General features: G+C 37.7%; 1 long non-coding RNA gene across 1 annotated transcript; it reads left to right on the top strand.

Moving 5' to 3' along the window:
• The first annotated feature begins 89,486 nt into the window (after positions 1 to 89,486).
• LOC105479626 (uncharacterized) lies at positions 89,487 to 280,506 on the top strand. The gene is made up of 5 exons (XR_011621167.1): positions 89,487 to 89,768; positions 127,954 to 128,084; positions 262,443 to 262,666; positions 264,878 to 264,972; positions 278,872 to 280,506. It is a non-coding gene; the product is annotated as an uncharacterized lncRNA (long non-coding RNA).
• The last annotated feature ends 7,852 nt before the right edge of the window (positions 280,507 to 288,358 follow it).

Below are 288,358 nucleotides of genomic sequence, written 5' to 3'. Positions count from 1 at the left end.
TTCTGTAGAACTTTTAATGATTGTGTGTGTATTGTCCAGCAACTAAATAATCAATAACAGGAAGGAAAGGAAAATCTATGTGGCATGGAGTGGTATTTTTCAACTTTTATCTAAAAAAATAAAAACCCTGCTAATATAAGAATGAGTGCAGAGTAACCTTACTTTGCAGTGTTAAGAAATACATGTTTTATTCCGGACTGCTTGAATGACATTATTAACCCACAGAGGTTAAGATCCATGAGATCAAAGGATTTATACATTTTTTCTCTTTCAGGACCCTCTTCAGATTTTAACCATGGGAAGAGTTGGTCTCCTCATCCTCTATATTGTCAGTGGAGGAAGACTTAAAACCGATGAACTTATTTCCTCCTATATTCTATTGCTCTTGTGACAGAAATTGAAGCTTCCTAGGGCTTCCTAGACTGTAAAGGGACCCCTTTGCTGTTCAATTTCAGAACTTCATGAGCATACATGTAAACCTTTGGGACATGTGAGGTAACATGTTTCTGTCAAAAAATGGATACAAAATAGCATTAAAATTATCAGGGCATTGAGAAAAATGGACTTATCCCAAACCTGAGCTGATGACTATGCAAAGAAGTAAAAAGACAAAAAAGGTTGTCTCAGGGTAGGGATGGTTGGTAGGTAGGCATGGAGGGACACAGGGGCAAGAGTGTTTATTTGTTTTCTCTTTTGAATATTTTTTTCATGATTGTTGCAACATGGGCTAATTTTGTAATTCACAAGAGATTTTAATACTAAAAACTTCTAAAGATGACAAATAGCCAGATATGAGCCTGGAGATGAGTATTTAAAAATTCTAAAATCTAGATATATCTTAGTTAATCAAAATTTGATCAAAATAATAAAATATGCACATATCACAAAGACTTACACAAATGCATTCATGTATTTGCCTGCCTATCCATTTCTATCTATCTATCTAATCTAATCATCTGTTACTCTATAGCAAATATCAATTTCAGAGCATTGTTGACAACTATGCAGTTTAAAAACTATAATTACAGGCTGGGTGCGGTTGCTCACACCTGAAATTCCAGCACTTTGGGAGGCTGAGGCGGGTGGATTGCTTGAGCCCAGGGGTTCCAGACCAGCCTGGGCAATACGGTGAAATCTTGTCTCTACAAGAAATAAAAAAGTTTAAAAAAAATAGCCAGATGTGGTGGAACACACCTGTTGTCCCAGCTACTTAGGAGGCTGAGATGAAAGGATTCCTTGAGCCTGGGAGGTCAAGGCTGCAGTGAGCCGTGGTGGTGTCACTGCACTCCAGCCTGGGCGACAAAATGAGACCCTGTCTCAAAACAAACCAACAGACAAAAAATCTATAGTTACAAGAGTAATGAAGCCTGCACAGGTTAGAGTGAACAGTAACAATATTTTTTAATATGTTGCTTAATAGTTGAAACCCAGGAAACAGACATTATACATTTTCACTCATAGGTTACAATGCATGTACTCTTTACCTTTTAGTCCATTCCAATCTATAATTGCCTTTGAGAGTCAATAGGCCCACTCCTGTAAGGGTAAAGATAACAGTTTAATGCATCACTAGAATCAGAGAGAAAAGGCACTGGATTCAGAAATACTACTTCTTCACTGATTTAATATATGAACCAACTCAATGATTAATCTCACTAAAAACATAAGGCCTAATTTCTCTTGGGCAATGTGTCAATGCTACAGGATTGTTGAATAACCATGGACAAGATTAACTTCTATGTTATTGTGAAGGGTAGGTCAATTTCTATAGCAGAGGGAGTCCACATAATTATATAATATTTTAAAAGGAGTTAAGAGACAGTAATAAATCTCTGATCCTGAGTCTCTGTATATACCTTATTCTAACCTAGAAATGACTCCTCTGACAGCTCATGTTTAAATCTTATTAGGTATACACTTAAAATTATACCAAAACTCCACCCTGCCAACCACACTATTACCTTCATTACCTCCTACATTCCTTCTATCTTACTTCGTATTTCTAAAACCTTTTTAATCTTATTGTTTCCTTCTCCCACTCTATCCCAAAGTTAGTACTTATTTTTGCTCCACTTTTTTTGGATTTGAATATTATTCTGATTAAGGAGTGTCAAGCTTCAATCTCTAAGTTTTCCTTTGCTCAAACATCTTCTTCAACCCACTCAAATGCTTATCTCATCAGGGTCCCCATATGCCCTGCTGAGTTGGAGAGTCTAGGAATGTGGATTTTGCTGTATTTCTTATTGAAAATGTAGGCTGCAGCTTAAGTGAAATGCACAACTTCCCCAGCTCTTCGTTATTTCAACCTGAACAATAAAAAGAAAGCAAGCTATCCCCAAGGCTAGAGCAACAGCAATTTCTCTGAGGGTGGACGTCATTTTCAAACCTTCAATTTAGATGTAATATAGCCAGAGGATGGGGACTGTAAGCCAAAATAGGGTTAGAAGAGAGGAGAAATCTGTAAAGATCCCCTGAATCAACTGAGACACAAGTGGAAGTAATCTCTGTCCTTACCTTACGTGTGTGACTTTGGGCAAATTCTGGACTTCTGAGACTTATCACCTATAAAGGGTGCATCATAAGACCTATTGTGTAGGTCTTATGACTGGTCTTATTCTTGTGAGACTGGAAATAGCACACAGCCCAGTGCCTAGCATATAGGTAGAACTCATTTAATAGCAGTTATTGTTATTATTATTTGCTTTGCAGAGAGCAGGGCTTGTAAATGAATTAAGAATTAAAATTTCCAGAGGCATTGTGGCAAACATATACTTATCCTGGGGTATCAAGTATATGTGGCAGGGAGTCTAAAGAGCTTGGCTCTGACAAGAGTAGTCTTTAGTACCCAATTATAAAGCTATCCCTATTAAATCTACTTAATATTTTTCTCACCAAGGCTCCCAAATGCCCTGCCAAGTTTGAGAGTCTAGTAATGTGTATTTCACTGTTCTTCCTATTGAAAATGTAGACTACAGGTTAAATAAAATCCACAATGAAAAGCAACAGTCTGCCTCTCTTGATTCATTAAACAATTGCCTCTCCTCAGGCACATGCTTTCTATCTTAATTAAAAAGTGTCCTATTGGAGTTGTACTCCAATGGTACATCATAACTTCTATTTTCTGTTGGGATATCTACAAAGTAACTGTGAGGTTTAACCCCAAGTTAGGGCAGAAGATGACTTTGTTCCTTCAAGTACCATAGGCAGGGGGACATGACAGGCAGGTTACTGTGTTTCTTTCCAAAGGTCAATTTTATGACATTATTAAGTTAAGGAATTTAGGAATGTCTTGCAGATTTTCATTATTTGGACCTTTGAAATAGTTTGCCTTACTCCATTTGGAGAAAGTCACCTACAGAGAACTCTATGAGACAGAAGAAAATGACAGAGACAGTGAGGTCCCTGGAGCTGGCCTCACTTTTTCAGGTCACACTACATAGAGCCTGTTGACCATTGATGGTGATGGTGGTCGGGGCACAGTACCACTGAGTTCTGCTTTTCCTCTGACAAGGCATCTGATCTCAGACAAGTCACAGTCTATCTGAGTCTCATATTTTTCACCCCAAAAATATGGGACTTGGACTAGATGTCTACATTCCTTCTAGTCCTAACATTATATTAACATCATTATTTGTATTCTTGATCTGACCCTTCGCATCCTCCAGGGACCATAGATGCAGGAAATGAAAATTGAACAGGAAGTTAGAAGTCCTGTTGTCTTAATAGTCAGTGGAGTGATGATGGTCACTTCATACTCTCTGGGCCTTGACTTCCTCTTTTGTAATGAAGTTCAGTGAAGAGCAAACAAGGCAAGTTCTTTGCCCAGAGAGTAGGCCTGTGGGGTGTCAGGGGCAGAGCACAGGGCAGATGATGTCAATGTCCTTTCCACTTCTTGAATTCTCTGAGTCATCTTAGACACTCTCTCCACCATTAGGCAACCAAAGCTGAAATTAGAGATTTCATGAAATCCAAATTCCTGTTTTTTTGTTGTTCTGTGGTAGTTTTATTGTTTTTGTTAGCAGCTCTTCACAAGTAGAAAGAAAGGCTGGCTGGTAAGAAAATGACGGCTCCTAAAATATTTTAAAAATCAATCTCCTGATATCATATAAAAGGACTTCTTATAAACCCAGGAATCAAAGCAATTCACAGAACAGAATTTCTCCACAGAATTGTTTCTTATCTGTCTCTACTGCAAGAGTTTAATGAGCAACACTTGTTTAATGTCACTTTAAATTCTAGCCCTTACTTGTTAAGAAAAGCAAAGAGCAGAAAAACCCACATTGGGTTACTGTATGTTATTAGCCTTATTGATTGCTACTTCTCAGAATCACAAAGAACAACTAATCTTAGGGATCAAAGAAAGGTTGTGCATTGCTATTTACCACTGGATAATTTATGTGAATGCAATTAACTGCCCTTCTCAGCTCAGAGAACCCTGTGGCTTAGGAAGGACCTGTCATTGTTTTCTGTTTGGTAGACATCTATCGGTAAATAAGGAATCGAATTATCTTCTGTTCACATTTCAATTAAGTAGCAAGGAAGATAAACAAATAAAACTAAATATAGCTTTGTAGAAAAAACTCTTTTCGTTGTCTTCTTCAAAATTTCCCAAGCTCAGGCTGCTGTAAGAAATATGAACTAGAATCCTTTCTTCCAAGTTGTGTATATCAAGAGACCACAAGCTTCCATTTTATAGATTATCTGCAATCAGCTCAATTGAGTCATTAATGGGTAGAGGCATTATAGCTGTGTATGAATAAGAAAAAGAATGTGTGAATAAAACAGATAAGCTATGACTTTTAAAACCATAGTATTTATCCTTATGAATTCCTTATGATTCCTCAGTACACAGTATGTTTAGGTCCCAAAGAATTCTTGTTTTTTTTAACACAATTATTAATTTCTCTGTTGTTTCTGTCTTGACACATGTAATATCAAAGTATGAATAGCTAGAAGTGTCTTTATTTTTTCTTGTTAATGCCTTACTGTTTATAAGTACATAAAACACATCCAGGGACCCAGTGAGATTTCATAGTCATTATTAATGATAGGAAGGTTGATATAGGAAGGGCTTCCCCTATTAAACGCTTTGGTGAAAGATGGTTTTTAAATTTTTTTCTTGGAAATTTTTCTTAACACAAGGGCCATCCATTCAATATGTTTATCCAATATACTTAGCCTCTTGCCAACCCCTGTTCAAGTTGCTATATTTGATACTAATGTTTATCTGTTTCACCTTCACACATTTGACAGTTCTAGAAGATAACAGCAATGAATAAAACTGTCCTCATGGAGCTTACAGACTGATTACATAAAATAAGCGCTAAAGCTGATGACACGGGGAAAAACTAGGAGCATTTCATTTGTAAGTTCTTTTTATTTATTTATTTTACTTTGAGTCTGGGATACATATGCAGAAAGTGCAGGTTTGTCACATAGGTATACATGTGCCATGGTGGTTTGCTGTACCTATCAACCCGTCATCTAGGTTTTAAGCCCCGCATGCATTAGGTATTTGTCTTAATGCTCTCCCTCCTCTTGCCCCTCATCCCCTGACAAGCTTCTGATCACATACTAGGGCCAGAAGTACCTTTAAATAGGGTTCTGGTATTCCTAAAAAGTTAAATCAATAATTCAATTATTCTCAGGATTACAAAAATACAAACTTTCTAAAGACATCACCTTTTATTTTAAAAGTATAAACAGCTCATTACAAAAAAGAAAGAAAAGAAACAGTGATTTACTTAAGAAAGAAAGCTGACTTGGGTGCTTTAGTAATAAATGTAACTTTCCTTGAATGAAGAAAAGAATATCTTTCTGGAGATTTCTACTTTATAAGCTCCATTTCTTTTTCTCAAGTACTTTCTTCAGAGATTTATGATTAAGTCTCTTCAGAATCCCCGATTAATTCCCTTCAGAAGACGTCAGAAGCCATGTAAGTGGAGAAGTAGAAGGAATATCTTGCCAGAAGTACCTAGGCCTTCTCTGCATTGTGTCCAATCAGCCAAGTGAGTTGTGTGTTTTAAACCTTGGTGTTTGGCTATTGTAGTATAAAATCATTATCATGAGCCTTGAATGAGGGACCTTGATAGGGCCTCTGAGGCATCATCCGGAGGGCCACAACATCCTTGAAGAAAGGGGCATAAGCTCATTTAGAACATTCTGAGAAGTCTCAGTGGATATAAACTAGTGTGCATGGTAACCCTTATATTGCCAGACTGTGGGGCCCTTGGGAACACTTAGAATTTCTACAATAATTGCAACAGTTATTTCCTTGACTTTCCCCGTCCCTTCTCCAGAATTCTCACTGGGATCCCAGCACTCTCCTTTCTTCTTCTCTCACTGAGTGGGCCCTGGGGACCCCATGTTCTTTCTCAGTGGCTGCTACAACTCAGCTTAGATCACCCCAGCCCAGTCACTGTTATTGCTGCTGCTGCTACTTCTATTCAGTAGTCTTGGTGCTCTCTCTCCCTATCAATACTTTGACTTGCCATCAGAACTTCTGCTGTTGGTACCAACAGTGTCGGAGGGAAGTATTTCCATTACCAATGAATGCTTTCTGGACCTCTAAGGGTCCAATGTCCTGCTTTTTCTTTACTCATACCACATTAGGAATTTCGAACATAATTGCCAAAGCCCAAGAGTAACACAGCAAACATATTCCTCGCCAGTGATTGCTCAGTAACACAAAATGGGCACATGTTTGCCATATTTTGGTAGCCTAAGATCCCTACCTTCTCTATATTATACTTCTGCAGCCTCTCCTCCTAGCCTCCCTTTTGGTGTGAGTGTGCTAACATCATCAACCTGAAGTTCAGGACCAAAGTTTCCTTCCCCAAAGCCCAGATAATTTTTCCAAAAGAACTCTGGGTGGTATTGTCTGAGTCTCCAGACTCTCCAAGACAAATATAGTGATTAGAATCCATATTAATTTTTTATTTCTTCTGTAACAAATCACTACGTATGTAGTGACTTGAAACAACACAAATTTGTTATCTTATATTTTGCTGGTCAGAAGCCTGGTGTGGGTCTCATTAGACTAAAATCAAGATGCCAGCAGTCTGTTTCTTTTTGGAGGCTCCAGGGGAGAATATGGTTCTCAGGTTGTTGGCAGTTCCTTGTGGTTGGAGGACTGAGGTTCTCATTTTCTTCCTGCCTGCTGAAAGTCATTCTCAGCTTCTAGAGGACACACGTTCTTTGACTCATGGCCCACTTCCTTCATCTTCAAAGGGAAAGTATACTCCATGTTAGAATTTTTTGATTAATATGAGATAAAGAAAAAATAGATATTTATTAGGACATTAAATGAAGAAGTCTAGGTGACTTCAGGCACAGGTGGATCCAGGGGTTCAAACAGATCTTCAGGAATTTGCCTCTTTTCATCACTTGGTGCTCCTTTTCTCTGTGCTAATTACAAATTCAGGTAGGTTATCTCTTTGTCTGTAGGAGCTTTTGCCTCATCATTTGAGTAACTCCAATGGAAAGACAAATGCAAAAGACTTTTCTTATGCATTCCATCAAAAGTTTAGGTAACAATTATTTTACCCTGCAAGGTTATAGGATCATCTTGGAAACAGTCACCTTGTGCCAGGGTAATACAGTTCTTCGATTGGCTAGACCCAGTCAAAATCCAGACCCAAAATCCTAACCAAAATTCCCAGCTCTGGAGCCAGGAGATGGGGTAGGCCCACTTTAGTCATCTGGATTGAGGGTGCACAGAGGTGCTATTTATTACCTGAAGTGGGTGTGAGTGCCAAACAGGCAAGAACAACAGATGTCTACCATTGCTTCTTGGAATTTTGGGGAAACATCACATAGTCATGTAACATCTGAAGATAAAAATATAAGTGACAGAAGAGAAAACCGAAGTAGTAGGTAGTCTTTAGAAAAATGCACATTATAAATTATTCATGTGAATAAAACAAAGTGACTTTTATCTGTCATGTAAATATTACACACCCTTCCATATTCTATCTGTGCAACTTTAAGCAAAGTATTTAATCTCAAGTTTCTCATATGTAAAGATAATATCAATTACCTTTTGGAATTGTTGCAAGGACTCAAGATGATGCTTGTAAGGAATGCACTTCTGTGTCTGGCATTGTAGTTGATGTCCAATGAATGGCAGTTATCATTATCATCATGGTTATTATTTTAATGAATTTCAGCCTTTCTCATTCCTGAAGAACAGTTTGAACTCACCACATGTCTATATCTAAGTTTTCCTTGAGGGTAAATAAGCTACTTATAATGGCTTTGCTTTAATTGTCAGACTTGAAATAAAATTTCTATCAATTTGCTCTGAAGCCATTAGGCCTTTCTTTATTGATTCAGCTCTAAGGAAAACCCCAGAAGTCTTAAACAGAGCAATGCTGATTGAGGTTAATTTTTCTTTCACATAAATCAAAGGCAAAGTGAGGTTGGACTGGCAATGTTGCTGACATGAAATTCACATCCTTTTGAGGTGTTCTGTCACTGCTACTCTTCATCAAAATCCAGTTTTCTTTTAACAACCAAGAGGCATATGATTCTGAAACTATATATATCTCTTCTCAATTCCAGTTCTTACAGAATGGTTTCTCCTACTGAAAAGTAGGATTGCTAAGGCCTGAGACATGCTCTGGCCAGCAGGCTGCTGGAGTGGGTGTCAAGATGGGAGTCTGTGTGCACGGAGACTAGGCCCACGCAGATCAGGGGATGGGGTGGGCAGGAAGTGCTGTGGATTCAAGCGCTGTGAGATTTGCTCAGGATTCTCCCCGAGGGGGCCAGTTATTGGGCAGATAATGGCACAACTTAATTCATGTTCCAGTAGAGAGTGGAACTGAAGGTCTTGACACACTTCCTGTTCCTTATCCTGATGTTCTCAGGGTCAAGAAAGGGCTCAGGGCTGCGGGCAGCCTGCAGTACACACTGAGTGTTAGTTCCTATGACAGTAACAAATTTTCACAAATTTGGTGGCTCAAAACAACACAGAGTTATTATCTCACAGTTCAGGAGTCAGAAGTCTAAAATGAGTTGGCAGGGCTGTGCTCCTTCTGGAGACTCGAAGAGAAAAATTGATTTTCTTGCCTTTTCCAGCTGTGTTCATTGGCCGTGGCCCCTTCCTGCCCACTCCATCCACAGCACTTCCTGCCTACTCCATCCACAGCACTTCCTGCCTACTCCATCCACAGCAGTTCCTGCCTACTCCATCCACAGCACTTCCTGCCCACTCCATCCACAGCACTTCCTGCCCACTCCATCCACAGCACTTCCTGCCTACTCCATCCACAGCAGTTCCTGCCCACTCCGTCCCCTTATCTGCACCTTCAAATACCTTTCTCTGTTTGAGTTCTGCTTCCATCATCATATCTCCTACTCAGACTCTCCTGCCTCTTTCTTTCACTTACAAGGATCCTTGTGATAATATCATAATGACAGTCCAGGGTAATCTCCCATCTCAACATCTTTAATTTAAGTCCATCTGCAAAGTCTCTTTACCACATTAGGTAACATATCCATAGGTTCTGGGGATTACAATGTGGGCATCTTTGGTAGGAGGGCATTATTCATTCAGCCAACCACACCCCATCCCAAATATAGGCTCAGTTATTTAATTCAAGAACAAAAATATTAAATTCCCCTTACAAGAGAAACCAAGAAACATCACAGAGGAAGAATAATTTTTTGCGCAGAAGTTGTTACCAGTCCCCAGGATCCTCAGTGTGTGCTTACAACACACAACAACAGGGGTATGAGTCCTATTGTGACATGTTAATTTTTAGGACATTTTCCTTTTTTAAAAAAGATCTCATCAATGCCCAGAAAGGATTGGCTGATATGAAGAAAAAAATTGGTAGATATGAACAAGAGATTATTTTTTAAACTTTTATAAAATCATGGTCATTTATGGGCATAAAATGAATCTTCCATTTTACCCAGACCCCAGTTAGGGGTTGTATTAGTTTACTAGGCTTCCCTAACAAAGTAGTACAGACTGGGTAGCGAAACACAGAAATGTGTTTCCTTATACTTCTACAGGCTAGAAATCTGAGATCAAGGTGACAGTAGGATTGGTTTCTTTCTAGTTCTTCCTCCTTGGTCTGTCTTCTCCTTGTGCCTTCACCTGGTCTTCCCTCTGTGCCTGTCTGCATCCCTAATCTCCTCTTCTTATAAAGACACCAGTCATGTTAGACTAAGGCCCACCCACATGACCTTATTTTAAACTATTTGTCTCTTTTAAAACCTCATCTCAAAATATAGTCACATTTTGAGATGCTGAGGGTTAGGACTTTACCATATGAATTTTGCAGGGATGCAATCTAGCCCAGAGCAGTGATCAACCAAATTTACTGTTTTACATTATCTTTTGGTGGAGTAATTTGTTCCCACTGCAACTGTCTGTCTTCCTGGCAAACCCAGAGAAAAGGGTCAACATGGGGGTAAACTTCCTTGCAGACACCAGGTGTTATTTCCAGACCTTGCCATCACCAGCCAGTGCCATAGTGAAACCAAGATAAGATCAGTTCATTCTGGGTCCATGTCTTTGTCAAAGTTACACAGAACCTTGGGGATTTAGGAGTTATCACAGAAAGTTATTTAAAGCTCTCCAAGCTGTTATCTGTTCCTTTTTTAAGTGTTCATATTAACTCACAATTCTGTTAAAACAGAGGGTTATATTATTTGGCTTTTCCTGTTTCAGTCATTTTATTTTCATATGTAGTGGGGTGGTTACTTAAAGTTATTGCTTAGAAATCCAGAAATGTAGTTTTATTTTCTGTACCTGAACTCACCTTACCCATAAGACCTCCGATTCTGGTCAAGAATGAGGAAAAACTTTAAGTTGCCCGTCCACGTTTTCTCATTTTCAGTTTAAATCTTCTTCTTTTCCAGGGTGAGTCAGTGTTTCTGCTTCCTTCCCTTCCCCAGGATGAGATCCAGACCCTGGATGGAGAAGCCAGGGGGAAAGCTCCTAGTCCTCCCTCTGTCCTCTTGTCCTTTCTATTCCCTGAGGTGTCTCATGCCCAGGGTTGAATTTGCTATGTAGTTAATGAAGCTCAAACTACAGAGCTTCTCATCTGCAGGCTCTTAGAAAGGGCCTTAATGATGGATTCACATGGTCATAGTTTTTGTCACATTAATGAAAGTAAGACACTTTAACAGCAATTGATTGAGACACTATTGCCCACCACTTGACTTCCCCTCCACTAAAGCTGTCTGCCGTATAAAGTGGCTTTCGAGTGGCTGTAGGAATATTGGTCATTTAAGGGGAAGGTGACATGGGGATACCCTCAGTTTGTATTTAGTGTGATATCTTTATATGGTTTGGAGTCACTTCCACAAATGGTTAAGTTATATGCTGGACAACCTTTGGTAATAATGGCTTCCAGAAATATTCCTGTCACTTGCTATACCTACTTACAATGTGCAGGGCTGGACTGGTATCAGGATATACTGCTTAGAATGCCTGGCACCAGAAGTGTGTTGGGAGTGGAGGAGAAAAAGCCTTGGGAGAAGCCTATAGAAGTTTCCTCCAGTCCTCTGAGAGGTAAAATAGTAATAGAGGATTCAATTTTCACTGACAACTGGATATACAGAAGTTTTCTCAGGCCAGGAATATACTGAATAATGTAGCATATATACTTGTAAATGTCATACATACATATATTTTTTCTGATGGAAATCATGCAAAATGGAACTCAGAATTTCTGTGTTTGTAGGACAGAGGTATATCTATGCGTGAAGTCATGGGTTTTATGCTTTCCAATGATCAATAATAAAAAAAGTTAAGCATACTTGAGGAAAATGTGAATTATCTACCTTTTTATCCTCTCTATAGAAAATATTACAAAATAATTATCCTATGCCGAGGTGATCAAAGAGTATGCAGTCCAAAATGTAGGAAAAATATCTTACTAAGGCATAAACAAATAATTAATAAAAATGTTACCTAGATTTTGTTAGACTTGCAGTATTTGTAAGCTTTCTTACGTTTTTTTTCTCAATATAAAAAACAATTCACTTTTGGCCAGGCACAGTGGCTCAGGCCTGTCATCTCAGCACTTGGAGAGGCTGAGGTGGGAGTAGTGCTTGATGCCAGGAGTTTGAGGCCAGTCTGGCCAACATGGTGAAACCCTATCTTTACCAAAAATACAAAAACTAGCCAAATATTGTGGCACATGCCTGTAATCTCAGCTACTCGGGTGGCTGAGGCAGGAGGAGAATTGCTTGATCCTGGGAGGTGATGGTTGCAGTGAGCTGAGATGGTGCCACTGCACTCCAGCTTGCACAACAGAGCGAGACTCCATCTCAAAATAAACAAATAAATAAATATTCACTTTCATTCTTAGAATGATATTGCTCATTTTGTATACTTTTTTCTTAAAGTGGGCTCCTAAAATTCTATACACTTCAGGCCGTATGGACCTGACCCGGCCTTCTCTATGTCCCTTGATCAGTGAACATTGTGTGCTGACGACACAAGGGGCCCTGGACCCCAGCCTGAGGCAGCTCATTCTGCATTCTCAGTGTCCAGACCCCAGAAATGTCCTGGTCAGTGGTCCCTGAGCAGGAGCATTTCAGCACACCTCTGTCCAGTTCTGAATTTCAGAAGCACTGGATGCCTCAGTGACATTCAGGATGCCCCACTGGCATCACGGGCATGTGAAGCGTGGGGAGCAGAGGGCATGGGACTCCAAGGCCCCTTTCAGAACAAACACTCCATGCCAGATCACCCACCAGTGTTAGGATGTGTGCTGCACGTGTGCTTGGTGGGGGTGCAGGTGGGCCCAGAGACCCTTTGTGGAGTCATCTATTTTTTTGGTTAAACAGAGCTGCACTTTATTCAGTGATGAAAGGAAGACATGATGAGATGGGACAACCAGGGCTTGAGAGAATGCTTGACTTGGCGTAAGACCAATTTTATTAACCAAGAATGACAAGACACATTGAACAGAGGTGTCAGACTTGTGAGAAGTATATAAAATAGAATTCCAGGGCAGAGAGGGCAGCTGAACGAATGAAGAAAGTGACCCCTGCTCTGAAGTTGGCTTGTGCACTTAGTTTCTGTCCCTGGAATCAGACTCAGTGAGAATCAGAAACATTTCCTCAGTACAACAAAGTAATCACATCATGATAACCAAGAAAGAGACACTGGCACCATATGGAACATTTTATAAGTGTGAGGCCATCTTGACCCAGCCTCCTTTGCTTTGAAATTGCTAAACATGTCTGGAAATTTGTTGATCTACCCCCTCCAAATGTTTGGCTCTCAGAAGGCAGACCAGTCTTATTCCTACCAACACTCTCCAAGCACCTCCTCCCAACTTCAGGACCAGCTTTTATAGCACTGTGGTGTAATTTTTAAGAGCACCAAATGAAGATAAATCAAAGGGGTCAAATACCAGCACCATCAATTACAAGCTGTATAATCTTGAGTAAATTACTTAACCTCTCTGAGCTTCAGTTTTCTTATCTGTACAAAAGATTGCTATAAGGATGAATGAGTTCATATATGCAAACTACTTGGAATACAAAATGTGTATGTTTTAAGTATTATAATCCCCTCACTTTAGGACATGCACTTGTACCATACATTCTTCCTCTTTTCTGGCCTATGACTTATAGTGAAAACAATGTGGTCAGGCCTTCAAGCTTTGTTCTCTGATATTTAAAAAGAAGCTTTTGGGATTTAGAACATTCTTTTCTATCTCAAAGACTGAGTAGTTACATTCAAAAGCCCGGATTTCAGGACTATTGTTCCTGAGATGGACTTCAAGTGCCTATTTTGGAAGTCTAGAAATGAAAATGGATTTTTAGCTTCTGCGTGCATCCCAGCTATAAAGATACTAAACTTCTCTGAGGCAATAGGCACTGCTGGCTAAAAGGAGAAAGATCATGAGCAAAGATGAAAAAAGGAGCAGTAAATAAAATAATAACATATTTCAAAATGCTACACAAATAATAATGAAGGAGAACCAATATTTAAAATTTCCTTCAAAAGTGCCAGGTGTCAGGCCATGAAATATATATATATATATATATATATATATATATATATATATATATATGTATGTATGTTCATCTTTACAACCACCTATTATATGCATAGTTTTATTTTACTGGTGAGTAAACGAAGGTATGTAGAGTTTTGTTACCACTCAAACAATACAGTGTGATAAAGGGTAGGCTAAATTCGAGCTGATGTTTTGTTTCCAAGGACACGGTCTTTCCACTCATTGTTCCTGGTACCCCACCCCCTGCTCTCTAAAATTTAATTCTCTGAAAGAAAAGCATCTGACTGGAAAACAGCATTTTCTATCAAGAGGTTTCCATCATCAGTTGGGAATGTATCAATTGTGGGGAGCATCTTTCTGAACCTTCAAAGCCTTTTCTCTGTCAGAAGAGAAATCTCAACCTCGTCAGAATCTAGGGTACTGGTTCCATCTGCAAGTTTGACATCTCAATGTGATTAGGAAGGTAGTCAATTCTAATTAACTCTCCTCTTCCAGCCAATTCTGCCAATACATTGGTTCTGTTTTAAAATTTCAGGCAATTCTTATGGAAAAACATTATTCCATCTCTCTCCAAATATTTGTTACTTTGACTCGAAGACCTCATATTTATTCTTATCACAAATTCCTCAAGAAAATGGTCAAATTGATTATGCGTAAGATGGTGACAACTAAATTTTGTTTGCTTCAGAATGGAAATACAGACATCAAATATATGAACTCATTGCTCTGGCTAACATTGAAAATCAGCACCATACAATCTGTCATGTGATTTCAATCTTAATCCCAGGTGAGATTGTGAGGAAGACAAAATTTGTTTTTTATGGCCCATTCCCTCCTTTCCCTCCACCTGCCATCTCACCTTTATATGTCACCAACAACGCTGTATCTAACATTCACATTCATTCCTTACTTCTTTCTTCCAAGACCTGCTTGCAGGGATGAGTCTCGTAGACTCACTCATGCTAATGTCGTTGGATCCCAGCTTGCCCCTTATAGCTTCTTTCTCAGTTTCCCATATGTAGTTTCATAAATATGCTTGTCACCCTCTCACCTTCCAACCTTCTTTTAGGATTGTTTCTCCTCTTGTCTTCAATTTAATTATAAAGGAGTTAGGAAGCGTCTAAATTCTTTCTATTTTACCGCATGGAAGGGTTTAAAAATAGATAATTCTTCTCACAGTCACACGATCATTTATCAATGTTCTGCAAGTTCTAGTTAAGGTGGTAAGACTCAAATAGAAGCAAGTTGTGCATAAGTTTTGGAAATGTGAAGACAACATTATTTTTATTTGTAGATAGGAAGATATACCTAGAAAGTACATATGGCTAAAGTCAAAAAATATTATGATAAAGTTTAGTAAAATGATATGTATGAAAACTATGTAACAATAAATATGGGTTATTCCAACAATTAACATTTAGAAAATATAATGAAAGATGAGCTCATTCACGGTATTGGCAAAATACTTGAAATAAGATAGAAATAAACTTATCAAACACCACAAGGCTTATATGAAGCAAACTAATTTTTTTAAATGAATAGGCAATATACCTAGAAGAGAATTGGAGAAACATGACTTCCTCTATATATGAGGAGTCTGTATATGCCAATGTTTTTTTCTTCTAAATAAGTATATATACAAATATAATACTAATAAATATTCAAATGGGATTACAAATCAACTTTGCAAATGCTTACAATGTTTATCCAGAAAAACAGACAGACAAAAACAACTAAATTTATTGCTAATAAAGCTTAGTAAGGTTATAAAAGTTTAAATAAAGTTTTGCATGCCAAGAATTTGAGATTGATTAGATTTTAATAAATCACTACTTTTATATATGTTCATTTAGTACTTACAAGTTATAGAATTTCCCTAAGTCTTAGTAGCATGTTAAAATGAAGTCACATTAGCATTATTTTCCAAGTTATTGTGACTTAGCCTCTGCCTTTGATACTGAAGGACTTCTTCCACCCCCTGGTAAGGTCATCAGTAGTTATTTCTGGGATGTCAGGGTGTGTCACATGGTGGCTCGTGTTCTTCATTGAGTCACATCACCACGTCCTCTGCTGCTGGTATTCTTTATAGGAATCCCCCAACGTGGCTTCTCTGAGCCCACAGACTGCCAAATCCCCCTCAGTGATCAATGACAAAGTTGGAGGACCCAGTGCAGTGACATTTATGCCCACAGCCTCAGGTGTCTTTCATGAAAACATCTCCTGACCCTTCTGACCTTAATTCTCCTCATCATCAGGGCGCGAATTTAGCTCCTCAAGCCAGAGAGAAGTAGATCTGAGTCACCTTGTCTTATCCAGCCCTGTCCCCCTCATCTTTCTTCTTTATTTCTTCTTTAACTTCTCCATTCCATTTCAGCCCCGAATAAAGACCCCCATGCTCATCAAATCATGCAAATAGGATAGATTACTAGTTCATCAAACAGGCAGGTTCTGAGTCCAAGTTTATGCTCAACAGAGGCACTGTGCTGTAAAAGAATAATCTTAACTGTATTATAAATCACTTATTAACAGTGAGTTATTACAGTGTATTAGAGGCTAGGCAGAGTACATAGGTAAAAAGTCATGGTTTCTGTCCTCAAAGAAACTTATTGTCCAGGAGTCACAGTTATTATTTCACTAGGATATCAGGAGAGGGCATATCAAGTGCTTTTCTAAAATACATAAACTATATTTTCCTACTTTACCAAATTAAATGTGTTATAAAAGAGCAATTAAATTGAGTCTGTCATGACTTGTTCTCAGTTAAGCTCCTAGAATTCTTTGTTCCATTCTTTATGTTCTTAAAATTCATTTGATTGTATTTCTGAGAATCCACATCAAACTCACAAGAATGCAGTAAAAAAATCAAAACAAGGCTATTGCCAGTCTTTTAGCAGTTTTTCTGTTCTCTGTGGATCTTCAATAGTGTTTCACTGTCTACCACACTCTGTTAATACCTTTAAAATGATATAGTAGACAGGATGCCGGAACTTTGAAAATAATCATGTGATTTCTTACATGATCTCTACCTCTATTTTAGATTGACATGACATAGTTATCAAATAAACATCTCATTGATCATAGGCTTTTAACTGGCAGTTGTGTTATATACAGAGGAAAACTGGTAAACAAAACATGGTCTTATTCAAAGGTGTCTTGGTTTAGTGGAGAAGATAGGTTTATAAACAAATAATGAAGATGATGATAATGATGATAGTGACTATGATATGATATGATAATGATAGAAATACAATAGGCAGAAGAATGCTTTTTATTCAATAAGTGGTGCTGGGCTAATTGGCTATTTAGCTGATCTCTCTCTCACATCAACCCCAAATCAATTTTGGGTGAATTATAGATTTAAATGTGAAAGTTAAAGTCTAACATCTTCATACCTTGGGTAGAAAAATATTTCATAATCCCCTCTTGAAGCCATATGCTCAGGACAACATTCTTTCAGACCACATATTGTGAGTACATGGGATTCTACAATGAGCCTCATGCCCAGCCCTATCTATTTTCTTAGGAGTCAAGAGACAAGTTTCAATTTCTGCCACCAAGGTTGCAGAATGAAATGGGTACAGTTTTAAAGGAAAGTGATCCCCAACCACATGTGTAAAATGGCTTATTATTATCATTTTATCTCCCCTCAAGTATAAAAGAGTCAGAAGAGCCAGTATGAAAACTGGGGAGAGTCAGGGTGCTCATTATCCACAGTAGCTTTTTTTTGTGTGCTGCTGAAAGAGAAATGCAAGAGCCGGAATCAAATATTTGTAACCATGAGAGATGAGACTAGCTGTGATTCAGGGAGAAGAAGCAAGAGTTTAATGAGGAGTGCAAATGTAAGCACAATTGTGAAGAGAATTGGGGCAAGGATTGAAGTATGGGATATGTGGGGCAGATTAGGAAATGAAGTCATTTAATAAAATGTGTTGGATCTCGTTTTATTGTGATGTCCTGTTAAAACATCAGGTAAGGTTGGACTTTATTCATACCAAGTGTATATCCTTCCTGTTCTCTCCCTTTCTTTCTTTATTTCTCTCTTTCTTGAAGGAAGATGTAAAAACTTACTTCCACTGGAGATCCAATTCCAGTCAGGGGTATAGTTGTTTTCCAGACAAAACCCCTTCCCAGAATTCTTGCTATTTTCTTCTAATGTTGAACTGGGTTGGTCAACCTAAAAGACTCTTAAATCTTTTCTTTTCAACTAAAATTAATTCTTTAACCAAAGTGATCTGTCAGTCAGTTACACCTGAATTACCTGGGGTAATTGTTAATTAAAATGCTAATTACTGGGTTTGCTTGAGACTCCCTGAATCAGAATCTCCTAGAAGTAGGTTCTAGGCATCTATATTTTAAACAAGCCCTGTTGATGATTCTTAGGAATTCTCAACTAGTAAGGAACTCTCCCAAGTGTCTTTTTTCAGCTCTTCTTTTCTCTTAGCTTGGCCTCATCTCTTTAAGTCTCTAGAGCTGAAGATATTTTCCAGGCAGAGGATACACCACCAACAGGAAAACAAAACAAACAACTAATATGATCTTCTTAAAAATGTCAGACTGTGTTACTTTCCAATTTTAAAATATTCAGTGGCTTCCCAATGAACTGGGAATACAATATTTCCATGGCTACATGCCCTTAATTTCTGATCTCATTCTCTACTACTTCATCCATTCTGGCTTGATATCCTCTGATTATGCTGGCATAGGATCAGATCCTTGAACCTGCCAGGATTGTTTCTGTCTGGGAGCCTTTGAGGTTACTCACTCTCTGCATGGAAAACATGTTTCATGTCTTCCCACTGCTGGCATCATCATCATTCGATCGCAGATCCTGCTTTACCTCAGGAAGCCCCTGACTTCCCTTTCTTGTGTGTGCGTGTACGTATACATGTGTGTGCTCCACTTGTCATTCTCCAGTACATCAGACAATTTAAAGTTTATTTTCTGGCATTTATCACTTCTGAAATCAACTAATCAATCAATTAATCACTTTTTTTTTTTCTATCCTTTTTAAAGAAAACTGACCCGTCTCCCTGCTTCCCAACTGCAAATGAATGAAAGAAGAATCTTCATGTGTGTTAATCATTGCTATGCTTTTAGTGCCTAAGTGGTGCTTGGCACACAGTAAGTTTCTATAATTACTTAGTGAATGTTGAATTAAAATACCAAAAGTTAAAGACATTAAAGGATTCTTATGGTCCCCAAATCAACCCTAAAACCATAATGACTCCAATTCTCCTAATTTTATAATTGCTCCCTTTTCTACCCAAGGATCTTACCTCCAGTCTTGTAATATCTGCCCATAATTATGTATGAGGGAACAAGAAGGACAAAGACCTAGATAATATAGTGTGTAATTCGGCAAATGAGACCTTACACTGTAATATGGAAGCTAAATGGCAAATAGTGTCAATGTAATTCCCTACATATAGAGATACGGACCTTAAATTAATTAATTAATCAATTAAATCATTAATTCTACAAGTATTTATTGCTAACCAATTCTGTGCCAGGCCCTCTCCCAGTCAGTTAGAATACATGAGTAAGTACAACAATGACTCCTGCCCTCATGGAGCTTACTCATATTCCTACCTGGTAGCTAGAACATGAGAATCTTCAAGTTATGGAGAGCTTGTCTTCCATCCTGATTTATCTTCCTCAAATGTTTATTTGTAAAAAATAGAGTTTTTGCTTAGAAACCTCAACTCTTCTTAGATATGCAAATAAGTTACTCTGAAATACACATTTCTAATTATCTCCAAAATACCATGCATTATAAATTGAGGCAGGATGCAGTGGCTCATACCTGTAATCTCCGCACACTGAGAGGCTGAGGCAGGAGGATCACTTGAGCCCAGGAGTTCAAGATCAACCTAGGCAACAAGACCCCATCTCTACAAATAATTTAAAAATATAGCTGGGCATGATGGCATGTGCCTGTGGTCCCAGGTCCTCAAAATTCTGAGGTGGAAGGATCACTTGGGTCTGGGAGATCCAGCCTGGGTGACAGAGTAAGACCCTGTCTCAAAAAAAAAAAAAAAAAAGAAAAAGAAAAAGAAAAAAAATGGAATATGTATACCTATATTATTTCCAGCAGAAAATTATCTGCATAGAAATAATTGTGGAAGTTAAGAAAGTAGATGAATTCAGAGGAAGAGTAGATTACAGTAATTATTCAGTTAGGGGATAAAAATGCCATTCAGGTATTAGGTCACTGTTCTATATTCATTGACAGTATCTATGAGTTTAACGTTAATGTTAGAAAAAATTACTTGGACAAAACTCATAACTGAACTTGAATTCCATAGAGAGGTGTTTATGTATATAAAATGATATTTTGAGAGTTTAATTCTATATTATCTGCAAATCTGAGGAATTAAAGGAATTTGAGAAAATTACAGATTAAAATTCATGAAACATTTTAATCAACATATAGAAGGATAGATTTTTAAAATGCCAATCGTTTAAACAAACCAAAGCACACATCCTTTATACACTAGGAAGACATGATCAAGCCATCTTTTATTCCTCTAGGTAGAAGAAAGGACTCCTCTCATTCTTGCCATCCTCAGTGTTGTACAGAACACTTACAAATATCTACTTTTCATTCTGTTACAGAGAGTAATATGCAAATAGGAATGGGATGAGATATAGAAAAATGGGAACTGTGAGTGCTTTTTCTCTAGGTACCCGTGGCTGGATGATTTTGCATTAGTGTTTTTTTAATAAACAACTCAAAAGCTGAGAAGAGGGGAGGACAGAACAAACATTGTTATGTTGATTAATTAATTAATTTTAGTTTTAATTTTTTTTGAGACCGAGTCTCCCTCTGTCGCCCAGGCTGGAGTGCAGTGACACAATCTTGGCTCACTGAAACCTCTGCCTCCTGAGTTCAGTCAATTCTTGTGCCTCAGTCTCCCGAGTAGCTGGGATTATAGGTGCACACCACCACACTCGGTTAATTTTGTATTTTTTGTAGAGATGGGGTTTTGTCATGTTGTTTAGGCTCGTCCTGAACTCCTGGCCTCAAGTGATCTGCCTGTTTTGGCCTCCCAAATTGCTGGCTGGGATTACAGGTATGAGCCCCCATGCCTGGCCAAATTAATTTATTTTTAATTGACAAATAAAAATGATGTGTATTTATCATGTACAACATGATGTTTTGATATATGTATACATTGTGGAATAGCTAAATCGAGCTAATTAACATATGCATTACCACATACCATTATCTTTTTTGTTGTTGTTGTAAGAACACTTAAAATTGATCTCAGCAATTTTCAAGAATACAATACGTTATTGTTAACTATAGTTACCATGTTGTACAATAGATCTCTTGAACTTACTCCTTTTATCTAGCTGAAATTTTGGATCCTTTGACCAACATCTTCCCCAGCCACTAGTAACCACCATTCCACGCTCCACTTCTGTAAGGTCAACTATTTTAGATTCCATATGTAAGTGAGAACATACAGTGTTTGTTTCTCTTTGTTTTAATTTTTATTTACTTTATTTATATTGACACTTATTAGATGTACATTTTTTTGGGTACATGTGATAATTGAAATTTTTTTTTTTTTTTACTATTGAGTTTTTTGAGCTCCTTATAGATTCTGAGTACTTATGAATCCCTTTTCAGATGGCTAGTTTGCCAATTTTTCCCCCATTCTGTGGGTTGTCTCTTCGTTTTGTTGATTATTTCCTTTATCTTCTATTCTGTTCCATCAGTCTATGTGTCTGTTTTTATGTGAGTATCATGATGATTTGGTTACTATAGCTTTGTAGTATATTTTGAAGTCAGGTAGTGTGATGCTTCCAGCTTTGTTCCTTTTTCTCAGAATTGCTTTGGCTAGGCAGGGTAGTTTTTGTCACATAAATTTTAAGATTAATTTTTCTATTGCTGTGAAGAATGTCATTGGTATTTTGATAGAAATTGTATTGAACTGGTAAATTACTTTGGGTAGTATTGTCATTTTAACAATATTAATTTTCCATTCCATGAGCTTGGAATATCTTTCATTAGTTTGTGTCCTCTTCAATTTCTTTCAACAGTGTTTTTTATAGTATTTCTTGTACAGATCTTTCACATCTTTGGTTAAATTGATTCTAAGTATTTTATATTCTTTGTAGCTATTGTATATTGGTATTGCTTTCTTGATTTCATTTTTAGATTTTTTGCTATTGGTTTATATCAATGCTACTGATTTTTGTTTTGTTGAATTTATATCCTGTACCTTTGCTGAATTTTTCAGTTCTGACAGTTTTCCTGTGGAGTCTGTACATATTTCTAAATATAAGGTCATGTCATCGGTGTACAAGGCTAATTTGACTTCTTTTCCAACTTGGATGTCCTTTACTTTCTCTTGCCTAATTTATCTGGCTGGGACTTCCAGTATTATGTTGAATAAAAGTGGAGAAAGTGGGCATCCTTGTCTTGTACAGGCCTTAGAGAAAATACATTCAATTTTTCCCTGTCAGTATTATGTTGGCTGTGGATTTGTCATATGTGGCTTTAATTATTTTGCAGTATGCTTTTTCTATGCCCAGTTTGTTGAGGGTTTTTATCATAAAGTGTTGTTGAATTTCATCAAATGTTTTTCCAGCATCTATTGAAATAACCATAAAGGTTTGTTCTTGTTTCTGTTAACATGATGTTTCCCATTTATTGATTTGCATATGTTGAAACATCCTTGCATCTCTGGGATGAATCCCACTTGATCATAATGAATGATCTTTTAAATGTATTCTTGAATTGGTTTGCTAGTATTTTGTTGAGGATTTTTGCATCTATGTTCATCAGTGATATTGGCCTGTAGTTTTCTTTTGTGTTGTGTTTTTGTCTGGTTTTGGTATTAGGGTAATGCTGGCCACATATAATGAATTTGGAAGTATTCTCTTCTCAATTTTTTTGAAGAGTTTGAATAGAATTGATATGAACTCTTCTTTAAGTGTTTGGTAGAATTCAATAGTGAAGCCATCATGTCCTGGGCTTTTCTTTGCTGAGACAGTTTTTATTACAGCTTCGATCTTGTTACTTGTTATATAGGTTTGTTGAGGTTTTTAAATTTCTTCATGGTTCAATCTTGGTAGGTTGTATGTATCCAGAAATTTATCCATTTCTCCCAGGTTTTCCAATTTGTTGGCATACATCTGTTCATAATAGTCATTAGTTCTATGTATTTCTGTGGTCTCAGCTTTTACTTCTCCTCTTTCATTTCTGATTTTATTCATTTGGGTGTTTTCCTTTGTTCTTAGTCTCACTAAAGGTTTGCCAATTTAATCTTTTTAAAAAACCAACTTTTTGTTTTGTTGATTTGTATTGTTTATTTAGTCTCAATTTCTTTTATTTCTGTTCTGGTATTTATTATTTCTTTCCTTCTACTAACTTGGGGTTTGGTTTGTGCTTGCTTTTCTGTTTCCTTGAGGTATATCGTTAGGTTGTTTATTTAAGGTATTTCAACTTTCTTCATGTAGGTGTTTATTGCTACAAACTACTCTCCCCATACCGCTTTTGCTGTATCCCATAGATTTTGGTATGTTGTATTTCCATGTTAATTTGTTTAAAAGCTTTTTAAATTTCATTCTTAATTTCTTCATTGATTCATCGGTCATTCAGAAGCATGTTGTCGAATTTCCATGTGCCTGTGTAGTTTCTAAGGTCCCTCTTGTTGGTTTCTACTTTTATTCCAATGTGGTCAGAAAATATACTTTCTATAATTTCTGCTTTTTTGAATGTTTTCAGACTTATTTTGTGGCCTAAAATTTTGTCTAATCTAGAGAATGTTCCATGTGCTGATGAAAACAATGTGTATTCTGCAGCAGCTGGGTAAGATGTTCTGTAAAGGTCAGTGAGGCCTTTTTGGTTTAGTATGGAGTTCAACTCCGATGTTTCTTTGTTGATGTTCTGTATGGATGATCTGTCTCTTACTGAGAGTGAGGTGTTGAAAACCCTTACTATTATTGTATTGCAGTATGTCTCTCCCTTTAGATCTATTAATGTTCGCATTATATACTTAGGAGCTCTGGTGTTGGATGCATACATATTTATAATTGCTATATCCTCTTGCTATATTGATCTTTTTATCATAATGTAGTTACTTTCTTTGTCTCTTTTTCTATCCCTTGACTTGTAGTCTATCTTACCTGATATAAATACAGCTACTCCTGCTCTTTTTGGTTTCCACTTGCGTGGAATATCTTTTTCCATACTTTCACTTTTAGTTCATGTGTCTTTGTAGGTGAGGTGAGTTTCTTGTAGGCACTATATAGTTGGTTTTTTTTTTCCTTAATCCATTCATCTACTTTATGTATTTTAATTGGAGAATTCATTCTGTTTATATTCAGTGTTATTGTTGATAAGCGATACTTATCTTTGATAAGAAAAACTTACTACTGCTATTTTATTCCTCATTTTCTGGTTGTTTTGTAACTCGAGTCTTTTCCTTCGTTTCTTTCATACTGAAATCTTTTGTGGTTAAGTGATTTTCTTTCTAAGTATGTTTTAATTTATTTAGTTTGTATTTTTAGTATGTATTATAGAATTTTGCATTGTGAATACTATGTGGCTTACAGAAACCATCTTGTAGATACAACAAGTTATTTTAAAGAAATGACAATTGATATGTTTTGCATATGTGTCCTCTCCAAATCTCATGTTGAAATATAATCCCCAGTGTTGAACGTAAGGCCTGATAGGAGATGTCTAGATCATGGGGACAGATCCCTCATAAATGGCTTAGTGTCATCCCCTTGGAGATGAGTGAGTTACTCTGAGTTCAGGTGAGATCTGATTGTCTAAAAGTGTGTAGCACCTCTCCCCTCTTTCTCTTGCTCCTACTCTCACCGTGTGACATGACTGCTCCCCCTTCACCTTCTGCCATGACTGTAGGCTTCATGAGGCCCTCATCAAAAGCTTAGCAAATGCCAGCACTGTGCCTCCTGTACAGTCTGCAGAACTGTGAGCCAATTAAACTTATTTTCTATATAAATTGCCCGGCCTCAAATATCTATTTATAACCACACAAAAATGGCCTAATACAACAACTTATCTTAGATAACAAAAAAAGATACAAACAAAAAGCAACAACATTTTACTCTTTAGCTGCACCCCAGTCCTTCCCCAATCCATTTGACTTTTTGTCATCTCAATTTACATTTTTTTTTTTTGAGACAAGGTCTCACTCTGTCATCCAGGCTGGAGTGCAGTGGTGTGATTATGGCTCACTGAAGCCTCCAACTCCAAGGCTCAAGTGTTTCTCCCACTTCAGTCTCCTGAGTCGCTAGGACTATAGTGGGTGCATTCCACCACATCTGACTAATGTTTTAATATTTGGTAGAGATGGGGTCTTGCTATGTTGTCCAGGCTGGTCTTGGCCTTCTGGCCTCAAGCAATCCCCCTGCCTTGGCCTCTCAGAGTCCTGGGATTATAGGCATGAGCTAGTGTCCAGTCTCAATTTATATATTTTTATACTGTTTATTTCTTAATAGGTTGCAGTAGTTATTGTTTTTGATAGATTTGTCTTACAGGCTTCTTACTAGAGTTGTAAGTGGATTTCACACCATAATTACAGCATGGAAGTATTCTGGGGTTGTCTATGTTGTTTTCCAGTGGTTTTTCTACCTTCAAATGTTTTCTTTTTACACATTAGGGATTTTTTCCCCTTCTGATTGAAGAACTTCCTTTAGCATTTCTTATGAGATGGGGCTGGTTGTATGAGTTTTTCAACTTTTGTTTATTTAGAAAAGACTTTATACCTCCTTTATATTTTAAAGATAGCTTGTCTGGATAAGATATTCTTGCATGGTAGTTTTTTTTGTTTGTTTGCTTCAGCACTTTGAAAACGTTGTTCTACTCCCTCTTGGCCTATATGGTTTCTGTTGAGCACTCTGTTGCCAGATAAATTGATGTATGTTATTTTGTATGTTATTAGCTTCTTTTCTCTTGCTGCCTTTAGGATCCTCCCTCTCTTTGTCCTTGACCTTTGAGAATTTGATGATTAAACTCTCAAAGTTTAAACATTTCTGCCTTGGGATAGTCTTGTTGGGGTCAAATCTGTTTGGTGTTCTCTGACTTTCTTGTACCTAGATATTTGTATCTTCCTCAAGTTTTGGAAAGTTGCCAGTTATTATTTCTTTAAGCTTTCCATCCCTTGTTCTTGCTTGGTTCCCTCTTGAATGCCAATATTTCTTAGATTTTTTTAAGGTAATTTTCTCTATTGTGTAGGCAATCTTCATTTATTTTTATTCTTTTTTTCTTCTTTGACTGTATTTTCAAATAGCTTGTCTTCAAATTCACTGATTCTTTCCTCTTCTAAGATCTAGTCTGCTGTTGAGAGCTTCTAATGAATTTTTCTGTTTAGCAAATATATTTCTCAGTTACAGGATTTCAGTTTGATTTTTAAAATTATTTTAATATTTTTGTTAAGTTTTTATGATAAATTTCCAAATTTCTCTTCTGTGTTATCTTGGAAATCACTGAGTCTCCTTAAAACTGCTGTTTTGAATTCTTGTGTCAGAGAGCTCATATATCACTATCTTGTTAGTGTTAGTCACTGGTTTATTGCTTTTTTTTTGAGATGGAGTCTTGCTCTGTCTCCGGGGCTGGAGTGCAGTGGCCGGATCTCAGCTCACTGCAAGCTCCGCCTCCCGGGTTTACGCCATTCTCCTGCCTCAGCCTCCCGAGTAGCTGGGACTACAGGCGCCCGCCACCTCTCCCGGCTAGTTTTTTGTATTTTTTAGTAGAGACAGGGTTTCACCGTGTTAGCCAGGATGGTCTCGATCTCCTGACCTCGTGGTCCGCCCGTCTCGGCCTCCCAAAGTGCTAGGATTACAGGCTTGAGCCACGGCGCCCGGCCATATTGCTTTTTTTTATTTGGGGAGGTCATGATTTCCTCTTTGCTATTGTTTCTTGTAGATGTACATCTATGTCTTTGCATTGAAGGATTATTTATTTATTCCAGTCTTCTCTGTCTGGCTTGGTTTGGTTTTTATTGGAAATGTTTGCTTAAGAATTATTTAGAATTTACTTGCTGAATTTCTTTTTTTTTTTTCTCTCCTAGGTCACTGCCTCCTTTTCAATACTAATGGTGCCTTAAGTCCAGGTTTGCTTTGTCTCTATTAAATGATAGAAGTCCTATTCTGCATCCTGAATATGGAGGTCCAAAAGAGGATATCCCAGTAGTATGGAAAGTCTGGCCAGGAGTTCGTGCCCAGGGGAACTGTGAAACATACTTCCTACAGCATGGTACTGCTGAACAGTCACTGATTTGGCATCCCCTTTAGTTGAGTCACAGAGCAGTTTCCAAGGCTGGAAATGGTAGTCCTACCTCCCACCTTTGTCTCTGGCTGTCCTCAGAGATATGTCTTCCTTCAGGAACTCATGATGTCTCCTACGGTTTGAGGTATGGGCAGGTCTCCTGTCAAAGAACCCAAGATTGTGTGGAAGGTAGTTTTCCACCCTGACCTCACTTTTTTCAGTTTAGAAACCACAAGTTATGGGAAATTTTCTATGTATTTGGTGCTAGGAAGATTGAGGGGAGGGATTTCATGGATATGAAAAAATCTGATTCTCTTTTTTTTAATTATTATTATACTTTAAGTTCTAGGGTACATGTGCACAACATGCAGGTTTGTTACACATGTATACATCTGCCATGCTGTTGTGCTGCATCCATTAACTCATCATTTACATTAGGTATATCTCCTAAGGCTATCCCTCCTCTCTCCCCCCACCCCATGACAGACCCCAATGTGTGATGTTTCCCATCCTGTGTCCAAGTGTTCTCATTGTTCAATTTCCACATATGAGTGAGAACATGCAATGTTTGCTTTTCTGTCCTTGTGACAGTTTGCTGAGAATGATGGTTTCCGGCTTCATCCATGTCCCTACAAAGGACATGAACTCATCCTTTTTTATGGCTGCATAGTATTCCATGGTGTATACATACCACATTTTCTTCATCCAGTCTATCATTGGTGGACATTTGGGTTGGTACCAAGTCTTTGCTATTGTGAATAGTGCCACAGTAAACATACGTGTGCATGTGTCTTTATAGCAGACTGATTTATAATCCTTTGGGTATATACCCGGTAATGGGATGGCTGGGTCAAATGGTATTTCTAGTTCTAGATCCTTGAGGAATCCCCACACTGTCTTCCACAATGGGTGAACTAGTTCACAGTCTCACCAACATTGTAAAGGTGTTCCTATTTCTCCACATCCTCTCCAGCACCTGTTGTTTCCTGACTTTTTAATGATCGCCATTCTAACTGGTGTGAGATGGTATCTCATTGTGGTTTTGATTTGCATTTCTTTGATGGCCAGCAATGCTGAGCATTTTTTCATGTGTCTGTTGGCTTCATAAATGTCTTCTTTTGAGAAGTGTCTGTTCATATCCTTTGTCCACATTTTGATGGGGTTGTTTGATTTTTTCTTGTAAATTTATTTAAGTTCTTTGTAGATTCTGGGTATTAGCCCTTTGTCAGATTGGTAGATTGCAAAAATGTTCTCCCATTCTGTAGATTTCCTGTTTACTCTAATGGTAGTTTCTTTTGCTGTGCAGAAGCTCTTTAGTTTAATTAGATCCCATTTGGCAATTTTGGCTTTTGTTGCCATTGCTTTTGGTGTTTTAGACATGAAGTTCTTTCCCATGCCTATGTCCTGAATGGTATTGCCTAGGTTTTCTTCTAGGGTTTTCATGGTTTTATGGCTAACATTTAAGTCTTTAACCCATCTTGAGTTAATTTTTGTATAAGGTGTAAGGAAGGGATCCAGTTTCAGCTTTCTACATATGGCTAGCCAGTTTTCCCAGCACCATTTATTAAATAGGGAATCCTTTCCCCATTTTTTTGTATTTGTCAGGTTTGTCAAAGATCAGATGGTTGTACATGTGTGGTATTATTTCTGAGGGTTCTGTTCTGTTCTATTGGTCTATATCTCTGTTTTGGTACCAGTACCATGCTGTTTTGGTTACTGTAGCCTTGTAGCATAGTTTGAGGTCAGGTAGCATGATACTTCCTGCTTTGTTCTTTTGGCTTAGGATTCTCTTGGCAGTGTGGGCTCTTTTTTGGTTCCATATGAACTTTAAAGCAGTTTTTTTTCCAATTCTGTGAAGAAAGTCATTGGTAGCTTGATGGGGATGGCATTGAATCCATAAATTACCTTGGGCATTATGGCCATTTTCACAATATTGATTCTTCTTATCCATGAACATGGAATGTTCTTCCAAAAAATCTGATTTTCTTACCATCTGCTCAGAATTTTTTAACTTCTCTGTGGCCCCAGGAACTGACTCGTCCTCATATTTGAGTTCTGGGATATTGCTGGTTATAATCTTGGTGCTATATATTTGTTTTTGGTTTTCTTTAGTGGGACTAAAGCCAGCTTACATTTATAACACTATTTTGGAACTGGAAGTCCCCCAATATTGTTCTTTCGAATAGTGCAAAGCCTGACTTCTATTGTGTGTTGAGCCTTTGCAGCTTATGTTGCATTTAGGACACTGTTTTTCTTTTTAAAATATGGATCTAGACTCTACTCTCTAGAAGAATAAATGCTTATGTTTGGAAGAGATGTGTAAGTCCAATTCAAGAGGTACTCCTGTAAGATCAGCAAAAATCTTGATTCCTCACTTGATACCAGAACGCACTGAAGCCCTCTGGACTACCTAGAACTTCCTTTTTGTCAGGCCTCTGAGCCCAAGCCAAGCCATCACATCCCCTGTGACTTCCATGTATACGCCCAGATGGCCTGAAGTAACTGAAGAATCACAAAAGACGTGCAAATGCCCTGCCTCACCTTAACCGATGACATTCCACCACAAAAGAAGTGAAAATGGCCGGTCCTTGCCTTAAGCGATGATATTATCTTGTGAAATTCCTTTTCCTGGCTCATCCTGGCTCAAAAATCTCCCCCACTGAGCACCTTGTAACGCCCACTCCTGCCCGCCAGAGAACAACCCCCCTTTGACTGTAATTTTCCTTTACCTACCCAAATCCTATAAAACAGCCCCACCCTTATCTCCCTTCGCTGACTCTCTTTTCGGACTCAGCCCCCCTGCAACCAGGTGAAATAAACAGCCATGTTGCTCACACAAACCCTATTTGGTGGTCTCTTCACACAGACGCGCATGACACTTTTCCCAGCCCAGAGGTTTGTCCAAACTAAATAATCATGATGCTGGGAAATGTGTTGTTGAGTACAACTCTCTTTCATGTGTTATCTGCCGGTATAAGCAAATTTTAAAACAACACCAACTTTGGGGTAGAGGGTGAGTTTCCTCACAACGGTTTAGAATATATGTCATCTGCCATTCTTTCCAATGCTGGTGACCTGAGGACAGGAAAACAAGGCGGCAAGATACCCAGAAGACTTAATGTTAAAGGCAACTTTTTGATGCTTATCTCTTGGACTACTAAAAAAAAAAATCAGATCACATGCACAGTTATAAATGTTTTCCTTTGCAATATTCAAATTTAATGTACTTATCTTAACCTTTCAGTATATTCCGGTACACCATGAAGTTTTGATGGCGATATGGAAGATAAAGGGATGCGTCAGTAACTAAACACCAGGTACACCTCATATTTACTTCTCTCCTGACATCCATGAGGAAGATCCTATTATAGCTCAGAAGTTCAAGGTAGACCCATCAATGAATGAACTGTGGCCCCAGCAAGCTGGAACAGGTGGGGAGAAGCATCTGCTAAGGATGAGCAGCTAGCTGGCTGGAAGATGGTTCAGGAACAAATACTAGACAAACCTCCTCTTTCCCAACTTAAGCTAGAAGAAAGGAACAATGGAAGAGAGAGGATACTGACACTCAGATCACAAGCCAGTTGAGGTAAACCCTCAAAATAAAAGCTTTTAAATCAAATACACTTTTGTCTTTTCTAAAATTTGTGACTTTTTAGAGTTTGATATATGTTATCATTTATTGTACTTTCAGTCAAGACTAGCAGTAAATACTCAGGCACATTAAGAATGCTGAGCTAGGAAAAGGATCAATATTGATGCACTGTAGCAAAAGAGACAAGCCAGGTAGTACTTACTGTCACTCTAAATGAAGTATGGCTGCCAGAGTAGTCAATAAAATAAAAGAATACCACAATAACAATTGACAGCATGTCTTAACTCAGTAACATACAGTCTATTCAAAGAATAATTATTATTGGTATAGCAAGTAAATTAGTAATAGCATGCATGGCCAGCTTATTCTGAATTTTGTCAGAGTCTATTAAACTTGAGGATTTAAGTGATTTGATAACACACTGATTTAATCTTGAATATATCCAGCTGCTCTAAAGGCAGCACGCATGGTACAGAAGAGACAAAAAGACGAAGATGTGACTTCGAGTCTGAGGAGCTATAGAGGGTAATCAGTTACAAAAACAAGTCCTAGAGCCTGACTGCCTGGGTTCAAATTGCAAGTGCACCGCATCTTTCCAAATTTAGTGTTCTTGTCTATAAAATGGGGATAAAATTAGTACCTATTACAGGAGGTTTTTGTAAAGAATAGCTGAGATAATTTATGTAATGCCTTTAAAGGGTACAGTGTAAGTGTTTAATAATGTTTACAGATTATCAACATTGCCATAAAAAGCATTTATTTGTTCACCTAATTATATCCAAGGAAATTAAAATAAAAAGTGGATTCTATAACGAGCCACACCATCAAACCAAACTAAACTTCACTGCTTCATCAATATTCTCCCACATACTTCTTTTACTAAGGCTATGTCTATAAAGGCAAAGCCAAATGAAATGCTAAGTATGCATTTTTTACTATCAATAATCATGGCATGAAATTTATTTTTTGGATGTTTCATAATTTTTGATTAAAAAGTAATTCAAATCATACATTATAAAAAACATTCATGTAGTACAGAAACACATGCAGTAAAATGTTGAAGTCCTTTTATTATCTTCCCCTTTATCCCCTTAATCACTCTTGTGATAGTATTGTTTCTTAAAATAACTTTTATATATATATGTGTGTGTGTGAATTACATTGTAATGTATATGTCATCATGATTGTGTTTTACAATTATGTTGCATATAACATAATTTAATCGTTTTTAAAGTTAATAGAATTATCCTAAATAAATTGTTATTTGATATGCTTTTTAAGTTAACTTTCTTTGTTCTTGGTGACCTTTCCATGGCAGTACAAGTGTACATAGCTCATTATTTTTAGATACAATAAATCGTTTTAAAATATAAAGTAATATGCAGTCATGTGTCACTTAACACAGGGATATGTTCTGAGAACATACACTGACAATTCGTTAGGACATTTTGTCATTGTGTGAACATCACAGAGTGTATTCACACAAGCCTAGACTGCGTAGCCTAGGCTATATGCTGTATAAACCTGTATGGTATGTTGTGTGCTGAATACTGCAGGCAACGGCAACACAGCGGTAAATATTTGTGTATTTAAACATATCTAAAGTCAGAAAAGGTACCATAAATACGTAGTATAAAACAATTAAAAATAACACGTCTGTATATGGCACTTACCATGAATGGAGTTTGCAGGATTGGAAGTTGTTCTGGGTGAGTCAGTGAGTGAGTGGTGAGTGAATGTGAAGGCGTAGGACATTCTTGTACACTATTTGGACTATATAAATACTGTACACCTAGGCTACACTAAATTTATATAAATTACTTTTTTCTTTAATAGTAAATTAACCTTACCTTACTATAACTTTTTTACTTTATACACTTTTAAATTATTTTTTAACTTTTTGACTCCCTTACAATAACACTTAGCTTAACATACGAACATATTGGCCGCGCACAGTGGCTCACGCCTGTAATCCCAGCACTTTGGGAGGCCGAAGCGGGCGGATCACGAGGTCAGGCGATCGAGACCATCCCGGCTAAAACGGTGAAACTCCGTCTCTACTAAAAATACAAAAAATTAGCCGGGCGCGGTGGCGGGCGCCTGTAGTCCCAGCTACTCGGGAGGCTGAGGCAGGAGAATGGTGTAAACCCGGGAGGCGGAGCTTGCAGTGAGCCGAGATCGCGCCACTGCACTCCAGCCTGGGCAACAGAGCGAGACTCTGTCCCAAAAAAGAAAAAGAAAAAAAAAAACAAAAAACCGTGAACATATTGTACAACTGTCCAAAATACTTTTTTCTTCACAATCTTATTCTATAAGCTTTTAAAATTTTTAAACCTTAAAATTTTTTTCTCTAAAAACTAAAACATAAACACACACTAATGTGTTCAGGCCTATGCCTACACATGGTCAGAATCATCAATGTTGCTGTCATCCACCACCACATCTTGTCCCACCAGAAGGTCTTCAGGGATGATAACACCCATGGAGCTGTCATCTCCTGTGGTAACAGTGCCTTCCTCTGGATACCTCCTGAAGAGCCTGCCTAAGGCTCTGCTACAGTTAACTATAAGTAACTAGGAGTAAAAGACACGCTAAAATAACAATAAAAAGAGTAGTATAGTAAACACAGAAACCAGTGACACAGTCATCTATTATCATTATCAAGCACTATATACTGTACATAACTATACTGCCATACTTCTATATGATTGACAGTGCAGTAGGTTTGTTTACACCAGCATTATCACAAACAAATGACTAATACCTTGTGCTACAATGTTACGATGGCTACAGTGTCACTAGGTGTTAGGAATTTTTCAGCTCTATTATAACCTAATGAGTGCACCGTTGCACATGTGGTTCCTCATTGACCAAAAGGTCATTATAACTATACAGAGAGAGTATGTACAACTGTATATAACTGCACTATATTCCACAGTGTGAGTACGCTACACTTTAGCCATTTTCCATTGATGAGTAATTTGTATACTTCCAATTTTTCATTATTTCAAACAATGCTATACATACAGCTTTGAGTTTATGTAGGGAAACTGTTTTAGAATTACATAAGATTTGCACATTTATGGTTTTGAAAGATCCTGCCAAATTACCCTACAGCTTTGAAGTCTCAACCATGATATACGAAAGTGTTTCCCCACACTCTGGCCAGCAGTGCATGGAGAGATGGTTCAAAATCTTCCACTCTAATATTGTTTTATTATTTGTTATTTATTTTTATTATTTTTTATTTTAAAGTATTTCCTCCTTTTTTGTCTCGTGGTATTTTTAAAAAGTTAATTGCTTCTTCATATGTTTTGCTTTCTCATTGTGTCATCTTTTTCTTTGAGTAGAAGCTCCTTAGGTATTCTAAATATTAATCCTTTTAGAAATGTATGTTGCAAGTATTTTCCCATGATTTATTTGCATTTTATAATTGTGTTTGTGTTGCTTGGTTTTATGATTTTGGAGAATTATATCTTATTTAAGATGTCCTCCGCAACCAGTATCCTGAATTAGCTCCTATATTTTGTTCTAGTGTTTAAAGCAGAGGAGAGAGGTCCTCAGTGAGAAGTTCAGTTTAAATTGTGGCTCTGCCATTTATCCGCTGCGTGTCTCTAGGAAAGGCACTTAGACTCTTCAGATTATAAATAAATTTTAAAATATCTTGCATTAACCCTTATTTGGAATTAACTACACATTTTAGAGATGTATTTGCTCACTGTTTATTTTAAAATCATATTGTACTTATTATTTGTTAATTGTGAAATGTTTGACTATTATGAAACATTTTAAACATACAGAAAAATGTGGAGAAAAATAAAAGACAGACTTGAGTAATTATGTAACAGGTTTATAAAATCTTGAGATTTTTGCCATATTTCTTACACATGTGAAGAAAAAATTCGACACAGTTGAAGCCTCTGTGTACCTCTCCCTGGTCCTGCTGCCTTACCCACGCCCTGTCACCATGCAGTGCTGTGCTTTATTTCCCACGCTGTTTTAAGTATTTTGAAACACACACACACATACACACACACGTATACACACACACACGACGTTGTTTTGTGTTTTGTTGTTGTTTTTGTTTTTTTGTTTTTTTGGTTTTTTTTTGATATGGAGTCTCGTACTGTCCCCTGGGCTGGAGTGCACTAACACAATCTTGACTCAGCAACCTCCACCTTCCGGTTTCAAGTGATTCTCCTGCCTCAGCCTCCTAAGTAGCTGGGATTACAGGCGCCCACTACCACGCCCAGCTAATTTTTTGTATTTTTAGTAGAGACGGGGTTTCACTATGTTGCCCAGGCAGGTCTCAAACTCTTGACCTCATGATCTGTCTGTCTTGGTCTCCCAAAGTGCTGGGATTATAGGTGTGAGCCACTACACCTAGCCTGTTTTGTGTATTTTTATACTTTAAGAAGTGATATTATACTATTACAGAATTTTGCAGCTTGCTTTTTATTTTTGTTGCTTTAAGTAGTTCCAGCTTGTTTTTATACCTATTATATAGTATTTGAGGTATTAAACCACAATTTATGAACTTGATTGAAATTTGCCATCATTTATTTATGCTCCTCTTGATTGAGGTTTAAGTTTTGAACTTTGTTTCATTTTATTTAGTATTTTGCTGTTTAAATAACCCTGTTATGTCTTCTTGAGAGTACGTTTTAGGTTTCCTAGGCTAAATATCTAGACATAGAATTGCTGGGTATATGCACACATTCCATTGAAATCATTAATAATAGATATTAAATAAATATGGCCAGATCGCTCTTCAAAAAGGTGGAACCAATTTTCACTGACTCCTAGAGCATATGTACCTCCTATTTTTTAAAAATATCCTTATTACAAATATTTTCTGAACTCACTAAAGTTTTGATTTTTACATTTAAGTTTTTAATTCACATGGGAATGCTTTTATCTGTGTAAAAAGTGAGGTAGATTCCCATCTGGCTAACCCCAGCACCATTTATTGACTAGCTCATTCCTTCCCCAAGGATTTGTACCACTTTAGTTATTCATCAAGCTTTCCTAAATGCCTTCTGGGCTCTCTTCCAGGTTCCACAGCACCGTTTGTCTTTCCTTGTCCTAGACCACAATTATCTTAATTGCTCCACCTTGACTTGCTATCTGAAAAGAGAAGCCCGTATTTTGATTTTCTTCATTTCCTATTTTCCTTGTCCTTTATTCTCTTATATACATTTTAGAATTGACTTGATAGTCTAAAATTGACCACAGTAGTTGGAGCCATGAAAACTATAGACCTAGAGTATTTTTGGAAGAATAAGACAGTTTAACACATATGTTCTTATTTTTCTTCTTTCTTTCTTCTTCTTTCTTCTTTCCTTCCTTCCTTCTCTCTCTCACTCTCTCCATCTTTCTTTCTTTCTTTCTTTCTTTCTTTCTTTCTTTCTTTCTTTCTTTCTTTCTTTCTTTCTTTCTTTCTTTCTTTCTTTCTTCTTTCTTCTTTCCTTCCTTCTCTCTCCATCTTTCTTTCTTTCTTTCTTTCTTTCTTCCTTCTTTCTTTCTTCTTTCCTTCCTTCTCTCTCCATCTTTCTTTCTTTCTTTCTTTCTTTCTTTCTTTCTTTCTTTCTTTCTTTCTTTCTTTCTCTTTCTTTCTTTCTTTCTCTTTCTTTCTTTCTTTCTCTCTCTCTCTTTCTTTCTTTTTCTTTCTTTCTTCCCTCTCCCTCTCTCTCTCTCTTTTGCTTTCTCTCCCTCTCTCTCTCTCCCTCTCCCCTGTCTTCCTCTCCCTCTCCCCTATCTCTCTCCCTCTCCTCCCAATCCCTTCATAGAAGCACCTGGCTGATGAATTCTTAGACCTATACTCCATGCATCATCTTCTAACTGTTCTTTCATATTTATGATGATTTAGCTCTTTTTTTTCTATTTATTTGCATAACATTCTGGGGCAATATCTAGGGTTGATTTTTCAACTGTGTTTCATTTTCTATTCTTCCCACTTATTGATCATTTTAATAATTTCTTTCTCTTAGCAGCCTTATTCTTAATGGATGAATTAACCTTTTGAATCTTTCAGAAGTTACTGGTTTTGCTGACTTTCAAATGCTCCTTGGTTGCTTTAGGGCATTAGTTCTTTTGTTTATGGATTTTGTTAGCTTTCTTTCATGTCATTGCGTTTGCTGAAACGATTGCTGAATATTCATTAGTCTTTTCTACCTATAGTTGATATTTTGGACTGCTGTTGGCAGCAGAATATTTCAATATTCAAAGGAAAGTTTATGTTTTCCTGGAAATGAACACAGATTCAACAAGAGACTTCACTCCTTGTCTATATGTGTGCATGTGTGTACATGTGTGTGCATGTAGCAAAAGCATGGCCAGGTTAGCTTTCTTTCAGGGAATACTTGTTATGTATTTTCTAAGTGCAGGACCTTTATGTCCTTATGGCTGCACTAAGTCCCCTGAGGCACAATCCTGTTTCTCTCTTCCCAGTGTCCTTATGGCTGCACGAAGTCCCCTGGGGCGCAATCCTAATTCCCTATTCCCGGGCTCCCATTGTATTGGCTCTAAATGTGGTCTTAGCTGAAGTCCAGTTGCTGAGAGTCAGCTTCTGGAAACATTGGCCCAGCCAACAAGAAAACTACTCTTTTAGGCCCCATTGCCTTTAAATTTAGGATTACTTCATGATTCAGCGCTGTTGCCTTTCTCCATCAGTTCACTCTCATCAGAAACATCTTTCTGTTCTCATGTGCTGAGGACACATTTCACGGTTTGACAGGATTGCTGAGTATTTGTTATATCATTGTAATATGATTTTTTTTGAAAGAAAAGAGATAAAGCCAGACATCTTAGTCAACAGTTTAGAGCTGAGTGATACATCACTTTCCTTGCATTCTGTGCTGTCATCAGAATTCAGTGAGATAATACGTTCTATGCACTGAAAAACTATGTCATAAGTTTGTATTTTCCAGAGGACTGAGAACAATAAGTATTTTTACTGTTGAATAGCTAAAATCACTTTTTTCAAAAACAGATTAACTCTTCCAAATTGTCTAGGTAAATGTTCCAAAATCTTCCTCTTATTGTTTCAAAATTTATAGTGCTTTTTGCTTTAACTTTTCAAAATATCATCTTTCTGTTTTCAAAACTAAGCTGAGAAATATTCTTAGTTTTTGAATTTTAATGCAATGTTTTTTTCCTTTTTTTCTACTTTCTAATACCCAGGAGTTAGACCAATGAACACTAAGAGTTCTTGGAATAGGGTGTACATAGAGGTACCTTTGCTCCAAATGGAGGCTTAGGGCTAGTTCCTTCCATTTGCAGCCTATATTCAACACTTTTCTGTTTCATTTATAATGTTATGCTCCTGTGGGACAATGGACAGACCTCTATTCTAGAATTTCTCATGTCTGTTGTATCTAGATTGTGAGTACCCCAAAGGTGTTTACATTTTCATTGTTAATACTATAAGGAGAAAAATTTCTGTAAAATATCTATCACTCAATAATTATTCTCTAAATGAATCAACCATATTTTTAAAATATGATTTTAATATTTCTCTGCTATCCCAAGTATAAATGGCTCAAGCAAAGTGGAAGCTTTAAAATAACCATTCTGAATTTCTAAACAAAAATTTAAATAGCTCCAATGACTTAGAATTCACATAAGAAGAATCTACTTGACAACTAAAGGTTTTGTTTCTGAGCTCCTGGTTAGCTAATTAACTTGACCTAATCACATTATTGAATTGTGTATTTAGAACAAAGATCTGCCTCGGCAAATATTTTAACATGTTATTTTAGATTCTGATATGTGCCCTCAGCTTTGAGAAAATACGTAGGTTCTTTGATTGCATTTTGAATAAAAAAAACAGGCAATTAAAATTTATGGTTGTGAGGAGATGGAGAACTGGGAGAGTCTCCCTTTATTATATTTTCTTCCTAAGCATAAATCATTATAATTGCTTTTGAAATAAACACAAATATGACTCAGCAGTCTTATCAGCTATGGCTTCAACCCCCAAGATTTACTGTGCGGCCCTAGAGAATCATAAGTAGCTAAGAAACTCACTTAGCAATTGACAACAAAATAACCTTTTGTGTACCACTGACATGGGCCTGCTGTGATCATTACTAGAAAGCTGTGGTAACTGCTGCAGACCTGCATTGCTGTGGGACAATGAAAATACCTCATGTAGGTTCAGCATCATTTCTATGTGATAAATCATTTTGACGGAATTACCAAGGTTTGATTTTGTTTGAAATGTACTAATCAGATAAGGATGCCATGGGTTAGCTGATGGGTAGGAGTGGCATCATAATTGTTTCCTGGTGGCTGTTCAGGGCAGCACTGAGGGGCTGTCTCTGTTAGGGACGTGATTCCATATTGACAGCACTTAAAAAAAGCCAAATCAGTAAATAACCAGGGGAACTTTTGTTTGGAAAAAAACCCTCCAGGATATGATTCATGAATCAAATTTTTGATAAGTGTAAACTTTGTGGATGGCTTTTTACAAATTTTATTTCCATGACCCTCCATTGCCTACCCCCATTTTCTCTCCCCATTAATAAAGCACTGTGCACCTCACACGCCATACAATTACTTATATATTCAATTGCAGTCACAGCTTGGTGAAGATGATTTAAGTCCCTTCCCAATTAAATGGAAATTGAGACATGAGAAAGCCCAATGATGATCTGTGTTTGTAACCAATCTTAGATGTCAAAATTCCAAGTAATATTAAACCTATTTCTAGAATGCTGTCTCCAGCAACCAATGTGTGGTTATATAAATGGTACGTCATCCAAGAAATACAATGTAGATGTAGACAAGAATGTGGCTTCAATCTATTATTTTCCTACAATTCACTGTGTTCTCCATTTCAAGATAATTAAGACATTCATCATTTTTATTCTGTAATTTTGGTTTGTATTAGATGAAATGTCATCATTTTTCAGAACATCTTGATTTCCTTATTTTGCCAAGTGACAGATTTACTTTCAGTATCCTCCAGATGCGCTCTCTTAAAATGGATAAATTAAAATTTCCTGCCATTCTTCCCTGAGACTTTATCATTGTGGTAAGCTCCTGAAATTGGCAAGTCAGGAAACCAAACTCCCTCCTCTCCAAGCAAAGAATGGTTGTGTTGTGGAGCAGATCTGCAGACACAGACTGTAATCCCTGCCCCACTTAAGACTTGCTAAGCCACGTTTGTAAGTCATTAAACTACAGTGAGGCTTCATTTATTAAGTGGATTACTTCCTGACCTCAATGTGTCCTCTAAAATGAACCTGAAGCACTTTGTGCTTTGTAAGTATCTCATAAAATGTTTGACAATAAAGCAGCACGGTGCAAAAGAACTCTATTAAAATTGTGTTAGCAGAGGCAAGTAACCAAATTTTATAAGTGGAGGTATAGAAAAGTACTAAAAAAAATGCTAATACTAAACTCCCAATAGTTTGAAAACAATGTGAAAAAAGTAAAAAAACCAACAAAAAACCAACAAAAAAAAACCTCACTCAGATTTTATTCGTACTTTTAAGTAAAATAACCTAAATATACTTAAGCTTTATGTATCCAGTTTCGTACAGGCATAAATTTGCATGATTGGAAGGGATTTCTGCAACTATTTAATCCAACTAGTCTCCATCTCACTCTCATTAGATATTTGTATCTTTTTAAAATATTACCCTTGATAAAAGACTATTTAGCTGCAACTGAAATATAACTAATGATACAAACTTTATTAGCTCCATACACCTAGCTGCTTGAAAATTCCTCCAAATTTTGCTTTCTTTTTTTTTTTTTTTTTTTGAGACGGAGTCTCGCTGTGTCTCCCAGGCTGGAGTGCAGTGGCGTGATCTCGGCTCACTGCAAGCTCCGCCTCCCGGGTTCACGGCATTCTCCCGCCTCAGCCTCCCAAGTAGCTGGGACTACAGGCGCCCGCCACCTCGCCCGGCTAGTTTTTTGTATTTTTAGTAGAGACGGGGTTTCACCATGTTAGCCAGGATAGTCTCGATCTCCTGACCTCGTGATCCACCCGCCTCGGCCTCCCAAAGTGCTGGGATTACAGGCTTGAGCCACCGCGCCCGGCCCAAATTTTGCTTTCTTATAAATTCTACTCATTGATATCTGTTTTGCCCTCCAAGGAAACAGGAAAAAAATATCGAAACAACTGTATTCTCTACACTTATGCCTTTTACAGTTGAAGATAATTATTATAGTACCAAATGTTTTAGTTCCCAAAAGATTTTCCTTTTTTTGTGGCATTCCGTGGCACTATTCTGTCTCCCCTTAGCACCTACTGCTAAACACGATCCACTTTGGATGTGTCTTTCTAAAGGATTTGGGTCAGATTAGTGTGAACTCCAGGGACTTCAGGAATGGTCCAAGCAGTCAGGACCTGATCAGCATATTCTCCAGGCTCCATTATATTGTGAAGTAACGGAACTTCGCCTGTCAAGACGCAGGGCTAAAGAGTGATCCTTCCTTTTGTCTCTTCCAGATAGATCCTCCCAAAAGGATGGGTGCCTTCATTCACTCAAGAAATACCTTGTGAGTACAGGTAATTATCAGACATTTTTCTTTGTGTTAGAGATCTATAGTGGATCAGACTCTCATGGAGTTCAGTCTAGAAGAGGAAAAAGACAAAAAAAGTTACAATTTCGAACTCCCTAAGTAAAAAGTCAGGTGCAAAAATGGCCAGTAATTCAGAAAGTGGGGAATATAACTTAGATTAGGTAGTTCATGAAGTTGTCTTTGGGGAGAGGCCGTTTCAGGTCAGTTCTGAAGGGAGAGGAGTAGCAAGTCACCCATCACGTAATTAAAGCGGCCTCCCGTCATTCTGCAAGTCTTGTGCTCCGGTGCGTGTAGTAGCTTTGCTCCTCTAGGGTGACTGCCCTCAATGGCTGCCAACTCCTCTGGACCACATGGGAAGGGCTGCGGTCCGTGCTACCAGAGCTCCAGCTGGGCTTCTCACCTGGGTGCAAAGAGCTTTCTTTCCAGTCTGTATTAATTTCCTAGGGCTGCCTTAACAAACTACCACAAATTCAGATGGCTTAAAACAACAGAAAATTGTTGTCTCATAGTTTTGAGGGCTAGAAATCCAAAATCAAGGTTTCAGTAGGGACATGCTTCCTCTGAAGGTTCTGGGCAAATCCTTCCTTGACTTTTGGCTTCTGGTGGGTGCCCACCATCCTTTGTGCTCCTTGATTAGTAGATGCCTCACTCCTTTCTCTGCCTCTCTGGTCACATGGCCTTCTCCCTGGTTCTGTGGCCAAATTCAACGGCAGGAGTCGTTGAATCAAGATCCGCCTTAATCTAGTATGGCCTCATCTTAACTTTATTACATCTGCAGACACTACTTCCAAAATAGGTCATGGTCACAGATACGGGGGTCAGGATTTGAACGTATCTTTTTCAGGGATGTAATTTAATTTACAACAATGTTCCCATATACATTAAAGAGCTTTGTGCTGACAGCAGATGGGACTCCTTTTTTCAGTGAACTTCTCTTTAGCTATCAAGGAAAACTTTCTTCTTATTATGTCTAGCATTTTTTGGAGGAAGCTCCCTTAAAACAAGCAAACAAAAATCTTGCTTGGGCTCCTAGTGACAGAATTGTTTCTTAATAAACAAAAATTTAACCATAATCCTCTCAATCCCAGAGAGAAAACTGCCCTGGGAACCAGAGCAGATAGATGATGGAGTGAAACATTGAAGTGGGGGCTCAACTGGCTATTACACTAAGAGAGGAAGAAGGGAAATTTCTTTTTTCTTTCTTTTTTTTTTTTGAGTTGAAGTCTTGCTCTGTCACCCAGGCTGGAGTGTAATGGCGTGATCTCAGCTCACTACAACCTCTGTGTCCTGGGTTCAAGTGATTCTCCTGCCTCAGCCTCCCTAGTAGCTGAGATTACAGCTAGCCCACCATGATGCCCAGCTATTTTTTTGTATTTTTAGTAGAGACGAGGTTTCACTATGTTGGCCAGGCTGGTCTCAAACTACTGTCCTCAGGCAATCCACCCGCCTCAGCCTCCCAAAGTGCTGGGATTACAAGTGTGAGTCACCATGCCCGGCTAAGAAATTTATTTTTTCAATCTATCCTCACATTTTTAGAACACTTTAAATTATTATGTGAACATATGTGTGCAAATATGTACATAATATGATGTAACTATGTCTGTGGGTGGGTGTGTTTTTGAAATTTTTGGTAGATGCAAGTTTTATGATTATTGGAAAGATAAATTGCAGAGTGAAGCAGCAATAAATCAAGAGACTCAATCCCAGCCCTATTTGTATTTCTGTTTATTAAGAAAATTTTCTACCACTACTGCATCATCAATCATAAGATGCATATTTTAGTTACATTTTAACATCTTCAAGATCAGGATGTGTCTTACAAATAAAAATGTTTTCCAATCCTTGTTGGTCAGTTGGGGCAGTTAGCATGGGCTATCATTGCCTTTAAATGCATGAATGCGGAAATAGATTTACATATTTTCATAGCCACTTCAATTGAGTTATGTGCATTATTGATATCACACATGCTGATTTTAATTGCCATTGCTAATGTCTCCAAAAAGATTACAGTGGACTTTAGCTTTGCAATTAAAATGTAGTGCATGTGGAGAAAAGTGAAAACAGAAATGTGAAAAATAAATCTACGTCTAAATAATGCTAAAAGGATCCTTTCAGTAAGTGTGAAACAAAATTTTTGTAAAATCAGCAAGCCTTGTACTATAGTTTAACTGGTAACATTTTTTCTTAGTAGTACATAAAATAATGGCTCATCTTCAATAAATGGCATCTCAGAGTCAAGGAAATGCAGTAATTTATTCCCTCAAGTACAGTGAAACATAAGCTCTTCAAAATGCAGCCTTCCATAACTTTCCCAACTTCTAGACTAATAGCTAAGAAAAAAAAATCTCATTGGTAGTGAGTAAATATAGCATTTGAAGACTCAGGGGAAAATGACTATCCCTGATAAAAATCTAAAGATTCAGAATCCCATTAATCTTAAGAATTCCATTAATACCACCTTGGTCCAAACCATCATCATTTCTCACTGGAGCAATCGCTACAGCCTCCAAAATGGCCTCTCTGCAAACTCTCCAATGGCTTCCCCTTGCATTCAGAAGAAAATCTAGATATCTTAACAGTACCTGCAAGGCTCCACCTTCTTGAACTGGCCCTACCCAGCTGACTGGCCTCATCTCTTCCTCCCCTCCTCTTTCATGGTGATTCAGCCACAGCAACCTCTTTCTGTTTCTCCTTTTGGCTTTTAGTCAAGCACCCAGTTTACTGCCTTCATACTGGCTCTTCTGTCATTTTGCAATGTTCTCCTTCCAGGTCTTCCAATGACTTGTTGCTTCTTGTCATTCGACTCAGAGGGGACGATCTCAGAGAGACTTTCCTTATCCATTTAATATAAAATAGTCTTTAGTTTATATCATACTGTTTTATTTTCATAGCATGTGTATCACTCTGAAATTATTTAATTTGTTCACTTCTTAGTTGTCTGTCTTCCTTTTCCATAAAATGTAACTGCACCAGAGGTGGGGACAGCAGGGGCTTGTCTGTCCTTCCACTGCTATGTCCTAACACTATGCTGTTACTATTTGATGAACGACTAAATAAATAAAGTGTAACTGGACAGTTTAATATGAAGGAAAAATGCTTTAATGGGCTGGGATGCTCTATAAAAGCCAGTCTACATAAAAATCAAAAAGCACTTCAGAAGAAATTGGAAGCTTAAGAAACAAAAAATGAAACATTGTAAAGAAATGGAAGCAAAGAGTAATGGAATCCAGCCATGATGGAGTGACTTAGCCACCCATTAGGACTGGTTATGTTGATGATATGTAACAACCACTGACATTGGAGAAGAGAGACAGACGGTAGAGCAGCTTGGAAGTCTTGAGATGAGGAGTATGCATCTGTTACACGCAAAGCCCTCATGGCAGTGAATGTGCTCCACTCCAGGCTGCCAGACAGCTGAGCTTGGTAGTCAGGAGCCAGGAGGTGGCATTCACTATGTAGAATACAGTGGTGCTGATAATGCTTTACATTTCCAAAACATTCCTAGCAAAGTCAAAAGCTTATGAAGGTCAGGGCACGTAACATGAATGAGGAAAACAGACTGGGTCACACAAGCTCATGCCCCTTTTAAAGGGACCAGCTGCTACTCAGCAGTGATGGCTGCCCTGTGGGCATTCAGGCCAAGCATGATGAGATATTCTCATTTTCCTAGAAAGGACAGATATCTGGATTTTTATAAAAAATTTTTCTACATTTCAATATTGGGAACAAAATCAACTTACAAAAACACACCATGAATGAAACGAAAACAGATCTGTAGTCTAAATCTAACTCACAGGTCACTAGGTTCAACCGCTACCTTATAATTTTGAAAATTCTACTTCAGTATTATCTTTTCTGAAATATCCAAGGACCTTAAAAAATAAATAAGTGCAAAATTTAAAATTTTGATGATGGAATGAGCACATTCTTATTTTAGAAGTAGAATTCGAGAGTACAGAAAAGCATAAAAATGTGGAAACAAAAAAGTTATTGTTCCTATGCCAGATAACATTCTGATGTACACTTTTCTGTGATTAAGATTAATGATCACTGATAAAATATATATGTACTTACCCACTCACAAATATCCTTACATGTGTAGGCACATCAAGTTATATTGTCCTTCACTTTATTGCACCTTATAGATATTGTAATTTTTACAACTCAAAGGTTTATGGCAACCTCGCAATGGGCAAGTCTACTAGCACCATTTTTCCAACAGCACTTGCTTACTTTGTGTCTGTGTTACATTCGGGTAATTCTTGCAATGTTTCAAACTTTTTCATTATTCTTATCTCTGTTATGGTGATCTATGATCAGTGATCTTTGACGTTACTATTGTAATTGTTTTGGGACACCACAAGCCATGTCCATATAAAGTTGCAAAGTTAATTGATTAATGTTGTATGTGTTCTGACTTCTCCATCAACCCTTGGGCCTTCCTATTCCCCGAGACATAACAATATTGAAATGAGGCCAATTAATAACCTTATCATGAACTCTAAGTGTTCAAGTGAAAGGAAGAGTCACATGTCTTGCACTGTAAATCAAAAGCTAGAGATGAGCAAGCTTAGTGAGCAAGATATGTGAAAAGCTGAGACAGGCAAAAACTAGGTCTCTTGTGCCAAATAATCAAGTTGTGAATACAAAGGTAAAGTCCTTGAAGGAAATTAAAAGTGCTATTTCAGTGAACACAAGAACTTATAATAAAGTAAAACAACTTTATTGCTGATATGGAGCAGTTTGAGTGTCTGGATAGAAAATCAAACCAGCCACATTTTCTTAAGCCAAAGCCTAATCTAGAGCAAGAATCCAACTCTCTTCAATTCTATGAAGGCTGAGAGAGGTAAGGAAGCTGCAGAAGAAAAATTGGAAGCTAGTAGGGGTTAGTTTATGAATATTAAAAAAAGAAGCCATCTCTATAACACAAAAGTACCCAGTGAAATAGCAAGAGGTAATGTAGAAGCTGCAGTCAAGTTATCAGAAGATCTAGTTAAGATCATGGGTGAAGGTGACTACACTAAAAACCAGACTTTCAGTGTAGACAAAACAGCCTTCTATTGGGAGAAGATGCCATGCACTACTTTTATAGCTAGAGAGGAGAAGTCACTGGTTTGCTCCAAAGCTTCCAAGGACAGGCCGATTCACTTGTTAAAGACTAATGCAGCTGGTGACTTTAAGTTGAAGTCAGTGCTCATTTACCATTCTGAATATCCCAGGGCTCTTTAGAATTACGTGATAATTTACTCTGCCTATGCTCAATAAATGGAACAACAAAGTGTGAGTGACAGCACATCTGTTCATAGTGTGGGTTACTGAATATTTTAAGCATACTGTTGAGACCTACTGCTCAGGAAAAGAAGATACCTATCAAAATATTATTGCTCATTAACAAGGCACCTAGTCAAACAAGAGCTCTGATGGAGAGGTACAAGGAGATTAAAGCTGTTTTATGCCTTCTAACAGAACATCCATTCTTCAGTCCATGGATTAAGAAGTAATTTTGACATTCAGGTTCTCTTATTTTAGAAATACAACTTGTAAACCTGTAGTTTCCATAGCGAGTGATTCCTCTGTTTGATCTGGGCAAAGTACATTGAAAACCTTCGGGAAATTATTTAGCATTCTAGTTGCCATTCAGAATATTCATGAGAGGAAGTCAAAATATCAACATTAACAGGAGTTTGGAAGAAGTTGGTTCCAACCCTCATGGATGATTTTGAGGGGCATAAGATGGGGAAGTAACTGCAGATAGGGGAGAAATAGTAAGAGAACTAGAATTAGTAGTAGAGCCTGAAGATGTGACTGCATTGCTGTAATCTTATGACAAAACTTCAACAGATGAGGGGTTGCTTGTTATGGATGAGCAAAGGAAGCAGTTTCTTGAAATAGAATCTACTCTGGGCGAAGATGCCATTAACATTGTTAAAATGACGAAAAAGACTTTAGAATATTATACAACCTTGGTTGGAAAAGCAGTGGCAGAGTTTGAGAGGATTGACTCCATTTTGAAAGAAGTTCTACTGTGGGTAAAATGCTATCAAACAGCCTCACAAACTACAGAGAAATCTTCCAGGAAAGAAAGAGTCAATGGATGCAGCAAACTTTATTGTCGTATTTTAAGAAATTGCCACAGCTACCCCAGCCTTCAGTAACCACCAACCTGATCAGTCAGCAGCCATCACCCTCAAGACAAGACCCTCCACCAGCCAAAAGTTTATGACTTTCTGAAGGCTCAGATGATCTTTAGCAATTTCTAGCAATAAAGTATTTTTAAATTAAGATAGTTACATTGTTGCTTTAGACATAATAAATTGCACAGTTAATAGACTATTGTATAGTGTAAGCACAACTTTCAGATGCACTGGGAAACCAAAAAGTTTGCACGATTTACTTTATTGTAATATTTGCCTTATTTCAGTGGCCTGGCACTCAATTAACTATATCTCTGAAGTAGGCCTGTACACAGATAGCTAGATAGCTTTACGTCCTGTTTTCTCTCTTATCATTAGATTATAATATTAAAACATTTCCTTGTTATTTAAATTTCTTATGAATATTATTTTAAAAGCTGCAAAGTATTCCATTGTAATCATGTATTATCATTTATTTAAAGTTTTCTTTATTTTGGATGTTGACATTGCTTCCATTTTTTCTAGAACAACTTAATGAACATCTTTATGCGTAAATATTTGTTTGTATATCACCTTATTTCATTAGATGTGATTGCCAGAAGTAGAATTATTAAGTGAAATGTTGATGAATGAAACCAAATTAATCCAAAATATTTTGTCACAAAATCTACTTTCAAGAGCAGTTTTGAAAATACTTAACATATTCCTTTCCATCATTAAAAACATAAGGAAACATAAAACTTTGCTACTTGCTACAAATTTATTTAATTACCAGTAAAAGTAATTATATTTTGTATGGTGATTAACTACCACGTATGTTGAAGCCAGCCTAATTTTTGTGCTTTGTAGGTAAATCTCCCTTTTTCCCCCTTGGTTGGGTGATTGTTAACCTTTTTTCTTTATCCTTGAAATTAAAATTGCTATAATATATGTATTTGAAAATTAATTTTCCATGGAACACAATAAAGTTTTCATTGTACCTACACAGGCTTCCATTCAGTTCAGCAAAGATTTCCTTATTTACTATTATTACATTTTCATTTCTCATATTTGGTCTTTAGTAATATCCATGATTTATATGTTGGCTTCTCTGTTTTACCTCTTATTTTATTTTATCTATTAATTTGGTTGTTAATATCATTTAATGCAGTTTTCCACCTTTAATGTTTTGTTTTTCGATTGCCACCAATGCTGACTTTAAATTTATTGCTGTATTTGGGGGATTTTCATATTATTTTCTTATTGTATTCAGTTCCTTTTTCACAACTGTTTTCATCTTAAGCCTTTCTCTTCTTATGAATTCATTCTTTCCCTAAGAGGCCCTTCTTTCTCATATCCCCTTGAATGTATCAAATATGTTTTCTGAAAGCTCCTGTAGCTCCTAGAACATTTGGCTTTGTGCCTCTATCCTATTAGTATGAATAATGGTGTCAAAATTTTGGGACAAAAGATAGGGCATGTGGGCTCTTCACCACAAGGCCATGTTTCTGCTTGCAATTCACATTCTACTTCCAACTTTTAGTGCAAGCATGTCAATTTCTGTGTCATGTCAGGTTCTCTGAGAAGCAGATGCCAAGATGGAGTTAGGGATATGGGAGATTTATTATAAGTTTTGTCCATGAAAGATAAAGAGGAGCAGCAACAGAAGTAGGAAAAACCTTTACAGGGCAATTCAGGTCTGAATCCTGTGAAAGTAAAGGGTGATGGGAGAAGAATTGGGTAGAAAGAAGTTCAGACTGTGGTGCCAGGTCTGAGAGCATTTTGGCCAGCCACTGGGCAGTTTCTCTAGAGCAGAAAGTACCCATTAGAGGAGTCTTACATGGGTAGAAATTGGCAGGTCTCAGTACCTCTACCATGCGTGTCATTGGCTGGGGGTTACCTGGGGACAGTAGGTGAGAGAGAGGGGTCTCTGCAGGGGACCCTGAAGGACTGCAGCAGGAGAGAAACTTGCAGCAGTATCTCTTGAAGGAAGGTCCAAGGAAACTCCACCCTAGCTACTACAGAAGGTAACCAGCGAATCAACACCTTTCAGTCTAGACATTTCAGTTTCTGATCCCAACATATCCTAGTTACTAAAGATGTTTTTCTAGTCTTTTCTGGAGGTGGCATTTCTTCCCACAAAAAGCAGCAAGAGTGAGCAATGGCCAGGAGGTTTGACAAGACCCAGCAGACTTCATGACATGCTGATAGTCCATTATCTTCCCTGAGCACTACATATTTGAAAAAGCATGTCTGTTCCATAATACTGTTCTATCACTTGACGTAGGTCACTGGCTTCAGATAATTCTCAAATCTTTTCTACAGCGCCTTTTTGCATAATCTGCCTGCTCCCTGCTCTAATTTTCTCTACTTCCAGGGCTGATGTCAACTTACAGCAGAGAAATGATTGCTGGTTATGTCCTCTTTTTGTGCCATCTTCATATGAAGAGTTTAACCATTTTGAATCACATCAACTTGCTCCAATTTAATGCCCTCCAAGGCATTCCACTACATTTAAAATTAACACCCCACTTCTTACCATGGTGTACAAGATCCTATGTGATCTGCCTTCTGACCTCGTCTTCTTTTGCTGTTTCTCCTTGCTCATCATAATTTAAACTCCTTGACTTTCTTACAGTTCCTTGACTATCTGAAACTGTATCTGGGCTCAGGATTCTTCTGCTTCTGTCAGTTTTCCTCCAGAGTTTTGCACCATGAGACTTCTGTTCTCAAGTATCAGTACCTCAGAAGCCTTCCTTGACCTCCCTACTAGAATACAACCTCCACTCTCTACAACACCACTGTCTATTTTCTTAGCATGCTTCCTGGTCATCCTGTCTCCTTCCCTGATCATACTGTCATCAGTTTTGCCCTGCCTTTTATTGCTGCTTTGTGTCAGCTCTTTTGTAGGGTTGGCACCGACATTCAGGATACTCTGTATAAGTTAGCTCAAATGAGACCTAATCCATGCTAGAGCAAGTTGGGAGACCTCAAGGCTTCTAAGGAATTTGAAAGAGTTAACCAGTCTAAGCTGCACTACTGCCTGCCTGGATCTGATTCTTGACCCTGGTGTTTCATTGTCTGGAATTATATTATTTACATGTTGTCTTATTTAATATCTGTCTTCCCCATCAAGAAAGGAAGTGCCAGAATGTCAAGAGCTGTGTTTGTGGCATAAATTCTGTATGCCTGACCCTTCAACAGTAACTGGCACACAGAAGGCACATCAATAAATATGTGTTTAGTAAATGAATGAGTGAATAATGAAGGAAAGTCTTTCTCTGAAGGAAGTATATTTTACATTCACAGCATAGCTTCTCAAACCTCAGCTATATGCATGGTGATCACAATAACTTTGACAGAGAGGACTTAGGGAAGATATTACACAAGGTCTTGTGAGGAATATCAGAACACACATTGTTACATGAGGGATATCATCAACATCATCTCCTATAAGGAAATGCAGATTGGGCATTGTGACATGTAGCCAATTTAGCTAGTGACTCTGCAGCCAAGGCTGGTGCAGGTTTGGAATGCTGATCCTTCCAGAGCTGTCTATTTTCATTTCTCTTCTAGGCCTCCCTATGGCCTCCAACCATGCTATCTGACCTCCAAAGGAACAATGTTTTCCTTCCCTGTTGGGCTCTGCTCTATTTTCTGTGTCCTGACTAAAATTGCCAATTGAACTACAGGTCACATTATAGCATATATTTTGCCACCTTGTACACATTTGAATTTTTAAAACAACTTTCATGGGACTTGTTTTTTAGTTTCATACTGGGAAATTTTCCAAAACCAACGAAATCAAAATAAAATCTATGTTAGACTAATTTTTTCTCAGCACTGCCGCTTCTAAATGTGTACTTCTCTCGTTTGCATTGAAATACCATCAACTCCAGTCATTTGTTTCTTAGACATTTCCTTAAAACATTATGATCTTCTCGGAGAAGATGGACCATTTCTTCTCATCATGTTAGAATATTTTAAACCTGAATGCAAACTTGTGGTTCAGCTCTAGTTGCTTTGGTGATGATATCTGGTAGACATACATGGTTTATTTATTTGGAATTCTACATTCAGAGAGAGACTAAGGCAAAACAAAAACAAAAACCCAACACAAAAACAATATGTGAATTAGGAAAACAGTGCTGATTGTCTTTTCTATTTAAAAGCTCTTTCACTGTAGGAAAATATGACTTAGGCAGCACACTTGAAGGTCTGTAGCAGCGCCTGTTGCATGTTGCTTATTTTAGAGGCAGAGGCCTGGAGTGTGGAGCCCTCTTCATGGACTGAAGTGTCCTGGTTACTTTTTCCATGAGTGTGTAACATTCTGCCAACCGAGGAAATCCAGTGGTGTAACATTTGCTGTAATCAGAGTCTGGCTTCAGGGAAATTGAAAACATGATTTGCAATTTTTAGTCTGATACCAAGAGCTCTTCAATTTGAGCAGAAACGAAATGAGTTTTATTATTCGGTGGCTGCTCTGACTGAGTATCTTTCTTTTGTCTCCATTTTTTGCTCTCTAATGAATTAACTCTGATTAATCTTGCAGATTTTTGTGCAAGCAGGATTAGAGCAGAAAAAATAAGTTGTTTGTGTTAAGCAGTGATGGGTTGTTCTTATTAATTGATTAAGCTGTCCTGAGTTGTTTTTGGAATCATAAGAAGGTAAATATTGTGAATTGATTATTACATTGCCATTCAATAGATGTCATGCAGTATTTTTTATTTCATAAATTTGTGTAAAAATGTAATGTTTGTTTCATGGATAAGGAAAAAGAGTGAAAGGTCTTTCACAGATTTTGAGAATGAGGGGGCACCATGTGGTTTCCAAGGAAAACAATGCCTTTTTCCACCTCATTCCCTGCAATTATGCAAAGCATCTCAGGTTGTCAGCAACAATAGTGCAAGATGCCTGTTGCTTCATGCCCCAAAGCCTACTGCTACTGTCTTTCTAATTAGTCTCCAGTAAGTTATGGAGAGAGCAGATAGATAGGCTCTTGGGTGACAATACCACTCAGGCATATAATAATGTTCATTAGCATTGCCTAGTTTTAAAAACAGTAAGTTATACACTCTGTATTTGGGCAAACGAAATTCTTCTAGAACTATGTAGTCCCTCCCATAGTCAAAAATATTTCAACTAATATTTTAATGGATAGTGTAAGTAAAACTGTATTAGTGCCTTTTAATGAAGACATATTTGGAGACGTTAGATTTGGTCAGATGGTTGGATATTCAAGTCCTTCCTTGTTCTGGAATTTTATGTGACTGTGGGCATCTCTATTAGTGCATCTCTATTACTAAGTGTGTAAAATGAGGATAATTATAGCTAACGGAAGGGTGATTGTGTGGATTAACTGATGTAAAAGATGTAAACTTCTCGGCCCAGTGTCTGGGATTTAGAAGCAATTAATAAATGAATTCACTCATCAATGTTTACTGGGGACTTAATATGTACCAGTCATTGTTCTAGACCTGTGCTGTCTAATATGATAAGCCACTAACCACATGCAGCTATTGAGCACCTAAAATGTGTCTAGTCCAAATTGAAGTGTGCTGTAAGTATAAAATATATGTGGATTTCAAAGATTTGAAATAAAGGAAGTAAAATTTTATGTTAATACTTTGTTACTTACTAGATGTTCAAATAATATTTGGGATATATTATGGCAAATTAATAAGTTATGAAAATTAATTTCATGTTTCTTTTTTAATGTGTTTACTGAAACATTTAAAACTACATAAGTAGCTCACATTTGTGGTGCACACACATTACATTTCTTGTGGACAGTGCTGGTCTAGATGCTGAAGAAAAAGCAAACCAGAAAACGTCTTTGCTATTGTAGAGCTTGCTTAGATATCAAGAAGAGGGGATACATAATGCAACATGGATGAATACATAGAGCCAGTCTTCATTATTTGCATATTCTGTGCTTGCTAATTATCTACTTGCTAAAGTATATTTGTAATCTCCAAAACTGACAATTATAACAACTTTGTGGTCATTCACACACCGGATCAGAATGGCAAAAAATTTGAGTCACTCTGCGCACACATTCTCAGCTGAAGTTAGTCAAGGCCATACTCTCTGCATTCTTGTTTTAACCCTCATAATGTAAAGTGGGCTTTTTTTGTGTGTTCTACTTGGTGCAACATTTTTCACATTTTTGTGCTTTCTGTTTATTTTGCTGTTTCCCCTGGCCCCTGAGAGTAGTGCTGAAGTGCTGTCTAGTGTTACTAATCTCAACAAGGCTGTGACGTGCCTTAAACAGAGAGAATATGTATGTTAGATAAGCTGCTTTCTGGTATGAGTTATAGTGCTGTTGGCGATATGTTCAATGTTAACGAATCAACAATATGTATTAAATCACATCTTTCAACAGAAACACACACAAAACAAGGTTATCAAACATTTGTCAGTTGACAAACATTTGTCAATTGACAAACATTTTGTCTCCAGAGACTCATAGGAACCTCACCCTATATTTCTCCTAGGAGTAATTGTTCAGTGTTTGCTAATGCAGTATTCACAGAAACTTTACAGAACTTAAGTACCATGATTAATAATAATTGATTTTATATAATATATTCTCAAGTACTGATAAGTGCTATTAAGTAGAGTATGGGGATAGAAAAAGGGATGAATGAGAGTGTGGGGTCTCACACCTGTAATACCAGCACTTTGGGAGGCTGAGGAGGCGAATCGCTTTCAGCCCAGGAGTTCGAGACCAGCCTGAGCAACATGGTGAAACCAAATCTCTACAAAAAACACACAAAAAATTATCCAGGCATGGTGGTGTGCACTTGTCGTCCCAGCTGCTTGGGAGGTTGAGGTGGGAGGATCGCTTGAGCTCAGGAGGCAGAGGTTTCAGTGAGCTAAGATCACACCTCTATACTCCTGCCTAGGTGACGGAGTGAGACCTTGTCTCACAAAAAAAAAAAAAAAAAAGAGAGAGAGAGAGAGATGAATGCGATAATTTAGAAAGGATAGTGTGGAAGTCTCACTGAGGTTATGAAATTTTAGAAAATGAACTTGGGGTCAGTTGGTGGCTGGATCATTCATGCCTGTAAGCCATCTGATGCCTTTGCTTTGCTCAAGCTATTTCTTCTCCCTATAATGTTCTTATCCTCAGAACAGTTCCCCCTTCCTTGTTTTTCCTATTGTCTTTTAAAGAAAAATGTCAACAGCAAAATTAATTGACAGATTATTCTTTAAAATAAAGGAGTAAAGCAATAGCAAATAAGAAAATAAGGGTATGGCAACAACCACTCCAACTTGGTAAACATAATTGCCGTAAGAATCCAACAAGAATCTTTATGGGAATTGGAAATCTTTAAATAAAATATACTACATCTTGTGTGATTAGAAGGCTTTGGAAGATGTGATTAGAAGACTTTGGAGGATTTTGAGGGGGTGATAAGCTCATATTTACATTTTAAAGCATCATTCAGTCATCAAGAGAATAAGCTTTCAGGGGAAAAAAAGAAAACAGAGACAAGTTAGGTGGTATGAGAATGAAATGATGTAAATGAAGCCCTTAGTACAGTGCCTGTTTCCTAGTAAGTGCTCGGTGCATGTTAACGATTACTGTTATTCCTAATGATTCTACTTCTTCTCATTTCCATTCTCAACTTGATTTTCCTTTCCATTGGCCATGTAGCGTAGTCCCAGGGTGCTTGCCAACTCTGTGAGTGCTGTTATCATTAGGTTTATGAGTCTCTAAAATCTGTTCCTGGTTTCTTTCTGGTCAAGGAAGTTAGCCTTCAATGCTTTATCCATCATCTTCTCTTATGAATAAATTCTGAATTAAACCTCATTTGACACTCAAGATGTGATATACTTTATTTAATTATTTCCAATTCCCATAAAGGTTCTTGTTGGATTCTTATGGCAACTTTGTTTACCAAGTTGGAGGGGTTGTTGCCATACCCTTGTTACTGTTTTACTCTTTTATTTTAAATAATAATCCATCAATTAATTTTGCTTTTGATCTTTTTTCTTTAAAAGACAATAGAAAAAGCAAGGAAGGAGAAATTGTTCAGAGGACAAACAGTGGACACTGAAAGCGTTCTATATTCTGATTATCTTGGTGTGGACCTTTCCATAGACCCACAGGAGATTCTCTGAGTCCTCAGTAGAGGCTTTCCCTCAATTTTTTTTCTTTATCTAGAAAAGACTAATTGACTAAACTAAATTGACCTTGGGATAATTTATAAGACTCAAGGCTATATTCCTTCTGCAGAAAATATTTTAAGCTCTTATGATGCTGTTGAATCCAAAGCTTATACTCCTTGCTGCAAGAAAGCCAGTAAGTTGAGAGACAAAGTGTTGAGGCAAGTAAAGTGACTGTATTTCAGAGAGCTAGTAAGCCAAGAAGATATAGGACTAATGTCCCAAAGAAACATATTAAGTTAAAAAAATTTTTAGGCTCCTTTTATGTTAGGGGAGCGAGGAACAAAGAGGCGTTAAAGTCAAGTGGTAACTGGTGCCTACGGACATCTGGGCATCAGGAGGGGTGTGAAGAGGTTGCAAAACTTGTCTGTGGTCAACTGCTTGTCAGGTTCACCTTGTTTCTATAACGCTTGAACAGAATTGTTACCTGTGTGCATACTTCCTTATCTCCTTGCAGGCCTCTTTCAAAAGAGAAATAGTCATTTCTATTATTATATTAGATATTTCTAAAGTTAAAATATCTAAACTCTTTCCAAGATTAGTTTGGCCTACATGTAGGAATAAGCAAAGGCAGTTAGCCTGTGAGGATAGAAGCAAGATGAAGTCAGTGATGTCAGATTTCTCTCACTGTTACAATGAGATGATTTCGTATGCTGACCTCTTTGTATTCCCTTTATGGTGAAGCATGCCTAGCTTTCAGAGGAAAGGGGAGGGACACAAAGATACAGAAAATACGACTTCTGCTTTCAAGAGGCTTTCACATGAGAAGGAAGAGTCAAGACAAATGCTGTATAATGCAAGGTGTTATGGGAAGGTAGAAAAAATAATGAAAATGTTCTTTTGTATCTGTTATTAGTGCAAATGTCTATGGAAGAACTCTCATTTGAGTAATGAAGAAAATAAAAATAGTTTACCCTAAGATATATTTTTGACATATTTTGAGATGGTTGTTTAGGGAGCCAGCAAATAGAAGTCATCCTGCAAAGCTGTCTTTTGTGGGGGAGATTTGCATCTAGGCAGAATCTGCACTGATATAGCCAGGCTTTCTCTGAAGATTTCCCTTGTCTGGATCTAGGAAGGAGTAAAAGAGTCTGATACCTTTAAAGATCCAAAAGAAATATTTACTGAATATTCTTTCTGAAGCCTGCTACCTGTGAGATTTCATTTACATTACAAGACCACCTTGCTAGCCAGGTCTTATCTACCTGTTTTGCTACAATCCATCTCCCACTCTTTCTGTAACCTCAGGATGGTATATGAGCTTCTAAACCTTGTCGTGGGATGCGGCAATCACTCTGCACTTCTCCCATGTGTGCATATTAATAAATTTGTATGCCCTTTTCCCAATTAATCTGCCTTTTTTGAGTTGATTTTTCAGCTAACCTTCAGAGGACAAAGGGCAAGTTTTTTCCTTGGCCTCTACAGTAGTCATTGCAGATAGGTCCAATTTTGGTACATGAAGTTATGAAAGATAAAAGAGAACATGGGCATTATGGGGAGAAGAAATAGCTTGAGCAAAAGCAAAGGCATCGGGGAATACTGTGAGTCCAGGAAATAACAAATACACCAATAATTAGAGGGACATATAGACTGCTCCTGGGCATCATCTTGAAATTTTCTTACTTTCATTTTTAGGACTTTTTGTTTATTGGAAGGAGGTGATTAATTGCATGCTGTCCTAAAAATAAGCAATATGTACATTTTACTCTTCAACCTAGATGTCAAAGAATACCAGCTGTCATCTAATTCAAAATATATTTTCTGTTTATATAGATCCTTTACCATTGTATAAGGGGACTTCACAAAGTTCAGGTAAATGTGTATTTTGACAAAACTATGCATAGATTTCAACTTTTTTTGCACCCAAATAAACTTATACTAACTTGTTATAATATGTCTGAATAGAATCTAGTTTGAGGCACTAACAAGAATAAGACATCGGTTTGAAAAGAGACCCATTCAGAGCAACATGAATTCTGCTAAAATCGAAGCAAGAACAAACGTAAAATTGATGGCGAAACTTAGGTGGAAGAATGGTGAAATCACTGATGCTTTAAAAAAGTTTATGGAAACAATGACTCAAAGAAAGCAGCAGTTTACAAATAGATAACTCCTTTTAGGAAGAGATGAGGTGATATCAAAGATGAAATCTACAGTGGCAGACCACCCGCATAATTTATGAGGACAAGATTAGGCTTGTTCATGTCCTAATTGAAGAGGACTGATGATTAACAGCAGAAACAAAAGCCAACACCATGACACCTCAATTGTTCATCTTACACAATTCTGCCGGAAAAATTAAAGGTGAGAAGACTTCCCACTTGATAGATGCCAAAAACATTGTGTCCAGATAAGCTGCAGACAAGAGCAGAGCTTTCAATGGAAATTTTAAACAAGTGGGATGAAGATCTTGACGCATTTTTTCAAATAATTGTAACAGGAGATGAAACATGGCTTTACCAGTACTATCCTGAAGACAAAGCACCATCAAAGCAATGGCTACCAAGAAGCGGAAGTGGTCCCATCAAAGCAAAAGTGGACCAGCCAACAGCAAAGGTCATGGCATCAGCTTTTTTGGGATGAGCAAGGCACTTTGCTTGTTGACTTTCTTGAGGACCCCAAAATGAAAACAGCTGCTCATTATCAGAGTGTTTTGAGAAAGTTATCCAAAGCTTTAGCAGAAAAATGCCCGGGAAAGCTATACCAGAGAGTCCTTCTCTACCATGACAATGTCACTGTTTATTCTTCTCATCAAGCAAGAACAATTATGTGAGTTTTGATGGAAATCATTAGGAATTCACCTTATAGTCTTGAATTGGCTTTTTCTAACCCCTTTACTGCCTAATCTTAAAAAGCATTTAAGAGGCACCCATTTTTCTTCCTTTAATAATGTAAAAACGCCTGCATCAACATGGTTGAAGTCCCAGGAAGTTCAGCTCTATAGAGATGGACTAAAAGGCTGGTATCACTCTTACAAAAATGTCATAAAGTTAATGGAGCTTATGTTGAGAAATAAAGTTATAATTATACTTTTATTTTTAAATTCTACCTTCCTCCATCTTTTTGAAATCCTCTTATATTTTGCTTGTTGGAGATAATTTTTTTCTTCAGTATTTCATCTTTGTGATTTGAAAATAATATTTATGGTATATTTTTAGTGAGTAGAAGGTAGGAGTGATTATTATTAAAACAAAGTTGCAGAAATGGCTGCTAAAGTGAAAAACAATAGGAAATTTATTGATTAATGATCTACTTTTTTCTTCAATTTTCTACTTGGCTCATTTATTTGAGACAGATTCTCATAAATAACATTGTGACATGAAAATCAGACCAACCTGGATTAAATTCTACCTCTGCCAGTTCACTGGATTTATAACCTTCGGCACATATCTCAATTTCTCTGAGCCTCAACTGTTTTTAATGTGTAAATGGGGATGGCAAATATAGGGATTGTGACCAAAGTAGAATATTCTGAATGTTTCTACTCAGCCGTACAGCAAACGCAAGCTTGAAACCATCCAGTGACCTCCTTTTTGAACAGTTGTCTAAATGCTTTATTGCCCCACTATAAAAAGAGATGCTTTATGCTTTAGGGAGACTGGTACAGATTCCCCTAGATATTAAAATAAGACAGAAGAGTCTGGCTTCCTAGGGAGTTCTGAAGTGCTCCAGCTGGCACAGTTCTTGATCTCCCTGACCTTCTATCAATTACATTCTCTCAGACTCCTGCTTTCTTCTTAATGCTGAATGACATCCCTCCAAAAATGAGAGGGGCAACATTATCTTACATCTTAATCTTCTCTGACTTTTTAAAAAATATGGCTTTCCCATCTCAGATTTCTCACGATTGGAGCAGGCAATACCAGCTGCTTCCCTTTCTATGATGTTGTCTATTGTTCCACCTTGGGTAACTTCTCTGCTTACAGCAAACAGGAAGCAGATGTGGTAGCAATAGATCCAGTTCATTATCTGGATAAAAATTTGACTTGGCAGCAGTTCACCTTGGAGTTGCCAAGTCAAATGCAACAAAGTGTATGTAATTTGATGAAATAAAATATGGAGTTCCCTTCTGCTGACCACTCCCTCATTCCCCTACCTTGTTTAGGAGTAGCTGGGGCTCCGGGCAACCCTGTGGAGGAAGTTTCTGATGATTAGTGCAGCCCAGCAGAAGTGTCATTAGAGTTTATTCGCCTGCCCTCCAGCTGCCAATTTTTTCACTTCAAGTTGCTCAGGAATCTCAAGTTAGCCTGTCCCAAGCCCAGCTCTTGATTTTCTCCCTGAAGCCTGTGATTCCTAGGGGACTCTATCTCAGTAAACATCCGCCTAAACATTTGAATTGGAACCTTTGGAGTCATTCTTGATTCCTCCATCTTTTTTTTTCTAAATATAATCCATTGCAGAGTCCAGTCAGTCTATCTTCAAAATCATCTGCCCATTCCTCAAGCACAGCCCTAGCCCAGCCATCATCATCTCTCACCTGGATACTGAAATCACCCCTGCAGTCTCCCTGTGTCTTCTTAGCTACTTTTCTTTATCTCCAGCTCATTCACCACACAACATTGATAGTGTTCTTTTAAGAATTTAAGCTTTATCATGTCCTTCTCCTGCTAAAAGCCCTTTAATGGCTTCTATTACATTTAGATTAAGTCCAAATTTCTTACCATAACCTGCAAGGTCTTGTATGACTACTTCCATCACCCCAGCTTCCTCTCCTCCCACCCTCCCCATATCTCTCTCTGTTCCAGCCATTCATGCAGTGTCACCTTCATTTCCTTTAGCCAGCTGTATTAGTCTGTTCTTACATTGCTAATAAAGACATACCCGAGGCTAGGTAATTTATAAAGAAAAAGAAGTTTAATTGACTCACAGTTCCACATAGCTGGGGAAGCCTCACAATCATGGAGGAATGTGAAGGAGAAGCAAACGCACAACTTAAATGGCAGCAGGCAAGAGAGCGTGTGCAGGGGAACTGCCCTTCATAAAACCATCAGATCTCATAAGACTTATTCACTATTACAAGAACAGCACAAGAAAAACCCACCCCTATTATTCAATTACCTCCCACTGAGTCCCTCCCAGGTCACCTGGGGATTATGGGAGCTACAATTCAAGATGAGATTTGATTTAGGTGCGGACACAACCAAACCATATCACCAGCCAAGTTCTTCCTTTCCCCAGAGCCCTGGACTGGAAGACTTCCTCTATCCTTTCATATAGATGGCTATTTCTTTTTCCTTCCTTCCTTCCTTCCTTCCTTCCTTCCTTCCTTCCTTCCTTCCTTCCTTCCTTCCTTCCTTCCTTCCTTTCCTTCCTTCTTTCCTTCTTTCTTTCTTTCCTTCCTTCCTTCCTTCTTCTTTCTTTCTTTCTTTCTTTCTTTCTTTCTTTCTTTCTTTCTTTCTTTCTTTCTTTCTTTCTTTCTTTCTTTCTTTCTTTCTTCTCTCTCTCTCTCCTTCCTTCCCTCCTTCCCTCCTTCCCTCCTTCCCTCCTTCCTTCCTTCCTTCCTTCCTTCCTTCCTTCCTTCCTTCCTTCCTTCCTTCCTTCCTTCCTTCCTTCTTTCCTTCTTTCCTTCTTTCAAAAATACTTTTTTGACTGTGGTTCTATGTAAGAAATACATAAGTTCCTTTCTTTTTTCCTTTCCTTTCCCTTTCCTCCTTCCCCTTCCTTTCCTTTTTCCTTTTCCCTTCCCTTTTCCTCCTCTCTCATCCCTTCCCTTTCTCTCCCTTTCCTTTCCCTCCCTCCAACTGTTTACTTTCCAAAATTGCTGGTGTCCACCTATTGGGTTAATTTCTTGATCTACTGATGGGTATTGCCTTGCAGTTTCAAAAACAAAAAATAAAAGCATACCTCCAAAATAACTTTGTACTTGAACACACTGGAGCGTACCAGAGTCTCCCTCACAATATAGTTGATAATGGTTCTGTACTTAAAGTAAACTTTGAGTAAGCACATCAGCTAAGACTTAGAATTTTCTGCCAATATTTTTAAGAACACTGATGCAGGGAGTCAATAACCCAGCACTGAATGGTGTGAGACAAGAGAAATGTAGCCCACACACTGAGGATCAATAGAAAGTAATAAACATTAAAAAAAGAAAAAATGTATTGCAACAGAAAAATTGGCTAAGGGTGTAAATGTGCTCCTTAGTCAAGAGTTAATATCAGAAGCACATTTTGTTCTTTTATTTGTTTGTTTATTAAATCAACATTTTTGAAAGCTCTGGACCATGGGTGGAAATAAGACATTCCCTGCCTTTAAGAAACTTATAGTAAAGCATATTATTTGTGGTTTAGTATATAGTAATAGTATAGAATATATAGTAAATTCACTGGAAAGGAAAACACTATATAGTTCACATTCTGCATTATGATTTTAGTTGTTTTCAATTAATAATTTTTGTTAGCTGGGTAAGTCCAGAGTCATGGACATTGCTCTAGGTATTGCCCATGGATATTTAGACTAGGTGGACACGAAATCACTATTGTATTCAAGATCCTGTTAGATATGAGTGAAGAGATAGAACAAGTTAAACCTTTAAAAAGAAGCTGATTTTAAGTTTATTTCTTTTGGGGAATATTATATATTATGCTTGTACATATTAAGTATATCATTTTAAAAGATGACAGTTTTCCTATGAGATTTTTACACAGTTGTTGAATTTCATGGTATTCTTATACTGCTCAATTTAGAAATCCATTAGCTATTAGCTATTACCTTCAATTGATTTTTAATTTGATCAGTGCCTGCTTACCCCCAAATAATTATAAACTCTTTAAAGATAGGATTTTATTCTCATTTTTAACATGTTTTCCATATTTCTTATATGAGTATAAAATATAGAACAAGTATTAAATGAAATTATGTTCATTAAATGAAAACAGGTGGAAAATTGTTCTCCTTCCTGAAGACATGAGCTAGAGCCATGGTTTGAATGAAGATAAGGTTAAGGTTAAGGTTAATCTTATATTAACTTACAGTATAAAGTTCCTTTTACAAATCAGAGGTGGAAGGAAATGAAAGGAAAATAATGATTCTTCTTATGTTAAATGATTTCTTTGTTTCCTAGTCCCAGAATTTACCCCCCATTCGCTATGACTAATGTAGGCCCTGAAGTAACAAAGAATGTATGAAGACTATTGTATTAGTTTCCTGGGGCTGCCATAATAAATGATTGTAAGCTGGGTGGCTTAAACAATACAATTTATTGTCTCATAGCTCTGGAGATTAAAAGTCTGAAATCAAGGTGTCAGCAGGGTTGGTTCCCTTGAGGGTTGTGAGAAAGAATCTGTTCCATTCCTCTCTCTTAGTTTCTGGTGGTTTACTGGCAATCTTTGGTATCCCTGGGCTTGTAGATGGCTATTTTCTCCCTGTGTGTTCATATCATCTTCCCTCTGGGCATGTCTGTGCCTGTGTCCAAATTTCCCCTTTTTTATAAAGACATAGAGTCCACCCTAATGAGCACATTTTTAACTTAATCATATACAAAGACTCTCTTTCCAAATAAGGTCACATTCACAGGTGCTAGGAGTTAGGACTTAAACATCTTTTGTGCGGGACACAATTTAACCCATAACAACTTTTTTTTTTTTGGGGGGGGGGGACAGATTCTCCCTCTGTCACCCAGGCTGGAGTGCAGTGGCGTGATCTTGGTTCACTTCAACCTCCACCTCCCAGGTTTAAGCAATTCTCCTGCCTCAGCCTCCTGAGTAGCTGGGACTACAGGCGGGTTCCACCACACTTGGCTAATTTTTGTATTTTTAGTAGAGATGGGGTTTCACCATATTCACCAGGCTGGTGTCTCGAACTCCTGGCCTCAAGTGATTCACCCACCGTGGCCTCCCAACGTGCTGAGATTACAGGCATGAGCCACGTAACAACTATTTTCTAAGAAGTCTCCTTGATTTTATTAAGAACATCACCTTCACCATGCTGAGAGAGTTAGACAAAATCCCTGTTCATGCTTGACTTACAGAGAGAACTTCACCTACATTTACTGTGAATTCTAAGGGCTCTTTTTAAAAGAGCCCTTAGAGCCCTTTCTTCCCCCCCAATTCTTGCTGCTCTTTATAAAAAGGATTTTGTCTACGTGATTATCCCATGGTTTAAAGTGTTATCAGATAGACCATGTCTAGACTTCTGGTACTCCATGTCGTGCATGAAACATCTTATCTAGATTTTATCACTATGTATACCCTTGCTTATAGGCAAGAAGTCATAAGGAAAACTGGGGACATCACAGGTATCTGGAAGCAACAGAAAAATATAGAATATCTATTAGAAAAATATATAGCAGGTCAAGACTGTTTTGTTTCCTTGAGGAGAATATGTTATGCTGAATGTCTACAAAGGAATGAACAAGATTCAGAAGTGTTTCATTCCTGGATTCACTTAGCTTCTGGCATCCATAGCATCAGGTCCTGCCACCTCAAGCAGTTAACACAAAACAGACCTAGTGCATGAGGGTGATGAAAACTGGCCTGTCATAAATACATACATTTTCTTTTTCCCGAGAAGCAATTATAGATGGTCTTTTTTACCTAATCCTACCTGTAACTAGGGGCAAGCACATTAAGAAGGAAATGAAATGGAGACATGTTAACTGGCCCACATGGGCATGGGTCTCATCTGTGACATGTGCTAATCTGCTAATGTGAACAGCAGGAGGATATGACCAAAGCCCAGATAAAACACTATTCATAGAGCATATTAATATCTGGAGGTTTGTCCTGTAAATACACCAAAAAAAAGGCCAGGTGTTCACATCATGATGGGAGATCTTAGAGGAATGGTGTGAGAGAAAGAAAGGGGAGATTTAACTTCAGCTATGATTTCTGTGATTATTAGATGTCTTCGTATATATTTTCTTTAAAAATAGCTCATGATCTTGGATAGAAACCCAGTCTATCTGGAAATATATCATTTGACTTTTCTGTCCATTCATCATAGAAATCGTGCTGTTTATTTTCCAGGTAGTTTTGGGTGAAATACACTTATGTAGGTATAATACAATGATGATACTTTATATCATCATATTATCAATACAAATAAAGCATATTAGTTAAGAGCTTAAAATCTGGAGCCAGAATGCCTGGGTTTGACTACCAGCCTTTCACTTGGTAGCTGTAGAAACCGAGAAAGATAATTAACTTCACTCTGCCTCACCTCTCTTCTTTGTAAAAGGGGGATAATAATAGTATCTACCTCATATAGTCATTGTGAGAATTAAATTACTTAATATACTTAGGCTAAAATGCCAGTAGGTACTTAGAACAGTGTCTAGCACAGCATAAAATGTGGTGCTCATGTTGGTAGTAAGCATTTAAGGAGTTTCAACAGGGCTATGTGTTTTGAATTTTGATTTCAAGGAACTTACAACTTGGGAAGCAATTAGGTTTAAACACGTGTACTTGGAGAGCAATAAAAGATAGTTATGCAGACGTCATTATTTCCCAAGTGTTGTATATTGTTTTCAAAGATGACCACACCCTTTATCCCCTTCTCTTCCCTTTTGCCTCTGCAAAGTGACTTTGCTGCTCATCTCACCAAGAGATGGAGACTAATTTCCCTGACCCTTGAGTCTAGGCTGGTTTTGTGATTTTTTCTGGCAAATGGAATGAGGCGGATGTGAAGTTGTTGGAACCGAACTGTCGATTCCTTCCTGGGCAGGGGTCGCCGCGAAGGATCACCGACACGAGATTCACAGCAGAGAGTTATTTATTACTAGCGCGCTAGGGTCCCAAGCTCTAAGTTGGCCCTGGGACCCTGACTGCTTGTTACAGGCTGTTTATATAGGCAAACACAAGTTCAAACACAGCTTAGGGCGCGAAATTCAAACAAAGCTTTAGGTGCGTGGTAATTGGGTCTGTCTATGGCCTGAGCAAGGTGTCTTGTTCTAATTGGTTAGAGCAGGACCTTATGAGGTTTTTTCCTGGAGTTGTTGATTCCGGGAACTTCGAGGCAGGGTGGGACCCGCGGAATTGGCAGGGTGGGACCCCATGAGGTTGTTTCCCGGAATTGGCAGGGTGGGACCCTATCAGGGTGGGACCCTATCGAGGCAGGGTGGGACCCTATCCAGAGCCACCTGGTGTTAATTTTTTTAAGTTCTTTTTTTATGAGGCCTAGTTTCTAAGTTTTATGCGGCCTAGTTTCAAAGTTATGTTGAATTCTGGAGCCCTAGGTGTTTAGACACATTGTGGCTTCCATCATAACTGGCTTACCACTCTGTCCTGGGACTTCCACAGGAAGAAGTTAGTCTAGCCAGCTGGAGGATGAGAGGCCCATGGAGGAAAATGGAGATGCCCTAACCAATACCAGCACTGGCTGTTAGACATGTGGGTGAGGTCATCTAGGATCCTTCTGCCCAGCTAACACTCAAGTTTGTGCAGCCACGTGAGTGAGCCCAGGTGAGACCAGCCAAAGAACTATGCAGAACAATTACAAACAACAATCTGCAGTTGTAAGGTGAGTTTGGGGGTAGTTTGTTCCACATTGATAGGTAACTGAAACTCCAAGTGATACAGAGCAAAATGCAACTGTAATGAAAGGTTTAGAGAAGGAGGTGTCATTACATGAGAGCACGCGTGATCCATGGAAAAGCTTCATGAAAGATATGTCATTTTAACTTGCCTTGGAAGAAAAAGAGGAGATGGATCACTTGAGAGGAAGAAGCAAGTATCTAAGCTAAGGAAGCAACAGAAGCAAATGAATTTGAGACAGCAATAATAAGGCATGCTTGTATGTATTTAGGGGATTAGGAATGAGAATATGAGGGCCAGGGAGGAAATCAGACCAATTGACAAGTTTTGTGTTAGAGTGTAGTGAGAGGTAAGATTGTTAAGAAAATTATGGACAACTTTTAAAATCAGTCAGAAATGCCAATGTGATTTTTTAAACATGTCTGTCTCCCTTATAACACTTCCTATTTTATATTAGTTCTGTATCAACAACTATTTATTGAATGGCTATTGTGTTAGGCACTGCAGTATATTGGTTGAATAATGACCTCCCCAAATTCATGTTCACCTGAAACCTGGGAATTTGACCTTATTTGAAAATAGCTTCTTTGCCGATGCAATCAAGTTGAGATGCATCATACTGGATTAGGATGCATCCCTAAATCCAATGACTGGTGTCCTTATAAGGAAGGGAAGATTTTGTCATAGAGAGAGAAAGACATGGAGGGACAGAGGAAGAAGGTCATGTGTCAAAGGCAGCAGAGAGTAAAATGTTGGAGCTACAAGCCAAGAAATAGCAGAAGTTGGGAGAGAGGCCTGGAGCAGCTGCTTTCTCAGAGCCTCCAGAAGGAACCAGTCCTGATGACACCTTGGTTTTGGACTTCTAGCCTCCAGAAATATGAGAGAATACACTTCTGTTATTTTAAGCCACCTGGATTCTGATAATTTGGTTCAGCAGCCCTGGGAAGTGAATACTGAACGTTTCTGGATGCTGAAGTTACAACAGGAAACAAAACATAACAATTCCCACAAATTCCCTTTCCTCCTAGACTGTAAACTCCTGGAGGGAAGATCTTGTTCTTCCTGATCTTTCTTTCTTTTTTTTTATACATGTACTTCCTTATGTACTGTAGATACTCAAAACATAAAGGCTTGATGACCAATGCACTAGATAATGAGGAACCATGACAAGATATTGAAGCAGCAGGGTGGAATTGAGATAGCACAAGTTCAAATATTGGCTTCACTGATCATTAGCTATGGGTGATCTTGAGCAGGTTGTTAACCTTTCTGATGCTTGCTTCCATCACCTATAAAACAGAAATCCTCATAACTGCCCCATGCTATTAATTGAGAGGACTTCATGGGGTAACATGTGTCAAGTGCCAAAGTCATGGTTAGCTGCCCAATAAATTTGTTTTTTTCCTTTCCCATCCCTATAATAGGATAATGAAAGAAACATTTTTAAAAAGTAGGGTATCAGGTGGATTTGTGAAAAGGGGAGGGCTCTAGGGCACTTGTTTTTGGTGTAATAGAGTGAGCCTGGCTTGAAGGGAGGAGAGCATGGATTGGGGTAAGAATCATGTGAACTGAGAGGAGAGGACAAACACAGAAAAGTATCTAAGGAAGAATCTATAGAATTTAACTAGTAGTTAAAGAAGAGAGAAAAAAATGAAGTGAAAAAGGGAACATTTACCCAGATGCCTAACATAGTAGCCTGAGATCATGACAATGTTAAGGACATAGTCAGGGGAACTGGGAAATCTGGTTATTAAACCTGAGAGATAAGTTTGGCTTGGTTCAGGTTGAGTGATGGCAGGACAGAAAAGTAATGCCTTAGAGACCAAAATGAGGCTGCAGTGGTAAAGAGAGTTAGAAATGTTAGAAATGTAGATTTGATGATCATCTGAAGACTGGTGGCAACAGAAGCCATGAAAGTAGGTGATTTCACTGAAGGAAACAGTATATAGGAAGAAACCCAAGGGGTCAGAGCAGAGTCTTGAGAAGGAATCAGAAGGACCAACAACTGAGAATAAGGAAATGTTGCAGATTCCATGGTAAAATGAATCCTTTGACTTATCAATGGTGATTAAACTTTCGTTTAAAGGAAGCTGTAGTTCTTCATGTCTGGTGTCAACAGACCATGAGAAAAATGTTTAGAGGTACTTCAAAGAATTTAGTTACCTTTAGTGAATATCTTGATTTACAAAATTATACGTTTATTCTAACTCTTTAGCTGAATCAGTGAATTGCAGGAAAAGCCATAAGACAATGTAGACATTTAATCTTTCTTAGCCTTAGTTGGAAAAGACAATGTCTAGCATGTACTTTTTTCTTTCTGGTTTGTAAGTTTCCATGATTCTTTGAACTAGTTAAAAACGTAACAGCTGTAGCAAAATGCTTTGTGATTAAATGTAGGTAAGTGGCATATTTTTGTTTCCACCTCTGCTAGGTTCATTTTAGAATTGAGACATGTGTAGGTATATATTTAGTGTCTGGAGGGACAGACCTTCCAGAAGTCTATTCTGTGAGTCTGAGAAACGTCCTAGAAAGGAACTTCCATTGAGAAAGTTGTTGGATTCACAGAAGATTCAAGGCCATGGCTGGTGTGGAAACAGTGGGGTAATTACGAGCGTGTGTGGCCCACATGGTCCTTTGTTCTTCTCCTTTATGGCACACATACCTTGTAATTTCCCAATACAAATCCCAGGGATTTGCCCTATGTGCCTGAGCCCTGGCATGGAAGCCAATGGGGACAACGCAACAAGACAATGATTTCCTTCAAGTCTCTGAGACAATGAAAACACAAGGCAACACTCCTGTGTTTTCATTGTCCAGGTAAAGGAAGCCTAGGTAAAGAAGGTAATGTTACAGAGTCATGTCCTCAGCCTTTTCAGCAACAATGTGGAGACAATGGCAGTCTTTGAGACACTAGAGACCTTCAATCACTGGTGGCCTCAGCATAAGAAAGAAAAAAATGTGGCAGCACATTTGACAGGCAATGACTTGACGGAGAACAGAGGACTTAAAAAGAAATTACAATGAAAGGCAGGGAGGCTGGAGCCTGTCACCATCTGCCAACTCCAACAAGGACAGTAGTACTTTGACTCTAAGTATATCATTTCATTTAAAACCTTTGTAGACTCAATCTGCCAAAAATTCATTTCTGTCAATTTATAAAATATAAAATATTCTTTCTTTCTTTTTCTGGCTACGTTTCTACCATCCAGTAGAATAAGAATACTGTATTATAGAGCCAAATTTTTCAAATTCTAGTTTAGAAACCATACTTCTTATAAACGAGTATAACTGCATCATCTCTGGGAAATTTATAAACCTATGATGTAATGCTGAAATTTTATGATTTTACATATATTGGCTTTCATGTGTATTCTGTGCTGGCAGTGGTTTTCTGCTGGCCATAAGGAATAACTATTTTAATTAACTCTGAAAATAAACCCATATCAATTAAAGATGTGTGTGCGTGCACACACACACGTACATCAAGCATACATACACAAGATTGTTACTCAGAAATAAGTCTATTTTGTGCAAGTGAATCACAGCTCTTGGCACATAAAAGTGTTCAACGTTATTAATATCATCATGTCTATTATTAAGAAATGTCACTGGCTTACAAATATTGAGTCACTGGCCCCATTGAGAAGTAACAAGTACATTGCCCTGGTTATTGTTTGATACTCTAAAAAAGAGGATCAGGGCAGAATCAGTCAATTGGTATTGCTTTGTCAATTAATGGTTGGTGAATAGAGTCACTTTAAGACAAACCATGTGCAGTAGGAGAGATAGACATGCTCCTGGCACTTTGTCCCAAGAACCCCTCTGTCCAACCTGGTCCATTGTTCCAGCCTGTTCATCAAGTAAATCCCGGAGACTGCCTTCTTCTAGGAAGAAGTGGTATAGTCTAGTGTCTTGATTCCAGAAACCCCATAGGTTTGAATCCCAGCTCCACCCATTGCTGGTTTTGTAACCTTGGGCAATTTATTTAATCTCTTTGCGATTTACTTTCTTCATCTATAAAATGAGGCTCACGAGAACACCTAGCTCATAGGGCTACTGTGAAAAGTACAAATGTTAATACAAGCATGCAGCACATAGTAAGCCCTTGTTCTAAGTTCTTCGTATTACGTGATGGTATCCTGGCATCTCCATTGGTAATGATTCCACTCTATTAGACTTCAGCTGTGACTCAGTCCTCCTCCCTCTATCCCCTTTTCTGTTCCCTGTTCACTCTCATGCTAGCTTGTTGGCATTTCTGATTCCTTCTGAAGGGCTGCTGTCTCTTTTAGTCTATAACATACCTATTAATACTTGGTGACTGAGATCGAGCTACTTGGGTTCCAAGTGAGGGTTTCATGAGTCAGAATAAGAAAAGAGCCCAAAGATCATGATACTCTATGGACTCTCCATGGATTATTTTCTCTTTCCTGACAACATGAAAATGTTGACTATTTCCTGATGAATGCATAAAGAACCAAATATTACAAAACATAAACGTTGTGCTGCCCACACCTCTTAGAGAAAAAAGAGAATTACATGGAAGGCTGTTTTTCGAAAAAGAGAGTATTATTATAAGACATTGTTTCTTTAAATATTGGCAAATACAGACAGAAGATGGTGACGAAAAGCAAGACTATTTGCATGTCATAGCTTTTAATTTAACAAGTTTGGTCAATTGAAAGCATTGTGAAACACAGACACAAAGTCGTGTAAGGTAACAATCTCAATACTTCTTAGGCCTGGGATGGTGCTAAGTGTCTTAGAAGTGCTGTGGAGAGAGCTATTATTCATAACATTATCTTCTCCATCCATTGTACACGTTTGCAAAGCTGCTTTTGTAATAAAAGTGCATACAGAAACAAACTTAACGTTTGTTCATGAGTTATTATAGACTTAAATCTCTTTTAGTTAGTTTTTCGTGTTTCTTGGGGTTTATTTCACTTCCTCAATGTGGGATGTGTAGTTATCATCAAATTTGGGAACTGTTGGCCTATTAGTTCTTCAAGTATGCCTCATCTTACTTCATGCCTCAAAGACTCTAATAACATATATCAGAGCACAGCTAACAGAGGCTCTGTTTATTTTTCTTTTTAAATGCTTTTTTTTTTCCTCTTAGTATTTCACTTTGGATAAATTCTAATTGCTGTGTCTTTAAATTCATTATACTTTATTCTGCTCTGTCTAATCTGCTGTTAATAGCATCCTGTATATTTTCCCTCTCAGACACTGCACTTTTTATCTTTAAAAGTTTGAGTCTTTTAAAATTATTGTCCATGTCTCTATTTGCACAAGTGTTTCTCTACCTTCTTGAACATATGGAATAACATTTCAATAACTCTATCATCTTGCCATACATTGATCTGTTTCTATTGAGTGATTAGTTTCCTCGTTATGGATTATATTTTCTTGTTTCTATATATGCTCGGTAATTTTTAATTGGATGTCAGACATTGTAATTTGTATTTTGTTTGGTGATGGATTTTTTTTTTTTTTTTTGTATTCCTAAAAGTATTCTTGAGCTATGTTCTGGGATACAGTTAAGTTACTTGGAATTAATTTGCTCATTTGAGACTTGCTTGTAAGCTTCATTGGGGGGGATTAGAGCAGGTTTTAGTCTAGAGCTAATACTGCCCACTACTGGGGCAATATCCTTCTGAGTATTCTACCTCCTACCCATGAATTGTGAGGGTTTTCCTCTCTGGCAGGTGCAAACACAGACTATTCCCAGCTCTGTGCGCCCTTCTGCTCCTTTCTTGTGGTGATTTCCCAGCCTGAGATTATTTTCACATGTGCAAGTGTTGATTAGTCGGTAGCTGAAGACTTGAGGGGCATCCTCAGCAGTCTCTGGGCAACAGTCTCCTCTCCAGTACTCTCCTCTGTGAACTACAGGTACTTTAATCTTCTCAGGCACCCAATTCCATCTCTCCAACTCAAAAGTCACCAATGAGCTTTACCTAAACACGACCTCTCTATTCCACAGGCTAAAATTCCCTTTAAATTGTCAGCTGAGGCAACTGCAGAGCTCACTTATTTTGTTTTTATCTCTGAGGAATCACTGTCCTGCACTTCCTGATGTTCTGTGTCCGAAATACATTGCTTTATATATTTTGTCTGTTTTTTCCATAGATTCAGGTGGCAGGGTAAGTCTAGTTCATGGTACTTCTTCTGGGCCAGGGTGAAAGTCTCTTAAGGTAGTTTCTCTTAACCATAGTCACTAGATAGTAAATTTGACTTATTTATATTGCAATGAATTTAAATTTCCCTGACAGAGCCAAGTTCTGGGTCATATACTGGTTCTAGAAATTGTCCTTTAGAGTGTTCTAAGGCTGCCTCATAAGCACAGGCCTGTTCACATTTTTCTCACAATTAAAATGACCAATCATGAATTTTCTCATTGATGAGATCAGAAAGTGATAACTTTTCTTTTAAAACTATAATACAATATTCTATGTCTTAATTGGTTGGTAATTTTAATTCAAACAAGCTTCTATCTAAAACACTTAACAGTTTATATACCATATACATTTTTATTGAGAACCTACTTTGTGCCAAACAGACGCTGTTTTAATTGTTAGTAATAGAGTTGATAACACAAAGGTAAGGTTCTTGAATTTGTGTGATTTATATTCTCTTGGCATCAGTGAGAAGGCAGCTAACAGAAAAACAGACAAATGTATTAAGTGAAATAAAAGACTGAAGCCAAAAACATAAAATAAGGATAACCATAAAGCAGAAAATTAAAATAGGATGACTGGACAGCTACTTTCGATTAAGTAGTTGGGACTGCTTTAAAGAAGTTACATGATCTGAAAGAGAAAGGAAAAGTCAAGTGTGAAAACATTAAGGAAAAAGTTTCCACATAGAAGAAATAAGTGCAAATGTCATAAGCCAGAAAGCGGACTTGGGATGTTTAAGGATGACTCATGTTGGCAGGTGCAAGGAGGAAGGGAGAGAAAAGTCTAGGAGGTCACAGAGGTAGACAAGTGCGTGGTCATTTATAAGGCAACTCAGGAGTTTGGGTTTTCTTCTGAAGGTGGGAAATAACTAGGGATTAAAAAGGAATGGGATGGCATGATCTAATTTACATTGCATATCCCCTCTGACTCCTATGTGGAGAATTGTAGAGGGGATTATAAAGGACCAAGGGAAAAAGCAAGAGACCAGTTAGGGAGAGAGAGGGTGATAATGGACATGGAAGGGAGTGGATGATGTGGGATGGGTTTTGGTGGTAGACTCAACACGACTTGATGGATTGAATATGGAGTTTGAAGAAGCATGCCTAGATTTAGGACTCCAGTAACTGGGTAGATGGCCATATCATTTACTGGAGAATTTTGAAGTGAAAGAAGTTTGTGGAAAAAACAAATAAATAGTCCTTTTTGGGCCATGTCAGTTTTGAGCTATTTACTAGAAAACCTTATTTAGATATTGAGTAGGATTTAGACATATAAATCTGTAGCTCCAGAAACAGACCAAGGCCAGAGAAGTAGTTTTGAGAATCATCACAAATTGATGGTATCTAAAATGATCGGCTTGGAGGAAGGCACCAAGAAAGAGTGTGTGGATAGAGAAAAAAGCGGGGGATCCAGACAATTGCACCGTGCTGGGTGATGTCAGCATTTGGTGTTTATCAGGGAATAAAAAGAGAGCAAAGGGGACTCAGAAGGAGTGAGCTGTGCGGGGAGAGGAAAACTAGGAAGTGCATTTTTTCCGTAACCAAAAATAAAAACACTTTCAAAAATAAAAGAGTGGTCGATATAAACATGGAATTCATCAGTAACCTTGATTAGAGCAGGCATAGTAGACTGGTAGGGGCAGAAAAGCTGAAGAGAGGACGTAGGGTGGAGAAGCAAAAGTTAGTGCTTCTGGACTGCTCTTTAAGGAAGAAGCTGCGCTGTGAAAGGAGCTAATAAATGGGACAGAAGCTGGAGTGGGTTGGGTTTTTTTTTTAATTAAAGAGAGGAAATATTCAACATGTTTTAGATAAATGGCCAAAATTTATTACAGAGGCAGAAACTGATGCAAGAGAGTGAGGAAGTAATTGCAGGAACAGAGTCCTTAAAGACAAAAGGAGAGGGCTCTAGAACACAAGTGCAAGAGCTGGCCTTGGATAGCAGTAGAGCTAATTCATGCATATTAATAGAAGGGTAGGCTGATTGTTTCAAGGGGGCAAAGATGCATGAGCTATTGTCTGATATTTCTATTTTTTTGGTTAATTATGAGGCAAGCTTGTCAGCAGACAGAGAGTTAGAGGAGAAGGAATGCGGGAGGTCTGAAGATATAATAGTAATGAGTGAAACAGTCATTTAGAAGAGTTGCATGATAAACATGGTTTTGGGCAGTTGTTGCATGCCCCTTTGGGTTTTGCGACCATGCATTCAAAAGTCAGTAAGAGTGTATTTTCTTCCAGGAGAAACTGCTTGGTGTCAAGATCAGACTGGGTGTGTTAGCTAAATTTAATTAGAACTGAGATTCGACCAAGTGAGTATGATACAGAAATTAGTGAGAGGAATAGCTAAGGTTTTGGCAATGAATTATTTGAATGATGAACCATGAAATTTAAGCTCTAGCTAAGGAAAAAAGTGAGCACATGAGGAGGGTAATAAGTAGTGGGAAAGCTGTAGAGGCTATGAACTGGAGACTTTAAATGAGGTTGAAAAATAGTTAAGACGAGTTGCTAAGTAAGAAGACTGAAAAAATAGAAGTAGTTGGGCATTTTTCCCTCCCTTTGGTGCATAATATTGAAACAAAGCGTCTGGTAATATAGTGAAATCCTTTTGACATCAAATACAGAAAAATAAGACATCCCGAGATAAGCTAACTGGCTAGATAAGACTTAACTGTGTTTGACTAAAAATTTTAAAGATACAGGAAGAAGAGGTAAGTTAGGAAGTCAGTGCATTTTGGATTGTTAGAGCTTTAAGAAACATTTTTTGTTTTACATTTTTGATCAGCAACCAAAACTTCTCATTAGTTATTCAATTATACCTGAAATTTGCCCTTCCCTTAACTCTTAGATATTCTTTTGCCTTCCTCTCCATGTTCAGAATAGGAGTAGAAAAACTTTTCAGTGGAAAAATTCACACTGAGTTTTGGCTTTGTTCCATATTTATGTTGTCATGTTGATTTTAAGATGTTAAGATTAAATTAGACATGAAGCCAAAAAAAAAAAACCGGAAAAAAGAGAGAGAAGTTTTTATCATGGGCCTTGCCAGAGTCAAGTGCTCCAATTCACTATCATGCAGTTGCTTTCCTTCCCAGACCTATCTTGATTGAAACTCATTTGTCAGAGAAGACACATTTTTATACAGACTGAAATGAAACAAAATGCTCTTTTAGTGCAAGGGTTAACATTACCCTCAGAGAGAACAGCCATGGCAACCAGGAGACCCTCTGTTTTCAATGTATAAATAGCTTTACTCCCTGATTTCCTCTGTGACTATTTGTAGAACACGAGGGATCTAGAATATGGCCAATCTGGCATCCAATGCCATATAGACCAGACAAACCTAAATCATTAAAAGCCATGTCTAATCCTAACCTAAAACATGAATATTACTCTGATTTTTTAAAGGCATGTTGTTATTTGTATTTAGGAAACTCTAAAAACTTTCTTAAAGGAAAAGGCATTTGAAAAGCAAAAATTTGACAAGAGTTGTTTATTCACGTGTTGATTACTGACAGTCAAATTATTTTCTTCATTTTGTTGTTTGTAAAAATCCATGCAACAATCCCTATTTCTGGTCTGATAATCTGAGAGTTAGATAGATGGTCCTTAATGGTTCCTTTGATCTTATATGGAGACTTCATATTGATAACATGTGATGAAGTAATTGTGTTTTCTACAGTTCTCGGGTTCAATGCATTGAGCATGAGAGGTCTTCACCAAGAAAAGTGTCTCATGTAAAGTATTTCTTTTGAGCTCTTCCAAAAGAAGAAACTGCCTCTTTTCAGTCAGCAAAAATTATAATCCATTTTCCTTTTCTGTTTGCTTTGGCTTCCAAGAAATTTGAAGATTTTGAGGCTTAATATTTCTAGTTTCTCTAATAAAATCAGGTCTCACTTCCTAAACCTGAATTTTTATATTCAGTTTCAAATATTTCTTTGCAACTTAAAAAAAAGTATCTATTGTATACTTTTAAAAACATAAGCACTGGAACATTGTTTTTGAAAACAGAATTGGAATTTCAGAATGTTAAAACTGAGGAAACTGAAAAATTCTAGAGTGTAATATCTCAATTTATATAATGAAGAACGTAGACTCAGAGATGCTATATAATTGGTAACTGGCAGAGTCAGTGCTAAAATCAAGATTTCCCCCATCTAAGCCAGGTGCTGGCTAGGAAAAAACTAATCTAGAAATTATGTCTGGTGCTCAAATTTTACTGTCTGTTTTAAGCTTGATTTTGTTGCCTGTGAGTTGTTCTATATGGGTGAGATTTGGTTCTTCTAGCTTGACTCTAGGTTTCTTCCAGGATAGGCCCTATTTATGTTTTCTAGTATTCGGGAAACAGTTAAAATAAATGGACTAAAGATGGACTTTTTGGTTAATTACTTACTATTAGTGGTAATGGCCAACTTGTTTCTTTCCCTGGAATATGATGGGCTTGCCCCATCCTGAACTTATGGAAATGTTAGAATTTTACACAATGCTCTGAAACCGTAGAATTATATTAGTAATTATATAATTAATTATAAGTAATTAGTAATTAATTTAAATATAATTTATAAGTAATTAGTAATTAATTTAAAACCGTGCATTTAACATTTACTTATAAAATGCTATATAAAATTGACATATTCTCTTTCTACTCCAACTTTAACTTAAAATATATATACTCACACACAGACACACAAACACGCATACACACAAGGCATGCACATACATATTGAGTGCAAATTTCTGTCTTAGGGAGTGTCTGAAACCTTAATTAGGTTGACTGAAGATAGGGGCATTTCGCTACTTATAACACTCAGGCTTTCTTATGCCGATTCCCTTAAAGGCCTGTGGTGATGGGACTTTTCCTTTGCTGGATGGAAGACATCTGTTCCCTGGTAAGGCTTATCTTACTTATCATTTATTTGATATCCACTCCCGCTGTGGCACATTCTTGAACCATGTTCTATTGAATGATTTTTCTTGGTAGTTAAAGCACACTTTATGTTACAGCGTCTTAAAAGGATATTGTTAATATCTAAAATAGACTGATTTGTGTTCACTGCTTTTCATTCCATGCCTCCCAGTGAGGTAGGTGCCAACAGGAGGAGAAGCAATGACAAAGAACTAGCAGCAGAAATGAGATAAAGAAGGAAAGTGTGTAGTCAAAGTAGAAATGCGATAATTCACCTTTAATATGTCATTCTTGTTCTATCCATTATGCTGGTGAGTGGGAGGAGAGTGGCCTGTGTGATGGGGGTTGGTGGTAGCAGTTGAGGGCTAGGTCTGCTGTCAACCAGGGACCCCTCCTGGAGCACTGCCCATGGCCTGAAAGGGTATTGGTGCACAAGAGGGGAGTTAGGTTGGTGAGGGCTGACGGCATTTCATTCAAGATGTGCAAATGAAATGCACTGAGAACAACATAAATTATCCCTTAGATATGAAAATGCCCCACCCTAGGTGTTATTAGCTTCATTTCACAAAAGATGAGGTGGTGGCATTAATCGAATAAAATATAAGCCTATTTGGTTTCAAAGCCAGGTTCATGCTCCTCTATGACACCGCAGAAAGCCCAAAGTCCTAGACCAAAGTCAAGACCGGGACATATCTTCAGCTAATGGAATCCAGGAGCATGGAGTTAAGTGCAAGTCAGTTGTGCACATATTAAATATATATATATTTTTTCTGAGACAGGGTCTCACTCTGTCACGCAGGCTGGAGTGCAGTGACGCAATCATGGCTCTGCATCCTTGACCTCCCCATACTGAAGTCATCCTCTCGCGCCAGCCACCTGAGTAGCTGGGACTACAGGCATGCACCACCACACCCAGTAAATTTTTGTGTTCTTTGTAGAGATGGGGTTTCACTGTACATGTTTTGAATTGCAATTTGTAGGTCTGAGTTTTATTTGTTTAATGTAGTCCACCCCCTCTGGGTTTTGACTTTTAAGGATCATGCAACATTAAATGTGCAAAACTTCCAAAGGACTTATATTTGACTTTGGAATGCCTGGTGTTTAATATTTCGGATATTAACAATACTTTTAGCAAAACAAAAATGCCAAAGTGAGGACTGTATTTCTCTTCCACTCTGATAAAGAGGTCACTTAGAATAAAAGGGAAGTGCTAAAGTGTGTATCTACACTGCCCAATTTGATAGTCATTGGCCTTATGTGTCTATTGAGCACCACAAGTGTGCCGAGTGCAAATTGAAATGTGCCATAAGTGTAAAATACACACCAGATTTTGAAGACATAGCTTGCAAAAAGTATAAACCAATTAAAAATATTGATTATATATTGAAGTGTAATAATGTGGATATATTCATCAAAATAAAATGTAATGTTAAAATTAATATCACGTGTCTATTAGAAAATTTTAAATGACATACATGGCTTGCATTTGTGGCTCGCATCATATTTCTATTGGACAGTGCTGGACTATATTATCTGAAACTCTACTCCTCTATGTGTATATTCCATGATGTATTCTAGCTTTCCATGTATTTTCCAGTTCAGGGAATGCCCAGTTATGTATTATATGCATAATATACGCCATGCTTTTCTCTCTGAGATATATTCCAGTTTGCCATGTATTTCCTAGCTCTGGAAATGTCAAGTTACATATTACCTCTTTATCTATATGGTCCAAGATACATCAATATCTGATACTTCCCCTGTATCACAAGCAAATGTGAAAGTTGCTTCTAAACTCTGAAGAAGAATTTTGCTAAGACCATAGGTAAACAAAATAATGCAAACAAGGCATGCTGCTACATGTAGTTAGTTCATATTTTAGGTGGAAATTTAAGCTGGTGTTTGTTTATTCCTCCCTTCACTTATTCATTTATTCCACAGACGTTAACGAGGGCTGTCTGCGAAAGGTGCCTTCTATGTTAGACAGCTCCAGACCACAGGGACTGAAGATGTCCAAAAAATGCGAGGCACACTGTCCAGTTGTTGAAAATGTCTTGACATAGATTACTTATGACTGCAATCACTCTCAGCACATGCCTTTGGGCATTCATTTGTGTATTCGTTAAAATATAGGAACTGCCTGATATTTTTACGTATCTGTATATAGCCCAGGAGACATCTCACATCTTAAAGAAGGAAATAGGCCCTGGATTTTATTTTTCCATGAAAGGAAATGTTCCCTAGGCTTTAGAACAACAGCTAAACTGCCTGCAATATTTTTTGGCTCTGTTAAGGGTTATATAATATTTTAAAAGGATTGCTGCTGTCCATTTTATGATATTGTGTTGGAGATCTTTGTACCTTTGAGGTTTGTCATCGTAAACAATACATCTTATAAATAAGCTGAGGCAGTCATAAATACAGACGATCTCTCACACTTCACCTGGTTTCTTTACTAAATCGGATTTCTACCTATTTTGTCATATCTGCATTTTCTCTCTCTGTTAAATAAAAAATATCTTTGAGTGTTATTTTGAAAAGATGTATTAAAAATCATCAAGTATGATGAAGTGAGTGGATATAAAAAGTTCACGTACCTAAATTTACTGTTGAGAGACAGTAAATTATTTTCTTTTAAAGGTCTGTCATCAGAGAAATTTTAGGCTACAGTCCAAAGTAATCAAAGCCCAAATCATAGCTAACACTAGACATTAAAACAAGTTACTATTGCCTAAAAATATATGATACTTTCTTTGTATACAGGAATAGATCCATTACAGAAGGACTTCCGATCTCCTTGTGGACCACAACTCTAACTCCGCACACCCCGGCCTCCGTGGATGTCAAAAAAACTGCTTCAAGGCCAGAACTACCCAGATAAGACACTTAGCTCTAGCGGCTAAAACATATTATCAGTATGGATTATTTCTTAACATTTGAGCATGTACACATCAGATTGCATTTTTTCTAAAAAAATTTAAATATGATACAGGCCTCATTCTTCCGGCCTTTGGAATTTCTCGGGCAAACTTGTTTTATTTTTGTGTTTTGAGTAGTGAGGTCCTCTGTTAGGTTCTTAAGAAAATTCTAGGGCCTCTTGAATTCATTAGGGCATAAGCTAGACTAAAGTGATAGAAATCCACAAATTCAGAGGCTTGTACAAGTTAGAAAGGGTTCTTTCTCACATAAACTGCTGAGTAGGTGGCCAAGGGTGACTAGGTCATGAGGGCAGAACCCTCATGAACGGGTTTAGTGCCCTTCTGAAAGAGGCCTGGGGAGGCTGTTTGCCCATTCTGCTATGTGAGAACACTGCAAGAGGTTGTCATCTATGAGAAACAGGCCCTCATCAGACACTGAATCTGCTGGCACCTTAATCTTGAACTTCTCAGCATGAGCAATGAATTCTGTTGTTTATAAATTATCTAGTTGAAGGTATTTTGTCATTGCAGTCTGAATGGACTAAGACATGGTCCATCTGAAGCAGGCTACTCGACCTCTTGGTATTCATTTAATGGTCATTGATCTATCTGCGTAGCCAGCTTTGTCAGCTCCTGGAAACAATATGGCAGTAGGGTTCCAGGCTCTGCCATTTGGAAACCTTCTGCCCTCATGTCTCTCAGTTTGCTGAAAATAATTATTTCCTGGGTTTGCGCCACTTTCTTACTCTTAAATCCGTCAAATTCCAGCCTTTGTACCCGCTAATTCTGAGACAATTTGATTCTATTCTTCATAGGCCCCTGAACTCTCCAAAGATATAAATAAATTTTTTTTTTCAGAACGATAAAACAAAATGAATTTTAACTCTCCCTAAGATTAATAAAATTATAGTTATTAAACTGGATGTCACAAACTGGCAGCTGTGGACAGACTAAGCCCATTAATGTCTTTCTTTTGTTTATTCTACATTTTATTGTTGGTATTAAATTGAATTGCTTATCAACATTTAAAAAAATCCATATCTGTGGCTGCTCATGGAAATCTGGAAGATATGGAATGTGGAAACTGTGGGCTTGTATTCCTCTAGGCGTGGAGTTGAATAGCAGCTGTCTTATTGTGAAAGACCATGCCACATCACCATTCACAAACACCTGACCTGCATCACTCAGTTGTATTACTTGCCTAGCCCAAGGAGGCATTTTCTTTGAGATGCCGCTTAGAGCAAAGACAGCTGGCTCTTGTGCAAGGGAGAGGGGAAAATAATTAATTTTTATCTTCTTTTGAGTGTCCACAAAGCAAAAATCAGGTCAAAAATTACTAGGTACCCCACAAGCCCCCCTGAAAAACTGAATTTAACAACATTTTGCTATTAATACTATTGTGCGAGTATGTAAGAAATGTTAGTATATGAAAAGCAAAAGAACAGCACAGTGATCCAACTATGGTGACAGCCTGCATATTCCAGTAAAAAAAAACCCACTGCTACAAAAACTGAAACAAACAGATTAAAGTGGATACCAATTTATTTTCACTTGGCTGAAAAATCAAAGACTATCAAGTAGAAATTCTAGGAGGATGCTAATTTTAATAATAAGAAAGCATAGGAAGAAGTTATTTTAACTTTTCCCCTAATCATAATTCTAAAGGAAAGTCTGCAATGGTTTACTACTTGTTTCTCTTATGTTGAATCTCAGTGAGCTCTTCTAAATTGTGTATTGGTCCATATCCTATCTATTATTTCAATTCTCTGTGATTTTATTATTATATAAGACAATGATAAATACATATTGAATAATCAGTCCTTTGCACTATTCATTCATAAAAGTTATTTTAACATATATGTCTGGCACTTTGCTTGGTTCTGTAAATTCAAGGATGAATAAGACAAACTGTTCTGAGGTTGCATATATGGATAAGCCAGTAACACCCACAAAACATCTTGTAAATTACCATACGATAGGGTATTTAATTCTATATGTTCTGTCAACTGGGTATTAATAACCTAATTAATAAACTTTTCATTAATGATGCCAAAAATAAGAAACAATTTAAAATAATTTAAGCTGGTTCTGTAGAATTAACTTTCTAGCAATGGCAAGCTTCGAGATAGAAAATGCCTTCATAATACAATAAATCATGGGAAAATTGGGTCAGAGCATTCACACATTGCAGAGGAGAATTTAAGGTGAAGCTTAGGCTTTTGAGTGCTGGGAGTGTTCAGAGTTATAGAACATTCTAGATGAGAAAGTGGAGTCAGGATGCCAATAGGAACAATTTATATGTAATCATTTTTAATAAATTGCCTTAAATATTTTAAATATAAGGATCTGAGTCTTCAAGTTTCCATAATTATTGTTCTTTGTTTTCTCATTGTAAATGAACATTAAATTTTACCTTAATTTTGCATTTATAATTGTGTATCCTTCTCCTTAAAGACCCTTTTCCTGCCCTTATTATATTGACTTCAGGTCCCACAAAACCTGGATCTGCCTGTTGTGTGGACATCATAGTGAGAGTAGAATTGATAGAAATAAATTGAGTATGAGGCATTTTTGAACACTTTAATGAATGACCAGAAGAGATACTGTTTTAAAATTGCAAACAGAATGGCAGCATACATGTTTATCTGGGATCTCTTTTCTTTTCCAGTTCTCTGCTCTAGTGACTTAGGTTGCTTTAGTGGCAAACCTGAAGTTGTGTATAGATTCCTTAGTATCCTGAAAAAGAAAGATTTAGTGTGGGGCCAAGTTTTTTATAATGCAAGGGAGATGATGAAGACCCATGAGTTCTGTTGGAGGCTTGCCTTTCTAACAGACTCCGAGGCAAAGACCACCATCCTTCTAGAGGAAGTTCCTAGCCAACCAGGCACTTAATTCACTTCTGTGCTTAGAACAGAATTATCACTCAGATGTAATAATCCCTGTGGAAAATCTGATGATCTGGAGATGCTGGCAGCCTCAGAGGGTATTGCATTGTTGTGTTAAATTGAGCCCATTTCCTGGGGTTAGATGACCTCTCCCACCCTCTCCTCACAATCAGAGTAACTTTTACACCTTGAGACCCAGTTTGTCTACTTGTCTTTCCACTGGAAAAGAAATTTTCATTTTTGCTTCATTACTACAAATTTCTTTCTGGATTTGCACATCTCAATAGATGCTGAGTTGACCATGTGCCCTGACACCAGGAGGCAAAGGAGTGACACAGTTTTTTTAAGGGGCTCAGTAACTTGATGGAGGAAGACCAAGCACAATATCAGATTGGATGGCTGCTACTAAAACAGAATGAATTACAGAAACAGAGCTGCATTATGCTATAATAATGAAGATATTAAAAGAGGTAAGATTACTGAAAGAAAACAAAAATAACTTTCTGGAATAAAAATAATAGAATGCCTTCACTTGGTTTCCAGAAAACGGTATTAACTTTGCAACGGACCAAATGTTAGTGTCACACCAAAGCTCATTCTCTGAAATCCTCCTAACCTTCAATGCCATGGTATTAGGGAGTGCGAACTTTGGGAGGTTATGCGGTCATAAGGGTGGATCCCTGAGGAATGGGATTTGAGTCCTTATAAAGCGGACCCCAGAGAGGGCCCTCACCCTTTTACCACTTTGTGAGGATACAATAGGAAGACAGCAGTCTGTAGCTAGGAAGAGGATCCTCCCCAGAATGCCTCGACCATGCTGACACCTTGATCTAGGGCTTCCAGCCTCTAGAAAGCAAGAAATATATTTCCATTGTTTGCAAGCAACCCAATCTATGGTATTTTTGTTGCAGCAGCTCAAATGGACTAAGACATTTTTGTTTATCCCTCTGTCTTTTCTCAGTCTCTTCGGATGGATTCCTCTCTTCTTCCAGAGCTCAAACCTTTGTCATCGTCATTATCGAAACTAACCTCCATATGCAATTCTTTAGGCCAGCTACTCCCAAATTGATATCCCAACTGAAACCTCTCTTCTGAATTCCAGACTTATGCATCTGAGGTAGGCAGAAGAGTGTCCCCCAACTCCCCAAGTGATGTCCCTGCCCTAATCTCTGGAACTTGTGAATATGTTACCTGATATGGCAAGTGGGGTTTTGCAGATATGATTAAGGTTGAGGGCCTTGAAATGGTCAGATTACCCTGCATATTGTAGGTAAACCCAATCTAATCACATGAGTCCTGAAGCACGGAAGTGGAAGAGAGAAGAAGGGGGTCAGAGAGAGGACAGGAAAAAAGGCGGGGTAGATGTGAAGCATGGGAAGGATTCCCTCTTTTATTGCTGGCTGGTAGTTGGAGAAGAGGGGTAGCAAACCCCAGAAAGTGGTTGACCCCTTGAAGTTGGGAATGACCCTTTGCTGACAGTCTGCAAGCAGAAAGGAATCTCAGTCCTACAAGTGCAAAAACTGAATTCTGCCAACAACTTGAATTAGCAGGAAATTGATTCTCTTCTAAGGCCTCCAGAAAGCCATACAGCCCTGCCCACAGCTGGAGATTAGCCTGGTAAGATCCATGTTGGACTTCTAACATACAGAACTATAAGATAATAAATTTCTATTGTTTTAAACCATTAAGTTTGTGGTAATTTGTTACAGCAGCAGTAGAGAACTAATACAATACCCAACTGCCAACTTGACATCTGCATTTAGATATTCAATAGATATTTTAAACTCAGCATATCTAAAATTTAAGTATTAGCTCGGTGTGGTGGCTCACACCTGTAATCCCAGCAATTTTGGAGGCCAAGGTGGGAGGACCACTTGAGCCGAGGAGTTCAAAGTCAGACTGGGCAGCATGGTGAGACCCCATCTCAAAAACAAAAAGTGGTTAACATAGTAAAATTGAAGTCTTGTTCTTCCCCAAAACACCCGTTCTAGCTATGGACTGGCGTATCTCAGTTAATGACAATTTTGTTTTTCTGATTGCTCAGGCCAGAAGCCATGGAGTCATGCTTGATTTCTCTTTCTCTCACACGCTCCATAGTCAGTCTGCTAGGGAATTATATGGGTTCCGCCTTAGAATATGTCCATGCCTCACCTTTCCTAATATCACTACTCTGGTGCAAGCTGTCATTATCTTTCACCTAAACTACTGCAAAATACTCCCTATGGATCTTTCTCTTTAATACTTGACCCTGAGAGCCTGTTTACAATAGAGTAGACAGTGAGCCTGTTAAAACATATCATGTCATATGACTCCTGTACTCAAAATCCTGCAATGGCATTTCGCTGAGAATAGAAGCTACTAGAGGGGACACATGGCCCTAAATTATCCACTCCAGCCTCCCTGTGCTATTTCTTTTTGATTTTCGGACTTCATCTCCTGTGACGCTTTCCATTACTCACTCTTCTCCAGCCACATTGGTACCCAAACTAGACGCTTTCCCACCTTATGGTCAAGGTCAGTTCACTTGTTCTCTCAATCAAGAAAGCTCTCCTCCAAGGTACCACTGTGGGAACTGCCTGACCTCCTTCACATCGTTACTCAAATCTCAATCTCCCAATGAGGCCCACTCTGCCAATTTAATACAACCTTCTGCTTATCTGCATTTTTTTTAAGTCTCTCTTTCCTTACTTTTATTTTTTTTTTTCTTCTCTTCCTTAGCACTTACCACTTACTAACATGTTAAATAACAAACTTAATTTTAGGTTTATTCTTGATATCTGTCTTTCCCCACTAAATTATAAGCTTTGTATAGGTAGGAATAGTTATCTGTTTAATTCTTGATATGTCCTAAGACCCTTGATCAGTGCCAGGAGCACTAGAGATGTGCAGTAACTATTTGTTGAATAAATATACAATTTATAAAAAACAGTAGAAGAAATGAAAACAAAAAGGAAATGGACCTTGCTGAACTGAATTAATAATCTAGAAGATCGGATTGATGTGCATCCTCACAACGTAGAGCAAAGAATACTAAGAAATGGGAATCATAATTTAAAAGATAAGAGATAAGGTAGCTAGATTCAGGAGTTTAATATGCAAATAATAGTAAGTTTAAAAGGAGAAAGAGGAACAGATGGAAGGGAAGCAATAACAGGAAGAAAAAAAATCCTGAGCTGAAAAAGTCTTGCATTTTTAGATCAAATTAGCAAGAACCTTTTGTCTTTTGAGAGAATTTGACAGACCAAATAGCCAAAGAATAAGTAAATATGTAAAGAATTTCAGTACTAAAATTAAAAGACTAATTATCTATAGCCATGTCTATCTCTATACCCTACAAACAGAGAATACGTGGTCTTTCTTTTCTTTTGGCTTTGAGACACTTACAAACATTACTCACACTTGAGAACTAATAGAAGAATTGATTAAATTGTTGGTGGATTTGGATGCTGTGGAGGATGTGGGGACAGACATAGGGGTCTTAATCCACTTGACTTGGCTTTGGCACTTTTGCTCATCTGTTATGTAAATTTAGTCAAATTAACCTCTCTAACCCTTGGTTTAGTGTAAAAGTGGGAAAAAATCTGTTTGACAGAACTCCTGTATGTGAAAATGAGCAAATGCTTTTGCAAGATCTAACACAGTGCCTGGCATGGTTTTGGCAGTCAGCAAAGAGTAATTATTGTTGTTAGTAACTGGGAGTTGTGATGGGAGTTGTGATGGTATGGAACTTAGATAATGTGTTGGGAGACCAAATTTAGATGCTTTCATCCCTATTATTGAGATATATTTGCAAACAATTTCTACAGAGAGTTCTCAATGGAAGGTAGCAAGGATAGTAGGTAAACAAGACCTATGGCAAAATAGTTGAACTCTTAAAATTGGCAAATAACCGTCACTGATGAAACATGTTTTAAAATAAGCACTCTTGCAAAGCATGCATTTCAAAATTATCATTGACAATTTAGAATGTTTTATAATGTATTAATTCTATGTATGGCCACAGTAGTGGAATTGAAAAATTTGATATTCTTTTCTGATAATTTACTAACGGTCTCTCGGGAAATGATTGGAGTAAGGGGAAAATTCAGGTTGAAACTGCATTTGAGGGCATTAAGTATGCTTTAGTCAAAGTAGTTAAAGCTATACTAAATAGTTTCATAATTATTTAATGGCTCTAGTCTGATTTTTTAAAATGGAGGTGGTTTAGTGTAACTTGCTGAAGTGAATTCTTGGTTATTAGTCCAAAGACAAAAGGTAAGACACCCGTACAAGTTAGAAAATTTCAGGGAGATTGTGGCATCACAGACACATTTTCTTCATTCTCCTAAGTACTGAATCATCCACCCACAGTCTGCTAGTGTTGATGAATGCAGGAAATGCAGGGCAGTGTGGGGATTGCTTTGCTCATTTTAATCGCCCCAGCATCAAGCACCGAAGGGAGCACATTGTGGGCTTCTGTGAAACACTTGCTAACGGAAAGAATCATGAAAGAATGAAGAGTAGATGAATCCTAATGTCACAGAGCCCAAGGTCATGTCAGGAAACCCCTTCTCCAACCCTGCTTCCTTTCCTATCAGACAATGGTTGAACTTCCAAATCTTAATTTCAACTGTTTATCAGCTGGGCTTCTGAAACCTGTTTAATGTCTCCTGTGATGCAGTTTCGTCCTGTTCCTGATTGCTTGAGCTCCAGATATAGGAGGTACCATCATCATTTCAGAGACATCAGTACAATAAGCCCAATGGGAGAATGATGTGGCAATTTCTAAATTTCCTAGAAGGATTGTTCAGGAGGATGGGCTTGAGCAGACTGCCTTCCAAGTCACACCACCACTGGGCACCTTTTGTTTTTTGGCAACTGCCCCAACAGGGTAAGTAAACTAAAATTCCCCAAAGAAACCCTACTGATGAAAGTCATTCAGAGTTTCATAGTATTGCTAAGAAATGTTCTTTTTAAATCTTAAAGCAGAAAAAGAAAATATCTGAGTGAATATCCAATTTTACATGTTTATATAAAATAGTATTCAGCAATGTAAGTTGCTTTGTTTAGATGTGTGTAAGAATGGGCTCCTTGAGGAATTACAAAGCAGTTTTGCAAATTATCAGGCAAGTCAGCTGTTATCGGAGACAGTCCCTCCTCTGACCAGCTTGGCTTAATCTGGATCCCACAAGGCAGCAGTCTTTCCTAAGCTTCACCTATTCTGATTTGCCAAATGCTTTTCTTAATCATCTGGTGCTACCAGATGTCGGAATTCCCTGCTGCTATTGCAAGTATTGATAGTCTCTCACTTGTGGTAAATATAGCTCGTGTTGATTCAGTTGGCTTGTGTTCTGAACAGCTGGATGAGTATCGGGGGCTTGGGAAAGAGGCTGAACTCGTCCTGAAGAGTCCTGAGAGACTTGGTCACAGCTGGAAGATTGAGTGCCTGAAAGAGCCCAAATAACCACAAAGCTTGTATCTTACACAAAATTTCCGTATAAAATGGAATCCTTTCGCTCCCATTTCTAAGTATGCTTTAGGTGTGCTTGCAACGTGATACGGAAGGCTGACACTTACCCTCTGTGTCCCTTCATTGTAAGTTACCACTATGGAAATATTCATCACAACCGTTTTTCTTCTTAACAAGATTTGCCTGGGTCATGTACTCCTCTGGTGATCTCAATGCGTGGTTCTTGGATGACCTGCATTAGGATCGCTTGAGTTGCCTGTGACAAATGTAGACTCCAGGGCTTTTCTCAGATTATCAGAATCAGAATCCAAAATTTTAAAGTATCTCATTATTGAGCACTAACTTGTGCCAGGCCATGTTCTGTGTACTATTATATGTAATATGCTATTATATAATGTATAGCACATGACTATATTGTTATATCTGGTGTCTTCTGAGTTACTGAGAAACCAAAGACACAGCTCCCGAAAGTGAGAGTTGCCTGTCGCCCATCCTGCAAAGCTAGGCTGTCCAATGGGACATGTGTATAGAATCCAAGTCCTGAGAACCTACATTTAAAACAAGCTTCCTGGATATTTTTACGTACACTAAATCTGAGAACTACATGCATAAATTCAGCTCCAGGAAGTTAGGATTCAGGTCTATTTTGTTCCCTGTGGTATATTCAGCACATAACAAAATATCTGGCAGGCAATAGTGTTTTATTTTATTTTTAAAATAAAACGTACAACGAATTCTCAAATATTCCTTCCTTTTTATTTTGAGGATCCTTCTAAATGGTGGAAAGACAAATATACTACGTTCTGTAAAGTAAAAGACAGATAATCTTGTTTTCAGATGTATTTTCAACTTTTGCAAAATGGCTCCTGTGAGTAGCTTATCTTGCTTGCCAAGAGCCTATTTTTACAAGTGTTTTTCAATTTACATCACTGGGTAACTCTACAAGCATCATAGCTTTGCAGAAATAACGTTAGAAATGAAGAGAACAATAGGGTTAGGTGTCTTCTGAGTTACTGAGAAACCAAAGACACAGCTCTCCGAAGTGAGAGATGCCTGCCCCCCATCTGGCAAAGCTAGGCTGTCCAATGGGACTTGTGTCTAGTACATAATTCTCCTGGAAGAATTAGCAGAGCAAGTCGAGACTTTCAATTCAGCACCTACAGAATTCAATAGCTCATGAAGGACTGTGTTTTCTAGAAAAAAAAAATGGGATGAGGAACAGGGTAGAGGAATTTACTCTCAAGAAGCAATGCTTTTGACATGTTTTTCTAACCTCCATCAGCTGACCTTTTCCAAGAAAAGAAACACATGTAAGTTGATTTCCAGATTTGTGATCTACATACTTATTTATAGTTACTTTGTCCTGTAGGCCTAAAGAATTTAGAATATAATAGAATGGCAATGTTAAAATCCCAAAGTCAAGCCTTAATAAACATAGAAGCTTGTGGGCATTCCTGGCTACAGATTAATTTGGCACTATTTCAAACTAATATTCTTGAAAATTTTAACGTATCTGTCATTAACTGAGTACTGTTTGTGCCAGGCTATGCTCTGTGTACTATTATACGTAATATACTAGTATATGTAACATACTACTATATCGTAATATTCTATTATTTGTACTATTATATGTACTGTTCTGTGTACTGCACTAATACATTTAACCTTCTCAACATTTCTATACAGAATGTACTGTTATTTTCAGATAAGGAAATAAAAGCAACGAGAAGTTAAATTGTCCAGCACCCTCCTCCTCCTATGTGGTCATGTGACCCCCAGGGATTCCAACTCAGGCACTCTTAGTTCTGCTACTTTAGTGAAGGGCAGGGAACGAGTCTCCTGGGAGCTAGTTCTAATGCCTATGCTCCTGGGAACGTAACTGAAGCCCTGCCGCTGCTCATTTGTCTCCCCTTTCTAAAATCATCTATTATTCCAGCCTGTTTTTTTTTTTTTCTCTTGGTGGGTGAGCAGTGTTTCTCTACCAATTTCCCCCAGCGTCTTGTTACATATTCCTTTTATTACACGTACTATTCTCTGAGGTGGCTTCTGGTAAATTCAACTTTCTTCATTCCCTAATATTGTCAGTGATGCTTTCACAAACCATATAGTATAGTATTCTGTGCTGGATTAAAAAGCTACCCACAAAGAAAAAAAAAAAAAAAGCATTTAAACCTAACTGCCCTTAAAGTCAAGCCAAACTTGAGACATTTTGATGCAAGACCCTATTCCTAATGGTCACAAGGAATACTGAATGAAGGCTGGCGAATGAGAGGACAGGAGAATTGTTTTGGGTTGATATGGCTGCAGACCGGTAATGTGGTTGGTTTGTGTTTTTTTCCTAACTAGCCTACTTAGTGAGGGATTCATAACAGACAGTCCCGAACAGTTGATATCCTTAGAAGATACACCAAAGAGGATATAGCCCTGCAGGGAAGTTTTCCACTGTCCTTTTTGCATGCAAATGCAAGATTCTGAGACCTAGCGATTACAAAATGGGCACTTGACAAACAGACCTTATACTTGTAGTATAATAGACTTGAAGAAACCTCAATTGACTCCAATTTTAAAGATGATTTTCAGTGCTGATATACATGTTTCTGGCATTTCCCACCCTCTCTGAGATATGCCTGAAAAATAAGAAGGAAGGAAATTTGGTTTTCTATGAAAACACAGTTCCACATAAACTACAGAACTTTTTTGAAGTGCTAAATGCACACTTAGCCTCAATCTAGTAATTTGATTCTCCTGGCCACATCTACTTAATAAATATTCTCATAACAATAGCTAGCCAAGTGTGTTTGAAAAGTAGCAGTTATCTCTGGTTTGAGTGCTATGTCTTTAGGTTCTTGGGAACCATACCATAGGTAATATCCAATAGTAATGTACTTGTAACTGTGTCCAGTATCATTACTGAAATTTAAATTTACTTTATACTAAGAATTGATTTTTAAATATCCTTCATCATAAGGACTGGTCGTAGAGACACTAAAGAATCATGATGTTGACTGCTTTAACTGATACTGAGCACCCACTGTATACTAAGCTTTGTATAATTTTTGGTGCTACCATACTAACTTGAGTTAAATATGGTCTAGTCTCAGCTCCTAAGGAGTTCATGGAAACAGACGTATACATGAAATGGTTTCAGGAAAGATCAAGGAAAGCTTCACAGAGAAAGTTGCACTTCCATAGGGTTTCAAAAAGTAAGTCTGCATTCTCCAGGTAGACCTAAGGAAGAAAGAGGGGGATAAAAACACTTGTAATCATAGTAATGTGAGTGGAGGAGGCCTGTGAGGCTAAGGTCAATGGGATTTGTGATAGATGCTGCGAGGAAACTCTAGAAAAGGGAATTTGAAGGGTCTTGAATGCTGTGTGAATGAGTTCAGATTTTACCTGTAAGCAATGGAGAAACACTGAAGGGCTTTTATCAGTGTAGTGACATACTTACATTAAGGTTTTAGAAAGATTGCTCTAGTGGCAGTAGAAGCAGAAATTCTGGTGGTCATGCTGAAGACTGAGTGAGTGGTTGAAGAATTATAATTATACTTATAAATGATATAATTATAATAATAAAATGGTTTAAATGAGAGATAACATTAAATAGAAGAAAATTTTAGTAATAAAGATGGAAAGGACAAAAGAAATTTGAGACATTTGACTCTAGTTTCTTAAATTAGTGGATGTTCAAGTTTTTTTCAAGCATTTTAATCTTCTAACCCTCTAAGAAAACTTATCTGAAATACTTATATATTAAATGAATAAATTGTATTTTGTTAATAAATGTAATATGGAAATTCAAACATGTATTTACTTATGATAAACTCGAATACTAAAATCAATGTAGCTGATTCACTAAAGACAAATTTGCTAATAAATTCTATGATAACAGATGAAATTACTGAACTTTATCGATATTAACATATAATTTATTGAATACATTTTAACTTGCATGTACTGAATTCTTAAAAATAAGTAGTTATAAAGGGGTAAATGATCATTGCTTTAAAAAAAATCAGGTAACTTTGAAACATTAGATCCCTCCAATTACATTGATTTGGAAGCTTGAAGGACCAGTGTTTGAAATGCTTGTGTCAAAAATGTATCATTAATAATATTGAATAATGTTTGAACTCTCTATAATAAATGTGAAAGTCTGAAATGGAGTGCTTAAAATATAAAAGTATTAATTCATCTATGATATTATATTCTTGCTATGTGATGTATTATGCATTCACTTGTTATTGCACAACTGATTTTTGGCTACAACTGATTTTTGGTACATTCCCTGAAGGAGTTCTCCTAAGTCTTGCCAGTATTTGTTTGAGAGTAGCACACATAAGCTTTAATGATAATCTTTCATGCACATTTTTATGTGAACAGATATGAGTAGGTCTGATTTCTAAGAATGGCTAATGTAGAATGATTCTTTTCCTAATCAATGGTCATTTGTCTGGGGTGAGTTCTAGAATTGGTATTCTTAAAGAGTGCCCTACAAGAGTCTTTCATGAGGCCAGTATTGGAAAGCCCAGTTCTTTCTGGCCAGCCTTATTTTGGGTGCCAGAGAAACATATGCAGTGGGAGAGAAAAATAAAGACTAATTCTACATGTTGCTTAAGTGCTAAGAAAAACAAATGAACAAAAGGGACAGCATATAAAATACTATGCTGGCTTGATACATGAGTAATTAAATCTGAGGTTGGTATTATTCTGACAGTTACAGTGATTATAATTTTGGAGGAGGAGGGAGAGGCTTTCAGTGGATTCCTGGAAGTGATGATGGTTGAGTTGGGAGTAGGTTTCTCTCAGTGGAGAGGAAATAGTAGGAATAAAAGTACGACATTTTGAGATGTAGGTAGTCATCCTCTGGTTTTGATACTGGGCAAAGATGCTTAGGCACTTCAGAGGTTTTCTGGCCCATCTTTCTAATGCTGAACATAACTTCCCAAAATGGACCTCTGATCTCTCTCATGGCGCCCTGTGTGTGCTGGGAGGCCTAGGTTTTCTCAGTAACTTCCTTATAATTATAAAGAGCATTAACTCTGTAAGATAATAATGCATGAGTTGATATAATTTCATAAATGGAATTGTTAGAGCTTGAAAAGTTAATGCACCTTCCCAAGTTAGCATATTAGTTACTTTTCAAAAGCAGGACAAAAGCCATTGCTTGTCAGAGTAAAATATAAAGCAAAGAACTCTTTTTCCCCATGAAGTCTAATAGAGCAAATCACCTACAAGGAAGACATTATTTTTTGCCTGAAAGATAGGAGCGTGTGGTGAGTCATGAATCAATAAAAACATTACCATAAGCTATTTAGTGATTCATCTGTTACTTATTTCTAAAATAGGCTTCAAACAGAAGAGCATTTTACTTACATCCTCAGATTGTGCTCTGAGATGCACTTATAAAATTCTAGGGTCAAACTCTACATTTGACTACTAGAATAAAATTCCCATTGATGCAAAACTTCAGGAAATCTGTGGTTTGCAGAGGAAAGGTAATAATACCCATTTCTCTGCTTCCATTGGAGAAAGTTTTTAGATTTTCTTTTCTCTGTAATTAAATGAAATTGGATCTTACTTTTCATACTTTACTATTTTTGAAAAACAGATTGCAAATGTGGCAAACTGTATTTTCCAAAAATGGCCAAAGCAATATTCCCAGGACAAAGTGTTCTAGAACTTTACCATTCCTCTGTCAAGAAGAAGAGTCTATTTCCTTTCCCATTGACACTAGGCAGGACTTGTGACCACGTAGATGAAAAGAATGTGTATGAGGGACTCAGTGTGTCTGTTTCTCTACTCTTCTCTCTTGACCTTGGGTGGACCTTTTTGACCACCCCTGTGAATAAAATGCAGTGAAAGTAATGCTTCTGAAATTCAGGCAGAAAAAGGCATACAGTGTCTGCCTGGTTCTCTCACTCTTGGGAAGCTTGCCTTTAGAAATCAGCCACCATGTTGTGAGGAAGCAGAGGCCACATAGAGGGCCCACATGTTTATGTGCTGGTTGACAAGGCAGCTATTGTCCTGGCTAACAGCTAGTACTGTGAAACATGCAAGTGAGCAAATCATCAGATGTTTCCAGATCCTTGCATTGAAGCCATTCTAACTGAGGCCAAGATATCACTACCTAATCCTGCTTAAACTGTAGATTTGGGAACAAAATAAGTCTTTTTACTTTAAGCCACTAAGCTTTGCGGTGGTTTTCTACACAGCAGTAGATAATTGGAACACTAAACAATGGCAATGAATAAGCAGGATTTTTTTTTTCATTTCAAGATGTTTTTCAAGATTTAAATAATGTGACTTTAAATAAATTAAAAGTTGTATTAATCAACAAGTCAATTGTAAAGTAGCAGAAAGAAGATTCAACAACTACTGTGAAACAGAAGCAGAGGAATCTGTTTCAGAATTAGCTCCTATTTTCAACCTCCCATCCCACTCCATCACCTAAGTTGATATAGAACTATATGCCTGACATTTAATAGTCAATTGATTTAGGGAAAAATAGGGCTCAGAATTTAATTAAGGATAGCCAGACTTGTACCTGACTGATTTTCCCTGGGCATTCTGTTTATTGATATGTAATAAATACAAGTCACAAGAAATGGTGCAAGTTCTCTTCACAGGATCCTCTTTCTTCTAATTGTGAGCAGATAGGCTGCAGAAACCCAATGGACAACTTTTCCGGTGCATTTCTCCCCAACATAGAGCCTTCTTAATGTGCTCAGCCCACTAATAACAAAGTACCATATGCTGGGTAACTTACAAACAACAGAAATTTATTTCTCACACTTCTGAAGCTGTGAAATCCAAAATCAAGATGCCAGCATATTCGGTGGCTAGTGAGGGCCTGCTTCTTATAGATGGTGCCTTCTAGCTGTGTCCTCACATGGTAGAAGGTAAAGAAGCTCCCTTGGGCTCTTTTATAAGGACACTAATCTCATTCATAAGTGCTCCGTCTCATGACCTCATCACCACCCAAAGATCCTACCTCTTAATACTATTGCACTGGGGATGAAGTTTTAACAGGAATTTTGTGAGACCACAAACATTCAGACCGTAGCACTCATCCATACCCCAGGCTTTTTGCCATGCCTTCTTGCAGCTAATCTTAAGTTACCACTGTCTCAGTTCTTTTTTTAGGGTTGCTAGTGCTAATGAGGGATATCTTAGCTACAGTGACACTAGATCACTCTGCACTAATTTCAGATGAATATTCACGATTACTCAGCAAGCCTTTTAAAAATTCAGTCCCTGATGACTTCTATTTGAATTGCTAATAATTTAGAAGTTAGTTGTTCCAGACTTTTCAAAATCCCCTGATCATACTGTGAACTTCTAAGAGATGATCTAAATCCTTTTACCTGAAGTTAGAGGCTTTTAGGATTCACTTTCCTTCTTCTGTGACTCAGTATCTCTACATAACAATAGCTTTGCCCCTACACCCTTAACTCCAGCTTGGAACATCTGTCTCCACTGATGCTTATTTTCTTCCAATGCAGAAAGGTAGAAAGTATATCACCTTTGATCTCCTTCTGTTTCGCCATCCAAGTCTTACATCGTATCCCTCTGCCTGAACAAGGTCTCCTTGGGGCAGGGCATTGTTACTCAGCACTGATCTTGCTGTGTCTAAAACACACACACACACATACACAGACACACACACACACACACACACACGTGCACACACTGAAAGAGACTCTGAGAGAAAGGAAAAAAAAAAGAAATGTTCTCCAAAGACATTGTGGATAATAATGTGGATGTTAGATCTTGTGGAAGGTGTCACAGAGATACAGAAATATGTATACTTCACACTTAACCCAGAACATTTTCCTAAAGATCATCCTTAAATATATTTCTCTTTTCTCCAGGTGGCCACTGTTACCTCCTCACCATTTCTTTTTGTCTGTCTATCACTGTTCCCTTCAGCTCCCTACTTTTTCCTCCTCTTTTAGCTGCTCTAGCTCTTTTGTGGCACTCCCAGAAATTCTTTCCAGCATTTTCCTTGTAGAAAATAATTTAATCTCTCTTTGTTCTCCTACTTGTATTTCCATCCACTATCCAGCTTAACACAACAAAATCTTGTCCCTGACATCCAGCATTCCTGAAAGATGAAAGAGGGTGGACACATGTAATTCAGTATGTTCTGATTCCATGCATTGTTTCAGTCTTATATTGTCCCCTCAAGGTGCCACTTTTTCCCTTCTCTTCCCTTTCACTTTCGGATCCAGCTTTCCTGCAGAAAGTCTGATTTCTCTGCTCCTACATATAATAAACCTGCAGGGTCAGGCCTGTGATTGTCCAGAGTTGCCTATTACTGGCTGGACACATTTGCCGAATTCAGAAATAAAACAGAAGAGGCCTGTTGTGGCTGTAAGTCGCCTGCTTCCCAACCATTTATTTATTATAATAAAGTTGACATTTTAATATCTATCTTTCTGATCTTGGTGGAATTTGAATCCAGGAGTGGAAAAGAAGGGTGTTATTTTGTGGGCTTTCTAAATTTGAAAGTTAAAAATTATACAAGGCACTGAAGTTTTCATTTCAAAGCAAGTAAACACTATGTAAAAAAGAAAATATGCTATTATATCTAGATGTTTATTTGTTTCCTGTCTTGATCCTTTTGGATGTCTAAATTTTTATATCTCACTTTCATGGTGTAGCTGACTAAGGCATTAGTAACTTCAATAAAGTATTCTATTTTTACAAAAGGATGTTTTCCTAACATGTGTTCTATCCATGCCCAATGAGTACTTGGTAGCCACCCAAATGCAAGCCAATTTCCATAGTGGTAATTAATGACAACACTGCTATTCCTATCACATTCAACTCTGTGTCTCAATTAATATTCCCAACATATGGTGACCTAATGAATCACTTGTATCTAGAATGGTGCGTCTGTCCAAACCAGTGGTTCAAGAGGGCATACTTGATTCACTTTGGGAGCTTTTATAAACTATGCAAGAACATTCTTCCCTTCCCTTGCGCAATATTCTAACCACCTATGGTAAAAGCAATCACCAATTAAGTTAGAAAACAGACTGTAGATTCTTCATTCGGCTTGTTTATATTTCCTATACTTGTACATGTCTTCTGATTTCTAAGACTTAGGTAACTTATTATTTTATTCTAATTTCTTTCCTATTTTTAAAATATACATTAAATTGGTATTTTCCTTGTGTGGATTGATAGTACATACCACCTAAGAGTGTGGACTTTTACAGTTGTAGTGAAAGGTAGATTAAAGTATCTGCCCTGCTTCTGTGTGAATTTTCTTAAGCCCTGGTTTCTTTATGTATAAAATGGAGAGAGTAGGAATATCTTTCTCATAGGAATACTTTTAAGATTAAAAAACAAAAAGAGATGATGCGTATAAAATGCTAGGCAAAATATGCAACTCAAATGTATGGGCAGTGGCAAGCATTCAATAAGATATTAGGTATTATTGTTGTATTATCATTAGCTTGTGTTAACTCAAGAATAGAGTTTTTTTTTTACTCTTTGTCTAATCACCTTTTATTGTACCTTACATTCTATGTTGCTGCCCAACCCTGAAGGGACTTTAAATAATTCTCCATTTCTTTCAAGGGAAAGACTGACAACGCTATCACCCTCAATTGGAATTAGTTAACAACTATGCCAGCTGCATAATAATGGACAATTTATCTCATATGATTCTTCCGATAAATATTTTTGAGTGCCTGGTCATTGAACTAGGTCCTATAAGATCCCTTTCCTGAAATGGTATCATTTGTTTAAGAATATTTTACTGTTTAAGTCTGGCCTTCTCTAATTATTTCATATTAGTATGTGTATCTGTATAAGAAACAGTGAGGGGACGGGCGTGGTGGCTCGCACGTGTAATCCCAGCGCTTTGGGGGACTGAGGTGGGAGGATTGCTTGAGTCCAGGAGTTTGAGACCAGGTTGGGCAACATAGTGAGACCTCATCTCTACAAAAAAAAATTAAAAATTAGCTGAGCATAATGGCGCATGCCTGTGGTGCCAGCTACTTGGAAGGCTTAGGTGGGAGGATGGCTTGAGCCATAATCATACCACTACACTCCAGCCTGAGCCACAGAGTGAGACTCTGTCTTAAAAAAAGAAAAAATTAAACCAAAAATTAATGAACTGATCTCATTCTATCTCTGATAAGCCATAGCATAGAAGATTTCAGTGACAATTTACCTATTCAATAATGAATGTTTCTATAAAAATGTTACTCTTTTCCATCTTCCATGCCTTACTAAGAATTAGAGTTACCAGCTAAAATGCAGGATGCCTAGTTAAATCTTAATTTCAGATCAAGATATAATTTCTTAACATAGCTATGTCCCAAATATTGCAAGGGACATATTTCTGCAACATTACATGTTGTTTAGTTGAAACTCAAATTTAGTTGGGTGTGCTGTGTTTTTATTTGCTAAATCTGATTTCTGTTAATGCAAACAGAAAGAGACTTTAAAACTAAAATAATGGTAATGCATTTAGTCCGATTGCTGGATTTAGAGATTGCAAAGCCATGCTATTTTCTTTCGTTTGTTTGTATTTTCTTTTTTTAAAAACTTGATCAACCAGTTATTTGCCATGGTTGAAGAAAAGGCTGCCTGGGCTCATTCACTTTGTGGTTAGAGAATACATAGCTTAAATCTACAAATACAGGACAAGAATGTTGTTGGTTGTCATGCTAGTCAGGCTTAATTGATGTAGTATCAAAGGCCCAATTCAAGCCTGCTGTCTTTCCAGGGGCCCTAAACCCTGCCCTGCTTTCTCTTACCTTCCTGAATCCTGTCTGTGTACAATTCCTCCATTGATTTCTCAGGCTTCATCTGGAGTTCCACATGGGTAGTGCTGACAGGATCAGATTAACACATCATACACAGAAGTAGCTCCATACATAGATTGGTGAGTAAAGGCCATAAGATCAGCACTTAACAGTGACTTTTACCCATAATTTAGCTGTCAACTTCATTTCTGTGAGCTCAGACTTAATGACCATGTAACATAAACCTCAATTTTAGAATAAATTAATTTTTTTCTGTGCTTGTTTCCATAAACGAGAAAACAGAACTCGTTTTCTCCTTTCCGTGGTGCACAGTTTTGGCTTTCATTCTGTGACTATCCAATCACTTTTACCTCCATGAAGGTATCTTTGCTTGGCCTTTGGTTCTGCCATGTAAACCAGCAGAAGGGCCAAGGTAAGTCATGGCAACTATGTACTGAGCTGGATAAAATGAAAGAAAATGAATCATCTACCCTACTGTCAATTGAGAGAACTGACAAAGCAGAAAATAATGATGAACCAGATGTGTCCTTCTCCAGACAATTAAGTGCATATTTTCTCTTAAAATCACCTATCTAGAGAAAAGGCATAAACCGTTGCCAATTAAAGCAAGTCTTCTGGAAATGTCTACATTGTCTCCTGGAAAGAGGATGTAAATAAACACTCAGCAATGCATTTCCATGAGAAACAAGATTGATGCTGGCCTATCTCTTGGGCACAGCATCCAATGGTGGGAACAATAAATTTGAAAGATTAGGTGGCTGGATCTCTTTCTACAAAATAACATTTACATTGAGGCCATATTATTATGAAAACTAAGGATAAAAAATAATTGATTATCAAAATTTGAGGATCATAAAAGAAGAAAAGCTGGTGTGTACATATATATGAATCAGTTACTTTCTCAGAAAAATTGGAGAGTGATTACAATATAGTTAAAATGTGCATCATATTTTATAAATAATTTAATGCATAGTGAACTCTAGAATAATATATATCTTATACCTATGAAAGACATATTATATAAACCAAATATACACATGACACTTTGCATAGATGGATGTGTGTATTCAACAGTACATTTTACTCTGAGAGAGGATTTGGCAAACCACAGCCCACAGGTTGGATGCTTGTTTTTTAAAATACAGTTTTATTAGAACACAGCCATGCTCATTTGTTTATGTATGGTTGATGGCACCTTTCCCGATACACAGCAGACTTGAATGGTTCCAACAGAGACTCCAGGGCCCAACGAACCTACGATGTTTACCTGGCCCTTTATTTTAAAAATGCTAAGACATGGTTATGGTATCTATAAAAATCATGTCTGGTTTAATGATTTTATAACATCAAATTCAATTTAGTTATTCATTGTTGGCAGAGGAAGATGAAAGAATGCCAGCTACTAGGTAAGGATTTTAATGTGTATGAAGATAAAGAGAAGAAACTTTCCTCTTTATATCTACTCCAACTTTCTTCTCCTCTTTATAATTCTGTGTATTTTTTTCTTGCCTTATATTTCCCTTTCATTTTTATCTTATTATTGTATGTGTATCTTCACTTGTCATTTATGTCCATTCTACCTTTTATCCATTTTCCACATATATTTTTACGGTGGGAATTTTGGGCTCATGTAAAAGCACAGGAACTTTTTGCATGGAAGATCTATCCATCCATCTCCACATGAGCAGTATTGAAAACTTCCCAACTTCAATGAAGTGAAAAAAAAAAAATGAACCAAAAAAAAATGAACTGAGTCAGATAAATAGTCCTCTGCACAGTTTTCCTGACATTTGTTTTAATGTTCTGTAGCAGAAAATCAGGAAGAATTCTGTTTGGTTCAGTGTACCTATAACAAGCTTTGGCTTTGATCCAGGTAATTTTTCAGATACTGGTGTCTCAAAGACCAATAAAATAAGGTGTATGTCCTTTGATATTCTCTCTCACACATCTTGTACTTTATTCTAAATGCTTAGGATAATTTGCACTTTATGTGTACAATCGTGTGTATTTGGATTGGATCTTGTACTAAACTGTAATCTCCATGAAGACAGGGATGATGTTCATTTTGCTTACTCATTTATTGTCAGTGCCTATCATAATTATAGGTCCTCTAAGAATATTTGTTGAATTACTTTAATGAATGATGGAGAGGGCCACTAAAATGTTTTAATAATTGGAATGAGAAGGTCGTGTAAATCTTAGACAGATCGTTCTGATAGTATTTTGAAACTTAGGAGGATCAGACGACAGACTGCAAGTCAGTTCTTCTAGTTGATCTTTCTTGTGTAGCAGAACAAAATGGCAACTATGTACTGAGCTGGATAAAATGAAAGAAAATGAATTATCAGCCCTACTGTCAATTGGGAGAACTGATAAAGCAGAAAATAATGATGAACCAGGTGTGCCCTTCTCCAGACAATTAAGTGCGTATTTTCTCTTAAAATCACCTGTCTGGAGAAAAGGCATAAACCGTTGCCAATTAAAGCAAGTCTTCTGTAATTCCTCAGTTTGGGGGTAGGAAGGGCAGGAACCTAGAAATAAATGGTTCTTTAACTCAGTCTGGTTTTTTGCCACACAATAGTTGCCACCTTATTTCACCCACTCAGGTGTACCTCTTATTCTCCAACTACTAGCTTTGAATCTATTACCCAGCCCAGCTTCGACAAGATGTACTTGAGCAGCTCTAATCTGCCTCTGAGCTTTACCCAAGTTAGGTAGTCACGGTTCTACGTTGTTCTAGGAGGTATGCCATGATAGATGCTTTAGGCATCATGATAGGTTCTAAGGAGAAAATGATGAATAAGACAGATGCTGCCCTGCCACAATCTAGAAAGGGAGAAACATCGAAATACTAATGATGCTAACATTAATATTGGGTGATAATTGCAATAACAGAGTTACGTATCTATTGTAGAGGTAGCAGGGAGGAAAGAATGTTTATGCCCGTGTTGTGGATATTAAAAAGGCTTATAGAGGAGGAAGCATTGGGTTTATGTTTTCAAAAGCAAACAATTTTTCAGGTTCAGTAGTAGGTGATATGCAAACAAAGTAGATATTCAGGCAGAATAAATAAAAAAAGACATGAAGGAATTAAGTTTGCCATGCTTTTTAATAATGAGTCTACTGTATTGGTTCCTCTTCTCAGATCTTGATTCTTGTAACTTGCCACAGTTCCATTCTCTTCTTGGGCTCTGTTTTAATGTTGGGATTCTGTTCGTAGGAAAATGGAGTTCTTCTCCTGAATATCAATCCTGTTTGATAGTGGCCATTAGATTTCTCTAACATTGCCTGCCAGTCTTAGATCCTGATTCTAAAAGTCACCTGTCTCAAATCCGCCATTTCTGTGTCTCCTTTTTTCTTGGATCCTATTGGTCTAAAGTGAGATGCTGCGGCTCTTGGATATTGAGCTTTGCCTCTGTCATAGATCAAGCTCTCTCTCAGAGATATAGCCTTGGTTAAAGATTCTGCCTCAAGGATTTATACAGGAGCAAGCCCAGGAAAAACAAGCAAGAGAGTGGAAGGAGAGAATAGAAAAGGAAAAAAGCCAAGCAATGATGTGATTTCAGGTGTGACTTCAGGCTCAGCCTAATCCTGTGGGGGAACACTGGAGCATAAATTACATTTCAGAGTTTGTCTTATCTTTAGACAAAAGAGCTAGGATTTTGTACCCTCATACCAATCAGTCATTGGCTCCAGGCAGCCATGGTAATCAACGAGTGGGGTGCCTAAGCTACCAAGCACTTCCAAGTGAGATAACTGCAGTTTTTAAGGGTGTACATTGGAAAGTCATAGGTTCTAGCTGTTAGCAGAATGGCGATCCAAAGATGAAGAATGCTGGTAAAGGGATCAGAAAGGCGAGGTACAGTGTCCACTGTGGACTCCCACAAAATCTTCCCCAAGTTCATACCTGTGATGCCTGGTGAGTGGGATGCTTCAGGTCTCCAAATGTCTCAGAATTTTCCTTCCTGACATAATTACCTGGATTCCTTTGTCTGTGCCAAGTCTCCACATAAAATGCTTGCATTCCTGGAAAGCTATTGTGTAGTTCATTTGGCCTTGCTATAAAGGAATGCCTAAGACTGGGTAATTTATAAAGAAAAGAGGTTTATTTGGCTCACAGTTTCGCAGGTTGTACAGAAGGCATGGCACCATTATCCAGTTCTAGTGCAGGCCTCAGGAAACTTAGAATCATGGCAAAAGGTGAAGGGGAAGCAGGCATATCAGATGGCAAGTGAGGAAGCAAGAAAGAGAGGAGGAGGTGCCAAGCTCTTTGTAAGAATCAGATCTCATGGTTACTCATTACCATGGAGAGGGCACCAAGACATTCACCACATGACCCAAACACCTCCCACCAGGTCCCACCTCCAATGTTGGGGATAACACTTAAACATGAGACTGGGAGGGGACAAATATCCAAACTATATCAGCTATAGTTCCTTCAAGGACAGGAAAGAAACTGAGAATGTTCTTGCTACTTAGGGGACTAGTGAAATTTCAGATGATCAGAGAGCATTTGGTTCATATCAAAACATCATTCCATACTGAAAACAGAATTTGAAACTTTCATATGCACAAAAGAAAGACAAGATTGATCTCTGGATTTGAAAAACGTAGGCTGCTTCCTGATCAGTATCCCAAGGCAGAATAAAGTATTTTCAGGATATTTTGCATTCAGATGTATTATGCTCCAAATTCAATTCTTTTGATTAGAAGATTTAGGCTTGCTACAATATAAAAGCAAGTGTAGGACATGGGTACACAGCTTGAATAATTTTTGCAACTTCAACGAGAATTTTTGAATATTTTAAACCATGATTCTTACTTGTACTATATGATTAGTAATTAGAAGTAATTTAGAAAAAAGCATGTGCCGTTTTCTCTATTATTCCTATGAGGATTATCATTATAGTGATTTTCTTTCCTTTCTCTGAAATAAAATATTTTAAAAGCTTAAATTATAGGACTTATAAAAATGTACATTTGTACATTTCCTTTATGAAAAAGAGACAAATAATAATGATGTAATCATATGGTAAGAATTTGTTGAAATCAACAACTTTCAGGTCAAATTAGAGAGCTAGCACTGATATAACCCAGTATCTAGCATCACTTCCCACTCTTAAATTACAGTAATTGATATTTATAATTAGTAGTGTGGCATAGGTACTGTTGTGAACCAGATGGGTTAACTTGTACTTATTACATTTAAATATATTCTATTTTTACTCTATTTTTTAGAAAATTGGTAATTTATGTACAATAATTCTTACCTAATGAGACTATTCAATTATCCATTTTGTGTCATTCTGGACAAATGGGCACTGGCTCTATCTTTGTTTCTGTCATACTATGTTTGTGGTGACGTCATACTCCAATTTTAAAGATAATTTTATTTATCACACCGGAATTGGCCAATGCCTGGAAAGGTTACATCTGTAAAGTAAACATAAAACACTGTGGAGCCAAGTGGAGCCCAAATGATCTGTTTACATTTAAGATTGATTTTTTAAAACCTCATTTCCTTGTTTTGTTACAGATGGCAATGGAAAAAACAATAGAATTTCTGAATGAAAACAATTCCTAGATTTCTACGTTGTAAAAGCAGGTCCTTGACATTCTTCCTGTTCATCTAGGGAGATGCTGGCATCCACTTTGTTATCTGGAGGTAGGAGTGAAGGTCATTCATGCCTTGATACTTGGATGTTTCTTCAAACACAAGATGGTAGCAGGAAAAAGGAAATAATGTGTGGAATTGACATGGAGGGAAACTGTAGTAGGAGAGGAGAAAATTTGTTAGCTAAGATTATGTTATTCATACACATTTGTGGGTATAGATTACTTTCCTCCATGTTATAATGTTGATAATGTGATGAAAAAAGCAAATAAAAAGTAGCATTATTCTTCTATACCCAACCCAACAAATGTTTCTGACACTACTATAAGGGCAATGTTACTTTTTGACTTACCTTGTTCCATTTGAATAATAATGAAGAAAAACATAGATGGGCCAGGCATGGTGGTTCATACTTGTAATCCCAACACTTTGGGAGGCCAAGGTGGTCAGATCTCTTGAGCCCAGGAGTTTGAGACCTGCCTAGGCAACATTGTGAAACTCCATCTCTACAAAAATACAACAATTAGCTGGGGGTGGTGGCACATACTTGTAGTCTCAGTTACTTGAGGGGCTGAGGCAGGAGGATCTCTTGAACCTGGGAGGCCGAGGTTGCAGTGAGCTGAGATGGCATCACTGCACTCCAGCCTGGGCAACACAGTGAGACACTGCCTACAAAAAAGAAAAAAGAAAAGAAAAAATATATATATAGATGGATGATTAACCAAACATTTTATGACTTATCTTGGTAAACTGGCAGTTTTAAGACCTTATGTTAGATAGTAGAGTATGAGCAAGTTGGTAATCTTTTAAGAAACGTCTGTAAAATTTTATTTTGTAATCTTTTCAGAATCATCATTCACAGTTGAGTTCATCAAGTGTGACTTAAATGGCCTGTAAATTAAAGAAACAATTCTTTAATACGTTCCTATTTAGAGGATGGATCCTCATTTGACCTTTTATATTAAGAGCTATAGTAAGAAGAGGAATGATGACTTTTTCCAGCACTCCTAAACAATGTGTCAAGATATATCAGCACAGAATTTCACAAAACGTCAGGGGCATTGTCTCCCTTTGGTAAACTCTAAATGTGGTACATAAAAGGTATTCTTTTAGCAGTTATTGTGGATATGAAGCTGGATATTGATTTAACAACATATTTTCTTATTAAATGTTTTATATATTCAAACACATGATGTGTTCTAAAAAGTGTTCATTGATACCTAGAGAGCAAGGATTTTAATTTAATTTTCCCATCGAGTAATATGTCAAAGTGAGTTATCTATCTGGACCAGACTTTGCCTCCTTGTCACAGTGATAGTGGCTTAAATTGTAAAATATCTATTTTTAGTTATTGAAATATGGCCCCCCACAGAACCAGTCACTGATGGACTTTACTAGGCTTCTTCAGTATTTCCTAAGAGGCAATTACCGTGGAAATTATTCGTAGCACAGCTGTTATATCCAACAGCCAACTCATCAGGAATTTTTGTTGACTTGACCTGCAAAGTGTATCCAGAATTTGACAACTTTTTACCATTTTTGTCACCGTCTTCCAGGACACCGTCACCTCTCACTTGGATTGTTGCCATAGTCTTCTAACTGGTTTTCCTGCTTCTAAACTCACTCTCTCTACGTTCATTGTCAACACAGCAGAAAGAATAATCCTTTGAAAACATAAATGAGATATCATTGCTCCTCTATGTAAACACTTGAGCCCTTATCACTCACTCTGAATGGCAGCTAGAACTGTTACTGCAGCCTCACTGCTCTACATGGCCTGCTTTCCTCTCCCCATCACCTCTTTGACTTGTTATCCCAGAAACTGCCCCTCTCTTGCCCTCCATTCCCCTTCACCAGCCCACTGGCCTCCTCATTCTTCCTGCCTCGGAGCTGTTTCCTTGTCTGGAAGTTTCTTCCTCCAGATGTCTGCATGGCCTACTCTAACATTTCTTTCAATTCTTTGCTCAAATGCTCAAATGTCATATTCTCATTGAGGCTGCCTTTACCTCTCTATCTCATCCTACTTCCCCACTGGGCACTCCCAATTGCTTTAACCAGCTCTTTTTTTTTTTCTCCCTGTAGCACTTACTTATTTTTTTTTCCTATCTTCTCCTTCCACCTCTACTAGATTGTGAGCTTCATGATGACAGAGATTTTGACCATTTTGTCCAATGACATACCCCCAGGGTCTAGCACATTATAGATGCCCAATAGATGTTTGTTTAATAAGTGAATTAAGCCAGGGTTAGTAGTTCATACCTGTAATCCCAGCACTTTGGTAGGCCAAGGCACACAGATTACTTGAGTCCAGGAGTTCAAGACCAGCCTGGGCAACATAGTGAGACCCCCCGTCTTTACAAAAAAAGAAAGAGCCAGGCATTGTGGTGCATGCCTGTAGTCCCAGCTACTCTGGAGGCTATTCTAGAGGTGGGAGGATCACTTGAGCCTGGGAGGTTGAGGCTGCAGTGAGCCATGATCACACCATTGGACTCCAGCCTGGGCAACAGAGGAAGACTCTTTCCCTCAACAAAAAAAAAAAAAAAAAAAAAAGAGAGAGAGAATCCATTGCTGTTTTATGGCTGTGACATAAAAGAGTATGTGGGGTCACCATAACATGAACTACTACCTTCTGCTGAAATGTGCCAATGTCTTTGAGAAGGCACCAATAAATAGCTCCTTCCTGCCTGGCCAAGATTTAAACCAATTGATAGACAAATCTAAGTTTCAGCAGGCAGAGGACAAAATATTAGTATCACCTTGTATTGAAAGGACTAGTAGAAAGACATATTTATTTCTATAGGCAAGTCAGTTACCTAATACTGAACCACCATCCCCCGCCCCGCCCCAAGTAGATACATGTGTCTACAGAACAGCACTGACCCATGACAGATCTCTTCCAACAAAAGCAGAATAGGCAGAGCAGAATTTCCACTCCCAGGAATAGGAAAGAGAAAGAACCTGTGCTGTCCATGCATTTTTCACCTGCATATATTCACCACTCATTGTTTTCCTTCTTGGAGGTGGGGAGGTGGAGCAATTGGGGTGGGATAGAGGAGTGTGTGATGAGGGCATGGGGAGAGGTCAGTGGTGTTACTCCAATAAATATCCCATCACATAGAAGAAAACATTAGACATGGAGGTGAAGTGATGTCCCCTAATAATATCTATATTTTTCCTCTTTTGAAATTTGTTCCTTTTGGTTAAAATTAGTATATCTCAGATATTTAGAATGTTAATTTGCTGTTGGCAAATCCAGAGAGATGAAAAGTCAGTCCACATGGTTGGTATGGAAAGAACTGCTGAAAATATAACACTGAGACCTAACCCAGGGAGGTCAGGGAAGAGTTAGGGGAAGATTCAGTGACTCTCCAGTACTAATAATATTTCAAATATCTTCAAATCATGGGCTGCTCTTTGGGTTTTGCTCAAGGTAATGAGAGGCACATCATCAGGGAAGCACAGGTGTTATTTGGGTGTTTCTTATGTACTAAGAACTGGGGATAACAATAGTGCACAAAATAAATATAGTCCTTGCCTTCACAGAATCTACTGGGGAAGAAGTGTGAGTAAGTAAATGTAGTGTGAAAATAGCGTATTAATAGCACCAGCAGCCCGGGCACAGTGGCTCATGCCTGTAATCCCAGCACTTTGGGAGGCGAAGGTGGGCAGATCACCTGAAGTCAGGAGTTCGAGACCAGCCTAGCCAACATGGTGACACCCAGTCTTTACTAAAAAATACAAAAATTAGCCGGGCGTGATGGCACATGCCTGTAATCCCAGCTACTTGGGAGGCTGAGACAGGAGAATTGCTTGAACTCAGGAGGCGGAGGTTGCAGTGAGCCGAGATCACACCACTGCACTCCAGCCTGGGCGACAAAGTGAGATTTCATCTTAAAAAAAACAAAAAACAAACAAACAAAAAAAAAACCCACGAGAAATAATGTGCAAAGTGCAAATTGAGGCTGAAGGTGAGAAACTTTATTCCTTCATTGTTTACAGACTACCGGTATGTTCCAGGGACAAGATTAAGTGCAGAGGATATAAAGATAAGATAATCCTGCCCTCAGAAAACAGAAAGTTTAAAATAGGAGAGATACAGCAGGTAATTAAATAAGCAGATAATTAAAATACAATATAACATGTACTGTGTCTTAGCCTGTACATGGAACTATGTTGACCCAGAAGAAAAATACCTTAATTCAGGTTTAGGCTTCAAGAAGTCTTAATGGAGAGGTGAGTTTAAGCAATAAAACAGAAACAGGGAAGGAAAATGCAAGTACATTGGAAGATAGAGTTGAGATGCTTACTCAGAATGCATCAGAGTGAGTGATGAAGAGATGAAAACATGGAATGAGAGAGTAAGGGATGGGTAAGATAGCATTAGAGTAAAAGGAGGAGAAAAGAGAAAAAATTGAGGAAAGGTGATAGATAGCTCAGATTTTTCTAGAATAAAATGACTAGAGTTCCTCAGACTTAAAAATCACAATGCTTTCTAATCAGCAAAACTAAATACAAATTACATGCATACATAAGAATGAAACTTCAGAGCAATTAAAAAAAGTGAAAATTGAAAAACCAAGTACAGAGGAAAGAGGTTATCTACAAGGAATAACACAATTCTCACAAGCAACGATATCTGCTAGAAAACATTTGACTCTTATCTTCAAAGGAGAGTGGAAAAACAACTTCCAGGCTAGCATTCTATTACATTGAAGCTATTATTCAAAAGGGAGAATAAAGTAAAGCCACTTCTTGACATATGAGGATTAAGTATTTATTATTCATGGACCCTTTAGGAAAGGACTCTGGAGCAGGGGTCCCCAATCCTGTGCCATGGACCCCGGCCTATTGGAAACCAGGTGGCACAGCAGGTGGTGAGCGGCGGGCCAGTGAGCGTTACCGCCTCAGCTCCGCCTCCTGTCAGATCAGCAGCTGCATTAGATTCTCATAGAAGCATGAACCCTATTATGAACTGCACATGCCAGGGATCTAGGTTGCATGCTCCTTATGAGAATCTAATGCCTGATGATCTGAGGTGGAACAGTTTTATCCCCAATCCACACCATCGTACCCCCACCTCTGTCTGTGAAAAAAACTGTCTTCCAAGAAACCAGTCCCTGGTGCCAAAAAGTTGGGGACTGCTGCTCTAAAGGATGAAATCCCACACAGAAGAAAAGATTACACGCACAAATCCACAGTAATCAAGGGAGCAGGGACAAGTGGGAGGCTTGGTGTGGCTGAAGGTCTAGGGGAAAGGAGAGATCAGCAGTGGCCTGTGACTCTGGCTGCTCTTGTCCTTTAGGGGAGATCTGAGCTTTCCCTGAAGGCTCAGAGTGACTAAAGTGTCTCAGGCGGGTTAAGATGTGTTTAGATTTATGCTGTAGTAAGATCACTGTGGCAGAGGGTAGAGAATATGCTGTTGCCACTGAGGCCAGTTGGGAATAATGGGTGTAATTTAATGAGAAATGATTAGGGCCTGGATGAAGGTGAGGCAGGGAGGAAAATGCTCAAATGCTGGAACTGTTAAGGAGGTAGGTCCTCAGGACTCAGTAAGCAATTCAGTGTGGGGAGAAAGAAAGAAGGCGTCAAGCAGGCAATTGTTTTACTAGGGCAGCTTCCATGGAGTCCAATGGCAGTGAAATGAGCAATGGGAGGTGAGAGTGGAAACATTGATAATCCTGTTAAGAATGATCTGTGAAGCAGTGGCAAGAGTTAGAGTAGTAGCCAGAGGAAGATCAGAGGGAAGAAAGATTTTAGGATGGAAGGCTTAATGAGCAAGTGGGGAAGACAAATAAGAGAAGCAAAAAATGAAGATATACAGAGAGGTTCAGAGATACCTGATAGAACAAGGGCCTGGGCAGGTAAGAGGTAGAGAGCCTTATATACAAGGAAATACAGAGAAAGATGCATGCCGTGGTATGAATGTGTCCCCCAAAGTTCATGTATTGGAAACTTAATCCCCAGTGCCTCTCAGTGTTGAGAGCTGGGACTTTTAAGAGATGAATAGGTCACAAGGGCTCTGCCCTCGTGAATGTATTAATGCCGTTACCGTTGTAGTGGGTTATCACAGGAGTGGGTTCCTGATAAAAGGATGAGTTTGTCCTCCCCTACCTCCTCATAGCAAGAGGCCATCACCAGATGCAAGCCCCTCGATGTTGGGCATTCTAGCTTCCTGTAAGAAATAAATTTCTTTTCTTTATAAATCACCCAGTGTTAGGTATTCTGTTGTTGCAGCACAAAACGTAGTAAGACAGGGCAGATGCAAGAAACTGACAATCCCCTCGTCCTTTGTAAGTAGCACCATGACTGGCACACAGCACTGATGAATAAATGCTGAGTGAATTAATGAATTAGTGCATGAAAGAATAGAAAGATAGATGATGGATATATTCAGGCAGGCTCCAGAACTTAGTATACTAACTCTCAAACGCCAGCATGTTTTCAAGTAAGGAATGGCAGACCTCTAGTGGCCAAAAAGAAAAGTCAGCAATCTAATGGCTGAGAACAAAATTTGCATAAGATGGTTTGGGTAAATGCACTTGTAAAAGAATAAGTACATAAAGCGTTGCTTTACAAAGATCTTATCATACCTAATTTTTGCTGTGCTCAGTTTCTTATAAATAGGACTTAATTGCACATGCATGATGAGTTCACTTTTGTAATTAACTTCTTAGAGTGAATGCCTTATGGAAATGAAGCCAGTAATCTTTTAATTATTATTAACATTTCTTTTTAATACCTGCAGGAGGGAAATAATTACTCATATGTGGAATTTCATGCTACAAACTACATAGGATACAAAGTACCTGTTCATTTTGAAATACAGAAAACGGGAAAGAGAAAATTGTAACCAAATAAATCTTTGGTTACAGAAACCTCAAATATGATGAAAAGAGTGTATTTAAAAAAGACAACAGCTACACATATTTTTTAAAACATTAAATTGTAAAAACCAAGTTAACAGATCATTTTAGTCCTTAAAGATTAAGTAATGTCCTAATGTCAAATTATTTGGAGTAAGCTCAAGGAGGAATTATTTGTTGATGCAAACTCCTAACAGGTTCTGTTGGGAGCCTAAGTGCTTCCTAATAGAGATCAAGTTGAGTTGATCCTATATTAATCACAATCAAAGAAAATGTTTGGCAGCTATTCCAGGTTAATTAACTACAGAAGGTCTCCAGTTAGTAAATCAGAAAGTTATTATAGGTGACTACTTAGGGATGCTTCAGTTTTTCTATTACAACAATTTTATTAACAATGTACAGTGTCTTAGGTAAATGAAAGAAGAATGTAATTTTATGTGGTAATTGTGTGCAGCTGCTGAGGTGGGGGTGAGAGAGTTAGGAAATATTAGCTATGAGAGTATATTTGTGGGAAATTTTCTAATCCATGACTGCAGAATTTAAAGTGATTGAAGAAATTACCATCTTTTGCCTGAGTTAGCAGAACTGAAATCAGCTTCTGAGGAAAGCTCTTTGAGATTTCTTGTTTGTTTCTGAATCTTTTTAAATGTTTAATTCAATACCACTGTATTTGAGAATAAACATTATTAAAACATCATAATTACTCTTTAGACTATTTTAAGCTGCCATATAGAGAGTGTTTGCATTTTTTATCAGCCCTGATCTGCCAGGGACTTAGTCATTAGGCATCATTGTATAATTAAATAACAACAAATAATTATAGATAAACGTTTCAAATTTGATATGAATAAGAGCAAAAATCTGAGAGCAAGTGAAAAAGGGTTTCCAAGCAATGTTTAGACAACTGTAATAAAACTACATAATAAAAGTGCAGCTCACACCCACAAAAATGAGTAGTTATTGCTGGATTTGTTTAATAGGTGGTTTTATTCTGCTTTATTTCTATTGCGTATATGTCCAAAGTTCTCTGCATTAAGCATTACACTTGTCATTTTAAAATGACTTTAAAACAACAACAACAACAAAACAAAAAAAAACCCCCAAGAGTTCAGCATCCTTTGTTGACTAGAAACTGTTACATGCTGCTGCAGATGCTATTGTACCTTTTGAGCACATTCTGCAACATCTCTTGCTATTCTGGACCATCCAGAGCGATTCTGCATACACCTCTAGACAATAATACACATTTTCCAGGACAGTATGATGATGTCAGCCATTGCTTAATCATTTTTTACATTTAGGGAGAAGCTAGAGGAAAGTTGGAAATGCTAACGGACATTTCAAGACTTCCCAGAAAGTAACTGTATCAGGAACAAGGAAGGCAGGAGGAGCCTGGGGAAAGTCTCACATTTGATTCAACAGAGTTCCAACCTTAGGAAAGATGGACTCTCAATCACATCTGTTTCAGTATGCAGCCATATTCATGCCTAGATGCAGGACAGCTATGGTTCCCTCCTCCATAATGCTGTTTATTCTGCACCGCAGAGTCCCTGGGCCTGTGAGAAAAACCCCACACTTCACTGGGGTGCTTGCTTTTGGTCCTTTCCTCTTTTCCTTCCTTTCACCCTCCCTTTTTCTTTCCTTTTGTTTTCGTCTCTGCCCCTTAACAATTAAGTGTTATTCTCAAAATAGGAGATGGCAAGTTCAGATTTGTAACTGCTAGATATATTTTTATATCTTTTTCTTTAGTGAACTCTCTTTTATTTATCTAACAAATATTTATTTGCTCACAAATATTAAAGCATAATTACTTTTATTGAGAGAATCTAAAAAATAGTGATTCAAAAAAGAAAAGAAAGGAAAACCCAGATATAGTTTCTGCCTTCAATAAGTTTACAATCTAGTGGAAAAGATCAAAAGTAAACAAACAATCTCCCCAAATAATTTTTTTTTTTTTGAGACGGAGTCTCACTCTGTCTGTCACCCAGGCTGGAATGCAATGGTGTGATCTCGGCTCGCTGCAACCTCACCTCCCAGGTTCAAACGATTCTCCTGCCTCAGCCTTCTGAGTAGCTGGGAATACAGGTGCGTAGTCCAGCTAATTTTTTGTATTTTTAGTAGAGACGGGGTTTCACCGTATTAGTCAGGATGGTCTCGATCTCCTGACCTCATGATCCGCCTGCCTCAGCTTCCCAAAGTGCTGGGATTACAGGCATGAGCCACCGTGCCCGGCCCCAGATAATTTTTATTATGATTTTGGATGCATGCTATGACAGGACAGCACAGGGGTGTGAGTGATGGTGGGGATATCAGAAAGCACCCTTGAGGATGTGACATTTATCCTCAGACCTAAAGCAGTGGTTCTCAACTGGGCTATTTTGACAATGTCTGGAAACATTTTTGGTTATCACAACTGGCAGGAAGAATTTACATTTCCTGATCATATAGTGTGACTTTTTTTTTTTTTTTTTTTTTTTTTTTTTTTTTTTTTTTTGAGATAGAGTCTTGCTCTGTCGCCCAGGCTGGAATGCAGTGGGCTGATCTCCGCTCACTGCAACCTCCACCTCCCAGGTTCAAGTGATTCTCCTGCCTCAGTCTCCCAAACCTGGGATTACAGGTGCCTGCCACCACGCCTGGCTAATTTTCATATTTTTAGTAGAGACCGGGTTTCACCATGTGGCCAGGCTGGTCTCGAACTCCTGACCTCAAGTGATCTTTCTGCCTTGGCCTCCCAAAGTGCTGGAATTACAGTCGTGAGCCACCGCACCCAGCCACATAGTGTGACTTTGATTTGTGTCTCCATAACATGAATATTTTCAAAACAAATCATCTATTTTATTCCCCATAAGTTATATTAACCTTAGTATATTAATTATTAATTGTTATAAGTTATATAAATTATACTGTCCTGGGTCTCTGTATCCATTGAGTAGGCTTCAATTGTTTTAGGGTGACAGTAGACAGAACCTAACATATAGAAGTCACTGCTCAGCTTTGAATATCAAATTAGACATTTTTTGAGCACTCAGAAAAACAATTGCCTTGGATATCATAACTTTTACAGAAAGGAAAGTTTTTTTTGGAGTATAATATGTTCCTTTTATATAATCAAAACACCTATACATGACTCATATCATAGTGTTTTACTATAAGACATTTGTAAATTGAAAGACAGTTGTAAGGTCCCATCAGGCAGGAAGGAATAGAAAGTCCTTCCGATGCTGAGGCTAAAAAACCACGGAAAGGAAGAGGAAAGCAAAGCATTCTAATCTGGGTGTCCTTGCTTTGTCCTTGGTAGTGCTGGGGCGGCGGCGGTGGTGGGTGGTGCTAGGGAGGCATCTGAAGCACTGAGATCATGTCGGGGAAATCCAAGGCAATTGGAGGCTTCTGGGTTTCCCAGGGGGGGCCTGAAAAAGATGAAGATTTCTTAGAGTAACCACAAGATGGCAGAGCATCGCAAATTACTTTGAGTGACTTTTGGGTGCTGGGGTCAAAATGGCCGCAGGAGATGCTCTAGTTCACAGGCTTGAAGTAGTGCTGGGACAAGAGACAAAGCAACCCTGGTATGTGGACCTGCCTGTTAGACCACACAAACTGGAGTCATGGGCACACCTCAGAGCATCATGAGTAAGAGCCGGGGAGGGCTGAGGCAGCCATCGGGGCATCCGGTCTTCGCCTCAGCATAGAGCAGAATGTGAGGCACACCTCTGGATGCCTCAGGAGGCGGTGCAGAGGAACGGAGGCCCTCCGAGGTCTGGATACACACTTTCTACTCTACACCAGTTACACCACCTGGGATCTTAAATCACCCTGGCAAAAGGGAAGGAAAACTTGAGAGGAGGGTGGCAAAGGGCATCAAATCTGAAGCCCATGGCACTAATTCAAAAGACATGAATTATCCAGAAAGAGGCTATTTAAACTAGAAAAGACTGAATTACTTATTGACAAGCCTGTTTTGTTTTTTTCCCTCCTGTCAATGGTAATGGGGGTTTGAAAGCAAGATAAGTTCAGAGAAAATAAAGAAAACTACACTCTGTGTGTGTGTGTGTGTGTGTGTGTGTGTGTGTGTGCACATTTGGGTCGTTTCAGAAGCAGTAAGTAAATTTAAACACCACTGTATTGGAAAACTGACATAGATTCCTAAGGAACTAGGGACACCACCCAGCTGCATCACCCTATCATAAGACACAGGGCGGTCTACTAAAACTGTACTTCATATGCCAATATTTGCCTGAGGTACAACACATAATAAATATCAAGAATACTGGAGGAAAAGCTGATTTGTTCATTCAGGAAAGGTTTATTTCTTATGTTTATTCTGGGCACTGTAGGTCAAAACAGGATGATCTAGACATGACTCTTAATTCAAAAAGGTTATAGAAAAAAGACATGTGCCTTATTAATCAATGTAACATAATGAAAAGATAGGCTGTATTGTACACTCATTAGGAATGCAGACCTCAGGAACAAATTGCTTGGGTTTGATCCCAGCACTCCCATTTAAGACTCTGGCATGTCACTTACCCCCTCCATATAAAGAACAAGTTTAGTTTCCATAGAAAAAACAAATTTAGTTTCCATAAAAAATAAGCTTAGTTTTCGCAAGTTTAGTTTCTATGTGAAGGCAGTGGCTGCCTTATAGGATTGAGTTAATAAATGCAAAGCACAGAAAATGCCTGCCACATAATAAGACCTAATAAATGTTGATATCATTGTCATTAGCAATAGTAGTAGAAGTAGTAATATTAATAGTAGTCATAGTGAAAGTAACAATGGATGAGGTAGTTACAATTACCTAAAGGAAAATGAAGATAAGGGGTTCTGGCGATTACTCACAAGGGAGATTATTTCCAGTTGAAGGATCAGGAAAGATTTTGAGGGAGGTGGCATTTGATTAGGGCTTTGAACATGTTATTGTTCAGTTCTCCTAATAACACTGGCCTGCTTAGGATAAATGAGAGTAGGAGACATTCCAGGGAATACAATAACGTGACCAAAGCAGAGACACAGGAAATACTAAGAATGAGCAAAAAACAAAGAAAGTCAGCAGACAGAGTTGCCTATTGATATTCTGGCATGGTGGGTGAAGCCATCAGTGCTGCTTCTCTGTTTTCCCTCTTCCATAGACTGCTAATGTGATAAAGAAAGATAAATAATGGTTTCCAGCATTCACTGAAAGTGGTTCAGTTTCTCCTGAATCAATCTTTGGTAACATAATCAACTTTGTGCTGCAAGGCCTGCTCCAGAGCCCAGTTTACTATATTTTAGGATTGGCCAGCACTCATGGGAATCAGAGGTGAGAGGAGAAAGTAGATTTTAGGTCCACATTCTGGAAGACCTTAACTGAGAGTTTGGAGGATTTTGTCATTGAAGAAAAGGTAATTGGAGTAACAGCTTCCAGCATCTTTGCTCTTCCTTTTTATACCCCATTCCACATATATCCCATCTCTCAGAAACCCTTTCACTCCCCAAATTTGCTTTTTAATGATGTGCTTAGTAGGCATTTGTATAAAGAGTTTTACTCCACCAGGAGCAATTTTATGCTAAATTTGTTTTCTAATATTAAGTGTCTTATATTAAAGGAAATTCAGTTGAAAATAGCAGAATAGGGAAATGTGAGTGAGGAAGGTATTTCCAGGGAATTTTAGTAATTCCTAGTAAACCACCAGGCCATATATTAATATTTAGATACCTGATTGTCCACCACCTTGGGCCAAAATTTCCCTTTCTACAAGTTTTAGTGATATAATATTTAATTTCCCTTTGTAGATTGTGGAGTTTTGTTAAGAATTCACGTCAATTTTTAAATATTTGTTATAGATATTAAAATTCATTATTTTTTCTTATAAAAAAGTCGTGTGTGTGTGTTATGTGTTGGTAAAGCTGGAAAAAGCATAATGGAGTAAAATTTAAAAATGAAATTCATCTATTAGCTCATCACTAAGTGACATTAACAGTTTGGAGCATGTCCTCCTTTTTTCTTTCTTTATTTTCTTCTTTACAAAAATTGTCACTTGGTGTGTCAGCCTGAATACTGTCTTCCCATAGATGTCCATGTATGAGGGGACTTCAAAAAGTTCATGGAAAAAATGAAATTAAAAGACAAAATCATTCTCATAAATAGGCTTTTTCTTTTTAACCAAAAAAAGATGAAAATTTTTAAAAATTAAGCATTTTTTAAACATAAGTTTCATGAAGTTCAAGACACTTTCGTAAATTATGATACTGGCCATTTGATCTATTCTTAAAGAACTGGCAGTCCTGGGAATTTAACCATATGACTGCAGTCTTTTTTACAGTATTTACATTATTAACTGAGGAAGAATGGGTGCCCTTTCAGGATTTCTTTTTTTTTTTTTTTTTTTTGACACATGGTTTCACTCTGTCACTCAAGCTGGAGGGCAGTGGCATGATTACTGCTCACTGCAGCGTTGACCTCCTGGGCGCAAGCAACTCTCCTGCCTCAGCCTCCTGACTAGCTGGAACTAAAGGTGTGCACCACCACACCCAACTAATTTAATGTTTTTTTGTAGAGACAAGGTCTCACTTTGTTGCCCAGGTTTGTCTCAAATTCCTGGATTCAAATGATCCTCCTGCCTTGGCCTTCCAAAGTGCTGGGATTATAGACATGAGCCTCCACACTTGGCCCCTTTAAGGAGTTTTTAGGATTAGGAAACAAAAATAATTCAGAAGAAGGCAAATCAGAACTGTAAGGTGGATGCCTAATGATTTGTCATCAAATTTTCAATAAAAAATGGCCTTGTTTGCTGAGAGGAGGAGTATTGTCATGATGGAGAAGAACTATAGAGTGAAGCATTTCCAGGCATTTTTCTGCTAAAGTTTTGGCTAACTTTCTCAAAACACTCTCATAATAAGGAGATGTTATCATTCTATTCACACCTCCAGAAAGTCAACAGGCAAAATACATTGAGCTTCTAAAAAAACTTGTATCATGACCTTGGCTCTTGACCAGTCCACTTTTGCTTTGACTGGCCCACTTCATCTCTTGGTAGCCACTGCTGTGATTATGCTTTGTCGTCAGGATTGTACTGGTAAAGCTGTGTTTTATTTCCTGTTACAGTTCTTCAAAGAAATTCTTCAGGATCTTGATCCCATTGTTTAAACTTTCATTGAAAGCTCTATTTTTGTCTGCAGCTGAGCTGGGTGCAATATTTTAGCACCCATTGAGTGGAAAGTTTGCTCAGCTTTAATGTTTTAGTCAGAACTCTGTGAGTTGAACCAATTGAGATAGCTATGGTATTTGCTATTTCTTCTGTTGATCATCAGTCCTCTTCGATTAGGGCATCAACAAGATGATTTTTTTCCTTGCAAATTGATGTGGATGATCTGCCACTGCAAGCTTCATCTTCAATATTGTCTCATCCCTTCTTAAAATGAATTATCCATTTGTGAACTACTGATTTCTTTGGAACATTTTCTCCATAAGTTTTTCAAAAATTATCAATGGTTTCACCATTCTTCCACCAAAGTTTCATCATAAGTTTGATTTTGCTCTTGCTTAAATTTTAGCAAACTATTACTCCAAACAGGGCCCTTTTCAAACTGATGTCTTATTCTTCTTAGTGCCTCAACTAGACCATGTTTAAACGTGTTATAACAGGTTGGTCTGAGTTTACTTTAGCATAAAAAATGCAATCCAGCATAGTTGTTTAATAACTTAATGAACTTTTGAAGATGCCTAGTATAATCCCCAGAACCTGTGAATATCTTATATGGCAAAAGGTTCTTGCAGATCTGATAGATATGAGGAAATTATTTTGGATTATTGAGCTGGGTCCAATGTAATCACAAGGGTCTTCATGAGAGGGAGTAAGGGAGATTTAAAAAAGAGAGAAGAAGGTTATGTGATGATAGAAGCAGAGATTGGATTGATGCAGTCATGAACCAAGGAGTGCCAACAGCCTCTTGATACTGGAAGAGGCAAGAAATGAATTCTCCCCTGGAGTCTCCAGTAGGCACTAGGCATCCTGGATTTTTATTTAAGGCTTATTTTGTATTTCTGACCTTCAGAACTGTATGAAAATAATTTTTTTAACCACGAAATTTGTGGTAATTTGTTACAGTGGCAAGAGAAGAACAATATGCTTGGGAACACTCAAGATGCAAGTAAAAGAAAATCTGACTCAACCGGTCTTAAAGTAATGTGGAGCTGTTAATTCACTAAATTGTACAGTCTAGAGGTCGAGCAGCCTTGAAGTGTGGTATAATCTACAGGTTTATCATGTTATCAGAGCTGCAGTTGCATTTCCCTGGGATTCTCTCTGTTTTGCCCTTTTCTCTGAATTGTTTCCTTTGTCCTTAAACTGGTTTCCCACAGGTCAGCTTTCTCAGCAATCCTTCCAAGATTCAGTCTGATGAGACAGACTTAGGCCACTTATCTGAACCAACAAGCATGACAGCCTGTCACTGTAAGGGCAAGAAACTATGTGAATCACTTTGTTTTTGTTACATTGTCCACAGGATTCAGGAGAGGAAAGAGCTGTCCTACAACTACGTGGATCCACAAATGGAGATCAGGCACTGATGGGAAAAGCAGAATGGATTCTGGAGACAAACACAAATGTCTGCAGAATACTCCTTAGGCTACCGAATAGCCATACATATTCTCCTTTAAATGCATGTCTTAAAAATGTATAACCTTTTACATGGAATATACACACCCCACCACAAAAACACAACCCCCAAATTGATCCATTTACTGAATTCAAATTTTAGGAGCTCTGGTGGTACCCAAAGTCACATATATTGCACATCACATTTGTGGAGAATATGATCTATATTTACATGAGTTTTGTATTTGACTGGTTGCATTATTCCAGGAGAGTCTTGCCTGGAAGAGGAAGTGGTAAATAACTTTCCTTAACTTGCCCTCATCAGGATATCTCAATAGATCACACAGTTGTGATTGTTAGACTGTTCACTACTCAAGGCTTGCTTCAAAACTTTCCCCTTGCTGGGTCCACCAAACCTAAATTATCAGGCATTCACACTAAAATATAACCAGATACATTAAACCTGAACCAAAACTTCAATTTATATTTGCCTTTAACCTTGTTATTCTTAAACACATAATCAACCTTCAAGGTCCTAGTTTATTTATGGCAGTAAAAAATAAATGTGGCTTTGCTTTATCAACAAGTTATTTTGGGGATCTCTTCAGGGTGTGAGCAGTTGACCTCGAGTGAGTTTCATTCCGTTTCATTGGGTCCAAATATAGTTTCTCACAATTCATTAATTTATGGCTAAATGGACAATTATCTATACAAAACACATCTGTATTAGTTCTTTTTGCATTGCTGTAAAGAACTACCTGAGACTGGGTAATTTATAAAGAAAAGAGGTTTAATTGACTCACATTTCCACAGGCTGTATAGGAAGCATGACTGGGGAGGCCTCAGGAAACTTACAATCATGGAAAGTGGAAAGTGAAGAGGAAGGAGGCACGTGTTCACGTGGCCAGAGCAGGAGGAAGGGAAAACTAAGGGGGAGGTGCTACACACTTTTAAACAACCAGATATGGTGAGAACTCACTCACTATCATGAGAACAGCAAGGGAGAAACCCACACCCATTATCCAACCACCTCCCACCAGGCCCCTTCTCCAACATTGGGGATTACAATTTGAGATGAGATTTGGGCAGGGACACAAACCCAAGCCATATCATTCCACCCTAGCCCCTCACAAGTCTCATTCCCTTCTCACATTGCAAAATAAAATCCTCCCTTCTCAACAGTCCTCCAAGTCTTATTTCAGCATTAACTCAAAAGTCCATAGTCCAAAGTTTCATCTGAGACAAGGCAAGTCTTTTCTCTCTATGAGCCTATAAAATCAAAGCAAGTTAGTTACTTCCAAGATATAATGAGGTTACAGGCATTGGGTAAATACACTCATTCCAAGAGGGAGAAATTGGCCAAAACAAAGGAACTGCAGGCCCCAGGCAAGTCTGAAACCTGGCAGGGTATTCATTAAATCTTAACACTCCAAAATAATTTCCTTTAACTCCATGTCTCACATCCAGGTAACACTATTGCAAGAGGTGGGTTCCCAAGGGCTTGGGCAGCTCCACTCCTTAGCTCTGTGGGGTACAGCTCCTATGGCTGCTTTCATAGGCTGTCACTGAGTCACTGAGTGCCTGTAGCTTTTCCAGGTGCACAATGCAAGCTGTTGATGGATCTACCGTTCTTGGGTCTGGAGGATGGTGGCCCTCTTCTCACAAAAGGTGAGGCAGTGCTCCAGTGGGGGCTCTGTGTGGGGGCTCCAACCCCACATTTCCTCTCTGCACTGTCCCAGTAGAGGTTCTCCATGAGGGCTCTGACCCTGCAGCAGACTTCTGCCTAGATCTTCAGGCATTTCTATACATCCTTTGAAATCTAGGTGGAGGCTCCCAAGCCTCAACTCTCACACTTTGCATACCTGCAGGCTTAACACCGTGTGAAAGCCACCAAGATTTATAGCTTGCACTCTCTGAAGCAACAACCTGAGCTGTACTGTTGCTCCTTTTAGCCATGACTGGAGCTGGAGTAGCCATGATGGAGGGCTGTCCCAAGGCCACACAGAACAGCAGGGCCCTGGGCCTGGCCCACAAAACCATTCTTTCCTCCTAGGCCTCCAGGCCTCTGATGGGAGGGGCTGCTGTGAAGGTCTCTGAAATGTCTTGAAGGCATTTTTCTCATTGTCTTGGCTATTAACATTCTGCTTGTCTTTGCTTATGCAAATTTCTGCAGCCAGTTTGAATTCTTCTTCAGAAAATGAGTTTTTCTCTTCTATCACCTGGTCAGGGTTCACATTTTTCAAACGTTTGTACTCCGCTTCCCTTTTTAAATATAAGTTCCAGTTTCAGATCATCTCTTTGCTTACACATATGACCACATGCTGTTAGAAGCAGCCAGACCACATCTTGAATGCTTTGCTGCTTAGAAATTTCTTCCACCAGATATCTTAAATCATTGCTCTCAGGTTCAAAGTTCCACAGATCTCTAGAACAGGGACATAAGAGTGACTTTTACTCAAGTTCCCAATAAGTTCCTCATCTCCAACTGAGACTACATCAGCTTGGACTTTGTTTTCCAGACCACTATCAGCATTTTGGTCACAACAATTTAACAAGTCTTGGAAGTTCCAAACTTTCCTTCATCTTCCTGTCTTCTTCTGAGCCCTCCAAACTGTTCCATTCTCTGCTTGTTACCCAGTTCCAAAGTCACTTCCACATTTTCAGGTATCTTTATAGCAACACCCCACTCCTGGTACCAATTTTCCATATTAGTCTATTCTTGTATTGCTATAAAAAATTACTTGAGACTTGGCAACTTTTAAGAAAAGAGATTTAATTGACTCACAGTTCCACAGGCTGTATAGGAAGCATGGCTGGCTCCCCAAGAGGCCTTAGGAAACTTACAATCATGGTGCAAAGCAGAGGAAGGAGGCATGTCTTTAAATAACCAGAGTAAGAAGAAGAGAGAGCAAAGGGGGAGGTGCTACACACCTTTAAACAACTAGATCTCAGGAGAACTCACTCATCACAAAAACAGTATGGAGAAAATCCACCCCCATGATCCAACCATCACTTATCAGGCCCCTCCTCCAATACTGGGGAATATTACAATTTGACATGAGATTTGGGTGGGTACACAAATCCAAACCATGTCAACATCTGATGATACAATTATACAGAAAGAAAAGAATACCTTAAACAAAACTCCCACTGGGAAAAGAGGAAACATCAAATAGGGATAACTGGTCCATAGCAAATGTGATGCTCTTCTGGGCAAGACTCCCTGACCTGTGAGTTCCTTAGTTTGCTAATGTGGTCACCACTGATTTGGCTCTGTGGGAGGATTATTTTTTCTACTGTCTTTCAGAGTCATCTCCAAGATGGGCATTGAGTATATCACCCCTCTCCCTATGCTGCTTGGGGTCTCATTTCCAATTTCTGTAAATTAAGAAATATAGACATTGCATCTAAGGCCTAAGAAACCACAAGCTTGGAGTTTATTTGGCAATACAGCTCCATGAAAAGTTTAGAGGCTTCTGGGTGGTTTGTTTTCTATTAGTTTCATAATCAGCAGCCAAAGTCAGCATTCTCAATGGAATGTAATCTTGAAGTCAAGTTCTAGCCATCAGCATGTCTTTTGTGATGTCTTACTGCTTTGCTTGTTCCTTTGGTACTATGGTTCTCAAAGTGTGGATCCTGCACCAGCAGTAGAATCTTGAGAATTTGTTACAAATGCATTCTGGGGTCTTGTCCCAGACCTGCTTAGAAACTCTTGGTTTGATGCATAGCAATTTGTGTTGTACTAAGCTCTCAAGGCGATTCTGGTACTTGATAAAGTTTGGGATCATGGCTTTAGTTATTGTCATTTTGTGACAATCCAAAACAATAAGCTGGGGTAAGACAATTCCATTAAAATCTTCTCTTCTTGTGGGCTGTATTGAGCAGCTTACTCTTGAGGGAAATGATTAGCCTTTTTCTTTCTTATTAATAGGAGATAACTACAGAGGCCTGTATTAAAGTAAGAGAGTAGCAGCATGCTCCTAAGTAATAGTCATATCCTAAGTTGTCATCCCTTTCCTCTATTAGGACTCTCGTTTGTAGTTAATAACCGCATTTCCAGTATTTCAGGATTCCTGACTCTTAAGTCAAATGAATAGAAATCAAACTTAGTGTTTCTCTAAGGAATGTCTTATTTTCTTCCCTCATGTTTTTAGATGCTAGTATAAACTCTATTTTCTCTCTCTCAAGCAGGAATTTATTGAAAAATCTAAAAAGGAGTTAACATATTCTAACATTCTAATTTTTTTTCTCCTAAGTCCTTTAAATACTAAACTTTCAATGTACATGGTCTGGTTCTCATGGGTAGAAAAAAACAAAAATTATTATTATTTTTGCTACCATATAACAATAACTACAATTTTCCAACCACTAAAGAGAGTTGTTTCACTGGCCTCCTCCACCAATCTTTTTAGCTCAGCCAAGACCTCATTCTAGAGTTTCAGAATGCTAGCCTCATTCTGGGTCCCAATTTCTGTTTCAAAAATCTTACCTCCAAACAATAGAAACCGAATGTGCTTATCTTATAGGGAAAAAATGTGTGGAAAAGAGGGAAAGTGTTGAAAAGAAGGAAATTTATTTCCTTTGAGTTTATTGAACAAAATGGGGTCCTATAGACTCACCTGAAAGCTTGAAGTTTGGGGAATAAGACAGGAAAAATGGGCAGGATCAAATAGAGATGACAATGAATTGGTGGAAAGAGTAGCCAAGGTTATGCTGCAGGATGGGTCGTGTCAGTTTGCCACCACTACTGAGCACTGCTGGCGGTGCTTCGTGGCTGCTGAGATGATCCGATAGCAACCAATCCCATGTTTTTATGCCAGACATTTACAGTCTAAGTGCCAGGGTAAGCTTCTAGTCAGATCAGCTTAGAATACGTGCCCCTTTCTGACGAATACAAGAAGGTATAGAAGGTTCTGGCTCCTCTTATGTTCCATATGACTCCAGAGATCATACAGTCATATGAATAATATTGAGGAGAATGAGGCCAGGCGCGGTGGCTCATGCCTGTAATCCCAGTACTTTGGGAGGCCGAGGCGGGTGGATCACGAGGTCAGGAGATTGAGACCATCCTGGTTAACACGGTGAAACCCCATCTCTGCTAAAAATACAGAAAATTAGCCAAGCGTGGTGGCGGGCGCCTGTAGTCCCAGCTACTAGGGAGGCTGAGGCAGGAGAATGGCATGAACCCAGGAGGCGGAGCTTGCAGTGTGCCAAGATTGCACCACTGCACTCCAGGCTAGGCGGCAGAGCGAGACTCTGTCTCAAAATATATATATATATGAGAGAATGAATGCTGGGCACTAAAAATTATTGACATATGTACTCTATATCTCGCCTCTCTATCTAGCAACGTATCAAATAGCATACTTTGTCAAATTTTTTTTACAATTAAAAATTTTTCAAGATCAGGATTACATATCCATAATTCTATTGTGATACCTTGACATGGAGGCACAATGTAGTGATCGTTGATTTATACAAAATATTTGCAATTAGAAAGCTTGAGTGATCACAAATCTTTTCTGTATTTTATTCATAGAGAAGAAAATCTGTAAACTATCTTATATCAAAAATTACTGGTTTTGAATGCCATGTTTGGGTAAATTTTTTTCAATATTAAGTATTTCTACTTTTATATTTCATTTACATTTAAGATTATTTTTTGAGATGTGGTAGCATCATGAATGAAAAAGGGATCCATGAAATGACAAAAGAGAGAAAGGGAAAGAGAAAGAGATGGGCATTTGTAAGGAAAAAGGAAGGAAGAAAAATGTTAACATTTACTGAGTACTGTGCAACTTTCTTTTACATAAATTATCTCATTTAATCTTCCAAATAACTCTGGACCATTTAAATCTGCAGAACGCATTTTTCAAGTGAAATTTTGCTTCATAACAAAACAGGTAACTGCTGAATGAATAGCTCTGGATAAATAGTTGAGGGTGTAGATAGCCTCTTCATCGCCCTTCACATGACAATCAGCAATATTAAAAGATATATTAACCAATTTATGTTTAATAAATATTAAACTTCAATCAGTGTAGTTTTGGCAGTTGAGTCAATTATCTTGTATTATTACTCTTCACAGACTGGTTAACACATACATCAAATTTATGTACATAGTTAACTTTCTCATGTTACAGAAGTTTTACATTTCATTTTTTAAGTGTGGAATAAAAGATGATTTATACCTGTTAAATAAATTTTATGCACACACGCACACACACGCACATACACATAGACTCAATAAACCAAAATATTATATACTCAGAATTTTTCATGCCTATTATGTATAAGGAGAATTTTATGTGAAGTTATAATTTTAACATACAATTTCATAAGGATAAGGCAAAATTCAACTTGCTTCTTACTAAGTCAAAACAACTTGCACTTACTATCACATGCTAAGCTTCTAAAAATGAAACCATTTACTAGATGAGGCTGTTACTGGTTCAGTTACTATGAACCAGTCTCTCACAGATAATCTGTAGGCCATTTCATGGTTTTAAAAAATGACAGACTAAGCTCAGATGCAGAGGGCTGAAAAAAGTATATATGAGGTTGAAAGCAATAATCTGTACATATTACAGAAATAGTTGTCAGTTAAAAGCAATAGAAGTGAAATTATCAAAAACATAAGGTATGATTTTGTCACTTTCATTTTTAGAAAAAAATGGGAAATTTATAAGTGTTTGTTTCACCACCAAAATATCCCATTAGAGCCCCATCTCATGGACATCGTTATTCTGTAAGAAAAAATTGTTCTCTTTGTGAATTGTAGACATGAATACATTCACAGCAAAATGCCTGTCAGTTGAAAGATATGCTACTGTTTTTCTCACCACTTGCACTGGTTTCTCTTTAAAACAGCAGGACATGCTCTTGAGGGGATCATGGGGCAATTTCTTCATCTACTCCCCACATTCAAAGTGTGAGGAGTTTGACTTTTTTTTTTTTTTTTTTTTACCAACTATAGATAAGACTTTGATGGCACACTTAAAAATGAGTCATGGGACAATTAACTCTGGACTTAAAGTCATTTAAGATACTAGAAATATCTAATATTAAACCAAGTGAAAACATAACTATCTCAATATAAGTAGAAGAAGAAATCTGGACCTAGATGCTGCTGGAGATTGGTGGTTAATACTATTGTAGGCATATCTCAGGAGCTGACACGTGATATACTTGCATCTGCCAGAGGCCCTCACTGGGTTTCCTGTGCTTCCTTGGCTTCCATTCAATCTTATATTCAGACTAGTTAAGAGCATTTACTCAAAATGCAATTCTAGTCATATTATCTTACTCCTTAAATCTTCCATTGTGTTTGGGATAAAATGAAAAATCCTTAGCATGACTTCCATGCTCCTTTATAACAGATATTTCCTGTGTCTCCCTTTTCTAAGTCTCAGGCCTTATGCTTTCTCACCACTCTGCCTGGAATGTGGTGTCAGGAAGAACAAAACATGTTCTTCCCATGTTTTGTCAGTCTGCTTCTCCTCTGGTATCAGCAAAAGCACCTCTTTCTCAGGAAAGCTTTTCTTGGCCCCTCAGACCTATGGAGATGAGATAGGAAAATAAACAAGGGAATGCTTCTTCAGAAGGCATTGATCACTATAGAGAAAAGTGAAGAGTAATAGTGGGGGTGTTATTTTGTATAGGATGAAGAAGGAAGGCCTTGCTGATAAAAGTGCCATTTGAGCAGAGACCTGAAAGGATTGGAGACAAGATGTCCAGCTATCTGGAGAAAGAGAGTCCAGGCAGAGGCAGCAGCTGGTGCAAGGGCCCTGAGGTAAGATGAACTTGATATTTGAGGAAGAACAAGAAGGCCTATATGGCAGGCACCAAGTGAAGGAAGAGAGCACAGGAAGCACTAGAAGGAAAACTCAGAAAACCTGTAGACACCATGGTAAGAAGTTTGGATTTTGATCTTAAATAAGAGGAAGAGTTGGAGTGAAGCAAATGAAGGGGTAAATATGGGGAGATGAGGCTGGAGCGGGGATAGGTTAGTACAGTAAAACTAGGAAACCAAGATAAGGCCTTTGGTTCTCCTTCTGAGTTAAGCTGCAATGGCATTGGTTGGCTAAATCAGAAGAGAAACAACCAATCTGTTGTTTGGCTTAAGCAGAAGAGAAACATTAATTCACATATATTTTGAATGATCACTCTAACAGCTATACTAGAAACAGAATAGGGGAAAAGAGTAGGGGCAGGGAGCCTAGTTAGGTGGCTATTACAATAGTCCTGAAAAGTATGACTGTGACTGCCCAGAGGTGGTAGAAGGGCTGATGAATGCCTGGGGTCTGAATTTAGTTTGAAGATAGAGCCAATAGAATTTGCTAATATGAGGTGGGAGGAGTGTCAAGAATTATTCCAATTCTTCGGTCTGAGCAACCATACAGAATATGGAATAGAGAGGTTGTATACTACAAAGTAGAAACCTGAGAGAAGCTCTTGGAAGGGTAGAATTTAGAAAGGGGCTGCTGCTGCTGATGGTGATGAAATAAAGAATTCCCCTTAGAACATGCTGAGTTCAAGATAACTACTGGGGAACCAAATAGAGAGATCTAATTAAGAGTCAGATACAAAAATCTGGAGTTTAGCAGAGAGGTTCTAAGCTAGAGGTATACATTTTTGAGTCATCTGAAAATAGATGGTATTTAAAGACTGAGACTAAATGACATTATTTTGGGAGCAAGAATAGACTGAAGAAAAGTCAGAAGACCTCCAGGCACTCCAAACTTTAGAAGTTGGCAAGATAAGGAGGGGCCAAATAAAAATTAGACTTGTTTATGAGATAGACGGACACCCCAGAAATTGGTGTTCAGAGACAAGGTGAAGAAGAATGGGTTTGAACAAATAGGGAGAGGTCAGTTGTTTCAAGTGCTCTGATGGATTGAATAAGATGATATTTAAGACTTGAACTTTGGATTTGGCAACAATGGCTTTGACAAGAAGAGTTTTGAAGATAAAACCTTAATTGGAGTGAGTTTTAAAGAGAATGAGAACAAAACTATAGAGATGGTGAAAAGGTCAGTGGTTGCTGCGGTTTGAAGGAGAGAAAGAGGGAGAGACAAATGGCAGAGCACAGATTTTTAGGGCAGTGGAACTATTCAGTATGATACTGTAGTGGTGGATACATGGCATTTTCTATTTGTCAAAACTCACAGAACTGTACAACACAGTGAACCCTTATGTAAATGTTTGACGTTAACAATAATATCAATATCAATTCATCAATTGGAACAAATATACCACATTAATGAAAGATGTTAATAATAGGGGAAAGTGGGGGCAAGAGGAAAATAGACTGGATGTGTACGGGAGCTTTCTGTAGTTTCTGCTCAATTTTTCTGTAAACCTAAAAGTACTCTAAAACTAAATCCTATTAATTAAAAATGAGGAGAAGGAATAAGAGGAGAGGATGTTTAGACAATTGAGTGCCCCGTGCTCTCTCTAAAGCCTCTGAGGGAGATCCTTCTTCACCTTTTACAGTTTCTGGTAGCCCAAGGTGTTCCTTGGCTTGTCTCACCACAACTCCAATCTCAGCCTCCATCTTCCCATATGGTGGTCTCCCCTCTCTGTCTGTGTGTCTTTGTGTCATCATAGAGTGGTTCTCCTCCTAGTGGTTACCTCCTCTTCTAAGGGCACCAGACACATTGGATTAGGGCCCACTCTAATTGGGAATAATCTCATCTTAACTTGATTACATCTACAAAGACCCTGTTTCTGAATAAGATTTCATTCATCAGTACTGGGAGTTAGGAAGTCAGTGTATCATTTTAGAAGACAGAATCTAAGCCATAGCCAGGAGTATAGAGAAGATGAAGATGGGTAGGGAAGAAAAAAGTAAAGAAAAGAATATCTTAGTTAAGGTAGTTTTATTTAAGACCTGCTTGCCGTAAAATTATGTCTGACTACATCTATTTATCTATGTATCCACCCATATCTTAGTTCATAGTATTTTGATATGGTATATTTTTTTGAGGGACAGAGACTATTTTAATTCCTGATACTCAATGAAGATTTAGTATGATTATACACACATGATTACAAAGAGTTGAATAAAGTACATGGCATTATATGGTCATATATGGTAAACCTTTAAAATACGCAGTATATAAACAAACATTTCACAATGTATGAACTCTCACCTCCTTTAAAATCTTCAGCAATGTCATGATTATACCGATAGTAACATTCGTGATTGACATTGTTGTCTACTGGATCTTTCCTAGATACATTGTTTTTCATTTCTGGTGTAATTAAGTGGATATTTGTTCATGAGTCACATTCTGCTCTATGTGTAGACACACACACACACACACACACACACATAAGAATGAGGTGATGAGAAAAGATTATTTGAAATTGAGGTTATGATATTGTCAAAATAAAACTTGGCCATAGACTGCCAGATTAATTTCAGGTACACATGTTATGAAAAACAAATCCAATTAAAAGAAAGGTAGAAAGATATTAACTTTTCTTTTTAAGATTTTTCTTTTCCGATAACATGTTTAGCTTACTTGCAAAATGGTCACTTAGCTTACTTAGATTCACCATTAATTATAAGTAGTGCTACTTAGTGGTTCAGGAGGATATTTTATCTGACATTACTAAGCATGCCTGATGTGAGTTGTAAGACTTAGAGAGGTTCAAGGGTTTAAAGAAAGTGCTTAATGCCAAAGGTCACACACACTTCAGGTTCTGTCTGAGAAAGTGACACCGACTGAAAACAATTACTAGAAGACTTTATCATATTCTGTGAGCTTTGCTTCCCCAAAGGGTCTAATACTGCTATAGAAGGAAAAGTATATATTGAAATATTTTAAATTCTGAATTTGGAGTGGGGGAAAATTTGTATAAATTATAAAAATAATTTTTAAATAATTATTTAAAAACTTTAAAAATAACTTTAGATTGACAAGAGGTCGATCTTTTAAATATTTACAGAATAATCATGTCATAGTATTTATAGTTTATAATTTTATAAAAACATTAATGATTAAAGCTTTGCATTTCTCTTCCTAGGAATTGTTGATTTTTACTTTGTAATAATTACTCAACTCTAATTCTTTATTTTATTTAGTATTTTACTTTCTTAATGCCCTAAAGTGTTCTATTTTCCCCAAATTTAATATCTTGTTTAGTTCTCAATATATGTATAGGCTTTTAATAACCTGCTAGAAAATGACTCCGGCTTTCCTTTACATGAACATAGAAAAATTTGGGGGTTTCTTATGACATTTCTCATCTTTTTTTAATGTTATGAATTACTTGTTGATAATAAATATTCTGCATAATTTTATGAACCACATGAAATGAAGAGAAAGTAATGAAAACCTTTGAGCTCTACAGAAGTATTAATTTATGTGCACTCCCCAAGAATATTTACTTTTTACAATCTGTATAGTGTGAGAGAGAAAACTAAAATATATGAAAAAGCATTTATTACTATTCGTTTATGTATTTCCTTAATTTATTCATTCACTCCAGTACTTTACAAAATATTAGGATACTAATCTTATGTTCAAGTAACTGACTTTCTCGTAGGACAGAGAAAAGTCAGAGAATAATAAAATGACAGAGAATAATAAAAAGACAGAGAATAATAAAAATGATAACTGACCAGGTGCGGTGGCTCATGTCTGTAATCCCAGCACTTTGGGAGGCTGAGGTGGGTGGATCACCTGAGTTCAGGAGTTTGAGACCAGCCTGGCCAGCCTGGCCAAAGTGGTGAAACCCTGTCTTTACTAAAAATGCAAAATATCAGCCAGGCGTGGTGGTTGGCACCTGTAATCCCAGCTACTCTGGAGGCTGAGGCAGGAAAATCGCTTGAACCTGGAAGGCAGAGGTTGCAGTGGGCAAAGTTCACGCCACTGCACTCTAGCCTGGGCAACAAGAGCGAAACTCGTTCTCCCAAAAAATAAAAATAAAAAAATGAGAACTGAAGTGAAGTTTTTCAAATCCTTGTTCCTTGTATTTATTCCAATTTCACTTAAACAAAAGCACCTCCAGAATACTGTTTAGGGATCTTAGTCTACTATCTTCCTTATTCTATTATTTCAGTTTAGTGTCTCTGTTTATTTTTCATATTTCTGCTGCCATTTTATTTTATTCTTTATACTTATGAACTGTGTATAGAATATTTATATCTCATTATTAGGAAAGTTTATTTGGGTAAGAGTCCTGTTAAATATCTCTGGTTTTTAGTTAAGTCTTTTGAAACATTATGCCTTGGAAGTAAATTCAAATCAAAATAGAACAGGCTTTACAGAGAATTAAACACAGCTTGAAATAATCATGCTTCCTCTAAATGCCTGCCAGAAAAACAATAAATCCTCTTTGGATGAAAAGAATACTGTCTTTGAAACTTTATTTTTTTGTTTTTGTTTTTATTTTTTAATACACAATGTCTCTCTTTCAATAAAAAATTATTGAATGTGTCAGAAAACAAGACCAAGTCACTGAAAGCAAGAGAAAGAATTCACCAGAAATATATCAAATATATCTAATTTATATATTGGAGTTATCAGGCACAGATTTTAAATAACTGTTATTAATACATTTGAGAAAATAGCAAGATAGAGAATTTCACTAAAAAACTAGAATCTATAGAAAAATCACACATAAATTCTAGAACAGAAAATCAAAATAAAATTAATAACTCGATAGTTGGGTCTTCAGCAGATTGGATAGAGTAGGAGAAAAGATTAGAGAGTTGGAAGATAGACTACTAAAAACTATATGAGAAAAAGCTCAGAGTGAAAAAAGTATGGAAAATACAGACTGCAGAGTGAGAGACTTATAAGTCAAGGTAAAAAAGTCACCCAAAATCAGTATTTCTGAACCATTCTGAGGATAAAATTTTACTCGATAACCACAAAAGAATTACCCTACTAGCCCGTGGGTATAATCTGCTCACCAGGCCACCCTCTTGGAATCAGGTCACCCTCATGGACTCCAGAAGCTGGCTCCAGGGCCCAGGATAAACCTATAGGTGTGATTGTTGGAACTCTGCAGGCATCTGGTTTACCACAATGAATGGGCTAGAGAGTCAGTGAGTACACCCAAGGAGAGCAATGGGAATCTGACCCACTCAAGTTCTACTATGGGCTCCTGCCTGAATAACACTGCAGACTCTGGCTGATTCCAGCCACCAAAGTGTGACTATAAAAATTTTTAAAAAGGCACTCTGAAGTGGCAGAATTGGAGGGCAGAGAAAGGAAAATAGGTGTGGGGCTACTAGAATCTGTTTCTATCCACAGAACACTTCTTCTCATATCAAAGGTATGGGGGTTTTCCTCATACCAACAACCAATTCTCCAACTGTAGGACATCAATTAGGTGACCTACAAATTAATTCAATTGTGACACTAGCTACCTGGAATTAGCATCAGCTCCCACAATTTAAAGGCTCAGTCACACCAGGGACTCCACTGTTTAGGGTTTTTATGCAATGTCCATTATGTAGTCATGGCTGAGTAAATCACTGATCATTGGTGATTAACTCAATCTCCAGCCCCTCTAATCTCCCCAAAGGCTGGGGGATGGGGCTGAAAGTTTCAACCCTCTAATCAATGGTTGATTCCTCTAGCAACAAACTCTCATGCTGAAGCTATCTAGAAGCCCATCAAGAGTCATCTTATTAGCAGAAAGTCAGGTATGGTTGAAAGAGGCTTATTATGAATAACAAAAGATGGTCCTTTGACCCCTATCTCTCAGAAACTTCCAAGGGTTTTAGAAGCTCTGTGTCCAGAATTGGGCATAAAGACCAAGTATTATAACAAAATACAAGGGTTTTAGAAGTTTTGTGCCAGGAACTATGGATGAAGCCCAACTATATATTTCTTATTATATCACAATATCAAGAGGTCCAGATCAGTGGGCCAACTAATTTGGGTGGAAGGGAGGTAGTGAAAGTTTTAATGATCACTTAGGGGCAGGTGACCTGACCCAAGCCAATGAGAATGATTCCTTGAGTTTTGCTTTAATTATTGGGGAAGAAATTTCTTCCCACTAAAAATCTTAAATTTGTTAAATATAAGCTTGTATATGCTATTGCCCATCTTCGCTACCACTGAGATGAATATAATTGAGAAAGAAGCCAGTGAAGTGCAAAACAAAACCAAGAGGTAGAGAGGAAAAATTAGTATTCCTGAAGACAATGATTAAACTACTGGGTCAAACCATACTGCCCCTAGTTTATTCCAGAAATTTACAGGTATATGAGTCAGTGTGTTTCCTTATTCACTTAAACCAGGTAGATTTGAACTTTCCTTACTTGAAACAGAGAGCTTTCACTCATAGGCACAAGTCTTTTATCTTTGTCATTTCCTCTTGGGTGAGGATATTGTGGGCTGTTTTCAGTGGACTGCTCCTCCCTGACCAAGTCATGGAGCACAGCAGAGTCTAAAAGGTGAGAGACTCTCAGGGAATGATGGTGACTTTTACACCCATCTAAATTTGTTTACAGGATATATTTGTGGGGCCACAAGAGCTATAAAACATGAATGTGGAACTCAAGCAAAATGTCCAGATTAAGATATAAGTTTTGGAAGCATTGTCATCATAAGAAGTTAAGTTTAGGCATTGTATGAGATACATAGTAAGAAGAAGTGCTTGGATTTGGACATAGTCTATAGGAAACTAATACTTAACAGGGAGCTAGAAGAGAAAAGTTAATGAAAGTGAAAGAGACTGATCTGAGGAGTAAGAGAAAATCCAGGAGTGAACAATGAAAAAAAAAACAATAAGAACGGTTTGTGTGATCGAAAGTAGGGGAGAAATGACATGAGGCTATTGGATTCAGCATTTAAATTTTGAATTTGGCAACTTGAGTTAACTGAAGACCTTTAACAGAGGAGTTTTGTTGGAGGAAAAGTATGAAAAAAGGTTTTAGAGATTGAGGGGCACACGAGTGTATCAATTAAGTTTCACTCAAATAAAAATAATAATTTGTGTATGCATAAAATCTTAAAATATATTTCTTTTTCTGATGAATTTTTAATATTAACAATGATTGCATTTTCCTTTAATATCAACTTGAGATTCATTTCTGTGAACTTTATTTGACTGCAAGACATTAAAAATAATTAGGAAATAATTCTTATCTAAGAAATTCCTAAGCTTATCAGAAGTCATAAAATCAGAAAACAACTGCACTTCCATACAATTCTTACATATATTCTTTCTTAGATAAACATGTATGTAGAAGATTAACCAATTAAAATCAATATGGTATATGCACTGAACTACATTTTCTTAAAATGTTGTATATTTTTTGAAACTAAAGTTTAAAGCTTTAAATAACACAGTAGTCCCCCTGTAGCCACAGTTTTGTTTTCTACGGTTTCAGTTACCCATGTTAACTGTGGTCTGAAAATATTAAATGGAAAAGTCTAGAAGTAAACAATTCATACATCTTAAATTGTGCATCATTCTGAGCAGCAAGATGAAATCTTGCAATGTCCCACGCTGTCCCTCCTGGGACTTGACTTCCCTTTGTCTGGCATTGTCCATTATCACTTAGTAGCTGTGTTGGTTATCAGATCAATTGTCGCAGTATTGTATGACTGTTCTCAAGTAACTCTTATTTTACTTAATAATGTCCCCAAAGCACAAGAGTACTGTGCCTAATTTATAAATTAATCTTTATCATAGGTATGTATGTATAGGAAGAAACAGTATATATAGGGTTCGGTACTATCTGCAGTTTCAGGCATCCATAGAGGGTCTTGGAAAATAGTTCCTGCAAATTGGGGTGGGGGCTATTGTGTTATCTAATCTTACATAGTTTATGACTTATATGAATGTTTACATGCATTCAATGGTATATGAATAAATAAAAGAAACCAAAGTACAAGTAAAAAAAAGAGAGTATTGGTAACTTAAAAAAAAAAAAACTCAGCAAAGTAATAGTGAAGCAAAACGAAAAGGTAAATAAATGCTCATTTCACTCTTTCATGAAAGGAATCAGGAGAGCTGGTGTGGAACTCCATGGTTATCCAGTTCTCAGGCTCTTTTATCTTCCTACTCCACTGTGTTTCGCTGTGGCTGTTATCTTGAAGGTTTTTTCATTGTCCAAGATGGTTGCTGGAGCTCCAGTCACTGCACCTGTATTCCAGACAGGAGGAAGGAGAAAGAACTAATGGCAAGAAACTACATGCCAATATTGTAAACTTAGTTTATGACACTTTTTTTTTAAAGTTCACCTAACTTCTGCTTGGAACCCATTGAACATCAACAGTGGTCAGAAATACTGGGAAATAAAGTATTTCAGCTGGGCATTGATCAGCGAGCAGTTAGGTACAAAGAACAGGAGTGTGGATACTGGATAGGCAGCTAGAACTCTCTATCTCAATGAGGACTTGTATAGGATAAATGAAAATGCACTATATTTTCTAAGAAGTTTGGCAGAGATTATGAGTAACTATATTGAATAGAACTGGAGAGAATGGAAATTTTTAGAATAAGAGAGACTTGATGTTTTTGTGGGTTGAGTGAAGAATGTGTAAGACACAGCACAAATAATTGATGGAGCAAGGCCCTAGGAGAGGTGAGAGACAGGTACAAAGAGCACAGGAATCCTTATTGGTTCCTTGAGGTTCCATTCAAATCAATGTCAAGGTAGTCTGCCATACATTGTTAACACGTGAAACCCATCTGCCTTGCATGAGATGTTAATGATAGAGTTACAACACTTTAATTTTGCCTGAAAATACTTTGCAAACATCATTTGTAAGGGTGTCATGTCCTTTATTATAAAGAATGAGCTGTTTAACAAAAAAAGGATTGTTCTTCACAGGTTTGAGAAAAAAATCATGGCAAATAAAAGTTTCCTAGGTGAAATTTAAAAATATTTACACATGTGTACATACATATGTAGAAAACAGGCATAAAATAATATTTTTTGGATAAATGCTCCTTTGTATAATTAACATATCTAATACATTGTTTTCAAAATAAGCCTTGGTGTTCTTTTTATTTACTCTCTGGCCTACACACACATACACAACCACACACATACATAAACATACACACATTTACATTTACATTTACTTTTAAAAACATACACACATTTACTTTTTTAAGTTGTTAATCAGTGAATATGGCAATAGCCTCTGTAGCTTAAGAGTTTTTTGATCATTTCCTGGCAAGTGTGATGTAATATCTTATTCCTTGCACTCAGAATCACCAATTCCAAATGCTGTATTCTAATAACCTTTGACAGCATAAATAATTTACCATTTTCCAACTTCCCCATCCCACAATTTTAAAAAGGAGGATAAATAGAATATTTAACATGAATATTGTCAACTTTCTAACTTGTGGAAAAGAAGTAATCTTTTATTTCTTTTTTAGGTTGAAAAATTGAAAGGTGTTAAGTCATTCTTCGGTTGTCCACATTATGTGTAAAAATAATTTCTTACTTTACATGGTCAGAAGTACTACAGCAGTATTTCTAAACTTTAATCAATATGCATTTGATTTCTTTGTGCTTAAAGTATAAATTAGTTCATCTGGCTTTATTTTAGCTGCATTCAGTGAGTGAAGTTATGGGCTAAAATAGTAATTTAGCAATTCCCATGTTTTCCACAGTTAAAAAATCTGTGTAATTTGAAGTTTAATTCCAATGGTTTTGGCATTTTTATCAAAGGCTGAATAACTCTTTTCAAAGGTTAGTTGAGGTGTGAGGCTTAAGAGAGACAAAAATCTGGCTGGGAGTGGTGACTTATGCCTGTAATCCCAGCACTTTGGGAGGCCGAGGAGGGTGGATCACCTGAGGTTAGGAGTTCAAGACCAGACTGGCCAACATGGTGAAACCCTGTCTCTACTAAAAATGCAAAAATTAGTCAGGCATGGTGGCAGGCATCTGTAATCCCAGCTACTTGGGAGGCTGAGGCAGGAGAATCACTTGAACCCAGGAGGCAGAGGCTGCGGTGAGCCGAGATGGCGCCATTGTACTCCAGCCTGGAGGACAAGAGTAAGACGCCGTCTCAAACAAACAAACAAACAAACAAACAAACCAACAAAAAAAACAGAGAGAGACAAAAATCTAGTCCATGGATCCATTTCTGTTTGTCAGATTGTTTAAAATCCTCAGTATTTTCTTTTTCTTTTTTTTTTTTTTTTGAGACGGAGTCTCGCTCTGTCACCCAGGCTGGAGTGCAGTGGCCGGATTTTAGCTCACTGCAAGCTCCGCCTCCCGGGTTCACGCCATTCTCCTGCCTCAGCCTCCGGAGTAGCTGCGACTACAGGCGCCCGCCACCTCGCCCGGCTAGTTTTTTGTATTTTTTTAGTAGAGACGGGGTTTCACCGGGTTAGCCAGGATGGTCTCGATCTCCTGACCTTGTGATCCGCCCGTCTCGGCCTCCCGAAGTGCTGGGATTACAGGCTTGAGCCACCGCGCCCGGCAGTATTTTCAATGAAGTACTTTGAGGCTGAGGTTATAATGACTAAAAGATGATGATATTCATATTAACATGAAGATGTCACCATCACTACACATGCTCAATCAGCTTGATTCAATCACTGTACCCTCTTTCTCTCTTTCTCTACTCCAGACTGGTTCCTGGTAAGTAAGAAATGTGGAGGAAGGGAGAGGGGAGAAAGGGTAGAAGAGAAAAAGAGATAATAAGAGAGAGAAAGAGGGAGGAATGTTGGAATAAATGGGATGAACTACTTTGATTTATAGGCATAATATTTTAGAGGGAGATAAATTCTAGATAAACTTCTTTCATTATTTTACCTCTTTCTTTAAATGTACTTATAGTCTCTCACTTATCTCACTTGCTCCAGCCACAATTCAAGTTTGCCTCAATTCCCTTAGTACTTTTTGTGTCTTTCAGTAGTCCACATCACTTTCGTTATGGTTTCTTTTCATTTCTTTTAGAGACAGGTTCTCACTATGTTGTCCAGGCTGGTCTCAAACTCCTGGCCTCAAGTGATTTTTTCACCTCAGTCTCCCAAGTAGCTGGGATTACAAGCCTGAACCAGTGTGCCTGGCTGTGTTACAGTTTTTTAAGTATGAAATTTTCTTTTCTAGCAGGCCTGTTTCATAAGAGAGATTATGCCTCATTTATCTTTATAAATCCTATGTACTAAAAACAATACTAGCCACATAGGATGTGCCCATTAAATATTTGTTGGGCTAATACATGAACTCATAAAGCTTTCTAGGAGCTTTGGAGTCCTTTAGAATTAGAAATATTTAAAGAATGGTAATGGGACAATAAGTATCTTCATTAATTGTCATTATAACAACAAACGATAATAATAAATTTTCAGGTCTTTTCAGTTGTCTTTTAATTACATTATATTTAAATTTAAAACATTCACAGTAAATCTTGCTTTTTCACTTCTTTAAAATATTAATATATTGCTGATACAAAAGAAACCTATCTGAATACAGATAGGTTGTAAAAGCTGATACGTACAAAGTCAATATCAACAGAGAATGGGTGCAATCAAATTCATTACCTTGAACAGTTTAGAATCTACATATAATAAAGGAGACCACGTAAATCACTATTTCTAACAACAACAATAATCCTAAACCTAAAACAAAGACATATACTTCAGCAACAAGAGAGAAATGAAGGAAGATAGATACAAAGAGAAAAGGGCACAATGAATTTTTTTGCTTGAATTTTCAAGACTGTGTCTGGATACTAGTGCCAACAACAGGAAGAAAATAATCTGCTATGGTTTGAATTTGTCCCACCAAAAACCATATGGTGTAAACTTCATACCCAGTGCTACAGCACTGGGAAGTGTGACCTTTAGGAGGTGATTAGGCTATGAGGGCATGTCCTCTGAGTGGATTAATGCTGTCATCAATGACTGAGTTCCTTAAAAAGAATGAGTTCAGCCCTCTCTTGCTCTCTTTCCCTCACCCTCTCATATTCCACCATGGAATGGTGCCCCAAGAAGTCTCTTGCAAGATACTGGCACCTTGATATTGGACATTTCAGCCTCTAGAACTGTGAGCCAATAAATTTCTGTTTTACTATAAATTATCAAGCCTGTGGTATTCTATAATAGCAGGACAAAATGAACTAAGAAAATACCTCTGCTGACTTTGAGGGTTGAATTTAATTCTCAACTATTTTGGTAAGAAAATGAACATTGTGGGGGACAGGTACTAGCATAGGCCATCAACCCTAAAACAATGAAATAGAATAGAAATTATAGAAATAAACCTTTACATTTTTGGTTAGTACCTTTTCCACCAGTATGCCAGGACAATTCAGTTGGAGAAAGGATAGTCTTTTCAAAAAATGGAACAATATACAAAAGAATGACATTAAACCCCATACCTCACACCATATACAAAAATTAATTGAAAAATGGATCATAGACCCAAAGGTAAGAGTTTACACTATAAAACTCTTAGAAAAAGTAGGACTAAATTTTTGTGACCTTGAATTAGGTAATGGTTTCTTAGAAATAATACCAAAAGCACAAGTTGCAGGAAAAAAAAAAAAAAAAAAAAACCCAGAAAAAATAAATTGAACTTTATCAAAATTAAAAGCTTTTGTGCTTCAAAGGAAACAATCAAGAAAGTGAAGACAACTCACAGAGAGAGAAAACATTAGCAAATCATAAATCTGATAAGGGACTGGTATCCAGAATATATAACAAACTGTTATAGCTCAATAATAGAAAGACAAATAATCCAACTTAAAAATGAAGAAAAGATTTGAACAAACATATCTGCAAAGAAGATAAAAGAGTGGCCAATAAATATATGAAAAGATGCTCACCCTCATTAGCCATTAAGGAAATGCAAATTAAAGCAACAGTGAGATACTACCTCACAACTACTAGGACAAAGCTATGGTTTGAATATGTCCCCTTCAAAATTCATGTTGCAACTTAACTAACCCCAATTATGGTGGTATTAAGAGATGGGCCCTTTAGGAAGTGATTACATTGTGATTGCTCTGCCCTCATGAATGCATTAGTGCCTTATAAAAGTGCTGGAAGGAAAACCTTAGGCTCTTTTTTTGTCCTTCTGTCTTCTTCCATTTGAAGATGCTACCATGAGAAGACACCATCAGTGGAACAGGGCCTTACCAGACACTAAATCTACCAGTGCCCAGGTTCCTGGACTTTGCAGCCTCCAAAACTATGAGAAATAAATTTCTATTGTTTACAAATTACTGAGTCTCAGGTATTTTGTTACAGCAGCATAAAGGAACTAAGATAGCTATATCAAGAAAGAGAGACAATAACAAATGTTGACAAGAACATGAAGAAATTGGAATCACCATACAAGGCTGGTAGGATTTTAAAATGGCTCAGTCACTTTGGAAAACATTTTGGCAGTTCCTCAGAATTTTAACTTAGAGTTTCTGTCTGACCCAGAATATTCTACTCCTTGTTATAGACCCATGATTTAAAGTATATGTCCAAATAAAAACTATTAATAAAAATATTTGGCCAGGCACAGTAATCCCAGCATTTTGGGAGGCTGAGGTGGGTGGATCATAAGGTCAGAAGATCAAGACCATCCTGGTCAACATGGTGAAACCTCATCTCTACTAAAAATACAAAAAATTAGCCGAGGCTGGTGGTGGGTGCCTGTAGTCCTAGCTACTCGGGAAGCTGAGGCAGGAGAATGGCGTGAACCCAGGAGGTGGAGCTTGCAGTGAGCTGAGATTGTGCCACTACACTCCAGCCTGGGTGACAGAGCAAGACTGTCTCAAAAAAAAAAAAAAAAAAAAAAATCATAGCAACATTCTAAATAGTCAAACAGTGGAAACAATCCAAATGCCTATCAACTGATGAACAGATAAGTACAATGTGGTATTCCCATAAAATAAAATATTATTCAGCAGTAAAAAGGAATAAAGTACTATCACCTCCTGAAACATAGATGAAGCTTGAAAACATTAAGTGAAAGGAAAATATATACAAATAGAAAGTACCTTAGATTGCTAGGAGCTGGGGGAAGGTGGGAATAGGGTGTGACTATAATAAGTATGTGTTTCTTTTTGGAGTGATAAAATGTTTTAAAATTAGATGTCGGTGATGAATGCACAACTGTTAATCTACTATAACTTGCTGAACTGTACACTTCAAAATGGTTAATTTTATATGTCTATTATATCCCAATAGATTTCTTAAAACAAACTAAACTAAAAATAGTAATAGTTCAAACTAAGACATTTAAAATGTTTCTCTGTTTATTGAATAAAGCCCAATTTCTAGTTTAATAAATCTTACATGTAAAACAAAGGAACTGAAGAGATTATTTCTAAGGTTGTCTCCAGAAATACAATTTAGATTTCATGAGTCTATAATTTTATACTGAAATCTGAAAAAAAAAAACCAACAAACCCGTATCAGCTTGTGATCAGTATTTGTCTCTAATTGAAATTCTCTGTCTCTTTGTCTCTCTGCTTCTCTCTCCTTCGCTTCCTCCCTCCCTGCTCTCTCTTAATGTATTTCTTGATTTATTGAGAGTAAGAAGATTCAAAGCAGGGATAAAAGACTCAAATTCACCTTTTATATAACGTTTAAACTCAGTACTTTTTAAATAAATACAATTAAACTTTAATAACGTAGGCAGAGGAGTTCAAATGAAAACAGATTTGCTCAGAAAATCTAAAGTTTCAGTAGACAACATTATTATTAAATTTATATATATTTAAAACAAAAAGTAAAAAAGGTCAATTTACTTGCATGCTCATTCATGATCATTATTTGATTTGATCCCATGGTAAGTAATTTCATAAATAGACCTCACCAACTATATAAGCTCACTATAGTGATTAACTTATCTATAAAAAGCATTCTAACATCATCAGTTGGAAATACGTTTTAGGAAATGGCAATTTATTTTTACATTGGATTGTAAACTAAAACTCAAATCAAATTAATACATTTACTGAATGTCTTTCAGAGAAAATATTAAGAAGTCTAAAATAAATGGTTTCAACCCAAGAAAATTTATAAGTTTCTCTCTAGTTCAGAAGATCCTTGTCAAACCCCTGTTAATCCTTCAAGATCCACACCACTCTTCTCTGAAATATCTTTTGCTTCTTATAGGTTATACATGGTTACGTGTGCTGCATTTTTCATTAATGATTGTTTTAAATATTAATATTATTTATTTACATGCCTGCCTGCCTCTCTGGGTCTTGAGCCCCAGGGTAGTGACCTTATCTTTTATTAATTCATTCATGTGACAAACATATATCAAATACCTACCATCATGTTGGGCACATGATGGTAAAACTTTGAGCCAAATGGTACATAAAAAATAGGGATTGCAAGGTCACTAATTCAGTAATTTCTTCTCAGACTTGCAAGTAAAAATGTAACATTTTTATTTTCTGCAAAACACCCTATTTCAGAATATAAATAAAGGTCTCAATTTCTTCCAGCATAAATCTCTTTGGTTTGTTTTAGGTTTTTTGGTGTAAGTTTTCAGTCTTTTAGATTTCCTCATTTTCCCTCTGTTCTAATTTCAGATGATTTCTGGGTTTTTGGAGACTCAAAAGTCCTTGTAGGAACAGCGGAAAATGGTTTTAAAGGCATATTGAGTCATAGGAATCCTTGCTGGTTTTCTGAGAAGCATGGAGTCTTACCAACCGCTGACTGGTATCCACTGGGATATGACCACTTCTGTATAGTATGGTACCTGCTCTGAAATGGTTCTAGTCACTTCCCCACGTGTTGAAATCCCAGAATATTTCAGCCATGACCCTCCAGCATTTGTCAGCCCATTGGCCTTCTCAGTATTCTATATCTCAGATCATGGGAACACTTCTGGATCCATATGTACAGGACATGGAGAGACAGTGTATTTATTTAGACTTTTAGAATTTTCTAGTTCAGAGCCTCTTTGCATTGATGTTGTTGGTTCTAGGCTAGCTTGGGTGCCAAGTCAAATTCTAGGCTTCTTGCAGAGTCCTGAAGCTTCTGCAAAGCCCTATCAGGGAAGCAGACCATCACCATTGACCTTGTATTTAATTTCTTCAGAACTGGATCCTACTGGCAGATGTCATATGCCTTCCTTTAACCCCGAGTCCATGATGACAAATGGGTTGCACCAAGAAAAATCATCTAACCTGTAAAGTGTATGTTAAGCATATCGAATAGGCGTTTATATACCATTGTGATATGTTTTTAACAGCCCTACCATTTAATCCTATACTTAGCATACAATTGGTGTGCAACAGATGAATTTTTAGCCTTAACATTTTTTAAAATTTCATGATAATTTTAGACACACAGAAGAGCTGCAAAAAGTAGTACAGAGTTTATTTCATATACTTTTCTCCCAGCTTATCCTTATGCCAACATCTTACACAGCCAAAGAATAAAATGATCAAACCTAGGAAATTAACCCTGGTATTATGCCATTAATGAAGCTATAGAATTTATTCAGATTTCACCATTTTTTCACATACTTTATTATTTTTGGTTCAGGATCCAATTTAAAACCTCACATTGTTCATAGCTGCTGAATGTCCTTAGCCTCTTCCAATCTGAGATGATTTCTCAGTCTTTCCTCGTCTTGCTTTTAACATTATTGAAGAGGAGTTATTTTACAGAACTTTGCTCCATTTGGGTTTGTTAGATTTTTTATTGATTATATTAAGGCTGTGCATTATTAAGAAGAATATCAGAGGTAAATGACATTGATATGTCTTATTACTGATGATATTAATTTTGATCACTTGGCGTCTGCCAGGTTTTTCCATTGTAAAGTTGCTGTTTTTCTCTTTGTGATTACTAAACATTTTGAGAGATATACTTTGTGATTGCCATGGATTGAATATTTATGTTCCTTCCAAATTTATGTCCTGAAATTCTAACACCCAAGGTCATGGTATTTGGGAGTGGGGACTCTGGTAGGTGATTAGGTAATTTGGGTGGAGCCCTCAAGAATGGCATTAGTGCTGTTGTAAAAGAGACTTCAAAGAGATTGCTTGCCCCTTCAGCCATGCGAGGTTACAATGAGAAGACAGCTTTCCATGAGGAGGAGGTCAGTCCTCACCAGACACGACACTGAATCTGCCAGTGTGTTTATCTTAGACTTACTGGCCTTCAGAATTGTGAAAAACACATTTCTGTTGTTTATAAGTCACTCAGTCTATGATCGTTTGTTAATGCAGTCCAAATGGACAGTGACTATGCAAAATCTTATTTCTGCTTAATCTTTTACCTATCAATCTTAGCATCCATCACTGATCCTGCATGAGGCAATTATTACTATGTTGTTCTAGTAATGATTTTCTATTTTCTATTTTCCTCATACTTTTTAAGTTTTTTTTTTTTTTTTTTTTTTTTTTTTTGAGACAGAGTCTTGCTCTGTCGCCCAGGCTGGGGTGCAGTGGCCGGATCTCAGCTCACTGCAAGCTCCGCCTCCCGGGTTTAGACCATTCTCCTGCCTCAGCCTCCCGAGTAGCTGGGACTACAGGCGCCCGCCACCTCGCCCGGCTAGTTTTTTGTATTTTTTAGTAGAGACGGGGTTTCACCGTGTTAGCCAGGATGCTTTTAAGTTTTTAATTAGAAATCTTTTGTAAGGATGACTTGTCTCTTTTCCTCTACTTATTTATTTATTCAGTTGTTTATATTAGAATGAATATTTATTTCATTCTTTGGGTTACAACACAAAACTGTCATTACTTTTTTTGTTTCTCAAATTGTCCTAATTTTGGCTATTGGGATCTTTTTTCAGGTTGTCTCTTTGGCCCTTTAAATATGCTTTGATTTTTTTTTTGCTTATTTTACTTTTAATTACTTTCTTACTCTCCAGTATCACAAATTGTCCCAGGATCGCTTATCTTTTTCCTGCCATAGCCCTAAAATGAATCAATTTTCCAAGGAACCATAGTTCCTTTTATGAGAGCATGATATTTAGAAATGAAGCTCTTTGCTGCTGGGATGATACTTCTCCTAACACCTTTTAATGGATACAACTGGAGATATATGTATTACCCTAACTCATGCCTACAAACAAGAGGCATGAGTCTCTATTTATTTATCTACATTTGCAGATACATGAAAATCATGAGTTCATACTAATACCTCCATCTCTAATCCACTACCAGTGGTTCATTCCAGCATCCACCCTTTCCTTATTTGTAACTTCTTCCTTTGACAGTGAGAAATCTCAGCTTTCATTATCTACACTATATTTCCTTATTAGCTCAACCCTACTATAAAATATGAAATGAAACCCATACCCTTGTAAGAGACTAATTTGCCAACTGTAGCAGGAATTAGCAACCTATGGCTTACAAGCCACATATGACCCTGTATTTGTTTTTGTAAAGAAAGTGTTGTTAAAACATAGCCACACTCATTTATTTATGTATTATCTATGGCTGCTTCTGTGCTCCAACAATAGCATTGAGAAGTGGTAATAGAGACTATATGATCCACAAAGCCTAACGTATTTACTATCTGGTTTTTTACTCAAAAAGTTTGCCAACCCCTACACTCGAGCACAATGTTAGTGTACATTACTTTTTGTCTTTAAAATATACCATCACATAACTGCTGACCAAAGTTACTTGGGTCAGCTCCTTTCTTCCTCATCTCCTTTAATGTATCATGTGATTCATCTGTAATACAGCTAGATTTATTTGGCAGTTTGCATTCCATCCCTCTACACATCCTGTTTGATGTTTAAAAAAGGAACGTGCAGTAAAATTCACTCTTTGCAACTTAGGTTTCTGTGAGTTTGACAAATGCAATGAATCATGTATCCACAGTCACAGTTTCATACAGAACAGTTTTCTCATCCCCCAAATTCCCAGTTACTACTAATTTATATTCACCCCTCTCATCATTCCTCTACCACTGGCAACCACTAAGCTACTTTCTATCCCTATAGTTTTGCCTTTTCCAGAGTGTTTATTCATGAAATTATACAAAATGAGCCTTTTAATGTCTGACTTCTTTCACTTAGCAAAGTGTATTTAAAACCCAAGCATGTTGTGCTAAAATATTTACTACCTGGTCCTTTACAGGAAAACATTTACCTACCCCTATTGTAAAGAATAGAAAGGAGTGGAAGTGTATGGGTGACCTTGTTGGTGACGTAATATAGAAAGCAAAGAGGAAATGAAAATTGTTCCATAATTTCAACTTCGGGTCATTGAGAGCATGTTTTACCTTAGTAAAAATAGGAAGCCCTGTATTTGGACTTTTCTCAAATTGCCAGATACCTTTGTATAATTTACCACTATGTAAAGCTAAAATAGTGAACAGTAAATAGTCATGAGTTTGCTAAGCAGCAAATCTTATGAAATATATCAGTTTTAAGTTTAGTTGCTGGGGAATGGAAAGCACTCAGTGGTAGGAGTTGGGATGCAAATATAGAAGAAAGGGTTTCTATGTCATTTGTCCCGTATGATTTTCTCTGTCTAAAAAAGGGTTGTTCAGAAAGCTCCTCATAAGGCAACAATAGAAGTCATTTCATAATATTTTATTTTTTTCAGATAATGTATTATGATTGTTAATTTTATGTGTCAATTTGACTGGAATATGGCATATCCAGACAGCTAGGAAAATATTTCTGAATGTATCTGTGATGGTGGTTTTGGAGGAGATTAGTATTTGGATCAGTAGACTCAGTAAAGAAGATTCACCCTTAACAATATAGGCTGGCATCATGCAGTTCGTTGAGGGCCCATATAAAACCAAAAGGTAGGGGGCAAATTCTGTTTCTCTCTTCTTGAGCTGGGACATCCATCTGCTTATACCCTCACATATCAGAACCTTCAGACGCCGGGACTTACACCAGTGCCCTTCTGCCTACTCCCCACCTTCTCAGGCTGTTGGTCCTCGCCTGTGAGATCCATCATCTGCTCTCCTGCTTCTTTGGCCTTGGTACTCAGTCTGAATTACACTCCCAGTTTTTCTGGGTCTAAGGGCATATTGTGGGACTTCTCAGCCTCCATAATCACATGAGCCAATTCTTATAAATCTTCCTCTTATATATCTGCATATGTCCTATTGGTTCTGTTTCTCTGGAGAACCCTGACTAATACACATGTTATTATTCTAAAATTTCAAATGGTAGCGAGAAAGTGAAAGTAACCTTGCAATTTCACATTCTCAGGAATAACCACTATTAACCTGTTGGGTAATTTCTTTCAGAATTTCTTACGTATGTAGAGATAGAGGGAGAGATAGAGATATAACTGTGCCATAATAGTCTCCCTTAGCTTCATTTTAAAGTAATATTTTGTTTATGTCTTTTAAAAGAATACATTCAGTTCTATTTTTTTAATGACTGCATAATATTCAATAATATAATTGTACTGTTATTTATATAACCAATCAATTTTTTTCTTCTTTTTCTGGACACAGGGTCTTGTTAAGTTGCCCAGGCTGGTCCTAAACTTCTGGACTCAAGTAGGCGTCCAGTCTCAGCCTCCCAAAGTGTTTGGATTATAGGCACAAGCCAGAACACCTGGCACAGTCAATTTTTGATCTTAATATAGATAATGTTTTAACATAGACAACAAACTTAATAATAGCTAAGTTTTCACTGCTAAAACATAAAAAGGACCATTTTATGCAAAAATATTCATTCGTAATTCCAGCACTATTTTCCTAACATAAAAAGTTAAAAATATGACATTTTATATTTTGTGTTTTGAAAGAAGTTTTCATTAGTATTGTGAGATATCTTTAAATACTTTTATAAAACTTATTTTCATTTTTGATCATTTGGTACTTATCAAATACCACAATGTACTATTAGTTCTTATATGAGTCTCATCTCAGTATAACCAACTAGTAAAAGTTATTTGAGACTACTATCTCTTAAACCTAATTCATGTCAACCAGATATTGATTCTATTGTACTATAAGCTTCTTGTAATCAATAAATACAGGAAATAGAAAAACCTAACATTTGTAATACATGACTCTCATCCTCCTACCATATGATAAATTTGTAGTAGTTTTGTGAATAGTGCATTTCTATTTCTGAACTGTGACTATTTGGTTTTCCTTACTACAATGAAAAACCTAGTCCTGGGTGTCCAATCTTTTGGCTTCCCTGGGCCACACTGGAAGAAGAATTGTCTTGGGCCACTGTATTAGTAAGGGTTCTCTAGAAGGAGAGAACTAATAGGATATATATGTACATAAAGGTGAGTTTATTAAGTGTTAACTCACACAATCACAAGGTCCCACAACAGGCCATTTGCAGGCTAAGGAGCAAGGAAGCCAGTCCAAGTCCCCAAACTGAAGAATTTGGAGTCTGATGTTTGAAGGCAGAAAGCATCCAGCATGGGAGAAAGGTGTAGCCTTGAAGCCTAGGCCAGTCTAGTCTTTTCACTTTTTTCTGCCTGCTTTATATTCTAGCCTTGCTGGCAGCTGATTCGATTGTGCCCACCCAGATTAAGGGTGGGTCTGCCTTTCCCAGTCCACTGACTCAAATGTTAATCTCCTTTGGCAACACCCTCACAGACAGACCCAGGATCAATACTTTGCATCCTTCAATACAATCAAGTTGACAATCAATATTAACCATCACAGCTACATATAAAAAACACTAACACTAACTATAGCTGATAAGTTAAAAAAAAAAAAAAGTTCATACATAAACCTCATAATGTTTTAAGAAAGTTTATGAATCGGGCCACATTCAAAGCCATCCTGGGCCACATGCAGCCCATGGGCTGCCACAAGTTGGACAAACCTGACATAGTCATTTATCTAGTTGCTTAAGTCAGAAAACTTTGGTTTTTCTTCTTAATGTTTCTGGGATTATCCATACATCTCTGTTCCCAGTATTACTTTTACTACATTCTGTTCTCCCACAAGACTCCAACAGCTTCCTAATTGTTCTGCCTGTCTCTGAGTATGCCCTAATCCAAACATTCACTTTATTATAGTTAGAGACCTAGATAAAAAAGGAATTTGAGACTAGATTCTGGCTCCTGCTTATCTCTCAACCTCATCCCAACTTTTCTTTTCCTGTACTCCACCTTCAAGACATTCCAAAAGACTCTAAATATACAATATTTTCTGGTGCTTCTATATTATAGTGAAGTCCTGAAATTTTGGAAGGGCCTTGAGTGGTCTAACAAGTTATCCTCCCCCTCTGCTTCTGCAATAAGCTCCCCTAGCCAAATAACCCTCCTATCATGGGGACCAGGCAGAATACCTATGTTCCCTGGCTTTACTTTTGTGCCAGCTCACAAAATTATTCAAAGAAGCCACTCAGATCCTTCCATAGGAAGCAGGGTTCACCCTACCCTCTTGTTACCACAAAGCCCCCCACAGCTCCTGTTTGTTCATCTGTTCCCGAGCGCACCTCCACGTAGTCCTCCCTGGTTTGGGATGTCCTTATTCCCTGGGCTCTGAGTATATGTGATTAATAAACTCCTTTCAGTCTCATCTGTTCAGTGGCAGGTGTTGTGTTTTCAGCCATTTCCTTAATCCTAGGGGAAGAATCCCTTCCTCATCAACAGGGTGAAGAAGAGGTGAATACAACATGGGTATGCTGTATTTCCTGCGTTTTGGAAGAAAGTTTCCATTTATCTTGCTAAATTCTAGTCATCCACTGGGACTCAGTATTGAAATGGTATGCTCTGTCTCTTCTAATAACCCAACTTCTGCACTTTAATTTAATTAAAGCCTTTTAAAAATGCCCCTGACATACTGCTTCAATCTGAGAAACCTTTAGCAGGGGAGGAGAGTGTGGATACTTCTCCATTTCCTTACTTTGTTCTGATCCTTCTTGACATCACTTGGCCCACAAGGCTGCTCTTACAACTTCCTGGATTGGTTCTAGAGGGAGAAAAGATGTGAAAAACATCTTAGTTGACAGAGGCAGATACAATTTGGTATTTAGTGTCCTCTGAGTATGGCAGATTCTAAGGGCTCATTTTTTTTTTTTTCTGGGATATTTTTGTGGCTTTCTTATTCTCTCTTTGGAAAAATATCAAAGTTCAGTTTTTGTGTGTAGGGAATGTTTCTGTGATAGTTATTCCCTACATTCCCCCATCTCCCAGCAGCTTCTCCATTGGACAATGTATCTACAGCCTCTTCTTGCTAAAGGCTCCTCCCTCCTGGCAGCAAATGTTCTTGAAGAGGAGCGTCCCATTAAAAGAGCATGTAAGGCTCTTTCCTATACAACCCACATCTCAACATAAAAATTATGCCTCTCTGACCAACCACTGATGGAAAATATAGCCTTCTCTCTTTATAGATACAGGTACCAACTTCTGCTTCTGAATTTCTCAGGTGTGAAGCAAACACCAAATGTTTATATCTCTAAACTTTAGTGGACAAATATCAAATTATCTGGGCAGCACCTTGGAAGATCCACTCAGTAGCTATGAGGTGAGGACAAACACCTTGTTCCTCAGCCACATAACAGAGGTAGGTAAAATGCCACTGCATTTGGACAACTTATTTTAAAGAAATTCTCTCTTTAGTTAGGTTTCTTCCACTTTTTACAACTTGCAAACATTTGAATGTGTCTTGTAAATTTCATGTGTTGGACACTGAATCCCCAAATTCATATGTTGACTGGAAGTGGGACCTTTAGGCGGTAATTAGAATTAAATAAGGTCGTCAGAGTGAGGCCTTCATTATGGGGCTAGTGACTATAGGAAGAGGAAGAGAGACCTAAGCAGACACACATGCTCTCACCCTCTCGCTATATGATGCCCTCCATCATGTTATGATGCTGCAAGAAGACCCTCACCAGATGCCAGCACCATGCCCTTGCACTTCCTAGCTTCTAGAATTGTAAGAAGTAAATTTTATTTTTTAACCCGGGAGGCAGAGATTGCAGTGAACCGAGATCGTGCCATTGCACTCCAGCTTGGGCGACAGGGTGAGACTCCATCTCAATAAATAAATAAATAGCCTAATCTGTGATATTATGTTACAACCTGTATAGAATACAAACCAAGACATATTTTCAAATCAGGGAATGAGTCAGTAAGTGCAAAAATATTTTTGACTACCTACTTTGCAGTCCTACATAGATGATTTAGCAAGATACTTTGAAATGGAGGGCAGCTGGCATGTATGGTTCTGCTTTCCTTTTGGGCCTGGCATGAAACTGAAACATATGAAGTCTCATTTTTATATCCTGTTATATTTTGTACCTAAATTTTATTTTCTACAACATTAACTAATTTACATTCTTAACAGTCTGACTAGATCTTTTTCTACATACAAAGCTAATTGCCAATGGACTTGCCACATTAACCAAATATTTTGAAGAAAAATTAATAATTTGGTTAAAACTGCATTGAGTATATATTTTCTAGGCTTATTCATATTGGAAACTGCAAGGTTTTATGTTGAATCATATGTTCCATGATCATTTCAAAATAAATAACCATTTTAATAATATTTATGATGGGTTTTTAAAATAGGTCACATCTTGTTTGGCGTTTTAATTCCTCATGCATCAGTGGCAACATTACAGGCAAGTTTTTCTCTTTTATCATAAATGATTTTGTTTGGATTCTCTGAATCTCAAATGAGGTCATGATGAACATTAGGATTTCTGAGGAGGCCTCTCAAGCTCCTGATGTTGTATGAAAAGTTTGTGTGTAAAATTATAAATTATTCTGGTGCAACTTAATCCTAGAAGGACTTTTTCCCAAGACAATTTAAAAAAATCAACATATATTTTGGTGAAAGGAAGCTAAGTACTGTAAAACAAACATGCTAATAAACAAAAACCCAACACTAATTGTATATCAAAATAATTGTGTTTATGCATTAGTATTCACATTCTACTTAAAGAAATACATTGGATACAATAAGATTTTTTTTAAAAAGGACTTTCAGTTTGAACCTGAATACATATAGTCAAAATTTTTCTCCTTTTAAAGAAATCACAAGAAGGCAACAAGAAGAAAATTGAACATGAATCACTTCTTTGGTAAAACCAGCTGACAGATAAACCCCAGACTGAAAAATAGTTGGAAAGGATTCCATAAACAATGAAGGTCAAACAGCAGGGCTGTAATCAAGGAGAATGACATGATAATATATTTTCAATAATCTCAGAGAGGGAAAGTATGATCCAAAACTTAGAATATATACAAAGTGTGATCTAAAACTTAGAATATATACAAAAAAGATTAATAAATTCAACTTCATAAAACAGTGATGATGATGATGATATTGATAAAATTCTGCAAGGTAAAATATCTTGAAGAAAAGTGATGAACTGGAAAAAATATTTGCAGCTATTACACTCAAAATTGTAGTTTTCCGAACATAAAAAGAACTCTAAAAAATCATTAAGGAAAAGATCATCAATCTGATAGAAAAGGACAAATAATACGAATTAGCAGAAAATAAAAATGGATCTTAATCACAAAAAACTGCCTGACTTCACTTACAATAAGAGAATACTATCACTGTGATACTGTTTCTCACCAAACTGGCAAAATAATAAAAATGTAGCACATCAGTGTGGGAATGTAAATTGAGAATACTTGTGTAAAGTACCTTTTGGAAGAAAACCTTCAAAATTAAAAATATTTTATGTGTGTAAAATAATAATATATTTATAAGATTATTCATTATATTACTCTTTGAAATGGCAAAAGCTTGAAAAAAATCTGAATGTTATTAGTACATGTCATGTTAAATAAATTATGGAATAGCCAAATTTTGGTACAGCATCCTGAAACTGGAATACTAAGCAGTTATACATAAGAATGTAGAAGATCTTCATGTCCTTATAGGAAATTATATTACATATATTGGTAAAAGGATCTAGCAAAAGGTAGAATCATGTGTATGGCTTGCTCCATTTCTACAAAAAAGAAGAAAAAGTATACACACAGTGATCTTAGAAGACCACTGATAGAATAGAAAAGAAACTGACAATATTTTTTCCCTCATGGGAGTGGGGGTATGAATAGCTGAAGGATAGAAGAGTGAAGATAACTTTTTATGTATACATTTTTATTTCATTTGAAGCACTCAAAATTTGTAGTATATTTGTATTTATATTATATATTCAAATAAACTTAAAGGCAAAATCAAGCAACAATAATGACAATATGTACACTTATGATCTTGCACAATTATTAACGATGAGCATCCTGATGGCCAGTGCAAATGAAGTTATAAAATCAACATCTAAATTTGTTTTATCCACAATACAGAACAAGGATTTTCTAGTCTCCAAAGCCTAAGGAAAAAATTTAATTTTTGACTGGAAACATACCATATTTTTGTTAAAATTTCTGGTAGGGCACAATCTGTATGGCCTCTGATCTCCCACTTCTTTAAATTTGTAATTAGTTAGTTTGTATTAGTTTGTGACATTCCATTTAAAATATAATGTAGTTATCTACTTCACAAATTATAAGTTTGGTTTATCTTACCACATTCCACATGGTGTACATTACAACGGCTGCCGTTTAATTGAACTTACTCTGAATATCTCTGGTACTTCAGCACCTGCAGAGAAGTGTTTTGTTAATTATGGCCTATAGAAAGGAGTCAATTGAACACGCCAACAATTTTAAATTTGTTAATAATAAATTACCTTTTAAAATTATTTCAGTGAAAGAAAAAATGTTAAAGGCAGCCAGAGAGAAAGGTCAGGTCACTTACAAACGGAAGCCCATGAGACTAACAGTGGACCTCTCAGCAGAAACCCTACAAGCCAGAAGAGATCGGGGGTGGGGGTGCAATATTCAACATTCTTGAAGAAAAGAATTTCCAACCCAGAATTTCATATCCAGCCAAACTAAGCTTCATAAGCGTAGGAGAAATAAGATCCTTTTCGAGCAAGCAAATGCTGAGAGAATGCATCACCGCCAGGCCTGCCTTGCAAGAGCTCCTGAAGGAGGCACTAAATATAGAAAGGAAAAAGTCATTACCAGCTAGTACAAAAACACACTGAAGTACACAGACCAGTGACACTATGAAGCAACCACATAAACAAGTCTGCAAAATAACCAGCTAGCATCAAGATGACAGGATCAAATCCACACATAACAATACTAACCTTAAAAGTAAATGATCTAAATGTCCCAATTAAATGACAGAGAATGGCAAGCTGGATAAAGAACCAAGACCCATCTGTCTTCAAGAGACCCATCTCATGTGCAAAGACACACATAGGCTCAAAATAAAGGGAAATTTACCAACGGAATAGAAAACAGAAAACAGAAGGGGTCACAATCCTAGTTTCTGACAAAACAGAATTTAAACCAACAAAGGTCAAAAAAGACAAAGAAGGGCATTACATAATGGTAAAGGGTTCAATTCAAGAAGAAGAGCAACTATCCTAAATATATATGCACCCAATACAGGATCATCCAAAATCATAAATCATAAATTTGTTGGAGACCTACAAAGGGACTTAGACTCCCATACAATAAATAGTGGGAGTCTTTAACACCATACTGACAATATTAGATCATTGAGACAGAAAATTAACAGATATTTAGAACATGAACTCAACTCTGGATCAAGCAGACCTGGTAGATATCTACAGGACTCTCCACACAAAAGCACAGAATATACATTCTTCTAATAGCCACATGGCACTTACTCTAAAAATGATCACATAATGGGAAGTAAAACACTCCTCAGCAAATTCAAAAGAACTGAAATCATAACAGTCTCTCAAACCACAGCACAATCAAATTAGAACTCAAGATTAAGAAACTCACTGAAAACCACACAAGTACACGGAAATTGAACAACCTGCTCCTGAATGACTCCTGGGTAAGTAATGAAATTACGGCAGAAATCAAGAAGTTCTTTGAAACTAATGAGACCAAAGAGACAATGTACCAGAATCTCTGGGATGCAGCTAAGACACTTTTAGGAGGGGGAATTTATAGCACTAAATGCCCACATCAAAAAACTAGAAAGATCTCAAACCAACAACCTATCATCACAACTAAAAGAACTAGAGAACCAGGAGCAAACAAACCCCAAAGCTAGCAGAAGACAAGAAATAACCAAGATCAGAGTGGAACTGAGGAGACAGAGAAACAAAAAACTCTTCAAAAAATCAATGAATCCCAGGAGCTGTTTTTTTTGAAAAAATTAATAAACTAGATAGACCCCTAGCTAGACTAATAAAGAAGAAAAGCGAGAAGAATCAAACAGACACAATCAGAAATGATAAAGGGGATATGACCACTGACTCCACAGAAATACAGAGAACAAACAGAAAACAGAAGGGGTCACAATCCTAGTTTCTGACAAAACAGACTTTAAACCAACAAAGGTCAAAAAAGACAAAGAAGGGCATTACATAACGGTAAAGGGTTCAATTCAAGAAGAGCCAACTATCCTAAATAGCAACCATCAGAGAATACTATAAACACCTCTATGCACAAAAACTAGAAAATCCAGAAGAAATTGATAAATTCCTGGATACATACAAGACTAAACCTCCCAAGACTAAACCAGGAAATTCCCGAATATACCAATAACAAGTTGTGAAATTGAGGCAGTAATAAATAGCCTAACAACCAAAAAAAGCCTAGGACCAGAGAGATTCAGAGCTGAATTCTACCAGAAGTATAAAGTGCAGCTGGTGTCATTTCTGTTGAAACTATTCCAAACAATTGAAAAGGAGGGACTCCTTGCTAACTCATTTTATGAGGCCAGCATCATCCTGATACCAAAACCTGGCAGAGATACAACCAAAAAAGAAAACTTCAGGCCAATATTCCTAATGAACATTGATGGAAAAATCTTGAATTAAATATGAGCAAACCAAATCCAGCAGCATATCAAAAAGCTTATCCACCACGATCAACTTTGCTTCATCCTCAGGAGGGATGCAAGGTTGGTTCAACATCTGCAAATCAATAAAAACTGGATAATCAATAAACTGGACCTTTTCCTTATACGTTACACAAAAATTAACTCAAGATGGATTAAAGACTTAAATGTAAAACCCAAAACTATAAAAACCCTAGAAGAAAATCTAGGCAATACCAGTCAGGTCATAGGGACAGGCAAAGATTTCATGATGAAAACACCAAAAGCAATTGCAACAAAAGCAAAAATTGACAAATGGGATCTAATTAAATTAAAGAGCTTCTGCACAGCAAAAGAAACTATCATTAGAGTGAACAGACAACCTACAGAATGGGAGAAAAATTTTGCAATCAATCCATTTGACAAAGTTCTAAAATCCAGAGTCTACAAGGAACTTAAACAAGTTTACAAGAAAAAAAACAAATGACCTCATTAAAAAGTGGGCAAAGGACATTAACAGACACTTCTCAAAAGAAGACATTCATGAGGCCAACAAATGTATGAAAAAAAGCTCAACATCACTGATCATTAGAAAAATGCAAATCAAAACCACAATGAGATACCATCTCATGCCAGTCAGAAAGGCATTATTAAAAAGTCAAGAAACAACAGATGCTGGCAAGGCTGCAGAGAGAAAGGAATGCTTTTACACTGTTGGTGGGAGTGTAAATTAGTTCAACCATTGTGGAAGATGGTGTGGTGATTCCTCAAGAACCTAGAACCAGAAATACCATTTGACTGGGCAATCCCATTACTGGGTATATACCCAAAGGTATATAAATCATTCTGTTATAAATATATATGCACATGTATGTTTACTGGAACACTACTCACAATAGCAAAGACATGGAATCAACCTAAATGCCCATCAATGATAGACTGGATAAAGAAAATGTGGTACATGCAAATCGTGGAATACCATGCAGCCCTAAAAAGGAATGAGATCATTTCCTTTGCAGGGACATGGTTGAAGCTGGAAGCCATCATCCTCAGCAAACTGACACAGGCACAGAAAACCAAACACCACATATTATCATTCATAAGTAGGAGCTGAACAATGAGAACACATGGACACAGAGAGGAGAACAACACACACTGGGGCTTGTCAGTGGGGCGGGGGAAGGAGAGCATCAGGACAAATAGCTAATGCATGCAGGGCTTAATACTTAGATGATGGATTGATAAGTGCAGTAAACCCACCATGGCACACATTTACTTATGTAACAAACCTGCACGTTCTGCATATGTATCCCATAACCTAAAATAAAATAAAAATAAAAAAGAAAATGTGGTACATGTACATCATGGAATACTTATACAGCCATAAAAAGCAACGAGATCATATCCTTTGCAGGGACATGGATGGAGCTGGAAGCCGTTATCCTTAGCAAACTAACACAGAAACAGAAACGCCTCATGTTTTCACTTATAATTGGGAGCTGAATGATGAGAATACATGGACACGTGGGGGGAAACAACACACACTGGGGCCTGTTGTAGTGGGGAGACAGGCGGGAGAGCATCAGGAAGAATAGCTAATGGATCCTGGATTTAATACCTAGGTGATGGGTTGACAGATGCAGCAGATCACCATGGTACACGTTTACCTATGTAACAAACCTGCACATACTGCACATGTACCCTGAAACTTAAAAGTTGAAAAAAAAAAAAAAAAGAAGGCAAGAATGGAGAGACAAGGGAATATAAAATAGGCAAGAAAAGTAGAAAGCACTGAATAAGATGATAAATTTAAATGAAAAAATATCATTCTTTACGTTAAATCAAATTTCAGAAAGACATTTAAATTTAAAAATGTAAAAATAATAAAATCATATTTTAAAAATATACTTTTCAGGAAAATTCCAGTGACATGGTATTAGAGACAGATATCACTAGAAAATTGTATTTAAGAACATGGATATGTGCCAAGAATATTTATTCTGCTTATATTATCTTTTAAGGTTCAGAAAATGAAATGAATATAAAGAAGTTTTAAACATTTTGCTTCAGTTGTGCAGATATGTATTTTTCTTTTTAGAAAAAAATTAACTTTTTTTTTAGAAGCAGTATGTAAAAAAATATTTTTTCACTGTCAAAGCTGTCCTGATTGGTCAACAAATGACATGACCCCTCTTCTTAAATCATCTCACTTAGGTGCAGCTAGCTCTGTCAGTAGATGGCAGTCCTGACAATGTGATCTAAGGGAGAGTGAAGCAGGTGGGAACACCAGTTCAAAGCAAGTGGACCAAGTTGAAATTATGGAGAGAACTGTGACTTATTCATGGTCATTTTACTTACTTACTGTATACTTGTGCAGAGCCCAAATTAAGCTGGTTGATTCATGCAAACATTTTAATAACTAGTTCTAGAAATGTGAAAAATCTTTATAATTCCCTTTATTAGTTGAAATTGTCCTATTTTCCTTGAAACCATGAACTAAAAAGAACATATGGTGACTTAATTTTACAATAAGCTGAGATTAGTAGAATAGTGACAGATGATTTAAAAAAATTTATAAACTCATAGACTGAAACCTGAAGATTGTGTTTGTTTGACCTAGTGAGAGGTGACAGCGTGCTGACAGCCCTCGCTCGCTCTTGGCGCCTCCTCGACCTCGGTGCCCTCTCTGGCCCTGCTTGAGGAGTGCTTCAGCCTGCCGCTGCACCATAGGAGCCCCTCTCGCGCTAGCCGAGGCGGGAGCCGGCTCCCTCTGCTTACAGGGAAGTGTAGAGGGAGAGGCGCGGACCGGAACCGAGGATAAGCAAGGCGTTCACGGACGAGCGCGAGTTCCAGGTGGGTGCAGCCTCGGCGGGCCCAGCACTCAGAGCGGTTGGCTGGCGCCACCGGCCCCGGGCAATGAGGGGCTTAGCACCCAGGTCAGCAGCTGCAGAGGGTGTGCCTGGTCCCCCAGCAGCGCCGACCGCCAGCACGCGGGGCCTCAGCAGCCTCCCCGCGGGGCAGGGCTTGGGACCTGCAGCCCGCCATACCCGAGCCCACTGCCCGCCATGGGCTCCCAAGTGGCCCAAGCCTCCCTGACGTGTGCCGCCCCCTGCTCCAGGGCGCCAGGTCCCATCCATTGCCCAAGGGCTGAGGAGTGCAGGCGCACACTGCTGCATGGGACTGGGGGACAGTGCGGGATCCGCTAGGGGAAGCAGCTGGGCTCCTGAGTTGCGTGGGTACTTGGAGAATTTTTACGTCTAGCTAAAGGATTGTAAATGCACAAATCAGCACTCTGTCAAAATGGACCAATCAGCTCTCTGTAAAATGGACCAGTCAGCAGGATGTGGGTGGGGTCAGATAAGGAAATAAACGCAGGCTGCCCTAGCCGGCAGTGGCAACCTGCTTGGTCCCATTGCACGATGTGGAAGCTTTGTTTGTTCCCTCTTTACAATAAGTCTTACTGCTGCTGGCTCTTTGGGTCTGTGCTCCGTCTATGAGCAGTAACACTCATTGTGAAAGTCTGCAGCTTCACTCCCGAGGCCAGGGAGACAACGAACCCACCAGAAAGAATGAACAACTCCAGAAGCGCCCCCTTAAGAGCTGTAACATTCACCGGGAAGGTCTGCAGCTTCACTCCTGAAGTCAGCGAGACCATGAACCCACCAGAAGGAGGAAACTCCGGACACATGTGAACATCTGAAAGAACAAACTCTGGACACACCATCTTTAAGAACTGTAACACTCACCGCGAGGTTCTGCAGCTTCATTCTTGAAGTCAGTGAGTTCAAGGACCCACCAATTCCGGACACACTGGTGTTTAAAACCCAAGACTTGATATATAGTGGAAAAATGGTGAGTTATTGTTAGAATTAGTATGAAAATTAAATTATAGGCAGAATCTCAAGTAGCGTGTATGTTTATGATTTGCAGTTGAATTTATCAACTGAATTTAGCTGTGGATATTTTGGGGCCTATATATTAGGCATTTCGAAACTGTTGTTTATGTATTTTGTTGACAGGTCACAGAAAGGATTACTTCAAACCTTAACAGAAAATAACTCAGGGTTGTTGGAAGGTGGATGAGAGTGATTAAGTCTGGGTGAAGTTTCCTCCTGCCTCTTTGCCTTTTTCTATGCTATTATTTTCCCACCTTCTATAGTCAGGGGAGATGACAGATGGATTCCCAGGATACTCCTTTACTTACTACAAGTGATAAGGGAAATTCAAGGACTGAATATGATAAAATGTATTTGGGGAGGAAATGTAAAGTATTTAAAAATTGATAGTAAGTATAATAAGTAATTTCTGAAGACAAATTGTGCTTGTCTAACAGGGTCCCTGATCCCCAGGACATGGACTGGTACCAGTTTGTGGCCTGTTAGGAACTGGGCAGCACAGCAGGAGGCGGGTGGCAGGTGGCAGGTGAGTGAGCATTCCTGCGTGAGCTCCACCTCCTGTCAGATCAGCCTTGGCATTCGATTCTCATAGAAGAGGGAACTCTATTATGAACTGCGCATGTGAGGCATCTAGGTGGCACACTCTTTATGAGAACCTAATGCCTGATGATCTGAGATGGAACAGTTTCATCCCCAAACCATCCTCGCTGGCCTGTGGAAAAATTGTCTCCTGTGAAACCAGTCCCTGGTGCCAAAAAGGTTGGGGACCAGTGGTCTGCAATTTGTAATATTTAGAAAATTGGAGAAAACAAAGATTTTTCAGAATCCAAAGCATAAACTGATCCAGTGTAAAATATTTATAGCAGATAACAGACCCAAAAGCCTTAGTTTAAGGCCAGTAAGAAATCAAAAGCATAAGAAGAATGAGGCTAGGGTAAACCCAACCCAGAAAAATAGCTCTCAGTAGATGCTAAAAGGAATATGACTCGAGAGGCAGATATGAAAATACTTCTCTACCATGATCTGAGGATCTGAAATAAGTAACTCAATTTTCCTGGTGAAAATATTCAAACTCCTTCGTTTGCAATTAAGTACCGTTTATGAAATGGCCCAACCTCTGTTTGTTTCTTTCATAGTCAGTGTGTATCCAATGAGTAGACCTATGGACCACTCTTGTCTGTGCCTTCCTGCTGCCAAGGTGACATGGGTTTTGAATTTCTCTTTACCTAGATTTTCTACACCACCACTTTGAAAATAAACACACTGCTCATATTTGACCAAATGGATCAGTTTGTCCATAAATTTTCCTCTGATTCTCTCAGCTGAAAGTACTCTTCCTTTCTAAATCCTAAATTTATGCTAAATATCTTATCTGGTCACTTAATGCATTCTGTTTTGGTTTCAACTGTTGATGCATTCTTTCACTAGGCTGTAAAGCCTTAAGAGATAGCATGTATTTTATTGTTCATAGGCAAGCCAACCTTGCTGATAAATATTCACAGAATAATTAAGATTAATTACCATATATAATTATCACATAATTGTTAAATATGTAATTACTAAATCACATAATTATAAAAATAATCAGGTATGTATATATGTATTTATTGATAAGGGTTATTCCTTTCAAGAAGGTTATTGGGTCTCAGGGTCATTTAAATAAAAGGATATTGAGGACTGAAAAGGAAGTCACAATAGGAAAGGAATTGCTTAATAGTTTAACCTGTTCATGTAACATTGCATGAGACTCTAGTTTTGTTTATTTCAACCACATATGGTTTTTCTCCTACCAAAAACTTTGAAATGGCTGTCTGTCTACTAGGTTACAATGCATAGATTAGAAGAATAAGCATTTTTGTTTGTTTGTTAGAACTTGAATTTTAGGTTCAGAGATACATGTGCAGGTTTGTTATATAGGTATGTTGTGTGCCATGGGGTTTTGGTGTACAGATTATGTTTTCACCCAGGTAATAAGTTGAGTACCCAATAAGGTGGTTTTTTGACCCTCTCCCTCCTCCCACCCTCCATCCTCAAGTAGGCCCTAGTGTCCATGGTTTCGTTTTTCTGTGTCCATGTGTTCTCAATGTTTAGCTCCCACTTATAAGAACATGTGATATTTGGTTTTCTGTTCCTGTGTTAGTTCACTTAGGATTATGGCCTCTGGCTCCATCCATGATGCTGTAAAAGACATAAGCTCATTCTTTTTATGGCTGCATAGTATTCCATTGTGTATATGTGCCACATTTTCTTTATCCAGTCTACCATGGATGGGCATTTAGGTTGATTACATGTCTTTGCTATTCCTATCAAACTACCAAAGACATTCTTCACAGAATTAGAAAAAACTGTGTTTGGTTTTTAAGAACTGGAGAACCATAGTCAGTTGGGGGAAGTATCTTCTCACCTGTTAACAGGAGTGGGTGAGACTAGGCTGTTTTATGGAACTTGAGATCTTCCTATTTTGAACTTTTCTTTGGGAGCTAGATGATTTTATCACGTTACCTTGGTAAAAGTGTCTTTCAGAATACCTGCAAATAATGAATACTCAATAAAAAAGTGGTTTACTTTGTTGTTGATTTACCATATGCCTCAGAGATTTTCCTAGTTATAATCAAGAGCTAAGAAGTATGTAAATGTTTTTCAAACCATCATTTGTGGAACAGAGTCAAAGGATTGAGATATAGCATAATTAGGAGTGTGTATAAATGATGCCTATTTTCTGGTGCATACTAGATAATTGTGCTTATTTTTTACAGCTAGAACAGGGACTAGATAGTAAAGTTGACAACCTATTAGGAGCTTTAATTGCCTTTAAAATTCAAGTCTTAACTGTAAATATTACTGTTATAATATTGATAACATTTTAATCAGCCGTCAGATGTAGTTGTCTTTAAATATAAGATAATGTACTTAAATATCCACTTTAATGTCATTCCTAATATGAGACCAGAGTTTTAGCAAAGTTATTAAGTTGAAATGCAATCTTTAAATTATTTGCCAGAAAATTAAGTTAGAATTTGCCAGTTCAGGTCAATATTTCTATGACACAATGCATATGGCAATTATCTAAATGTACTTAATTTTTAAAATGAGGACTACTTATATTGAGGAGAAATATCAAAAAAGTTATAGCATTGTAAATACAAAAGAAGAAGAAGAAAAAGAAGAAATAACAGCTAGATACGCTCTGAGCAGCTCAACTATCATTCCTAGAATGACTCCATAGCATTTTCCCCTTTGTACAGTAGATGTCACCAAAAGTTAAAGATGCCTGAGTAATAGATGCTCTTGGTACAAAGGAGAAATATTTAACTATTACTTGAATCTGATTGTGAAAAATGCTAGAGGGAAAAACATGCTTTTTCATAATCATGTCACACTGATGCCTTTATCTATTGCACACAATGTTTCTTCCCATTGGACATATTCAACCATCCTGAAAAGACAATGTTTTTTATTTGTTTTACTATGTCTTTTTTTTCAACCTTGGAATTCCATTTATGTTTTCTATATGCGGTCTGCAGGCTCTAAGAATTAAAAATATATCATTCATTAAAGGTAAATCAGCTAATTTCTATACACATCTGAGATTCTCAGGTAAAGGGTGTTATGTGAGATGCATGCCTAATTGCAATATGTTCCAAATGATTGTATTTTCGTTTTAAACAGGGGCAGAAAACTCTCCATATACTATCAATAGTGCCAACATCATTATATTAGAATATTACATCTGCTAGTCAGTTAAGGGTTGCTGGGAGCTGTCTTTCTCCAGTAGGAGGCACAGAAAGGGGAAAAGTGCTTTCTAACTTACTGAAGTGCTTTCTAACTTACTGAAGGCTGGTCGATTCCAACCTTACACTGATGGTTTGATCCCAAGACAACAGCTACAAAATATCTCAACCCCTGGGGCTAAGATAAGAAAGCTCAGGGGTGAGAGGATCCTATCTCCCCAACCTCTGCAACCACATATCCATGAAGAATTGAAGAATTGAAATTCAGTTGCCACAGTCCCAGGCCTCCTAGAAAAATTGAGCTATCAGCAAATTAGGGAGCTCTAGGGGGATCCCATAATGGGCCCATTCGGAAGACTTTTCAGATCACAGTCACTTCACCATTTCTGGGTCTCAAATGTCCTAATACAGACATCATCAGCTTAAATGCCTCTGGGATCCAGGCAAGTAACATAAATGTCTGAATTGGTCTAGACTGCTAACACCACCATGAAGTATATCAGTTCAAACTTTATCAAAGCTATTTCCACACAAACAAAAATCTGTAAGCCAGATTTCCCCCAGGCCCTTAGCTTTTGACCCCTGCTCTAATTGACTCAGGGTTTTAAGAAAGCAGCCAAAGCATTTTGGAGGCAGACTGAGCTTACATTCTAATGAAATTCCTGTGACAATTTTTTCATATAACCATATAGGTAAATTATAAAGAATATAGAAGAGAGTTCTCGTATCAGTTTTACTTTCTCCTCACTAAGAACTTCGAGACGATATCTACTTAAAACAGCTGTGGTTCTATCTGGGTTGCCTTCGGTCTGTGCCAGACCTTAGTTCCTAGTTCTGAAATCTAAAACGTTATCAATTAGTTCAGTATAACGTCCTGTCAAACGTTGTCTGTCTGAGTTAACTGCGCTGGTGAAATATTGTATTGAATATTATTTTACAGCACATTTATACTTGAAGGACGTTGTTTTTGGAAAAAAAGTACAATGCAAATTCAGCTAGAATAACTGATATTTCACTATTTTGAAATCATTGAATTCCAATAAAAGCTTGAGCAAGCTTTTAATCTACTGTCTTTCCCTGTAAATAAGCTAGAATAAAAATGTGGCAAAAGATTAGACATAGCATTCGTGATATTTCCACTCAAAATTTTTTCCATGTTCTTTTCTATTCTTGGCAGCTATGTAAAGTTTTTGACAGTTATTTGCACTTAATATTTGTCAAATGTTCCTACAGAAGTCTCATAAATAGCAACTTAGTTATTGCCCAGTAATACTTCATCGAATTGATAGGCCAGAATTTACTTAACCATTTGGCAATAACTATTGCCAAGTAGCTAGGTCTTTTTCTGTTATAAGTAAATCTACAATGAATAGAAATATTAGTTATTTTACATAATCTTTAGGAAAATTCCCTAGAGTGAGATTACTGCATTGAAGGAGACTAACATTTATGTAATATTTGGAACCCAGAGTAAAAATGATTTCTAAAATGATATCAATGTAAATATACACGTTATCATAAATTATTTTATTATACACATTAAACATTAGCATAAATTATTACTGTATTTTCACTGTGTATATTTATTAGGTATATGTTTTCCACATTTAAATGAAAATTTTATTTAATTTTTCCTTTTATTTGTTTACTAATTTTCCTTATATGTGCTTGCATTTTATCTTTGCAGTTTTATGTTTTTTCTGAAAATATTTATTAGCCTTTTACCTTTTATTCTGGCTACAATATATTTTATTACAAAGAAACAATAGTTAGTATGTAGGAAAATCTACTTATTTTTTCCTTTTTGGCATCTTTCCCTTCTTTTATCAAGATTTTAAATGAAACCAGTTTCCTCCAAGATTTTCTGTTAATTAGTTTATGTAATTCTTCCTGGCAGCCAAGCTGTGGGTAACTTCCCTATTTAGTTATTAATCTACTAGCATTGTAGGGAGGGCATATGATAAAAATTACTATTAATAATTCTCATTAACTTTGAAACGCTACACTGTACTATTTACTGTTAAATTTTATTGAGAGTAGCCAAAAATAAGAATTTGTTAATAATTGAAAACAGTAAAATTCAACACAGTGCTACTCAGCTCTGTTGAATTTTAGACTATGTTTTTTTCTCTGGAACTTAGTATTTACATACCAAGGGACAAATTCTTCTGAAAAATTTTCCTCCCGAAGTGATAAAAATCAGTCATCACTTTATAGAACATACAGCTTGTCTTAACTAAACAACTGATTTTCAATACTAGTTTCTAATTGGTTGTTTAAAATGTTAACATTTACTTTCAAGTTAATTTGCTCTTTTTTCAAAAGACCAGGGGAAGCCACATGATTTATGAGTTTGTTTGTATAGATATTGTAGGAAAAAGCTAGGTTATTGTGACACGACCAGGAAAGATGAGGCTCGCAGACACTTTGAAGGATGAGGGGGAACGAAATTTATTGGGCGAAAAGGAAAAAAACTCAGCAAAGCGAGAGGAATTCCTGTTAACAAGCCTCCACCTCACAGACTGAATCCCAAGTCACCACCCAGGAACAGCAGAGCCTAGGCCAGGCTTCTCCTCCCTGCAAACAGCGGAACTTCCCGAGGCCCCACCCCGGCCTCTCAGTGCGCAGCCTCTCTTTACTTCTTCGGAAAGAATAAAGGGAAGCGGGGGAGGGGAGAAGGCGGGGAGGTCTTGTGGGAGAGGTCGGGGTGGAGGGGAGGTCGGGGACGGGGGAGGTCTCGGGGGCGGCGGGGAAAGGGCGGGCTTCATCCGGGACTGGCAGTTCAGCTTTTCAGCCTTCAGGCTGTTTTTAGGATTGAAGGCAGGGTTTCACCTGGAGGGATAGGGGTGGGAGGCCTTGGCTGCCTCCTGTTTCTATCATAGACGCAGCTGGCCTTCGAATATTCCATTTACGGATGAAAGAATGATAGTGTTATTTTATGGAAAAATTTAAGATGTTGTGATATCATCGACTTTGTAAGTGTGAAGTGTTTCCACTATTCCACTCAGAATTCGGTTCAGGAAGTATTTTATGCAGAAAGAGATTTACTACAATTTGCTGGGTCTTCCCAAATAAACCTCTCGACAATTATTAATATTTTAGGCTTAGCAACTCACTTAAATAGACTAAAATAGACTGAATATTTGCTTAGGCCTTCTTCACATATTTCAGACATATTTTTCTCTTCTTGGTCTTCCTCAGTAACATCTAGTGATCTCCAAATCAAGAGATAAGAGAAAGCAAGCATGCCTGGAAGAGACATTTCTTAAAGGTCACCTACAGATCAATACCCACAAAAAGCAAACCACAAATTAATGGAAAGGCATGACAGAAATTGCCTTTCTCATTAGGCCCTCTGCCGACTGCCTGTTAGTATTAGATCCACCCTGATTTATTCCAAACCCTAGACTGCATAGGCTGATGCTTATTGTTATGGTCATTATAAGCCATTATTATTCATTCCTAGAGTGCAAATGAGCCTCTTATCCTTTAATTCTTCCCTAGGAAAGCACCCCAAGGGAACCATAATTTGCAAAAAATTGGCCTCATGATTTCTTTTTACCTAATGAGTTTAATTTTCAGCTCTGAAAAGGAGAAAGCTAAAGGGGACTTGAAACCTACAATGTTAATTCTAATTGATCAGTTCAAAGACCTTTTTACATTCATAGATGACTGAATCTCAGGGTCAAAAAGTGTCTTAAGGGTCTTCCTCCTCAAGGCACACTAGGCTCAGGAGGCTGCTGTGAGAAAGAAAAAGAAATCTAGCATATCTGTCTGTGGGACATGCTAGAAACAGGGAAACATGAAGCCATAAATAAAAGGAGATGTTTCAAGCTCTTTTGAGATCAATATATTTTACTCAGGAAATCTTTATAAAAATGCATTTCTTTGTAAAGACCGTGCAAGATTTATTTCTTGGGTATTATAAGTGAACTTGGTTAGTGAAGTGTATTGAGAAACAGGCGATCCACAGCTTAATAGAAATATTTAACCTCCTAAAATGTCATAGAGAAAAACAGTTTAAGGTTAAGGGTGAAGTGACAGATGTTGCGCCATGGCAACTTTGAGTATAAAATTATTTATTTTTGTTTTGTGAGATCTTCATTTGCCAAACTGCTGATTCTTGAAGACTGGCGTAATTCCAATATTTTCCTTCAGAAACTGAAACCATTTTTGTTCTTTTTCCAATCTTTGGAGGAAGTCGTCTTAAAATGTAGAATTCATATTAATGTAACAGTCTGCAATGTTTGCTCAATTCATGGTAGCCCTCTGATTAAATACTCTGGATGTATAGGAATCACCATCATTGACTTCTAGGTTTTATTTGACAGGAAATTCAAGGAGAAGCTGGAATGCTTTGTCTCTTTAGCAGTTATATACTTGGCCTTTCATAGCTATGACTGATACATACACAGTTATGTGTTGCACAATGACATGTTGGTCAATGATGGGCTGTATAAACAATGGTGGTACCATAAGATTATAGTGATGCCGAAAAATTCCTATTGCCTAGTGACGTTCCAGTGTTGTGGGAAAGAAGCCCCTTTCCAGACCCCAAGAGGGGGTTCTTGGATCTTGTGCAAGAAAAGAATTTGGAGTGAGTTCACAGAGCGAAGTAAAAACAAGTTTATTAAGAAAGCAAGGAATGAAAGAATAGCTGCTCCATAGACAGAGGAGGGCATTCCCAGAAGCAAGAGGAGGAACACATCCACATTAGGTACAATGCTTGTTTGCACATAAGGTAAGAAAACAAAATATCATGGAAGAGATGTGCTCTACTACAAGGACTGTGACAAAAAGATTGTTAATTGGTGTATAATTACTGTCTTAATAATCTACATTTTTATCTTTAAAGTGAAACTTATTCTTAAACTAAGAATGCTTTTGTTCTTAAGATATTGGGACATCAGGACATTTCCCGGGTCTGTTATTTCCTGTCAGACCCAGGACTTAACAGACCCAGGATATAACAGACCCAACTGTAAATATCCTGTGACTAAGAATGCTAACCTCCTGGGAATGCAACCCAGTAGGTCTCAGCCTCATTTTACCCAGCCCCTTTTCAAGATGGATTCACTCTGGTTTTAATGCCTCAGATAGTAGCATAATGCATTATTCGTATGTCTTGCTGATGCTGGTATAAACAAAACTCCTGCACTGCCAGTTGTATAAAAGTATAGCACATACATTATGTATAGTACATAATATTTAATAATGATAATAAACAACTATGTTATTGGTTTCTGTAATTACCATAATTGTACTTGTTATTTTAGAGTATACTCGTTCTACTTATATATTATATATATAAATTAAATGTAAAGCAGCTTTAGGCAGGTCCTTCAGAAGGTATTCTAGAGGAAGCTATGGTTATAGGAAATGACAGCTCCATGCATATTATTGCCCATGAAAATCTTCTAGTAGGACAAGATGTGGAAGTGGAAGATAGTGATATTGATGATCCTGATCCCGTGTAGGCCTAGGCTAATGTGTGTGTTTGTCTTAGTTTTTAACAAAAAAATTTAAAAAGTAAAAATTAGTTAAGACTTTTAAAAATAGGAAAAGCTTATAGAATAAAGATGTAAAGAATTTTTTTACAGCCATACAATGCATTTGTGTTTTAAGCTAAGTGTTATTATGTGAGTCAAAAAAGTTTAAAAAATTAAGAAATTTATTAATACAAAAAGTTACGGTAAGCTAAGATTAATTATTATTAAAGAAAGAAAAATTTCTAAAAATAAATTTAGTGCAACCAAAGTGTACAATATTTATAAAGTCTACAGTAGTATAGAGTAATGGCCTAGGCCTTCACATTTATGCACCACTCGCTCATCGATTCACCCAGAGCAACTTCCAGTTCATCAAGCACCATTCATAATAAGTGCCCTATATATGTGTACCATTTTTTATCTTTTATATTGTTTTCATACTGTACTGTTTCTATGTTTAGATATGTCAATACCCACTAGTGTATTACAACTGCCTGTAGTATTCAGTACAGTAACATGCTGTACAGGTTTGCAGCCTAGGAGCAATAGGCTATACCAACTACCCTAGGCATGTAGTAGGCTGTACCATCTAGGTTGTATAAGTACACTCTAGGATGTTCACAAAATGACAAAAATGCCTAGCAACACATTTCTGAGAAGGTATCCCTGTTGTTAAGCGGCTCATGATTGTATTTTAAATTTAGAGCGTCTTTTCTGAAGAGAATGGTTTAAGAAATATACAGTCAGAATATGTCATTTTGGGGGGCTGTTCTACCCCTCACAATGTTTTAGGATTATCATTAATCTTTTCCTGTGATCCAACCCCATGTTTCTTCAAACAGTCAGTCAAAATTGTATCTAAACACATTATCTATGTATTTAGAGCTCTTGTTTTGCTTTGTTTAATTGCTTGTACATGAAAATGTCTTCATTTATTTTTTGTTTCAATAGCTTTCAAGTTTATTTTGTTTTAATAGCTTTCTAGTTTATTAGCCAGTGCTTCAACATAGCAAGGCTAGGTTTCTATACTGCCAATTACAATTATTTGAATCTCTTCTACATTCTTTCCCATGGGTCTTTACATTGCAGTCTCAAATTTACCTGCAGATAAGCACCGTATATCCCTTTTTTGACCCTCTTCTTTCTAATGGCTAATTTTATGTGTCAACTTTACTGGCCATGGGATGCCCAGATAGCTGGTTAAAGATTATTTCTGCATGTGTCTTTGAGGACATTTCTGGAAGAGACCAGCGTTTGAATCGGTGGACTGAGTAAAGCAGATGGCCTTCCCCAGCGTGGGTGGGCACTATCCAATCCATTGAGGGCCTGAATAGAACAAAAAGGCAGAGGAAGTTTGAATTTGCTCTCTGCCTGACTCCTTGAGCTTGGAATTGATCTGCTCCTCTCAGCATTCCTGGTTCTCAGGCCTTCAGGCCCATATTGGATTCTGTACCATGGCCCTCCAGCTCTCAGGCTTTCCTTCAAAAAACACCACTGGCTTTCCTGTATCTCTTAGATTGTGGGATTTCTCCACTTCTATCATTGTGTGAGATAATACTTTAAAATAAAATCTCTTTATATATTGGTTCTGTTTCTCTGGGGAACCCTGGATAATACATTCTTTACCTCCTATTCATAGAATAAAAGTTAAGTGTTCATCTACCTTTGGACTGATTTCTCATGTACAATTTCTATTAACTTACCATTAAGTGTTCCAATCCTAAGTGACTGAATTCTTTTCACCAGATATATTTTGAGCACGTACTAAGTATGAAGCATCAGACTAGGCTCTGATAGAAGATTTCATGGAGATAGCACCATTTAAACTGGTCTTCAGGGATAAGTAGAATTTCATGGCAGATTTTTTGCAGGGAAAGTTCCTTGGGTGAGGGTAACAATTAAAGCAAAGTCATGTCAGTGGAAAAGTCTGCATACTATGTTGGGGAACAGCCAATAAACTAGACAAATGGGAGTACAGGATTTATGAAGGGGAATATAAGTAAAGATACTGAAATAACAGGTTTAGGCCAGGTTGTACAGAGTGTGTGTGTGTATCTGTAATTTTTAAAAGCACATATAAGCAAAAACTAGTAAACAAATAAATGCAAAAATTAAAGAAATTTTTACTTATAAAAAGTTGCAAGCTTAATACATGGAACTTTTATTTTCTTCAGTCATAAGAAAGTAACTTGCTGACCTGATAGCCCATGATCACAAGTACTTTGGTATGCATTTCATATAAAAAAAGGACATTCCTCTATACAACCATTCAACCATCCAAATATGGAAATAAATACCACTATTTATCTAATCCTTAGACCTCATTCTGATTTACCTAGTTATCCCAACAATGTACTATATAGTGAAAGGATGCTGCTTAAAATCAGATTCTTTTGGGTATTTCTGGGTGTTTCAGACACCCACATGTTGTGAGTGTTTCAAGCTACCAAGAATTTTTTTTCTGTAAGGACACTGCTTGTACACCTATGGAGATAAGAGCCCCATTAGGGGGCTGTGTGCAATGAGCTAGGAAGGAATTGTTAGACTTGTTCCTGAGAGCCTCATTTTGGCTCAGATCATTCCAGCATTGTGTTCCTAGTATATCACAAAAATTTCTCTGTAAAATCAATGTTTTTTTTCCTTGTAGGAATTTTATCTTAATAACTTTTTTTTTTTTTTTTTTTTTGAGACGGAGTCTCCCTCTGTCACCCGGGCTGGAGTGCAGTGGCCGGATCTCAGCTCACTACAAGCTCCGCCTCCCGGGTTTACGCCATTCTCCTGCCTCAGCCTCCCGAGTAGCTGGGACTACAGGCGCCCGCCAACTCACCCGGCTAGTTTTTTGTATTTTTTAGTAGAGACGGGGTTTCACTGTGTTAGCCAGGATGGTCTCGATCTCCTGACCTCGTGATCCACCCGTCTCGGCCTCCCAAAGTGCTGGGATTACAGGCTTGAGCCACCGCGCCCGGCAATCTTAATAACTTTTATAGGAGACCATGAGGTCTCGACTAGACAACAAAGTGAGGACATTCTGAGGTATTTGGCATCTCTCCTCCAAAGCCAGGTAATGCAGTCTTTCTCAGGAGGCTGTCCAGGTGGGCTCTTGGTCAGCTCCATGGGTCTTCCAGATGAGTTCATGTGTCTGAATGCTCATAATGACAATGCAGAAAATCCTCACTCTTCTTCACTAGAGCACATTTGAATTGTCTGGAGAAAAGGTTTGAAATTTTAAGCTGCCTGGCTTATAACTTGTATTTAACGCAAACTGTGGAGTAGAAATACAGTCAAGGAATTATGCTGAAGAAAAGAATGTAAGGAATGTTCTCTATTACCTTAATTCTCCTTTCTCCAGGGTTCCCACAGTCCTATGCAGGACTCAACCTTAGTGTTGATCTTGATTGGTCTGTGGTCTACCCAAAACAGATGTTCACCTGGCAGCAGAGAACAGAGGTGGGGCACCTCCCACCATAGCATCTACATTCACTGCAGGGACCCATGAGGGTTTTTGTCAGGACTGAAGTCATTCTGTGTAGGTTGGTTAGACTTCAGATCATTCAACTTTTCTCTTTTAATGATAGCAATATTTTCATCTTATTAACAGTACATTTTTAGGTCAGAAAATGATTTTTATTTCATTGTCAAGGCAATTTGTGATAAAAATTGAAATAATGCCCAGCATGATTTAAAATGCTAACTTTTAAAATCTTTGAGTTCTAATTATACAGAGTTAAATAAATGTCAAAGCTGTTTGGGTCTCCATGTTGTGGATACACCTGGCTATGATATCTCTATTATAGTATGTTTCATGATCTTATATATCTTCTTACTTTCATCTGATGTGGGTGGAAGATGGAGCTAGGAGCATCAAAAGTTACATAGTGGAATTTTATCAGACTCTGTGGCTGTCTCCTCTCAGTACCTCGTTAGGGAAGATGTAGCTTTTTTGAAGCTGGCTGCAAAGCATAATGCCGATTCCCTGCTGGCATGGTTGGATCATGGCAAGGACAGGAAGGAAAACAAAGGAAAATCATTGGTGACCCAAAGCTGTTGTGACATTCAGAAAAAAGAAAAAATTGTCCCAATGGGACCTTTGTGACTGAACTCCAAGGCTTGTACACATATGTTTAAATAACATTGGATTCACCTTTCAAAGTATATTGTTATTTTAAAAACACAAATGTGAAACATAAGCCTCTATATATGTTTATAAAATGTATAAACACTAATATAGAAAAGAAGAATGAGAATATTTCCATTTTATCTGTGTCGCAAGTGGGAGAGGTGCTTCACTGGGATTTATAAAGGGAAGTTTAAAGAGTAGAATTTCCAGTGTTGCTTGCCAGGTTCTTCTTTCAGGAAATGTCCTTCCATCATCTCAAACAAGAGTTCTGTGTTCCCAACCTTTGACATTTACTGGTAGAATATTTGGTCATTGCAGTAGAACACAATGTTTTACTTTGTTAAAAGGAAATTTATCACTTACTGTACTAGTTTTAGATGACGCTTATGGATAAAGGGCAGTTCCTGATAAGAGTGCTAACAATGTAATTCCATTGGTATATAGTAACGGTTTGATCTTTAAAATGCATGCTAAATTGTTTTACTAAATTCTATTGGCTTCTTTTTTAAATTTGTGTGTGTGTGTGTACGTATGGAGACGGGGTCTTGCTATGTTGCCAGAGCTGTTCTCACTCCTGGACTCAAGCGATCCTCCTGCCTTGGCCTCCCAAAGTGCTGGGATTGCAGGCATGAGCCACCATGCCCAGCTGACTTATTTTTTTATTTAAGTCATACCAAAAAGGAAAAATCACACGTTAAATAGAGTGAAATCTATTATGGCAGATGTTTGTATTACTTGAGTTCTAGTTGGGCCATAGAATTCTTTCCCTGCACATCACTTGATATAGCAAAGTAGGACATACTTGATATCTCATATTTTATATGGTTTCTAGTCCATCAGAATATCACCATGTATTTTTCAAATGCTGTCTTCAAGGGGCATATTTCTGCTTTGTACTATTGAATGTCCCTGGGGTTAAAAATTTAGGTATAGTGAATTAAACCTTCTCTAAGTCAGATTTCCATTTGCTGTGAAATAAAGATAATAACTGTTAAGTCCACTCCAGAGATTTGTAGTGATGGTCAGATTAGAAAATGTCTGCAACATTAATTTATAAGCATGTAAGCATTATACAAATTTGCAGGATTGCTATTATTACTAATTAGATTCACAATTACTTGGTTTCTTTTTTTTTAATAAAAATGAAAACTACATAAAACTGGTAATTTAGTATCTGTGCATTAAGTTAGTCACAAATTTGGCACAGTCCCTCTTTCGTGCTCACAGTCCATGCTTGCAGATAGGGCCATATTGGGTGTTAAGAAAGGCAGCAGAGAAGTATCTAGTTCTTCAGGTCATATCCCTTAGCCGGTAAGTAATAGCATTATGTGCATCTTTCCCGTAGAAATTGAAACTGGGTTTTTAGAAACTATGGAACATGAAGTTTTATTTTGGAAGAGACATTTTTATTCTAGAGAAAGCCTATGCATGTTACATTATTCCATTTGCCTTTACTTTCTTCATTTTAGGGGAAAATCTGTCAAGTGAATTCTAAGTACACTAAATAGATTTTGAACTTTCTTTTTAAGTCCTTAAACCTTGATAACTCTGTTAACAATTAACTTTAAGACTTTCAGACTTTTTTAGTCTTAAGGTCATTCAATGAGAAGGACATCTCAAAAAGCAGCTTTGGAAGATGTTAACATATATCTCTGCTGGTAAAAGCAAATAATTCAAGACTGAAAAGGTACCACCCTACTCAATCTTTAAGGAAGCCAATCCCATTCCTGTCTAATTTACTTATATCTTTGGAATATTTGTTATTTCTCTGCTGGTTACCTGTAGAGGGAGCAACAGGGGAGCATGAGAGAAATCTATAGCACACTTTAGATCTCAAGGGACTGAGAGTTTTAGTATTTGTCAAGATGGATATTACCAGTGTGAAATAGAGGATCATAGAAAGTGATATGTAGCAAAATATTTATTTTTTTAAATTTTTGTTTTGTTTTGTTTTGTTTTTTGTTTTTGTTTTTTTTTTTTTTTGAGGCAGAGTATCACTCTGTCGCCCAGGCTGGAGTGCAGTGGCCGGATCTCAGCTCACTGCAAGCTCCGCCTCCCGGGTTTACGCCATTCTCCTGCCTCGGCCTCCGGAGTAGCTGGGACTACAGGCGCCTACCACCTCGCCCGGCTAATTTTTTGTATTTTTTAGTAGAGACGGGGTTTCACTGTGTTAGCCAGGATGGTCTCGATCTCCTGACCTCGTGATCCGCCCGTCTCAGCCTCCCAAAGTGCTGGGATTACAGGCTTGAGCCACCGCGCCCGGCCGCAAAATATTTAGTTGAGTGTTTTAAAAGAAAATCAGAGCTGGATAGTAAAGGAGTTCATTTGGGAACTATTGAGACTTCAGTGTAGAACTGGGCTCAATTCGAAAACAGCATGGGCAAGAGGGGATTTATAGTCAAGGATCAGGCTGGGGGTCAGTGGATGAAAAATTACAAAGAGGAAACATCAGAAGTTGGGGATTCTGATTAAACAAACCTAACAGAATTGTCACCAGAGGGAGGCAAGGGTGATCAGATCTGGAAGGTGGGTGAAGGATGAGGAACTTCATCAGATATTGAGGGTGATCAGGCCAGGGGCGGTGGCTCATGCCTGTAATCCAGCACTTTGGGAGGCAGAAGCGGGTGGATCACCTGAGGTCAGGAGTTTGAGACAAGCCCGGCCAACATGGCGAAACCCTGTCTCTACTAAAAATACAAAAAGTAGCCAGGCATGGTGATGCGTGCCTCTATTCCCAGCTACTCAGGAGGCTGAGGCAGGAGAATCGCTTGAACCCAGGAGTCGGAGGTTGCAGTGAGCCCAGATCATGCCACTGCATTCCAGCCTGAGCAACAGGGTGAAACTCTGTCTCAAAAGAAAAAAAAAAAAAAAAAAAGATACCGAGGGTGATCAGATATTAAGGATGGAGGATTCTTGCTAAAATAACTTTGGATTTTTGCTAAAATAGCACAATGCAGAGACAGAAAAATCCACAGGTTGAAGCTTAGTTGGGTAGAGGGTTCAGAGGAGCCTGACTAAAGTTTGGTCAAGGAACATATCTTGTTAATACAACTAGGTGTTGATTTATATCTTATATTCTATTTGTAATAGAACAGCTGCCTATGTAGGGGCTGTTTTGATCTAAATTGTAAAATAATTGAAACTTGATTCAATTGGTGACCTTCCCTACTATCAATATTTTACATAATTACTTTTTTTCTGTTCCATCACTACTCTTAACTCTTACTTGGGTTTCTAAACGATCAGAATGAGCCATACAATAATTCTGATATAATTGCTAACACTTTGCTCTCACCACCACCTCCTCATCCTTCTCTCTTCCTCCACCTCCTTTTCTTCCTTTTTTGATAAAGAGACTTGTTTTTTAGTCTTATAACATCAAAATTGGAAAATAGGAAACTGAAAACCTTTACACACAAGTCAATTCCTAGAATTTTAATAAAGTGATAGTTCTGGATGTTTCTAAAACTATTCAGTGAAATACAAAAATGCTACTGCTGAGATTTTGTTTTCATTAAACCTTTTCTGAAATTGCTTATATTATATGAACAAATAAAATTGTCCTACTGTATGATAAAGGCAAAGTAATACTGGCAGAATTGCAGGCTTGTGAGTCCAATTTTTAAATTAGACAAGAGAAAAAAAGCCTCCTGAATTTGCAATGAGTGTATATCATTATTCTTCATGTTCCATTTCTTTCTTCATTTATCCAGTACCTCTTGAGAATCTTCAGATTCTTGCTTTTCTTTTTTTCTTACTGTAAAACAGCATGCCCCACATTTCAAAGAGGCTTTTTGTAGGGTAATTTAAAACTTATTTTTTTCCAAGAGGATGGTGAACCAATTTGTGCTTTCTCTATTCAGTTTATCTCTTGTTTACAGGTTTATGGAAAATGAGATTATCACAATTTACGTTATAGTTTCCTAGACAACCAGCAGAAGTTCTTTACTGACTTAGTAATGGCAAATGGACAGGTTGAGCTGCACCAAAAGTTGGGAGAAACCAAGCAGTTTCTAGGTCGTTTTTGATTTATGGATTAGGTTGTAAAATGACTAAGCTTTACATTTTAATATGTGTATATAGTATTAATTTCACAGTGAAAAACTGTTTCAGAATTTTTGTGAATTACTTAAAATTAATCTTCCTAGTTAATTTACATAATATGATTTTCTAAAGAGTAACAATCAGAAGAGGCTAAGGGCTTCATGGTTTCATACTTTTATAGGAGAGTGGAAGAGATAGCCTTTCCTCCTCCATTTATTTACGTCATATTATCATTTACTTGGAAAGGACAAGATCTTGACTTTCTGCATTCAGGGTTTATTTCTTCTAATAAACTTCCTAAGGATCAACTCCTAATTTTTTAGGGAGTGTAATTTATATCACAGAATTAGCATTTTGTCAGATAGTTTCTTGTTTTCTAATGTTACCATATAATTGGCTGAATTATATAATAAATGCTATGATTGCTACACTTGATTTTAGCCAAAAGGCCAAGATGCGCTATGATTACTAATTCTGTAAAACTGTTAATGCCTTCATCATGAATTATTTCATCTTTGATATATGCTTAGGTTTCTACCATGTTTAAAATTTCCTATTTGTTTTTTGTTGTGTGTTGAGACACTAACAATTAAGTACTAAAAAAATCTTACAGATTAATAAGCTATGAATCTACCTAGTGTGAAAATGACAGAGTCACTATACTTTTAGAAATAATAATAGCAGTAGGTTCCAGATTTTGTAAGGGCAGGGAAAATGTCTACTATATTTGCATTTGTTCTTAAAGGGTTTAGTATAGTGCCTGGCATATGATAAGGGCTAAGAAAATTTTTGCTGAATGAATGCATAAGAGAATTTTTGTTTAAAAAGTCACGACTAGACTTCTATATGTTCTAAATGTAAGACTTTTCCCCCTGAATATACTAAAACCCAGCCAAATATCATGAGAACACATATATCTTTCAGCTGGAGAGAAAGTGCTAGAAAGGTTTTCAGAACACAAAGGATTTTTGTTTAAAGGACTTTATTAATGTAACCTGGTCTACACTGTGTTGCTTCAGAATTCAAAATATTAAAGGAATAAGTAATTTAAAAATTACTAGTATCTCTTAAATAATTAAACTTGATATTTTAGTGAACATCAAAAGGTTTTTGCATAATATTTCCTTAGGATATATTGTATCCACAAACAGAAACGGATGTATAGGTATCAGTCACATTTGCCCAGGAACATCGATGAGGCTGGCAGTCTAGCTTTGTTTTGTCTTATGTTGTAATCAGCATTAATCTCTTCTTTTGAAGTTATTATTTTTGAGTAAAGAATTTAGAAATTAATTAAAATAGATATGTGCTTGAACTACTAGAGCAACATTGTGATTTTATGGGAAAAATACCATTAAATTAAATGAAGGGACCTTGCTTTTCAGGATACTTCACACTGCCTGTTTAATGAATGACCCATTTAGATTTAATTTATACCAGTTCTGTTGTGCTCTGACAATCAGCCATTATATCTCCAAAGCATGAAGTTAATGAAATAATACCTATCTGGAGTTGGATATTACACACACAGAGATTCTTTCTTTTGTTTAAAGCTAATTAACATGAAAGACAATTTGACCACTTTAAATGAAAACTGAAGAAAGTAAAAATGTGTCCACAGTGAGGCAGGCAATGGAAAGTTTAGCTATGAAAGAAAAGTTGAACAAGTATAAGCCACATACATTTTTCAAATTATTCTAGCTTTGAGAAAAGAATATCTTTTCAGAGAATCTTTAAACTATGTAGTATCAGCTTAAATGATCTGTTATTCATATAGGTTCAACCTAATTCTCTATTACATCATGTATATGAAACCTATTATATTATTAGTATAGTAAGTGTGGGAAGAAATCTATTGACGAAAGTGAAGCAAGTGATTAAAACAATGTTTAAATATGTATGAACACTTCTCAGTGAAGCTGTCCATAGCTGGGTGGTGGTAGGGGCCTTATTTGGATAGCATCCTTGGAAAGGTGGAGATTGAGAAATAGTCACATAAGTTCTATTTCTATGAGTCCTTTATTTTGAGACTGATAATACTCTTCCTAATGAAGAGTTAAGACACAGCTTCCTCAGCCTCTGAAATCTGGAATGCCTCAACAGTCATGCGGAGACAAGAGACTACCCCAAAATGTTTCACATTCTTCCACAGAAAGAAGCTAAAACTAAGAATGGAAATCCTTCGGGAAGTCCAGAGAGTTGTAACCTCCCATAGTGGGGAACAAAAATGTCACCTGGGAGCCAATGTTACGACTAGATTTCTGCATCCTACTGCAGAGATTCAAAGTCAGTCGTAATAGTAATAGTACTAGTAATAGGTAATAGTAATAGTTTCAAGGTAATAGTACTAGTTTTTTTTACCAATTATATTCTGATCTAAGACCCAATCCCGGATATCTAGATAGTATTTGATTATGATGTCAGTTCTTTGGAAGCAACTCACTAAATCCATTCCACACGAAAAGGATCAATCGGGAATTAAGCTCCACCCTTTGGAGGGGAGAGTAACTACATAAATTATTCAGAATTCTTCTTTAAGACAGATTTGTCTCTTCTGCCCCCATTTGTTTATTCAGTCATTTACTTACATCAGTATGGACTCATGGGTATTTCCTTTATACTTTGGATTATAATCTAGTACTGAGTTAATTAGGTTGTTGTTCAAATTATTCCAGCTTTAATCATTGTGACCTCTTTCAGGTTGGCTCTTGAGTCCTTTGACATGACCCATCATTTGTTTTTTAAGTACTTCCTACTTTCTGGCACTACAAGACGTTTCAGGCTCATGTGGTATTTGCCTGCCCCGTTCATAGAATCGGTTGCTTTTGATGTTTAGCATCAAAGAAGACAGGAAGTAAGTGTATTTGGTTTCCTATGGACAATACCTCATGTAGTATTATGAATACTTATGGTGATACTTATGTTTATAAGGCCAAGCAAAAAATAGGATCTAATTAGGTTCATTTCCTATTGGGACAATATGAAACAAATACTCCTATCTGGCCTGAAGGCATTGCTAGGAAAGTGATAAAGGTGACACTTTAGAATGGCTTTTGCCTTTTCTTTGTCATTTCCCATCAATATGTAGAAACAGTTTTGAGAGACTGTGAAGGGTGGCCGTTTCACTACTTAGCACACAAACTTAGGCATGGCCTTGTTCTTTGCTCTTTTCAGCCACCTTAGTTTCCAGGGTAAATAACACTGGCCCCAGACTTAAGACAGTGAAGAACTATCTTCATCAACAGATAAAGATGAATAGTTTATTGCCTTTTTCTTACTCCTTCCCATCTCTCCCACTATTGCTTGATTAACATATACTAAAAATTCTGGTACTCCTATTATTTTAACCAACAAATGGATTGTCTTCTTATATCCATCTTTTTTATATTCTTTATTATCTTTTTTGCTGTTGCTGTATCCAAAGCAATGAGATTAGTCCGAAAATTATTTCTATCCTCTGGTACAGCTGGAAATTAGCTTGCTGGCTATTTGCCTCCTTGTTCCTTCTTAATGAATAGAGGATGCACTGCCTAACAGGTAATGACTATACAGTGCAGATTCGAGGGTGATGGTCCATTTAGAAGGCGGCTTATGGTTTTATTATAAATATAAAAGTTATTATGAAAAACAAGCAAATGAACAAATGAGGTAAAATATCTCTGAATGTCTCCTAAATGATCACAACAAACGCCAGCCCACAAAAGAAGGAATTTATACTGGAAAATTCACAAGGATTAGTAGTTTTATTCATATGTGTAGAAAGACATATCATCATCAAATTACATTCATGAAGCAAAAGTTCTGGAGCCCCCTGAAATGGAGCTCCTGAAATATTTAATTCTAATGCACAGTATTTGAAAATATCAGATACTTTTTCCCTAAAGCTTTGGTGTTGTCTATCCTTCTTTCAGTTATCTTGATTATTTTTTTGAATTTAGGCATAATTAGGTGGTTATACTAGATTGTAAGTCTATTTCAAATTATTGGCAAACCTAACACAAAGAACAGATTGTCATTACTTTGTTGCTGGTAAAAGTGAGTTTTAGTACTTAGAGAAATGGATTTTGTTTTACTAAAAAGTTACTGGGGACATATGTCAGCAAAAAGAAAAGGAAACATGCTGATTGTTTCCCCAGACAAGTGGTTTTCAACTGGTACACATTAGAATCACCGGGGAGTTATGAAAAACTTCTGATGCCAGGGTAAAAATATCTGCAGTGGGGTCCAGTCACTGGCATCTTTTAAGGCTTCCCAGGTGATTATAATGTGCATTCCATGTAATAAAACAATAATTTTCACATTTTAGTAAACATTTAAAATATCTGGATCATTTGTTAACAATACAGAATCTTGGGGCCAGCTCCAGTGTTCTCATTTCCTGATTAGGTGTGGAGTCCAGAAATCTATGTTTTAAAAGAATAAATCTTTAGGTACTTGGTTCTTTGCATGATACTGTAGTCTTATTCCGTAACTGCTTGTGATGCCAAAAAAGGTTCTGGCAGCAGCCCACCTCAGATTTGTACTGCTGCCTGGAGCTGGCCAAAGCTCTATGGAACTGTGTGGTTTTCTTTGCAAGCCCTGGATCTCTTTATTTCATGTATGTTGGCCACATATGACGTTTCTCATCAGCTGTCTAGATACCTCATTGTTTAACATTCAGCTCCTATATTACCTAGACTTAGAATTTCTGTATTCTTCAGGCTCTCCCCTTCCTGTTCTTGTTCCCCTACAGCAATTGTAGCAATTATCTTACTGTTTTGTAAACCTTAGTATTCTTATCTGTGTCTTCTGTGAGACTTTACATTCCTTGAGATGATTAACTATGACTTGCTGATTTCTATAGTTGTAGTACCTGCCTCAATTCCTTATAACTTGGCACCCCAGAACTTCAAGACTGATAGCTAAAACATTAGACTTGTAATAGAAATTGTAATGTATTGTGAGACATTCTAGCTAAAGGATAAATACAATACGCCATGAAAATACAGTTATTTTTGTTCACCTACAAATTTAATTTATTCATGACATTTCTTCTCTTTCCCCATAATTAGCAGGAATAATTCGGAGGAGGCTATATTCTGTTTAACTGTGAATAAGAAGTTCATATGCAGTTGACTTAATATTCTAAGCTATTGGAGAGGAACAAAATTAGATAATCCAAAAATCACTTATATTTATGTTTGGAATACATTTTGGCATTTCCTTTGGAATAAATGTGGTTGATGCTCTAGGAATTCCCAATATTTCATACAAAAGATTGAAGGCATATCTGTAAGACCTGATTCTCCAGAAGCTAAAAGCTGTTTTCTCCTGTTTAGCTCCGCCACAAGCTACTCATATGCCCTGCTTTTCCAAGGATTCCTCTGGGAATAAGAGAATAATATTGAAATTAAAAGGAACAAAAAGGGATTGATATTTGTCATGTGCTGTGTGTTTTAATCTAGGACTGTTTCCCCTCAAATAGAGTGCTTTCTTATTTCTGCCCCCAGGTAAAAGAACATTCTGTTTATGATAACAAAAGAGGTAATCAAGCAAAATAAGTTGAAATCAATATAAAAGAATCAGGGGTAACTTTTAAGGCTGATAAATTAGATTTATGTTTTCTCCACCATAAATATTGAACCATTTATAGTGGAACCTTTTTTTTTTTCCAGAAAGATTTTTAAAAACTCTAAAAATAGGAAAATTTAACTTTCTTCAACATAAACACTCTCAGTAGGAAAACACACTGAAAATTTACAAAATTCAGATTAGAAAAAGTCATAATTTTTTTAGAAGCATAAAGTATGCTCATGGATATGTGAATGTCATGGATTATTTCCCATCATCTTATATCTCTTTATGTGATATATTCCTTAGTATTGATAAAGTGTACAAAGCAGTCATTAAAACATTCTCTTTAAATCTTTGACTTTCCATGTTGATTTGACTGATTGCTTCTCCAGCGTTTGCTGTTTTCCTTCCCCACTGGGCGAAGCGAGGGGATCTGAGTAGGCAGAAGCTGAAGAGCACGTTTATATTCTCTTTCTAACTGAGATTGGTTCAAGGTTAAGAACTTGGCACAAGTTTGTCCACTCAGAGTAAAGCCCAGAACTTTTAGTCAATAGTTAGGGTGGCAAACATCTTCCTTTGTGACTGGAAGGAAGAGCATACATTACTCAAATTGCAGCTGGTAATTGTTTTGTGACGAAGAGAAGACTTAGTCTTGGGATAAAGCTGGCAGGGTCTTGGTGAAATGATTTAGTTATCAAATCAAGTCACACCTGATTTGAGCCATTTTCCCCTATAGACTTTTGAGCTATCTTAACCCATTAATCATCTTATTGTGTATAACAATGTGAGTTGGATTTTCTGTTACTTGCAATGGAAAGACCATCATTTGCAACTTTCTTGATGATAAGATTTGGCTGTGTCACCACCCAAATCTCATCTTGAATTGTATCTCCCACAATTCCCACATGTTGTGGGAGGACCCAGTGGGAGGTAGTTAAATCATGGGGGCGGGTCTCTCTCATTGTTCTTGCAATGATGAGTGGGTCTCATGAGATATGATGGTTTTTAAAAAGGAGTTCCCCTGCACAAATTATCTCTCTGTTTCTCCTCGCCTGCTGCCATCCATTTAAGATGTGACTTGCTCCTCCTTGCTTTCCACCATGATTCTGAGACCTCCCCAGCCACGTGGAACTGTAAGCCTATTAAACCTCTTTTTCTTCCCAGTCTCAGGTATGCCTTTATCAGCAGCCTGAAAACAGACTAATATAGCAGACTTGAGTACCTGTGGCTGACATGTTTATTTGTCAAATGAAAGAGTAACAAATTGGTTATGTCAATATGTTACAAAAAAAAAAAAAACAAAAAAACCAACAGCCTCCCAATAAAATATAATAGAATTTACATCTGTGACATCATGTGTTTGAACCAGTCCTTATAAACAGAAACTAGTTTTTCTTGTTGCATTTTGCATTTCCTTCCCAATTATGACAGAATAAGAAAGTGTCACACAAAACTTGGATGGCTTATTTGGACAGGTATTTTTTAGATGATTTAGTCCTATCCCTTCATTTTATAAATGAAGAAACCAAACGTCAGTGAAGTTGAGTTGGACAAGAGCTGAGATAGATGATCCCATCTGACTTCTGATGTGTCCTCTTTCCACTGTGGTATGAGGTCTACAAAAAGAAGTTTAGAAACAAATGGTTGAATAAGGTAGATTGAAATATTGTTTTGTCCCCTTCCCTATAAGAGGATTGTATCTCTTTGCCCTTACCATGTCACTTTCAGTATCTCCCTGTACTTTCTCACTTTCTGCCCTAGCCTTGATTGTGTGACTTGCTGAGGTAAATGTGAGTAGATGTGACAGAATCATGAAATGCAACTGTGTGAGGCATCTTGCTATCATGGTATTATGACAAGTCCCAGATAGTGGCTGTTCTTTCGTCCTGGTCCTTGAATGAGAAAACCCATGGAGCAGTGCCTCCGCCTGTAGCAGAGCTGCAGCTGCATTTAACATGAATGGGCATGAAAAATTTATTGTAGGAAACCACTGAAACCTGAGACGGTTTGTTACTACAGCAAAGCTGATGAATACTCTGAAAATCAGGAGTAATTATCCCATGTGGTATAAAGTAAGAAAGGAAGAAATTCCTGTGCATTTAGAACATACCTCTTGCTTTTCTTGGCTGTTTGTCCATGGACATGATTGGTTATGCTTTTTCCTCCCAGAGTATTGCCAAAGGATAAGATACTTGTTGGTTTCATTCTTATGCCAATAACATCTTACAGAAACTCGGTTAACTTCATTATTTTATGTTAATTGTGAGGCAGGAGAAGAAATGGGATAAACAAATAAGTTTACAGAAAAATAACAATATCTATATTAATATGACAACTGAAATCTATCCTGTGGCAGGGTATCATGCTAATATATGACACATTTTCACGTGTATCTTGCACTTGACTGTGAGCATTTAAGGCCCTATATCTGCCTGGAAGAGCTAGGGAACTTCCCAGAGGGGTGCTATAATTTGAATGTTTGTCCTCTTCAAATCTTATGTTGAATTGTAATCCCCAGTGTTGGAGGTGGGGCCTGGTTGAAGATGTTTGGGTCATGGGGATGGACCCCTCATAAATGGTCTTGGTGGCCTCTCTGCAATGAGTTTATGTGAGATCCAGTTGTTTAGAGGAGCCTGGCACCTCTGCCTCGCTCTCGTGCTCCCTCTCTTGCCATGTGATACATCAGCTCCCCGTTCACCTTCTGCCCCTAATTGTAAGCTTCTGGAGGCCTCTCCAGCAGCTGAGCAGATGCTGGTGCCATGCCTGCACAGTCTGCGGAACCTTGAGTGAAATAAATCCTTATTTATAAATTATCCAGTGTCAAGTATTCCTTTGTAGCAATGCAGAACAGACTAATACAGAAAATGAGAGCGTCATAGGTAATCCAAATGTCAAAAGATGTTAGGAAGTTATGAAGATGGGCTGAGGGGAGGTAACTTCCAGAGGGATCACTATATGCAAGGATAATAAGTCACCAAGAAGCTCCTCATAGCTAAAGAAGAGGGCAGACGTGAGGGAGAAGCAGACATGGGCCCAGCCATGGCCAACTCTGCTTATCATCCCGAGGGCCTGGCCCTCATGCTGTGCATAATACAACGTCACTGAAGGAATACCATCAAGGTACTGCCATGGTCAGAATCTAGTTTTACAAATATTTCTTTCTTCAGGGGAGAAGGAAGAAAATAAAACCTGGTAACACTGGTATGGAGACTTCAACAGCTATTTGTATTAGTGGGGATAAGATATGCAAAGATCCTGCATTAAAGCAATGGCTGTGGGATAAATGAATTATTTAGATTTATTATAGGGTGCACTCCACTGAATTTTGTGAGGGTTGTGGTAGAATAAGTCACTTTACCTAGGCAGATACATATATAGGAAAGTTTTGTCAGATATCTTAATAGGAAAAAAAGGGGAAACAGCCTAATATAATGATTTTGGATTTGAGGCCGGGAGGGAGTAACATTTACTATCTCTCTGGTATTAATTATTAACCCTTTCTAAGTCTCAGTCTTCTTACCTGTATCCTGCAGATAATAAAGTACCTTTCTTGTAGGATTATAGTGACAATGAAATGAGATGGTGTTGGGGTTCAATCAGGATGGTGGGAAAAATATTAAAGATGGTTATATAATAGCCAAAAACTCTCTTGGAAGGCCCAAGAGTTTGCATAGCTTCAGATTGCTTGGCTGAAGGCAGCCAGGGTCTCTTTGCAGGAGCCGGAAAGATAGGGTGCAAGTACAAAGGAATGTGGGAAGTTTATCTTACTAACCTGCTTACTTATGTGGGCTTAAGACTAACCTTTCAAACTACACCTACCCGCGGGTACTTTACTGCCTCCTACTGGTGGCAGGTAGGGGTTGGCAGAAGTTTATCACCCACAAATGGTGTTTGGTTTAGGCCTCGGAACCTGGCCTTTAATCTTTACCCTCTAGTGGTGTTTACTCACAACTTTTGTTAATTAGTCTTACTGAATAAATGCGAGCCTGACTAGCGGATGAGGGCTGAGTCACAACTATCTACAGAACTCAACTTGGAGTCTGTAAGCGACTCGGACCCTCAGCTGGACTGGCAGAGCAGAGTATCTGTGTGTCAGTGTACCTCAGTCATCTGTCGCTGAATCAGGGGTCTGCAGGAACAGACACCCCTCAGCTAGTGCCCCCGTGAAAGGAGCGCTGCCTCAAGACGGGACACGAAAATATTTAACCATTGACTCTGCCTCATAATAAAGGATGAATACTTTTTGGTCATGTCTTTTTCCCCCCTGATTCTTTATTAGTTCTGTTTTTTTGTTTTTTTGTTTTTTGAGACGGAGTCTCGCTCTGTCGCCCAGGCTGGAGTGCAGTGGCCGGATCTCAGCTCACTGTAAGCTCCGCCTCCCGGGTTCACGCCATTCTCCTGCCTCAGCCTCCTGAGTAGCTGGGACTACAGGCGCCCGCCACCGCGCCCGGCTAATTTTTTGTATTTTTAGTAGAGACGGGGTTTCACCGTGGTCTCGATCTCCTGACCTTGTGATCCGCCCGCCTCGGCCTCCCAAAGTGCTGGGATTACAGGCGTGAGCCACCGCGCCCGGCCTCTTTATTAGTTCTGTAACATCAGTTGGGATAGAAAATATGGAAGGTTTCAGGTGAAAGAAGAGGAGGCAGACAAGTTTGATTTGAATATCTAAAATCTGATTTTCCTGTAAAATATCCAGATGGAATTTTCTAAATAGGTAGTTGGCATTTAAAAATGGTCTCTGGTAAGTGATTAGCAATTCAAGGTCTGAGAATGAGAAGAAAGCATAGTTGAGAAGTATAGGTCATATTAAAATTGATGCCACAGATGTGAAAAATATTGCTAGAGAGAATGCATAGGAATCAGAAGGGTTAGGGGCCAAGAAAGGAGGCTGAGAAGGAGTAGCTGGACAGTGGGTGGTAATTACCTTAATGTTCTATAAAGCAAGCAAGACATTTTTAATTATGGATAAACACTCCAGATAAGAGCATGTAATATGCTGAGAGGATGAAATATACTAGTTACAGAGAAGTGGTGGAGGCAGAAGCTAGATGTATTAAAGGGTGAATGCAAAGTGATTAAGTAGAGAACAGGAATGTAAGGTTGTTCTTTTAAGGCCCTGGAGTGTGAGGGCAAGAGGACTGCAAAGACTGCTGGTTGCCTAGTCAATTTCAACTCTTATTAAGTAACAGAATCCTTCTAATTTTGATTACTGTAATATGGTCAGTTTAAAATGACATTCCCAAGCCTCCTTGCAGTTGGGTGACTAATGAGATATAATGGCCACCCATTGGGTGGGCTTGGGCTTCCAAGAAAGCTCTTTAAAGGACTGACTCAGCTGGGAGACATGTCCTTTTCCCCTCTCCTTTCTCTACCTTCCTGAAATGGAAATGAAATAGCTGAAGTCACAGCAACCATCTTGGAACCTTGTAAAAATGGTCAAGAGAATATCAGATACTTTAGCATTAATATGCTTGAAGTCCTGAATCAATGGCATCAACTGTTTACTTCTATTATGTGAGATAAATATGTATTTTAAGTCCCTGTGATTGGCACTGTTTTTAGCAGCCAAATAAAAACTGACAAAGTGCAATAGCTAGATGATATAAGGTTAAAAGAATATCTATATTCCTAGTCAAAGTAGTATCTTACAACTTCTTTGAGGTTATTTTTTTAGATTTATTTACTATTTTTCCCTCAATAAGGAACATGGATAAATCACTTCACTGTCAGGTACTCTGTAGTAACCCGATAAAAATGTGCATCTTTTCACTTTTCTTCTTATTTTCTCCATCCCCTTCTTTCCATCTTTCTTCTGTCTCCCCATCTCCTACTCTCCTGATAGGTAAGATGCTTTCTGATAGATCAAGAGGTTAATAAACTTTGAATAAATGGATGTAAAGTGTTTGAACAATAAAATCTCTGCAGACAGGAAGATATTGAAGAGTTAGCTTAAAACATTGCACAGGAAATATAATGATGTTATGTGTCTTTCCAACAAGTAAACTATTTTGGTCTTGTAAGCAAATGAAGTGATATTCACCAGCTAAGAGGGTTCAGGCATCTCAACCCACCAGGAGAGCAGGGAGGCCCCTCACGCAGGCACACAGACACGATGCACCACACAGAGGGAATAAGAAGCCATGCCCTGTGATGAGAACAGAGCATCAGGCATTTTCTAAATGCTATTTGACAGGAGAGAAAAAGTAATCAGCATTACCATGGAAGAGTGTTCAAAATCACTGAGCAAAACTTCAGGGTTTCAAATCCAGAGACTAAACATGTTCTACATATAGGGATAAGCATGTTGTTACTTTCAAACAACATCCCTGTGGAGGGCAGCTTGGGATACAGAGTTGAGTCACCAGAAACTGGACAGAGAAGGAAAGGGAATCATCTACATCACAGGAGAAACAATGATCTTAGCCATCCGGCCTGGCCAGTCAGTTTTTCCAGCTGTTTTTAAGCTTTTAAAAAAGCTTTAAGGAGAAACTCCTGTTTAAGGAGAAACTGCTTTATGCTATTTGTGATTATTAAAAATTATAGTTGTTTTAATTCTCATTCCACCTCGTGGGATCAATAATTTCAGTTAATTCTGATGTCCCAAATTAAAGATTGAGATGGAATTATCCAGTAGATAGTTGGCAATTCAAAATGGTATGTAGTAGGTGATTACTAGGTACCATTTTGAATTACCATATCTTCAGGTCTTGAGATATTTAGCTATCTAGACTTCATCAACCTACCCGATGTTCTTCCTGTTAAGATCTCCTACTGAGAGGAAGCAGGCAACAAAATCTTTTACAGAATGGTGCTTTAAGAAGACATATATTTGGTCTAAGTGTGTCCAAGTGAGCTGTTACACTCATAGGTATATTAAATATAAACTTGTTTTATTTTTCCGGTGATATGTTGCCTAGGGATTGTGCTTATCATAAAGTCCCAGCAAATGAAAAGGAAAGACACTGACTGGGAGAAAATATTTTCAACATATATCTGACAAAAGAGAGGAATTGTGCCCCAGGGACAGTACTTAACAGATTACACCCTGGAACTTCATTTATGGCTGGGTCTGATTTCAGTGATTTTGGGCTAATGCTGTAATGGGCCTTTGAGCTGATGCTATAATGGGATGAGACTCTTGGAAACTTTTAAAAGGGGTCACCAATAAATATATGAACAGATGACTCTCATCACGGGTCATCAAGAAAAGGCAAATTAAAACCACATTGAAATACTGTTATATACTCATTAAAAGTGACAAAACTAAAAAGACTAACACCATGTTTTGGAGAAGATGGAGGCAACTGGAAATCTTGTAAAATGTACACTGACTCAAACACTTAAGAAAAAAATTTGGCTGATTCTTGTAACGTTAAACTATTAATTCTTACCATATGCCCCAGCAGTCCCATTCTTATGTATTTACCTAGAGAAATGAAAGCACACGTTTACACAAAGAGCTACACATAAATGTTCACAGCAGCTTTGTTTATAACAGCTCCAAATTGGAAACAATGGTGATGTCCAGCAGCAGGTGAATGGGTAAGCTAACTGTGGTAATCCTACAATGGGATACTACACCCAGCCAGCAGCTCAGCACAGAGGATGTACTGATTCAGGCCCATTCCTAAGAGACACAGGAATCCTCCAGTGGGAGACTGCCTTGAGGACACCCCCTCAGCCTGACCAAACCTTTCTTGGAATTGTACTGCAGTCTAAGCCTTTTTCTACCCCCTCGTCCTGCCTTCTTCCTTTCTTTTACAGGTGTTGGAACTGCATACTCTGTAGGCTCTCCAGGTTTTCTCAGGATTCTCTTCCCTTTATCTTTCACAGCATTTCCCCTAAACCTGTTTCATGGCTAATCCTTTCTCGGCATCTGCTTCCCAGAATACTCAGATTAACAAAATTGTTGCCTGGGGCTGAAGTGGGAGTATGGGACATTTTTGGGTGATGGAAAAATGTTTTATATCTTTGTCATTGCAGTGGTTACATACATATTCCTTATCAAAACATATTGAAATGTACACTTAAAGGGAGTATATTTTGTTCATCAGTAAAAATGATTTAAAACAAAACATAATCTCAAATACTGCCTATGCTGGTCAGGGCAGATACTGGCCGGGTAACATTTCATGTCCAGATTGCAAAGGCAGAGGAGATAAAGAATTTGTATGGTACAGTATTGGCAAAAACAGTCTCACTCATTTAGGGGTTGCATTTAGAAATCTTTAGGAATCATAAATCTCCTTTTAAGGATAAGCCAATACCATCAGGTCACTATGGTGACTTACTTGTAAGTGGGCATAAAAATGGTTAAGTAATAAAGGTCCAGGTGGTTGTAGCAGGAACAAAATTTGAAGGAGACAGATAAATTTTCATTAAGTAATGACTTCTTAAAAAGGAGATAAGATATTTAAGGTAGTTTTTAATCTGAATTTTTTTTCTTCATAAATCTGGAATGATCTCTAAATTCTTACCCACTGATAGTGTGGAGAGAGGCCGTGCACTGAGGCAGCCTCTTGCCCATTTCACCAAGCATAAACATTGGATGAAGTTGGCGTTCTAGCACTCATCAGTGATTTATATTCTCCCTCTCCTTGCCTACCTCTGTCCCCAGATTATGACTTCATTGATGATGATAACAGGAGCTTTATTTTCTCTCTTTCTGGATTAGCCGGTTCGCAATAGGCAAACACCATTTTTTATTGTGTAGATTATTGAATGAATAAATAACTTTTTGTCACAACTCTGCTTCTCATGGGGCACCCCTTCAAAACACACCTGTTTATTTTCTTCTGAGGTAAGCTGAGAATCTGTAAGGACAAGATTGCTTTATTGATCTTGGTTTTTCTTCATTTACTATCTATTCATTTTTACTACTACGTTTAACTTTTACTAGAAACTAAGGAGCCAGATCAAAACAAGTTCCTACTGTTATAATTGAGGTCAAAGGGCTTGTGCCTTACAAGATCCTGAGTACAGAGGGTTTGATGTGGCATCTAATTGAATTGCTGTGTTGCTCAAATCCAAATGAAATCTTTCAAAGTTGACTTGACCGTTGCAGAACAATTAGAAATGTCAAAATCCACCTGACAGAATTTTTCATTGCATACCTTTAAAATACAATACAGATAAAATCTAAAGAAAGCAATAATTTTTAAAATAAGATTTTAATTTTAGAATGCTTTTTGATTTATAGGAAAATTGCAAAGATAATGCAGAGAGCTCCATTGTACCCTTTACCCAGTTTCCCCTAATGCTAACATCTTGTTTTACTATGGTACATATATCATAGCTAAGAAAACAACATTGGTACAATATTGTTTACTGAACTCCAGACTTTATTTAGATTTCACTAGTTTTCCCTTAATGTCCATTTTCTGTTCCAGGATCCTCTCAAGGATTCCACATTACATTTAGTCATCGTGCCTCCTTTGTAATCTCCCCTGTGTGACAGTTACTCCATCATTCTTGGTTTGTATGTCCTTGCCAGTTTTGAGGAGTATTTTGTAAAATGTCCTTAAATATGGATGTGTCTTAATATTTTTTCATGGTTTAACTGGGATGTTGGGCTTTTGTGAGAAAGATCACAGAGGCAAATTCACGTCACGTCTTATCAAGGCTACGTGCTATTCCTGTGATGTAGATATGGAGATGTTAATCTTAATCACCAGACCAGGGTTCTCCATTGTAAAGTCACCCGCGCTCCCTACTTTCCCTATTCTATACATTGGAAACAAGTCATTACATGTAGCCCACAGTCAAAAGTGGTTGGCAGTTTAAGCTCCACTGCCTGGAGACGGGGGAAGCCACATAGACTATTTGAAATTCTCGTCTCCACCTTTGCTTATGTATTCAGTCATTTATTTATATCAGCATGGACTTGGGATATTTCTTTTATGCTTTGCCTTATCACCCAATACTATCATTATTTATTTTGTTCTCATTGCTCCAGCTTTGGCCATTAGAAGGTCTTTCAGGTTGGCTCTGACATGCCTGCATCCTTCTATTCTCTGAGCACTTCCTTAAATCCTGGCACTGTAAGATGCTCCTAATTTACCTTGTCTATCCCATGCCCCCAGCTCTAAAAGTAGCCATTTCTTCAAAGAGCCCTGGTTCTTTTTATTGGACAATGGAGTTAGAGCTGATCATTTGAGCACTGGGTAACAGTTGTCTTTTTAAGAGCACAATTATTGAAGTTCCAGCTGCTACTGAAGTATCACTACACCACTGCATGTCTGGTATTTAGCTGAGGGAGGAGTTTTTTTTTCATGTATTAGATATATTCACTAGGGTTTTCTGTTGTGTATTATTTTCTTTAAGGGCTGGTTGCTGTTTTATTTTTTGCGGGGCGGGGGTAGGATTCCTATAAGATGTACAGACCAGTGGATTACACTGGGAATTGTTCTGACAGCGAGAAACAGCTGGTTTCAAAAAGAACTTATCCCTGGATTAATTTTCTCCCAGCTGAGTTGCACCATGACTGTTATGTTGTACAGAGCTCCCTGGGTTGAAGAGGCCTAGTACGCAGGTGTAGGTATAATCATTTGGTGAGTTCATCATTTTGGAATTTGGTCCCCTTATTTTCATGCTGTTATATTAGCACACTGAGAACTGACATACCTTTCAGGAGTAGGCTTATGTTATTCAAGCTTGTGGAAACTGACACATCTCCATAACTCTGATTGACTAATTTACAGTAATAAATGCAATGGTAAGCAAACTAGAATGCTTGCATCAATAGAATCTTTCCGATTAAATGTGATGTTCAGGAAGCAAAATTACCATCAGAAGCCTGCCTGGTGAGCATGGATCAAAACAAGGGGAATTTTACAATTCACGTGCTTCATGGCATATTGTCAAAACAGTCTGATGCACCTTCTTCCTGATGAGGCCATGTCTGCCTCCACAAGTATGAAGTTCTAAATGGGCATAGCCGACTTCTAGCTGTTTGGGTCTCTTGTTTCTCTGGACTGACAATCCCCCCTACTCTGCTCTGACAAATACTACTCTAAACACAGTACAATACAAGTGGGTAATATTCTAAATTCAAAAATTCCAATTCTATTCCAATTATCTATTTTCTGAAAATAACTGCCTGATATTGACCCAAGATTCTGGTGTTTACAAAATCTTAAAATGTCTTTAGTCATACTTCATAAAACCAAAAAAGAAAAAAATTTAGAAAAGAAAAGTTGGAGTTTACTTCTATAAAAGGCTTATACACAGATATTGCAAATGGATCTTATTAGTTTAATCCAGGCAGAGCAAATTTTTCCTTTATCCCTAATTCTATACTTCTATAAAAGGCTTACACACAGATATTGCATATGGATCTTACTAATTTAATTCAGACAGAGCAAATTTTTTCTTTATCCCTAATTCTATCCTCCCTCCTGCTCCCGTACCCATCTCCCATGGGAGAGGCACTTTTCTGTTGCCTCCATGTAATTGTGTGACCTTGGATATATTATTTAACTTTTATTTAATATAATCCTGTGTTTCCTTAGAAAAGTAATTCTCCTTCAGAAGTTTGACATATGGATGAAATCAGATAAAATATATCAATGTCTTCAAAAATTCACCAGTGAATAGTAGGCATTCGATAAGGACTAGCTGCAGTCAGTGGCTAACAGTCCCCAAACAGCAGCTTAAAGCTGTACTCAACATCTCAAAAGCTGCGGCAACACTCTTCCTCTGACTCAGTGTTGCCATGTTCAAGTGGCCTGGATAAACCAGCATTCATCTGGTGAATAAGCAGCGATGTCAGGCTGAAATATTCAAGTGGAAGGTTGAATCCTCTACATCATCACTGCAGCAGTTAACTGCTGAGCTTTTTATTTTTTGAAATGTAAAACTGTTAAAAACCAAGAGCAGTTCTTCATGAGCGTTTATTCTTATTCATAAGTGTCTAGCAGGGATTGCCAAGTGTAATTACATTCATTAAGATATTTTTGTGTTAGAAGAAAGCCTTCATATTCATAAATTAATAAATACTTGTTCATATTATCACTTTAACCTGATCACTTTAATTTTACAAATGGGCTTTTTTTCTGAGGCAGCTCTATTTGGAAGCTGAGTAACTAGCCTACAAAACAACAGGGATTAGAGTTGAGAATGATCTTCCCGATTGCTGTGTCATAAATGCAAGACTGTAATTAGAACAGCCTTGACAGAATGTCATCCACTTGGATTACTGTGCACATGATAATCTGTCACTCTGGTACTCTCGAGACCCAAGAAAAAGGCTGTTGTGCAGCATGTTAACATGTGTTTGTGAGGAGATGTTCATTGAAGGTTATGCCTGACATCCTATTGTCTCTTGAGTCTCTTGGTGGATTTCTAATTTCATCTGTTTCATTAGCCAGATATTGGTTGTTAGAATGATTAGTGCTCCAGGAGGACCCACCCAAGTGCAGTCATCAGGGTCTGCTCCCTGTGGAGTGGAAAGTATCTCAGAGGCTTATCTGCTTCTAAAGCCGGGGGTCCTGGGGCACACAGTTGTGTCCAACAATTAAAAATCACTCATGCTTGGTTTTTAGGGGGCACAATTGTCAGAATCTGCTCCGTCCCTTTGCCAAGTTTGATTTTGTCAAAGCTGACCCCAATCTTCTAATCACACTTTCTACTTTGTTGAGGTGTTTGGATAGCAGCTCTGCCTTTTAACCTTATCCACTCCACTTTGGACTTCTGAAATTTAACTTTGTTATTCTACTTATAAATTTTCCTTGTCAATGTCCCCTGGTTTTTACCTTGTTACCTTGGAAAACGACCTCAGGACCCATGATCCTGGTTGTTCCAGCCACTTTTCCATATGGCGGAGTCTCATACCAGCACTGGAAAAATGATGTTTCACACATTGTACATGATAGAGGGGATGAGGATGTGGTTCTTGCATTTGAAGGATTATGAACTCTTTCTTAACAAATCAGAGAAAAAATAGAAGCTACATTACTAGAAAATTTATTTTTACATCCTTTTTTGAAAAATTACACATCAGTAAACACAGTAGTCAAGTTTATTATTTTATTTAAACAAAGACCTTCTCTTTAATTTTTTTTACTTCTTATATTTTCCAAACTCACACAAGCAAATTCCAAAATGCTTGAAGTAATAATCATTCTGATTTCAATTATGATAATTTTAAAACCTTAAAATTGAAATGTAAAAAATGCTTATTTTTAAATTAATAAGATATAGTTACAAGATCCCTCTTATAAAATTGCCGCAGTGTCATAAGAGTTTATGCATGTAAAGCACTTTACTCAGTGCCTGGAACATGAAATGTGCAATTAAAAAGCTGTTATTATTAGCGTTGGACTTCATACTTACGAAATAAATAGTTTGTACCACATGACCTACAATGTCCTTACCAGTTTTTGAATCTTCATTCTGAATTGTGCTCCCAACAGAATTTCTGGTGTGTCTATGATATTGTTTACTAATTACCCCCCAAAACATTGAATGTGTAAATTCTGGACAACATAAACATGTTATATACACACATGTAGTAACAAAAAAATGAGAAAATAAGAGTGTTAGGTGATAATACTTGCAAGAAAAGCAGGGAAAGGGGATGATGAAGGGGAAAGCCAGAGTGTGGTCCTATTTTAGAAAAAGTGAGTGTGGAAAGACCTCTCTGGTAAGGCAAGGTATGCACAGGTATTTGGTTGACATCAGAGTGGAAGCCCTGTGGCTATCCGAGGGAAGATGGTTCTTGTTTCATTTCTGAGGAGGGATATACCCAAAACATATTACAGCCCTTAAAAGTCAAATGAGCTATTGCTTAGCATTCAATTCAATACAAAGGTTACCTCTTTGCTTTCAGAACAAAAGAGAAGCCAGTAAACTATCCTTAAAGCACCTGTGACACATGGACTGATCCACGCCCAAGAGGATTAATTTTCCAAACAAGAATCGTGGGATAGCTGTGTTGACTGGGTAGACATTCGACTTGGTGAGAAAGTTGTCTCTCAGATCACTAGCTTAGATTGTTAGATATTAATAATAGAATTTTATTACCAGATAAAGTTTAGCATATCTGATTGATATAAACTGTATCTCCACGAGGCCACGATAATCAAATGTATGTGAAATATCTGATCTCATTGATGTTTTATTAATCTCATTTCCTCATTACTTGCTTCATTGAAGCCAGGTAGCCAGAAGACTGGTTAAAAAAATAAATATGTTATATTTATTATTTGATTTGGATAGTGCAATGGAAAATGCTCAAGAACAATTGACTTATTAATATGTTGATTCATTAATTCCTTCAATATGTATGAATTAAGTGAGGGGCATTATGCTAAAGGTAGGTCATTTGAATTCCAGTACAAACACTGTTACAAATGAGCTATAATTATCTCAAGAAAACAACAGCCTCTCTCTGAGTCTCAGTTTTCTCACAAGTTCAGTAATATGTACCGAGCCCATATTGTATGCCAGGCCCCGTGCCTTGTATTAGGGACACAGAGATGGACAAGACAGCATTATGGGGGAGACAGATATACAAGCCATTAAAGCATGGAATGGTGCATGCATGTCACAAATATATCCAAGGTAAAGGGAAGACAGAGATGAGGTAGTGGTTAGTCTATTAGGGGAAATAGAATTAGGAAAAGCTTTGCCGAACAGATGTTTAAGAATGGACAAGAGTCAAGCAAAAAAAAAAAAAAAAAAAAAAGATGAGAGAAAGTCATTTCCTACGGCTTATCAAATTTAAGATTTCATGATTTTAGCAAAATGCCTGTTGAATTTTGGAGAAAGGCATAAAGGCATGGGATTAGACGCTAATAATGTCATTAAACCATTAAAAGTATTATTCAGATGCTTAAAAATATTGAAAGCTTTATAAATAAAAGTCCTCATCATAGAGATATTTTGAAATTTTATTTGGGATTTTTTGGACTTTTTTATACATCTCCAACTAGGAATGTCTCAGCCTGAAATGTAGACCTCCCTTTACCATAAAGTTGTCCAACTGCTAATAAACCATTTGACTAATAGGTTTAGAATAATGATTTGATTTTATCATGTATGTCCATAAGCTGTTAAGATATAAAATTTTGGATCAGTATGTGTAAGTTCACTTAAAAAAAAAAAAATATATATATATATATATTTCTGTTTCTCTCACTATGCAGATTTTTATGAAATACAGAATATACGCATTATTTTTTACTGCAATGCTAGTGGATGGCTTACTCTCTCAATGATTGCTGCTATTATTATTTGAGAAACCATAGAATTCATTAAAAAATATAAATCTACCTTAACTATATCCCCAATGCCTACCAAGTTATCAGCTAAGGCATTTGGATTGTACAAAGATTTCAACAAAAGATGACCCAACACTTTATCTTACCTTACATCCCTTGGGATGAGGCCTTGTTTCGTGCTAAGACTATTCAACCAAATGGATTTTTTTGTTGGCTGAACTCACAGGCACTTAAACACACGTCAACAGAAGAATCTTTGCCTTATCCAGTGACTGTATCAAATAGCTATTGTTAGGATGTAAAGGTCTCAGTCAATCAGGACTCGAGAATCTCAAAAAATTTGATTTCTCTTTAAGAGACCTTTAGAACAGACGGCAACACAGAGCCATCTTTGTTTAATAAGAGATGAAGGGGGCTGTGAGACTGATGGGACTTTACTTCAATTAATTATGAGAGGAAGACCAGGGAAAGGTCTCAGAATAATCCAGTTTTATGTATGAAGGGTCCTTAGAAACAGGTAAATAAATTCCTCCCACCTATGAGGAAACTGAAATGCAGAAAGATGAAGGGACTTGCAAAGGCCGTGCAGCCAGTTTTTCTATAAATAAGCCAGGAAGAGTAGGACTCAATTTCAGACTTTTGACATTAGTTTATATAAATTAGTTTATACAAATACAGAACTATAGTGATAACATTGAAATCTATCCATCCCATAAATTTAAATATGCTGTAATTGCCATCATCTAGTTTCCTCCGTAATTTAAATAGATACCCTCATTTTCCAATATCTACTCCTGCAAATTTCTAAGTATACATTTTAATCATTATTTTGGTTACTATTCACTTGGAATTAAACTTAATAATGTTGTCTAAAGGGAGACGAGTTTTGGAGGAAGAATACACAGAAACAATAAGAGAAAACATAGTCATAAGTAAAGTGGAACCAAAATGTCTTTGCAGCTGTAGAAAAGTCCAAAGTCAATCAATGATATAATAGAATTGAAAGGAAAACAAGACAGGCACAGTGATACATAATTCACTAATATATGAGAACTCTGAATGATCTTTCATGGGTATCTGCTTAGAGTGGCAAGGGTGGCTGTTTTCATGGATGCTCACCTGGTTTAAGATGGGGGTCAACTGGCCACTGGGGATATTAGATATGTGTTCCCCAAGGCCCCTCTGCTGTTACTGCTGTGGATCCTGGAGAAAGAGTGGGAGTAGGAGGATGGTAGTAGAAACAGCAACTCAAAACTCCCTTTCCTTATTCTGAATAGACAATATTTTTATTAGTTATCAAAGCATAATTGTAGGCCTCAGACATTCTTTTATTTTTGGTGGGGGAACAGAGTCTCACTCACTTTGTCGCCCACGCTGGAGTGCAGTGACGTGATCTCGGCTCACTGCAACCTCCACCTCCTGGGTTCAAGTGATTCTTCTGCCTCAGCCTCCTGAGTAGCTGGGATTACAGGTGAGTGCCACCATGCCTGGCTAGTTTTTCTATTTTTAGTGGAGATAGGGTTTCACCGTGTTGGCCAGGCTTGTCTCGAACTCCTGACCTCAAGAGATCCACCTGCCTCAGCCTCCGGAAGTGCTGGCATTACAGGCGTGAGCCACCGTGCCTTGCCTCGGACATTCTTTACAGATCCCTGTGAAAACACTGTAATAGTGTTGAGTTTGTTTCTTAACCTAAGAGAAATTAAATATGGTTAACAGTTATAATTTTGTACCAAAAAACCCTTCAAAATTCAATTGATGATAAAATGATGAGTTTATTACTTAACCAAATCAATAGGACTATTAAATATGCTGCTTAATTGTGAATCAGAAGAGATAGTTACTTTTGCTGCTGCTCACTCATAATATAGGAAATTTAGGTTGCCTATTGAAAGGCTTATGGCTAACTATAGAACAACTGAAATAGATCACCAATAGATTTCCATGCTGCAACTTCTTTCTAAAGTACAGATGCCCATCCATTAAAAATGATTTGGCTTTTAAGTATATCCTGCCTCTTTTAACTTTTTTAAATCCTTTTTTTTTTTTTTTTTGGCTTTTTAAAATTATGTGAATGATATAACTTCACTGTGTAGAATTTGAAAACTAAAAATAATGTTTAAAATCACTAATACTTTCATCACTCAGAGAAATTTTCATTACTATTAATATAATTTCCGTGAATATTTTGATGAATTTCCCTTTGTTATTTTTAATATGCATATCTGTTTATAGATATAGTACGTACACCAAAACCTTCGCATTATAATCTGCATGCCTAACTTTAAATTGTATTCTTTTAGTTGGGCCTCTCCTATGAAACTCAGCTTTCTTCAAAAATGGAATTTTGATTTGGGTGACTTTTTATTCCCTTTAGTTCCCTGGTTTTGAGGTATTAATTATTTTCATCATTATATTCTCATATAAATAAGAATAGGCAAGACTGACGGTCATAAATATGATACTGTAAAGATGAAATCATAATTTTATTTCAGTTAGTATAATAACTGACCTGAATAGTCCTACCTTACTTCATTCATATCCCAGTTAATGCTGATAATAGTCTTGCTTCACATGTCCCTCAAAATATTCACCACTGCTATTCAACATAGTATTGGAAGTTCTGGCCAGGGTAATCAGGCATTAGAAAGAAATAAAGGGTATTCAAATAGGAAGACAGGAAGTCAAATTGTCTCTATTTGCAGATGACATGATTGTATATTTAGAAAACCTCATCGTCTCAGCCCAGAAACTCCTTAAGCTAATAAGCAGCTTCAGCAAAGTCTCAGGATACAAAATCAATGTGTAAAAAACACAAGGATTCCTATACACCAATAATAGACAAGCAGAGAGCCAAATCATGAGTGTACTTCCATTTACAATTGTTACAAAGAGAATAATATACTAAGGAATACAACTTGCAAGGGATGTGAAGGATCTCTTCAAGGAGAACTACAAACCTTTCCTCAAGGAAATGAGAGAGGACACAAACAAATGGAAGAACATTCCATGCTCATGGATAGGAAGAATTAATATCATGAAAATGGCATACTGTCCAAAGTAATTTATAGATTCAATGTTATGCCCATCAAGCTACCAATGACTTCCTTCACAGAATTAGATAAAACTACTTTAAATTTCATATGGAACCAAAAAAGAGCCTGTATAGCCAAGATAATACTAAGCAAGAACAACAAAGCTGGAGGCATCATGCTACCTGACTTCAAACTATACTACAAGGTTACAGTAACCAACAAAGCATGGTACTGGTACAAAATATATAGACCAATGAAACAGAAAAGAGACCTCAAAAATAACACCACATGTCTACAACCATCTGATATTTGACAAACCTGACAAAAATAAGCAATGGTGAAAGGATTCTCTATTTAATAAGTGGTGCTGGGAAAACTGGCTAGCCATATGCAGAAAACAGAAACTGGACCCCTTCCTTACACCTTATACAAAAATTAACTCAAGATGGGTTAAAGACTTAACTGTAAAACGTAAAACCATAAAAACCCCGGAAGAAAACCTAGGCAATACCTTTCAGGACATAGGCATGGGCAAAGACTTCATGACTAAAACATCAAAAGCAATTGCAACAAAAGCCAAAATTGACAAATGGAATCTAATTAAAGAGGTTCTGCACAGCAAGCAAAACTATCATCAGAATGAACAGGCAACCTACAGAATGGGAGAAAATTTTTGCAATCTATCCATCTGACAAAAGTTTAATATCCACAATCTACAGGGAACTTAAACAAGTTTACAAGAAAAAAAAAAACATCAAAAAGTGGGCAAAGGATATGAGCAGGCACTTCTCAAAAGAAGGTATTTATGCAGCCAACAAACATATGAAAGAATGCTCATCATCACTGGTCATTAGAGAAATGCAAATCAAAACCACAATGAGATACCATCTCACGCCAGTTAGAATGGTGATCATTAAAAAGTCAGGAAACAACAGATGCTGGAAAGGATGTGGAGAAATAGGAACGCTTTTGTGCTGTTGATGGGAGTGTAAATTAGTTCAACCATTGTGGAAGATGTGTGGCAATTCCTCAAGGATCTAGAACCAGAAATACCATTTGACCCAGCAATCCCATTGCTGGGTATATACCCAAAGGATTATAAATCATTCTGCTTTAAAGACACATGCACACGTATGTTTACTGCAGCACTATTTACAATTGCAAAGACTTGGAACCAACTCAAATGGCCATCAATGATAGACTGGATAAAGAAATTGTGGCACATATATTCCATAGAATACTATGCAGCCATAAAAAAGAATGAGTTTGGCCAGGCACAGTGGCTCATGCCTGTAATCCCAGCACTTTGGGAAGCCAAGGTGGGTGGATCATGAGGTCAAAAGTCCGAGACCAGCCTGACCAACATGGTGAAACCCCATTTCTACTAAAAATACAAAAAATTAGCGAAGCATGGTGGTGCGTGCCTGTAATCCCAGCTAGTTGGGAGGCTGAGGCAGGAGAATCACTTGAACCCGGGAGGCAGAGGTTGCAGTGAGCTGAGATTGCACCATTGCACTCCAGCCTGCAAGACAGGGCGAGACACCATCTCAAAAACAAAACAAAACAAACAAACAAAACCCCACAAGAATAAGTTCATGTCATTTGCAGGGACATGGATGAAGCTGGAAACCATCATTCTCAGCAAACTAACACAGGAACAGAAAACCAAACGCGACATATTCTCACTCATAAGTGGGAGTCGAGCAATGAGAACACATGGACACAGGGAGGGGAACATCACACACCAGGGCTTGTCGGGGGTGGCGGGCAAGGGGAGGGAGAGCATTAGGACAAATACTTAATGCATGCAGGGCTTAAAACCTACATGATGGGTTGATAGGTGCAGCAAACCACCATGGCACATGTACACCTATGTAACAAACCTGCACGTTCTGCACATGTATCACAGAACTTAAAGTAAATATATATATACACACACACGCGCACACACACACACATACATGAAGCAAATGAATATATATGTATATATGTCTGTCATACTAAGCGAATGAACATATATATGTTCTTTAAGCCAATGAACATATATATATATATAAAGTTTGCTTCTTGTTTAAAGAAATCTCAATATACTAAGACAGTTAAATTTATAAAACCAAATGAAGAATAACTTTGATCATGAAGACACCCTTTCAGTTCACACAAAAAGGAACAATTATAATTTTCTATTAAAGCAACTCTCCCTTGAACATGAAAATTATTGAAATCTTTCAAAGTTTCAAGCAAATTTTAAAGAATATTCAATAAAGTGAGATTCATTCATGTCTAACTGCTTCTTGTAAATGCTACAACCATTTGTCCCCTCTTTTAAGGTGCCTGTTTCCTCTCACTTACTGTGGCTGAGCTTACTGATGTTTGTATGTGAAATGTTTGATGTGTGTTCTTCATCAAAGACCTTTCTAGTGTGGTTGCGTCCTCTGCTGTGCTGAGGTTTGTGTGGTGGCCCTCCTCTCCTAATGCTCCCCTACTGGATTCTGGGAATTCAGAGGGAAAAGGGAAGGAAACATATCCCCTTCTCCTTTGTTAGGATGGGACTATCCTGTTCCATCACATTGCAGTTATGTGTGGATTTCTATAGTAGCAAGTAACGGCCAAATCAGAAGAGAATTACAGCAAATCCTTCATAGACGGGAGACTCTACATTCCTTTCTGATAGTTCTTTCTTCTTTCAGGGATAGACAGTGTTATAGGCTGTAATTAGTGTGCCTCAGTAAGGTACTGCAAGACTATGTGTGGCTATACTCAGTTGAGAGTTTACACACAGTTAACACATTTTGCAAGAATAGACAAGACATGTAATATCTGGAAATTTCCAGGAGAAGCTCTGTTATCTAAAAATTTAGAGATTGGATGAAACTTGTCCTTTTATGTATTTAAGGATGTAGCATGGTGCCCCCAAAGACTCTTGATTTCTGCTAACAATCTTATAAAAAGGTGTTAGAGTATTTCCCACCTTCTTTGAAATAATTGTTCCATCCGGCCCACAGCAAGTGATCCCAGATGTGCCCCTAAAACCAAGTGCACCATGCCAACTAAGGGTTCCAGGATTTTATGAATATTCAAGCAAATTCCACCTTTAGTAGAGGTTAACTTGTAGCCCAACACTGCTTAGCTTCCCTTACATAGGGACTAAATGGGCATTTAGAAATTTAAGCAGGTCTCTGTCTCCTCCCTGTAATGTCTATTTCATTGTCATTATCATTTAAAATTCTATATAATTTATATTTTCCTTTAAATGCCCAAGGATAAAGCACCTAAAGACTACAATCTTCACAAGAAAATAGAGTGGATATATTTTTTGGGAGAGAGAGGATTGGTTATTAATCCTTTCCCCTTCTTCTAGTAGAAGAACTATGTACCCTCACCTGTCTTCTGGAATATATTCCTTAACCACCTTTTGTAATTATTGTAGGAATGTCCATAGAGTATCCTGCCCACCCAAACCCCTGTCCAGCCACCAGGGAGCTCATATGACCCAGTCTGACTAATCATAACATGCTATCCGTACAACTGGAGTTGTTTATCAAATAGTGTGTGACTTAAGCCAGGACAATTCAGTTTCTTCCCTGGAATTTTATATGAGCAAGTAAAAAGAGAAGCCCTTTTTTTTTTTTTTTCTCTGGGTCACTAAACAGGGACAATGTAAACCTAAAACAAATACTAGATCCATGATTGCCCTTCCCCATTCCGACTTACTGGTGGATAAAATTGTCCACAAGGTGACGCAATAAACTCAACCCACAGAGGGGAGTAGGGACAACAATGCATGTGATTTCCCTGTTATAGTTCCTTTAGATTTTCCTTCCTTTTTTTTTTTTTTAGTCTGTTAGCTACTCCTTAGCCTTGCAATCCTGCAATAAGTCTCTATCATCTATCTATCTATCTATCTATCTATCTATCTATCTATCTATCTATCAATCAATCGATCTATACTTAAGCTGGTTTAAGATTTGAGTGTTGAAGTTATTGGTAATAAGAAGGTCTAGGAGGCAAGGGTCAACAAACCTTTAAGTAAAAGATCAGATAGTAACTATTTTCACTTTGTAGGCAATGGAATTGATCTCAATTACTAGCTCTGCTGTTTTAACATGAAAACAGTCATCGACAATATATACATGAATGAACTTGGCTGTGTTCTGCTTAAAAATATAAACACCATCCTTCATTTTCAGGCTTTACAAAAACAGACAGTGGACTCAGTTTGGCTATGGGCCAAGTTTGTCCACCCTCTGGTTTAGGGTATAACCATGAACATCAGTGTAAGACACTGGACGTGGAAAGAATTAAGGACCTGCAGAGTGAGAAGTTTCAGTGAATCATCTAGAGATATTAAACTCACCATGAACAATAACAGAAATTCTGAGGGAATAAGGACTTGGAGACCAGTGCTAAAATCATCGATAAATATAGATATTCTTGGGCGGGGCTGGGTACGGTGGCTCACGCCTGTAATCTCAGCACTTTGGGAGACCTAGTGGAGTGGATCAACTGAGGTCAGGAGTTCGAGACCAGCCTGGTCAACACAGTGAAACCTCATCTCTACTAGAAATACAAAAATTAGCCAGGCATGGTTGCATGAGCCTGTAGTCCCAGCTACACGGGAGGCTGAGGCAGGAGAATTACTTGGACCTGGGAGGTGGAGGTTGCAGTGAGCTGAGATCACACCACTGCACTCCAGCCTGGGTGACAGAGTGAGACTCAAAAAAAAAAAAAAAAAAAAAAAAAGAAAAGCCTGGGCAGATGGTAGGTACCTGTGAAAATGAAAGGTGGTGTCAGATGGCATATGTTTCATGCAGTTTCTTTGTTTGCGTGTTTGTTTTTGGTGAAGGGAGGAACATTAATCTCGAAGCTGTAATAGAGAAATAGAGAACAAGGAGGACACCAACCTGCCTCCTCCTAATGTTCTATGTAAAGAGGGAGAACAAACTTTCTCCATTTGTGACCATGTGGGAAAAGTAATGTCATTAGGGCATAGCAAACCTTCAGCTGGTTTTGGCTAAGCAAGAAAGTTACAGGATCATTCAGATAACTTGATACAGGCTTTTTTGCAGATGCCATACTGGAGGGCACAGTGGAAGCAAGAAGACATTCAGGATGGGAGGCTGAGTAATCTTAGGGGCTATACATACAGAGGTAGAGATAGGAGACTGGAAGACTAGGAGTTCTTGTGTCTATGGAAGAATGTTTTAAATATGATGCGATTCATCTGTATGATTTCTTACAGAAAGGTGAGTAATGGGTTTTAATTATAGTCCCCTTCTCAATACTGATCTCTCTGACTGTTACAGGGGGTGAGACAGGCAATATTTTGAAAGGAGATAGGAAAGGAGAATGTTTCTCCTGGATTGTGAGGATCCCTGTGGCATCCTCTTTGTCCTGCTAAGGAACTGTATATCTCCTTTGTCATTGTATTCCCAAAGTCGAGCAAAATTACTGGCAATTTCTCTTTGTGAAATAATGACAACTGTACAAACAACAATATTAACAGGCAGAATAAAAGAATGGTGCAATAAATGCACTGACAAAGTAATTGGGGTTGGGGGAAGGCAAATAATTTATCGTATTAAGATCTCAGGGAAAGATTCAATGTGGTAATGCCTTTGCTGAGGCCTTTGACAGGTGAAATTGTGACAGATCATTGACGGGCTCTGATGCTGCTCACAGGACTACAAAGGTGTTTTTGTGCTTCCACGGCCCTCTGACAAGGATTGCTCTGGGCATTCTGGTTACATCTATCTATGTTCTGTGATATGAAATTAAAAGATTTCATCATTCCGAATTGCTGTGTGTTCTTTTTTACATTTCCCGAGAGATAAGGAGCTAATTGCCAAATAAGCAGCAATATATTGAAAAGCCCAAATCATCTCATCCATTGTCTGCCTTAAAGGGAAGCTGGAGCCCTTTTGGAAAGGTACCAAGGGTGGAGAAAAAAAAGTAACAACAATTTGGAAGATTAGTTCTATTATTTCTCCAAGGAAATCAGTGGCATTTAAAAAAAACAAAAAACGAAAAACAAAAAACTGCCTTCTAGACTAGTTTCAGTATAATGTCGGTATCATATAAAACGTCATGTTCTGTCAGCCTCATCATATGTACAATTTAGTCAGTAGAAAGCCTGAGGGCCCTTCTAGATATAGAATGATTTCTTTGTGCTGTCAGAGCAGGAAAGTAATAACTCAATGCTTTCAATTTTGGTTTGCTCCTTTGGTCTAGTTTTCAATAAAATTATAGCCACAGGCTATTTTTATAAAATTCCCAAGTTGGTACAAAGTTACTTTAACCTTAAAGGTTTTTTCCCACTCTTGGATTCACTTTACATCAGGCTTTTCTATCAGTCTATATATAATCTGTGATGAAAAATATTCCTTCTTTACAGATATGAAAATAATGAAAAAAGGATCTGGAGTCATCATGTTGACCAGATTTTTCACTTTGTGCGAATTGTTCCAAACCTGAAGTCTTTATAAATAAAGGTTAATAATGTTTAAAAACTCCCAGGGGAAAGTGTAGGAGTCATCTGAAAAAAACAAAAAGACTTTCTGTCTACCTGGTTATTTGTCTTTATCTTCAATGTTGTAGGGGGAAAACAGTTAACCACTACTGAGTAATAAATTACCACAAAACTTAACAGCTTAAAGTAACAAGTATTCATTATAATCTGCAGTTTCTGAGGGCCAGGGATCCAAAAGGTCTTCCGGACTGGCTGGTTCAGATTCTCGTGAGGTTGCAGGAGAACTTGTAGCTTCACTAGCAGTCACCTTCAGACTGTTGCAATTGGAAGATCCACTTCCAGGCTCTCTCCCATGATTGTTGGCAGGCATCTGTTCCTACTGGCTGTTAGATGGAGGCCTTTATTCCTTGCCAAGTAAGTCTATTCATAGGCTACCTGAGTCTTTAGGACATGTCAATGGCTTCCTTCGGAATGAGTGATGAGACCCACATACAAAGACAGAGAGAAAGAGGAAGGGAGAGAGAGAGGAGGAAAGTGTGGTAGAGGATGTTACAGACCTTGTCCAGAGTCACTAAGCTAGTGAGTGTCACAGTCTGCCTCCCAAAGGAGCTATCTTAGCCTCTCTGTGCTAATATTATATACCAAGGTGTCCCAGGTGCTGTGCTAAGCAATATATATATACACATATATATGTATATATATTCCGATATTTAATCATTCTGTGACACTAAAAGTATATGTTATTTCCAATATATATTTTATTTATTTATTTTCAACTTTTATTTTAGGGTCAGGGGATACACATGCAGGTTTGTTACATGGGTAAGTTGCATGTCATTGTGTGAAGATTGGTGTAGGAATGATCCTGTGACTCAGGTGGTGAGCATAGTAGAATGATCCTGTGACTCAGGTGGTGAGCATAGTACCCTATAAGTTAGTTTCTCGGCCCTCACCTTGCTCCCACCCTTACCCCAGTAGTAGTTCTCAGTGTCTCTTTTTCCCGTCTTTGTGTCTGTGTGTACTCAATGTTTACCTCCCACTTAAAAGTGAGAGCATGTGGTATTTGGTTTATTGTTCCCATGTTAATTGACTTAGGTTACTGCAAAGGACATAATCTCATTTTTTAATGAGTGCATAGTATTCCATGGTGTATATGTACCACATTTTCTTTATACAGCCCACTGTTGTTGGGCATCTAAGTTGATTCCCTGTATTTACTATTGTGAATAGTGCTGTGATGAACATATATGTGCATGTGTAACAATTTATTTTTCTGTGGGTATACACCCAGTGGTGGAATTGCTGGGTCAAGTGGTAGCTCTGTTTTAAGCTCTTTGAGAAATTCCCAAATTGCTTTCCATGGTAGCTGAACTAATTTGCATTCCCACCAACAGTCTACAAGCATTCCCTTTTCTCCACAACCTCACCAACATCTGTAATGTTTTGAGTTTTTAACAATAGCCATTCTGACTGTTCTGAGAGAGTATCTCATTGTGATTTTGCTCTGTATTTCTCTAATGGTTAGTGATGTTGAACATTTTTTTCATATGTTTGTTGGCCACATGTATATTTTCTTTGAGAAGTGTGTTCGTGTCCTTTGCCCATTTTTTTAATGGAGATATTTGTTTTTTGCTTGTTCAATTGTTTAAATTCCTTATAGATTCAGGATATTAGACCTTCATCAGATACATAGTTTGCAAATGCTTTCTCTCATTCTCTCATTCTGTGGTTTGTCTGTTTACTCTTTCTTTTGCTATGCAAAATCTCTTTGGTTTGATTAGGTCCCGCTTCTCAATTTTTGTTTTTGTTTCAATTGTTTCTGAATTTATGACTGAGTCATAAATTCCACATCTTTCCACGTCTCCCACCTAATAATTTAAATTTTTTTTTTTTTTTTTTTTTTTTTTTGTAGAGACAGTGTTTCACTATGTTTCCCAGGCTGGTCCCAAACTCTTAGGCTCAAGAGATCCTCCTGCCTCAAGCTCCCAAAGTGCTGGAATTACAGATGTGAGCCACCAGGCCTGGCCTGGATCTTACTGCTTTATCCAACTTGCAACTCTGTGTCTTTTAATTAGGGTGTTTAGCCCATTTACATTCAAGGTTAATATTGACATGTGAGGATTTGATCCTATCATTGTATTGTTAGCTTGATTAGACTTTATTGTGTAGTTTCTTTATAGTGTCAGTGGGCTCTGTACTTAGGGGAATGTTAAACATGGAAGCAAAAGAAACGTGCTACCACAAAAACACACTTAAGAACCTCTTATACGGCAGGTCTAGCAGTAATAAATTCCCTTAGAGTTTGGTTGTCTCAAATGGATTTTATTTCTCTTTTTCTTAAGAAGCTTAGTTTAGCAGAATATTAAGATTATTGGATGGACTTACTTTTCCTTAAGGATGCCGAAAATAAGGCCTTGGTCTCTTTTGGCTTGTAAGGTTTCTGCTGAGAGGTATGCTGTAAGCCCAGTGGGGTTCCCTTTGTAAGTGGTCTATCACTTCTGTGTAGGTGACTTTAAGATGTTTTTCTTTCATGTTGACCTTGGAGAATCTGATGACTATGTGTCTTGGGGATGGTTATCTTGTATAGCATCTCACAGGGGTTTACCAAATTTGTTGAATTTGCCTGTTAACGTTTCTAGTGAAATTGGGGAAATTTTCTTGGACTGTATCCTCAAATATGTTTTCCAAGTTTCTTACTCCTTCTCCTTCTCTTTCCTTCTCTTTCAGGAATGTCAACGAGTCATAGGTTCGGTCTCTTTACATAATCTTGTATTTCTCAGAGATTTTGTTAGTTTTTTAAAGTTCTTTTTTCTTTATTTTTGTCTGCCTGCATTGATTCATGGAGTTGTCTTCAAACTCTGAGATTCTTTCCTCAGCTTGGTGAATTCCATTGTTAATGCTTCCAATTGTATTATGAAATTCTTGTAGTGAATATTTCAATTCCACAAGTTCAGTTTTGTTCTTTCTAAAAATGGCTATGTTGTCTTTCAGTTCTTGGATCATTTTGCTCTTTTTCATGGGTTGGATTTCAACCTCCTCCTGTATCTCATTGAGCTTCCTTGCCATCCTGATTCTGAATTCTGTGTTTGTCATTTCAGCCATTTCTATCTGGTTTGGAACCATTGCTGGAGAGTTAGTGTGATCACTTGAGGGCAAGATGACACTCTGGATTTTGGAGTTGCCATAGTTCTTACACTGGTTCTTTCTAATCTGTGAAAGCTGATACTTCTTCATCCTTTGAAGCTGCTGTCCTTTGGATGAGGCTTTCTGTTTTTATGTTGTTTATTTCCCTTGAGGGTTTGACTATGGTGTAATTTGGATGTAGCTGACTGTCTTCATTTCTGGATGCTTTCAGAGGACCAAAGCTCAGCTTGGCACTCCTGGGCTGTGTGATCTAACTCTGGGGGGCTGGAACCAGGCACATGGGTTTGTCCTCTGGATCCCCACAGAGGTCAAGTACAAGCTGCACTGGAAGGGCCAAGGTGCTCCCAGGGTGCTGGTAAAATTCCTATGTCAGGGGCTGCTGACAAAAGCACTCCTATGGGGCAGCAGGAATCTCTGATTAAAGCACTTCAGTGGGTGATGGGGCATCCATTGAAAGCACTCCGCGGCCGGGTGCGGTGGCTCACGCCTGTAATCCCAGCACTTTGGGAGGCCGAGGCGGGCGGATCACAAGGTCAGGAGATCGAGACCACGGTGAAACCCCGTCTCTACTAAAAATTACAAAAAATTAGCCGGGCACGGTTGTGGGCGCCTGTAGTCCCAGCTACTCGGGAGGCTGAGGCAGGAGAATGGCGTGAACCCGGGAGGCGGAGCTTGCAGTGAGCCGAGATCGCGCCACTGCACTCCAGCCTGGGCTGGGCGACAGAGCGAGACTCCGTCTCAAAAAAAAAAAAAAAAAAAAAAAAAGCAAGCACTCCGCTAGGGCAGCAGGGATGCCAGCAAAAGTGCTCCTATGAGGGGCCATCATCAAAAACTCTGGTGGGACACAGGGGGCCCCCTGCAAAAGCACTCTGGCTGGGCGGTGGGGTCCTCTTGCAAAAGCTCTCTGGCTGGGCAGTGGGGGCCTCTTGCAAAAGCTCTCTGGCTGGGCAGTGGGGTCCTCTTGCAAAATCTCTCTGGTGTAGTAACAGAAGTACCAGCGAAAGTACTCCAGTGGGGGGCCATCAGCAAAAGCACTCCACTAGATTTCCTTCATACCATAAATGGGGAAATTGAGGCACAAAGAAGTTAGTTATTTTGGCCAAGCTTTTATGGCTAGTATAATCAGAGCTTGCATTAAAACCAAGGTTTGTCTGACTCTAAATTCTATTCTGGGAAGCATTAGGTAAAACATTAGGGGAGAAACTTTTGTCTTTGAACACTCAGGGAAACACAAAGATGTGTGTGTGCACAGAGAAAAGACTATATAAGGACAGAGAGAGAAGGTGCCCATCTGCAAGCCAAGGAGAGAGACCCCAGAGAAAACCAAGCCTGTTAACACCTTGATCCTTGTCTTCTAGCCTCCAGTACTATGAAAAAATAAATTTCTGTGTGCTTAAGTCTGTGGTATTTTGCTATGACAGTCCTAAGAAATGAAAGTACTCATAAAGTGACTTTTGTGTTCTTCTAATATCACTGTGATATCAGACACTTACACAATTCTATCCTCTGTCCTGGAAAAGGGAAATCATCATCTCCTTCATATTGACATATATTCATGTAAAAGATTATGAGTTCTTTTGAAACAAGATTAGATACCAGTTGGCATTTATGCTAGATTTTTTTGTGTGCTTGTGTGTGTGTGTGTAAAGAAAAAGCCAATATTGAGCCAAAGGACTTTCTTCAGGTATGGTGTGTTCCTGAATAAAAAGGCAAATAATTTGTAACTCACAGGAGAAGAAATAAGTCTAGGAAGGCTAATGAACCTAGAATTGGATGAAAAAGCTTCAAGTTCCTTAAACTGAAATTGCTTTTAGGGAGGTGAGATTCTCTTATAGCATTAATATAAACCACTTCAGGAGTAAGAAATAGGCAAATTATTGTTTGTTTGCTTATGAGCCCTAAAAATAAGAGTAAAGCCAACATGTAATTTTTCTTTACATTGGTAAGAGTGTAGTTTTTCTTTCTATTCATGATACTTTTGGCAAACATTGCTATTTGCCTTCCTAACTCCATAAATCATTTCTTCCATAACAGTATCAAAATTTATCTACCCAACTCCATAAACTACTTTTTCCCCACTAACAGCAACAAAATTGGGATACTTTTGTTCCCAGTTAAAAATACTCAACCTTTCATACCTTTCAAAGTTGGCTCTATTATTCTGTTCTGGTAAATGTCACATAACTAGAAATATACTAGCTAGAATTTTGAAGAAAACCATTGTTTCCCTGATTATTTTAAAGTGAAAAACTCCAATAGAAAGTATCTTTTGGTTTTCTTACTTCTACCTTTTTCTGCCTGGAACAATGATGATATACCTGAAGATACAGCTACCATCTTGCAATCAGGAGAAAAAATTTGCATGTAAAGAAGAGTAAAGCAGGAAGTTAGAAGGAGCTTCAGTTTTTGTTTTTTTTAATAGCTGTACCAACTCTTGGCTAACCTCTAGCTGTCTGGTTATGTATAAAATTAATTCCCTGATTAATTGATTAATCCACTGTAATAGATTATTCTCCCACATCTGCCAAACATATTTCTAGTCAGTATGTGGACTATTTCCCCTTTTGTTTTTGAAAGAACATCCTGTTGAAATACTTCCATATTAAAGGCTGGAGCAATATGCAGATACACTGTTTCGGATTCTCAGATATACTGTTGTTTCAAATAAAAGTCAATTTTTTTTTTGTAGATTTCCAACTGGAGGACAAATAATGTTCTAAAAGATATGAATTAGCACACTTCATTGCAAAAATTTATGTATATTCCAATGATTGAAAATATTAAAAAATAACCACTGGTTTTATTATATTGGTTTGACTTGCAAATACACATTGCTTCTTTTTAAATTTCAACATGCCACACCCTCTTCCTCCAGGTTTCCTCTATTGCTCATGTCCTCATGTTCCTAGATTAAGAGAACAAATTATTTTATTGTGAGCAGCAGACACAAAGAGAGTACTTAGCATTTTAGAAAAATCCATGTAAATTAAGTAGGGAAATATAGTTTGAACAGAACATACAGGCTATATTTTAGACACCTGGTTTAATTATGACAACTTTTTTTTATTTTCTTAAGGTTCACCTTGAATCACTTTGGGCCTCAGATTTAGAAGTGGTGTTTATTTTCATGGTCAGATTATAGAAAAGATGTGAAGGTGATTATGCATTAATGGAAGTTACTTCTGGTACGGCATCTAGGTTTTATCAGTGTAACTCAGCAAATACTAAAGCAGAGATACATTCAGCTCTTGAGTCACTTGATGTAGAATCTTCCATTCGTGCACATGCAAATATGTGAACATGTGCACGTACACATACACACTGAGGACATACAGTCTTTCAGTTCTGTGTTTGCAAGCAGACATTTGGAAGAGGTTAGGCACTGGAGAAAGAATAATGTTATTCCTATATCTTTTATATTGTATTCATATAAAAAGACTTAAAGGGCTTCTTAAGTCTGCATTAGTGAAAGTAGAGGTTAACTTTCTTCACAATTGTGTATAATTTTACAGTATCTCTGCTGAGTGATGTATTTATGTGAGCATACTTGAATATCGTTATGCCTGATGTTTTCCAACAAAAGGAAATCCTTGCAATAAACCCGAGTTACAGGAAGAACTAGGGCTACGTTCCATTTTCCATTCTGGTTTTTTGGCTCAGGTCTTCCCAAACATGGAAATAAACAGCTTATCTGAATCAAAACACTGACCTTTCTTGGAGAAAGTTTTGTGATTAAATATTAGTTTTATACAAATGCCTTTCTGAAAAACATAGAAATTCACATAGAACCAAGAGTAGATTCATGATGGTAAGGTGCAAAAATTTTATGTGTTTTAAAGTTAGTACCTTGATTTTCCATGGATAAACTATTATGAGGTTAAATATTTAAAGTCATCCTTAGCCATAAATGTAAAGTTGGAAAATGTTTTTTCTAGCGTCTTCCTACTTCTGTCTATTTCCTTTTTCTCTTCTGGGTTTTCACTTCCTCTTCTGTTTCTCCCCACTATCACCACCAAAATACCCTTGCCCTCATCCCCGCTGGAGGCCACATGATATGTGTAATGACTGCATATCTGGACCTGGAAATTATACTCTCTATCTGAGGTCCTTATCCTAGACTGATTTCTTTAGATGAATCACATGATTTTATTGATGCACTTTCTTAACCTGCAAGCTGGGGTAAATAACAATTACCTTGCAAAGTTGTGAGGTTTCCCAAAGATTCTGATAAAATGCCTGCTGCATGGTAACTCTGACTCAAGATTATTATTATCTAGGCAGTCTCACCCAAAGTACATTCATATCTCAAAATTATTCTGTGCCTTCTCTAATCAGCAGTTCCATTTCTACTGTGACTTCACATCAGAAAACTAAATGAGGAAAGGATTAGACAAACTAATTTAAATATGAATTACTTACAACAATGTATAGCCAGATTAATGAATGATGTGAATTTGATGAGACACAGATATAAAGTTGTTTATCTTTTTCTTTTAAAAATCATTTCCTTCAACTATTCTGTAGAATTTCCATTTCTATTCCTTAGTAACATTCTAAGGGAAATCTCATTCTTTCTCATCACTCTCAGCGATTTGACATCAACCTAGCTAGCTTATATACAGTTTAAATCTTTCTCTTCCTTCCATCAGCAACAAGATTTTGGCTCAGAAGACTTGGAATTGAAAAGTGTCGAGATCTGATGCAGAAACTCTTCCCATCCTCCCTTTCCTGAAGCTCTTTTTCTTCTGGTGGCTTAAAGACAGAGAAGCGAGAAAGAAAGAAAAGTAGTTCAGTCAAATGACTCATTTAATTGGGTTGTTCTTTTCCTGTCTTGACTTCGACAGTTTCCCTGGTGATGACCTCTGAGTGAAAACAATCAAATGCTAATTCTCTTGTGGGGTGCATGTGTGAATTCTTTAGGAGACCCTGCCGAGGCCTCCTAACTCTACAGTTCTCTACTGTACAAAATCTGCTCTGCCTTGAACTCTTCTCTCCAGTAAATTCCTAGAGGTAGAATTTCAGATGGTAAGGCAGCTGCTGTCCAAGGTGATTTAGGGTGGGGGCTTGGACAGCTTTTGCTATTGTATTCCAAATTATAGCACTTGGGTAAGCAGTGTCTCATGTAGGTATCCATTTCTGAATCCATTGTTGCCTCAGAGGATTGTATTTGCACTGTCTTTATTTGTCTTTACTTACTTCAAAGAGTGCCGTGGGAGAGGCAGGCACAGCATTTGAAAAGTGAAAGAATTAAAATGACTCTAACAATGATGAGGAAAACTGGCAGAGTTTGGAACTAACAAAAGCTAAATCTCAGAGACTAAGTACTCTTAGAATTTCCAATTGCATCTGCTCTGAAAATGTGAAATCTTCTATGAAGAAGGAGAGTTTACCTCTTGGAGACTTAAAGATGTAGTCAGATTCGTGCTACTGAGAAGGTAGTGTTCACATTTAACATCTGTGCTGTCCAAAATGCCCCAGCCACTTACATTCCAGTCATGTGGCTGAGCAAGGTTACCAGTGAGGCTCCAACTGAAATTATTATCACCCTTACAACAAATGATAAGCAAATATTAATTATGAGAAAGCTGTTAAGAGAAAGTATAATTTTACTACAATGTAGATCTCAGTTTAGGTCATTCCACTTACTTGTTTGGCCTTTAACAAGAAATTAAAGATCCAGTTACTTTTGTACAGTATATAAAGCCTTATATTTAAAAATAAAAGCCAATACACCTTACTTAGAAAGGGGTTTACATCTTTACTATGGCAAGGGCAAGATGAAATACTCTTCCTCTCAGTAGCTACTAAAGCAAGATATTTTTATATATTTATTTTTCTCTCTGTGTACCCACAGTGTAGTGAAATGCCAACACTCTCCTTAGTCATTTTTACAACCCTCAGTATGAGCAAGTGCATTGAAAATTATCTGTACAAGTGCAATTAGAATTTACGATCTCCCTCTGGGTCACTAAACCTTATATTTAGATTGTCTAGGGGATGCCAACAAGTTAGCAGAACAGGGCTTTCCAGTGCCCATCCCCCAATGGAAACATCAATTTGAACCATTTTCCACACAATAAAATATCTTTCCCTCAAGAAAATACCTTCCCCAGAGCTAAGGAAACCAGGTGAAACATTACAGCACCTTAGCATAGCACAGAAATAAGAAAAGACACATTGATGAGGGCAAGAAGGACAGATTGACATTATCCAACCATCCCTCCCCAAACCCGAGGCAGCACAGCGTAGAGAGAGAAACCCACACTTGGAGGAAAGAGAGAGAAGTGTGCACTGGACTTTGCCTTAAACCTAACACCAAGCCTGCCACAGTAAAACCCAGAACTGGGCAGCTGTCTATGGGCCTCAGACCCCAGGCTGACACACTTGGACTGGGCCTCCAGGCCCACCTCACCACGAGGCGAACCTTAGCAGCCCCAGAGTTTGAGGCTGCCCCAAAGACTCATTCAGTCTCTTTGAGCTGGCCCTGGAAGTCATGGGCTCTGGACTGCCCTAGCAGCAGGTTGGCCTCTATAGCCGCAGGCTCAGGACCATCCCAGCACTAAGCCAGCCCTCGAAGCCCTAGTCCTCAGGCCAGCTGCAGTGGACCCAGCTTGCAGGCCAGCCCCTGCAGATATTGGCTCCAGACCTAACCCCAAGCTCAGAACAGCCCAGAGATAGGTTGGCCCACAGAGTCCCAGGCTTCAGGCCCGCTTTAGTGCTGAGTCAGTATCCCTTGTCTCAGGTACCAGGCTGACACCCGAGGACTCCAGTCCTGTCCAGTCCCAGGCCAGATCCTACAATACCACGCTGCAGGCTGGACCCTGTGGCCCTACACTCCACTAGGCTTAGGGTCCAGGCCTACTTTACAAGACCCACTGTACAAGCTCATCCCAGTTAACCCCAGCACTAGGCCAGACCTCACAGACACAGGCTCCAGGACTGCCCCTGTGGACCCAGATTTATGTCCACTTCCCACAGCCCCAGGCCCCAGGTCAGTCTCTATGGCTGAAGGAGAAAAATTGCCAGGCAAAAATATTCTAACTGGCAAAGCTATCCTGCAGAAATGAAGAAGAGATCAAGACTTCTCCAGACAAACAAAAACTGAGGGAGTTTATCACCACCAGACCTGTCTTACAAGAAAAGTTAAAGGAAGACCTGAAGAAGCAAAAAGACAAGGATGCTAATTGGTATATGAAAGCATGAAATCCATTGTTAAAAGTAAATACACAGTCAAATTCAGAATACTCTCACACTGTAATAGTTGTGTATATATTATTTATATCTTTAGTATAAAAGTTAAAAGAAAAAACGATTTTTGCTTGGGGCGGAGCAAGATGGCCGAATAGGAACAGCTCCAGTCTCCAACTCCCAGCGCGAGCGACACAGAAGACCGGTGATTTCTGCATTTTCAACTGAGGTACTGGGTTCATCTCACTGGGGAGTGCCAGACGATGGGTGCTGGTCAGCTGCTACAGCCCGACCAGCAAGAGCTGAAGCAGGGCGAGGCATTGCCTCACCTGGGAAGCGCAAGGGGGAAGGGAATCCCTTTTCCTAGCCAGGGGAACTGAGACACACAACACCTGGAAAATCGGGTAACTCCCACCCCAATACTGCGCTTTAAGCAAACAGGCACACCAGGAGATCATATCCCACACCTGGCCGGGAGGGTCCCACACCCACGGAGCCTCCCTCATTGTTAGCACAGCAGTCTGTGATCTACCGGCAAGGCAGCAGCAAGGCTGGGGGAGGGGCACCCGCCATTGCTGAGGCTTAAGTAGGTAAACAAAGCTGCTGGGAAGCTCGAACTGGGTGGAGCTCACAGCAGATCAAGGAAACCTGCCTGTCTCTGTAGACTCCACCTCTGGGGACAGGGCACAGTAAACAATAACAAACTTGGCAGAAACCTCTGCAGACGCAAACGACTCTGTCTGACAGCTTTGAAGAGAGCAGTGGATCTCCCAACACGGAGGTTGAGATCTGAGAAGGGACAGACTCCCTGCTCAAGTGGGTCCCTGACCCCTGAGTAGCCTAACTGGGAGACATCCCCCACTAGGGGCAGTCTGACACCCCACACCTCACAGGGTGGAGTACACCCCTGAGAGGAAGCTTCCAAAGCAAGAATCAGACAGGTACACTCGCTGTTCAGAAATATTCTATCTTCTGCAGCCTCTGCTGCTGATACCCAGGCAAACAGGGTCTGGAGTGGACCTCAAGCAATCTCCAGCAGACCTACAGCTGAGGGTCCTGACTGTTAGAAGGAAAACTATCAAACAGGAAGGACACCTACACCAAAACCCCATCAGTACATCACCATCATCAAAGACCAGAGGCAGATAAAACCACAAAGATGGGGAAAAAGCAGGGCAGAAAAGCTGGAAATTCAAAAAATAAGAGCGCATCTCCCCCGGCAAAGGAGCGCAGCTCATCGCCAGCAACGGATCAAAGCTGGACGGAGAATGACTTTGACGAGATGAGAGAAGAAGGCTTCAGTCCATCAAATTTCTCAGAGCTAAAGGAGGAATTACGTACCCAGCGCAAAGAAACTAAAAATCTTGAAAAAAAAAAGTGGAAGAATTGATGGCTAGAGTAATTAATGCAGAGAAGGTCCTAAACGAAATGAAAGAGATGAAAACCATGACACGAGAAATACGTGACAAATGCACAAGCTTCAGTAACCGACTCGATCAACTGGAAGAAAGAGTATCAGCGATTGAGGATCAAATGAATGAAATGAAGCGAGAAGAGAAACCAAAAGAAAAAAGAAGAAAAAGAAATGAACAAAGCCTGCAAGAAGTATGGGATTATGTAAAAAGACCAAATCTACGTCTGATTGGGGTGCCTGAAAGTGAGGGGGAAAATGGAACCAAGTTGGAAAACACTCTTCAGGATATGATCCAGGAGAACTTCCCCAACCTAGTAGGGCGGGCCAACATTCAAATCCAGGAAATACAGAGAACGCCACAAAGATACTCCTCGAGAAGAGCAACTCCAAGACACATAATTGCCAGATTCAGCAAAGTTGAAATGAAGAAAAAAATCTTAAGGGCAGCCAGAGAGAAAGGTCGGGTTACCCACAAAGGGAAGCCCATCAGACTAACAGCAGATCTCTCGGCAGAAACTCTACAAGCCAGAAGAGAGTGGGGGCCAATATTCAACATTCTTAAAGAAAAGAATTTTAAACCCAGAATTTCATATCCAGCCAAACTAAGTTTCATAAGTGAAGGAGAAATAAAATCCTTTACGGATAAGCAAATGCTTAGAGATTTTGTCACCACTAGGCCTGCCTTACAAGAGACCCTGAAGGAAGCACTAAACATGGAAAGGAACAACTGGTACCAGCCATTGCAAAAACATACCAAAATGTAAAGAACATCGAGGCTAGGAAGAAACTGCATCAACTAACGAGCAAAATAACCAGTTAATATCAAAATGGCAGGATCAAGTTCACACATAACAATCTTAACCTTAAATGTAAATGGACTAAATGCTCCAATTAAAAGACACAGACTGGCAAACTGGATAAAGAGTCAAGACCCATCAGTCTGCTGTATTCAGGAGACCCATCTCACACGCAGAGACATACATAGGCTCAAAATAAAGGGATGGAGGAAGATTTACCAAGCAAATGGAGAACAAAAAAAAGCGGGCGTTGCAATACTAGTCTCTGATAAAACAGACTTTAAACCATCAAAGATCAAAAGAGACAAAGAAGGCCATTACATAATGGTAAAAGGATCAATTCAACAGGAAGAGCTAACTATCCTAAATATATATGCACCCAATACAGGAGCACCCAGATTCATAAAGCAAGTCCTTAGAGACTTACAAAGAGACTTAGACTCCCATACAATAATAATGGGAGACTTCAACACTCCACTGTCAACATTAGACAGATCAACGAGACAGAAAGTTAACAAGGATATCCAGGAATTGAACTCATCTCTGCAGCAAGCAGACCTAATAGTCATCTATAGAACTCTCCACCCCAAATCAACAGAATATACATTCTTCTCAGCACCACATCGTACTTACTCCAAAATTGACCACGTAATTGGAAGTAAAGCACTCCTCAGCAAATGTACAAGAACAGAAATTATAACAACCTGTCTCTCAGACCACAGTGCAATCAAACTAGAACTCAGGACTAAGAAACTCAATCAAAACCGCTCAACTGCATGGAAACTGAACAACCTGCTCCTGAATGACTACTGGGTACATAACGAAATGAAGGCAGAAATAAAGATGTTCTTTGAAACCAATGAGAACAAAGATACAACATACCAGAATCTCTGGGACACATTTAAAGCAGTGTGTAGAGGGAAATTTATAGCACTAAATGCCCACAAGAGAAAGCAGGAAAGATCTAAAATTGACACTCTAACATCGCAATTAAAAGAACTAGAGAAGCAAGAGCAAACACTTTCGAAAGCTAGCAGAAGGCAAGAAATAACTAAGATCAGAGCAGAACTGAAGGAGATAGAGACACAAAAAATCCTCCAAAAAATCAATGAATCCAGGAGTTGGTTTTTTGAAAAGATCAACAAAATTGACAGACCTCTAGCAAGACTAATAAAGAAGAAAAGAGAGAAGAATCAAATCGACGCAATTAAAAATGATAAAGGGGATATCACCACCGACCCCACAGAAATACAAGCTACCATCAGAGAATACTATAAACACCTCTATGCAAATAAACTGGAAAATCTAGAGGAAATGGATAATTTCCTGGACACTTACACTCTTCCAAGACTAAACCAGGAAGAAGTTGAATCCCTGAATAGACCAATAGCAGGCTCTGAAATTGAGGCAATAATTAATAGCCTACCAACCAAAAAAAGTCCAGGACCAGATGGATTCACAGCTGAATTCTACCAGAGGTACAAGGAGGAGTTGGTACCATTCCTTCTGAAACTATTCCAATCAATAGAAAAAGAGGGAATCCTCCCTAACTCATTTTATGAGGCCAACATCATCCTGATACCAAAGCCTGGCAGAGACACAACAAAAAAAGAGAATTTTAGACCAATATCCCTGATGAACATTGATGCAAAAATCCTCAATAAAATACTGGCAAACCGGATTCAGCAACACATCAAAAAGCTAATCCACCATGATCAAGTGGGCTTCATCCCTGGGATGCAAGGCTGGTTCAACATTCGCAAATCAATAAACATAATCCAGCATATAAACAGAACCAAAGACAAGAACCACATGATTATCTCAATAGATGCAGAAAAGGCTTTTGACAAAATTCAACAGCCCTTCATGCTAAAAACGCTCAATAAATTCGGTATTGATGGAATGTACCTCAAAATAATAAGAGCTATTTATGACAAACCCACAGCCAATATCATACTGAATGGGCAAAAACTGGAAAAATTCCCTTTGAAAACTGGCACAAGACAGGGATGCCCTCTCTCACCACTCCTATTCAACATAGTGTTGGAAGTTCTGGCTAGGGCAATTAGGCAAGAGAAAGAAATCAAGGGTATTCAGTTAGGAAAAGAAGAAGTCAAATTGTCCCTGTTTGCAGATGACATGATTGTATATTTAGAAACCCCCATTGTCTCGGCCCAAAATCTCCTTAAGCTGATAAGCAACTTCAGCAAAGTCTCAGGATACAAAATTAATGTGCAAAAATCACAAGCATTCTTATACACCAGTAACAGACAAACAGAGAGCCAAATCAGGAATGAACTTCCATTCACAATTGCTTCAAAGAGAATAAAATACCTAGGAATCCAACTTACAAGGGATGTAAAGGACCTCTTCAAGGAGAACTACAAACCACTGCTCAGTGAAATAAAAGAGGACACAAACAAATGGAAGAACATACCATGCTCATGGATAGGAAGAATCAATATTGTGAAAATGGCCATACTGCCCAAGGTAATTTATAGATTCAATGCCATCCCCATCAAGCTACCAATGACTTTCTTCACAGAATTGGAAAAAACTGCTTTAAAGTTCATATGGAACCAAAAAAGAGCCCGCATCTCCAAGACAATCGTAAGTCAAAAGAACAAAGCTGGAGGCATCACGCTACCTGACTTCAAACTATACTACAAGGCTACAGTAACCAAAACAGCATGGTACTGGTACCAAAACAGAGATATAGACCAATGGAACAGAACAGAGTCCTCAGAAATAATACCACACATCTACAGCCATCTGATCTTTGACAAACCTGAGAGAAACAAGAAATGGGGAAAGGATTCCCTATTTAATAAATGGTGCTGGGAAAATTGGCTAGCCATAAGTAGAAAGCTGAAACTGGATCCTTTCCTTACTCCTTTTAGGAAAATTAATTCAAGATGGATTAGAGACTTAAATGTTAGACCTAATACCATAAAAATCCTAGAGGAAAACCTAGGTAGTACCATTCAGGACATAGGCATGGGCAAAGACTTCATGTCTAAAACACCAAAAGCAATGGCAGCAAAAGCCAAAATTGACAAATGGAATCTAATTAAACTAAAGAGCTTCTGCACAGCAAAAGAAACTACCATCAGAGTGAACAGGCAACCTACAGAATGGGAGAAAATTTTTGCAATCTACTCATCTGACAAAGGGCTAATATCCAGAACCTACAAAGAACTCAAACAAATTTACCAGAAAAAAACAAACAACCCCATCAAAAAGTGGGCAAAGGATATGAACAGACATTTCTCAAAAGAAGACATTCATACAGCCAACAGACACATGAAAAAATGCTCATCATCACTGGCCATCAGAGAAATGCAAATCAAAACCACAATGAGATACCATCTCACACCAGTTAGAATGGCGATCATTAAAAAGTCAGGAAACAACAGGTGCTGGAGAGGATGTGGAGAAATAGGAACACTTTTACACTGTTGGTGGGATTGTAAACTAGTTCAACCATTATGGAAAACAGTATGGCGACTCCTCAAGGATCTAGAACTAGATGTACCATATGACCCAGCCATCCCATTACTGGGTATATACCCAAAGGATTATAAATTATGCTGCTATAAAGACACATGCACACGTATGTTTATTGCAGCACTATTCACAATAGCAAAGACTTGGAATCAACCCAAATGTCCATCAGTGACAGATTGGATTAAGAAAATGTGGCAGGCCGGGCGAGGTGGCGGGCGCCTGTAGTCTCAGCTACTTGGGAGGCTGAGGCGGGAGAATGGCGGGAACCCGGGAGGCGGAGCTTGCAGTGAGCCGAGATCGCGCCACTGCACTCCAGCCTGGGCAACAGCGTGAGACTCCGTCTCAAAAAAAAAAAAAAAAAAAGATGTTATCAATGACAGTGCGTGCCCAAAACTTCATTAGCAATTTTAATTTCTCCTCATTCGGTGGTCCTGTGATCTCACCCTGCCTCCATTTGCTTTGTGATATTTTATTACCTTGTGAAGTATGTGATCTCTGTGACCCACACCCTATTGGTGCACTCCCTCCCCTTTTGAAAATCGCTAATAAAAACTTACTGGTTTTACCGCTCCGGGAACATCACAGATCCTGCCGACATGTGACATCTCCCCCAGACATCCAGCTTTAAATTTCTCTCTCGTGCTCTTTCCCTTTATTTCTCAACCCAGCCGAGACACTTAGGAAATAGAAAAGAACCCACGTTAAACATGGGGAGCAGGTTCTCCCGATACTAACACATATACATTACATTCCAGCCAACAGAAGTATAATATGCATTCCTCTCAAGTGCATATGAAACATTGTCCGGGATATTTCATATGTTAGGTCACAAAACAAGCCTTAAGAAATTTAAGAAGATTGAAATCATATCAAGTATCTTTTCTGACCACAATGGCATGAAATTACAAGTGAGTAACACGAAGAATTTCAGAAAATTAAAAGATACAGTAGTCCTCCATTATCTGTGGCACATATTCCACAATCACCAGTGGATACCTGAAGCTGCAGATTTCCAAAATGCCAGTGCCTCAAACTTTTGATCTGTTGATGCTGTCTCATAATTCCTGTAAGCTTTCTTCATTTTAAAAAATGGTTTCTTTTTCCTCTTCTCACTGTATATTTTCAAATAACTTGTCTTCAATTTTGCAGATTCTTCCTTTTGCTTGACTAATTCTGCTGCTGATGGTCTCTGTTGCACTTTTCACTTTGTTCATTGTATTTTTCAGCTCCAGAACCTTATATATATGATTTTTTTTCTGTACATACATACATATGATGAAAGTTAATTTATAAGTTAGGCACAATAAGAGATTAACAAAAAAACTATAATAAAATAGAACAATTTAAACAATGTATTGTAATAAAAGTTACATGAATGTGGTCTCTCTCTCTCTCAAAATATCTCAATATTTTCATACCGTGATTAACCATGGGAAACTGAAACTTGAATAAGGCCTGATTACTATACTTGGAAATTTACAAATATGCTCCTGAACAATGAGTTACGAAGAAATTAAAAGTGTCTTGAGACAAATAAATATAAATAAATAGCATACCAAAACTTATGGGATGTAACAAAAGCAATTCTAAGATTAGAAGTTTATAGCAGTGAACACCTAAGGCAAAAAAGAAGAAAGACCTCAAAACAAAAAAGGAACTAGAAGAATAAGGATAAACTAAGCTCAAAGTTAGTAGATGGAAGGAAATAATTATCAGAGCAGAAATAACTGAAATAGAGCATAAAAGAATAGGAAGGACTAAGGAAACTAAGAGTTGGTTTTTTGAAAAGAAATAAATTTGACAAAACTTTAGCTAAACTAAAGAAGATAGAAAACAAATAAATATAATAAATGAAAAAAGAGACATTACAACTGATACCACACAAATTCAAAGAATCATAACAGACTACTATGAATAATTATATAGCAACATATTTGATAACTTAGAAGAAACAGATAAATTCTTAGACACATACAACCTACCAAGACTAAATCATGAAGACATAGAAAACCTGAACAAACCAATAATAAATAAGGAGATTGAATCACTATTAAAAAGTGTCTAATAAAAGAAAAGTGTAGGACCTGGTGGCTTTACCACTGATTTTTTTTTTAAGTGAAAGCAAGTGCGCCGGGCGCGGTGGCTCACGCCTGTAATCCCAGCACTTTGGGAGGCCGAGGCGGGCGGATCACAAGGTCAGGAGATCGAGACCATCCTGGCCAACATGGTGAAACCCCGTCTCTACTAAAAATACAAAAACTTAGCCGGGCGCGGTTGTGGGCGCCTGTAGTCCCAGCTACTCGGGAGGCTGAGGCAGGAGAATGGCGTGAACCCGGGAGGCGGAGCTTGCAGTGAGCCGAGATCGCGCCACTGCACTCCAGCCTGGGCGACAGAGCGAGACTCCGTCTCAAAAAAAAAAAAAAAAAAAAGCAAGTTTATTAGGAACGTAAAGGAATAGAGAATGGCTGCTCCATAAGCAGAGCAGCCTTTGCCACTGAATTCTATCAAACATTTAAAGAAAAACGAATACCAATCCTACTGAAACTCTCTCCCCCAAAATGAAGAAAACAGAATACTTCCAAACTCATGAGGCCAGCGTTCCTGATACCAAAACCAGGCAAGGAAATAAAATTTCAGGCTAATATTCCTGAAGAACATAGATGCAAAAATTCTCAACGAATACTAGCAATCCAAATTCAACAGCACATTAAAAGAATAATTTTCTATGATCAAGTGGAATTCATCACAGGGATATAAGAATGGTTCAACATTTGCATATCTGTAAATGTAACTCACCATATTAACAGAATGAATGACTGAACCATATGATCATCTCAATAGATGCAGAGAAAGCATTTGACAAAATCCAACATCCTTTCCTAAGAAAAAATTCTCAACAAATTAGGTATAAAAGGAATGTACCTCAACACAACAAAGGTCATATTTGACAAACCCACAGGTCAATATCACACTCAATGGTGAAAAGTTGAAAGCTTTTTCTCTAACTAAGATCAGAAGAAAGAAAATGATGCCCACTCATCACCATTTCTATTCAACATGGTACTGGATGTCCTAGTCAGAGCAATTAGTCAAGAGAAAGAAATGAAGCATATCTAATTGGAAAGAAAGAAGGTATTATGTCCTTGTTTGCAGACAACATTATTTTATATATACACAATCCTAAAGACTCTACCAAAAAAAAAAAAAAAAAAAAACTGTTGAAACTAATACACAAACTCAGTAAATTTGCAGGATACAAAATCAACATATGAAAATCAGTTGCATTTCTATACATTAACAACAAACTATCTGAAAAAAGAAATCAAGAAATTTCATTTACAATAGCTACAAAAAAAAAAAAAGACCTTAGAAACAAATTTAACCAATGAGATGAAAGTCCTGTACACTGAAAACTATAAAACATTGATGAAAAAAATTGAAAAAATCACAAACAAATGGAAAGATATCCCACGTTAATGGATTGGAAGAATTAATATTGTTAAAATGTTCGTACTACCCAATGCAATCTACAGATTCAATACAATCTCTACCAAAATTCTAGTAACATTTTTCACAGTAATAGAAAAACAATTCTAAAATTCAGATGGAACCAGAAATCACCCTGAATAGCCAAAGCAATCTTTAGCAAAAAGAACAAAGCTGGAGGCATCACACTACCTGACTTCAAAATACAGTACAAAGTGATTGTAATGAAAACAGCATAGAACTGGCATAAAAATATATACATACAACAATGGAACAGAATAGAGTCCAGAAATCCATACATTTACAGTCAATTGATTTTGACAAAGGTGCCAAGAACACACAATGGGGAAAGGACAGTCTCTTCAATAAGTAGTATTAGGGCAACTAGACATCCATATGCAGAAGAATGAAATTATATCCTTGTCTCATATGATATACAAAAGTCAACCCAAAATGGATTAAAGACATAAACATAAGATCTGAAAATGTAAAACTACAAGAAGAAAACATAGGGAAAAACTCTATTACATTAGTCTCACCAATGATTTTTTGGATTTGACCCCAAAAGTGCAGGCAACAAAAGCGCAAATAAAAGAGATTGTATCAAACTAAAGGCGTTTGCACAGCAAAAGAAACAGCAGAGTGAACAGACAACCTATGGAATGAGAGAAAGTATTTGCAAACCAGACATCTCACAAGGGATTAATATCCAAAACATAAGAAATTCAAACAACTCAATATCAAGAAAACAAATAACCCAATTAAAAGAGGGACACAGTACTTGAATAAAGATTTCTCAAAAGGAGACATACAGGCTGGGTGCAGTGGCTCATGCCTGTAATCTCAGCACTTTGGGAGGCCGAGGCGGGTGGATCACGGGGTCAGGAGTTCGAGACCAGCCTGACCAACATGGTGAAACCCCGTCTCTACTAAAAATACAAAAATTAGCCGGGCGTAGTGGCACGCTTCTGTAACCTCAGCTACTTAGGAGGCTGAGGCAGGAGAATCGCTTGAACCTGGGAGGCAGAGGTTGCAGTGAGCCAAAATCACAACACTACACTCCAGAAACATACAAAGGAGACATACAAATGGCCAATATGTATAGGAAAAATGCTCAGTATCACTAATCATCAGGGAAATACATATTCAAATCAGAATGAGATATCACCTCACACCTCTTATAACGGCATTTATCAAAAATCATGAAAGATAACAAGTGTTGGTGAGGATTTAGAGAAAAGGAAACTCCTGCACACTGCTGGGGGAAAGGTGCTAACATTACTTACATGTACTTACATGTGAGTTAGTACATTCCCCCCAACAGTGTATAGGTGTTATGGAAAACAGTATGGACATTCCTCAAAAAATTTAAAATGAAACTACAATATCATCCAGCATTCCCACTACTGAGCATATATCCAAAAGAAATGAAATTGGTATATCAAAGAGATACCTGCATTCCCATGTCCACTGAAGCACTATGAACTATAGCCAAGAGGTGGAAACAACCTAAGTGTCCGTCAGCAGATGAACAGATAAAATGGGGTGTACATGCATAACTGAATACTCTTCAGCCTTAAAAGAAAAGGAAATCTTGTCATTTGCAACAATGTGGATGAACCAGAGGACATTATATTAGGTGAAATAAGCCAGACACAGAAAGACAAATACTGTATGATCTCACTTACATATGGAATCTAAAAATGTTGAACTCATATAAGTAGAAAGTAGAATGATGGTTACCAGTGGCTGGAAAGGGTGGGGAGTTAGGGAAATGTTGCCAAAGGATCCAAAATTTCTGTTATGAAGAATAAGTTCAAGAGTCCTATTTTTACAACATGGTTAGCTACAGTTAATGACAATGTATTGTGTTCTTGAAAAGTCACCGAGAGAGCAGATTTAATTATTCTTATCACCAAAAAATGTATGTGATATAATGCATATGTTAAGTAGCTTTATTAACCATTCCATAATGTATATGTATTTCAAATCATGTTGTACGTAATAAATACATACATTTTTGTCTTTTATTTTTCTGAAATAGAGTCTCACTCCGTCACGCAGGCTAGAGTGCAGTGGGACGATCTTGGCTCACTGCAACTTCTGCCTCCTAGGTTCAAGCAATTCTCCTACCTCAGCCCCCCAAGTAGCTGGGACTACAGTGTGCACCACTACACCCTGATAATTTTTGTATTTTTAGGAGAGATGGGTTTCATCATGTTGGCCAGGGTGGTCTGAAGCTCCTGACTTCAAGTGATCCATCTGCCTTGGCCTCCCAAAGCTCTGAGATCACAGGCATGAGCCATAATTAATTTAAATATATAAATCAATAAAACTGCTATGTTTAGGGTCATTTAGCTGTTTACCTGCTAATCACATTTTAACTTGAAAGAATCTCACTTCGGACAACAGAGTCTTACTTTGTGTCCAAAAGCTTTCTTTTTCTTTTCTCTTTGTTTCCTGCTTAAACTGGCAAATTGCGCTATGTTCATAATTTGCTCTGATGCCCTTTGCCCTTCATATGATTCATTTCCATCTGGCATTCTTCTCTAATTTATTTCCTGAGCATTATGAAATATTTGTCCAGCTGTTTCTAATAACTGCCTTTAAATGGACATAAGCCACTGCCCAGATGTGTAGCTACTTCTGATAAGCCAGTGAGTCAGGGCTCATTGTGCAAATGAGCACAGCAGCATCCAGCCCATCCACAAACATTCCATTTCTCTCACAGGTTCATTATTTCTCTTTTGTCCGTATTTAGTTAGTAAAGCCATATATTCAAAATGTGATTTTTGGCTTTTTGTCTACAGTCATAAAATATAAGAAAAGAACTTTGTACAAACTATGCAGGCTACAGAAGGTAAAAATACATATTTTGATAAAAGTTTCAAAACCAAAATAATTCCATACAAGCTCTGAAATCGGGGTGCATATTTCCAATAATAAAATAGATTTTTAAAAATTTTATGGGAGCTTGTGTTAACTCCAAAATGGATAATTGAGGGATTGAATCTTAAGAGTGCTTTTTAAAAGTACTTGGAAGTTCTTAGTGGAAAAGAATTCCCTAGGAGTTTTATATAATTTTCCAATACAAAAACATAAAATTGAACTTCAACATAGAAATAGAACAGCATCTTAACAAAAAGAAAACAAATCTTTATCAAATTCAGTAGCAGTGTATTGAATACACATTTGGCTGAATGCTGAAAATGGTAAAGTCAACAGTTGGTCAATATGGATATCATATAGAAAGAATATGTAAAAACAAATATCTGAACTGTTATTAAATAAAGTTTAATTGTTCAACTTTTGTTATAATTTTAGAAATTGCATTTTGAAACTTGACATTATAGCATAGAAACATTTTTTTTCAGCATTAACACCTGATAGATTGCTCCCATGGTAATTATATTACACATTAGTGAGACTATAAATAGGCATTCGTTTTCTACTGAGGTTAGAGGAGGAGCAACTTCTTTGATCTAGCTCTTGCAGTCTACAGTACAGATGATCTAACAATATAACCATTATTCAACTTTCCCTACCTCTCTAATTCTAACTGACTCAGTTCCCCTCCTCTTGAGCTCCTGAGCTGGATGGTGATGATAAAATGGTGCCAACGATGTAGGGTCACAAGCTCTCTGTCTACCTGGAAAAAGATGCTTTCTAAGCATTCTTTCGGAATATTTTCAGAAACAATCTTGTAATTTTGGCTCTTGCTGATATTTTTATATCTACTATTTTTACAGACATTTGCTGCTCCACTCAATCACTTGGGAAAAATTGTCCTTACTTTGGACTAGAATTTTTGCAATAGAACAATATGGTTGGCTTTTAGAATGACAAAACTGTTCCGGAATTTTTAGTTGGCACTCAGATTTCTGTCAGCCTTTCACTGGTAAGCATGACATTTTAGCAATTTCTCTAAAGAGGAATGATTGGAGGGTCTGTACAGCAGGCACCATGTAAGAAAAACTCACACTTCATGACATATTTGTTTGATTTATTCAGCAGACTTCAGCAAAGGAAAGATGTAAAAGCAACCCTTGGTTGTTGATATGTCTGAAGATACTGATGTTGTGGTGTTATTATCTGCAAAGTATATAATAAGGCTTGCTTTTATTTGCTCAGTCTTTGGATGTGTAATAACTTTCATTCTATCTTGGTTGAATATCTTATGTAAGTATAAGATAAGGTAGTTCAAAATATCTTGATAACATGTAGCCTATTTTTTATTAAAGTCCATTTTCATAGCAATTTTACATTTTATGATGATTACCAATATTTTAAAGAAAGTATTCAGGTGTTAAAAAAAAAATCCAAGATCGATAAGTGGACAAACATTTGATAAAGTTGAATATAGATGGTAGAATCTAGGTGGTAGATACATGATGCGAAGTTTTAAAAACCTTTCTTCTTTTGAAAATTTACATAATAAAATGTTAGTTTAAATAATAAATCTAAACAACATGGCCTACATTTATATTGTAAGTCAAGATCTCTGGGGAGAGAAACTGATGTTTGCAGACAGGAGGTTCATAGGGAGTGCTCATATACAATACCTGTGAGGGATGGGGAAGGCAGAATTAGGCACAGGGAAAAGTTAAACTGTGATACAGTTGCAAAAGCAGCCTCAGATGATCCTATAAGGGGATTTAGAAGCTGAGATGACTATTTAGAATACCAGTTGAGTCAAGGGGCCAAGGCCTTTGCACCCCGACTAGAAGCAGTTATTCGATGTAATCGGCTCACAGCGGGGAGAATCTTGGGCAAGGCAGGTTCTTCAGTGAGAAGCAGCTCATGGAAAAAGACTCAGCAATGAGCCTCAGCACTCATCATTCCTGGCTGCAGGAAGAATGAGTGCCTCAGTAGTGTAGTGCAGTGTCACTGCAACTTATTGATATTTTTAATGATGTTAAAATAACTAGGTAGAAAGGTTATCTACATGATCATGTATCCATCGATCACACATGAGTTCATAGATGCCAGAACTGAACATGTAGTGCATTTAACTATTCATCTAAAGCTGAAAGGTAACACCCGATTTTGCTAATACCCACACTGAAGCCAAAGTTTAGTACCACCTATACACAATGGCATTTGAAAGATCAATTTTTTTTCAGAAAGTCAAGCTGTAAATTATTTTGAAAAACAATGCAAATCAGTACATGTTAAAACAACTTTATTTTAAGTGACTTGCGTACTGCCAGTGCCTCTTGTAGAAACATATATCTATGTTTACTGTGTAAATCTCTATGTTATTTTTTCCACTTTTAACTGAGTCACCTCCTTACACAGCTTGAGCCCAGGAGTTTGAGACCACCCTAAACAACATAGTGAAGCCCCACCTCTACAAAAAATAAAAATAAAAATAAATTAGCTGGACATAGTGATGCACACCAGTAGTCGCAGTTATTCTGAAGGCAGTGGTGGGAAGATCTCTTAAGCCTGGAAGTTCAAGGCTGCAGTGAGCTGTGACTGTGCCACTGCATTCCAGCATGACTGACAGAGCGAGACCCTGTCTCAAAAAAACAAAAAATGTATACTATTAAATTTTTTTGAGACGGAGTCTCATTCTGTCACCCAGGCTGGAGTGCAATGGCGTGCTCTCGGCTCACTGCAACCTCCGCCTCCCAGATTCACATGATTCTCCTGCCTCAGCCTCCTGAGTAGCTGGGATTACAGGCGCACACCACCACGCCAGACTAATAGTTTTGTATTTTTAATGGAGACACTATGTTGGCCAGACTGATCTCAAACTCCTGACCTCGTGATCTGCCCGCCTTGGCCTCCCAAAGTGCTGGGATTACAGGCATGAGCCACCGTGCCTGGCTTAAATATATTTATTTAGCATGATAACTGCCATTTCTTTTATGCCCACTGTGCATCAGAAATTGATCTTATGCTTTAAATAGATTACATATATTTTACCCAGGAAATCTACAAGATTACGTATTACTATTCATTAAGACATACACAAAAATGAAGACTAAAGAGCTTTCATAATTTAAACACTCTTGGTTGTGAAGCATGAACAGAAGGTGAGAAACTTGGCCATCATTATTAGCTACACATTATGTGTGTGGGTAAAGATCATAATTCATAACTCATTATGGCAATTATGTTTGAACTGTAGTGGTCACAAAGATGATTTATTTTTCTTTCTTTTTAAAAGAAACTTTTATTTTAGGCTCAGGGGTACATGTGCAGGTTTGTTATGTAGGTAAACTCACATCATGGTGGTTTGTTGTACAAATTATTTCATCACCCAGGTACTAAGCCTAGAACCCAATAGTTACTTTTTCTGATCCTTTCCCTCCTCCCGCCCTCCAATCTCAAGAAGGCCTCAGTGTCTGTTGTTCCCCTCTTTATGTTAACGAGTTCTCATCTTTTAACTCCCACTTATAAGTGAGAACATGTGGTATTTGGTTTTCTGTTATGGAGTTAGTTTGCTAAGGATAATGGCCTCCAGCTCCATCCATGTTCCTGCAAAAGACATGATCTCATTCTTTTTATGGCAGCATAGCATTCCATGGTGTATATGTACTACATTTTCTTTATCCAATCTGTCACTGATGGGCATTTAGGTTGATTTCACATATTTGCTATTGTGAATAATGCTACAATGAATATAAGCATGCATGTGTCTTTATGGCAGAACAATTTATATCCTTTTTTTATGATATTTATTTATTTTTATTATACTTTAAGTTCTAGGGTACATGTGCACAACATGCAGGTTTGTTACATATGTATACATCTGCCATGTTGGTGTGCTGCACCCATTAACTCGTCATTTACATTAGGTATATCTCCTAATGCTATCCCTCCCCACTCCCCCCTCCCCACAATAGGCCCCGGTGTGTGACGTTCTCCTTCCTGTGTCCAAGTGTTTTCATTGTTTATTTGTTTTTTCTTGTAAATGTGTTTAATTTTTTTTATAGATGCTGGATATTAGACCTTTGTCAGATGCATAGTTAACAAATATTTTCTCTCATTCTGTAGGTTGTCTATTTACACTGTTGATAGTTTCTTTTGCTATGCAGAAGCTCTTAAGTTTAATGAGATGTCATTTGTCAAGTTTTTGCTTTTGTCACGATTGCTTTTGGCATCTTCGTCATGAAATCTTCACCTATGTCTATGTCCACAATGGTATTGCCTAGGTTATGTTCCAGAGTTTTTATAGTTTGGGGTTTTTAAATTCATTTTGATTCTTTTTTACTGTGGTTAAGAAAATGTAACATGAGATCTACTCTCAATAAAATTTTGGGTGTACATTACAGTATTGTTAAGTATAAGCACAATGCTGTACAACAAATTGCTGGAACCTTTTCATGTTGCGTATGTGAAACTTTATGCCCATTGACAAGCAACTCCACATTTTCTTCTCCCCCTTAATCTCTGACAACCACCATTCTACTTTCTGCATTGACAAATTTGACTACTTTACATATATCATATAAGTGGAATTGTGAAGTATTTGTCTTTCTGCAACTGTCTTATTTCACTTAGTGTAATCTTTCCAAGGTTCATTCATGTTATAGCATATGATGGGATGTCTTTGTTTGAGTTACTATAACAAAGTACTGTAAACTGAGTAATTTATAAACAACAGAAATTTACTGTTGACAGTTTTGGAGACTAGGAAGTCCAACCAGCCCACCAGCAGACTCAGTGTCCAGTGAGGGCTCATTCTCTGCTACAAAGAGGACACCTTCTAGCTGTGTCCTCTTGTTTGCCCCTTGTTTGCGTAAGGGGCAAACAAGCTCACTCAGGCTTCTTTTATAAAGGCATGAAATCAGTTCATGAGGGTGGATCCCTCATGACCTAATCATCTCCCAAAGACCCCTCCTCTTAATACAACCATACTGGAAATTAGGTTTCAACATATGAATTTATGGAGAACACAAACATTCAAATGATAGCAGAGGGCTTTCTTCTTTTTAAAAACTGAAAAATATTCTACTATATTTTATAATATAGTCACTTTTCAACCATTCATTTATTAACAACTTAGGTTATTCCCACCTCTTGGAAATTATAAACAATGCTGCAACGAACAGGGGAGTGTAGATGTCCCTTTGACATACTGATTCTATATTCTTTGAATATATACCTGAAGTGGAATTGTTCAATCATATGATAATTCTATTTTTAATTGTTTAAGAAGTCTCCATACTGTTTTTCATAATGGCTATACGAATTTACATTCCCAGTAACAGTGTACAAGAGTTTTCTTTTCTTCACATCCTTTCCAACACTTATTTTCTTTCAACTTTTTGATAAAAGCCATCCTAAGAGATATGAGGTGATATCTCATTGTGGTTTTTAATTTGTGTTTTCCTGATGATTCGTGATACTGAGCATTGTTTCATATACCTGTTGTCTATTTATGTGTCTTCTTTCAGAGAAATGTCTATTCAAGTCCTTTGCCCATTTTAAAATTCAGTTATTTGTTTTCTTCCTATTGAATTATTTGTGTTCCTTATATATTTTAGATATTAACACTTTATCAGATGTATTGTTTACAAATAATTTTTCCCAATCTGTAGTTTGTCTCTTCACTCTGGTAATTGTTTCACAGTCATGATGAGAATCTTCTTTTTACCACAGTTTTGTTGTGTTCACTTTAAAGTGGTTCAATTAATCCAGATGTTGATTAGATAGCATCATTGCTAGGAGCCTACACGTACAGCATAATGGTATGGCTGTAAGAGAAATCTCTAGGTTAAAGAAAATGGTGGCTTTCCTTCGCTCTGCACCAGAGTACATTTTGAGGTGCCATGTAGCTGCAATTGCTAGTTCAAGAACCACTGAGAGAAAGTTCAAAAATGTTGTGGTGATCTGTTTTTGGAAATTTTTTCTGTAATTATAGACAAGCAAAAAAGGAACCTTACCTTTACATGTTGTATCTTGAAGTGGAAATGTTTACTTGTCAAGCAACAGCATTAATATTGTTGCTAGCAGCAGAAAAAGGACATGTAGAATTCCCTGACGAGACTGTCTACTGGGGCTCCCATTAAAATTAAGATGTATTTCTTGAATACAAAAGCAGCTCTGGGCATCATTTAAATCACTTGGAGTGATGCAACTCAGAAGACAGTGAATTCTGAAAGAGCAGAGGTTCTTTCTTCCCTTAGTGATTGAGTCACTTCCTAACAGAACAGTCCAATTAAATGAACTGATGTTCTGGATGTTACTTATGTCTGGAAATCAGGTTTGGGAAATAAGTTCAGGGGCATCGCTAATGAACATCACCTACCATACTGTGTGCCATGTAAGCTCTTTCAATCAGTGTTACTGACATCTTAAACCTTGGATATCACAGTACTGGTGACAGTTTGGAAACAGGATGCTGAAACTCAAGAGGCTGTCAGCTGACATGCTGATAATTGCCAATTGAAATGTAGTCCTGATTTGTTGATTAGAAGAAAAGTTGCCTGAGGCATAGTGGAATTACCTCAGACCTTCTACGATCCTTTGAGAAGAAAAATGGATACATGTGCATAGCATCCCTTTCAACGTGAAAGTTATTCTTAATCTCAAACTGAGGTAAGAGTAATACTGTTTGAAATGAAGCTAATTCTGAAGGATGAAGATGCGAATTACAGTTTGGCCATAATTTGGGACTGTGGAAAAAGATAAGGAGGAGGAGGAGGCAGGAGCTAAGAATAGCTGCTTAGAATAAATATTCAGATCGAAGCCAGCTTTAAATGGGGGTAAACTCAAAGAACTGAGGATGGCTGACTTTCAGTGGTCAGATGAAGGAAAAAGGAAAGACTCATGACATCCTTACCATAATTACAAGCAGAGAGTGAAAGTCCAAAAAGGTACATGTTAGCATAAAGCTACCTGTTACACATCTGAACAGTGGTAATCAAATTTTGTTTAAGATACCTCAGAGACAAGTAGCAATGGTAGGAATTCTGTAATGGAACCTGCTGATAGGGATCATCACAGGGCTGGCCTGATAAATGTTGGGTTCAGTTATGGAGTAATTTCCTTTTTACTGTTGAGGAAATATAATTAAAAACAAAATCTTCTCCCAACCCAGAAAATTTCTCCATTAAGGTACTAGAGAAATAAACAGTTTTATTATTGAATGGGCATTAAATGAGAATGTGATGTCTATCACAGGCAATCTACTAGGAGCTTGCAAAGAACTAGCAGATCAAAATTTTACCCTTTGATACTGTCAATATATATAACCCATCACATATATACATGTTTTCTAGGTAAACATTCAACAGTCTTCAAGTAAGAGGACTAGATAATGCCGTTTGTCACGCATAGTTCATCCTAGATTCATCTAGTAATTGGGGTGACCATCTGTGTAAGCTGATTGGCTTTATCCAGAGGAAAAGCAAACTTCTTATATCTTTTTGACAGGAGGTAGATTTGGAAGTTGGATCAAGGCACACATGGAAGACAATCTCATATCCTCCCACAGAAACTGGTAGATGGGGGTTGTATTAGTTCCTTCTCACACTGTTATGAAGAAATACCCGAGACTGGATAATTTATAAAGGAAAGAGGTTCAATTGACTCACAGTTCTGCAGGGCTGGGAAGATCTCAGGAAACTTACAACCATGGTGGAAGAGTAAGCGAACACATCCTTCTTCACAAGGCGACAGAAGAGAGCACTGCTGAGCAAAAGGGGAAAAGCCCTTATAAAACCATCAAATCTCATGAGAACTCACTCAGTATCACAAGAACAGCATAGGGGTAACTGCCCTCATGATTCAATTACTTCCCACCGGGTCCCTCCCATGATCTGGGGATTATGGAAACTACAATTCAAGATGACATTTGGGTGGGACATAGCCAAACCATATAAGGGGTGCACACTCCCTTGATGTTTACTTTTTCTTTTTCTTTTTTTTTTTTTTTTTGAGACTGAGTCTCACTCTATTGCCCAAGCTGGATTAGTGACGCGATCTTGGTTCACTGCAACCTCTGCCTGCCAGGTTCAAGTGATTCTCCTGCCTCAGCCTTCTGAGTAACTGGGATTACAGGCACCCACCACCACGCCCAGCTAAAATTTGTATTTTTAGTAGAGACGGTGTTTCACTGTGTTGGCCAGGCTGGTCTCAAACTCCTGACCTCAGATAATCTACTGGCCTTGGCCTCCCAAAGTGCTGGGATTGCAGGAGTGAGCCACCGTACCTGTAGATATTTACATTTCAAAGAGATAATTCCCAGGTATTTGAGATAAACCTTCCTGAGGCATGATGTTGACAAAAAGCCTATCTAGTTTTCAAAAGGATTTATATTCATTTCAAAGAGAGGAGAAATAACTTATAATTGCAAGTTTTCTAAAATAAATGCCCCAAGAAAATGGGAAGGGAGTGGTGGGTAAATTTCTTTCTTTATTTTCAAGAGGGAGGATTAAGCATCTTATTTTTAATTTTTATGTGTCCTTACATTACTCATAAGTAACATTTTGGAAACTGTCCTCTGGCACAATATCTGTTAACATATCTGAGTATTATGGCCCTCTTAACATAAAAAAAAGCCTCATAACATCTCTCTATGATAGTAGTAGTATATTTAGTATCCATTAATTCAGAAAATACATACTGACCAAGCCTTGCTGTGAATTCAGATACTCTTTAGATCAGTTTGTAGTTTATTAGTTGAAACATTTAAAACTAATGGTATCCATATGTGAAAAGCACAATGGTTAGTGTATAGTCATGCCATATTCCTTGAAATGACCTAACAGCCACCCATGCCCCCATCATGGCTCAAGATATAAAAAATACTAACATTAACTAAAATAGCTTCTGATGAGCCAAACTTTTTCTTTCTTTTTTTTTAAAGACACCTGAGCACTGAAGTTATTTTATTTGATTTGAGAAACAAGGAATGAGCCTCAAAGCCTCATTTAGCTCTTCCTCATTCCAATTTACAGAGAATCTGGCAGGTCTGATTATCTGATATGTCAGATCACTGTAGGGAGGGTCTATAACAGTCATTGAAACATTGACCAAAAAAAGTGTTAAGGATAAAATTATTACATTAGAGGTTGAGATTATGATTGAAATTTATGGTAATAACATTGGATCTTTAAGAAGGACTAATATTCAGAAACTTTTGCCTAAGAATATAAGAACATGAGTAATACAAACAAACAGATTTTCTTTTCAAATCAATAGATGTTTTTGGTGGGGGTCTTGGGGAGACATTTGATGCTTAAAGGAACTTGCTCTTTAAGACCCACTCTATGTTAACACTTTTCTTCCCTGGTTAGGAAACCTGCTTATTATGTGCTAAGTTGCTTGTTCAGTGAAACTTAAAATCAGGCATTTTGAATTGTGGGTTGACTATGCAGCCTTCTGTCTTAAACAGTGTTCCAGTATTTGCATGTTTAATGTGGATTCCACAAGGAGGGGAAATCAAGGTTGTGTCAGAGGCTGGGGTTGTGGTGATGTTTGTGGAAGGTTGTTTTTCAGAGCTCTGTTAGCAATCATCAGTCCTCAGACTTACCCTCAGGCTGGGCATTATTGGAAAGGACCTGTTGTGTAAATGTCCAGCAATTCTGATAAGATCCCAATGCAACATGTAGAAAATATTGGTTCCTGGAGTGTAATATTTACCTAGTACAGGAATAATCTGCATTTATCAGCTAAAGTTCAGAGAAAAAAAAATTACTACCTTAAAATCTTAAGCAAAAAGGAATTTGACACAGAGAAGTAGGTGCTTACCAAGTTGTTAAAGACATTAGAGGAGTGGGTTTCAGACCCACTCGATTAATTCCCCAAACATCATAGAACTACTCCCCAAGTGAGCTGTTGTTACCTCTGGCACCATCAGATGTTAGGAAATCAGGAGGCTGCCTCTGGAACTATGGAGCTGAAGATCATATTACCATTGTGGTCGCTAGAAGATCAGGAAGCTACTGCTCCTTCTCCTCACACACCCAGGTCCATATGTGTCTGTCCTATGTGGATTCCACAGGTGTTCCACACTAGGGCTTCAGGGAAGCCCAGGGTAGTATAGTAAGGCAGGTGTCAGGTTATAGCAGCACAAATCTAGATGCTGAAGCAAAGGCTGGAATAAAAGTTGGGCCAAGAGGAGGTCAGGTGGAATACAAGGGGTAACCAACACAGGAATTCACATCCTAGCTACCCTCAAAGCCACTTCAGTGCTAAAGGCAGGCCTTCTCCTGGGTGCCTGCAGAGTCACTGGAAAAAGGTCTTTGGTGTGGAGGAACCTCACTTTTCAAAACTTTTTAATCTGAAGACAATGACAATTGGATATAAGAGTAAACTATACCATTTTACTGGCATAACTTGAAGATCCTAAAACGTATCCAAACCCCTGGACTCTTGCCTATGACCACCCCAAAAATGCCCTTTCAACAGTTTACCCTCCTCAACAAATGGTACCAGCTTTTACTCAATTTCTCAGATCATACCTTGGAGCCTTGGTCAACCTCCCTGTTTTTCTCATATTCAACATCCAATATAGGAGCAATCTTGTCTGTTGCATTTTTACAATGTATTCCAAACCCTCCACTGCACTGCCTCTATCACTACCATGCTAGCCCAGGCAGCACCACCTTCCCTGTGGATTATCCCAGCAGCTTCCTGACCATTCTTGTTTCCGCTTTTCCACTATAGACTGTTCTTTTCACAGTAGCCAGAGTGGCTACTTTAAAAAATGTTAAGCCATGTCATTTCTCTGGTGTCAATTGTTCTACAATTCCCATCAGATTTCAAATAAAACCCAAAGTCCTTTTTACGGTCTTATTTCTACATGATCTGGGCCGTGTTTAAATCTGTGGCCTCATTTCTTATCACTCTATCTCTTGCTCTTGGTCTCTACTTACTCTTACCTCCCTGATAGTCCTCAGATGTGCCAAGCAAGTTTCTAACTCAGGCCTTTACATTTGCAATTTCTACTTGGAGTTGAGAATTTGTTCTCACATTCAATTGATACTTCAGTTCAGATGTTACCTCTCAAGGAGACTTCTCAGAACTCCTTCTTTAAAATAGTCCCTCATCATACTGTATTCTCTCTCTCTCTTTTAAGAGATAGGGTCTTGTTCTGTTGCCCAGGCTAGAGTACAGTGGCATGATCGTAGTTCAGTGCAGCCTTGAACTCCTAGGCTGAAAAGATCCTGCCTCAGTCTCCCAAGTAGCTGGGGCTACAGGCTTATGCTACCACAACTGGCTAATTTCAAATTTTGTCTTTTGAGATTGGGGGGTCTCGCAACATTCCCAGGCTGGTCTCAGACTCCTGGCCTCAAGTGATCCTCCAACCTCAGTTGCCCAAAGTGTTGGAATTACAGGTGTAAGCCTGTTAAATTTTTGTTCATAGAGCTGATTGCCCAATGTGTGTGTGCACGTGTGCATGTTTGTGTGTGTGTGTGTGTGTGTGTGTGTGCATGTGCATGTGTAAATTCATTATTTATTGTCTGTTTCATTCACTAAAATATTTGCTACATGAGGACAGGAACTATGTTGCATTTATCATCCTATTCCCAGTGTCTATAATGGTTCTTGGCACATAAGGGTTCAATAAATGTTGTTAAATTAATAACTTAATTAAATCAGATCAAATGGTTTTTGGTTTGTCTGACGGTAGATTTCCCTGTAACTGTTGTGCTACACAGAAGCTACTAGTTAACAGAAAAAAGAAAATAACATTTCTGTAGTATTTGACAGTGCAAATTCACTCCATACAACTATAACCAAATCATTTACTTGTATTCATTTCACAGTCTATTGAAGGTCATCTGGGAGAGCAGAAATGTAATGACCAAGTCTGGTGAATACTTCTTCAGAGTCCCAGAATACTCTTCGAAGTCCTGAAGTTATTTAGCCATCAAGTGAGAGGCTGATCTTGGATTGTGGAGGACATTTTAGAACCCTCTGTTGAAAATGACGTTCATCATGTCCAACATCACATTAACCAAAATTTAATCTTATGGTCCCACTTAACTCTAAGGCAGGCTGGAAAATACAATTTAGCTGTGTTCCCAGGAGGAAATGTAACTGTATTAACTCTGTCAAAATAGATACACTCATGATCTTCTTTAATCCTTAAAAATTCCTGAATGATAAGTACTGTATCATCGTTTACAGATGAAAAAATCTGACCCTCAGAGAGGTTGAGCTACACAACCAGAGTCATACAGCTAATGATTATGTGGCAAAGCTAGGGCTTCACTCCAGGTCTCCTGTGATTTTCTCTGTCATTCGGGTAATGGAATTCCATACATAGTACCAGTCATTTTGATGAGACTGACTTTGCTAATCATTTTATTTATGCTTACACATCACTTAAGAATGCACATATGCCTTAGACTTGAATGACCTTTAATATGTTTGTTAACGTACTATGATTATTCTTTATAGTTCGGCCTTATTCACTCTGTCTTCTTTGATCTGTTCCCACTCCTGCTTAGCAATCACAGTATCTCAGTACTTTTCAAAAATTACAAAAAAAGCAACGCAACTTTTTTTCTACTTTTCAGTCAGCTCGGATGATGTATTAAAAATCTTCGTTGATGGCATGAAATACATAGAGCTGTATTGATTAATGTTTCTGATTTATTTCATTGGAATCACTCCCACTTTAATAGAGACATGAATTGTACTTGATTGCCTCTAGTTGCCAAACTCCAATTACCTGGAAAGAATGTTGTCCCTATGAATAGATAATAATTAAGCAGAACATCAATAAAATGAGAGACTCAACTTGAACCAGTGAAAGAGTAAGATGTAGCTCTAAGCCTACTTACAGATTTCATAGAAAATATTGCAGGGGGTCTTGTTTACATGAAATCTCTGTTACCACATGCTGACCCTCATCCTTGTAGGTGCAGAAACTATGTCATCAATGTAGCCTCAGATGAGTAGACACCTCAAAATCTCACTCACCAAATACATTCACAAGCCATTGATGACTCAAACAGAATCCTAATTGTTCACTTACGATCAAATGTGTGACAGCTGGTGACTAAAGCACTCATTTCCTTTTTCTAGGTCACCCCCTCCTGCTGTCAAGGTATCTAGGAAACCAAATTATAAACCTGCTGATTCCATGGCATGCAAGAATTATGAAATATGATTAGGGACATTTTGTCCAGGAACTGTTAAGACTTGACAAAATACTTCCATACCACAAAATCAGACACACAAAGTGAAACAACAATAATAACTCTTACCTAGGGAAAGAAAAACTCCTGTACACCAGATACATTATTTCCATACCCTAAAGAGAGTTGAATAAAGGCATGACTAGATTAATTTTGTCTGAACATTTTCGAGATTCATATATTTTATCCAGGAAACATATTCTTTATATTAGAAAGAATCTGTTAACATATTCTTTCTTCAGGGAGATCCCAAACTTTGATTAGACCACAGAGTCTTCTACAACAAAAAATTGTTTTCAGAGTAGCAGTATTTTTAGTGGAAAGAACATAGAATATTTTCGTAGAATAAATTAGGCAATTATATTGCCTAATACAAATTTAGGCAAATCTAGAATTAAATACATATAACAGCCATTTATCTAATGAATAATTTCTTATGAGTTACTTAACCCTGCTAAGAATCAATTATCTCTGAAAATAGTATCTACCTTTCAGGGTTTTTCTGCAAATTAGAGACAACAGATATTAACTACCTGGCATATAGTAGATGTTTAATACATTATAGTCATTATTATTAGAGTTTCTGGGTCTTCTTCCCAGTATTAATTGTGGTGACTTTCTCTTTAAAACAGTTCTGCAAATAGCTAATTCCATTCAATAAATGTGGTTTTTATACATTTAACTCTAATAAGGTAATCTTATTTTTTCTTTTTTTTTTTTTAGGTCAGATTTATTGAGGTCTGATTTATGGATAGTAAAATTTATCCCATATACGTGTAGAGTTGATGACCCTGGTCAAAGACATGCAGCTCAAAGTCATGCAGCCCTGTAACCAAGACTACAACCAAGATATAGCACGTTTCAGCACCCCAAACTCTCCTTAGTGCCATTTTGTAGTCAGTCTCTTCTCCTAACCCTTGCCTCTGGCAACCATTGGTGTGGTCTAATTTTGCCACTTCTAGAATGTTATGTAAGTTACAGTATGTAATTTTTAAAATCTGGCTTCTTTCACTTAGCACAATGCTTCTGCGATATATCCACGTTGTGTATCAGTAGTTCAATCTATTACCAAATAGCATTATATTTTATGAATATCAAACAATTTGTTTATCCATTTAACAGCTGAAGACATTTGGGTGGTTTTTAGTCTTTGTCAATTATGGATAAAGTTACTATAAACATTCATGTATAGTGGTTTTTGTTGTTGTTTGTTTGTTTTTTGAGACAAACAACACTTTAAGACTCACTTTGTTGCCCAGGCTGAAAGGCAATGGCAGATCATAGCTCACTGCAGCTTCAGACTCCTAGGATCAAATGATCATCCCACCTCAACCTTCGGAGTAGCTGGGACTACAGGTGAGAGACAACACGCCCGGCTCAACGTTTACATATAAGCTTTCTGTAGACATATATTTTCATTTCACTTAAGTAAATATCTAGGAGTGGGATTGCTGGCTAATATATATGTATGAGTCACTTAAAAATATATTTTTTTTCCATAGTGGTTGTACCATTTTGCATTACCACTAGCAATATGAGAGTTTCAGTGACTCCATATTTGTACTAGCCCTTGATATTGTCAGTTTCTTCTTTCATTATTCCTTTAAAAAATCATAGATTTTCTACTACGTGTGTAGTGGTATCTCATTGCAGTATTAATTTGTACTTCTCTTATTTTTAATGATATTGAGGCATCCTGTTATGTACTTGTCTACCGTTGGTATGTTTTCTTGGTGAAATGTCTATTTAAATCATTTGCCCAATTTAAAAATTGTGTTTTTTGTTTCTTATAATTGAATTTTAAAAGTTTTAAAAATATATTTTAGATACAAGTCCTTTATGTGTTTTGTGAATATTTTTTTCCAGTCTGTAGTTTGTCTTTCACTTTTTTGGCAATGCTTTCCAAAGAGCAGTAGTCCTTAATTTTAATGAAGTCCAATTTAGCAATCTTTTTTCTTTTATGGCTCATGGTTTTTGTATCACATCTAAGACAGTTTTGCCTTGCTCATGGTTGTGAGCAATTTTTTCTATGTCTTCTCTTAGAAGCTTTATAGTTTTAGATTTTATATTTAGGTGTATGATCATTTTGAGTTAATTTTGTGTATAATATGTTGTAAAGTTTGATGTTCAAGTTTTTGCATATAGAGGACCAATTGTTGGAGTAACATTTATTAAAGAGACTCTTCTATGTTGTACTACCTTGGGACTTTGTAAAAATTCAGTTGACATGTAGATTTAACTTATGGACTCTTTATTCTGTTCTGTTAATCTATATGCCCTTATGTCAATACCACATTCTCTTGATTACTATAACTTTATAAGATGTGTTGAAATCAGGTGGTGAGAGTCCTGAAAAACTTTGTTTCTCTAAAATTATTTTGGCTATTCTGAGTCCTTTGTTTTTCTCTACAAATTTTATAGTCATCTAATCAATTTCTACAAAAAAATCAGGCGAAATTTTCATTGGGATTGCATTAAATTGATAAATCACATTGAAGAGAATTGATCTTTTAACACTATCGGGTTTTCCTACCTATGAGCACATACCTTTGTCCATTTCCTTAGGTGTTCTTTGCTGTTTTCATCATTGTTTTGTGATTTTTAGCATTTAAATAGTTCACATGTTCTGTTAAATTTATCCCTGAGTATTTTATGATTTTTGATGCTATTATAGATGGCATTTTATTTAAAATTTTAACTTCCAAATGTTTATGCCTAATTTACAGAAACACAATTGACTTTGTATTCTGACTTGTATTTTTCAGCATAGCTAAACTCACATGTAATTCTATCAGAATTTTTAAAAATATACTTTCAGTTCTGGGGTACATGTGGAGAACGTCCAGGTTTGTTACATAGTTATACCTGTGACATAGTGGTTTGCTGCACCCATCAACCCATCATCTACATTAGGTATTTCTCCTAATGCTATCCCTCTCCTTGTCCTCCACCCCCAACAGGCCCCGGGGTGTGATGTTCCCCTCCCTCTGTTGTCATTGTTTAACTCCCACATATGCTTGTCTGTAAAGGATTTTATTTCTCCTTTCACTTATGAAATTTAGTTTTTCTGGATATGAAATTCTGGGTTGAAAATATTTTTCTTTAAGAATGTTGAATATTGGCCCCCACTCTCTTCTGGCTTGTAGGGTTTCTGCCGAGAGATCTGCTGTTAGTGTGATGAGCTTCCCTTTGTGAGTAACCCGACCTTTCTCTCTGGCTGTCCTTAACATTTTTTCCTTCATTTCAACCTCGGCGAATCTGACAATTGTGTGTCTTGGGGTTGCGCTTCTCGAGGAGTATCTTTGTTGTGTTCTCTGTATTTTCTGAATTTGATCGTTGGTGTGTCTTGCTAAGTTGGGGAAGCTCTCCTGGATAATATCCTGAAGGGTGTTTTCCAACTTGGTTCCATTCTCCCCATCACTTTCAGGTACACCAATCAAACATAGGTTTGATCTTTTCACATAGTCCCATATTTCTTGGAGGCTTTGCTCATTCCTTTCATTCTTTTTTCTCTAACCTTGTCTTCATGCTTTGTTTCATTAAGTTGGTTGTCAATCGCTGATATCCTTTCTTCCACTTGATTGATTTGGCTATTGATACTTGTGTGTGCTTCACGAAGTTCTCGTGCTGTGTTTTTCAGCTCCATCAGGTCATTTATGTTCTTTTCTAAACTTGTTATTCTAGTGAGCGATTCCTCTAACCTTTTTTCAAGGTTCTTGGCTTCCTTGCATTGGGTTAGAACATGCTCCTTTAGCTCAGAGGAGTTTGTTATTACCCACCTTCTGAAGCCTCCTTCTGTCAATTCATCAAACTCATTCTCCATCTAGTTTTGTTCCCTTGCTGAAGAGGAGTTGTGATCTTTTGGAGGAGAAGAGGCATTGTGGTTTTGGACTTTTCAGCCTTTTTGCGCTGTTTTTTCCTCATCTTCGTGGATTTATCTCCCTTTGGTCTTTGATGTTGGTGATCTTCAGATGGAGTTTTTGCGTGGTTGTCCTCTTTGTTGATGTCGATGCTATTGCTTTCTGTTTGTTAGTTTTCCTTCTAACAGTCAGTCCCCTGTTCTGCAGGTCTGTTGGAATTTGCTGGAGGTCCACTCCAGACCGTTTGCCTGGGTATCACCAGTGGAGGCTGCAGGACAGTAAAGATTGCTGCCTGCTCCTCCTCTGGAAGCTTCATCCCAGAAGGGCACCTGCCAGATGCCAGCCAGAACTCTCCTGTATGAGGTGTCTGTCGACCCCTGCTGCGAGGTGTCTCCCTGTCAGGAGGCATGGGGGTCGGGGGCTCCTTTAAGGAGGCACTCTGTTCCTTAGCAGAGCTCAAGCACTGTACTGGGAGATCCGTTGCTCTCTTCAGAACCAGGAGGCATGAATATTTAAGTCTGCTGAAGCTGGGCCCGCAGTCACCCTTTCCCCCAGGTGCTCTGTCCCAGGGAGATGGGAGTTTGATCTATAAGCCCCTGACTGGGGCTGGTGCCTTTCTTTCAGAGATGTCCTGTTCAAAGAGGAGGAATCTAGCAAGATGAGAGGCAGTCTGGCTGCAGCAGCTTTGCCAAACTGCTAACTTTCTAGTGGCTTTGTTTACACTGTAAGGGGAAAACTGCCTACTCAAGCCTCAGTGATGGCGGACACCCTTCCACCCACCAAGCTAGAGAGTCCCAGATCAATTTCAGAGTGCTGTGCTAACAGTGAGAATTTCAAGCCAGTGGATCTTGGCTTGCTGGGCTCCGTGGGGGTGGATCCACTGAGAAAGACCACTTGACTGCCTGACTTCAGCCCTCTTTCTAGGGGAGTGAATGGTTCTGTCTCCCTGGTGTTCCAGGCACCACTGGGTTATGAAAAAAACTCCTGCAGCTAGCTCAGTGTCTGCCCAAACAGCCGCCCAGTTTTGTGATGGAAACCACTGGCCCTGGTGGTATAGGCACCCAAGGGAGTCTCCTGGTCTGTGGGTTGTGAAGACCATGGGAAAAGCAGAGTATCTGGGCTAGATAGCACTGTTCCTCATGGCACAGTCCCTCATGGCTTCCCTTGGCTAGGGGAGGGAGTTCCCCGACCTCTTGTGCTTCCTGGGTGAGGCAACACCCCACCCTGCTTCAGCTCACCCTATGTGGGCTGTACCCACTGTCTAACCAGTCCCAATGAGATGAGCCAGGTACCTCAGTTGAAAATGCAGAAATCACCTGCCTTCTGCGTTGGTCTTGCTGGGAGCTGCAGACAAGAACTCTTTCTATTTGGCCATCTCCACCTTATTTTTCTAAATTATGGAAGCATAACGCTATAGCCACTTATATATAACTAGAGACCACATTTCTAGGCTGTTGTAAATAAAACTTTAGGCTGAGCACAGTGGCTCATGCCTGTAATCCTAGCATTTTGGGAAGCTGAGGCAGGAGGAGTGCTTGAGCTCAGGAGTTCAAGACCAGTCTGGGCAACATAGTGAGACCCTGTCTCTACTAAAAAAAAAAATGTAAATAAACATTCATTATATTTCATCTTTAAAATAATTTATAACATATACAAATATGGGAAAGAATGAGGAAAAGATAATAAATTTATTTGATTTTTCACTTTTGTTGGTACATTACTGTATCTTTGCTGCATAGTTAATAATAAAATGCACAGATCTTGAGTGTAAAGTTCTATAAGATTTGAATATATATATATATACTCATGTATATACCCATGTACCTATCACTCAAATAATGATATATAATGTTTTCATTTTGTTTGAAATTTCCTTTATTCTATTTTCCAGACAATTCTTCCATTCTTAAGAAGCAACCATTTCTCTTATTTCTATCACAATAAATTAGTTTTACTCTTTCTTGTGCATCATGCAAATAGAATTATATGGTATATACTCATTTGTGTCCAGCTATTTTTTTCTTACCTTTTTTTTTTTTATTTTGTGGCAGAGTCTCACTCTGTCACTCAGGCTGGAGTGCAGTGGCATGATCTCAGCTCACTGCACCCTCCACCCACCGGGTTCAAGCAACGATTCTCCTGCCTTAGTCTCCTGAGTAGCTGGGATTACAGGCATGTGCACCACCACACCTGGCTAATTTTTTGTATTTTTATTAGAGATGGGGTTTCACCATGTTGGCCAGGCTGGTTTCAAATTCCTGTCCTCCAGTGATCCACCTGCCTCGGCCTCCCAAAGTGCTGGGATTACAGGTGTGAGCCATCATACGCAGCCTCAACATATTTTTTTTTGTGTGCATTAGTAGTTCATTTTTTAAAATTGTTGAGTAGTATGTATTCTATTTTATTCCATAATATCTGTAGTACATAGTTTTTATCCTTTCTCCAACTGATGAAATTTAGGCTGTTTCAAGTTTGGAAATATTATGAATAAACGTTACAATCATTCACGTACAAGTCTTTTTGAGGACATATGTTTTAATTTCTCTTTCACGTGTAACTAGGAGTTGAATTGCTGATTCATGGGGTGGGTGTGTGTGTCTCAACAAGCCTCTAGGTGATTCTGATGCATGCTAAAATTTTGGAAACCACTGCTGCTCTAGTGATGACAATATGCATTCTTATTTTACCACAATGTATCTTAAATTAATATTTTATATATATATATATATATATATATATATATATATTTTTTTTTTTTTTTGAGATGGAGTCTCGCTCTGTTGCCCGGGTTGGAGTGCAGTGGCCAGATCTCAGCTCACTGCAAGCTCCGCCTCCCGGGTTTACGCCATTCTCCTGCCTCAGCCTCCCGAGTAGCTGGGACTACAGGCGCCCGCCACCTCGCCCAGCTAGTTTTTTGTATTTTTTTAGTAGAGACGGGGTTTCACCGTATTAACCAGGATGGTCTTGATCTCCTGACCTCGTGATCCGCCCGTCTCGGCCTCCCAGAGTGCTGGGATTACAGGCTTGAGCCACCGCGCCCAGCCAATATTATATATTTTGATAAATTATATAAGATCATGATGACTTTGATTCCCTTTAACCTCATTCTGAATTTGTAGTCATATATTTTCTTTTTTTGTTGTTATAAACTTCGCAGTGTATCTTCATCACTGTTGTTTCCAGCTTTCAGTAGTTTTCACAGGTTTATTAAGACAATTCACATGACATATAATTTGCTGCTTTTAAAGTATACAACTTAGTGGTTTTAGTAGACTAACAGAATTGTGAAACTATCATCACAATTATATTTTGGAATATTCATTATCTCAGAAAGGAACCATTTCACATTAGAAGTCACCTCTCCCTGCCCTAGGCAACAGCTAGTCTACTTTCTGTCTCTATTGATTTGTGCATTCCGAACATTTCATATGAATAGAACCATATAGTATGTTGACCACTGTAAGTGACTTCTTTCATTTCACATAATATTTTCAAGGTTCATTCATGCTGTAGCATGTATCAGTACTTAATTCTGTTTATTGTTGGCTAATATTTCATTTTATGGTTATCATTACATTTTGTTGTTTCATTCATCAGTTGATGGACATTTAGGTTTGTATTAGTTTCCTACTACTATAACAAATAATCAAAAATGCTGTGACTTAAAATAACAAAAATTTATTATCTTAAAATTTTGAAAATCAGAAGTCAAAAAAATGGGTCTTGCATGGCTAAAATTAAGGTATTGGCAAGGCTGTGTTCCTTCTGAATGCTCCAAGAGATAATTGTTCCTTTCCTTTTCCAGTTTCCAGAGACTGTTGCGTTCCTTGGCTCATAACTCCCTTCCAGCAATGTTGTCACTGTGACTTCTGCTTCCCTTATCATCCTTTTCTGATTTTGACCTTTCTGATTCTCTCTCATGAAGACTCTTGTGATTACATTGGGCCCATTTGCATAATCCAGAATAATTCCCCATTTCAAGATTCTCAATTTAATCATATCTGCAAAGTCCCTTTTGCTATGTTTTAGCTATTTTGGAGTCCTTGCATTTCTCTATACATTTTAACATCAGTTTGTCAGTATCCGCAAAAACAAACAAAAAACAAAACAAAGTAGGTAGCCAGCTGGGATTTTGATAGGTATTGTGTTGTATTTATAGATCAGTTTGGGGAGCGGTGCCATCTTAACAATATTTAGTCTTCCAAATCATAAACATAGGTGTCTTTTAATTTGTTTAAATCTTTAATTTCTTTCAGTGATGTTTTGTAGTTTTCCCTGTACAAGTTCTTCTCTTCTTTTATTAAATTTCTTCTGAAACAGTTTGTTTTCATGCTATTGTAAATGGAATTATGTCAATTTCATTTTGGATTGTTCATTACTAGGACATAGAAATGCAGGTGGTTTTAGTATATTGATCTTGTATCCTGCTTCGCTTAGCTCATTTATTAGGTTAATAGTTTTTTAAATGCTGTATTAACTCATCAATTATAAAGAGAGAGAGAAGTCCTCTCTCAGTTTCTTTCAAAGACATAAAATTATACAAAGTAATATTTTGTTTGATTTGTAACATGTAGATGTTTTAAGGATTTTCCTTGTCTTTCAATATTTTTACTCTGATGTTTTGTACATAGATCTCTTTATGTTTATCCTAATTGGAGTTCACTGGGCTTTTTGGATGTGTAAGGTTTTCTTCACTTTTTGGAAGTTTCCAGCCATTATTATTTTAAAATATATATTTGTTCCTTTCTGTTTCTCCTCATTACTAGTACTCCCATTATGAATATGGTATACTTAATGATGTTTCACATTTCTCTGAGGCTCTGTTCATTTTTCTTCATTCTTTTATTCTCTCTGTTCTTGTGTTTGTATAATCTCCATTCTCCATTGATTTATTTTCGTCTTCACTGATTCTTTTTTCTGCCAGCAAAAATCTACTGTTGAACCCTCTAGTGAATTTTCTATTTCAGTTATTTGTACATTTCAACTCCAAAATTTCAACTTGGCTCTTGACTATTTTTAAAAAATAATTTATATTTTGATTTATATTATCTATTTGACAAGATATTATCATCATATCCTTTTTTAATTTTTTTAATTATGGTTTTCTTTAGTCTTTAAACGTATTTATAATGCTTTCTGTAAAGTCTTGTCTGTTAGGTCCAGCAACTGAGTGCTCCTAAAGGTGGTTTCTATTACTTGCTTGTATTCCCTGTTTCTTTGTGTATCCTATTTTTGTATGTGCTAAAATTGGATGTTTTAGATAATATAGCAACTCTGGATACAGAGACCTTCATCTTTGGTACATGTTTGTTTATTGACTTGGTTACGTGAATTCAGTGAATTATGTTTTCCCACAGATGGAACCTCTGATATTTGTGTAAACCAAAGAGCATCTGAACCAGGCTTAATCAATTTAGAAGTTTCTTTGGCAAGGTTAAGGACATGCCCATGCCACAGCCTCAGGAGATCCTGAGAACATGTGCTCAGGATGTGTGGGTCGCAGCTTGATTTTACACATTTTACAGGGGCAGAAGATACAGGTAGACATCAGTCAATAAATGTAAGGTGTACATGCTGAAAAGGCAGGAGATTTCAAAGTGGGGATTCCAGGTCATAGGTGGATTCAAATGTTTCCTGACTGGCAATTGGTTGAAAGAGTTAAGTTTTGCCTAAAGAGTTGTAGTCAGCAGAAAGAAATGCTTGTGGTTAAGATAAGGAGGGCAGGTTCTTGTCTTGTAGAAGATAGGGTTTTTGTTATGTAGATGAATCCTCCTGGTAGCAGGCTTCAGAGAAAATACATAGTAAATGCCTTTTTATTAGACCATAAAAGGGTGCTAGATTTTCCTGAAAAGATCTAGTAATAGAAGAAGAGTCTCTACAGAATGTAAAATTCCCCCACAAGAGACAACTTTGCAGGGCCATTTAAAAATATATCAAAGAAATATATTTTGGAGTAAAATACTTCTGTTTCTTTGAGGGCCTGCTATCTGCCATGTGATACTATACTAGAGTTAAGTTGGAATTTGGTATCTTATTGCTATAATGTGTCTGTTTTGTCATTCTTAATTTTTCGGTTTTAATGTTAATGCTGGTAGACTGTGCCTGAATTCCAAAGGAAGGAGAGTATAATGAGGCATGTCTGAGTCTCCCTTCCCATCATGGCCTTAACTAGTTTCCCAGGTTAACTTTGGAATGCCCTTGGCTGTGAGGAGGGTGCCAGGCCTCTGAGCCCAAGCCAAGCCATCACATCCCCTGTGACTTGCACAAATACGCCCAGATGGCCTGAAGTAACCAAAGAATCACAAAAGAAGTGAAAATGCCTTGCCACGCCTTAACTGATGACATTCCACCACAAAAGAATTGAAAATGGCCGGTCCTTGCCTTAAGTGATGACATTACCTTGTGAAAGTCCTTTTTCTGGATCATCCTGGCTCAAAAAGCTCCCCCACTGAGCACCTTGTGACTCCTACTCCTGCCCGCTAGAGAACAATCCCCCTTTGACTGTAATTTTCCTTTACCCAAATCCTATAAAACGGCCCCACCCTTATCTCCCTTCCTGACTCTCTTTTCGGACTCAGCCCGCCTGCACCTAGGTGATTAAAAAGCTTTATTGCTCACACAAAGCCTGTTTGGTGGTCTCTTCACATGGATGCACATGACAGAGGGGTCCATTCAGTTGGTTGAGGGGCTTAGAACTGTATTTTTCATTTACATTCCCGTTCACATTTTTTCCCTCATTTTGTTTTTAAAACCGGCTGCCTAGGGTTAGCCCTTCTGCCAGTATTGTTTTTTGGACAGATTGGTTCAAGATTGTGCTTATGCTCCCTGAACCAAGATTTTTTCCTTTTACTGTTGAGTCTGTATGTTGCTTGAAGACTGCTTATATTGTTCAGGGAGTTTATGAGTTTGCTTTGTGTTCAACAAATAATTTGTAGCTCAGAAGTTTTCTCTGGTTTTTTATCAAATGATGTGTCTTGTGCATGTACACAGTCATCCCCATCAGGGATGACTGGTTTTAGCTTGGCTATCTTTGATTGTCTCTTCCCTCATCTCTCAGTAAGCTTCTGGCTGGTCTGGCTTTATTGTTATTACTAGCTGTTGCCAGTCTTCACTAATTTAAAGCCAATTGCTCTATTGTTTTCAACAATGCCCTGAGGCTTAAAATGTTCCACAGTGTGATCCAAATAAAGTCGGCCTCTTAGTAGAGGCAGAGTGTTGCCAGTTTTTGAGGCTTTCTCTGCACCTCCTATAGGCAGATCTCTGCATTATTGCACAGGAGATGTAGGTGTGAGGAGTGGGTACTCACTCTTCACTGGCTGCTCCACTCGTATCCTTCCTATGGAGCAGGAGCTGCATGTGCCAGTTGTGGTGGGTGGGGGGTGGGGCAGCAGGAAGAGAGAGGAACCCGTGCCACTGCCTGGCTGCTGCCATCACCCATGATAGATCTTCTGGAGCCTAAACCCAGGTTATGGAAAGAATATGCCAATGTTCACCAGCTGCTGAATCTACCTGGAATAGCTCTTCCACTCCAAGAAGGTAGAGAAGATGGGAGCTGCTGCTCAGCTGCTGAGCCTACCAGAGAAATTCTTCTGCAACACAGAACTGTATAGAAATGCTGGACTGCAGTCTTCGCTAGATGCCCCTCCTGGATTCTCCATTTGTAGCCACGGTTGGAGGTGGGAAAATAGAGGCAGCTTTCTGGTTTCCACCACAAGTTTGGTACAGTCCATTTGTGTTAAGAAATTGTAGGAAGTGGGATATGCTGATGTTCACCAGCTGCTGAATACACCTAGGATGCTTCTTGCATCCCAGAAAGCTCAGGAAAATGAGAACTGCCTTTTGCTTGCAAAGTCCACTGGTATAGCTATTCTACAACACAGAGCTGTGGGGAAATGGGTGACCTCCCACTATTCTCAAATGCATGACCTCCCACTATTCTTACTATATTTCTATAGATTTTGTTAATTTTCCAACTTTTCTAACTTTGTTGTCTCACCTTTTCTCCCACTCATTGTTTTTAATATATTTTCACCAGATAAATCTAGGTGACTGTTTCCTCCTTACTTTGAGCTCCTTAAAGACAAAATTTGATTGTCTTTTATCCTTAATGTTTATAATGAATTTATCCAAATATCTCACTGTTGTTTCCTTGAAATGAATGTGTACCTTTTTCTATGGATTTTCAAAAGATTTTTCTCTTTATCTCTGGTTTTCAGCAGATTGACTATGATGTCCTTGTGTGGAGTGTGTATATGTGTGCATGCATGTGTGTGTGTAGGATTTATCTTTCTTGGGGTTCACTAAAGTTGAATCTTTGACTTGATGTTTTTCTTCAGTTTTAGAAAATGTCTCTTCATTCTTTGATCAAAGTTTCACAGGTCTCAGATGATTATTTTTTCCTGTTCTTTTCTAAGTTGTAACTAGTTCTCTCTAAGCTTCTACTGACTTTTCTTTAAGTTCATAGAGTTCCATAGAATTTTTCTAAACTGGGCCAGATAAGAAATAATTTAGGCTTTTTGGGCCACATATAGTTTTTATTGCATATTTTTAGAACAAATTTTAAAAATGTAAAATTATTCTTAGATTGTGGGCTATACAAAAACAGACCACAGGCCAGATTTGAACCATAGATCATAGTTTTCCAATTCTGTTCAATTATGTCCTGTATGTTATTAAGCCCATCCAAAGAATTTTTCATGTCAGTTACTGTACTTTTCAGTTCTATAATTTTCATTTGTTTTCTTTTTAATTTGTATTACTCTGTTGTAATCTCCCATCCTTTCATTCATCCTGTCAATTTTTTCCCTTAAATTGTTAATGTACTTAAAAGAGTTATTTTAACGTCTTTTTCTGTTATTTCCAACATTTGTGTTATTTGTGGGCCTACTTTTTTGACTTTCTTTTTTTGACAGATCACATTTTTCTGCTGCTTAATAACTTGATTGCATGCTAACATTTTGCATGATCAGTTGTTGGGATTCTGGATTAAGATATCTTAAATCAGAAAGTGTTGAATTTTGTCATGATGGGCAGATACATGTCTTGTGTATCACCTTGATCCTGTGGCAGGATTGCTCCAGTATACTTCCTGCATGGAATTCTCTGTCAGAGTCAATTTCCTGGTGAAATCAGCATAGGCAGGTAACATAGCACTTCTCTAGAGTCCTCAGAATTCATGTTACAATTCTTCTATTGGGATTTACGATTATTCCCACATGTATTCTTTTCTTATTCTAGTTATCTTTAGTACCATACAGGCATATATTCCAAGAGTCAGAGCTACCTGAATCATAACCTGAAGCTTACTGAGGAATGTTTCATTCCCTGGGCACACATTGAAGCTGACAGCCTTTTTCTCCTTCAGCTGAAAGAAGAAAAGAATATTCTTTCCAAATGTAGAATAAATATGCTGCTTTCAGAACCTACAAATGCATACCAGAAATTATGTGTCTCTGTTTGTGCTAGAAGATGTGAGATATAATAATTCCTCTTTTAAATTGCAGGGATAGCACAGCATGCCATAGACTACTGGGTGCCTAAAACTTCACTGATGAAGCAAGCACTTGAAGAGGGTGCATTTCCTATCCTCCACAGCACATTTGTCTTGCCTAAAGCTCCAATTTATATTTCAATCCAGTTAACACAATGTCATCCATATAGTTAACCAGTGTGATGTTCTGTGGAATGTTTGTATGGCTCAAATCACTTTGGATTATACTTTGAAAGAGACTAAGAGAATTTCCATAGTCTTGGAGAAAGACCATACTGCATACTATTGTCCTTTCTATGTGAATATGAACTGTTTTTTGTCTTCCTTATTGATAAGAATGGAAAATAGTGCATTCATCAAATGAGTGGCCACATAAAATGTGCTGGAGGCTGTGTTAATTTGTTCTGGCATAAAGAGTGTATCTGACATAGAAGCTGCAATTTGGGCTTCTACTGGTTGAGTTTCTGGATTTATTTAATTTTTGCAGGGATATGATGAGGGCTAATACCTCTGCATATTTTATATCATAAATATTTCACTAATCTCATAGATACTTTTACAGCATGTTATTATTTTTACTGTATTTACTATTTTACTACTATATTTACTCTCTTGGCCAGAAGCAATTTCAGAGGCTTCCATTTAATCTTCCCCTCTATTATTTCTCTTACAGCACAGTTCAAGGAACTGGTTCTACTGACTACCAACTATAACTAGCACAATTATACATTTAGGAACTGGAAAATAACTTTTGTGTAATCATAACTATGAGTGGAGCCAGCCCTAGGACAACATTTATTATGCAGAAACATCTATTTGTATTCTTTTATGGGGCAAAGGTGACACTTTTCCTCAATTATCAATGCTACTGTAAATGCTGTATACTGACATTCTCAAAAGATTTGGAGGTATTCTCTTTTTCCCAATGTTTGATTAACCAAATAAATGGCTGTAGGTTCCTTTAGGAAAAGACTGGGGAAGTTACTAGAGAATATACTTGTCATGGTTTTTCATCGTGCTTCCTTAAGGAAACCTGGGATTTTCTTCAGTTAATGAGTTCTGGGTCTGCCAACTGGCTCAAGTCCAGAAATTCTGCATAGGATCAATTATATTTTTAAATATTTTATTATGATTGATTTTTAAACATATTACTATAAATTTTATCAAAATATAGAAAAGTTGAAAGAATTACATGTTCAATAACCATGAGCTCATCCCCTAGATTCTACAATTAACATTTTGCTATAATTGTTTATTAAATATTTAACCATCTTCTGTTCATACTTCTAACAGATCATCAAATAGTATTTTGATGCTTTCAAAGTAATTTGCTTCATCAGTACACTTCATTCTTAAACATTCCCGAATGTGTTTCCTCATCTAGTGTTTAACATTTGTGTTGGGTTAAGACTTTCTTTTTCCAAAATACAGTTCCAAGCAAATCCATAGAGTAGGAAATTTACTGTCACATTATCCTGTTCATTTCCCTTCTGTGAATGCCTCCGCTGTTCCCATTGACTGGCAAAGGGTTTTACAAATGTATATATTTAGAAAGCAAGAAAATCAAAAACAGAGTATCAAAAACAAATACTACTTTTGGCCCAGAGGAAAACTCTTACTGTAAAATAAATAATAATGAAAGAAACTATTCTTTATACTTACATTGACCAGCTTGACAAGCAAAGAAGACCATTTCTAACATGACAAAATGCATCTTTGTTTTTATTTGAGTGAGATCTTAGTTTTCTTTGATGTTTAACAAAATTGTGGAGCCCATTTTTTCAGATTTGTCAAATTATAAAGATTAGTGAATATTAAAGAGAAATAGTCATCTTTGAAGTAAAACCATGTTTATGCTTATTGATCATTCAAAGGTTAAAACAAATAATGTAGGCAATGTAGATTGATGAATTTTGGGGGTTTTGCATGTAAGATTTTCTTTTTAATATGGTTTGTTAAATAAAAGAGACAGAAATCTCCTCCTTCCTCAAAATAATATAAACCAACAAGAAAGTAATGACAACGATAAGAATAGAAACAAAGAGATTTATAGTGTCCTTACTTAGATTTATCTTTTATCCCAAGTTCTCTCTCATAATACTCTTTTCTCCATGTCCAATTTATATGGGACCCGAGGAGATGATACGACATAGAGTAGAATAAGAACCATATATTCATATAAACAAAGATTTGCAAAATGGTTTTGCTATTTCTCTCCTGTGTATTTGAGTAAGCCTTGTGTTCTCTAAACTTCGTTTTTCTTTTCCCAAAAATGGCAGAAACTAATGCCTTCTTTAAAGTATACTTTTGAAAATGTTACACAGTGGGGTAATTCCTAACATCAGGGATCATGTTCTGCAGAAGACATTTACTGGGGAGGTATTATATTCAGACACTCTGATGTATTGCAAAAATATAAAGACAGTAAGTCTCTAACTTAAAGGTACTTACTGTCTAAGAAAAAAAAATGAAGAAAACCAGTAGTTTATATACTATGCAATAATGTTAATATTGTAAGAAAATAAGACAGTGAATGGTAAAGAACTAAAGAGAGAGTGTGGTGAGTAATATCCAATCTAGCCTTGGGGTTAGGAATATGGGAGGGAAATTGGAGAAAGCTTTCAAGAGGAAGTCAGCTTTGAGTTACTTCTTAAATAATGAAATATCTTAAGTTGGGTGGATGATAGAGGATTGTTACAGAAAGAAACACACCCGTATAAACATACAGAAGTAGGGCATTGTTTATTTCGGAGTTTTGTGTGATTGATAAAAAAAAAGTACATGTGGGACAGTGAGATAAAGAGTGAGAGAAGTAGGTAGGAGCCATATGATAAAGGATTTTGCAAACTTTGTTAAGAATTTGAGCTTTAAGCTAGAGGTCACGGGATAACATTAAAAAGTTAAAACAAGGACATTGCAAGAATTTTAGGATGATCACTACATTATCCAGACATAGTGGTGAAATTGAAATTGAAGAAGCTACTTATGATTTTATCACAGTAGTATGAGCAGTCTAATTTAATGAAGTAGTAGTGAATGTGGTAATTGAGGAAATTTACATTGTATTTAAGAGATAGAATGTGTAGGACTTTGTAACTAATTGGACATGGATAATGATGGATTAGAATTAAGAGAAATTCAGATTTTGGGCTTATGGGTTTGAAGGATGGTGAAACCATTCCTCAATATAGAAAACCCAGAAAGAGTGGTAGATTTCAAGAGGAACATAATAATTTCTTCTTTATATATATTGAGTTTGAAGTTTTATATGGCATTCAAGTGGAAAAATAGTGAGAATTATAAGTGTAAATATATTCCCTACAGATAATCCTTAAACAACACAAGTATGAACTGTGTGGGTTCACTTAGATGAGGAGTTTTTTCTGCCTCTGCCATCCCGAGACAGCAAGACCAATTTCTCTTCCTCTTCCCTGTTAGCCTATTCAATGTGAAAGCCGCAAGGATGAAGATCTTTATGGTGATCCACTTCCACTTAATAAATAGTACATATATTCTCTCTTTCTCGTGATTTTTAAATAACATTTTTTCTCCAGCTTACTTTATTGTAAAAATACAGTATATAATAAATAGAATATATAAAGTATATGTTAATTGTTTATGTGATTGTTAAGGCTTTTGATTAAAAATAGGTTGTGATAGGTAAATTTTGGGGAGAGTCAAAAGTCATCTACAGATTTTCAGCTGGTACAGGAGTTCAGCACCCCTAAGCCTCATGCTGTTCAGGTATCAACCGTATGTGTTTACATGCATATGTACACATGTGTAGTTACAAAGTCTGGGAGAGGGCTTTGGGTAAGAGATAAAAGTTAGAATAAAGAATAGTTACAGCTTTGATGTGCATAGGAATGTTCAGGGTAGTTTTATTTGCCTATGAAGAAAAGAGAATAAAAGAAGTCTGGAGAATACCAATATTTAAGGTTGAGCAGAGGAAGCGTAATGAAGGAGGAGGGACTGATAAGGGACTTTGGAGAATAATCAGCATTCACTTGTTTGTTTACTTGCTTATTCAACGAACCCTTATTGAACTCTTTTCCAACCTGGGCTGATTTCAAATCAGAGTTTTATATGAAAGTCTGCATTCAGGCCGGGCGCGGTGGCTCAAGCCTGTAATCCCAGCACTTTGGGAGGCCGAGACGGGCGGATCACGAGGTCAGGAGATCGAGACCATCCTGGCTAACATGGTGAAACCCCGTCTCTACTAAAAAATACAAAAAATTAGGCGGACGAGGTGGCGGGCGCCATTAGTCCCAGCTACTCGGGAGACTGAGGCAGGAGAATGGCGTAAACCTGGGAGGCGGAGCTTGCAGTGAGCTGAGATCCTTCCACTGCACCCCAGCCTGGGCGACAGAGCGAGACTCCATCTCAAAAAAAAAAAAAAAAAAAAAAAAAAAAAAAAGTCTGCATTCAGTAACTCATTTTTAAGTGAGCTAGAGAACAGAAATGAGAAATTAGTATAGTTAAACAAGACTGCATTATTGAGGTGACCACCATTGTTAGTTACCAATGCTTAATCCTTCTGGGATTGTTTGGGGGGACCTTATGAATGTTTCTCTAGACTGTGCATTCCAAATATTAAGGGGAAAACATTTATCTATAGAATTCTGCCTTCATTGGCCCAGGGTAGACCCACAGGTGTTCAATACCTCACACTTCTTGGTTGGGCATGCTTGAGTAGGTTCACCTGGGAAACCTATTCTACAGCATTAGAAAGACCCCAGGGCAGAGATTGAGACATACATAGCATTGGCCAATGCAAGTACTGGCAAATTAAACCAGCATGATTTTGGTCTCTTGAATGAAACTCGCCGCTCACAACAGTGGCTGAAATAAGAAGTAGAATTGAAAAGAGTATTTAATACAGTTCCTCCCCACAGCATTCATCACAGAATTTCCCTCAAGATGGGGGTCAGCTGCACATTGGTATACAGAAGTGCTGGATCAGGAAAGTGTGTGGTACTGGCTGATGTGAGGTACTCACAAGTTACAGATGGGGTAAACTGATGGAATCCTGTGGCTGGAATGAAGGCGAGGCTGAAAGAGCATAAAGCTGGACAGAGCTTTCTGACACAAGCACCTACTGTTTGTGTTCAGTTCCAAGGTGAGCAAGTCAAGTTTGTCTGTGCCTTCATGTAATTTACATTCTGATGAGTGAGAGAGATCAAAAACATAAAACAATTGCAATAAGTGCTCAGATAAAGAGGAGGATCTAATATTTAAAAGGCATCAAAATTGTTTAAGGAGAGGAGGAAACTAGCCATATGAAGAAAGGTAGACAAGCATTCAATCCTAACCCTTTTCTTTTCCACTGGACTACTAGAAATGTACCTATTTAGTCTTGAAATAGCACATTTTCTTACTCTCCGTCTCCTTCACCTTTGTGTTTTCCATACACTTAGGGCAACTAGGCAAGCTTTTGTCACTTACTTAGAGTCAGCATTTCTATTATAAGTCCAACAGAGGACTCTTGACAATATTTACTTGAAACCCGAAGCTATAAAGTCATTAAGTGTTGTGAATAGCTCTGAACATTTTGGCTTTCCTCCAACATACTCTCCTCCTACTAACAGGGAGGAATTACAAAGCAAGTAAGACAACAAAAGGAAGGGCATTCATCTTCATGACCACTGACATTTTCCAATCATTCAATATCCCCAATGGGACAATGGGTTGGGGTATATGCATATATATAAAAACAAAATTCTCCACTGTTTTTCTTTTTCTAAGGAAGGTTTAAAGTCAGCATATTTACCCACTTAGCTATGTTCATCCTGCCCTTAATGCCTTTAGGAATCTGCACTAGTAAATCACTAAAAACAGTATTTTCATTTAAATTGTTACATCATAATTCTGTTTCTAATCCTTGAATACACAGCAGCAGCAGACAGAATCTGGTTTATCTGACCTGGTGACCCTCACTGGAAAGCTCATTTAATATAACCCACCTCATTTTGATTATAGTACTTTGCTAATTTGAAATTCCACCTAGTCAATTAATGCAGCTTGTGGTATCTGTAGAAAATCATGAACCCATGGTTACAATTTTAATTATAACATACATTTTACAGATCTCAGCCATCCATCTCCAAGGACATTCTCCTTTGTATAAAGTGTCTTAAAACTGGGCTGCTTCCTTTGACTTAATATTGCCTTCTTGAAATGTAATGAATACCTTTTGGTGACAGGATCTCTTTCCCAGTCTGCACTGATGAGAATTATGAACTGTACTAAGAGGTATTTTGCTAAACACAGGTACAGGAGTAAATGTGCCTTTTATAAAATGTCAGGACATGGCATTTTTGAAACACTATATGAACTTGGTGTCTAATAAGCTAACATAAAAGTCTTTTAGAGAAAAGAAAATATTGACAAAAAAGTGAAAAAATAAGGTGTATTATTCATAAATATGTGTAACTGTTTCTAAGATTTTTGTAAACATAAAATTATAAAGGATATTATCACAGCCTTTAGAACATTAACCAAGAATAAGGACAGTAATTGCAAAAAGCATAAAAGAAAGGAAATCTAAAAGTCTCCAAATTTTGGTTTCTGTGATTTTCTGGTATTATGATTGAGTAAGAAATAATATAACTGATACTGTCTTATATGCAAAAGATAGTGTCTTATATGCAAAAGTATGTGAATTGGTGTCCAAATTTTATTTCCTAGTTTTTTAACCTCTAAAAGATACCTAATATATTTCAGTTCTGACAAAAATATAGCATATTCAAGGTTATTGTAAGAAAATAAGCTTTGACTTCAGGCGTTACATATATATGAGGCAATTAACTTATAAAGCTATGAAAGAATGCTGAGAGCTAGCGTCTGCATTGTCAAGCCAGGAAATAAATATAGTAGCCATTGTAATAGATTCATGTGTGATCTCATGACTACAATTTATTTACCAATTAATGTGCTCTGTTGTAAAGTTACACCCATGTTCCACTTGATGGCTCGGAAAGAAAGATGTTAGCCAAGAGTTTCAATGTGTCATTTTTAAGATTTCAGGCCCTGGACCCAGTTTGTTTCAGTTCAAATCCCAGCTCTGCCATTCATTAGCTGTATGACTTAGAACAATTGATTTAACCTCTCTGTGGCTCAGTTTTTTCCTCTCTAAAAATAAATGTAATAATGGTGTCTACCTAAAAGGTTTGTAGTATTTAAAAAATGCATAGTAAGCACTCAGAACAGTGTAAAGTCTCAAATATTATCTATTATTAGTATTGTCTTTATTGTTATTACCCATAAGGCATTTCTGGAAACAACTAGGTCTTTCTCATAAATGTTTTTGCCAATTTCTATCATGTGCCAGTGTTATCATATGCTGTTTGCTCCGTGGGAAAAGAAGAGAAGGAGACAGAGTGAAAGGGAGGCTGAGAACTGTGGAAGTTAACCGGTTCACATCAGGTATGATAAGTGCTTCTGCTGACACTAAATAACCTTCCACCAATAATATTTTTCTATGTCTCTATGTTAATTCCTTCAGTTACTGACTGGGGCCTCATGTAAGTATATTGATTTCATTATTTGAATAATATAATTTTGCTGCCTTATCAGTGAGGCAGGAGATAAAATCCAGGAAATTCTCAGCACTGTATCAGCCTAGGCAAGCACACTGATGGCTTTTAATAAGCACTTACAAATGACTGGAGCCTTATACTTTCAGGGGGATATTTTTGAGTAAGTTGCCACTCCCCCACAATAGTCCTCTTCCTCAGTCTGCTTGGCATCATAAAGACAGAATCATGATCTTCACACATCATTCCCCTTCTGAATTGCCATACCTTTGCAAATAGAAGTTCAAGGCCTCAGGGAAGAAAAAAATATACATTATTTAGGAAAGGAGTTGGTATTGGCAAAGAAAACAAAATGATAAAAATTAAAACCCAAAGATGGGTATGCTTAGAACTTTAATGCCTAAACCCAAATTATTTGTTAAGCTGAAACAGCAGATTTTTATGAATAAATTATAAATTTCAATTTGGATATGTTGAATTTAAAAGAACTAAAGGACTTTGATATGATTTGGATTTTTATCCCCACCCAAATCTCACATCAAATTGTAGGAGGGACCCTATTAGAAGTGATTGGATCATAGGGACAGATTTTCCCCTTGCTGTTCTTCTAACAGTGAGTTCTCATGAGATCTGATGGTTTAAAAGTGTGTGACACTTCCACCATAACTCTCTCTCTCTTCTGATCCACCATGGGAAGATACACCTTGTTTCCCCTTCGCCTTCTGCCATGATTGTAAGTTTCCTGAGGCCTCACCAGCCATGTGGAACTATGAGTCAATTAAACCTCTTTCTTCATAAACTACCCAGTCTCAGGTAGTTCTTTATAGCAATGTGAGAACAAACTAATACAGAAAATTGGAACAAGGAGCGGATTATTGCTATAAAGATACCCAAGTATGTGGAAGCAACTTTGGAACTGGGTAATGGGCAGAGGTTAGAATACTTTGGCAGGCTCAGAAGAAGACAGGAAGGCGAGGAACGTTTGGAAATTCCTAGAGACTTGTTGATTGTTTTTCACCAAAATGCTGATAGTGATATGGAGAATGATGTCTAGGTTGAGGTGGTCTCAGATGGAGATGAGGTATTTATTGGAATCTGAAGCAAAGGTCATTCTTGCTATGGTTTAGCAAAGAGACTGGCAGCATTGTGCCCCTGCTCTAGTGATCTGTGGAACTTTGAACTTGAGAGAGATAATTTAGGGTATCAGGCACAAGAAATTTCTAGGCAGCAAAGCATTCAATGTGTGGCCTGACTATTTCTAAAAGTGTACTGTTATACATGTGGACAAAGAGATGGTCTAAAATTGGAACTTATATTTAACAGGTAAACAGCATAAAAGTTTGGAAAATTTTCAGCCTGATGATACAGTAGAGAAGAAAAACCCATTTTCTGGGAAGAAATTCAAGACAGCTGCAGAAATCTGCATAAGTAAAGAGGAGCCCAATGTTAATAATGAATGCAATGAGAAAAATGTCTCTAGGGCATTTCAGAGACCTTCACAGAAGCCCCTCTCATCATAGGCCTGAAGGCCTAGGAGGAAAAAATGGTTTCATGGGCCAGGCCCAGGACCCAGCTGCTCTGTGCAGCCTTGGAACATGGCACCCAGTGTTCTAGCCACTCCAGCCATGGCTAATGGTATAGCTTAGTCCATGGCTTCAGAAGGTGCAAGCCCCAAACCTTGGCAGCTTCCATGTGGTGTTGGGCCTGTGGGTACATAGAGGCAAGAGTTGAGGTTTGGAAACCTCAGCCTAGATTTCAGAGGATGTATGGAAATACCTGGGTGTCCAGGCAGAAGTCAGCTGCAGGGGTGGAGCCCTCATGGAGAACCTCTACTAGGGCAGTGTAGAGGGAAAATATGGGGTCAGAGACCCCACACAGAGTCCCCACTGGGGCACTGCCTAGCAGAGCTGTGAGAAGAGAATCATTGTCCTCCAGACCCCAGAATGGTGGTAGATCCACCAACAGCTTGCACTGTGAGCCTGGACAAGCCACAGGCACGCAGTGTCAGCCCATGAAAGCAACTGGCTGGAGCTGTATCCTGCAGAGCCACAGGGGCGGATCTGCCTAAGGCCTTGGAAGTCCACCTCTTGCATCATCATGCCCTGTATGTAAGACATAGAGTCAAAGGAGATTATTTTGAAGCTTTAAGATTTAATGACTGCCCTGATGGGTTTCAGACTTGCATGGGCCTGTAACCCCTTTGTTTTGGCCAATTTCTCCCATTTGGATTGGGACTATTTACCCAATGTCTGCACAACCACTGCATCTTGGAAGTAACTAGTTATTGATTTTACAGGCTTATAGGCATAAGGGACTTACTTTGCCTCAGATAAAACTTTTGGATTATGGACTTTTAAGATGATGCTGAAATGATTTAAGACTGGGGCTGTTGAGAAGGAATAATTGTAATTTGCAGTGTGAGAAGGACAGGAGATTTGGGAAGGGTCAGAGGCAGGATAATGTGGTTTGGATTTCTGTCCCTGCCTCAATATCATGTTGAATTGGAGGAGGGGCCTGGTGAGAGGTGGCTGGATCATCAGGACAGATTTCCTTCTTGCTGTTCTTGTAATAGTGAGTTCTCCTAAAATTTGATGGTTTAAAAGTGTGGGACACTTCCCCCTTAGCTCTCTCTCTCTTCTGCTTTGCCTTGGGAAGATATGCTTTGCTTCTCCATTACCTTCCGTCATGATTATGTTTCCTGAGACCTCCCCAGCCATGCAGAACTGTGAGTCAATTAAACCTCCTTCTTCATAAACTGCCCAGTCTCAGGTAGTTCTTTATAGCAATATGAGAATGGATTAATACAGATTTAATGTTCCCTTATGCTCTTGTACATGGGAATATCCACACACCAGACACCCTGAAGTTCTCATCACTCCTGAAAATGCCATTTTTTATCCCTTGCCTGGTATTCTTGTCCTTGCATAGTGAAGTATCTAGATTGCCCCTCAGATCTGTGTTCAGATTGTACTCCCTCAATGAAACCATTTATCATTCCCCCTGCAAATTGAGTTCCACTTACAGTGTGTTCCCTCTACACTGTTAATATGCTACAGTATTTATTATATTATACTGTAATTTTCTATTTACGTGTCTAATGAATAGATGGCTATTGACAAAACTCTCTAATTTCAAATCTGTTTTCTTTTCAAACATGTGATATATGTGTGTTAAGTAAATCCAGAGTCTATTATAAATCACTCTCTCACCCTTATCGCTCACTTCATAGGAAACTAGTTGTCAGTTTTTTGGATGTTTTTCCAAAGATCTCTCTCTCTGATATATCTGTGTGCATGTGTGTGCACAAATGTGTGCAGGAATCCCCCATATATTTTTTAATTAAAGGTGATATAATAATCTATACACATTATTGTGTACCTTGATTTCTTTTTCTTAACAATATACCTGGCACATTGCTCCTTATCAATACTTCTAGATCAGTTTTATTTGTTTCTTAAAATTGAAGAATCTTTTCTATGTTTGCCTCTTTCCTATTTATTATTGTTTAAATATGTTGCATAAAATTTATCCTGGTAGCCATTTTTCAGTGTACAATTTAGTAGCATTAAGTGTATTAAGTATATTCATAAAATTTATCATTGTAACTATTTTAAGTATATAATTTAGTGGCCTTAAGTGTATTCTATCACAACTATCCATTTTCAGAACTTTTTCATAATCTCAAACAGAAACTCTGTTACCGATTAAACAGTAACTCCCCATTTCCTTCTTTCCTTAGCCCTGGTAACCTCTGATCTACTTCCGGTCTCTATGAATTTGCCTATTCTAAGTGTCACATGTAAATATAATCATTCAATATTGTTCCTTTTGTCTGGTTTATTTCATATGACATAGTGTTTTCAAGATTCATCCATGCTATAGCATGTATTGGAAATTAATTCCTTTTTATGGCTGAGGAATATTCCATTGCATGTCTATGTGACATTTTTGTTCATTCATCTGTTGATGGACACTTGGGTGTTTTCCACCTTTTAGCTGTTGTAAATAATGCTGCCATAAACAGTTTTGTACAAGTATCTCTTTGAAATGTTGCTTTCAGTTCTATCGGGTTTATACCTATGAGTAGGATTGTAAAATCATATGGCAATTCTACCTTTAACTTTAAGAAGAACCACCAACTGTTCTCAACAGTGTCTGCAGCACTTTACATTCCCACCAACAATATATGACATGAAGCTTCCAATTTCTCCACATTCTCACCAACACTTGCTTTTTCTTTCTTTTTTTGGTAATAGCCATTCAATATTTATAATATTTATATATTATATGTAATAGTATTTATAATATGTATATATTATATAAATATTATTTATAATATTTATATATTATGAAGTATATAATATTGTATAATTACATATGTATTTTTATATATAGTGTGTGTTTATATATGTCCTAAATTTTTTAAAGAAAAATATATGTATACATATATATATTTATTTATTATACTTTGGAAGCTTATAGATATTTTCTCTTTGCCTCTAATGTTCTTAAATCCAAAAATGATGTAATTTATTGTTCTTTATTTCTGGAAAATTTTATTGAATTATACTTAAAGCTTCTTTTCTGCATTTTACATTTTCTCTATTTGTATTTATATATAAATATATACATTTTATATTATATATTTATATATAGTATGTTTATATATGGATATACATAGTGTTTACATATATTTTGTGTGTATATATTTGGTGTTTATATACATTTATTTGTGTGTATATATAAAATACATATATATATATTTTCGTCTATTTGTGGAATTTTCATTACTTTGATGTTAGACCATTGAGATGAGTGTTCTTTAGTATTTTTTTGGTTTCATTTATTTTGTATACTTACCTATTTCTTTTCTATTATTCACGAGATTTCCTTTATCATTCAAAATTTTCTTTGAATTTCTTTATCTCTGCTATCATGTTCTTAATTTTCAAGAACTCTTTCTGTTCAATGAATCCTATTATGATTTCATGAATGAAATGGCTTTGCTAATCTTTATAAGGATACTAATAATCTTTTAAAATATTTTATTTAATAGTTAATGTTTAACTATTAAATATTATACATGTTCTTTTTGTGTTATATTCTCTTCTCTTTTGTTTCTTGTTGTATTTTTCCTAGTCTTTCATGTTAGGGGTTTTGCTCAGCTAACAAATTTGGCTCTGGTAATTCTTACATTTAAAATTGGGGGATGAAAGCTAATTATAAATATCAAGTATGTGGATAAAGATTTGAATTTGACTTTCATTATGGTAGCTGGTGGTTTGCTGGGGAAACCCCATTTGCCAGTATCTTTAATTTTCTACTTTTAGGCTAGACAGGGTCCACAGAGCAGGTGTCTACAGATTTTGCCAGCATAAAAAAGGGTCTATTGTGAGAAGAGGGCTTATGTGCCAGTATTTCAGCTTTCAGTCTTCATATATATTCACCAAGCTCATCATTTTATTATGGTGTTTGTACTTGATTTCATGTGCTCCTTTGATACACTTTTACTGTTTTTCACTTTGCCCTGTGCTCTGGGAAACTGATCTGTATGTACTGCGTTATGGACTCAATGTGTCCCTCCAAAATTTTTATTTTGAAGCCCTAACTACCAATGTGATGATATGTGGAGGTAGGGTTTTGGGGAGATAATTATATTTATATGAAATCATGAAGATGAGGCCCCATGATGGGATTAGTGTCCTCAAAAGAGCAGGAAGCAAGACCAGAGCATTCTCTCAATCAATCTCTCTGTCTCTTTTCTCTCTCTTTCTGTAATGTGAGGACAGAGAAGCAAGAAAGCGATTCTGTGCAAGCCAGGAAGAGGGCCCTCACCAAGAATCAAATCTTTTGGCACTTTGATCTTGAACTTCCCAGCCTCCAGAACTGTGAGAAATAAATGTCTTGTTTAAGCCACCCAGTCTGTGGTATTTTGTTATGGCAGCTCAAACTGACTAAGATTGATCGCATCAATTAGGCTCCCTTGCCCTCTGTTTTCCGGTTGGCTTTGGCCATTGGAAGTACCATTAGGAGAGAGAAATCAAGGTATTTCCCAGTTTCCTTCCAGCCTACCCACAGATTGGCCACAACTGTCTTCTCCTTCTACTTCTTCAGTTCTTGTCCAGAAGTCACCTCCTCCAGTTCTTTCTCCACACAGCTAAATACTTCCTTCTCTTTCCTTTTTGGGCCTAGATGTGATAGCAGCTTTCTTTGTGCTGTAAGGAAAGAGGTACAAGACAAGAACAAGATGCATAGAAAGGAAGATCAAGCAACAACATTTTAGAAGCTAGAAATTAGACAGCCAAATGGAAATTGATTAGAAAGCCTAAAAAAGTTGGTTTATCATATCTGGAGGAAGCTGAAAACTAACTTTATCTACCCTGTTACAAATCTATAGATGCTTCAGCATTTTTTTAACCCACAGCTTTGTAAGTAGTACCTCCTTAAAACTCTCTTCAGTCACACCTTTTTAACATACTGTCTTCTTGACTGTCATGGCAATGGCTGAGTCAGCATTCACGTTTCCAACAATGCTTGGAATTTCTAATCCATAGACCCTCTGTTTTTCTATCTTCTATGGGAATAAATCTAACTGTTTCACTAGGAAGAAAAGGAACATTTATATATTTGTGTGGCATTGGAGAAAGGATCTAGAATTTTAACCACTTCTTAAAAGGTTTTTAAGGAATCTTTCTGATTTTGATATGCTTTCATTTTCTCCTCAATTTCCTGGCATTATTAGTCCAGAGCTCTTTGAGTTTTATTTTTTTCAATGTAGATAGAGTTAATCCTAAGCTTTCTAAAAGTAGTATCAAAATTCATAGGTTAAGATGAAGTGTTGATTCAGGGTGTATTTTTCTTCTTTCCAATGATTTCAATGTGCTTTTAAATTTTTTCTCATGTAGTTAATGTACCTATTTTATATTGAGTATCAAAAAATAGCAATATTGGATATCTTTGTGGTTTTAGGTTTGTTGTTGGTTATTTTCTGCTGACTCATATGTGGTGGCTTTTTCCCTTACGTATGTCCTATGATTTTGCTTTTTAAAATTGTGACCTCTTATTTGTTGCAATTCTATATGTGTAAATTTTACAAGACTTTCACTGAAGATGTATTCTTCTAGAGAGCATTGGTTTCTCTTTTTATCAATTGCCTGATTGCTCTAACAACCAGACTTTGCTTATATCAGATTGTGTCCGTGCTTGTTAAAATTTTATGGGATGGGATTATTGATATAATCCTTTAAATGAAATTCAGTCAGATTATCATTGTTTTGTCTACATGATAAAGACTCCTTTTTACTTAAACTATTGCAAATTTTTAGTAGAATAGATAGGATTTAAATGTCACATAGCTAATCTTAGTTAAAGTATGACAGTTTCTTAAAAATGTTAAAGAATGCATTTGCAAGTGCAACATACATACTATTTTTCACCATTCTTTACCTTTTAGAAAAATTATATAATCAATTTTTCTTATGAAATTTTTAGAACAAAAGAATTTATTGTCATTTTCAAGACTAACTTACTCTTATAGTATATCTAGTTGTTTAACTAGTAAGTTGCAATATTTAAAATAAAAGTTTTGTTATTTTCCAGTATAGGTAGGCTGTCCTTCATATAAGTAGACTGACAATTATTTTGTTGGTTTGAAAGAGAACAGAAATCTAGGGTGGGATAAACTGACTCCAGGTTGATTGAGAAGAAAAACTTCAAGAGAAACTCTAGGTGATTCCCATGCTGCCACAAAAGAAACAAGAGAGAAGGCACATGTGACAACATTGTATAAAGAAAATGGATTGTGGCATCTCCAGTTTGTCTTATAGCGGTGACCAAGGGGTAGATAACCTAGTAAATCATTCACCAGCTGACCCATATAATAGATGGCAGATTTATCTGTGGATTTCAAAATTCAGGAAAGTGATGGCCACACTTAAGTATCAGGGGAAAGCCAGAAAGCAGAAGTACTGAGCCAAGTGTCCAGTGGCCACTAGTAAGAGATATGACTCAAGATAAGACCCAGGTTCTTCAGCCACCATGAAGTGAGAGGTCTCTGTAAATGATGATACTGGCAACTATGTTGTTTGGAGTTTGTCTTAGTCCATTCAGGTTGCTATAACAAAATATCATAGGCTGGATGGCTTATCAACAACAGATATTTATTTCTTATACTCTGGAGGCTGGGAAGTCCAAGATCAAGATGCTGCTGGCAGATTCAATGTCTGGTAAGGGCCTACTTCATCATAGACAGCTGTCTTCTTCCTGTAACCTCACATGACAGAAGGGAAATGGGGTTGCCTTCAGCCTCTTTATGAAGGCAGTAATCCTACTCATAAAGGCTCTGCCTCTGTGACTTAATTGTCTCCCAAAGGCACAACCTCCTTGTACCACCACTGTATTAGTTCATTCTCACACTGCTATAAAGTACTACCAGAGCCTGGATAATTTATGAAGAAAAGTCATTTAATTGATTCACAGTTTCACAGGCTGTACAAGAAGGATGACTGGAAGCCCTCAGGAAATTTACAATCATGATGGAAGGCAAAGGGGAAGCAAGCACATCTTACCGTGGTGGAGCAGGAGGGAGAGAGAAAAAGTGAAGAGGGAAGTGCTATACACTTTTAAACAACCAGATCTCATGAGAACTCACTCACTGTCACCAGAATAGCAAGTGAAAATCCACCCCCATGATCCAATCACTTCCCCCCAGATTCCTCCCCCAACATTGGGGATTATCATTTAATGTGTGATTTGAGTGGGGAAACAGAGCTGAACCATATCAATCACCTTTGGGAGTAGGATTTCAACATATGAATTTTGAGGGGACACCAGCATTCCAAATATAGTAGAGCCATTTTGCACTTTGCTTTATTACGCATCCTGTCTTCACACTGTTTCATATTTCAGGGAGCTGACCTCTGCAGGAGGCTTCTGCCTCAGGCTTCTGCATCGGCTGTCATCCGGATCAACTTGACCAATTCCCCTTACTAGAGTTGTGTTCCAAATTAAAGGGAGCTACAATATCATGACTCAAATAGCATTCCATCTTTTGCTTTTCTCTTCTTTGTTAAGATCAGACCATCCCCCAGCTCCCTCTTCCCTACCTTCATGTATGTCAGGATATTTACATAGATCTATTTCAAATGGGATGCCATTTAAGACTTGAATTTCAGACTGCTGTTTTGGGACAAACCTAGTTAGTGCTCTAGATTCCTCCTCCATTGGTTACTGCATAAGTTCTAGTGTATCACATAAGCACATTTTTAGAGTGTATTATGTATGGTGCAAGTACAGGAAGTAACTCTTATATGTAGGATGAAGCTTTTTTTTTTTTTTTTTTGAGGCGGAGTCTTTCTCTTTCGGCCTGGCTGGAGTGCAGTGGCAGGATCTCGACTCATTGCAAGCTCCGCCTCCCGGGTTCACACCATTCTCCTGCCTCAGCCTCCCGAGTAGCTGGGACCATAGGCACCCGCCCCCAAGCCCGGCTAATTTTTTTGTATTTTTAATAGAGACGGGGTTTCTCTGTGTTAGCCAGGATAGTCTCGATCTCGTGATCTGCCCGCCTCGGCCTCCCAAAGTGCTGGGATTTACAAGCGTGAGCCACCGCGCCCGGCCAGAATGAAGTTTTAAAATCTTTAATGTCACAGAGGTAACAACAAGTCCCAGAGGGGCAGCCCAGGGTGCAGGTCAGTAAGCCACAACAAAAGTACAGTCACTGGCAGACTAAGAAAGCCTAGTGGGTTTAACAGAAAGACTGAAGTTTAGTGTAGTTGAGGCACACCATGAATCCTGGGTAATTTAAACTGAGTTAAGGACAGCAAAATTTAACCAATATTCTAAAAGCCGATGAAACTAAGCCTTTTGATAGAAGTATTCGCTGAAGAACAGGCAAGGTAGTTTGAGAAAGGTGGAAACGAACGAACACTCTGGGAATTGGCTAGAATAGTGTCAAATAATTTTGAAATAATTGAGATCTTTAGCTTTCATGAATTTATATACAACCAGTTTAGAGTAATACAAATAAATATGTGTGAAATTCAAACAACTGATTGATTGAGTGCAAGATAAGCTGCTTGTCTGAAATGTTGAGTATTTCGATAATTCTTAAAGCTGCTCTCTGCAAAGACTGAGAGAGCTGTGCTAATTTTTCCCTTAGATAAAGACCTGCTGTTTTGCTCATAATTGCAATCTTTGACTCCATGGAGGAAAGGTTAGCTACCTTGTGAATGATTTTCTTCCCCTTCCCAAATAAGCAGGCCAATTAATTATATCTAAGCATTATGGGAAAAGCCCCTCCTAAGGGAAACTGAGCCCATTCTTTAAATTGTCATCTGAGTGAATGTAATTCATAATTGCACATTTATCTTTGATCTTTTAATTATTACTGAGGTTAAGTCCCATTCTATTTGATATGCTATATATATGTCTTATTATTTTTACTTTTATTCTACATAATCTTTGCTTAGCTTCTTGCTGACCACAAAGCTAAAATTAATCTATCTTTAGTCATCTTATACTTCTGTTTATCTTTTCTTTTGCTATTTGATATTTGATAAAACTTGATGAAATACGATATAAAGATGCATTACCAAATAACATGGTTTTTCATCAAATGACTTTTTTTCCCTGAAAAATTAGGAATTCTAGAAGTAAAAGTCTTATAAGTCTTCAAGTTAATCCAGTGCTTAGGGACCTTGAGTATTGAAAAATGTTATGTTTCATTTATTAATTCATCCCCACTCGTCTCCCAAAATATTTAAATGACTTTTCAGCTTTATAAATGATTTAGTGCTTTGTGCCTTGTTCGGAGATTTACCTCCATCTAGGAGGTAATTAGCATTTTTAGGGAGACTGATTTTTGGCCTGGCGATTTTTTTACTCATTGTGGACTTGTTAACACTTCATGTGGCTCAGATTCAAAGTACTGATGTTTACAGGAGGTACATGGACGTGTGTTAATAATAGCCATAACTGGTATTACAGAGAAGAAGGGGCAACAATTCAGGCCACAATGACTCTGTTTATAATGATAAGAAGTGAATTATTATACCACAACATTATGTATGATGTTAGGGCATAAATTATTAAAATGTCCTAAAAACTCATCAGCTACCTCAGATAATGAGCAATGAGACACCACTGGAAAACTGATGAACAAATGAATTAACTAAGTATGCTACTCTAGAGTAAAAGCTTGGCCAGCTTTGCAGAGGTTCACATTTATGCGGCAGAATCATCAACTTCTGGAAAAGTATGTTTCTAGAATTTCCTACTCATTCATAAATATCTTGAAAGAATTTTGATGTAAAATTCTAATTATTATTGTCAATAACATTTACTACAAAACCTTTGAAAACTTACTTTTAATCTTTTTTTAAATTTACTTTTAAAATCTTTTTTTAAATTTCACTTTTCAAATCTTTTTTTAAAATTTAATCATATGTGGTAGACATATTTCCATTTTGAAAGAAGTAATCTAACTTACAGTTTTTAAAAAATAATCTTTATTTTTGGCTGGGCGCAGTGGCTCATGCCTGTAATCCTAGCACTTTGGGCGGCCAAGGCGGGCGAATCACAAGATCAGGAGATCGAGACCATCTTGGCCAAGATGGCGAAACACATCTCTACTAAAATACAAAAAATTAGCCGGGCCTGTAATCCCAGCTACTTGGGAGGCTGAGGCAGGGGAATCGCTTGAACCTGGGAGGTGGAGGTTGCAGTGAGCTGAGATTGTGCCACTGCACTCCAGCCTGGCTACAGAGCAAGACTCTGTCTCAAAAAATAAAAATAAAAATAAAATAAATAAATAAACTAACTTTATTTTTTATTTTTAAACTTTTTTTGATTTATAGAAAACTGTGAAAATAGTACATTGTTCCTGTGTACCCCATCCTCATTTTACCATTTTATTAACATTTTACGTTACTCTGGGTCATTTGTCATAATTAGGGAACTACTATTGCTACATTATTACTAATTAAGTCCACACTTTATTTACATTTCTTTGATTTTTACCTAATGCTTTTGTTTTTTGTTCTGGAATCCCATCCAGGATGCCACATTGTGTTTCGTCATCATTTCTTCTTAGCTTTTTTTTTGCTATGGGAGTTTTACATATTTTCCTTGATTTTGATGACCTTGACAATTGTTTCAAATGCTGGTCTGGTATTTTGTAGAATGTTCCTCAGTTGAAACTTGCATTTATTTTCTATTAGATTGGGATAAGGGTTTTTGTAAGGAAGAGATCAAAGTTAATTCTCATTCCTTCTTATCAAGGGTAGCTAATAGCCCACATGACTCATCACAGCTGATGTTAACCTTTGTCACCTGGTTGAGGTAGTGTTCGGTTTCTTCCTTGTAAAGTTACTTTTTACCCCTTTTCAGTCTGTAGTCTTTGAAAGGTAGTCACCATGCACAGCACGTGCATATAAGGAGTGAGAAATTATATTCTCCCTCCTTGAGAGTGAAGTATCAGGTGAAGAATACACATAAATTGTTTGCAATTCTCCTGCATGGAGGATTTGCCTTTTCCAGCCTCCCATTATGTTTTTGTTGCTGTTGTTGTTGTTGGGTTTTTTTTTTTTTTTTTTTTTTTGAGACAGCCTTGTTCTGTCACTCAGGCTGGAATGCAGTGGCACGATCTTGCTCACTGCAACCTCTGCCTCCCGAGTTCAAGTGATTTTCCTGCCTCAGCCTCTGGAGTAGCTGGGACTATAGACATGCGCCACCATTCCTCACTAATTTTTTGTATTGTTAGTAGAGACAGGGTTTTGCATGTTGACCAGGCTGGTCTTGAACTCCTGGCCTCAAGTGGTCTGCCCACCTCAGCCTCCCAAAGTGCTGGGTTTACAGGCGTGAACCACCACCCACAGCCCATTATGTATTTACTTAGTCATTTATTTATATCAATATGGACTCATGGCTATTTATTTTACACTTCGAGTGATAATCCAATACCACTTTACTTATTTGTTGCTCAAATTATTTCAACTTTGGGCCAGATACAGTAGCTCATGTCTGTACTCTCAGCACTTTGGGAGGCTGAGGTGGGAGAATTGCTTGAATCCAGGAGTTCAAAACCAATCTGGTCAACAGAGCAAGACTCTGTCTCTAGAAAAAACTGAAAAATTAGCGAGGTGTGGTGGCATCTGCCTGTAGTCCCAACTACTCAGGAGGCTGAGGTAGAAGTATTACTTGAACCCAGGAAATTGAGCCTGCAGTGAACTATGATTACACCACTGCACTACAGCCTGGGTGACAAAATGAGAACTGGTCTCTTAAAAAATAAAAAATAAAAAATTTCAACTTTGGCCATAGGGAGCTCTCTCAGTTAACTCTTATGTCCCTTTGATATACCCATCAGTGTGTGTGTGTGCGTGCACACGCACACCTGCATGTGCGTGTGTATGTGTTTGTGAATTGGAGTACTTTCTTACTTTTGGGCGCTACAATGTTTTCTCACCTCTTCTAATATATTTCTCATTTTGTATATTTCTTGTCCCAGTCCTACAGTCAGCCATTTATCCAAGAAACTCTAGTTCCCTTTATTGGAGAATAAAATTGGTACTATTAATAAAAGCCAAGATCTAGGCACTGATTGTGCTCATCCCTTCCAGGGTGTCATTTCTTTTAGGTCCTCTTAGCTAACAAAGCAAAAAATATATGTGTGTATACTAACCTGTATATGTACACAAATATATAAATATTGCCCCATCTGTATTTACAGTCAGCTAAAAATGAATTCATACTTTGATGATTAATATTGAGTGTCAACTTGATTGGATTTTAGGATGCAAACTATTGTTCCTGGGTGTGTCTGTGAGGGTGTTGCCTAAGAAGATTAACAGTTGAGTCAGTGGACTGGGAGAGACAGACCCACCCTCAATCTGAGTGGATACCATCTAATCAGCTGCATAAAAGCAAGCATGGAAAGGGCAGACTTGCTGAGTCTTCCAGCCTCCATCTTTCTCCCATGCTGCATGTGTCCTGCCCTCGAACAATAGACTCCAAGTTCTTCAGCTTTTGGACTCCTGGACTTATACCAATGGTTTGCCAGGGGCTCCTGGGTCTTCAGCCACAGACTGAAGGCTGCACTATCGGCTTCCCTACTTTTGAGGTTTTGGGACTCAGACTGGCTTCCTTGCTCCTCAGCTTGCAGATGGCCTATTGTAGAACTTCTCCTTGTGACTGTGTGAGTCAATTCTTAATAAACTTCTCCTCATATATTCATCTATCCTATTAGTTCTGTCCTGTTGAAGAACCCTAATATACACACTGATGTTTATAACTCATTTATTACCACATAAATTGTTCTGGTTTTCTGTTACCTGTCTATAACCTCCCACTCCAACTGTGAGAAACCTGGCTCCCACAGTTGCCATTCCTTTACTTAATTGTTCACTTTCACTACACTTGTATTATGGCTTCTGAATTGTTAATGTGTACCGCATGGGAAACAACTTCAACTCAAATACAATGCTATGTACAATTCCTTTGATTGGTTTTGTGAATGATGACACTGAAACTCTAGCTGAGGAGATTTCTCAGCAAAGTGTTGAAAGTGCAGCCTGCTTTCTCCTTACTGCTTGTAGTAAAATGTGAGAAGAGAGAGAGAGAGATTGAAGGAATTACTAAGCAAAAAGTAACCAAAACTTGAAGATTTGGAAAATCCTAAGCCTATTCATATTGCAAAACATGAGAAAGAGTATTCAGGAGAGCACACCAAGGTTATGGCTGGACAATCACCTAACAAAGGGATTACCCATAATTTTAATCAGCCATCTCAGCAGAAGCCAGGAAGAAATGAGCTTACACCTGCAAATTCACTGGAGTTTGAACTGAAGGGTATAGAGATAGGACAAAATGAAGAAAGGTTTTCCAACTTCTGGGATTTAAAACATGAGACAGTAGAGCCATCCAGTGATGACCATGCCTTATCTTTCATGAAAAGGGAAGAATGACCATGAAAGCTATTTAAAGATCATCAGAGTTGCCACTTCCACCACAGGCCCATGGGTAAAGCTATTTCCTCCTTCATTTCAGAGGACGAACTCACTTCCTTGATTTCAGTGGGCCAGGTTGCCCCTGTGAAGAGCTGAGGGGGTGAGACCACTGCCTAGGGCCCTGGAGTTAAGCTGCCACCCAGTAGGCTTGGAAAACAGAGCATAAAGCCAAAAAGATTATTCTCAAGGCTTAACGTTGAATGGAATTTGTCTTGCTGGGTTTTCGGCCTTGCTTTTAAACCCTTATTTTTTCCTATTTTCTCCTTTTTGAAAGCGAGATGCCTATCCTATGATTGTCTCACCATTGTATTTTGGAAGCACATAACTTGTCTAGTTTCACAGGCTCACAGCTGGAGAGAAATTTTGCCTTAGGACAAAGCATCAGTCTCATTAAGTCTCACCGTACCTGATTTAAAGGAGACTTTGGTCTTGGAATGGATGATGGAATAGGTTAAGAGTTTCAGGGCTGCTGGGATGGAAGAAGTATATTTTGCATGTGAGAAGCACATGAATTTTGAGGGAGTCAGAGGGCAGAATTTTATGGACTGAATTATGTCATCCCTAGATTTATATGTTAAAGTCCTAACCTCCAATGTCATTGTATTTGAAGATAGGGCCTTTAGGAAACCAGTTAAGGTTAATGGAAGTCATAAGGGTGAATCCCTAATCCAACAAAACTGATGTTTTTGTAAGAAAAAAAGAGACACCGGAGAGGTCTCTTTCTCCACCTCCCACCAGAGGAGAAAGGACTAAGTGAGGACACATGGAGAGGCAGCAGTCTGGAAGCCAGGGGAGAGTCTTCATCAAGAGCTGAATTTGCTGGCACCTCGATCATGGACTTCCAGTTTCCAGAACTGTGAGAAAATATATACATATATTTTTTGTTGAAGCCACCCTAGCAGATGGATAGACTCTTCACGAGGTAGAAACTACTAATTTACAACAAAAATAAATAAATAGGATTTGGGGTAAAACACTATCTTAGGCATAGCTGGTTTCCAAAGTACATATGATTTGAAAATAAAAATATATGTAGAGGAAGTGGATGTAATAGCTACATTAAAACCTTTTAAAGGTTGATGTTTTAGGATAGCCTAAGTCATACTGATATCTACTTTAAGCACACTAAATGGGTTTATGTGTAATATATTCCCTTAAAATAGGATTTACCATTAAGTAGTAGTTTAGTAAAGTATTTCTACATATGAACTGATTTAATTAATTCCAATTTAATTATTTCCTTTGTACTATACAGATTAAATTATATATATTTGTATATATACACACGCACATATTTGTATGTGTGGTGTGTGCATGTGTGTTAGACGTGTGTGTATTAAATGAGTCTTCTGCACATTGAGTTCAGTTTTACACACTATAGCGTTCCATTTTTTATCCTATTTCGTTGCTTAAAACTTAAAAAGTGGGCCGGGCGTGGTGGCTCACGCCTGTAATCCCAGCATTTTGGGAGGCCAAGGCAGGTTCATCATGAGGTCAGGAGATCGAGATCATCCTGGCTAACACGGTGAGACCCCGTGTCTACTAAAAATACAAAAAAAATTAGCCAGGTGCGGTGGCGGGCACCTGTAGTCCCAGCTACTCGGGAAGCTGAGGCAGGAGAATGGTGTGAACCCGAGAGGTGGAGCTTGCAGTGAGCCGAGATCGCGCCACTGTACTCCAGCCTGGGGGACAGCGCGAGACTGCGTCTCAAACAAACAAACAAACAAAAACTTAAAAATTGGATAACATTACATTATAGGATAGCTGTGTGACATCCAAATTAGGTGGAAGATTCTAACAATTAAATCGCCAGTATTTTGTCATCTGAGAAAACCGAGCATTGTTTTAGATTATTCCAGTACCAACGTGTTGTGCATTGAGTGACTGTGCAAAGGCACCCAGCAACAGCGATGGTGAGCAGAAGAAAACTGCAGACACTGGCAAATACCATGGTCCAGTAAGGAGTGAGTGAATAAATGCCATTCTCTTTTTCCCTATACTTTTGATTTGCTCTGGGTGCCTCCAATTGGCAAAACTCATCTGCAACCATAGTGTAAGGAAGGAAGCCCATAGAGAAGATCCTCCTGGAGCATACTGTGGTGCAGAAGAGGGTGGAGAATGGATCCGAATGGACAAAGGGTAAACCATTTAATGGTTGTGGGCACTTTGTAGAACATTTGGAAAATGCCAGAAGTCATACAGAGGAAAAACCATTAAGGGTGGTTCTAAAAAGGCAAAGAAGCTATCTATACATTATTAGATAGATTTTTAAAAATCATAAACATAAATCTTGGATTTTACAAAAAAGATTCCTCAAAGCTACTATTTTTCCTATATTTTAAATCTATGGCCTTGACTACTAAAGAGAGGGGGTTCATATAATTATGTCTATGAATGCAGGTGTGAGAATCTGCCCAGCATGGCTCAGAAGTTGACAATTAGCAGTAAATCAAAGGTTTTGGACAGTCTAATGTTAACATCATCATTAAACTGAACAAGAAGATTACACTGATCAAATAAAAAGAAGAATACTTAAAACATTGAATCTTTGGGCTTTCCTGCAAATTATTACCTCAGAAGGCTATGAAATCATCTGTCTTTTCCAACTAATTGCCGGTACTCGAATGATTTTACTACTGTGTTATGATTCAGGATTTAGATTTAAAGTATTAAAGTACAGCTTATTTAAAAGAAACTGTGCTGTTTGTCCCATTTTCTTCATTTTGCTCTTAGGCTCTAAGTTTGAAATATCTTAGAACCTTTAGGAGGATACTCTTCAAAAATAACTCTGACAACACTTCTTTGGAAGCAAGTGGGCACTGGGCTTAGTGTATTCAAATGATCTTTCCCATAGGTCTTTAAAAACTAAGAGTCTGATTCTTCTGTTATTATTGTTATTTGACATTGTTTGTTGAGTTCTGGACATGATGATTAGCTATAAAACAGAAACAAAGCATAATTAGTAGAGGAAGGAGACACAAATTATCACTTTCACTGTAATATTCTGATTTTCACCAATGAGGAAATTGAGCAACAAAGATATCAAGCAACCAAGACAAGTTTAATAGCTCATTAGCATAAAAGTTGGGTTAATAGAGCTAAGATCAAAGAAAAATGGTAGCAATTGACTTTTTGTGTGCAGTTTAAAATAAATAGAGATGATTGTCAGAAGAAATAATTTAAAGTCAAATCTTAAGGCATTTGTTCACTTACTTTTCATTTAATGAATATTTTTAGTGCCAACTTGTGCAAGAAGACCCAGTGCTTTGCTCTGGGGAGGCCAAGCTAGTCTAGATAGATGCTGTCTTTCCCTAGTCTTATGTTGTCTTTGTTCTAGCAGGATTGCAGATGTTTAACCCAAATCCATTACCATTGTGATAAATACTTCCAGAAAATAACACAGCATGCTAAAAGAATACAGGTGAGAGGGACTTGACTCTCTTCAATGAATGACAGTAAAAAAAAAAAAAAAAAAAAAAAAAAAAAAAAAAAAAAAAAGCCCAGCATAGGACCTTAATAATTAGGGGAATATATATTTTTTGTTTTGTTTTTGTATTTTTGCTTTATCCCTTGAAAATACAGAAAATGATATAATATTGCATTTAGAAAAAATGGTGGTAAAGGCAAAAAATTATGCTCTAAGTTTTTAAACTATCATTGGGCAAAAAGAGTAAGAGAAAGAGTGTAATTAAAAGTCGACTGCAGATTTATGTGTCTTTTTGAGCAAATGGAGGTTTGCCTTTTTCATTATCAGCCCTCTGAGGAATCATCTCTGGAGCCACAAGCCTTATAGAGCGTGCAGGCTGCAGGGCTCAGGTCACATGCTAAATCTTGGCATTACTGCACAAGCCATCACTGATAACACATTGACCTCAGATGACACTTTGCAGCACACAGCACAAATCCCTCTTCAGCTTCTACTGGTGATGCTCCTTGGGCAAGAGGTGGACTTGTCTGAGAAATCAGATAAGATGGATGGCAGTTTGCTAAGATTCCAACTGCTTGAACACTGCCACTGAGGTCAGATGTTTGGATGCTTGAGCAAAGACATACTGGCCAAATCTGAAAAAAATCTGGAATAAATCTGTTTGTCATGACACCAAAGCATCCCTTACTTTCCTGATACAGAAAAAGAAATGCTACTAATGTGGATATCAAGATTTAGGTACCTGCGAGCATTAGTTAAAACACATTGCAAAATTCATAGTGAGTACTATCATGCTGTGAAGCAGCCATTCAGCAAAGTGCTAGTGGCATGCTATTTTTTAAAGACATTTTAATAGCAGCTTTCTCCCAGAAAAAACCTTCACATAAATGAGAGAAAAATGTGAGATTTAGAAAATAGAATATTTATGCACTTGATTTGTTTAAATGGCTGAAGAGCTAAATTTGACAGAGCTGGACAATTGGTTTATGAAAGTCACTAGATGGCAGTACCAACTAGTTAGTATGATATTATAGTTCAGATTTGCTTCTTAAATACCAAAGCAAAAACAGATAGTAGGAAAAAAGTTACTTCAGCACACTCTGGCATGGAGAGACAGCCTTTTACTTGGTGTGGAAAGACAGTCTTCTAGAGGTAATACTGTCACAGTGACAAGGTCTCAGAGTTATGGAAGTGCTAGAAATTTCCAAATTTGCTCCAACGTAAGTCTTGGCAAACATAATAAAACTGTTTATTTCTCTGATGTGTTGTGGTTTATAATGGGCTTTCAGAAACATTTTTTCTCATTTGATTTTCACATCAGCCTTGGGATTTAGGTAAGGTTGGTAAGAATATCTTCATTTTACCAAAAGGTTACATTCTCTTTAGGTCAGTGGTTCTAAGACACTAGGAGCTGTTTGGGAAATAGAGGCAATTTTGGTTGTCATAGTGACACAGTAGGGGTGGGTAGATTCCCAGCACACGGTGGGTGGGTGCCAGGTATGAAAGACATCTCCAATATTCAGGAAAATCCCACACAATAAGCTTAACCCACGTTGAACATGACTTTTGAAGTCTTCCCAGACATTCATGTTTATAATCTGTAAAGCTTTTATAATTACCCAACTTTAGAACCGAACCCAATTTTATATGTAAAGTAGTTGTGCAATTTTAATACATGATAACTTTTCCAGGAATTTGACTGCCATGTAAATCTAAAGTAATACGCACTTCATCTTTTTCTAAACTCCTGCAAATTTTTTGTTCTTTCTGAAAATCACATCGCCAGATCCAACACCTTGTTATCCCAATCACCAGTGCAAGCTACCTGTATCAGTGTACACTGTGGCTGACCGATTCATAGTGATGCTTTGAGGTAAGCATCTGACCATTTAATATGTCTTCTAGTGTTCAAATAGATACTATTTTACTATGAATTGCCTAATTTAATATTTTTATTTAGATTACAATTAGGGTATGACATTGATTTATTGAAATAACGACTTTAAGAAGGCTATACTGTCTATGAATTCTAGGATAATGAAGGGAGACCTCAGAAAGTATTTGTTCTAAAAGGGAATTAAAGGTTCAGTGAAGTAAATAACTGTTGAATTAGAATATGCATTTAGGTAACATCATGTAATGATTGTATATTACACCTCCAGGCTATTTCATTGTGGTATCAGAACACCTAGAGCTCCTGGTAACATAAAGAATTCAGGTACACTCTGTGCCTTCCTTGACAGAAATCCCACTGCTCTGTCTTTTCCTTCTCCATTGCATTGAGAATGTGATTTGCATTTCATTATAGAAGGAACTACTTAAACATTTCTGTGACTTAGAAAAATAACTTAGTTAGTTTTCCAAAATGCACCCCTCTTTTAATTGAGGAATATCTATCAAAAAAAGCTGGCTGTATCTATTTTCTTCTGAACCAGATCAAGTCAGCTCAACAGTTACTGAATGCCTACCGTGAGCCAGGTGCATTTTGGGTGCCAGTGATGAGAAGGTGAATGGGAGGCCTTTGAGCAGCCCATGATCCTGCCAAGAAAAGAAGCAGGAAAAAATCAGACAGTAACACAATGTGGTAAGTGCAATATTAACAGTGAGCAAAATGCTAGGGAACACAGAGGCCAGAGCGATTAATTCTGCCTAGTGGGGAAGCTTCACTGAACTGTCAACATAAAAGAGATGGAAATAAAAATCAATGTTCTGATTTTTCTGAAGGCCTTTTATTCCACCTTCAAGAAATATAGGGAAAGGCAATGCTCAGAAAACAAATACTATAAGACTTAAAAAAAGACATCTAGTGACTTATGGAGTAAGAATCACCCGGTTTGGAAGCTGCCTCTAAGTAATTAAGTACACATTGGAAACTATATTAGCTGTAATGGAACCTGTGACTTGAAATCCTTAGTGGTTTCTCAGAGAGCGGATGTATGCATCACATTCATGATATTGAACTGAATACCACCTGTGCCACTGAGTCCACATCTATAACCCTAGATTAGTGGTATGCTGGTGCATATTTAATAACTGGATGCCCTATAAACAAAAGCCTTGATTAGTAGCATTTGGCAGTTTCTGTGGTGTAGATAATCTTCCCATAGTCGATTTCAAGTTACAAACATTAATGTTACCAAATGGAGAGTTAGGAAGTGTTTGTTCACAGTTGGCTCTCACAAATCAGTACAAACCGGTCTGACCTGGTAGGAGCTCTAGAACCCAATGCCTATACTCATGGCATAAAATAAAACACTCAATCAGCAATTCTAATTCTGACTTTGTCTCTAACAAACTGTGAATAAACTTTTATCATTAGCAATTTGTGTTAAGGCAATCACTTAACTCTGACATTTCAGTTTGCTTAGAATTTATTGAGCACTTTACACTAGGGGGTATGTCAAATACTTTACTCACATCCTTTTGTATCCCCCTTGCAGCTCTGGTAGATGTGATTATGCCCATTTTACAGATGACAAACTGAAGTTCAGTCTTTAAGTGTTTTTTCTTGATGCAGTAATGAGTATGAAAACTATGAAGCTCTGTAGAACTTGAACTACTATATTGTCAGAATCAATTAAAATGCTCATGCTTCATTCCATCTCTTTGAGCTATTTGAATATTTTGTTTTAGGAAAGTTATTTGCTGCATATCACTCTTCAATTCTATATCCATCCACATTTTCTCCGTCAGTTCTACCATTTCATAGAAATCCAGGAAATGTTGTCTCAAAACTAGTTTGTTGCAATATGTTTGCCTTTATTTGCAATGTTCTGAAAAGTTTAACTTTTATGGAAAAAAAATCTTTTTTACCTAGCAAACTATCCCCAGAAGCAGTTCAACAGGAACTGGCATTTCCAGTCCCTTGCCCCAGTGCTTATCCCTGAGGTGACACTATCAGGGCCAGATCAAATATCTTACACAAAGAGTGAGACACTCCATAGGAGATAGATCAGAGAAAAGTCATTTTTCTCTGCCCCAAGAAAGCAGGGATTTGTCTCCCTCCTTGGAAAAGTCATAGGCCCAAAACCTAACTCCAGTGTTTGACGTGTAAATAAAATCTCTCCAGGTGTCAGATAATCCCAAGTGCCTCTGCTTTTCCAGTCTATCAATATCTCCACGTTCCTAGTGCCTCATTCCTCCTTCAAATGTAAATACTAGAGAGACAGCAGGCAGTCATCCTGACACTCTGGGGTTTAACTTACGGACCTAGTCTGGGCTGTATCTGAGCAGTTAACTGGATAAGTGGTGACAGCTCTAATTCTCATAGTCTGTGAGAAACCCCAGCAAGGCAGATTTCCTTACAGGAATCCTGAGAAATCCAGTGTAGTCTCATCCCCCAACAGTGCTGCTGGTGAATACTGGCTTCCAGCAAGTGTCTCAGACATTGCTACTGTGCTTTATTGATGACAACCACACACACAAGTTTTAGCTAGGGTGTTTGGGAAAGTGTGAAGAATAATTTGTTTCCTGCTCATGTTACATTCACTGTTCAGAATTTGACAGCATAAATGCAAGGCCGTATCTTCTTTAGAACTCTTTAGGTAGTAATCACAACATCCCCAGAATGTGATCTCTCTAAATGTTGGTTGCAAGCTTCCCCTCTTCACACAACCTACCAGTGGGGAAAATAGGCAAAGGCTCTGTGGGTTGAACAACAAAAATTATCCTATTCGTATAAGAAGTGTTTATATTATTGTTGGTATGGCTTAAGGCTGACTGAGGGAGTACGATGGTACCACATTAATTATGAGAAAGACAGAACAGAAATCAGAAGGGAGGATGTAGAGATGGCCACACCTGGAGGACTGCCTGACGCATGGCATGAAGCCTTCAGAGAGGATGGG

Source organism: Macaca nemestrina, chromosome 3 (genome assembly GCF_043159975.1).
Source record: "Macaca nemestrina isolate mMacNem1 chromosome 3, mMacNem.hap1, whole genome shotgun sequence".
Taxonomy (NCBI): domain Eukaryota; kingdom Metazoa; phylum Chordata; class Mammalia; order Primates; family Cercopithecidae; genus Macaca; species Macaca nemestrina.
The sequence above is the reverse complement of the archived record's forward strand: the minus strand, read 5'-3'. Positions and strand labels throughout refer to the sequence as shown.